This window comes from Neolamprologus multifasciatus, chromosome 11 (assembly GCF_963576455.1).
Source record: "Neolamprologus multifasciatus chromosome 11, fNeoMul1.2, whole genome shotgun sequence".
Classification (NCBI taxonomy): domain Eukaryota; kingdom Metazoa; phylum Chordata; class Actinopteri; order Cichliformes; family Cichlidae; genus Neolamprologus; species Neolamprologus multifasciatus.
Window position 1 is genome coordinate 18250991 of NC_140449.1, and position 281078 is coordinate 18532068.

General features: G+C 40.0%; 22 protein-coding genes and 2 long non-coding RNA genes across 42 annotated transcripts in view; 8 read left to right on the top strand and 16 right to left on the bottom strand.

Annotated features, from left to right (window-relative positions):
* Nucleotides 1-12386: 12386 nt before the first annotated feature.
* On the bottom strand, nucleotides 12387-24948 carry pde11al (phosphodiesterase 11a, like). Its single transcript, XM_085177958.1, has 20 exons — nucleotides 23864-24948; nucleotides 22947-23105; nucleotides 21795-21884; nucleotides 21458-21598; nucleotides 21242-21306; nucleotides 20949-21081; nucleotides 20706-20781; nucleotides 20553-20620; nucleotides 20353-20445; nucleotides 18348-18398; nucleotides 18019-18165; nucleotides 17825-17932; nucleotides 17399-17508; nucleotides 17228-17318; nucleotides 16331-16431; nucleotides 16017-16094; nucleotides 15860-15923; nucleotides 14906-14980; nucleotides 14748-14831; nucleotides 12387-14656 (listed from the first exon to the last, which is right to left on the bottom strand). Exons 1-20 carry the CDS (start codon nucleotides 24635-24637, stop codon nucleotides 14411-14413), a joined length of 2754 nt encoding a protein of 917 aa, XP_085034084.1. The 5' UTR covers nucleotides 24638-24948; the 3' UTR covers nucleotides 12387-14410.
* A 5531-nt stretch (nucleotides 24949-30479) lies between these two features.
* On the top strand, nucleotides 30480-35918 carry spmip4 (sperm microtubule inner protein 4). The gene is made up of 8 exons (XM_085178121.1): nucleotides 30480-30583; nucleotides 30680-30751; nucleotides 30862-30891; nucleotides 30972-31162; nucleotides 31232-31320; nucleotides 31399-31573; nucleotides 33231-33319; nucleotides 33396-35918. The coding sequence occupies exons 1-8, from the start codon at nucleotides 30480-30482 to the stop codon at nucleotides 34281-34283; spliced, it is 1638 nt and encodes a 545-aa protein (XP_085034247.1). The 3' UTR covers nucleotides 34284-35918.
* A 221-nt stretch (nucleotides 35919-36139) lies between these two features.
* On the top strand, nucleotides 36140-78109 carry osbpl3b (oxysterol binding protein-like 3b). 3 transcript variants are annotated; one of them, XM_085177572.1, is made up of 23 exons: nucleotides 36140-36376; nucleotides 58070-58219; nucleotides 60677-60793; nucleotides 61447-61500; nucleotides 62940-63053; nucleotides 63332-63496; nucleotides 63714-63837; nucleotides 66194-66297; nucleotides 66536-66628; nucleotides 66721-66880; nucleotides 67376-67506; nucleotides 68174-68275; nucleotides 69318-69455; nucleotides 70091-70184; nucleotides 70317-70561; nucleotides 72423-72560; nucleotides 72704-72767; nucleotides 72868-72946; nucleotides 73225-73369; nucleotides 75665-75809; nucleotides 75913-76039; nucleotides 76905-77027; nucleotides 77178-78109. In XM_085177572.1, exons 2-23 carry the CDS (start codon nucleotides 58124-58126, stop codon nucleotides 77272-77274), a joined length of 2655 nt encoding a protein of 884 aa, XP_085033698.1. In that variant the 5' UTR covers nucleotides 36140-36376; nucleotides 58070-58123; the 3' UTR covers nucleotides 77275-78109. The 3 variants fall into 3 exon arrangements, with proteins under 3 accessions (XP_085033698.1, XP_085033700.1, XP_085033701.1); XM_085177574.1 differs by having other exon boundaries at nucleotides 58092-58219; XM_085177575.1 differs by lacking the exon at nucleotides 68174-68275 and having other exon boundaries at nucleotides 36141-36376.
* On the top strand, nucleotides 45245-47092 carry LOC146508159 (uncharacterized). Its single transcript, XM_085177576.1, has 4 exons — nucleotides 45245-45491; nucleotides 45633-45884; nucleotides 46460-46549; nucleotides 46720-47092. The coding sequence occupies exons 1-4, from the start codon at nucleotides 45362-45364 to the stop codon at nucleotides 46977-46979; spliced, it is 732 nt and encodes a 243-aa protein (XP_085033702.1). The 5' UTR covers nucleotides 45245-45361; the 3' UTR covers nucleotides 46980-47092.
* On the bottom strand, nucleotides 47635-48960 carry LOC146508160 (uncharacterized). Its single transcript, XR_014876877.1, has 2 exons — nucleotides 48451-48960; nucleotides 47635-47890 (listed from the first exon to the last, which is right to left on the bottom strand). It is a non-coding gene; the product is annotated as an uncharacterized LOC146508160 (long non-coding RNA).
* A 1236-nt stretch (nucleotides 78110-79345) lies between the features above and the next one.
* gsdmeb (gasdermin Eb) lies at nucleotides 79346-85639 on the top strand. 2 transcript variants are annotated; one of them, XM_085176423.1, is made up of 10 exons: nucleotides 79346-79497; nucleotides 79796-80025; nucleotides 80133-80325; nucleotides 80566-80740; nucleotides 81367-81487; nucleotides 81667-81792; nucleotides 83646-83773; nucleotides 83891-84074; nucleotides 84210-84283; nucleotides 84402-85639. In XM_085176423.1, the coding sequence occupies exons 2-10, from the start codon at nucleotides 79821-79823 to the stop codon at nucleotides 84627-84629; spliced, it is 1434 nt and encodes a 477-aa protein (XP_085032549.1). In that variant the 5' UTR covers nucleotides 79346-79497; nucleotides 79796-79820; the 3' UTR covers nucleotides 84630-85639. The 2 variants fall into 2 exon arrangements, with proteins under 2 accessions (XP_085032549.1, XP_085032550.1); XM_085176424.1 differs by lacking the exon at nucleotides 79346-79497 and adding an exon at nucleotides 79532-79626.
* On the bottom strand, nucleotides 82551-94333 carry pals2a (protein associated with LIN7 2, MAGUK p55 family member a). Of its 2 annotated transcripts, XM_085176422.1 has the most exons (13): nucleotides 94311-94333; nucleotides 93025-93109; nucleotides 91513-91631; nucleotides 90055-90207; nucleotides 89509-89658; nucleotides 89070-89297; nucleotides 88216-88347; nucleotides 87818-87920; nucleotides 87628-87699; nucleotides 87372-87533; nucleotides 87065-87267; nucleotides 86857-86985; nucleotides 82551-86739 (listed from the first exon to the last, which is right to left on the bottom strand). In XM_085176422.1, the coding sequence occupies exons 3-13, from the start codon at nucleotides 91627-91629 to the stop codon at nucleotides 86563-86565; spliced, it is 1626 nt and encodes a 541-aa protein (XP_085032548.1). In that variant the 5' UTR covers nucleotides 91630-91631; nucleotides 93025-93109; nucleotides 94311-94333; the 3' UTR covers nucleotides 82551-86562. The 2 variants fall into 2 exon arrangements, with proteins under 2 accessions (XP_085032548.1, XP_085032547.1); XM_085176421.1 differs by lacking the exons at nucleotides 93025-93109; nucleotides 94311-94333 and adding an exon at nucleotides 92378-92495.
* On the top strand, nucleotides 93650-101358 carry LOC146508163 (uncharacterized). The gene is made up of 3 exons (XR_014876695.1): nucleotides 93650-93837; nucleotides 99891-100044; nucleotides 101148-101358. It is a non-coding gene; the product is annotated as an uncharacterized LOC146508163 (long non-coding RNA).
* Nucleotides 94639-96607, bottom strand: LOC146508164 (peptide YY-like). The gene is made up of 4 exons (XM_085176437.1): nucleotides 96511-96607; nucleotides 96118-96300; nucleotides 95938-96027; nucleotides 94639-95697 (listed from the first exon to the last, which is right to left on the bottom strand). Exons 2-4 carry the CDS (start codon nucleotides 96279-96281, stop codon nucleotides 95673-95675), a joined length of 279 nt encoding a protein of 92 aa, XP_085032563.1. The 5' UTR covers nucleotides 96282-96300; nucleotides 96511-96607; the 3' UTR covers nucleotides 94639-95672.
* malsu1 (mitochondrial assembly of ribosomal large subunit 1) lies at nucleotides 101346-107202 on the bottom strand. Of its 2 annotated transcripts, XM_085176431.1 has the most exons (5): nucleotides 106179-107202; nucleotides 103292-105850; nucleotides 102102-102277; nucleotides 101932-102013; nucleotides 101346-101840 (listed from the first exon to the last, which is right to left on the bottom strand). In XM_085176431.1, the coding sequence occupies exons 2-5, from the start codon at nucleotides 103626-103628 to the stop codon at nucleotides 101686-101688; spliced, it is 750 nt and encodes a 249-aa protein (XP_085032557.1). In that variant the 5' UTR covers nucleotides 103629-105850; nucleotides 106179-107202; the 3' UTR covers nucleotides 101346-101685. The 2 variants fall into 2 exon arrangements, with proteins under 2 accessions (XP_085032557.1, XP_085032558.1); XM_085176432.1 differs by lacking the exon at nucleotides 106179-107202 and having other exon boundaries at nucleotides 103292-106137.
* A 126-nt stretch (nucleotides 107203-107328) lies between these two features.
* Nucleotides 107329-111968, bottom strand: smpd5 (sphingomyelin phosphodiesterase 5). 3 transcript variants are annotated; one of them, XM_085176420.1, is made up of 9 exons: nucleotides 111737-111967; nucleotides 110452-110727; nucleotides 109537-109899; nucleotides 108962-109037; nucleotides 108707-108847; nucleotides 108521-108610; nucleotides 108364-108427; nucleotides 108095-108254; nucleotides 107329-107908 (listed from the first exon to the last, which is right to left on the bottom strand). In XM_085176420.1, the coding sequence occupies exons 2-9, from the start codon at nucleotides 110626-110628 to the stop codon at nucleotides 107801-107803; spliced, it is 1179 nt and encodes a 392-aa protein (XP_085032546.1). In that variant the 5' UTR covers nucleotides 110629-110727; nucleotides 111737-111967; the 3' UTR covers nucleotides 107329-107800. The 3 variants fall into 3 exon arrangements, with proteins under 3 accessions (XP_085032546.1, XP_085032544.1, XP_085032543.1); XM_085176418.1 differs by having other exon boundaries at nucleotides 110044-110727; nucleotides 111737-111966; XM_085176417.1 differs by having other exon boundaries at nucleotides 109537-110727; nucleotides 111737-111968.
* A 1312-nt stretch (nucleotides 111969-113280) lies between these two features.
* LOC146508167 (speriolin-like protein) lies at nucleotides 113281-115364 on the bottom strand. The gene is made up of 4 exons (XM_085176430.1): nucleotides 115198-115364; nucleotides 114020-114238; nucleotides 113800-113924; nucleotides 113281-113679 (listed from the first exon to the last, which is right to left on the bottom strand). Exons 1-4 carry the CDS (start codon nucleotides 115352-115354, stop codon nucleotides 113347-113349), a joined length of 834 nt encoding a protein of 277 aa, XP_085032556.1. The 5' UTR covers nucleotides 115355-115364; the 3' UTR covers nucleotides 113281-113346.
* Nucleotides 115365-115489: 125 nt separating this feature from the next.
* Nucleotides 115490-119643, bottom strand: grinab (glutamate receptor, ionotropic, N-methyl D-aspartate-associated protein 1b (glutamate binding)). Of its 2 annotated transcripts, none has more exons than XM_085176427.1 (7): nucleotides 119484-119643; nucleotides 118556-118909; nucleotides 118384-118484; nucleotides 117970-118170; nucleotides 117600-117728; nucleotides 117360-117503; nucleotides 115490-116311 (listed from the first exon to the last, which is right to left on the bottom strand). In XM_085176427.1, the coding sequence occupies exons 2-7, from the start codon at nucleotides 118851-118853 to the stop codon at nucleotides 116159-116161; spliced, it is 1026 nt and encodes a 341-aa protein (XP_085032553.1). In that variant the 5' UTR covers nucleotides 118854-118909; nucleotides 119484-119643; the 3' UTR covers nucleotides 115490-116158. The 2 variants fall into 2 exon arrangements, with proteins under 2 accessions (XP_085032553.1, XP_085032555.1); XM_085176429.1 differs by lacking the exon at nucleotides 119484-119643 and adding an exon at nucleotides 118988-119354.
* A 1224-nt stretch (nucleotides 119644-120867) lies between these two features.
* rbm24b (RNA binding motif protein 24b) lies at nucleotides 120868-128087 on the bottom strand. Its single transcript, XM_085176433.1, has 4 exons — nucleotides 125614-128087; nucleotides 125377-125500; nucleotides 125127-125181; nucleotides 120868-122508 (listed from the first exon to the last, which is right to left on the bottom strand). The coding sequence occupies exons 1-4, from the start codon at nucleotides 125779-125781 to the stop codon at nucleotides 122148-122150; spliced, it is 708 nt and encodes a 235-aa protein (XP_085032559.1). The 5' UTR covers nucleotides 125782-128087; the 3' UTR covers nucleotides 120868-122147.
* Nucleotides 128088-128351: 264 nt separating this feature from the next.
* On the bottom strand, nucleotides 128352-167068 carry kif13a (kinesin family member 13A). Of its 5 annotated transcripts, none has more exons than XM_085176410.1 (40): nucleotides 166736-167068; nucleotides 166419-166509; nucleotides 156237-156249; nucleotides 153770-153830; nucleotides 152736-152828; nucleotides 151971-152151; nucleotides 149797-149884; nucleotides 149140-149274; nucleotides 148909-149021; nucleotides 148713-148824; nucleotides 148408-148620; nucleotides 148179-148289; nucleotides 147953-148087; nucleotides 145687-145817; nucleotides 145330-145416; nucleotides 145070-145245; nucleotides 144319-144538; nucleotides 143831-143993; nucleotides 143555-143698; nucleotides 143316-143465; nucleotides 142811-142975; nucleotides 142506-142679; nucleotides 142227-142378; nucleotides 142015-142147; nucleotides 141755-141901; nucleotides 141164-141196; nucleotides 140122-140221; nucleotides 139914-140040; nucleotides 139757-139812; nucleotides 139551-139675; nucleotides 138521-138697; nucleotides 138311-138403; nucleotides 138074-138226; nucleotides 137883-137951; nucleotides 137720-137770; nucleotides 137543-137627; nucleotides 137316-137467; nucleotides 135429-135593; nucleotides 132134-133340; nucleotides 128352-129932 (listed from the first exon to the last, which is right to left on the bottom strand). In XM_085176410.1, exons 1-40 carry the CDS (start codon nucleotides 166788-166790, stop codon nucleotides 129799-129801), a joined length of 5970 nt encoding a protein of 1989 aa, XP_085032536.1. In that variant the 5' UTR covers nucleotides 166791-167068; the 3' UTR covers nucleotides 128352-129798. The 5 variants fall into 5 exon arrangements, with proteins under 5 accessions (XP_085032536.1, XP_085032534.1, XP_085032537.1 ...); XM_085176408.1 differs by having other exon boundaries at nucleotides 137874-137951; XM_085176411.1 differs by lacking the exon at nucleotides 141164-141196 and having other exon boundaries at nucleotides 137874-137951.
* LOC146508171 (E3 ubiquitin-protein ligase NHLRC1-like) lies at nucleotides 163254-169941 on the bottom strand. Its single transcript, XM_085176426.1, has one exon. The coding sequence runs from the start codon at nucleotides 169382-169384 to the stop codon at nucleotides 168146-168148; it is 1239 nt and encodes a 412-aa protein (XP_085032552.1). The 5' UTR covers nucleotides 169385-169941; the 3' UTR covers nucleotides 163254-168145.
* Nucleotides 169942-170069: 128 nt separating this feature from the next.
* ptdss1a (phosphatidylserine synthase 1a) lies at nucleotides 170070-180164 on the bottom strand. Its single transcript, XM_085176425.1, has 13 exons — nucleotides 179541-180164; nucleotides 178943-179034; nucleotides 178596-178640; nucleotides 178392-178516; nucleotides 178114-178272; nucleotides 177716-177867; nucleotides 177321-177462; nucleotides 173856-173968; nucleotides 173674-173739; nucleotides 173169-173268; nucleotides 172930-172998; nucleotides 171817-171883; nucleotides 170070-171613 (listed from the first exon to the last, which is right to left on the bottom strand). The coding sequence occupies exons 1-13, from the start codon at nucleotides 179720-179722 to the stop codon at nucleotides 171519-171521; spliced, it is 1407 nt and encodes a 468-aa protein (XP_085032551.1). The 5' UTR covers nucleotides 179723-180164; the 3' UTR covers nucleotides 170070-171518.
* Nucleotides 180165-182206: 2042 nt separating this feature from the next.
* On the bottom strand, nucleotides 182207-184914 carry LOC146508173 (uncharacterized). The gene is made up of 7 exons (XM_085176434.1): nucleotides 184797-184914; nucleotides 184550-184715; nucleotides 184295-184390; nucleotides 184120-184176; nucleotides 183618-183719; nucleotides 183397-183513; nucleotides 182207-183302 (listed from the first exon to the last, which is right to left on the bottom strand). Exons 2-7 carry the CDS (start codon nucleotides 184709-184711, stop codon nucleotides 183273-183275), a joined length of 564 nt encoding a protein of 187 aa, XP_085032560.1. The 5' UTR covers nucleotides 184712-184715; nucleotides 184797-184914; the 3' UTR covers nucleotides 182207-183272.
* A 249-nt stretch (nucleotides 184915-185163) lies between these two features.
* LOC146508174 (uncharacterized) lies at nucleotides 185164-192546 on the top strand. Of its 2 annotated transcripts, none has more exons than XM_085176435.1 (6): nucleotides 185164-185291; nucleotides 187551-187727; nucleotides 191045-191164; nucleotides 191253-191309; nucleotides 191413-191520; nucleotides 191608-192546. In XM_085176435.1, the coding sequence occupies exons 2-6, from the start codon at nucleotides 187563-187565 to the stop codon at nucleotides 191707-191709; spliced, it is 552 nt and encodes a 183-aa protein (XP_085032561.1). In that variant the 5' UTR covers nucleotides 185164-185291; nucleotides 187551-187562; the 3' UTR covers nucleotides 191710-192546. The 2 variants fall into 2 exon arrangements, with proteins under 2 accessions (XP_085032561.1, XP_085032562.1); XM_085176436.1 differs by having other exon boundaries at nucleotides 185166-185291; nucleotides 191611-192546.
* plekhg4b (pleckstrin homology domain containing, family G (with RhoGef domain) member 4B) lies at nucleotides 192477-221862 on the bottom strand. 3 transcript variants are annotated; one of them, XM_085176415.1, is made up of 24 exons: nucleotides 221692-221862; nucleotides 211540-211737; nucleotides 209339-210572; nucleotides 204708-204911; nucleotides 203998-204121; nucleotides 203480-203573; nucleotides 202860-202946; nucleotides 202518-202634; nucleotides 201998-202096; nucleotides 201622-201764; nucleotides 201371-201509; nucleotides 201131-201253; nucleotides 200878-201039; nucleotides 199873-200744; nucleotides 199040-199289; nucleotides 198675-198764; nucleotides 198117-198341; nucleotides 197773-197943; nucleotides 197504-197681; nucleotides 197267-197383; nucleotides 196799-197077; nucleotides 196150-196376; nucleotides 194675-194744; nucleotides 192492-192610 (listed from the first exon to the last, which is right to left on the bottom strand). In XM_085176415.1, exons 1-23 carry the CDS (start codon nucleotides 221722-221724, stop codon nucleotides 194700-194702), a joined length of 5211 nt encoding a protein of 1736 aa, XP_085032541.1. In that variant the 5' UTR covers nucleotides 221725-221862; the 3' UTR covers nucleotides 192492-192610; nucleotides 194675-194699. The 3 variants fall into 3 exon arrangements, with proteins under 3 accessions (XP_085032542.1, XP_085032541.1, XP_085032540.1); XM_085176414.1 differs by lacking the exon at nucleotides 221692-221862 and adding an exon at nucleotides 216698-218387; XM_085176416.1 differs by lacking the exons at nucleotides 194675-194744; nucleotides 221692-221862 and adding an exon at nucleotides 216698-218387 and having other exon boundaries at nucleotides 192477-192610.
* An 8329-nt stretch (nucleotides 221863-230191) lies between these two features.
* Nucleotides 230192-255101, bottom strand: nkd2b (NKD inhibitor of WNT signaling pathway 2b). Of its 2 annotated transcripts, none has more exons than XM_085176206.1 (10): nucleotides 254822-255101; nucleotides 254669-254695; nucleotides 254459-254550; nucleotides 234753-234813; nucleotides 234135-234262; nucleotides 232633-232728; nucleotides 232164-232305; nucleotides 231858-231915; nucleotides 231632-231753; nucleotides 230192-231498 (listed from the first exon to the last, which is right to left on the bottom strand). In XM_085176206.1, the coding sequence occupies exons 1-10, from the start codon at nucleotides 254844-254846 to the stop codon at nucleotides 230882-230884; spliced, it is 1368 nt and encodes a 455-aa protein (XP_085032332.1). In that variant the 5' UTR covers nucleotides 254847-255101; the 3' UTR covers nucleotides 230192-230881. The 2 variants fall into 2 exon arrangements, with proteins under 2 accessions (XP_085032332.1, XP_085032330.1); XM_085176204.1 differs by having other exon boundaries at nucleotides 231632-231756; nucleotides 254822-255100.
* A 3810-nt stretch (nucleotides 255102-258911) lies between these two features.
* On the bottom strand, nucleotides 258912-265426 carry trip13 (thyroid hormone receptor interactor 13). Its single transcript, XM_085176207.1, has 14 exons — nucleotides 265282-265426; nucleotides 264992-265075; nucleotides 264542-264701; nucleotides 264324-264450; nucleotides 262818-262873; nucleotides 262625-262715; nucleotides 262462-262534; nucleotides 262311-262374; nucleotides 262137-262223; nucleotides 261892-261998; nucleotides 261202-261355; nucleotides 260035-260147; nucleotides 259870-259939; nucleotides 258912-259793 (listed from the first exon to the last, which is right to left on the bottom strand). The coding sequence occupies exons 2-14, from the start codon at nucleotides 265063-265065 to the stop codon at nucleotides 259698-259700; spliced, it is 1272 nt and encodes a 423-aa protein (XP_085032333.1). The 5' UTR covers nucleotides 265066-265075; nucleotides 265282-265426; the 3' UTR covers nucleotides 258912-259697.
* A 5-nt stretch (nucleotides 265427-265431) lies between these two features.
* On the top strand, nucleotides 265432-273237 carry brd9 (bromodomain containing 9). Of its 2 annotated transcripts, XM_085176203.1 has the most exons (17): nucleotides 265432-265597; nucleotides 266141-266361; nucleotides 268350-268484; nucleotides 268575-268704; nucleotides 268798-268855; nucleotides 269614-269758; nucleotides 269870-269980; nucleotides 270536-270723; nucleotides 270900-271032; nucleotides 271162-271237; nucleotides 271352-271447; nucleotides 271540-271672; nucleotides 271760-271871; nucleotides 271976-272032; nucleotides 272139-272244; nucleotides 272674-272844; nucleotides 272951-273237. In XM_085176203.1, exons 1-17 carry the CDS (start codon nucleotides 265549-265551, stop codon nucleotides 273049-273051), a joined length of 2022 nt encoding a protein of 673 aa, XP_085032329.1. In that variant the 5' UTR covers nucleotides 265432-265548; the 3' UTR covers nucleotides 273052-273237. The 2 variants fall into 2 exon arrangements, with proteins under 2 accessions (XP_085032329.1, XP_085032328.1); XM_085176202.1 differs by having other exon boundaries at nucleotides 270900-271237.
* Nucleotides 273238-274909: 1672 nt separating this feature from the next.
* The window catches only part of zdhhc11 (zDHHC palmitoyltransferase 11), an 8204-nt gene continuing 2035 nt past the window's right edge, over nucleotides 274910-281078 (top strand). The window contains exons 1-11 of one of the 2 annotated variants that reach the window (XM_085176225.1): nucleotides 274910-275204; nucleotides 276029-276247; nucleotides 276662-276840; nucleotides 276970-277071; nucleotides 277170-277294; nucleotides 277378-277533; nucleotides 277639-277754; nucleotides 277838-277887; nucleotides 277974-278037; nucleotides 278141-278219; nucleotides 279876-281078. The exon at nucleotides 279876-281078 is cut by the window's right edge and continues 2035 nt beyond it. In XM_085176225.1, the coding sequence (XP_085032351.1) occupies nucleotides 275181-275204; nucleotides 276029-276247; nucleotides 276662-276840; nucleotides 276970-277071; nucleotides 277170-277294; nucleotides 277378-277533; nucleotides 277639-277754; nucleotides 277838-277887; nucleotides 277974-278037; nucleotides 278141-278219; nucleotides 279876-280018 (1257 nt within the window). In that variant the 5' untranslated portion in view covers nucleotides 274910-275180 and the 3' untranslated portion in view covers nucleotides 280019-281078. Of the gene's footprint in view, nucleotides 275205-275339; nucleotides 275540-276028; nucleotides 276248-276661; nucleotides 276841-276969; nucleotides 277072-277169; nucleotides 277295-277377; nucleotides 277534-277638; nucleotides 277755-277837; nucleotides 277888-277973; nucleotides 278038-278140; nucleotides 278220-279875 lie in introns of those variants that run through there. The other variant, XM_085176223.1, reaches the window with a different exon arrangement.

Below are 281078 nucleotides of genomic sequence, written 5' to 3' on the forward strand. Positions count from 1 at the left end.
ACTCAAAAGCCTGGCTGCTTTGATTAACAGTTGTGCTTACAGGGAGTTGTAATAGACTGATGTCTCATAGGCCTTGTAGTTTCTAATTTAGTCACACAGGCCTAGACACTCGTCAGCGATCCACTTACAGCCACCAGTTCCTAGGGAAAAATGTGAACTGCTCAACTGATTGGCAAGCGGTTGGTGGCTGTTGCTTGGTGATTTTGGACACGAAGAAGTTTATGGTCCAATGCCAAAATCTTCTGTGGTTGGTTTTACTACCGCTTGGTGAGTAACTATGAAATTATGAAAAATGCAACACAAACAAATGCCTATAAAGTAAAAATTTTTGGCTTTTGAAAAATGTTGGTTGCAGTGGTAAAGCACAACTTTTACTTTGAAACCAAACATCTTTCTGGTTTATGTCACACTTAAATTTCACAACAATCAGCATGTAGTTGATGAGTGTCTGCAGACAATGCAATGTCTTTTTTGCACTCAGCCAAAGCAATAACAAGGAGCTGCTGCACCCTTGTTGTGACTAGTTACACCTAGCAACAACTTGTACTTGTACAACTTGTAGGGGGAAAGGCACCTTTCCTAGCAACTGGAGGTTGCCAGGGAGTCTCTGACTGGTCTCTAAGCCTACCTCACTGATGCCTTGTGCTACTGAACTGGACCTCTTCTCCATTATTGTGGGGTTAATACCTTCTGGAGCATTTTAAAATAAATATCTTAAGTCTGTTATTTAGCACCAATTAGCAGACATGTGTCTCCCTTGAATCTGTTTGGTTTATGCCACATGCTAATCAAGCTAGTTAGGGCTAGATGGTAAACCTGTTGTACAAATACAGTAACTTTTCAGAAAGAAAAATATTCCTGCGGCCAAATCACTAAGACTTCAAAAGGAAAGCATCAAAGGGAATATATCCATACATATATCCACCTTTTGCATACAGTCTATAGTTTTAACATATCACACTCCAAAAGTCATGCCCAGGCTGGCCAATCCATTTTAAGGGTAGAGTGCTTTCAGTGTCATCTGCGAAATGTTATCCTCATGTCTAACTATTAAAATAACTTGTCCCTTTCATGCCAGCAGGGTTTTGATCCCACCTTTAATCACTGACCATTATGAAGCCATGGTGCTAATGTGGTCAGATTGATAGCTTATACTCAATCCAATCTTAACTTGTAAACTTGTGCCTTAATATTCAGTATACAGCCAAATGAGTAGTGTCTATTTTCTAATTATTGGAAGCTAAAAGTTTTCTTTAGTCATTTGCAGTTCAAGGGGGAACACCAAGATGTGTAACATTTGTCCGACATATGCACCACATAAGTCTGAGTTCATTAAAATCACAGCCTCCACTCTTTGTAAGCAAGACAGCTTTATACTTGCCCTGAAATAGTTCCTGGGTGTGAAAATTTGTTTCCATAGCTTCCTTTCCGCAAGTTGATATGGAGTGCTGAAAAATCACGAGCACTCCCTTGGTTTGAACCGCTGCCTGGGCCTGACAAACCATGAATGTGATTTACATTGTCCCTCTTCCAAAATGTCATTTTCAATTTGAATCCTATCAAGGGCTAATCTGGAAACTGTTACTCAGTGCGTCTTGAATATAAATTGTTTGCAGCTGAGAGTCAAAGTGGACCGGTGGTAGCGGAGGGGAGGGGGCAATACGGCAAAGTCTCTCCTGTGAAATGCCATGTTTAGGCTGATGCACAGGAAACAAGCTCTTACCAGCCAGGAAATGAAGTGGAAAGCACAGGCCGGCTTGTATTTCCCCTCCTGCTTTCAGATGGGCCTTGTTAGTGTGGAGACATCAGGGCTCCAGCTTTTTGTTCACATAGAGCTGCAGCGTTTTGAAGATGTTAAGTGTTTGTGATGGCTGAGTGGTATGTTGCTACGAGGTCTTGAGTTTCTCAGACCTCCAGAACCACTCCCCAGCTGCCCCCATCCCCCATCCCCTGTCTCTACCCTCCCTCTGTCTTTATGGTTGAGATGAGTGATGTGAAAGAGCTGAAACACACTTATGTGTAAGCAAAAGATAAAATCTCTGTGCGATACCTTGTAACAGTGAAATTTGTGGCTGTACTAAAGCTTGTGCTGTTGTTTCTCTTTTCCCATGCCATAATAAATAACAAAAAGGATTTGTGAGTTCCACTTTAAATGAGTATTGATAAAATACTCATTAATAAAATCAATACTCCTGACAAAACACATCTGTTCTTTAGACTCCCTCCCTGCTCACTTGAAATACTCCAATACTGGCTGACTTGCATGAACAGCCTAAAAACCAAAATTGTCATCCACACATTTTCGAAAGATGAAAACTGGTGTTACACTGAAACAGACAAAGTATGTTTTGTGTTTCATGTTCACTCAAAGGGATGGATAAGCCTCACATCTGCCAGCGTTTTTCTACAAGTTCAGGCTGAACCTGTAGACTTTAAGAATCTGAAACGCTGACGTCAGATCAAACCAAACAGAAGCAATTAGACAGAGAATGGTCCCTTCATCTGAAAATGAAGAATCACATCAAAAAATGTCAGGTTAAAAATCCCACAAGTGTGATACAAAACTTGTGAGTTCTCTTAGCTCTCTTAAAAAAAATCAATCAACTCTGGAGAATAAAGTCAGGACATTTTCCAACCTTAATTTTGACACAAAGCACACAGCAGCTTCACATGGAGTCAGACTACTGGAAACAGCGGTCTTAGAGACAGCGCAGGATGGGCAGAGTGCACTGGAGACGCGAGACCTCCCCGCTGTCCATGAATCCACTGGACAGTTAAATGCACTGTTCTCACACGGGTGCAATCTGACATCACGCAGACTTTTTTTTTTTTTTTTACGAGGTAACCGAGTTTAAAAACTGTTTAATGTCTGATTACACTGGAACACTTGCACGTCTGGCGGGTGAGGTTCAAGGCTGCAGTGCACGTATGAAAACAGCTCGGGTAAAAGTTAAACATTGTAGGTTTTTTTTTTTTGATCAGCTCTGGTCTTTTGTTTTTCAATTCACACAGAATTCTGATTATTAGCTATACTATGGTATCAACGCCAGGATGTTCAGGAGTAGCCAACCTTTTAGTACCATTTTAGTTGGAGGCAGGATGACAGGTGACCGAGGCTCACGTAGAAACAGATTTCCTGTTTGCATTCACATGTTCCAAGGTCAGAGCTGGCTTCATGCCCACACAAACCCGCCGCTGCTTCTCTAAAAGGACCACCTAAGTGTGAAGGCCTGTCACGACGGTGGTGAGTAGTGATTCATAGCCTAGAACTCAGGGCTAAGCTGAAGTCAGTATAAACAATTATAGCTGAGAGGGATGTATGCTGAGTGTGTTTGTGAGTCAGAGAGTGGTGAAAAGAGAGAAAAGAGAAATACTGCTTTCTGACTGAGCTGGGACTCAGTGTACACATTTGCCTGGATTATACCTTCTTCTCACAGGGAAACAGCGATGATTCACTGTTCGGAGAGTCTAAGCTGCTCTCTTCGGCACTCACGTATGAACGGTCATAGAACACATAATGATCATGGTGCGTTAAAGGGCTGCAGTTAATGCCATAGAGCCTAAACATTGCAGTAGCAGTGTGACTACCAGACACACAACAGACTTTTTCCTTATAATTTCCACCTTTTAAACAGCCTCTGAGTTTTCTGTACATACAGTCAGTTACATAAAGGTAGCGAGGGAAAAACAAACATCTCTCTGGCCTTGTAGAAGAATAAAACGATTGCCTGTAGGAGTACGAACAGAAGTAACTCCCTGTGTTATGAGGTTATTCAAGTTTGAACAGTATATTGATGTATAGCCAAGGCCTGTGTTTATACATAATGTTGTTCACAAGACTAGCGGAAAGTTTAGAGGTGAATAAAATTGTCTTACCTCAGAGACAGCTCACACCTGTAGACACACGAGGCACTTCTTTGCTGGCAGTGATGTTGTGTGTGGATATACATGTGATTGAGTGTTTATTACCCAAGTATCATACAGACCACCTGGACTTATTTTGTAACTGTCACCGTAAGATCAGAAAATAATTCTTATATTTCTGGAACCATTTGAATTTTCTCTCCCTGTGAATGCTTTGTGCTACCATGAGTTTTTCTATCTGAAAACATTTGCATTTCACCTCAAGCACAAACGGTAACAAAGTTGCAGTCATTTAAAGAGCGCTTGTAAAATGGGCCATGAGCCTCGTGGCAAAATTAACTACATTTTTTAATAGCGTTCTGGTGTTTAAACTAAATTCACATTTGTATATACGCTTTCATTTACAGGGTGGCACAGTGATCCAGTGGTGAGCAATGTTGCCTCACAGTTAATACTGACTATTTTCTGTGTGGCCAACACATAAACTATAAATAATTTTGGGACATTAAAGCAAATTAGCGCTGTTTCTATATTATCATGTGGATTTTAGTATCTGAAGGCAGGTGTCTGACATGGGGTTCAAAACCAAAGCTGACTTTCTTTGTTCTTTCTCATGAATATGGAGTATTTCTTCTTATTTTTCTTTGACCTGTGAACACATAGACACACTACTGGACTATTGCATTGAGCTAATTAGAATTTTGTGGTCTAAGAACACAGTCAATGAGAGACCACAAAACGCATTTTCTGCCAAAACTCAATAATAACAAAATGATGTACTGATGACGTTTTATATTTGAAATAACAAATTTCAACAGAGACATCTCATATTTCACAAAAAGGCTTTTCTTCCCATAATTCACTCTGTAACTCAGGAACAGAGGGAGAGAATTACATTATGTTTCACATTTGTTTGGATAAGAAATTATTGGTTGTTATATTTTTGGTGCTTTTAATTGACATTGAATTCATTTAAAGTCTTGATTACACATAAAATATCAATCTGGATGGATGTATATCAGCTGTCACATGATTTGTTGATGGAGCCACACAGTAGCATGAGAAGCTCAGCTTTCTTCTCCAGCGCTGGTAACTACTTATCACAGGCAGACGTTGCATCACTTTTGCACTCCTCGTCTTATGGTTGTTTCCATCTGCCTGGAAAGAGGTTAGAAGTTGACTGGCAGAGGTCCTGTTCTTTAAGAGTTAGTGGCTCACTGCAAGGGGCTTGTTTCTATCAGGGGTGAAACAGCCGCCCGTCCATCATCCTGACAGAGCTGACAGCCATTCAGCCAAACCAGAGGAGTTTCTGCCAACAATCAAAGGGCTTTTCATTGAAGGAATTCAGTTCTGGTCTGTCATCAGGGAGGGGCGTTCCCAGCTGTCAGCAGGCCAGGGGGACACTCTGGTTCCTCCTCTGCTTTCTTTTTTCCTCTCTGGTCAGATCCATGGATTGGTCAAGAGCACACGCTCCACCCTCTCTCTATCTATCTCTGTCTCTCTCTCTCTCTCTGTCTCTCTCTCTCTCTCTCTCTCTCTCTGCCCTTGAAAGTCAGTATGACATCTACTTTATTTATGCAAGCATTTCAGCTCAGCTGTGTTGTGTGACATTGCACTGCTGTCTGCATTGTGGTAGTTTGCTTGTACGCTTTCATTATTTTTGATTTCTCATTATACCACATGTATTTTTTAGTAACTACTCTCTCCAAGTACCCCGCAGAAATGTTAGTTTTCTTATTCACCACTTGAGGGAAGCAAAACCAAGGAAAACGCAAGGAAGTGCCACTGTTATCTGTAGTATTCAGATACCTGACACATTAATCCTGACTATAATAATGCAGTTATATAAATTTTTAACTTGATTTTAGGATATTTCCCACCAAGCATGAAACAACCTATTTTCATCTTGCTCAGATAACTTTTTTTCACTTTTTTTTTTCTTTATTTTTTACGTTTTCTTGCTTTTTCATCGGGTTGGATGAATGAAAACACCATTTTTTGGGCTGAAGCTATTAGTTATCTTTATTATCATTTATTGTGACAGTTATTTTTAATAAATATTTACCTGTGCGGTATTTCAAACCCCATGAATATTGTAAAACTTAACAGTGGCTGTTTTCAAACACTAAAGAAATTAAAAAATCATCACATGCTGATATCAGCAGTGATGATTTCTATTTGATGCACAATTAATGCATGTTTGCTGAATAATACACAGTTGATTGACTGATAGATTACAATGGAAAACATAACACCCTGACTTTAACGCCATTCAATGTTCTTTAGTATGTTTATAGTGTGTAGCTAAACTGTGGTTTATAGTGTTTCTATCTTAATATAATATAGTGTATATAGTACTTGTGTAATCTTTGCACTATATTTTCTTACCACATATTCTTTATTCTTCATGTGCATGTTTAAATGTTTGCATTTGCACCATTTTTTAAAATGTTTTGCATGTCAGGAGGTGCTAAAATAATTTCATTGTTTTGCTACCCTAGTTTGCAATGACAATAAAGCCACTCAATAAACCAATTAATAATAATTTGTAATCAAATCATTTGACAAATTTGACACACATGCACTAAATATCAACAAGCTGCTGTAACATTTATGTCTTTACTTGCGGCACAGTTTCAGAGTAGGGTACTCTCTGATGCTTCATTACATAACCAGTGAGCTGCCTGCGTGAATCAATTATTTATCTGCATGTTGTAACACTGAGGATACTTTGATTGTGACAGACACCAGCCAGACAAGGCAGATCAGTAAATGGCAGAAAAAGAAAAAAAAAAAAAACACCATCTCCACTGGATATGTGGCTGTGCAATGTGACTGCAGAGGGAAAGAACCTTCAGATAAAACATGTTTCTCCACCTAGACAGAAAGACAGTGAGGATGCTTGATTTTAAAAACAGCCCTTGGCAGTAGAGGAACCAGCACAAAATTATTTGTCTGCAGGTTTTGGGATTTGTAATGAAGTGGTCAGAGAAGTACAGGCAAAAGAAGGAAGATATGTATTTCTCTTTGTGCTTTATGCCTCTGTCCTTTTTTATTTAACTCTCATTAAGGCAGGTAATACTGACTAAGTGGTTAAAAAGGTGCAGTGCATCTTGATTTACCTACCAGGATAATCAGCCAGCATCTGTTCTGTAAAACATATCTGTAAAACATAGCCTATAATGAAATGATTACAGGCTGTAAAGGTTCAAAGCTTATTTATTTCTTTATTTTTTAAGATAGCTGTGACTTTCTCTCTGCATTCAGAGATGAAAAAAAACTGGCCTATTCATGTCCACAGTACAACACAAGGTAAAAACTCACCATGCTTCATTGTGAGACTGTGTCCTTCACTTCCTTTGTATATTTTCTCCTAAGTCACAGCTCTGCAAAACACTATCTGAGCTGAAGTAATAGCATATTAGTCTCCTGTCACTAAAGTTATCATTAAAATTATTTGCTAGTTTCTTTTGAAAGCTACAATAGCCACACTTCAGCATCTTAATGCGCACGCACAAACATAAAATCTGATCTATAATGGGTCCTCGTCTAACCAATGAAAAATCATTTATTCAGCCACCATATTTAGACAATTTCATATATGGCGTCTGTTGGCAGATGGCGTAAATTGAATAGAATACCAGACATTTCTATGGGCTGACTTCATGTGTGTAAACAGTGCACAAGTATTTTACTAAAAGCAAGAATAATTTTGCAAATATGGCGGTGAAAAGCTTTACAACAACTACTAAATGGACCTTAAATTATGTTTTCATCCACATTTTATAATTCTATTTTTAGTGATATGAGATATTCTGACTTCCAAGCAGATTCTTAAAGTCGCCATGGAATAATGGGGAAGTAAATACACTAGCTTCTTCTTTGTTGATTTACTTTTATACAGAAACTGTGCAATAGTCTTGAGTCACTGCTCATTTCTTTATCTTTTGCTTCCTGACTTTTTTGCAATATTTAAAGTGGTCAAGGAATGTTTCTTTGTTGAATCAGTGTTGGGTCTACATTTAAAAGGCCACTTAGCAAATAAACAAGTTTAAATTGTATCTTTAGACAATTTATTACTAACAGCCTGTCAAGAAAACTCATGATTTGTTCTCATTTATTTAAATGAATCCATGAATAATTCCAAAGATAACACAGTTACAAACATAAAATAGTATTTCTGCACCAATAAGGTGAAAATCAATGGCAACAGGTCTTAGGATCAAATCATCATCTGTGGAGGCTCTGTCATGTTTTGGGGCTGCATTTCAGCCAGTGGTGTTGGCGATCTTGTCAAAATCGATGGACTCATAAATGCAGAAAAGTACCATCAGATGTCGATCCACCATGGCGTACCATCTGAAAGCATCTGATTAGCCACAGCTTCATTTTTCAGCCACATAATGACCTCAAACCCATGACCAATGCACTTAAAGCATGGATAGAACACACAGTGGAAACACTATCAGTTATGGAGCCTGGACCTCAGCATTGTTGAAGCAGCGTGGGATCATCTTGGCAGAAAACGGGACAAAAAGCAGCCAACATCCAAAGAAGAGCTTTGAATATCCTTCAAGAGGCCCAGAGAACTATTCCTGAAGTCTAAAGAACATGTTTCAATAAATCACTGCACCTATTGTCCATTTTCCTAGAAAAATATATGGAAATGAGGAGTGGCTCAAGGTATGTACTGTAGTACTCTAAGTACAGTAAATGTAAATGTAAACAAATAGTGTTTTACAATCACTGAAGTGTTTTAATTTTTTATCCCCCAAAGTTTCTTGTTTGCTGTGTTCAGACTTGATGTGGTGTTGAATATGTGATTATTGAAGCCATCACACTGATGCATGCCCAACAAGTGTCGTCTGCTTTAAAATTCATAATAGAGTTCCGGCATTGTATCATAAAAAAGATTTGCACATAATCAAATAAACAATCATGAGGCAAACACAGCTATTTCTAGTACACCACCATTAGTAAGAGTGTGTATTAATATTTATAGTCTGCTTCACACTATTACATTTGCGTGGCAATCTAGTTTCTAAAAATGGATAAAGGACATTTCCTCTAGATTTACAAAGCAGCAGTTGGAGCGATCTCATTACTGTGATAATGTTTACACACACTGTTTAAAACCTTCACTGTAACTCATTCTCAGAGGTTATTTCTTATTATGTGTTTTTATTTTTTGAGCTCTGGTTCATAAAAAATGACTCAGAATATAAACTAGGCATATAAATATCTTAAAGGTTATTAAACATTACACGCGTCTCTTCGGGGTGTTTGTTTTCCACACAGACATTTATGCACTGCATCTTTTTGTCAGCGTGTACCTATAGTACAGTATGTCAGACAGGGTATGAGTTAGAGATGCTGCTTCTGTATGTGAGGGAGACAAACAAAAAACAAAAAACAAAAAAACAAGCACAGCAAAGAGGAAGCGAGAGCAGCAGAGAGATCAAAGACTGTGCTGGAGCTAGACTCTGTATCAAAAATGAGGTTGGAAGGCTCTCTCTCCTGTCTCCATCCAGTTCTCCCTGATCACGGACCCTGAGGAGAATAAACTCAATCCATGTTAAATTATAGATTAAGGCCCGGGTCTGGCTATGGCTTGGCAGCTGGCGGCTGAATACGCATCAAGCTGTACTGGGTTTTATACATTACTTCTGCTTCTACTGTTGCCTCACCTATTAAAATCAACATCAAACGCTCTCCACAGACCAATAAGAGGATTTAACAGAGGCTGTATGAATATGTAAAGAATCTCTATACAATGTTTTCTCCATGACGCCCAGCTTCTGTTTTGAGGCTTTGCGGATGATTCAACCTTTATCGTTACTTTTCAGTGTTTTTCTCATTGGCAGTCTTTCATGTCACTTTGCTCTTTTACCTGAGACAATTTTGAAAGTGCAAGTTCGTCTTTTCTTATGTGCTGTCAAATATAAAAAGGTAAAAAGAGATATTGTTGCTCTCCATGTTGTTCTTCAGTATTCCAAAGAGACAGGGAAATCTCAAAGCCACTGCGTATCATAAATACAGATGCGGTCTATTTCAGTCACATAAACTCTATTAATATCCATACGCACAAGAAAATCAAACAAAAATGCTTTACTCTTATTCTACTTTTTATGAAAGACATAAGAAATAAATGCAACTTGAAATTAGAAGCATTAAATTCCAAGTTTAATGACATTCAGGTAGCAGATGTGGACAGATGTTGTTTTGTTATCTGTGATGCTGCAGATATGCACAAGCAACGTGTTTGGTCTTTATCAACAGTGAGAGAAGCCACACCTACAGTCATGTGAAAAACAAAGTGTTAACAGGCCTGTATGGAGCCATGTGAAAAACTACATCCACGCTGATTTTCCATAAAAATTAAGAGCTTATATAGCAGAAAGCTGTTTCTTATCAAATGCAAAAACAGAAGTTTGGCAGTTTGCTGGTCTGGACAAATTAGATGTGTGTTAGCACAATCTTCACAACACAAGGAATGGATGTCACAGCAAATTCAACAATGAAGTCAGACTGTGCAGTGCTGCGAGAAACTGCAAAAAAACTCAGGGTCTACAGACCTCAGTTAGCGTCTGAAAATTCATAACAATACAATACTCAGAGAACACAGCCCATCAGCCTGTTATGGCATCCTTGTGATTCCATAGGATGTCTTATTGAAAAAATAAAACTAGTGTTGTAAAGCTTTCCCCGTGCCCTTTCATTTGATATGTTACTCGATATTGTTTGTTAAAAAAAATTTCAAGGTCAACTTTGACACTGGACGCTAACAGCGACTGTCAAGGTCAAATGCTTAGCCAACCTAGGTACTTAGTTCCCCCAAGGCCTGGTATATTGTTGTAAAGTTTGAAAATGATCCAAACCCAAACTGTGAGTTTTTACTTCAAGTTATTGTTGCTAAAATTGTTCCTACAAGCTAATGAATCATGGGGACTGCATGTTTAATTGACTCATAATCTTCCAGAACTCAGCTGCCTCAATGTGCTTCAATGAAAGAGTGCGTCAGCGTCATCCTTGGCCACATATGAAAGCACAGTGCATTGTCACATTAGGCATATTGTGAATATCATTTACAGTGGAGAATGTACTTGATGGATTATCATATTTATTCATGTATTTTATTTTATTTTTTTGCCAATAGCCTTACAACAGTAACAATACATTCACATCATGGTGCTACTTCCTCCTTCTGAATGTCAGTAAACTTCACAATTGTCAGACGGTCTGATATAAAGAAGCAGCTACTGTAATTTTAAACAATAGCTATGACATAACTCTGGTTACATAAACACCAAACAAACAGTTTTCATGCCACAGAGTTTTATTCACAAAACCAGATGGAGACACATTTAAAACTTGCCTCTCCCTTTTGTCTGAAGTGAAACGCCGTCCTGTCTTCTCTAAGAATTTATTTTAGGGAATAATTATAAATATAGAGCCCGGTGTATGAAAAATAATGAATGTATCATTTTGGTACAGTTTGTGATCTAAAATAGAAATCTGTATCTGTTCTCAACAACAGTAGTGCAGTAGCAACATTTCGTATTTCCATTATAATACTTTCATGCAAAACAAATCTCATTGGGCAGTCAAAGGCATCGAGATAATGTCCAGCGTCAATATTAAATATGATGCATGCAGTTTCAACATACTCACCATGCATCAGCAAATAAATGAAAGCACAGTGTAAAGTGCCATGAAAAAGTATTTGCCCCATTCCTGATTTCTTAGTTTTAGTATTCCTCAGACTTAAATGTTTCAAACCATCAAACAAATTTTAATATTATAATATTAGGAAAAGATAACCAGAGTAAATACAAAATGCAGTTTAAAAATAATGATTTCATTTACTAAGGGTACAAAAGCCATCCGTACCTACCCAGCCGTATTTGAAAAATTTATTGTCTCCTAAGCAAAGTAGCTGTTTTTGCCACCCTTGGCAGCAGGACTTGAAATTAAGCATTTGTGATAGCTAGCAATGAGTCTTTCACATTGCTATTAAGGAATTCTGGCCCACTCTTCTTTGCAGAATAGTTTTTATTCAGACAGATTGTAGAGTTAGGATGCATGAAGAAAGCATCTCAATTGGATTTCAATTTACTTATTTTTTTGGAGCCATTGGACTTGCTGGCGTGTTTTGGATCACTGTCCTGCATTGTCTTTAGAGCACAAACTGATGGCTGGACATTCTCCTCCAGGGTTTACCAGAAGAATTCATGGTTCAGTCGGTTACAGCAAGTCGTCCAGGTCCTGAAGCAGAAAGCACCTCCGGACCATCACACTACCATCACCACCATGTTTGACTGTTGGCATGATGTTCTTTTCCTGAAATGATGGTTAGTTTTATGTCAGGTGTAATAGGACTCAAAACTTTTAAAAAAGTTCAACTTTTGCTTCATCAGTCCACAGAGTTTTGACAAATGTGAGCTCAGCTATGTCCTCTTCCTGGTCAGCAGTGGTTTTCTCCTTGGAGTTCTCCCATGGATGTCATTTTTGTTTAGTTTCTTTCTTATTGTTGAATAATGAACTCTGACCTGAAGTGAGGCAAGTGAGGCCTGCGGTTCTTTAGATGCAGTTCTGGGTTCTTTGGTGACCCTCCAGGATGTGATCGAGCTCTCTTGGAGTAATTTTGTTAGGAAGGTTCACCACTGTTCCAAGTTTTCTCCATTTGTGGATAGTGTTGTCCTTACCGCTGTGGTTCGCTGGAGTCCTAAAGCTTTAGAAATGGCTTTGTAACCCTTTCCAGACTGATAGATGTCAGTGACTTTGTTTCTCAGCTGTTGCTTTTTGAGGTCTTTTAACCCAGCGGTGCCCAACCCCCGGGCCTCGGACCGGTACCGGTCCGTGAGTCGTTTGTTACTCTCTACGAGAGTAGAGGCTCAGGTGTGAAATGTATGGTTTTCAGGGTTTTTATCGGTTTTCAGCATTATTTTGTTATCGTTTTTATCGTTTACTCGGTTTTCCTGGGTCTTTTCACGTGTGTTATGAATAAATCTTCTTTTTTTTGGTACCGGTACTAGTTTTATTTTGTTGTATTTATCTGCAACACCTTAAAGGCCGGTCCGTGAAAATATTGTTGGGCATAAACCGGTCCGTGGCGCAAAAAAGGTTGGGGACCGCTGTTTTAACCTACTTCACTTTGTCAAATAGGTTCCATTTAAGTGATTCCTTGATTCAACAGGTCTGGTAGTAATCAGATCTGGGTTTAGCTCATGAAACTGAACTCAGCTTTTTTCTTTTATATGAAAACGCGGTTAATCAAATTATTTTCATGATTTTCATTATTTTCAATGAGGCAGGCCATGACTTCACATAGATTAGGTTTGGCTAGCTTTTTTCCTTAATAAATGAAGTCATCATTTAGCATTTCTTTGATTATCTGAAGCATGTAAGTGTGACAAAAAGACACAAAGCTTAGAAATCAGTAAGGGGGAAAATACTTTTCATGGCACCGTATATACTGTATGTACACAATCTGCTTTATGAAACTTCCAGTTGGATATTTTTCCATATTTTATATGTACAACACCGAAATCTTGTAAAGGCCATAGTACGGGCACTGAGAAGTCTTCTTTTTTAGCGAGAGTAAGACAAACTCATCCCACTGTATGTAGTTTAAAGACAGTAAACAATAAAATTAGTAGCTTACAGTTGGGGCACATGTAAAGAGAAAGTAGATCTAACACTGAACTGAACACATGGACATGGACTTACTAGGCATTCGTGTATTTTTCTCAATCAAGTGAGCATTCATTAAACATTTTATGAGTCTGGAAATGAAACTATCCCGCTGCAATAAATTATTTTAAGACCATTAAATAACTACCTAACCATGATATAACACAGACTCACACAGAGACAGAGACACGCGCATACAACAAGCCAGCAGACTTAAAATTTTAACCCTGACCTCTTGTTTGAGTCTTTGACGCATATCTGCCTGTTTTGCCCCAGAAAATACACGTATTGCACACAACAAGCGGCTGGCCAAACAGTTCAATTAACCCACAAACACTGAAAATTACACCATATAGCCAAAGACTTGCAACTGAGGTACCACAGCCTTATCCAGAACACAATCATGCTCCAGTAAACATTCATAATGGCAATTTATATGATTTGTCACAGTGATTCTTTTTTGTTTTGTAAAGGCATTCCAATCGTTTTGGGATTTCTAACACAGTTCCCATTAAAAATATTATAATATTAAGAGACCTTCTTTGGTTTCTTATTCATCCTTCATTCTTATTCAATTCTCATTCATCCCATGACAGGCTCTCAGATACATAGGTCTGAGGGAGTCTGACCAGTAGGGATAAAGCTCAGTCCTGAGTTTAACGTAGTGCTTGGGACACCTAGCAGATGAAAGCTGCATTTCATTTACCAATAGTGTTTAGTGCATTTCTCATCAAATCAGAGGACATTTGAATGTTTTCAACTTAATGCAAAGCTTGCCAAACACTTAGCTTATTTTTCTTCTTTCCTGCAGATGCTATGTTTCCACCTCCTTGTTTTCTCTGCATCTTTGATCCTAACTGCACTTTGACCCAAACAGTGAGTTTTCGGCTGGCTTCACAGTTTCTCTAGACTCTAGGTTTTCATTGTTTTCTCCATCTTCTTCACCTGACTCGGTGTTCTGACCTGATTCTGTACTCTGATTAGACACCGAAGCTCTGCGTGTCTGCTGATAGGATGAGCAGAGATCCTGCCATTTCTTTCGATTGGCATCGATGCCATCCATCATTGGCTGTAACTTTCTGTTGAGTTTCAGCAGTGCCTGGAGAGAAAGAATGATATTAATAGTTTAATTACTATTACCTTTTCATAAGACCTAAATGCTTAACTTAAATCATAAAGGGTTGTCTGACCTGGTAAAGAGGTTTACAGATCCCATCAATCCATTCAAGCTGTAAGGCAGGTAGTTCATCTTTGCGATTGCGGTCAAAGATTGCCTAGAGAGAGATCTAGTTATACTAAGAAAATTGTGGAAAATTGTGTGACTGACTTTTAAAGCTTCCTTACTTACTGCTGGGATTAACTTAAGCTCTGACCTCTCCCTATCACCTTGTTCGAAGAATTCACTTGTAACCAGCTCTGCAACCTGTGGACATCGAGGGAAACAAATTAGTTAACTCTAAAAATGATGTACCAGTTTGCTGTTAATGATGGCTTAAACGTACTTTGCTATTTTGTCCTTATTTTAATTTAAATTAAATGAGAAGAACAATTATCTTTCTATTAGTATGGTACTATTATGGGTCATGCTAACGCATCACCTGCATTATTTTAGAAAAAAAACACACATGCACAGGACTGTAAACTAAGCTTTGGAAATATAATTTGGTTGTGTATAAAAAAAATCAAATGAGTGTTTGTGTCCAAGTAAAATTAAGTAAAAGGATTAGTGAGCTAATTTAATTTAATGAGAAAGCTCTAGGAAACATGCATCCTTGACCTAGATAGAGCAACTGTATGGGTCAAGGATGCAAAAAAAGCTTTTTAAATGGCCTTTAGAAAGTGCCCTTATGCTTTTTTTGGAAAAGTCCCAAAGAAACTGAAGCGATGTTTGTGGCACTACCTTAGATGGATTTTTTAATCTAATCTATCCTCCAGTGTCCTGTACCTGTAACATATTCATGACATGGATATATTATAAGAATCCTCTTAATATAGCCATGGCTCAGGGCCACTAGAAAGCAAGTTCATATTCCGGAGTGTATGGAAAAGACCTTCTTTGGTTGTATTCCAATTATGTACTTCTTAACATATATTGAAAAAAAAAAGATGTATCACAATAAGGATTATTATAAATGCAGCTTCTAACAATATCACAATGCCCTGGTGTATAAGGTCATGTACACAACCTAGCATCCTTTCCGGCCATTCGGACCCATACATAGCAAGAGCAGCTGCGTTAATAATTACTATCAGTGATTAAAACATTAGCATCCTGGATGAAGGGATAGTGAAAGGCTCAAACCTGTTTAGATATCTTCCAGGGACGAGTGACTGCACCCAGATCACATGCTGTCATCAACATAGACCTGTTGATGACATTAAAGCTCATTTCCATCTCTTTTTTTAAATTCAGTTATAGTTTGTGTTCTTTTGATTTATTTGTATATAAATGTAGAAACCTAAGAACTTCTCTGTGTCCTTCATCAGTCCAGCTGAACTCTCCAGACAGAACATATTCAAAAAACTTGGTTCTGCGCCTTGCAATTAAAAGAGATAATCAAGGACAGGAAAATAAGTTGAAGCACAATTTGCCCCCCCCCCCCCCCCCCCCCCGCTTCCCCAAAGTGGAAGAGCTTTGCAATGACATAAAAATGTGAAGATTATTGTTCAGAATATGGTAATACATCCAATAATTTATAATGATGTATGTAAGTTTACAAGTCACAAACTATTTTGGCTTTGAATGCCGTGAGGAAAAAGAAACAACACTTACTCAAAGTGCAAAGTAAGGTCTGTGGAGAGAATAGCCTGCTTTAATAGTTGCATCATGTTGCTGTACTCTTTAGAGCTTAGGTTTGCAAAGATATTGTGACCCTGTGAAATAAAAACACAAAAGCATGCAATACAGTAGGTACACACGCAAAAGCAGACGAGGATGAGTAATAGTGGCTAAAATGTCTCCTTAAATCCAATGCACCGGTAAAGTCATTGCTCACTGTCAAAAGAAGCTCCCTTTAGAAATGTTAATTAACAGCATGTTTGGACTTTCTCTGTCCGCTGCTAAAAGAAATTGATAAAAAACACGGATCCCAATGATCAAACTGATTTTCACCTGAGACAAAGCAGCCTCTCAACTTTACTTGAACTCTTTAAACAGTGGCTTTCTGTTAGCCTAATGGTCTCAGTCCAACACTTTTAAATTGAATGCAGTCTGTGCATTTGTGTTTTCTGTTATTTTGAATGTGTTTTCTTGCTGAGCTGATGTTTAGTTTCATCTAAAGGGACAGAAATTGCAGACTAGCCTCAGGCTATAGCATGTATTACTGATCCACAATTGAGCTGCTTAAATAACATTTCAAAAATACACCAATGTCTGTCCTTGATTTTTTTTGACTCTGGTATTTTCGTTTCATATTCAAACTGCTATCTATAAGAAAATAAAGAAAAAAAATATTAATTTATCTATCTAACTGACACCATATGACGTTATTTATTCAAATGAATCATCAAGATTTCATTAAGGATTAAGTAAATATTATTTTATTTTATCAGCTGGAAGTTACAGAACCTTGAACAAGGAAAGCAAACTACTAAGATAAAAAAAGAAACCTCTGCAAAAACATAAGAATTACATGGACTTTATCAAAAAATATAAAAATATTAGCCTGACCTCACTTTGCAGGATCATGACTGCATGGTTGAAGTGATGATGCTCCAGGGTGGCTGATGTCCCGTAAAGCAGGGCCAGAGCAGAACCTGTCCTGCAGGAACAACAGAGTAGTTACACTTCTCTGCATCAACAACACACCAGTTCCAAAATCCACAGGCCTGTGTGGCGTACTTAGCTTGAAATGCATTGTTGGTGCCTCTGTGGTCTAAGTCATGGCACAAACAGCCAACCATCAGTGCCAATATCTCTGCATCTGACAGGACATCCTGGAAACTTGCTGTCTACACAATGCAAAGCAGATGGCCACATTCTTACCAAATAATTTTAAATCTATTCTGTTTCATTTATTTTAACTAAATATTGTACTTTTATAGGATATTTTGCATCAGTTAGGATAGGATAGGACATAGAAGCAACCCTAAGCAATAAGAGACCAAATCAACCACCATATGACTTCTTAGAAATACCTTGGATATACCTCTTAGAAATTTTTATATAGTTTATTCCATAGATCTATCTATTTGTGGGCATGCAAAACAACTTTACGTCATTGCTTTCTTTAAAGATATACATGTGACTTTTTTTGTTAACATTTACCGTGATCATAACAAACATGCACTGCGACACATTGAAAGCATGCCTCCAGTTATGGTATGCCACAGTTCGATAGTTCTTCCTCACAGTCAGAAGCCAGCGGCACAAAACCTACGGACAGATATACAGGAGGTATGAATATGTTTATGTATGGATGGATAAACATGCATATTACAAGGCACATTTCATGGCCTTACCTCATAGTCAATTTTAAACTTTTGGACAACACCAAGTTCCAGAAACATCCTGAGAGAAGCCGTGATCATGGCGTCGTTGTCCAATGAAAAGTCGTTGAAGTGAAACTCATCAATGCCTAACTCACTGCTCAGGGGGATCTTGGCAGCCTTAGGGGGAGAGGACAGTGCTGTCAGTCACAGAGTGCCACTGAAGGATGACAGCATAGGCAAACAGCCTTCCAGTTTACGTTGCACTTTTATCTACTGACACATTTCACTATTTTCCTGACGTTGGTATAGTGCCTTTATGCATTATATAATGTTTTTATTTGATTAGTTCTGAGGATTACCTTCAGTCTGTCAACTTCCACCTTGGAGCAGGTAGCGTGATAGGACAACATCTGAAAAACAGAAAATAATGCAAAACACTGACATATTCAAAAAAAACCTGTCCCAGATAGTGAGGTAATGTCGTGAGGGGATGGCCTAAATAACATAAGACTAGCTCTCTAATGTACACTCACCGCTAAACAAGATAATTAATATTTACCAAGAGTGTTGATGTTTTTTATCCGTGTTCACCGTCCTATGTAATCAGATCAAAGTAAATATGTATCTGCTTTTAAAGCCAATTTGTTGCTATATTTGGCTTCTCTAATCACAAAAAAAATCCATCAGGTGATGAAAGAAACATCAAAGATTGTGTGACAGAAATACAGCTGTGTTTGTTGTCCTTGATGAAACCTGAGCAGACCTGCACGTGTATTTATCATTAATAATTTAAAAGCAACTAAAATATTTTTGGTAGAGAAGAGGAATCGTGTTTTCTGAGGATAATGTGACCGCTCAGGTTAGATACTGGGCACTAGAACAGAAGGCAGACTGAGACACCAATGAATGTAAAGAGCCTCTGCTAAGATTAGCAGTAACAGTGGTGACACAGCATTTTTCTGGAATCGATAATTTCTCATACAGGTAGTTTGAATTCAAACTCCTAAAATATGTTTTCATTTCAGAGTAGTGTCACTGAAAATTAATTTTTTCCCCGTATATACCACATATTTCTAATACTGCTCCCAAATTGCTTAGTAATTTGTAATATCTTACAGTTTTGGAATTGTAAGATTTAGCATTTTTTGTACATATAAAACATTAAGTTTATTGAAGTTTGCTTTTTTCCCACAATAAATATAGACCCATTTATGAATAAGAGTTTATTGGATTATTGCTACAGCTTATATTGTTTATTGATACCATTGACCATAGTATTTTACTGCAGAGATCAGAACACACTGGAAGTATTAAAGGAATCCAGCTCTGCAATAGCGCGACTCTATCTGATAGATTCCAATTTGTGTGTGTAAATGGGGAGTTACACATAAAAGTTAGTCATGGAGCTCCACAGCGTTGCATGCTGGTATCAATACTTTTAATATTTTACATGCTTCCCTTAGGCTGTATAATTAGAAGACATTACAGATATTTCCATTGCTATGCAGATGACACTCAGCTTTATTTACTCATTCACACTGTCCTGTATCTCTAAAATTAGCAATATTATGTTTCAAAGTGATGCTGAAAGCTAGTTCATGCATTTATCTAATACTTTTACTCTTGTAATTCATTATTTTCAGGGCACTCTAAAAGCTCCCTGAAAAACCTTCAGTTGATCCAAAATGCTGAAACAAGAGTACCGACAAGGACCAGAAAGAGAGATCATATATCTCCAATATTAGTTTCTCTTCACTGGCTCACTGTTAAATTTAAAATAGAATTAAAAATAAATTTCCTTACATACAAAGTAATCAGGTAAAGGCTGCTGGCCTACTTTTTATTTGTAGAGTTTCTAAAAGTAGAACGGTAGGCAGAACCTTCAGCTTTCAGGCTCCCTTTTTCCTTCGTACTCTTATAAAATGCTTCCTTATTTAGGGTTGTGTGGATTGATGGGGTTTTCTTTCTAATTTTGTTGGGTCTTTACTCCTACTTTGATGCAACTGTAGTTGTGAACTTGCACTATATAAATAAAACTGATTTGAATTGATATCAGATTATACTAGCCATTTGATAGACTGGTAACTTGTGTAAACCACCACTCTCCTGTGTCAACTAGAAAGGCCTCAGCTCCTCTGCAACCCTAGTTAGAGAACTGGTTAAGAAAATGGATGGATGGATTACATGGAATCATCAAAACATAAAAGAAAACGTAAAGTAAAGCGCTGTACAAATACAGGCCATTTACCATAAAAGAAAACTGGCACATGACAAAAAAGAAGAAATTATTGTATAGAAAAAGATACATAAATATATTTTATCCTCCAGAGAGACATAGAGTGATGGATAGAAGAACAGGCTTACATCCAGTGCTACAGACTGTTTAGCCCATGTCTTCTTAACTTGATTGTACATCATTGTGTTGTTGATTCCAAGGCCACAGAATATCACAAATGCCTGCACACAAACGACAGGCCAGAGGAAAAATATGAAACATGAAAAGAACCTGCAGATCTAGAGTGTCACAGTGCGGACCAAACAGAAGGTTGCTAGTGTAGCTTAACCTCAAATAGCCTCTGATCTGCATCATCGAAGGTCTTCCTGTCCAGGCGGTTCAGAATTTGTGCAACCCCTGTGGAAAATATACATAAATCATGACTATAACATGAGGACTCGTTTCCAGTGAAACAAAACTGATTATTTTCTGGTTCACTTACCAATTATCTGATGAGTTCGATTCCAGATAGGAACACATAACACTGATCTGATATGAAACCCTGAAGCTTGATCTGCCTGCAAAGAGAGAAGCCTTTTTTTTTTTACTTTTTTTTTTGGGGGGGGGGGGGGGGGGGGGGGATTGATATTCTTGCAGTGATAACAACGGTGCAAATGGCTCATATTATCTGACTGTTTTTTAAATAAAAGCCTCAGATCTGATAAATACACTACACTGTGCATACCTCAGCATCAAAGCGTGGGTCCTGGCACACATCACTGATGTTAACAGGCAGTCCTGTTGAAGCCACCAGCTCAGCAATACTGTTATTGATTAGCCAGTCAGAACAGGATAACTTCTCCATGCTGATGTGGGCACTATTACAAAGAGGAAGCAACAGTCATGTGCAAACATTAATATACAGAAACACTGACTACAAATTTTATCACAGTGAAATGCAAGTCTTCTTTTAATGTTAGTCATATTTGTGTTTATTGTAATTCTGCAGTAGTGATCTATGAGCAAAATCTCTTTAACCTGATGTCACGGTCCACATTGCACAAAGGAGACATGAGTTCAAATGTCTTTGAGAACTTCACAACCTATGAGAAAAATCATATATCACTGCAATCAGAAATAAAGTCATTCAGCAAATTTAAAAAAAGGTTATAATGACTTTGGTTTAGTTATACGCTGAAAATCAAGCAGCAGATGAATCTGTGAGGAAATGGGGGGGGGGGGGGAAGGTCTCACAGGTGAGTCAATGTCCTCCAGAAGGAGCACAGAGCAACGTTCACACTGCAGCAGAGTCAGCGCTCGCTGCATGATCTTCCTGACAATCTTTTCCAGGTCGGTCTGTTCCTCAAACAGGTCATTGACCACCTCCAGCAAAGCCTGTGGCAGCAACAATAAACACTGTAACTTCATTTGTTCATTACACAAACATATTTCCACATTCCTGATAGAATATCACACTGCTGAAGTTAATGTAAGCCTAACTTGTGAAAGGCAAGCATACATGTTAATGTGTTTTGGAGTGATTATTGTGTTCAGTTATGTTTTTGTAAATGCACAGTTTAAAACTTCTCACCCTGCTCCTTTCATACTCCTTGCGAGACTCTGAAAACAACTTCGCATTGGAAATCGATATTCCACAGAATGGTAAATACATCTGCAGCACCTGAATGAAAGCACAAAAAAGGGGAGAAAGGCATGCACAATGTCTGCATGCTAATAATGACATAAAGCCGAATAAGAGAACCAGAAAGAGTAAATGCGCATACAAAGATCATGATGGAGTCGGCTGCTTCTCAGTGCAAATTTCTCTCAAATAGATTTGCTGTTAATGAAGTACTGATTCAGAGAAAGAGACTTAGTAAGACATCAAGGGCCTTAAAATGTCTGGACAAGCTGCCAGATGAAGCTTTTTCTCCTCCCTATTTTTACAGTCTTTGTTGCTGAAAAATAGTTTCTGAGGTTGCTCTGCCAAAGTTATATTTAGTGTTTTGTTTTATATACACTTGAAAAAAAAAAAGCTTAAATCTCTCACAGCTTCTTTGAAGTTGAGCGTTAGAGCATACTATACGGATTCACAATGTATTTATTTCCACAAGTTTTTTCTGCCACCTTGTGGATGAATTTCTCAGTGCAACTGGTCTGCACGCAGAAGCAAACTTATGATTTTTACAAACTGCAAATATCAGCATTGATGCAGTTTTTTGTTTTTGTTTTGTTTTTGATTTACCAAACCTCCAATCTCCAGGATGTACGAAATATTATTGTCTCGTCAGCAAACTCTGAGAATTAAATGTACTCATAAGTAGTGGAACCGTAAATGAAGCTATAACACACGTATATTCTAATAAGCCCATTTCAACTGGAACAGGGAGCAACTGAAAGTAACACTTTTCTTACTGTGTGTATGCACAGGCGAACGTATTTAATGCTCCACGCTTGAGTAAAAGCTTGACCTCTTCTCTTCCATTTTCTTGTGTTTTGATTCCAAGGGAACACTTTACCCCTCTATACAACCATTAAGATGCAAATTACAAACAATATTTCCAGTTGCATGCAAGTGTTAGTGTTGGGTGGTGGGGTACACGATGCACCAGTTAAATTTAACTCCCTCGTTAAATGCCCTTAATGGCGCGATAAGTAATATTGAAGAAGATGAATATGAATGTGAAGCCCGCTGGTACGACAGGCGAATGATTTTCTTCTCTTCAGCATAACAGAGCCTCACCTTCTCGTCATCCTCAGTAAATGGGGTGCCGATTGGATTTTTGTTAATAGCTTGTACAACACCTATGACTTCTCCATCACTGTTGCAGATGGCCATACAGAGGATGGACTGAGTCTTGTACCCGGTCAGCTTGTCAATCTCATCACTGAAGCGGTGATCCTGGAATTGTGGTCATATAAACATACAGGCTATTACATATTTATTGACAGGAGTCCAAATTAAAAAAACACACACACACACATCCCAGCTCTACATTCCTTCACCATATGCGCGTTTGTCTCGTAAAGCCTCCGCAGCGTTTAGGTCTGACTCTCGGGCTTGTAAATTTGAATCTCTTTTGGATGAAACTGTTTTTACTATAAGCAGAGAGACTCTTGTACCCCTCACTGACACGTACCTATGCTGCTGGAGTAGTAGATCGCAGGAGGATACATCATCAAGTTTCCTTAGTTTCCCAAGCAGCCCAGGGCGATGATATAATGATGTGGTGCTCAAGTCTAGCATATAATACCAGATTTGGTTTGTGGAAAAATATATATATAGTGATTGGTTTTCCTTTCTTTGACTATTGTATTTTTTGTATCCAAAAGAACCGGCATTTCGTATTCGGAACAAGGTGCGCAGTTGAAGTTCTGAGGAGTGGGATAGTTTTGCCAACACCTGAATACCTCTGCTAGCAAAAACTAAAAAAAAAAGTCCCATTACTTTAAAGAAGACACACATTTGTGGATGCTTTTAACTTGGGAATGTAGCTGAAGGTGGACCTGAAACCTGTATATTGCGGATTTTTTTCCTTTTACTACTACAAAACTCGGGTCCAATACCCGACATCATCATGGACTGATATCAGCCAGCTTAAATGGACGCACATAAATTAAGAATACAAATTCTAATGATCATAACGGTGTACACTTTACCTCATATGCGTTTGAGATGTTTACAGTCTCCCCGTGCTCTGCCACATATCCAATGATACCTTTCCCCCATGGCACTTGCACTTCATTGGAGTTAAGAGTGCTAGATGATGGTCTGACTGTGGTGCCTGAGTGAACATCAAAGAACTTGGAAACCAGAGTCCTCTTGTGAGGGGGTCCTTCAACGAGGAAAAGCGAACACCTGTCTGCATCCACAAGAATGCAGACATTGATCAGGATCTTATAACTCAGATTTGTTAAGTCCAACTCGTTGGAGATATCTTTCACGAGCTCTAAGAAAAACTCTCTCTCGTTGGTTTCTTTAAGTCTGTATTTATAGTCAATGGCGCTGGATGCGTACTGAGGCACATTGACCCTGGACTCCAGCAGGGCGCTCAGGATGTGCGCGGTAGTCGGAGGCAGTGAACTGGCTTTACGCAGGAGCGCACGGCGCCTCATGCTGGACTGGGACTCGTGTTCGCTCAAGCTCACATGCTCGTCGTATGTCCAGTGCGCAGTGGTGGCTTTGGACCGAGCAAAGTTCCGTCGCAGCTCCATGTGGGACGATCTGCGCCGGAGTCCGTCAGCACTGGTCGGCCACAGTGGGTCCATAGCAGCGCCCCGCTTCTCCTCGACAGAGGACACTTTCGACGGCTGATGCTCCTTCAACCACCTGCTAACCTGGTCACATTTGGCTTTCCGAACGAGATATTCCTCGAACAGATCCGGGTGGCAATCCAAAAACGCCTCTATATCCGAGAAGTCAAACGCTGTCATAGTGAAAGCAGCTGTGAAGACCAAATGAGATTCTTAAATGTAACAGAGCAGGAGTTAGATGGGAGTGAGGGAGTGAGGCAGCTACATTCGAGCTTCACAGAGAAGTGATGATCTCAAAACATTTTTATATGCATTCCTAGTATGACCCAGTATAGTTCCCCTTGTTCTCCCCCAAAATACAGGCAGCAGAAGTGGTCAAATAAATTCACTTTTCACAAGAGACGAGCTATACAGTTGTCCGTCAAACGAGAGATTGAGCTGTTTCTCTGGGGATTTCTGTGGAATAGTATGCAGAGGTGTGGAAAAACACAGCGCCCACATTCTCCCCAGCAATAAATAAAAGAAAAAAGAAAAGACAACTGCAGGGCAGTGTCTTTAGCGCCTCTCTTTATTCTATACCACCAGAGACACTCAGCTCACCATAAAGTCAGTGATGTTTCAGTTACATTTACAGGCAAAACGCTGTTTTTAATGTACATTTAAATAATGAAGCTGTTTGAACAGATGGCCAAAGTAAACATGCACATTGTATTTTAAATGTGATAGATAGATAGATAGATAGATAGATAGATAGATAGATAGATAGATAGATAGATAGATAGATAGATAGATAGATAGATAGATAGATAGATAGATAGATAGATAGATAGATAGATAGATAGATAGATAGATCTCTGACTTGCTTCATGAACAGCCCTGAATAACTCAAGGGCACTTGCCTCCCAGCTAACAGAATGTGACTGAATAGTTGGAGAATGAAATGAAAACATTTAAATAAAATCTGTTAATTTACCACATTTTTTCCCCAAGCAACTCTATGCAAATGAGGAAAAAATGATGTAATTTTATTTAAAACAATTTTCATTGTACTGACAAATGCACCTATGTTACCTTGGAGTCTCACGCACACACACACACACACACACGCACACATGCCCACACACTGTGCTCTGTGATTGTGAAATGTGTGTGTGTATGTGTGTGTGTGTGTGTGTGTGTGTGTGTGTGTGTGTGTGTGTGTGTGTGTGTAGGTGTGTGTGTGTAGGTGTGTGTGTGTGTTTCCTGAAACATGAAATTAAAGAAAAATTCTCCCGAGCTGTGAGCTTTGAAGTGTGAGTTCACAGGTTCATCTTTTATTCTTTCATCCTCAGCTCACATGAAAGAAACATCATGAATGTCTTCATAAGTCCTTTCAGAAAGCTTATAGTCCACCAACAAGACAAGGACAGATTTGTAACTGGGCACCGAAGACCAGTGCAAGAGTCAGTGTGTGTGTGTCTGTCTTTCAACCATCAACACATTCTCTTTTTTCAGCAGTTAGAAAGTAACATTTTTATTTATTTATTTTTTGTCGTTTTGCCTCTGTACACCACTAAATCTGATTTTAAGTCCTTATCCATTTCCCACCGTGAAGTGTTGTTTGAGCAGGGAATATAGTATGGTGCACTTCTCAATTAATCAGCAGCCACATCATCAATAAACACCAGTGAGCCATATATGCACATGTCACCATGTTTGTCAAACCATTAGCTGTTTCTTTCCTTCTCCATACTTCTCTTCTCCCATTATTCTACTACAGTTTAATCTTTGTTTCATTTGTCAAATAATGCAGCCTCCTTTATCTGGTTTTTGGCAAAGTCTAATCTTTTACTGAGTGTAAACAGTGGTTTGCATCTTGCTGTAAACCAATCTCTGTGTTTCCATTCATGAAGGCATTTCTTGGTTGCAGACTTTAACAATGAATTGCCTACCTCGCTTTTAACTTTGAACATTTTTAACTTTGTTAGATGTTATTAAGTTTTCTGGCTGTAATTCTGAGACCTTATCTGTTTGCACCGAAGCTGAATTTTGTTTGTGTCTAATTGTGCTGTGTTTGCAGGGTAAGATAGCTTAATAAAATTGCTAAAAGCAATATTACTACAACATAATTGGCACAGCAAAGCTGATGAGACCTGACAGTCTTTAGCTTCACTTATCTTTTCTTATCTTATCAACAAATGTCACATGATTTTCCTTTGGAAAGTGGTGAGCTAATTTTTCACAATGTGTTTGAAGTTCTTGGCATGAGAGCTACAGATAAGGCTGGTTTCCTGTTGTTGTTGCAAATCATCCACTAACTGTCAACTTCCATCTGCACAATAACCTAATATTAGGGAAAGCACTGCAGCTGCACATTTATAATGCAGCAGCGGGAACTATAATCCGGAGAGAGAGCGGCGGCTCTGCTGGGCCAGAGCAGGGTAATTGGTTACTGGACTTAGCTTATGCTGCTTGATAGGACTTGCATGTTTTGCTGAGACTTTGGACAAGGTCTCTTGAGAATCCCAATTAAAAAGCAGAATGCAGAATGGGTCTTGTGAGTTAACAAACAAGGAAAAGGTTTGCTGCTTGGAAAGCAGTAAGAAGTAAACTTCTTACTACTAGGCATAAAAAAGACCCTGCATGAATAATAGAGCGTTTGCAGTGGTTCAAACCATTTTTGTTGTTTTATTTGAGAGCTGGTCTGGTCTGGAAAGGTCTCTCCCATAATTTTCACATATTAAGCAAATCTGGATCCAGTAACATCTGAATGTGAATCTAATGCCGTAGTAGTGGCCTTTTGGTCACTGTGCATAAAGGCAGAGCATATCACAGCAGCTTTAAATGTAATATGCCTATGTTTTGTTGTTACTTATTTAGCCATAAATATTTTATGTTACATAATAAAGAAACATTTTCAGGGGGTTTAATATCATAAATCTTGTTTTCAAATTAAAAACGAATGTAATTGTTTTGGGGAAAAGTGTGAAAAGGAAAATTGAAGGATTATATCAATTTGCTATCATTACACATGAAAGAGCTGGCTCAGCAGGAATAAAAGTTTTTCAATCACCTTTATTTCTTTAACAGGAAGTAAGTGCAGGAATTTACAAGGGAATACCACGTATATGGTAAAACAGCAGTGTGTACAATTCTAACAAGGCTGACAGTCAATATTTGGTATAATCCAAACACAGCCTGAACTCTCTTAGGCAAAGTTTCATGTCATTTCTTTAAAGTCTTCAGAAATAGTTCCCCAGGCTTCTTGAAGGACATTCAAAGCTCCTCTTGGATGTTGGCTGCTTTTTTGTTTTGTTCTCTGTCAAAATGATCCCACACTACTTCAATAGTGTTGAGGTCTGAGCGCTGTGGAGGCCAATCCATGACTCACAGTTTAATTGTGTGTTATTCCATCCAGGTATGTTTTTATTGCATTAACAGTGTGTTTGGCATCATTGTCATATTGAAAATAGAAGCTGTTGCATAGTGGATGAAAATCTGTCTGTACTTTTCTGTGTTCATAATTCCATCAATTCCATCAAGTCCCCAACAACACTTCCTGAAATATTTCCCCAAACCATGATGGAGGCTCCACTGTGTTTTGTACACAGTCACTGTGGTATCGCTCTCCTGATCTCCTCTGTACATATTGATGACAATTTGAACTTGAATCAAATCTTGATCCATCTAACCATCAAACTGGTTGACACAAATTTTCTGTGCAGTTCTTGTGTAATCTGACATACCTGAGCCTTTCCTTAAGAAAGCTTAATGACAGCCTCTCTTCCACTGAGCCCATTCCTTATGAGACTTCAGTGAACAGTAGATGGATCAAGGGCCAAATGCATCAATCAGATCCTGCCTGAGTCTTTGCTGGATATCTTTTTCCCTATTTCTTAAGGACATGAGATTCAGATACTGTTGTCTGTTATGTATAGACATAACACTGGTTAATCCCCTCAGTGACTGAATAGGTCTGTGTTTAATGGCTTAATTAACAATTAGACATTCCTCTGAAAACAATCAGGTACAAGGACTGGACTAAAAGTAAGTGAAAAAGCAGCCAATGTCCAAAGAAAAATTTTGAAAGAACTTTAGAGGTTTTCTCCAAAGCACTATCACTCAATAGAACTTAAAAAATAAAAAATCAAGAAACTATGAGGTGCAGTTTGTAAAGTGAAACATGGAAAGTGAAAACAGGAAACTAAATATTTCGTTTCCTGTAACATTTAGATTTAACATTTAACATTTAGATTTAATATATAACATTTAGATTTAACATTTGACATTTAGATCTAACATTTAAAATTGTGTTTTAAATATGAAAAGTTTCAAATATTTTACTAAATGTTGTAAAAAATGACTCGGGAAAAATCATATTTTGTAAGGTTTTGAGCTAAATGTGGAAAAATGTTGCTGTTGATTTCAGCATGTTTCACTTTACAAACGACGCCCCATACGTGTTACTTTTTGGCATGCCAACACTGTCCATCAAATGTAAGTTTGATAGACAGTTTGGGGCATTCACTAATGCACATAATCTGGATCTATTTCAGTCCTTGTGTTGTGCAGGAATGGACACAATGAAATACGACTCCTGCAACCCAACACCAGTCGCACAGCTTGTATCTGGTGTCGGTGTGTGCTAGTCAGAACCAGCTTCATTTTCTTTGCACCCATTCACTGAGCTGTGAATGCGTAATATTATCAGATCCACACTCGACAACTGGATGATGGGCGTTCTCAGCAGTGATTGTAAGTAATATTAGTAAATCAGCCGAGACTTGATTCTTGAACAATAACGTTTAAAGAACTGTAAAAATTATATCGGTCTTAGAGTAGTCAGTGTTTAGTTAGGTTAGTTTTACAGTTGCTTTTAAGTGACATCAGTACTACACACAGTGGGCTGGATTGGGTGTCGCTCACTCTGACCCTATTGTTTGTAACACTGTCACTCTGCCTGTCCCAGGAATTCAAACCCACCTCTTTGGTCAAAAGCAAAGAGGAGATCATCCTGTTCAGTCAAAAAAAGGCTTTAAAATGTTCACCTTTATCTGAAACAAGACATTTGCCCATATGTGTTTATCACAGACAAATACTCGGAACTTCTCTGGACTTCCTTTATACCACTGTCCAGGTAAGTTAATATTACGAAAATAGTAATTTATATTAATTAATGATTAAACAGCAAGTATACTCTAGAAGATTAGTCGCTGTATATATAAAATACTGCACAAAAGTCTTAGGCCGCCCCTCACTTCATGTTTTTCTATGAAAATCTGAAATAGATCCAATGATATTTTTATTTCTCTAAGTAGCTGTCCAGGCTTCTTTAAGATTCAAAGCCTTTCTTTGGATGTTAGCTACTTTTTGTCCCATGGTTTGCAGATGGCTGGAAATTATCACTCCATAAGACCTGTTGCCACTTTTTCAGGGGAGTTATTGTAGAATTTGCCATACCTCAGCCTTCTTCTCATTGTTTCCCTTCCTTAAGGAGGGCTTCTTGACAGCCACACTTCCACTGAGATCATTTTAGGACAGTAAACAGATCAACCGAAAGGCCAGATGCATCACTCGGGTCCTGTCTCAGGTCTTTCATGGATTTTTTCCTTTTGCTTAAGGACATAACTTGCAGATCCTGGTCATCTGATGTAGATTGTTTTTTGCGGGGGGGGGGGGGGGGGGGGGATTCATCTAAAGACATAGAAACAAATGATAGCTACTAGCAATAAAGTGCCTAAAGATGCAATTAAATAATAAGTTATTTGCTAAATTGTCTTGTCTATGCTTTCTGACTTTCCAGAGAAGTGAAACATTAGATTTTCCTAATAAGTAACAACATAATTTTTTGTAAAAAACAAAAAACTTTTACATTTTTTTCTAAAATATGTGTGTTTTCTTGCTTTTATGACAGATGGTCTAATAAATTTGTTAAGTACTGTGTCTCAAGCTAAACTTGTGTGCAATTACAAACATCGCCTCTTTGTCCTTCTATACTAGTGGGTTTTTTTAGGGCTTTATCCTTCCTTCACATTCACTGATTATGAGTCAGGTCTTCAGCAGCCACATGGAGCCTTCACTCACCAGTGGATTCAAGGCTGATTTAAATAGACATTATCCCTGCGGTTATGGAGGAACCATACCTGGGTGAGTGTGATGCGGGCTTCATTATGAGACAGTCTTAGAATTTATAATGTAATATATCAAATGTAGTATAATTATATAACTATTTCACCTTCACAGGAGTATCACCAATCAACGCTGTAACAGCAGTGATGGCAGAAACAAAAGTCATGTTCGACTTAATGACCAACTGTAAGTAGCTGCTGATTTTATATAAATGTTATAATCACAAACTTCCTCTTCCTGTGTTTGTGGTGATACATAATAACAATGATGGTGTTTTTTTGTTTTTTTTTTACCAGAATACCAAAACCAACAGACATAAATATAGCGTGAGTACTCTTTCCATAATGATAAACTGATTTGTTTTTGCACATAATTCGACCCTTTCTTGTCTTTGTGCCTTTCATAGGGAGAAAATGATAAAGATTGCCATCCCAAAAGAGCATCCCTATTCATCGCACATCTCTCGTTTTGCAATGTTCCCATCCTTCCACTCACCAGATGACCCACATACAGGAGTCAGAGCTGCGTCTCAATCTTTCCTCAACCTCAGTATCCCAAATAGTGCACCTGATATCACTCTGCTAAGCAAAACTAAAGGTGGGATATTCTGATAAAAGGGAGTGGTAGAATGGTTAGGTCTTTAAGATGCTTCTTTTTCACACCTAGGTGCTCCATATAGACTTGAGAGCTTAGAAACACCACTGAAAACAAGGAAGAAGGCTGTTATGTGGACAGGAGAACATGGCTTTTTTGATGTGAGTGATGAAATATCAATGACTTCACAGTTTCACTGACGTTAATCGAAGCATAAAGTGTCTTCCTCCTTCCACCAGCATGCAAAACCAGCAAAGGGAGAGAGCCAGGTTTTCTACCCCACTCCCCCAAAGACGGTGCTGCCCAACCTGAAACTTCGAGACTGGGATTTGACGCTATCGGAGAGGACAAGCAACATCCTGAAAAACATGGAGAAGACCCTTTGGGTCACTTCCTACCAAATGCACTACACAGGTAAGAAGTGAAAATACTGAAAAAATAAATTCTTGTTAAACAGAAAGTATGTCTTGATTCAATCCATCAGTTTTATCTATCAGGACATATCTTAATGACCTTGTAGTACCATATCACCCTATTAGAGCACTTCGCTCTCACACTGCAGGCTTACTTGTTGTTCCTAGAGTATTTAAAAGTAGAATGGGAGGGAGAGGCTTCAGTTTTCAGGCCCCTCTTCTGTGGAACCAGTTTCCAGTTTGGATTCGGGAGACAGACACTATCTCTACTTTTAAGATTAGGCTTAAAACTTTCCTTTTTGCTAAAGCATTTAGTTAGGGCTGGACCAGGTGACCCTGAATCCTCCCTTAGTTATGCTGCAATAGACGTAGGCTGTCGGGGGATTCCCATGATGCACTGTTTTTCCTTTCCAGTCACTTTTCTCACTCACTATGTGTTAACAGACCTCTCTGCATTGAATCGTACCTGTTATTAATCTGTCTCTCTTCCACAGCATGTCTTTATCCTGTCTTCTTTCTCTCACCCCAACCAATCGCAGCAGATGGCCGCCCCTCCCTGAGCCTGGTTCTGCTGGGGGTTTCTTCCTGTTAAAGGGGAGTTTTTCCTTCCCACTGTTGCCAAAGTGCTTGCTCATAGGGGCTCATATGATTGTTGGATTTTTCTCTGTATCTATTATTGTAGGATCTACTGTACAATATAAAGCACCTTGAGGCAACTGTTGTGATTTGGCGCTATATAAATAAAATTGAATTTAATTTAATTTAATTTATGAAAAATCTTCCTGTATTTAGCAGGTTCTAAATTATTCACATACAGCACATGAAATATTACACTGTGCTGTTACATATTTAACAAACAAAAAAAAGCCAAAATGCAGAAGCAATGAGGGGAAAAACTAAGTACACCCTGTGATTCAGTATCTGGTCAAGCACCTTTTAGCAACAGTACCTTGAAGTGATCATTTCTTTATGATTTTATCTCTCTCATCATTGTAGAGGATTCTTGGCCAAGTCTTCTTTACAATGTTGCATCAGTTAATCTAAGATTTTTGAAATTTTGTTTATACACAGCTCTCTTAATGTCATGCCACAGCATTTCAATTAGGTTGAGGTCCAAATCAGCAGCCTTCCACCACTGGAAGTGGTTTGATGTGTTTTTGCTGATATGCTATGTTTGCATTTCTTGTTGTTTGTCAAATGTGGCTTTGTACATTATGGCCAAGCAGCTCCACTTTATTCTTGTGTGTCCAAAGGACATTGTTCCAGAAGTCCTGTGATTTGTTCAGATACAACTTTGAAAAACTAAGGTTTGTTGCCATGTTCTTTTTAGAGAGGAGGCTTTCATACTTGTTCAATCTTCCTGTTTCTCTAAGATCATTGTTGATGTCTTTTCTCACTGAGAAACACACACCTGAATGCTCCAGACCAGCAAATTGACAGGACTCGCAGAGTTTCTCACACTTACTGATGATCAATCAGTGATGTGCATTTGGTTTGCAGCACCCGGCTAAAACTTTTTCTCTCAAGTCTTTTGGGAGTATTAATGGTATATTATTACCCCACTGCATCTGCATGTGTAATGTGTAACGTTCTGTAGTTGATATTGTATTTTGTGCAGTAATCCAAAATCTGACATTAATGTGAAATCTTGTTTTAAGGATCAGGGCCAGCAAATCCTTTTATGACAGATGATTTCAAGGAAAAAATGACTAACTTTGCTGGGATTAATTCACACACGTCAAACCTGGTAAAAGCCATTGCATTTATTATACGGTAGCATTAACAGACCAGAACACTAATAAGTCTAATTATTTTCCCTGCAGCAAGAAAGGTCGCATCCTGTGTTTGTTCCTTCTAAAGCAAGGCAAGAATGTAGAAAAAGACTGGGGAGCAATGTCAGGAGGAGCAGCTGCAGTCCCACTGCTGCTGAACTCCAAAATACATCTCCAACTCTAAACCAAAGCACTGCCTCGCCTGCTGTGAACCAACCACAAGAGATCACAGCTATGCGTAATGAGGCACCAGATCTGAACCAAATGGGTCATACTCAATCAGAGTGCAGCACTAACTCCACAAAGGCACAGCAGACTGAGCTGTCCCAGGAGGTCTTACGCAAGCAGCAAGCTCAGTGCAAATGCTCTGCGCATAAGGGCAGAAAGAGGGAAAACTGCAAAGTCCAGTTTGACAATGTCATGCAAGGATCCCCGTCACAGAGCAACCAAGAGGCTAACGCTGCCCAGATCACAAACACAGAGCAACTCTGGGACCTGTCCAACCGCCTACATCCCCAAGGAGAGATAGAAGTCAACAGAGAGGAAAGCATCTGTGTAAAGGATGTGCTAAGTAACGAAAAACTTTTTCAAGTTGTACCCAGCTGTAGTCCACTACTTGAAGACAAAGACCAGACGAGCAGGGAATCACATCCCAAATTGTTACCAGGAGCAGAGGACAGAGAGCGGCTACATGGCAACTCTAATCCGTGCATCATGTCACGCTCTCCTGTCCTGCCAGGCAGTTCTTCCATTGGAACTGTGGGTAAATCAGGTGCAGCCCTGACCCTATTAGACCTTCAACATTCATTCAGCAAGTCAGAGGCTCATCGCAAGTTCAACAGCTCCATCACTCATGCTGCTGTGAACCTTAGAGACAACGTAGTCTGTGAGAAAAAACACAACTTCTATGGGATTAACTGCTACTACATCCATGGATGACCTTCCATCCAGCCATTTTTCCCACTTACCCAATTCAGAATTGCAAGGATGGATAGAGTTGTTCCCAGCTGTCAGAGGAGAAATGGCATGGTACACCCTGGACAGTTTACCACTCTCACATTTACACATACAGCCAACTAACCTAATCACATACACGTTTTTGGACTGTGGGAGGAAGCCTGAGGACGGGGAGAGCATACAAACTCCCCACAGGAAGGCCCTGTCCAGCTGGTGGATTGAAACCCAGGGCCTTTGTGCTGTGAGGCAACAGTACTAACCACTGCAGCTCCCATATGGACTTATAAACATAATTTTAATATCTTAGTAAAGCAATAGCAGTTCTAATAACCTGAATCCTGAAAGTAAATTAGTATTAAAATTTAAATGACTGCATGTATTTAACATTACTTAAGTGTGACTTTTCATAACCAAAGATGCAGTGGACAGTTTTTCAGAAGCGTTATTGCACCTATAGAGCAATTTATTACAGGTTTCAATATAGGTTATTGTTACATAACACCCACATTAAAGATTTCTTGGCACAACTAAAAATGGACTTTCATGGACTGACCATAAAGAATTCAGCCTATTTTGTACAATCCCTCATACGACTATAGTCACATTTAATGTTTCTCTGAATGCAATTTGTTTTTTGTTTTTCTTTCAGACTGAAGCTAATTAGAATAAACATATTACTGTGAGCACAGTAAGTGTTTCATCCATGTTGGAAGCACTGTTAATTTGCTCTTTACACACATTTCATTTGCATTAGAGCTCAGGATTTATTTTACAGTACTGGTCTCTTACAAGCTGTAGCTAATTGTATCAAGTAAAATAAAAGCAACAGCCTTCAAAGCTCACTTCAGTGAGTTCAGCCAGCCTGCACAGTGCACACAGGAGCAATTCAGCTGTACCAGATTCATAATGCTGCACAGATGAATACTTTAGTCTTCCCTGTAACCTTTCCAATTTTACAGAGAGAGAGAGAAAAATACGAGGCTGATTTTTCCAGCAAATGTAACACAGAGTGCAGCACAAAGCATTGTGCTGCCTGTGTTATGGAATCCAACTCTGTGTATTATAGGTGCCACAGTAACCTTCCAGCGTGCCACTGTGAAAGGAAAAAAAGGCTCTTTTGCACAAAATCTGTTGCAGTCAGGCTGACTTGTGTGAAATGATTTTTTTTTTATGACAGTATGTCCTTGAGGTGCAAGCCTGCAGCCTTCACTGATACAACAGCGTCTCATTCAGACTTTCACTGAAAAAGAATAATGGCTCACAAAGCAAAGTAGACATGCACAGTTTTGCTGTTTAATAATGGAGACAATATCAGTTTGTCGACGGGGTGGAAATAAAAATTATATTGCTTTTGTTGAGTTCTGTTTCTGTCTGCTGTCATAATTATGCAAAAAGTCTATACTTAAATCACGTAAAATGACTTAGAGGTATAGAAAAAAGTACCTGTTTACTCAACTGTTGTATTTTTGCATTTTAATCTGTTTGCAGACGCTTTGACTTTAACAGCACAGATGTGATTCAGCAGTGTATCCAGTAGGTGGCGGTATATGCTAACTTTTGTCGTTTGAACTTCATTTATCGCTTCTAATAACAGTTATTTGGCCATTTTTGTGATATTTACTAATGTGAATAGTCAAATAAAATAAAATAAAAAAGTCAAATAAAATATATATCCTCTAAGATCCACTATAACGCATTAATTAACAGGACTCCATGTAAAATATGAAGATAACTTCTACACTGTGTGTCCTTGCGCTTTGGGGACCTCCTCTACACGTCTATGCGTCACGGAAACATGTCAGTGATAGAAACGCCGCCCCTTTAAGTTGACGCCGAGCTTTGCTTTGCAGTTTAATTGGAGTTGGCTTCAGTCTGTCGCCTCTCATCTCCCTCCTCCGTACAGCGGTGGAGAGACTGATGCTTTTCAGCGCGGCTGGATGGTGCATGTGTGTACTTGTCATAGTAGAGTAGCCAGGCTGTTTGGTTGGGGTTCTAAATTGACTATCTCTTCTCCGGCTGTGGCCTTTCCTGTAGTTAAACATCTGTTCACCGATCGTGTCCATCTGTAGCTCAAGGTGAGTGTGTTTTCTTTCTCTCTCTCTCGTCCAAGAAAAACTCTTTGGCCTTGTAATTTTCTCTTATGCAATGATGAATCTCAAACCCTCTGGAAGTTATTTGATTGATTATGATCTTTCAGCCGAAAATCAGGCGCATGTTCTTCGAAACACTTCAGCAGAGTCATCAAAGTTTAACAACCCATCGATAAACTGGATAAATGTAAAAGCGCTTAACCTTAAATTTATGTCCTATAGTTTAACAAGCAACTGTTTTTTTTTATTTATTTATTTATTTATGTGAAGGTCTGGACAAGAGACAATATAAACAACAATAGATCACTTTGGTCTCCAGACTCTTGAGTCTTCTACAAGTTATAAAAGATGGTCTGTTGTTTCTATGATAAACCTAATATGCAGTAGAACTCATTAGCTTCACAGGCGACAAGTCATAAGCCAGGACTGTGAATAATGTGCCTTTATGACTGTGTGTATCTCTCATGCTGAGTGGATGTAGGTGTGTGTGATATCCATTTTCAGATTCAATCATGGCTGGAGCTCAGCATCTCATGCTTAACAGATAGTGGCCAAAGCAAACAGGATTATGGAGGATTTTGCTTTGTTTCACATGTAATATTGAATATTTATGGTAGTTATCAGTGCACCCGAGCAGGATTCATAAATCCAGCTGAATAAGAGTGACTTATGGCACAACGTCACAGTGAAAAAAAATGTGACTCAAAGCTGTTTTGTCAGAGATCTATGTGGCTCATATACAGAGTAATTTTACAGCTAAAACAAGGACGCTCAGTTTTCTAGAGTGCTGTGTAAACAGTGCAACAGAGGAGGCTTTTCAAGTGTTGCTTGAACTGTGTTTGTTCAAACATGTATGGGGAAGGCCACTCAGAATTTCAGCATAAATGCACGCTGGCATGGGGTGGAGCAAAGGAGGTAGATAGTGTGCACGCTGCCACAGATTTGTACACAGTTAAGGAGAAAGTCAAGGTTAGTCAGTGGAACACTGAGTTTTATTTTAATTTTTTTCTTAGAGATTGGCAATGTTGATTGTTGTGACACTAAATTCCTGAGGGCTTGGTAAGTTTCAGTGTATAAACTACTTCTCATTTTTCTGTCACAGCAGTGCTCACTGGAGACTATGGTTTGTTTGGTGGCCCATCTGTCTTTACTGCAGCTCCTGAGGTTTTTTGCTCCTATCACGCCCAAGTCAGTGATTGCAGTCAAACACAAAGAGACTGTGAGAGAGAAGAATCAATAGAATCTGTGGAATGCAACAGCGAGAAATAAAATAAAATTGTTTTGTCTGGGAAAAACACATATAATCGCAGAGTTTCAAAAAGAAAATGTGGTTAAGGAGGATTTTCTAAATTTATTTTATTTAACTGGACATTTTGTACAGTAGAATATTTGTTTTGAAAATCCTAAATAATAGGTGTGGTGCTTAATTTAATTTCATGGGTATAGCTAGTATTAGCAGTAAAGCACTGCATTTCATAAGGTGACCTCCAGCTCACAGTAATTTCACTGAATGTTTGAATGGGCCTATAACCTGTCAGATTCTACAGAATTCATTCATTTTGGTGCTGAGTCTTTATATTGCATGGGCTGTTTCCAGTTTTTTAGGTCACCTGCTGTTGTGTTGTTTATAGTGTAACATCATATTGCAGAAAATTGCACAGCACTGACGGTCAGGCCAGCACATTGATATTTACCAGTCAGTAATTTCCTTGCAATGATCAACAGAATTCAGATAGCAGAGGATGTATAGAGCTATCATTTTCGCACACTGGCTCATACAGTGACCTGTGTGAAGTAGTTGTGGCTTCAGGGTGTACGTTACAAAAAAAACCCAAACTTATTTGTAATAGCCGCTAACTGGCAGGTGAACAATGCAAAAAAAAGTGTCAACAAAGCAGCTGTTGTGAGTATGTGGCAGGTGTTTTTGCTATTTTTGCAGGGCCTGTAGGTCTACATAAATAATTCATGTGGTTTCATATCTAAAAATATACATGTGGTTTTGGGCCGGCATGAGAGAAGCTCCTCCTTTGAGCTGTAGTTTCTGTAGTTTTCAAATTCAACTTCAGGGTTTTTTTGTTTGTTTTTTTTGGGTTTTTTTTTGGGGGGGGGGGGGGGGGGTTCTAAATAATAAACCCTGCAACAGGCTGATGACTTTTCCTCTTGCCTTATGACAGTTGAGATAGCCTCCAGCCCCCCAACACAACCCTGAATTTGATAGCAGGATAGATGGATAAGATCATCACTCCCGCTGTTAAGCAATTTGTCCATCTACTTTTTGTCCAAATTAGTAATATAGTTTTTTAATAGCAGCTTGTTACTCTTGTCTTCAGCCTCCTCCAGGCATCGGAGAGACTGAAAGAAGCTCAAAGGCTGGTTTCATAACTCCCTCACAGACTGCCAGATATCTGCATGAAATTTTAACGAGGGCGGCACTAGTTGATACTTTTTGATAAAAACCAATAAAGCACAGTGAGGGGTAAAAAAACATGTTTTTTTCCAAACTCCTGCATATAATAGCGGTCTTTCTGTGGCATTTAAAACTGATTCGATACTGTCTTTAAGAATGACAGTTTTTATGTAACAGAACAGTTACTTCTGCTTTTCAAGTTCAAATCATATCAACAAATACCTACATAATAAAGCATGACAGTGTCATTTTATACAGTCACTTGCCACTTTATTAGGTACACCCTTCTAGTACAGGGTTGGGCCCCTGAGCTGCCTTAATTCTCATGGCATTAGTTCAACAGTCCCCTAGAGATTTGGATTCATATTGACATGATAGCATCACACAGTTGCTTCAGATTTGTGGGCGAAGGCCATCTGAGTACAGTGAACTCATCGTCACGTTCAAAAAATCTGTTTTCGATGATCTGAGCTTTGTGACAAGGCAGGATTCACCCCTGCTTTCATGATGTTTACCCCAAATTCTGACCCTACCATTCGAATTCTCACAGGGAAATCTAGACTCATCAGACCAGACAATGTTTTTTTTTCCAGTGTTGCCTGGTCTGATAAGTTTTAATTACTGAGGGAATGCAAATTCTAGTCCTAGTTTCCTGTTCTTGGCAGCTCATTGTGGTATTCCTCTGCTGTAGCCTGTCTGCTTCAGGGCTGAACATGGTGTGCACTTAGAGATCTGATCACTGATCTCCTGCATCATCAAAGCATTTTTACACAGATAACTATCACTCACTGGGTAGTTTTTCTTTTTTGCATGATTCTCAATGAGCCTTTATGCCATCAACAACCATTCAAAGTCACATAAATCCCTTTTTCCCCAAATCTACACACATAAATGTGCTCCCACGTGATGGTCAACGAGTGCTGCAACAGATGTACCCAATAAAGTGACTGGTTAGTGTGCGTATTTGGTGGTAGTGCTCTGTTCTGAGACCACTCCCCATTCAAAGTCACTTAAATCACCTTTCTTCCTCATTCTGAACTTCAGGTCATGTCTTTGTGTCAACGTGCCTAATTACACAGAGTTGCTGCCATGTGATCTGAGTAGTTGCAGTTGAACAGATGTACCTAATAAAGTGGTGAGCTGGTGCATAAGAATCTGTCCCTGCTTATTTTCACAACTGTAGATGAAAGTTCTGTTAATTTGTAGTTCTCGTTGCTTTGGCCTCACTGGTTGAAAAACCAGGATATTGTGAATTTTAAATAAGTAACATAACACTCCATATATATCATGTCAGTCCATAAACTTCCAGAGATGGTTCTCATCAACCATCTTCATAAACAATGATGAATCCAACTCTTTGATTTTGGATTCTTTGATGCTTGGACTTTTCAGCCTCTTGTCTTATGACCTGGACATGCAGTGATGTTCCAGCTTCATCAGAGCTCCCATCATGTAGCGTCCTTGTCAGATGTAAACATAACCAGCTAAACATACAGCCCAGCTGTATGCTGTGCTTTGTGGCTAAGTACTGCCTCACAGTGCTGTTTTGAGTGACTCGAATTCTTGTTGGCGTGATGTGACAGATTTCAAAATATGATAGTGGTTGAATTAATTCGGTACTGAAATTGGCAGTCTGTTCACATTTTTTAGTCAAGTGAACTTTTTAGATGATTTGGTGTGCAATATCAAGCAAGAAATATATTAAGGTGTCTATTAGAAACATCATATGAGGAAAAAAAACTTTATTTGGGCACTAAATTAGGTCAAAAGACGATGGCTGAAGTAGAGCATTTTCAGAAACCTGTAGGTGAGATCTGATCTCTCCGCAACTTTAGCAGTACTGACTGCAACTGACGTCTTCCAGAGGATGACTGCAGAGTAACCACAAAGCACGAGCTTGTCAGAGAAGAAAACTCAGCGCTGCTTTGTGTTGGCTCCTCATTCTTTTGTCACTTCAGGGATGCCACAGTTTGAGTCATCCTCTGGTGCTGTGACAGTTTATATGCTACTAAATCAGGGAGGGACTCACGCTGCAAGCTCATCTGTGCTGTCCTGATGTAGTTCGTGCATGAAGTAAATCTCTCAAAATGTGGTAACTCCTCTCAGTCAGACACTTAGTCTCTGTCTGTTCATAAATGGAAGGTAAAGGAAGACGATGCCATGTCTAAATATATTGTCACTCCAAGGTCTAAGAGGTGGCTTGTGGCAGTGCAGATGTTCATTTAGCTTTTTGTGATTTCTCTTTATTAAACCTGTTTTTCGGCCCCATGAGAGTCATAACTACTGTTATCTTTAATTGGGGAAGCAACAGCTGCATCACCTGACAAGCAAGTTGCTACATGATACATCATAAAGAGCTCTCTGGGCCCGGAAATCCAGCCAATCTATGTTTTTTCCCCTTTCTTATCAGCAAGTGTTGAACCAAGCTGCAGCTATTCTGCATTCTAATAGGCTGGTGCTGAGTTATGAGGCTGTCTGGCTCCCTCACACTGAGAGTACAACAAAGGAAAGGACCTCTGTCACCCTCAGAGCTGACAAGAGAAAGAGACAGTGAGGGAGTTACGGGGATGTTGAAGCGTAGGTGGTGCACCGAGGTTATAACTGATTAACAGGATGCGGTGTAGTAGTTTTGAGAGTGTGACACAGAGCCTGTGACGTGTCAGGCAGTTTTAGGCATGAATGAGAAAGGCGGCTGTGTTTCTAGCATGAAAATAGCTCTACAAAGCTTTCCTCTTAGGGTGATGAGCAGTGACAGCTTCACACTTCTGCTTCATACTCCTGAAAATGTAATACTGCAGATAGTGGAGAGGCACTTTAAGCTCAGCACCGTGATCCCTTTTTTTGGAGCAGCTCCCTGTGGCCTTGGCAACCTTTCACCACGACTCCTTAAAGCAGATCAGGAGCAGGCGTGACTGTATGCGTGCCTCTTTCAGGAAAGGGTGTGGCTCACACACAGGGAGACGTGGGCAGGCAAACATTGCCATGTTGGAGAGTCAAGAGCTGTGAGAATGAATAATATCATTATATTGGGATGAACTAGTGTGTTCCCATGATAACCTGGGATACTGAGAATAATCAGGCAATATATGAATAAATAAAACAAATCTAAAGTTCTGTAGAGCTCTTGATCTGCAGACAATTTAAGAAGGACTGCTTTCGCCCTTTTCACATTTACACTGATTAAGTCTCTTGGGAAGAGATAGATCACATAAGTAAGGTGATTAATTACTGAACCTAAACGTCACAGTCTTTCCTCTTACTGATAAACTGAGGAATTGAGTGTGTTCTTGACAATCATTCATCTAAAACTTTAAAGTTGACCGAGTATTTGTAATACTTTATTTATCAATTTTAATGTTTTATTGATTTTAATTTTCTTCTTTTTTTTTTCAAAAGAGACCTGGCCAAACGAGCAGCAGAGCTGGGGACCCAAGTGAGATTGAGGTCATTTGAATGAGGGCTGGTCTCATTTTGGGGTTCTATTCCGCATTGCTAAGCAACAGAGTAGCCCTGTTGCTAGGCATCATCATCTTCATCATGGTACAGTTCAGATAGTGATGACCTATCAGCGATCCGATGCTGGCTCAAGCATAGATCTATGCTCAAACTCTTTCAAAAAGCTGCATCGCTGTGTCCCTTATTATGAACAGTCGTGTTTCCTCATACGTCTCCAGCCATTAGCGCTATTCCTGTGCAGCACATTTTTAAACTAAGTGTTTAAAAAGTCATAATAATGTACACTTAAAATACTGTTGGCTCCAGTTTACCCTTGTTGTCTCTTCACCGACTCACACTTAAGATGGGCTCTAATTGAAAACAAACTTCACCACCAAATGTTCAGTGCTGCTATCTTTATCTTAGCCTAATGATATCTCTATAGCTAGCCACTGGGTGACAGATCATAATATCAATTAGTTTAACCTCCTATCCCTTCAAAACCTTCCTGGTATCTAAGTTTTAATCTTAGATTTCAATCAAAGACAGAACAGTGCAGAAATTGTTATTACCATTTTTTAGACATAATTAAGTCCTGATATCTTAGCTTTAGAATTAAACATGCTAGCTAGCTTAAATCTGTTCAGCATTTGAAATCCTCTTCTTCATTAATGCCTGAATGCTGTTTGACTGTAGCATCTGGGCAAACAGCTGCACTGCTCACTTTGTTTGCTCTGAAAGAATCTGTACCATTTTCAACTAAAGACATATTTAGACCTGAAATTGCTAATTACATCAGACCTAACAAGCAGACTGCCTGCTCTTTTGCTGTGACATCTGTGGCCACTGATGTTACAGAGTAAGATGTAAAAGTAATTAAGAAATTTTAAGAAATTTAAATTACTTTGGCAAAGCAGCAGTAACTAAGAAGATCAAAGTAGTGAGATTAGAATTAGAATTTTTGAAGAAGATTTTAGAATTAGGACAGGGAATAAGAAGGTCAAAGCCGCAAAAGAAGGAATCTCTGTGTGTGTCTATTCCCTTTCACATCAGTTACGTCAACTTTTGCTCACACTAACACCTCTAAAGATAGAAAGTCTACGCAAAGTGACATGCAAGGATTTAATGGTGATTTAATGGTTCCCAGTGGTGCAACCTTAATGCCTGCACCATTGGACGATACACAAGTAACGTGTATAAGAGAAACTTTAAAATTTCATATTCTGTTTTCTGTGCAGTTGTTCATGCTCTCACTAAATAATTCTTCCAACTTGAATAGGAAAACTGAGATAGGAGCTGTCACTTCTGCTCTTCTGTTCTGATTGCATCCCATTGAAGAACCCAGCCTGCACCTCTAAGCAGTTTTCAACATCACGATCTCTGAAATAGTCTTTCAGATTTGAATTATTTGCTTTTTCTCTTCTGCAGTTCCTTATGAAAGCACAGCTTTATGATGTGTTATCATTTCATGAATATTGCAGACTCAAATGTGTGAGAAACCACAGATTGGAGAATAAAGAGAGTTCTCCACCTCATGAAGTGAGATTCATTCAGTGAAGTAAACAAATGTACTAGTGGGCTGATCTCTCTGAAAAATAACCATCAACGGTTAAAGGAATGCTTGAATATTCACGTTGAATATTAATGCCTTGAATTTTAAGTTAATAGCAGAAATTTTAGCAAGTGTGATTATTCAGTTCAGTGGTAGATGATGTGCACTGTGATGACAATCAAGAACAGTTTCGAGTTGTTAATCAGAACCAAATTCTTTTGGTTCATTTGCTTCTTTTGAATCCTGCCTTCCAGCCTATGACTTTGTTTCACCAATGATATGTTTTGCACTTGACACCAAACTCAAAGAAGTGAAGCGTCTGTCCATGAGTTACATGCTAGCCTTCTTTACTCTTTTATATAGTGTTGAGACTGTGCATTGCTTCTGTTAACCAGTGATGGCCTCTTTTGTTCCAAAGAGAAAATTATTCATGAATCAATAAAGGAATCTATACAGAATCAGACCTACAGGAAAAATCAATAATGGCATTGGTATCTGTGAAATAATGTCAATATTCCTATCAATATAACTGACCTGTATAATTATTACTATTTATATGCTTCATAACTATGACACTAAAGCCAGCAACAGGTTATTTTCTCAGCAGAAAGACTAAAATAGGGGCCAACATCCTGTTAATTTAAAATTTTATACTAAATCTGTGTATTGATTTTATAAGCTTTTTTCTTTTTAAATCTGTGATACATTACATCATTCAAATCAAAGAAAAATGTAGATGTAAAAGTACTTTTGCTTCATTTATGTCAGTTTCTCATTTCCTCTCATTGTTCATCTGTGTTTCAATAAAAAATAAAGCCTAAGTGGCATCATCCCAGTGGGGCAATGTGCAGCTGTAATATGATTACTGTTATTAAGGAGGTAAGTTTCAGATGCAACAAATGAGTGTGCCTCCTTTGTCAGCTATCAGATAAAGGTCTATCTTTCTAAGGAAAATACATAAAAGAGAATAATAGAAATACATTTTGATGTATGCCTTTAGTTATATCGTCAGAGGGACAAAATTAGAAGAAAGATAAATAAGTGTCTAGTTATTGCCAGATTTTGTATTGTTTTCAGAGTGCTTTTAACTGAGAGGGATAAGCTCCCGGAAAAAAAGCTGGTGGACTGCAAGGATAAAGTAGCTACTGCAACATCATGTTGGGTGTGTTGTGTTTGCAGAGGCAGTTTATAACCTTTACGGTGTGTTCACACCGAACGCGATGGACGCGAATAGAGCGTCAGGTTTACATGTAAAGTCAATGGAAAAGCGCGATGACGCGCGATTGTGGGTCCCGCGAAAATTCGGAAGCAGATTTGCGTCGCCAAAACGCCAAAACGCGTGAAACGCGCGTCAGTGTAGCGAGTCTGGCGCGTTTGACTCGCGAATAAAACCACGCGCGTGAGTTTTTGTGTTGCATTTTGTGCATACGCGCGTTTCGCGTCTACCGCTCGAGTTGGAAAAATCTGAACTCCAGCGTCAAATCGCGCCGCGACAACCAATCAGGAGCCTGGTGACGTGGCTCTGACCTAGGTCAAAGGGGCAGATCCAGCCAAAGCCCTTCATTCTTCATTCAGTATGGAGGAAAAGCTAATCAGTGCCGTGGCTAATCACCCGGAGCTATATGATGCTAGCTACTACGTCTACCGAGACAGGAATAAAAAGGACCTAGCTTGGAGACACATAAGTGAGGAGATCGGGCAACCTGGTAAGTTCATTCCTTCTTCTTTTTAATTTTCAGACTGACCCGATTAACCCGCGCAAAAGCTAGCAAGCCCGCCTACTGTCCCGCTATTTTCCCACTGATGTACAAATACCTTTCCGCTAACAAGATAATGCGTTTATTCAGAGGACATCTGCAGGAGAAAGTGGAAGAGCCTCAGGGACACTTATAATAAGGAGAAGAAGACAGAGAAGGAGAAGAGGAGTGGGTCTGCAGCAGGATCGGGGAGAAAATGGAAGTTCTTCGCGGTCATGGGGTTTCTGGACCCCTTCCTCACCCCGCGGGAGACTAGCGGTAATATGGTGCGGACCGTGGAGAACTTCTCCCCCGAGGACCAGGGACAGCCCGAAGAGGCAGCAGGGGAGTGTCAGTCAGAAGGTATGTTTACATTGAGTTAATGTAGGCAGTTAATTTATGCGTGTTGTCATACAGGAACATATTTTGTTTATTAATAAACAGTATACAGTAGTCCCGCTGTTCATCCGTCACTGCCTCGCCTTTTCGCTGATTTTTTTATTGCACCGTACAGCTTTCAACAATGCGCATTGCATTCTGCAGCCCAAATGACAAATCTCCTCCGTGTCGTGTCTCCTGCGCTTGCCAAACTTATCATGTTTGGTTTTGATAACCATCACGTCCAATAGAAAAAAACAGCACAAAAACACTCATAACTATGACCCTCATTCGGAAATAGACACCTGCACCAGGAGCAAAAAAGGCGCACAAAAGTGGCGCTGCAGACAGAGAAACAGCGCGGCATGATACTTTTACGTTTTAAAATCGACAAAGGTTTTCACTTTGAGAATCAACTTGTGAGAACTGTGACTACTGTTCATGTGCTGCAATAAATGAGAGACCACTGTATATAATAATAAGTATATAAGTATATAATAATATAATATTCTCTATGACTATTGTCTTCAACCTGTTAACATTTAATATTGTCTTCATAGAGTCAAGTAATCATGCAGCAGAGTCCTCCCCTGTCTCTTCTCCTGGCTCCCCAGTCCCTGGTCCCTCAGCTCCTGCTGCTGCACCCACAGGTATGAACATCAAGCACTGACAACTTTTTACTTGCTTGGATTCCCTTGTGATCACCTTTACTAAATATCTACAACCAATCTGTTTATATCATGTTTTTTTCAATTTTGAAAATGAAAATCTAGTAGCAGCCTTCTCATTACTTTGTGTTGTTTTGTGCTGTGTTTTACAGGCCCACAGAGGAGGACAGCTCGAAGGCGGGCGAGGGACGGGTCCCAGGACGGTCCATCGGCGGTGGAGCTGGCCATCCTGGAGTCCCTAAAGAGGCCACGCCCGTCTCCAACAGAACATTTCCTCCTCGGCCTTGTTCCTGTTCTGGAGAGCATGCCGCCTCAGACACGAGAATTCGTGAAATTTCAAATTTATAAATTAGCTTTTGAAAACAGCACAGCTGTGTTAAATTTGGAAACATTGGACCCTAATGATCAGTAGTTTTCTGATGAGGCAGCAGCTCTCCAGGGCAGAAACAATGTTCTTATTTTTCTCCTCCTTCTCCCTGAGGCTCTTCCACTCCAAGCTGGGTCCTTTTTATTCCTGTCTCTCTGTAAATAGTTACATTTCATATATTTATGATAAATATTTTTGTTAATGAATTTATATTTTTCAAATAAACATTTATAATGACAAAATGTCTCTGTTCTACTACACAGCAAATATTGGCACCCGACTTGACACAAGTAGAATTTATTTCATATTATACTAATGACAAAACATACTAATACAGTGGGATGCAAAAGTTTGGGCAACATTGTGAAAAGTAATTATTTTCTTGTACAAATCATTGGTTGTCACAATAAAAATAGTCAAATATATCATATAGGAGACACACAGTGATATTTGAGAAGTGAAATGCAGTTTACAGAAAGTGTGCAATAACTGTTTAAATCAAGCAGGTGCATAAATTGGCAACACAAAAAAAGAGAAATGAAATAAATATTTAGTGTATATCAATGTGTGTGTCTCCTATATGATATATGTAAGTGACATTTTTCATTGTAACAGTGATTCATACAGGAAAATAATGACTATTAATAAGGTTGCCCAAACTTTTGCACCACACTGTATATAGGAACATAGTGAAGACAAGTTATTTAAGAGAGTAAAAAGAGGTTAGTTTATTTTGGAGTAGAGCTCCATTTATTAAGAAAAATTTAAAAAGACAGGAACACTCTTTAGAGGTTTGTGGGTGGCTCTTAAAAGAGCCGTTGTGGGGAAGTCACTCGGACTTCAAACAGGCTACTCCTTTGGTTGCCAAGACACAGCTCCCTCCACCGAGAAGTGAGCCATGAATTTCTCCCTCACCAGGACAGCCTCTCTGGAGGAGTTGTTTGCTGGCAAGGAACCTGGACAAAATTGTTTAAAATGAGTATTATGTGTACTGCAGTTACAAAATACATTATTGAAATTCCAAAATTACAAATTGCAAAACATAAATCTTACATAAAACCTTTTGTAATTATAAGGATAATTACATGATATATATTAGATATAATCTAAAACAGTCTGCGGTGATTATATACAAATATTCAACTATCCCAGAATTAAACCAGGTCTAAATAAAAAGGAGTGAGTATCACTACAAAGGTTAACTCAGTGGTCCTAATGCTACAGTTTGATATCAGCAAACACCGAGCGCATACATTGATATGACACCACAGCCATGCTATCATTCAAACACTGATAACAGCATAAATCGAATTAAATCGGGACTTGATGAGACCTTCTGAGTATCACTAGAAATATTATAAACAGTCGTCTCCGTACCACAGTTTGCTATCAGTAAACACCGAGAGCATTCACTGTTAGCATAGCACATCCATGTTAGCAGTGTATAAATGGATGGTTTAGCATGTATTAGCACAGGTATCAATAAAGGACTACCGTATTAAATACTTTTACTAACCTCAGGCAGATGGACAGGCGCTCTGCAGGTGGGATTGAGTGCCTGTAATTGGTGTCTAGGCGGGCGATTCTGGGACCGACCCGGGGAAGCAGGTCCTCAAACTGGCCGAGTGAAAGACGGTGATGTCGCTGGAATCGGCCGTCATCCAGGCGCAGCTCCTGGAGCAAATGGTGAAACTCACCAAACTGCTCATGCCTCTGGAGGACCTGATGGACCCAGGTAGGGCGAGGGCGTCTTTTACGCCGCTGCTCTGCTCTCCACAGTACATAGAGAAGGGAGACTCTCTCTTCAAGCGCTAACTCGACAGCTGCCATCTTGCAAAGATACCGGTCTGGCACAACTTCCTCCCACATCCCTCCCACATTTCCGGTTCAAAATCCATCGCGCGTCAAAATATGATATTTTGACGCGCGATGGATTTTTCTTGGACACGCGTTGAGGCACGAATGTGCACGCGTCAAATTAGGGGCGTTTGGGGCGTTTTTGTTCGCGTCCATCGCGTTCGGTGTGAACACACCGTTAGGCTGGTTGTTTGAGAGCCAAAAAAGACAAGAGAGAAGAGTGATGTTTTACCCTTGAACCAGTTCTAAATCAATATTGACTTTCTTCTAATAAGTTCATTTTTTGTGATCCAGCCACTCACACAAGCAAAGGATCAGTTTAGATTCAGCCCATGATGAATGAGAGATCATTGGTTTTATTGAATAAAATGAAAGACTTGTCTTCTGTTGTCCAATTCTGGTAAGTCCATGTGAATTATAGCCTCTGTTTCCTGTTCTTAGATTGAACAAGTCACACCTACTGTGGTCTTTGGAAGTGACATCATCAGTGACATCATCAAGGCACTTTCTCTTAGAGAACTGCTGCTGACTGATATTTTTTCAGACCGTTCTCTGTAACACCTAGAGATAGTTATGTGGAAAAATCTCAGTGAATCAGCAGGTTGTGAATTACTCAGACCAGACACAGTGATGTCACATTCAAAGGCAATTAAACTGCCATTTTCTTTCTCATTCTGATGCTCAGTTTGAAACTCAGAGGGTCATCTTGATCATGTCTGCAAGCCTAAATGCAGTGAGATGCTGCTATATGATTGGCTTGTTAGATATTTACGTTAATAACCTGGGGTTGTGATTCTATGGGCTCAAAATGTGGTCATAAATATTTTGTACTTGTAAATCGGTTTTGTACTTGTAAATCAGGATTTGTATGTGTAAAAAAAATTTGTGTGTGTGTAAAAAAGATTTGTATGTGTAAAAAAGATTTGTGTGTGAGTAAAAAAGATTTGTGTGTGGACTTAGCCAAAAAAACCGCTGCAAGTTACAAGTACGAATTTTGACCCTATTTTTCTTCCTTTCATCTGATTGGTCAATGTCATGTCAATCACAAATGTAACAATCCAATCAGAGAACAGATGGGTTTGGCAGTCGGAGGGGCGCTTTTTTTGAACTGCAGGTCTTTGAAGGGAATAAATGCCCTTTTACATGCCAACCCAGCGTTTTTCCTTCATCACCACGAAGGAAAACAGTCTGTGGTCGTCCAAGTTTGGTGATTTTTGTGTCACAGGTCTACGTGTTTAATATAGGGACTTCCACAGCCTTTTCAACAGCGCTGCGGACCGCGGGGTGGGGGCGGGCAGTGTTTTGGAAATGACAGTCTTCATTACAAAGCTTTCTTCGTTATGAATTAGCATAGATGTTTTTATTGAACATTTGAAGAACTAGCAAAAAAAAACAGAAACTCTTGTAGAGGACATAAAGTCAGAGATAGAAAAGACAAGGAGCAGGTGCATCTAGTACAGGTAGAGCTGCTGCAAAAACCCACAGAGCTCAGCAGCCAGCAACAAATTCTGGATCCTTTGCTTTTAGTTAGCAGTTAGCATTAGCAGCACATCCTGTGTCCGATGTGAAAGGACTTTTATGCTGCGCACTGTGACTCACAGCAATGGTCCCGGGTCAGCCCTGACTTTGTGTTAAACTAATCCTAAAGTAATAATGGTATTTCTAACCACTGATATACCACAACTTTATCCTTTCAACAGCAACTGAAAGTTAGGGGACCTAGCTGCTATCAGATATTTATATAGAGATCCTCCAGCTTCAACCTGTATTACCCTTCAAGGACCTGCAGTTCAAAAAAGCACCCCTCCGACAGCCAAACCCATCTGTTCTCTGGTTGGATTGTTACATTTGTGATTGATATGACATTGACCAATCAGATGAAAGGAAGAAAAATAGGGTCAAAATTCGTACTTGTAACTTGCAGGGTTTTTTTGGCTAAGTCCACACACAAATCTTTTTTACACACGCACAAATCTTTTTTACACATACAAATCTTTTTTACGCACACAAATCTTTTTTACGCACACACAAATTTTTTTTACACATACAAATCCTGATTTACAAGTACAAAACCGATTTACAAGTACAAAATATTTATGACCACATTTTGAGCCCATATGATTCCCACTTCAGCAATTTTAAGCACACTCTTCCTGCTGGTATTTACTGTACTCCAGCAGCGTCTCGCCTCTTCTGAAATGAATCTCACTCTAAAAGTTCACTTCTGAGATGAGGGAGTCTTTCCCCACCCTGTTAAATCTGAATTACTGTGATGGATCAGCAGCTAATATGTGCTTAAGTGCTATCATTTTTGCAAGCACGACTCTATTTCCTAACAAAGCTGCTCTGTGGGGGTTTACCCATGAGTCTTTTATTCTAGTGAGTCACTTCCTAATGATGCCTAAAAGCCTGCTATGCATGTCATCCTCATTGGCAGACTGGATTTAGTGAAAGGACAGAGGAACATCTGCAACTTGAACTGCAGATGAGTTACAATAAAGGGCTTTCAGCTTCTGTCAATGTGGTTAGTGCAGCTTAGAGGGACATTAAACCATGTATAACTTAATTTGAAACCTACTGCTGACCAAGGATTTGTTGGCAATTCTCTGGTACGCCTTAAATTAAAAAAAAGAGAGAGAGAATGGACTTCATAACAGTGCACAAGGGCTTTGAAAGGCTTATGTCTCAACAGCTTGGGAGGTGTGCTTTATCAAGCACTTGCTGACATTTATGATTATTTTGTGTTATTAATCACACGATTAATTGTGATATGAATGTGCTTGCCTTTGAGCATCTTTGTGTGTTATGCAGCTGATACGAGTCCAAACTTTTCCAAGCTTTTATTAATTAGTTTTAGCTCATCGTGTGTGTTCATTGCGTTACAAAAATCAAGTAGACAATAAAACATTTCATAGCCTGAGCAGTTACTCAGATTCATAAATGATGAAAAGAAATTGCTGGCTGCAGGCTAAACTATGCCATCCCCCTATCTATTTTTCTTTCCTTTCTGCTCTGCACTCTATGTCACCATCCTGTAATGGGCAAAAACACCCCCATATCACAGTAAGACAAGACTAGGGATGGGTACCGGTATCCGGCACCGGTTCTAACATAAACGGTAGTAACCAGACCAAAAAGCAGCGCACATTTCGGTGCTTTTTGGTCTGGTGCTTTTTTTTTTCCTGAGATGTTATACATTTTGGATTCTAGCCAATCATTTTACCTTTGCAAGCGTAGTAGGCGGGCCCAGGTACGTACGTTCTTTTAGAGCAGAGCTACAGATTAAAAATGCCCAAGGCGAAGCGGTCAAAAGTATGGCTGTACTTCACAGCAAAAGATGCAAACTCAGCAACAACATCCCCCAAGAACCCGAAGAGGAGAGTCCTGGCCCCTAGCCCTGCCAGTGTAGCAGAAATGATGACGGATGATGATGGCAGCAGCATCCGTTCTTCTCTGCGTGAGTAGCTTAATGTTGTTCGTGTGTAATTTGTTGAGTAGGCTAACCACGTTTTACATTAATGCACGTAAGGTGAACTAGCAAACACCTTCGTAGTTACATGCGGCTGTCTTCTTGTTTGATGGCAGATACTCCCTTCACCCTGGCCAAAAAGGCTAAAATGACCAAAGAAAAAGTAGAAAACAGCCAAATATGGGAGGTTTTCGGACAAAGTTTGTTTTTTCCATTGTTTAAGCACTGCTTCCAGCCAAGAGTGATACCATATATGCCCTCTAGCATCTGAAAAGGCTAACATTGCTATCTTTTTACAAAAAAACAGCTGAACATGAGAGGTTTTTGGACAAAGTTTGTGTTCTCCATTCTTTAAGCACCGGTTTGAGCACCGGCACCGTTTCAAAAGTACCGGTTTGGCACCGGTATCGGATAAAACCTAAACGATACCCATCCCTAGACAAGACTAGTCTGTGAATAAGAAAACCAGGACAGCCAGTAAAGGTCATAAGACATCTGTCTCACTGAAGTGTTATGCTAATTTGTCATTACAGAACAACTGTGGGAATCACCCACCCATACTGAAATATTCAATAGATGTTAGTCACCTCTTGATTTAGCCTTTTGTGTTTGAGGATTTTTTAAAACATTATCATGCAGACCTACTAAAGAGTCGCAGTGAGGCTGTACACAACTTCTGGTAGGCTCACTTTACCTTTACTGTCTTGTAGACCTATAATAACCCTGCTTTAGCTTTATCCAACTTATTTTATTATTATTAGTCACACTATCTGTAATGTTTTCATATAGAAAAATGAAATGATTAGTGAGACATTAATATTGGTGAAAATTTCACTTGTAATATTGGGGAATATACTGTGTAATATATAAAAAAAACTAAAAAGAAATCCTATTAAAATTAATCTAATGGAAATATATGGAAATATTTATTTTTATTCTTTTCAGCTTGTCAATAATGGGATGTTGCTGTGATGTACAGGATATACATGTAAGATGTTATGGATGCTGATTTTCTTCATACTGATATTTTATTTAAATCAGTTCCATCAATGGTAATAATTCTTCGTAAAGGTAATTTTCATTTTGATTCCAAAAGGTTAGCATCTTGTCTCCCACAAACAAAAACTACCTGGCTGCTTGACAATATGTTTTTTTGACTACCTTAAAAGTTTTCTACAATATTTTAAATCAAGCTTTCTATAATATTTTTTACTCCATACATCCATTTTCACTACTTATTCATTTCACAATTGCGGTTGAGATGGAGCTCATCCCGACTGTCATAGAGTGAGATTCAGTTCTCTTGCAGGGCTGACTCAGAGAGACAGACAGTCGTTCATTCTTACTGCCAATTTAGAATCACAATTAAAATAACGTGAATGTCTTTGGACTGTAAAGAAGCCAGAGCACCCAGAGAGAGCTCACACAGACACAAGAAAAACATGCAAATTCCACAAGAAAGGCCCCAATCTGGATTCAAAATCTAGAAACTTCTAGCTGTAAGGCAGTGGTCCTAACCATTGTCCTGCCATAGTAGAGGCTTTTCATAGTAGAGGTTCAGATCCAATCTGGGTGCTTCCTGTGTGCCATTTGTATCTTCTCCCTGTGTCAGCTAGGGTTCTCTCTGGGAACTCTGGTGTCCTCCCACAGTCCTAAAACATGAATAGGGTGAGTTTAATTGGCGATTCTAAATTAGCTGTAGGTGTGAATGTGAGAATAAGCCCTGCAGCAGATGGATGACCTATTATATGACAGCTGGAATATGCTTTGGAGTGGCCACCACGCTCTGCCAACCTCTCAGTAGCCAGGTCCTGGTTCTTTTGTTTTTTTAGTGATTTCTGTTTTTTTTTATTAATCAAGTGTCTACTAGAGAACAATTATGAGTTTTAATTAAAGAAGGCATATTTTAACAGTTATATTTTTTGAATTAATGGAAGTGTCACACATCCCCAGAAGCTATATTTTAAGTTTTAGCTCAAACTACCTCAGAGCTCTGTATATGTCGCAACTTCACTGCTAGCAGCTTAAATTCAGTTAAGCGGTTGCTACCCACACTCCTCACAGTATGAGGGCTTTGAGGAACAGAAAGAAACTTTCTCTCTGAGGGGTAATTTTACATGCAAGTAAAGCTAAAATGACAGCACAGCCATTGTCTCCAAGGTCTGTGTGCTGTGATTTTGTCACACAGTGAACAGGATTACGACTCTGTCAGCGCAGACCAGCATCTTGGGCCTCCTTAGTGTGACTGTCTCAGTGATGGTCAGCTGCTCTGGCAAGAGAAGCTGACTGAAAAATATGGAAATGAGAACAACTTTACTGTGAACTTGGCTGTTAAAAAACAGCATATGTGAGCATGGAGAGTAAAGGAGAAGCAAACTGATGTAAACAGCTGACAAAAAGCCAGCTGAGTCTAACTTGCACTGAGCACAAAATCACAGTAACCCACAGCCCTTTCTTTTTTTAATTGGTTTATATCTGCCTTAAAATTGATACTGTTTCTGATTGTTCTTCAATTTTGGCCTTACTCTAACACCGTTTTCTTCCAAGCTAATACATTTTTACCACAGTCACAGTGTAGTTTATGTCCTAGTGTTATAATTTAGCAAGTGTCCTTCACTGAAAAAGGGTAACTATTGGAGCTCTAGTATCTAACACTGCTGTCATGCAGATGAAAGGCTGAGAAGTGGTGTTGTATAAGATGAAAGGCTTCCATGAAGGCAGACAGTGTTACAGACCTGTGCATAGCTGCTGTGATCTGTGGAAAGTGGATGAATAATCAGTGAAGATAAGGATAAACTGGCTAGATAAACACACAGATTAAAAAGATAACATTTAATTTGTTATAAATGACGTCTGTGTATAGATTTATTTCTTTCTGTGGAGATTTCAGTAACACCATACAGCAATAATTTAGATACAAAATTTCACAAGCTACATACTGTCCTGCTGTTAGATACATGTATTTGTCTGTCTAGCCACTTTGATCCATTGTTGTGGCTGCATTTTGCTTTGTCAGTGTAAACCACAGCCTGTGGTCTGGAGACAGAGGGGTGGTGCAGGCCTGCAGGTTTCAGATGACCACTCCTTTGTCTGTCCAACACACACGGCTGTAGCCATCACGCTGCACAAAGCTTGCAAATGCAGAGCAGGTAATGCAATTAACCTTGTTGCTGCCTCATACTTAGCACGGAGATGCGGGATGTCTTATTAAATCCAAGAGGTCGTTGGTTTTTAACTGAAATTTGTAATTATTTATAGATGTTTTTTCTCTTGCAGTCTAACTACAACTGCATGAGGAACCAATCAGTGTGCTTTTTATATTTTTGCAACATGTTTATTTTGCATTAAATATAGTTTGGAGCTAATGCAGTTCCATAATTAATGTGTGGTTAAATTTACAGTAAACAAATCAACAACACGGCATTTAAGACAATGTCAGGATTTGGTTTTATAATATCCTAATCCCAAATACTGTGGGATTTTAGGATGTTTGGAGAAAACATGCAGATGCCACTTACTGGGAAAAGAACTGTGTAAGACATAATCAGCTGTAACACTAAAACATCCTGCATTTCAGACGGAATCTCTCAGATCATCACTTAATACAGAAATGAACTCAAGCCAAATGGTCCTAAAAATCAGTACTGCTGTGCATCTTCAGAGAAGCCAATGACCTGCTGCTTTATGTAGAGTTTGCACAAACACTGAGTGTGCATGGGTTGTTAATCAGCCTTCCACACTATGACAAAGTGCCACTCACATTGCATTAGCAAAATGTGGCTTTATGTGTTGATGTGGTACACCAGGCACATAATGTTAATTAGACTGTGTGTTGTGTGTGGCAGTTGACTGAAGGTTGCTATTTCCTAAAAAGGCCCAACAATTTTTACACTCAGTTGAAGTGATGGTATTAAATTTCGCTGATGTTCTCACGTCTGACTGCGTCTTCACATGTGACTCTTGTCTTTTCATTTCCCCATCAGCGTGAAGTTATATCATCCCCCATTCAGTATCATTTAGTCAGATAATGAATGATAATTTAGTCACAGGTTGAAATCCCACCTTAAAAAGACATGATACTGAGTATCAACAGGTAAATTCAGGTATAAATTTAGCTTGATTTGAATTTTAGCTTAACTTCAATTACAATAGTAACTTTAATTGTCATTCCAATCAGGAGCACTATTGAAAAGGAGATTAATACACTCACTGGACACTTTATTAGGTCCACTTTGCTAATACAAGGTCTAGGAAAAGATTCAACAAGGCAATGACATGTTAGTATATTGTATTTGCTCCAAATTTGTCAACTGCAAATCCAGGTTGTCAATCCTTTTTTCCACCACATCCAAAAAGGTTCTCTATTGGACTGACATTTGGTGACTGTGGAGGCTATTTGAGTACAGTGAACTCATTGTCTTGTTCAAGAAATCAGTTTGAGATCATTTGATTTTTGTAAGATTTCTGGAAGGAGGCATCAAAAGATGTGGTCTGTGGTAATAAAATGCAGTAAAAATACACAGTTGATACAAAGGGGCCCAAAGTGTGTTGATAAAATAGCCACTATAACATCAGCCTGAACTGATACAAGGTAGTATGGATTTGTGTCTCATTTGTGTTGTTTATGACAAATTCTAATCCTATACCATCCAAATGTCACATCATATTCAAAAGACCAGGTAACATTTGTCTAATCATCCACTGTCTAATTTTGGTGAGCCCATTCAAGATCTAGTCTCAGTTCCCTGTCCTAAGCTGACAGGAGTGGCACCTCGTGTGGTCTCCTGCTGCTGTAGCACATCTGCTTGGTTCGATGTGTTGTGCACTCAGAGATGCTCGTCTGCATATCTTGGTTGTAACAAGCAGTTATTTGAGTTACTTCCTATCAGCATGAAGCAATCTATCTATTCTCTGGCATCATCAAGGTATTTTCACCCAAAGAACTGCTGCTCACTGGATATTTTTTCTTTTTTACTCTATTCTCTGTAAATCATAGAGATGGTTTTGGAGTAAAATCCCAGTGTTGACAACCATGTCATGCTCAAAGTCACTTAAATCACCTTTCTTCCTCATTCCGAATCTCAGTTTAAACAATCTACATGCCTAAATGCACTGAGTTGGTCCAATGTGATGGCTGGCTAATAGTTACTTGCCTGTGTGTTTGTTAATGAACACGTTAACAGATACCTAATAAAGTGGTTGGTGAGTCTATATACTTGGTGGTAGTCCTCTGTTCTGGGACCTCCTTGTCATTCTACCACCAATACACCCCACACACCCCTCCCACCCACCATATACCACAGAGTACTTGTAAATAACTGATCAATTCAGACACAGGATGAGTCAGAGGAGCTGGGTGGAGGTGGGTTGCAAATCAGCTTGTAGATGCAGAGCAGGGATAGAGATGCTAAAACAGCTTAAACAACATATACAACATGAGATTTGCCAGTTTCATGGTTAGACAGTAGCTCTGTGCTTTTGATAAGTAAATCTTAATATGGTGCTCTACACTGTAAGTGTTCTTCAAGCAGAGGATTTGGATTTGTGTGGCTGTTAAATGCTGAAATAGTGTGATATGAATAATTTAAATCTGTGGTCTCTTCATCTGTAGTCCAAGTTAGATCCTCCAATCCTGTCAGTCATCTTTGTTTGCTGATGTTGCGAAACTTTGAGTAGCTTTTGAAGATGGAAAAACTGATCACTCTAAATAGCCTAATGTATTTTTCAGTGGGATCTAAAAGGCTCGTAAAGTATTCAAACCATCTCCACCCCCTCTCCCCGGCCTCTTCTTCACTCCTTCTTCTCTTAGAGTAATGTTCTTTGTACACCAGCTGTAGCCTGGACCCGGCAAACCTGCAGCAAGATGAGCTCGGAGGAGCGCGGCTCAGCCAAGTCACAGAAGATCTCCTCCCTGTCGCGCAGCAACAGCAGCTCTTCATCCAAACATGACAGCCGACAGGTAACACTCGTGTTATACTTACAGACGTTTTCGCTGGTGTCATGTATGTGGAAGGGAGGAAGGCTGGATTTTCTTTTCCCATAATGAAGATTTAATTGAAAAAGTTGTAACTGCCAGTCCTCAGATATTTTTCTCTGCCTTTTAGGAATTATAATAGTAGTATAAGATCTAGCCACGTTTTGCATTATAGATGTCATGAAGCAAAAACTAAAAGCTGCCTAAAAGGGGGCGTTTTTTCATTAGGATTTTCCTACCCCTTCCTCACTATAAAACCAGGGTATTTCTACAAATGTGGAAGATATTGGAAAGCTCTAAATTACTAAACTGCAACTATATCCTCCAAAGTAATTCTCAGACACACCACATAAAGAAGATGTTGGCACCATGAACAAACTGTTTTGCATTTGCCTCAAGCGTTTATCTGCAGGCTGCCGACTCATTAATTTTTCATTACCAGAAACAGCCTTTTCCTTTTGGAAATGAAAGTAATAAAGTCTTACTCTAGTACCGTCCACAGGTCAAACAGACACTTAAGGCTCACCACTCTGGGGAAGCAAAAAGTGGCAAAAAAACATTCTCGTTAGCAAGAAAAACTTTGAATAAGGAAATATTCTGACTGTCGTGACACTGCTATGTGGGTTCAGTTACATTCATAGAGAGCTTGGTAACCATTTTTTCCCATTTGTTCCAAACCAAACCCTCAATATTTAATATTAAATATAAATATAAATATATTAATATTTTGTAAATGATAACACATATCAAAATGTGGTAGAATGGACAGGATGTCTAAATGCAGCAGTCTGAACACATTCACACTTAATAATTGTGTGACGCTGAAACGACGCTGTCTTCTCGGCGCTCCCATCAGAGCCTTGTTACTCAAAGTGTCTCTTGACCTTGAGGAACAGTGTCCAGGCAGTGTGTGACAATGACGCACTGTGTGACTGTGCTGCCCTGGAGCCGTGACGAACACCGAGGGAGAGTCGAACTGTAGCCCGCTGGCCACGCCCTTGTTCAATCCCCTTCAGATATGAGGGTTTATTTTAGATTGCCTCACCCACCAGCATTCAGCCTCTCTGACTGATACAGTGTGTTTTTATACAGTCTGGGACACAATGACACAGCAAGCAAGGATTAACCTCTCCCAAGTGTCCAAAGTCCCTCCCACGGTGTAATACGGACATGATTTATACTTAAGTTGGATAATTTAAAGATAAGCCTGAGGTGTAATATGCCATCATTAGCATTATGAGTTCATATGCAAATTAACTCATAATATTATGAGTTAATTTGTTAATTATTTCTAATAATTTGTTGCACATTGACAGTAGATGTGTAAACTGCCCATCATAATGTTTTCAGCTTTTCTTATTATGTCAATTTAGCAGCACAAAATTAATGAAATGTAATTATTCTTTTACACCTGCATCATTTTCTAATGACTGTATGCTGAAAACTGTTTTTGGGTCTCATTACCAACTGAGGTCACTGCGTCATAACTACTTCACAGCCCACTACTGTTCCTCGGGGTTATTTTTGCTGGCTACATGCCCATTCCACTATTATTTATAGGCTTACTGCTAAGTAGTCATATGAGAATAATCTATAACATTGGCTCATTTGAATGATAGACCCCTTTCTGTTAATTAATCATCTTATTGTTTCAGCACTAATAGAAACTAAAAGCAAAATAGTTCACAAATGATGAATTATTCTGTGCCCACAACGGTATTACAAAAGCCTCTGTTATACTATTCATCCTGCGTTCCTGGAACTCTCACTCCTGAAACACATAACAAAGCTATCTGGATTAGTCCGTGATGAAATATCATCTTAATCTCTGTATTGCAGGGGATTTGGGCTTGACCATTCTAATCTCATTCAGGAAATTATTATTATAGTGAAGAGTAAGATTAAACAGGTAAGCTAATTTTGTGAATTCAATTCAATTCACTTTTATTTATATAGCGCCAAATCACAGCAACAGTTGCCTCAACAAGCTTTTTATTTTTGATAATACAAAGAAAACTGAGAAAAACCCCAGCAATCACATGACTCCCTATGAGTAAGCGCTTTGTTGACAGTAGGAATGAAAAACTCCCTTTTAACAGGTAGAAACCTCCAGTAGAACGAGGCTAAGGGAGGGGCAACCATCTGCTATGCCCTCCCATGAGGGGAAAGAAGTCTGTATAACTTCACCCTGAACACCTTATTACATAGGGCTACATCTATAAAAACAAAATGCTAATCTTCCACTTATAGAGCCTCCCGCCGATTGACTGACACTGATAAAAGGGAGGCATCACCCCAGCAGCCACAGATTCTAATATGTTTTGAGTGTGATTATGGCACTTGCTGAGTGGTTGATTCGCTCAGTTCCATTTATAAATCCTCCTCTGAAACTTTCATTTGTCTGTCGTCTCAGAGTTCTCATAAACCATTGTATTCCAACAGGACAGCTGGGAAATCGTGGAAGGCCTGCGAGGAAGCTTCAGCAGTGTCCAGGAGCCTCAGAAACAGGAGGGCTACATGATGAAAAGAAGAAAGTGGCCAATGAAGGGCTGGCACAAGGTAACATGGAGCACCTGTGTGGTCTTCGTGTGACCCATGTGACTCATCTTTCAGAGTAGTGACAGCTTAACGTCATTTCATTGTCCTCGTTTCACACGGCACTTTTTAGGCACTTGCCTCTGCAAATCTGCTGACACGAGTCATTTGTGTTTTAAACTAATTGAATGAGCTTATGTAGTAGATAATTTGACTCGCAGAGGAGTCACATGTGACCAGGGTCAGTGCCTGTTTACACTCTGTCTGAAAGCTTTTCCTGGGATAATGCCTAGATATCTTGGTGGTCCTCTCAGATGCATTAGCTGATTGCCTGTTGGTTACTAGGGTTGTATACATTTAGTATTGACTTGCAGTCAGAGCTTTTTTAGGTCTCTGTGCTTTCAACAGTCTGATTCTGTTGATGTACAGTAAAAGCACCAAGAATTGCATTTACAAATTGAGTGGATGAGACATATTGCAAGTGAGTGAGAGGAAGTGTAATAAAGGAAGACAGATAGCCTGGAATTGCATACATCCCACTGCAACAATATACATTTTAGCAGACTGACTACCATGACCTCAGCCTCATAACAGTGACTTTAGATTTGCTGTCAGGGATGTTGCATATCATGTCCAGTTGTATCTCATTGGCTGATTGTCCTTCTCTCTCCCTCCAGAGATACTTTTTCCTGGACAAGGGTATCCTTAAGTATGGCAAGTGCAGTGCTGATGTGAGTACAAAAGGCTGCTGGCTGAATGCTGTGTGAGCTCATCATTTACAGAAGATTAAAAAGGACACTTGATGTCTTTTTAATGTTCTTGTCAGGCTGCTGACCGCCTGCGCCCAGAGATACAATAGGCCCTAATTCTCTCTCAATTTCCTCATTGTTGATAGCAATCAGACTGTGTATTTTACCTACAGATCACCAGGGTTTTAATAGTTTTGCAATTTTCATTAGTTTTTATTTTTATTTAGTTTTGACTTCAGATTTTCAATTTTATATCAGTTTTAATTAGTTTTTACCAATTGTTTGCTAGTTTAGTTTAGTTTTTATTTTTTGAAAATCCTTAGTTTCAGTTTAGTTTTGATTAGTTTCAGTTATAGTTTTAGTTGTGTTTGCATTAATTAAGTGTAACAAAAATCCCAGTTTCATCATATCAGTCATTCTCTTCTGCTTATCCTTGGGTATGTTGCTATTCCAGCTACCATACCCTGCACCCTGGACAGGTCGCCAGTCTGTCGCAGGGCTAACATGCAGAGACAGACAACTCACATTCCCACCTATGGGTTCTTTAAATAAATAAATAAAGGCAGATGAACAACCATTGATACCAGGCAACTATAAAACGTATATCTTGGCCCCAATGAGACTATTAACTCTTGCAGCACCGGGTGTTCGTAATTGTGGTTCAAGTGAATTGATAAACTTTTTGAAGGTAATTGACTCACACAGTTATGTAGATATCCCCGTCCTGTTGTCTCGGGATGTATCACACTGCCTTGCCTGGGGTTAGCTTCTGTTTTCTGGGGATGAGGGTTGAATGTGCTCCCTTACCTTCTCAAGGTAAGCTAGGTTAGCCTTCTTGTGTGAGCTTTTCAAGTGCACTTTAAGGTTTGTGGGATTTTTTTCCCTTTAGAAATGTCCCTCATAATTTGTCTCTTTCCACTACAAGACACTTGCTTTATCCAAAACACAGTCATATTCAAAGTAATCCCAAATTGGACTCTGGCGCTTTCTCCCGACTTTTCCTGACATGATTCTGCGCGTGGACGGAGCAGCAACACAGACGACTCGACTAACGTACTTGCCACCTGCTGGCATACACAGCAAGAAAAAAATCTGGAAACTAAACTTAATTTTCACCCTTGACTATTGTATGACACGCACACATCAATGAAAACTAAACACATTTTTGCTATAAATTCAGTTAATTTTAGTTAGTTTTGTGAACACTCATTCCAGTTTTAGTTAGTTTTCCTTTTTTTGTTTTTATTTTTATTTCCGTTAACGAAAATGTTTTTTCACTTCTAGTTTTCGTTATTTCGTTAGTTTTCGTTAACGATAATAACCTTGCAGATCACACATAATTACGCATGGGCCGCGTCACAGGCTAAAAAGGGATTATTATTTTATGCATTGTTTGTACTGAGAGCTGTCTCATCCAACAGATTGAGAAAGGGAAGCTGCATGGTTGCATTGATGTGGGTCTCTCTGTCATGGCCATTAAGAAGAAGGCCAAGTGCATCGATCTTGATGCCGAGGAAAACATCTATCACCTGAAGGTAAACCACAAGGCTAATAAAGACAAGGGAATCCCTCCAGGCTTAAATAGGCTTAAGGCTTAAAGGGGTTAAACATTTTTTTCCCAAGTTTTTGCTTTTTAATTCCTGGTACAGATGCCATCGTTAAAATGACTTCAGAATTACCTCATGTGATATATATGTGTGCCAGAGGGAATAACTGCTCACTCCATACCTGTGTGTGTGTTTTTCCACTGACACACCTCTTCCATCTTACTTGCCCTTGTGCTGATTTTCTGATTGCGGTATCTGCTCTACAGATTAAGTCTCAGGAGCTGTTTGATGAATGGGTATCCAAGCTGCGTCACCATCGTCTTTATCGGCAAAATGAGATTGCCATGTACCCTAACGAGAAGTCCTTGTTCTATCCCCATTATGCTTCCCCGAACTCTCCTGGCATCGCCGAGGGACCCCCTATTAGAAAGGTATAACTGTGCGCCACACAGCATGCTGTTGCTGAAAATGGTCGGGTCTGTTTAAAATGAAAACAACAAAAAAAAAGATGATTCTCGTGTGTTTTTCATCATGAGCATCATTATTCCATGTGCTGTATTTAATGAAGTGAATTCCCTTTGCTGAAAGAAATTAATGACACAGCCAAAGTGTTTTTGAACTGACCTTTGGGTCTCTTTGTTACTGCAGTGCCTGTCCATACGAAGGCAGTCCACAGTGCATCATGCCGCAGCTTTCCCTTTAAACTCTAACAGCCAAGCAAAGGTGGCTGCCTGGCTCCAGTCATCTGACGAAATGGACAAATGCTTCAAAGGTGAGAGACAAGAGCAGCCTCTCACGATTTGATTTTTTTACACTTATTGAGGCCTTTCTGAATTTCTGAGCAAAATTTCCACAACAAAGAACTTGCCTGGCTAGAATGGGAGAGCTCGTAGCTCTAAGACACATTCTTTAATTTGGGGTTTTATCTCTGTGTGGGATAATTTGCACTTTCATTAAAGTCATGAGATGCATTCTTGTACTAGTTGTTTAAAAATCTTCAATTTTCCACCTGGATGATGATCTCCAATGTGATTACAGTTTTGCTGAGGAAAATAATCAACTCAGATAAAGCCATTTAAAATTTAATCGTACCTTCCTCGTATTGTGCCTTTGGCTCTTTCTTGCAGTCCTTAATCTGCGGAAATGCACTCTTCCTTGTGGTAGAGTGTATCATGCTTGAATAAGTGCATCAAATTTTATGTGGGTGGTACATGTTAAACTAATATCTGCACGAATGCCACAACCCAAGGTTTCCCAGCAGAGCGCTATATTGTGCTACAATGATCAATGTTATTCACTTCACTTAGTTTTATTGTTGTGGCTGATCGGTGAATATGATGCAGATAAGTAAGAGAGTTCATGCAAAGTTTTCTGCTTACAACGATGCTACCGATACCAGTCAAAGACATTAGATTGTTAGAGAGCCCAGCTTTTTCATTTATACCCATTTTCTACTTCTTGTCAGGGTCCAGGTCATGGAGGAAGCAATCTAACCATTTCCAATATGTTTATGTTATTTGGGAAATGCTTCTATAATTGTGTACGCCTGCTGTCTCATTTGCAAGTTAGATGAGGCTGGCAGAGTGGTGATTATAAAGAAACAAGCTGGTGATTACTAATGCACTGTTTGTCTCAGTTTTCATTCATTAAGATTCTGACGATGTGCTGTCAGCACTTTGTAATCCAGAAACTTTGGAAAATGGACACGACAACTCACACGCACATTTACAAACACAGCATGGTTTCAGTTGGACTGGTGCTTATTTAGTTGTCTGTCATTTCATAATTTGTATGTTCAAATACTGTCACAATTTAAACATCTGTTTACGAGACCTCTCTATATGAAACCATGGCAAAGCCAGTCCTTTGGAGAGAAAGAAATCCACGTGGCATTGTTTTAATGGACGGCAGCAATGATTGATGATGATTGAAGGGTCAACTTTCAGCTTTAATTCAAAGGGTCTGACAAAAGTATTTTATTAACAGATATGAGATTAAACATAATCCCATAAAATAATAGGACACATTAACATAATTTTAAATGTAATATTTATTTTTAATACTTGACTGCAAAGCATGCAAGTAGTTTCCTCCCTTGAGATGCTCTGACAGGCCTTTACCTCAGCCACCTCCAGCTGGTGCTTGTTTGCAAGTCTCTCTGTGTTTATGAACCGTGTTGGGCTGAGATCAGGTGACTGACTTGGTTTGCACTTTGTTGTAAACTGTCTGTATTTTCATTCATGAAAGTGTCACTTGGCTTTGACAATGATTCAACTATCTCCATTGATAATATAATCATAATCTACTTTAGTCTTTCAGGGATTTGGGTGTTGCTGAGCTGGCCAGAACATTGTTAGGAATATACCAGATATTAGATTTGGCCCCTCATAAAGTTTTTGCCCTGTCTCTTATAGGTTTATCTGGGCTTATCAGCCTAAACCCCGTCATTCACTTGCATCAGCATTTCTTTGGAGCCCATATTTAAAGTTCAAAGGTACTGAACGCAATTTTAGTACTTAAAATCGACTCGAGATCTTTAATTTGTCATAGACTAAATCAGTAAAAAGCCTCACTGAGCTCAGCCTCACCTCACCCATGAAACTGTCTGTCAGTTGTTAAATGTCTTGGACATTTGTCAGGTCATGGACAGTCCAGATTGATTATCTCTTGCCTTTGACTAACCTTCTCTTTCTGAGGCAGATGCAGTTTGAAGGTGTTTTTCTGATTCTGGTAATATGAGAAGCTTTTAGGCTCGCTCTACAGGCTGCTGTTCATGCTTGAAAAAGATGCAAAAAGCAGAAATAGATACCTTGGGAGGTGAATCGCCAAACTGAGGACTCTATTTGAATAAAGCATATACAACGTATGTGGTTCAGTAAGCACATGTGGCACCCTCTAACTTTGTCAAACTGAAATCACCAAACGTGTTGATGACAGATTAGGATCTGTCAGCCCTCTCTGCTGTTTCTACAGAGACTGGTTTTTGAGTTCACTCAATAGGCCCAACTAACACATGCCCATTTTCGGGCACTGCCCTTTTTCTCACTTTAGCCTTTTTAACTGTCTTGTTTTCTTTTTCACTTTGTACCTCCTTTTATAACTATTAGTATTTGTTCTCATCCGGACAGACTTATCAGTATGTGAGGCCTATCTCCTAGAGCTTAACCACCTGCTTCAGAGTATGGAAGTAATTCACCGGACTTATTCTGCTCCATCCATCCAAGCACTGCAGGTCAGCACTGCAGTATTTCTGGTTACTTTACATGCAGGGTAACTTTTCTGATGATACAAAAACATTATTAAGGTTATTTTCTGTTGACCTTAACTCACCTCTTATTAAATATAGAAGATATTTCATCTTGCATCTTACTCTGGTAGTTGTGAAACCACTTTCCATAAAAAGCCTTCCTTTAAAGACAAAAAAATCCTCTCTGGCCTGACTGTCAATAATTTCACATCTGCTTTCTTAGGCGTCTACTTTTGACAGCCCCAAAAAAGAAAAGAGACTTCCAAAGAAGTGGCGCACTAAAAACTACAACAAAGATGTCAAAACAACTCTGCAGGTAGACAACATGACAGAGAAGTGTGATCATGCTTAATTTGTTTTTATATTTCATTGTGAGTATCTCCAGCTTTTCTTCCTGCTCTGCTCTAGGTACCGAGCTGCATCTCCTCCGGCTCTATCCGCCTCCATGCCTCAAACCCCAACCTATCCACTGCTGCACTGAGCAATGATAAAGCCGATCCTGAATCCCTGGACTCCCCTTTTGATGTGGCCAAGCTGCAAGAAGACTTCTGTCGTGTTGCCACCAACTGTGAGTGAAAAACTCTAGTTTCAGATAAAAACTAAAGTAAATCTGCACAAAAGCTAAGACTCGTGTGGTGCTGCTACTTCTAACAAGTTGAAGTGTTAGTTGCTGTTAGTTATGTGGATGTCTTCTAGCTGATATTAAGTCAGAAGTTTGTTTTTTGTGCCACAAAACCTGTTAAATCTCTTTGTAAGGAAGTGGTTGACGCATAGAGGATGAATATAATTTTCCTTCTGTCCTCTTTGGAATTTTCTATGCAGATTCTTGGTGCTTGACATGGAGTAATGAGATTCATTTGTTTTTTACATAATGGCTTTACAGTTTCAAACTTACTCCGGAGAACTGCTGTCAGTTCTGCTGCTATTTAAACTGACAAATTTATGCACACATTTAAAATTATGGAGCTAAAGATGTGTGATGGGCTTAATCATTTATAATGGCAGGGTTTTCCAAATAATCATCTTTTTGATTCCCTCTTTTTGTGTCTCTTGTTGCTGCCAGTGCATACAACCATGAAGGCGGCCCTGAGCACACTGACATCAGAGAGAGAGAGATTAAAACAGTGCCTGGATCACGAAACCTGCCCCCCCACCTCTCCACAAGTTGTAAATTTGAAGAACACGCTGGCTGCGGTATGTGAAATAACACACCCCCTTGCACATTTTTTGCAAGCGGATGTTTTCAACAGAAATAGGTATTAGCTATTCTCCTTTTTTCTTCCTTTTTAAATTTTTTTTTTGCTTTTACACTTCTCTCGTATGCCGTGTCCTCCCACACCATTTGTCAAGCGTGACACATTTACGAGTATTTTAGAGGGATTACTAGCTCCCGGTGTGATGTCAGCCCCCCTAAATGAGACCGCATTCAACAGTCATGTTTCCTGTGGCTTCTGCCTCCCACCAGAGGCTTGTTTTTCTGTTTTCTGTCTTTGGTTGTACATGTTCATTGTCATGTAGTCAGCGAAGAAATGTGTTGGCGTCGAGACTGCACAAATTCTAATCCGGCGCAAGTATTTCTTTACACATTCAGATTTGTGTGGTCTCTGCTATAGCCTGCTGGATTTTAGCTTTTAGCTTTTCTTATTGGTTTCTCTGGTTTGCTTACTCTGTTCCACTTGACATAATAACAGGTGAAAGCATGCCTCTCCAGTACGTAAATGGGTAAATGTGATGTTTACTGATTTTCTTGAGATTACACAACTCCAAATTAGCCTGGTTGTTGATGTATGCTGAGGATTTCAAGTATTTCAAGGCTCGGGTGTTTGCAGTAAACAGTGTTTAAACTGGTTATTTTTTCCAGGCTTTAGCCCAGAACTCAGAGCTGAGAGAACGCCTGTGCAAGATTCATGCTGAGTCCCAGATCATAGAGCCCACACTAATAACGCTCACTGCCCCTGTACAGGTGGGTGCAGGAATGCAGTGACTCGATTCCCCCACCTTCATGACGATTATACTTATATATCTGTCTTTATTTTTATCCCCCGTAAGCTTGAATGTGCCACAGAATGAATGAGCTGTCCTTTTCCTCTCATCTAGAATCAACAAATGTCACTCTCCTCTCACCCCCTCATCCAGCTCAGTCAATATGAGAAAAATTAACAGAACTTCCTTTTGGGGAACACTGCCTCTTCCTCTCAGCCTCGTCGTTGCGTAACCAAATGTCTCACCATGACACTGTTCAGAGGAAGGCTTCTAGGTCCATATAATCGTCTTCTAAAGGAAACTCTTTGCTCGTTTAATCGGATTTGCTGATCACACAAAGCGAGCCAATCTGCTTAATTGTGTCCCTGGAAACACGCAGAGCAAAACTAATACGCCTCCTCTGAGAACATCTCCATGTTAATTAATCAGCTTCACCAATAACAAGGGGTAGATTGGGGCGCTCAAGTCCATGTGTGGAAAGCTATCTCATATTGGCAATCAACTGCATGCCTGTCAGTTATTGTCTGAGATGTGTGCAGGGCAGGCATGCAGCCTCACTTCTCACTGTAATTAGTCTTGCTTTATTTAATACAGTAGTATATTGCCAGGCAGTCTCTAGGTAGGAATAAATTGTCTTATGAAATTTTGATTCTGAAGAGTTCATGTTTGCAGCAGTTCATTATTTGGCTTATTTGACTGATAACAGTATGATTGAATGCAGACACACCCATATTGAGACGCTATGCACACGACTGCATAATGTCACTCAGCTGTTTGTTAATGTTTATAAACCTACATTTGTTAAATCAGTCAAGAAATTAAAAAAGTGTATGACGGGTGTGATGTCAGCCAATATATTTACGTATGTATTATAAATGACTGTCTTTCAATATATTGCAGATTAAATTTGTGGGTGTTGTGATTGTGTTGTATTCTCAATGACACTGTGATTGCCACCCCCGGAATGATGGTGGGGCCCCTTCCTGTGTTCTTATTGTAGCTGTGGACATTGTTTCTCTTAGAAACAGGAATCAGTAGATGAAGCCCATCCCCTCGTACACCAAGTATCCAATGAGAGCAGAGCTTCAATCGCGGAGTCTTTGTCCGAGTTCTTTGACGCACAGGAGGTTCTGTTATCTGCTAGCTCTTCTGAAAATGAGGTAAGTGTGGAGACTAAACTCTTCATTGTCAGTAGTTGTGATGTTGGGTCTTTTTGCTTGTAGCAAACTGATATTTAGAGCTACGTAATAGAATTATCATTGCTGTTGATGTTTGGAGTAATTTGTCTTGTTTACACAAGCACAACCAGAACAAAACCTCCACCAGTGGCTCTTACTTTATTTATTGCCTGTCACCCAGGATTTCTTTACTTTTGTCTATGTGTCTGATAACTGGCCTAGATTTTGTAAGCACACTGGACAATTCATGGTATTTTATTACAGAAAAGGGGGAAATGCCATTTAACTTAACGTCCTGTCTTAAATCCATTTTTTTTTATGATATGTGTCATAAAACAAATCTGCCCTATGTTAGTTCAGCCTCCTCTTCCTTCAGTGCTCATGTGGCATGCTTGATGAGGTAGCACCTGGAGCGGAAGCAATGTGAAAATGAAAGTTAATTACTTTCATCTAAAAATACAGCGAGCCGAGGTGCAGCTCTGCCACCATGTCCTAAGAGAACCTTCATCTCCACCACTTTAGATCTTCTGCAGATGTGACAAGATGTTAAAAGAGACTCGTTCATTCCCTTTTTGTCAGTGATATTAAAACAACTTGAATGTTTTGGGTTTTTTTAGGTATCAGAGGATGACTCATATATCAGTGACATTAGTGACAACATTTCCATGGACAACTTCAGTAATGAGACCGAAAGTGAAAGACCAAACTTGGGTAAAGTCATTACAGTACTAGCCTTGGGGCACTTTTGTGCATTTATATAAAAATGATATTTTGGTACACTGGGTTGTCGGTATGTATTATCAAGGTGTCCCTAACCTCAGCTCTTATACCGACTCTTTTCAGGCTCTGTGGAAGAAGGCACTGTTCTTGATCGTCGTAGATCCTGTCTGCCCACACCCAGCCCGAGCAACACCTCCATCAGCTTGTGGAACATCCTTAGGAACAACATAGGCAAAGACCTTTCCAAGGTTGCAATGCCTGTGCAACTTAATGAACCCCTCAACACCCTGCAGAGACTGTGTGAGGAGCTGGAGTACAGCGAGCTGCTAGACAGGGCTGCCAACACACAGGACCCTTTTGAACGTATGGTGAGAATGCAGTTTCGCTCTTTGAGTGTGTGGGCTGGGCCTTTTTTGTTCAGCTTACTTGTTTGCTTTGATGTTTCCTCTGAGAAAAAGAGCTGCTGTTGGTAAAACTAGCGTGACAAGTAAGAGATGCCGTATATAGCCAAGTAAACTAGAGCTAACGCACAATTGTTGCTGATTGGCTTTCAGGGACTGCGGTGCACTGCCTTTACGTGAGAGAGTCTGATCTACCTTTAAGATTTTTAGCAGGAAGACGGCATGATGAGTTTTGCACTGACTAACTTTGTTGTTTTTTGAGATATACCCTGTGGAATAAGACAAATAAGACATATGCACAACATACAGTAAATACGTTCAGCAGTCGTAGGTATACCCTGCTAGTATCAGGTTCGACCCCCTTTTGCCTTTAGAACTGCCTTAATTCTTCATGGCATTGACTCGACAAGATGCTGGAAATATTCTTCAGAGATGAGGGTCAATATTGATATGATGCCATCACACATGCTGAAGATTTGTGAATGTCCTTATCCACCACATCCCAAAGGTGTTCTATTGCATTGAGCTCTGATGACGTGGGAGGTCATTTGAGTTAAGTGAACTCACTTTCATGTTCAAGAAGCTGGTTTGACATGATCTGACCTTTGGGACATGGCACATTAATCTACTGGAAGGAGCCATGAGAGGATGAGTAAACTGTAGTTATAAATTATGAATATAGCCAGCAACAACACTCAGGAAGGCTGAAGCGATGCTCAGTTAGTCTTATGGAACCCAAAGTGTGCTAAGAAAATATCCAGTACACCATTTCATTCTGGACCCATGTGATTTACGTCGAACCAGGCAACATCTTTCCAATCTTCCATTGTTCGATTTTGCTGAGCCTCCGTTTCCTGTTCTTAGCTGACAGGTATGACACATGGTGCGGTCTTCTTCTCCTGTAGCCCATCTGCTTCAAGGTTTAATGATGTGTTGTGCACTCGTAGATGCACGTCTGCATACCTTGGTTGTAAGAAGTGGTTATTTCAGTTATATATATTATATATTATATATTCTACTCTGACCACTGGCATTATCAGTTCTTTGCAAACCCCAGGAAATGTGTTTGTAGGCAAATCCCAATCAGCACTTTGTAAAGTACTCAGATCTGTCATCAACAACCTTCAAAACTCACCTAAATGCCCTTTATTCCTCATTCTGATGATCACTTTGAACTTCATTAGGTCATCTTATTTAGAGCCTAAAGTCACTGAGTTGCTGCCATGTGATTGACTGGTTAGATATTTGTATTAACGAGCAGTTGACTGGGTGTGCCAAACAAAGTGGCTGGCAAATGTAAGTGTAAAAAGGAAAAGCTGCTGATGTTAGACTTGGTGCAGTACAAATACTGACAGTTTATTGATCCCATGAGGGGCAATTTTTTTGGACTAACGAGTTTGAAACAACACATGAAGACAAATAAATGAAAGAAAAAAATTGTGCTGAATAAAAAAAAGGCCATATATAAAATCCATAAACAAGCTCAATAAATACCAATATAAAAGTTCAAATAAAACCTTGACAAACAATGTTTAGACCTACAGAGGATCACATAGTGAAATTGCAAACGGGCCGAAAGCTCCAGGCTGTGGCCTCTCATTATGAGGTAGAGAAGCTATCAGTGCTCTGTCGGTTTACTGAAACTACTGGAGGACTATTCAGACACTTACTCTGCTCATTAGGCTAAAAAGAAGAACACACATATAAGATTAAATGAAATGGATGATAGAGCTCAGATCAGTGTTCACTCAGTCACTCATCCTGTAATAAAAATTGCAATTAAAGTGGTACTTGCTGCTCAGGTTTATGCTTTTATCCTTTTTTGTAGATATACATCGCTACATTTGTTGTGTCCGGTTATGCATCCAGCTACTACAGAACTGGGGGAAAGCCTTTCAACCCTGTTCTTGGAGAAACATATGAATGTGACCGACCGGATAAAGGCTTACGATTTGTTGCAGAGCAGGTATGAATGATTCTTGATTTGTTATCTGACTGGATTCATATGAATATTTACATTTTTATGTTTTATTGTATAGCACTGTTCAAAAAAGTCAACTCAGAGCTCTTTGTGTGATTAACAAAGCATTTTAATCCCCTTTACATCAGGTCAGCCATCACCCACCAATCTCAGCTTGCCATGCAGAGTCTAAAAACTTTGTGTTTTGGCAAGGTACTGGAATATTGATTTTGATCCATTCTCAGTGATCTTAAATACTAGAATAACACCTGTTTGTCTGGAATTAATGTTCATTTGCTCAATTTTTTTGCAGACGTGAGGTGTAAAAACAAGTTTTGGGGAAAGTCAATGGAGATTGTTCCTGTGGGGACCACTCATGTAACTCTGCCAGGGTGAGTCTCTTCTGCCTCATTTGCATTGGTGCTGCACAGACCCCTGCCTGGGCATTGTGCAGACGTGTAGAGAAAATCACGCAGCGGGGGTTTAGCACGATTCACAGTATTTTTCCTCTCCTGTTCTTTTTCCATTCAGATCAATAACAATTCCCCATTCTTCGTCTGTGGTTTCATATTTTATTTTTGTGTCAGAACCACATACAGATACAGATAAATTATTTTTATTATAACTCTAATATGTAACAGTGTCCATTTTTTTTTTTTTTAAATGACAGATTTGGAGACCATTACGAGTGGAACAAAGTGACCTCTTGCATCCACAACATTCTCAGTGGGCAGCGCTGGATCGAGCACTATGGGGAGATCACCATCAGAAACTCCAGCAGTGATATTTGTCAGTGCAAGATCACTTTTATTAAGGTAAGGTAAACATAAGTAAACATATGCAAGGCGTCATCCAGCCTGATGGCCTCTATAACAAACTCTGACAACATTTATAATGCAAAATCTTCAGGAACAAGACCTTATATGCAAGTTTTAGTGACTCTTTTATTATTATATAATTTATCACAGTCTCATTTCAAACCTCTTTCATCTACTGTCAGACTTTAAATGAAATAAAAACTTTTTAAAGATGCTTAATTTAAATCATCCATTTGTATGTATGCACTACGTGTACCATACACCATAGAAATCTTTAGGTTGTTACACAATAAACATAAAATATGCCTGTTGTACTAAACAGAAAAAACAGTGAACACATGAATTAATATTTAAGGGACATTTACATAAATATGACATGAATAAACTGAACATGCTAATATTTTCATTAGGAGTGACCAGAAAAGACAAGATTAGAAATGTATCAGAGGAACAACTCAAGTTGAATGGATTGGAGATAAAGTGAGATGGTTTGGACAAGCGCACAGGAGAGATGGTGAATGTATTGGTCGAAGGATGTTAAATATGGAACTCCCAGGCAGGAGGAACAGAGGAAGACCGCAGAGAAGATTTATGGATGTAGTGAAGGGTTGGTTTGTCAGACGAGGAGGCTAGGGATAGAGGGAGATGGAGGGAGATGGAGGCAGATGAGCCGCTGTGGCTCCCTAAACGGAGCAGCTAAAAAAAGATTACATGAATAAACTTACCACATAGCTACATTTATAAACGACATCTAAAACACAAAGGCAGATTAAATTGCATTTGGTGTGATTGCATTGTCGCATCACCAGATGCATTATTCATTAATGGCATACATTTCTGAAAACCCCAAAGTAATCTGTAACAATTAGAGTGAAGTAGAGAACTGCGCTGAAGATTACTTTGCAGGACCACGGAAATTATTTCTGAAATAGAAAATAGGATTTCTTTGTTTTTTCTCCAAACAATTTGGTTTTGGAAGCATGTTGGATGAATATACTGTAGTCACAAATCAGTTTATGAAAGGTGCACTACTGTGAGGCGACAGTCTTGTTTCATATTCATACCAGAGCGCTTTTCTGTAAAAGCAATCAGCCATAATGATGGCTACCACATTAGCATGTCCCTCTATGAATCTCAGGGGCTTGTAGACTGATCAGCAAGAACATTAAAACCAGCTGCCTGTCCATGTTGAACTGTCAGAGCACAACACAGAGTCTACACAACCTCTTCAGTCAATCTTTCGGGGCTTTTAGCTGGGGTCTCTATGTGTCCCACATTTGACTGATCAAACTGACATCTTGGAAATGTGGAAATGCTTGACTAGGATAAGATCAGATTTGCTTTACTTATCTGAAATGTTTAAAAATAACTATGTGACGGCAAAAATAACTCAATAACTGAAAAGCTCAATAGAGTAAATATATCACAAGCATGGAAAGGAAAGAAACGTAACTAATGTACACTAAAGAAGGAGGGCGCTTAATAAAAAATTGATGAACTCAATCAAAATCTACATATAATAAAAAAATAAGGATCTTAATTTATAAAAATCTATTAGATAAATGCAGGTATGAGGTGTACAAAATGTTCTGCATTTGTCCTCGCGACAGCAGAGGGGAAACAGATATTAGAGAAAGTGGTCCACTGCCTGCCCAGTAAGTGGTGCAGATGGGGTCCAAGTTATCCATTACTTATCTACCATAGCCACAGTCATTTATATAACCTCTGCGTTACCTGATGGAGGAATCTACAAAGTGTGTTTATCCAAACTGTTGCTCTTGCATCTATACAGATGGTGTTCTTCACCTGCATGCCAACAAAACCCAACAAACAAATGATCTTTTTTTCTCTTTTTTTTAACTATGGAGTCATTTGCCAAGAGGTTTAGGTTTATTGCTTTAGTTTGCGTCACTTGAAAGACCTCTCGAAGCTGTGCAGTATAAGTCAAGACATGCCAGAACACATTATGCATCCTCATCTCTCATTAACCCTCTTAGGCTCAAATTAAACTTTTTGTTGCTAATGCACAACCAAGTCCTGCAGTGGTACTTCTGAGTGAAAAAAACTCATAAAATATGTATGTGGGGTAATCAGATTGTTAGTTTTTAACTGTTGCAAATCGGCAACGCCTGCCTTGAGAGGGTTAAACACACCGGCCCAGCAACACAAACACACTGGGGATCAAATGGTTGACGCAAGAGCAACATCTGCTGACTGCAAGAGACACTGTCGTGGGCTATGTGCATTCTTTCATACTCACCCACTATAACACGCTGCTTTTTTTTCTGACAGGCCAAATACTGGAATTCGAGTGTAAATGAGATAGAGGGGACGATCACAAATAATAAAGGAAAGGTTATCCACCGACTCTTTGGAAAGTGGCACGAAGCGGTTTTCTGTGGAGACCCACCTTCAGCTACATGCATCTGGAGAGCAAGTATGAAAGTCTCTCAAAATTAAGTAGGAAAAAAAAACTCTTCAATAATGTGTCTCCCAGTTATAGCTTCTCATGCTGTTGATGTTACTTGTGTACAATATAGATGCAATGCCAGTAGACCATGAGCAGTACTATGGCTTTACGAAGTTTGCGATTGAGCTGAACGAGTTGGACCCATCCCTGAAACTGCTGCTACCACCTACAGACACTAGACTACGAGTGGACCAAAGGTAAGAGGAAAAAAGGGAAAAACATTTAAAAACCCATTAGTATATTTCCATGCACTTACGCAGCCTGGTGATCGTCAGCTTAATTGTAATAAATGTCAGTGAGAAACATACAGGGGGAAAAGGTTCAAAACTAATTTCGATATAACATCTAATTTTCCTGCCAGAGGACTGTCAGACATAGCTGAATTAAAAACCAAAGCATTGCCAGTGAGTATCTAAGCACCACACCATCATTGATCTCAGTCACGTCCTGAAAAATGCACCTTGTGATCAAAAAAGTACAAAAATAGGCACTCGCGTTAAGAATAGTACGCAACTGCACGCCCTTTCAGGCTATCACAATCAAACTAATTTTAGCTCATCTTTTAAGTTTTTGAAGTCTGCAAACTAAATGCTGCTGACCCGAGGTGCTGGAGAAAAAAAGAAGCTCTCAGTACTTTGCCATCAAAGTATGAAGCTGCACTGCTTCCAGCTCTGCAAATAAGTGGTTATGTATTCTCCTTTTTAGCCCAAGCTCCACCATCTTACAACGATCCAGAGGTAAAGTAAAATCAGCAGCAAAGTTATATTATTTAACCAGTTCTCTTAACTGTATGCTTGTTTACTTTTTTGTTCAATATTTTGTCATAAATAACAGGAAAATGTATAGATTTCTATCAAATAAAGTGGAACAGGCTCACCGCCTTTACGTATACAGACTGTTTATGCCCAGGTTGGAAATAACCCTGTGACAGGGCCATTCAAAAACAGGAAAACCCATAAAATTCACTCGAAATGAGAAGACGCGAATGAAGATTATGCTTGGATGTGGAAGATTAATGTTTTAAACATCTGCATAATGAATGCGTCTGGGTCTCATCGGCAGACTGCTGGAGGAGGGGAAGTTGGAGGCTGCAGAGGAGCATAAGCAGAGGATTGAACAGCTGCAGAGAGACAGACGGAGAGTCCTGGAAGAGAATAACGCAACACATCAGCCTAAATTTTTCAGGTACCCTGAGTATCTAAGCTTAAAACTTTCTCACCTAGAAAGTCACTTATGGAAAAGTGACCACATCTCCGCTCCTAATGGTGTTACACAACTTGTAAATCTGTCGTTGACGGTGTTAATTGCAGTTGTGCGTCTTTTCTGTCTCCACAGGAAGGCACAGGATGATACCTGGGTGAGCAACAACACGTACTGGGAGCTGAGGAAAGAGCCTGGCTTTGCCCATGTAGATTTTCCTACACTGTGGTGACCGTGTGCTGCAGATCATACAAACATTTGGACCTGCACAGCCTCTACTGTGATTTGTGATCCAGACTGGTTCTGGTGATGTCTGTATCTCATTCTGACCATCCACATTCTGTACTGGAGTTCATCAGAGTTATTGCCTTAATAGCAAGTGCTTATCTGAGTTGTATAAACACATTTATGCAAACATATTATGAGAATGTTGCTCAATTTGCAGTAGGCTAATTGAATTTTTTTGCCTGCATTCCACATATTATGTTGTGCTAAACCACTTAAACTAAGAAAAGGAAAGATCCTTGGTATGAAGGATGAGAAGAAGAGTTTCATAGTTTATCTACACTAGCTTAAAATGTACTGATCAACTGGTTATGTTGGTTGTTGTCTTACCATGGACATTCTCTACCTCTGAGATAAACTAGCCTCGCTACGCCATTGATTCAGTGTAAACATCCGATATTTATTCTGCATCTGCCTGATGCCTTACTGGTTGTACTCAAACTTGTTTAATTTATTTTGTTGTACCTGCCAGATGTTTAAAAAAATAAAACAAAAGTCTATGTTTCGTAAGGAATTCTTGCTAACAAAATATTGTGCAAGCGATCTCCGAATCCTTACTGAAGTGATTTTTCTGTCCGTGATGAGTAATTACTGCTTTTCGCTATGAATGTGTGAATGATTGTGCAACTATGAGCAGCTGTAGCAAACTCAGTCATATCTTTTTCACTTTATTCAGCACACCATTGTCTATATGGACCCTGGGCTTTGGGACCAAAAAAAAAGGAAAAGAAATGTCCAAAAACTATGCTCCATGAGCTCAAATAAAATTTCTGATTGTTTTCTTTTTGTTGAGTCTTTTGTGGTTGTTTGTTCAAAAACACTGAACGCAAATAGACAGTTGAAATAATTCCCTCTCATCTCAGATGATGAGTTGGCAGGTAGATAGCCTGATTATAATTTTGGTGCATAAAGGAAAAATGCAATTAATTTTAAACATGATGGGTCAGGAATGCCACACGAAAATGCCATTTAGGAAGCTATGAAAGGCAATTGGGGTATAAACACTAGGTTTACTGGGAATGTTAAGCAGTTCCCTGCTTCTTACTATACATATTCTTTAAGTGAAGTAGCAACTCTTAAAGGACTGTGGTTTAGCAGATCATGTGCTAAATTATAGAATTTTTTGCTGTGGCTGCACTTCATCCCTTTATATTTTTCTTGGCTTTATGGGTTAAATCTCAGTGCCATCTAAATGGAAACCTGTGCATGATACTTTCCAATGAATAGCCTGCAGTATACAGTAGATGTGTGGCTACGTTTCACAAGTGTTGAGTGAATTGTTCCAGTCACTTTAGAAACAGCTGTATGTGTTTGACGACGGTTCGTGTTTATGGCTTGTTTTTGCCCGTCCTGCTAAGCAATGACCAGAGTTCAAGGTTAATGAGCAATTATGGAGCCGTGCAACAAGTAAAGGTTATCATTTAAAAATAACGAATGCAGGAATGTTGTGAAAGTCATGTTGGTGAAAAGAGTAAAATGCCGCTAGTGATCCTTAGAGCCTGTCTGCATTTTTGACATCCTACAATATGATAAATGACTTTGAAAAAGGGCTCCTTGAGTCCACCTATTCTCTTTTGTTTTCTATTTTTTTTTTATGTTACTCTAATAATTCACTGTAGTATAGTTTGTTTGTATTCTTTTTCTTTGTTTTGTTTGTTAACCCACGCTAGCGAACATGGGCTCAGCCGCTAGGTGGCGACAAATGCATATGAAAGCGGACTACTGATAATCTGTTTTTACAAAAATGCCCTATAAAATATTATCACTGGTCAAATAGGACTGAATAAATTATAATGCAGAGCAGTAGATACATCAATGCAGTGTGATTAAGATACTTGTAAAATAGGTTATTTCTTTATTTTATATATATCCCTACATAAATTTACCAGTACAAGCAAATATAGAAGAGACATTATTATTATTATTATTATTATTATTATTATTATTATTATTATTATTATTATTATAAGATGGATTGTAAGCGTGCAGGAAGAAAGGCCATATATGTTTCGGCCTCTCCTACCGTGCAGAGGGCGGAGCCTTTTGTCCAAAACAAAGAGTGCAGGAAACCAGGCTGAGCTACCACAGAAGAACTGACTCCTGTAAAAGTCTGACCACCGAGAAAGTTTCTTTTCCAGGTCACCAATAAAGCGAAGACTCCGTGGAAGCGGTAGGTGGAAAATTAGCCAGATAAAAAAAACACCTAGCATATTTCGTCTTATCTACAGTGACTGCTGCACCGATGGACTTTCGGTTTCCATAATAACCGGTGCTTTGATTGTCGTCGTGCAGCCTGGAGGTTTTAAATGTAAAGAGATGTATGGTGTCTACTATGTTTTTGCTTGAAATGAGTACAGTGGCTGAAGTTGGAAGTTTATTTGTGTTTAGTCCTAAGGAGGAGCTCACATAGGTGAGGTCCCCTGTATCTGTGTAGTAAACGCCTCCCCTCTCTGCTCTCGCTTTCAAAGCTCGCAGGCTTTATCCAACCGGAAGATGTTTGCTCTAGCGACCAGAAACTTTGTGGAGGAGGTGGAAGATAACGGGTCCCTGATCCCGGTGACCAGCCTGAATGACACCATTGCTCTCCTGACGGTGGTGGTGAAGCGCAGGCGTTTCTGGTGCTGGCAAAAGTCCAAATATCTTCCCACTGGTTTTAATCTCAATGATATACTAACAGGAGACACACCCATAAAGCCAGGTAAACCTCAAAAGCAGCACGAAAATGGCCGCTTGTGTCACAGTTTACTCTCCCAAGATCACAGAAATTTGATTTTTTTTTTTTATATATTTATTTACCTTTTGCAGTTGTGGTTGAGACAGACTTCATCAAATACAGTGGGACATTTAGTGACAACATTCAGGGAACTGTGGATGCAAATTTTTCCAAATACAGCGTTAAACTTCAGGGTGAAGACTCATCCAAACTCCAGTCATCTTTTGGAAGCTTGAAGAAAGAGGAGATTGATATGCAGAAGTTGCTGCAAGACTCAAAAGACAAGTTGGTTCACAATCTGTACCTGGTGTCACATGTAAAGTTGTTTAAAACACCCTAAACATCACATGACGATCAGCATGTTAAAGATCGCATAAGTGATCTTTGTCCAGCTGTAAAATTTCACACAGAACACAATGCCCGGTTGAATATTAACGCAAAAAAAGATGATGTAGGATAAGTCACAATAAAATTTTGTTTCCAAGAATGTTCCTGGTGAAACTCACCACATTTTTCTTGTGTTAGGGTTCTGGACATGTCCCACTGTCTAATCCAGCAGACAAAGGAGAAGCAAAGACGGGTATTTGGGATTGTAAAGGATCGTATTGTAACCACTCAACCCTGTTCAGTCATAGAGGAGGTGCAGCAGGGAGGACAGTGTGGGGGAAGTCTGAGCACCTGTGGCCCCAAGATGACTAAGGTACAATATCAAACCTCGTATCAGACCTAATAGTTGCTGGTATTTAGGGTTCGGTCATTATTTACCTGTTGCCAGGTGAGCAATACATGTGCTGCTTTTACCTGGATGAGTTTCAGATCTGCGTGTGCCAGCTTTGCGTGTACATTTTGAAAGCAGAAGAGTAAAAGAAGAAGTGGAATAAATCTTGCCCACTATGCATGAAACAGTTGCATTGTGGTTCCTCTTCAGAATTCAGGTCCTTCATTTATCCTCGGTTTTTCCTCTTCATTTCCAGAAATCAAAACTGGGAATGTATTGTTTATGTTCTAGCTACATACAGTACTGTGCCAAGGTCTCCAGACAGACTTGACATTAAAGGCTCTTCCTTGGATGTTGGCTGCCTTTTTTTTCGGTTTTCTGTCAGGATGATCCCACACTGCTTCAATAACGTCGATGTCCGGGCTCTGAGGAGGCCAGTCCTTTTTGTCCTCCACTGGTCCAGTTTCCTTAGATTTTTTTAAGAGCACTGCACACCATACTGAGAATACTGAATCTTTAAATAATTCTTTAAAGTAGATTAATATTTGTGACACTCGCTGAGGAATTTTGTTGCCATTTGTTCTGATTCGGTGTTCCCGTTTCTTCAGTTTTTATTGAAGGAGAACGCAAGCTTGGGCAATGACAGTGACATTACCATGGAGATTCCTACCAACACTCCAATAGCCTATAGCCTTATAGAACTAAAGATCAAACACAATGGACAATATGGTGAGAAGCCATTCATTGTATTTGTAGAGTAACTGTCTTACTTCATGTTAATTTAACAAGAACAACTGATAAACTCAAAGTTATATTTAGTAATTGCAGGATCAGCATCATTAGTTCTAGGCTATTGTTGGAAATATCCATGTTCTGTCTCCTTGAACTATCACGTGCATTTTCCACAGAGCTGTGTGTATTGTCAGACACCAATGGAGGCTTTGATAAAGTTGATGCCACTGCTAGAATGAAAGACCAGCCGTCTATTTCAGGAGCTCCTGCACATTCATCTGACAATAGCTGCCTTCAACAAGGTAAATCACTGTTTTCGCCTCAGATTTCTTACCTTTTCCAGCAAAAAAACAACAACACATGATTGCATGCAGAGAAATGTCCTGCACACCAGAGCTGTAGAGCACATCAGGTTAGCATTTGTTTCTAAGGTTTTGTCACCACAGTGGAAAGTTTCCATGCATTATTACACTATAACTGAGCAACCAAGATCAAATGTTAGACTGAAAATGAGAGCATGTGATTGGCTAGTCTGTATGACGAGTTCTTATATATTGCATTCTGCTCTTTCCTCCATGGATAGCTTCTCTCTCTGCTTTTCATTCTTTCCCATGAAAGAGATGGTTTTCCGCTCATCACTTATTCTCTAGTGAATTTTGAATTCTGCTGCTTTTCACAAAGTTAACATCAGAGTTATGGATATATCTGACAACTCAGTGTTTTTTACAGTGTTCCTTATGTTCTAAAAGGGACGCTCCTACAAATACTTGTAAAACTAACTGTGTCCACTCTTTGCAACAGAGCCTTGAATTTTTTGTGGCCTTAGATTCTTTGAAAAGGGCTCTATAAAAATACAGGTTATTATTATTTTTTACTAATAATATTTTTATTAGTAGTAGTAGTATTAGTATTAAAAGTCTACCGTTGGGATTTAATAAAGAGGTGCAGTGTTAGTTTTGCAGCTGAAAGGTGTGAACACAGATATTTTGGTGGCTAGCCTTGTTGCCTATTCATATTTATAGGAGTTTCATCTTGATAACACAAAATTTAAGGAGAAACATACAATTATACTTCACAAGGTTTTGTGGCATACAGTTTAGCTCTAAATTTAATGCTGTAAAAAGCATGTCTTACTTTGGTTTGAGGATTTTTGATAGTTGGAGCGTTCATTTATTGGGAACGAGGGGGAAATGTTATTAGAACTGGGTTTCAGGTTTTTGTCACATTTCTACATAAAGCTCGGTACGTAATTTAAAAAAATCTCTGCATGTTTTTTCTCAGCAGTGCGCACACAGTTATTTTCATATAGGTTCCTTTTGATTAATGCCAGAATCTTAAAATATGTAGTAATGACTTTAAGAAGTACCAGCAGCCTCACACAGCCTACAAGAAATTACCTTTACTTGTAGCTTTATTCATGGCCACAGTAATATTTTCATTAACACGAGTATGAATCAGGATATGACTATAAAGGGTTTTGTGTTCCTCTACACACTGACATCACTCACTCTGTCATACTCCTTCATTGGGTGTGCTCGTTTTTCAGCCACTAATTTGCGCTGCTCTAGGCATGTAGTTATTGAAATGAACCAACTACATATTTGTATATAAATCAGCACATTATTAGTAAATTATCCACTTTCATGGGTGTACTTTTGTTAATGCAGATCCTTTGGCTCTTTGGCAAAAAATGGCATTTGCTTTTTCTGTGTTGCGCTCCAGCAGCACCACACCTCTGCTGTATACAAGTCAAAGGGTCTCAAAGATAAGAGACCTTGCTGCATCTTATCAGAAGGGTGTTAAACGTATCTGTAAACACAGTTTTGACCTATATTAACAGAGTACGATACAGTACAGTTTACTCTTTAGTTTGCTATGGAAGTTATGAACTGACTGTATGATTTTATTGGGTGGAATTTTGAATCAGGACCTAACCTGCTTGGAATAAGCCAAGATAATAGTTTTGCATTCATTTTTTCATTTTTAAATAGCATGTATATACACATGCAGTGTTTTATTAGCTTCTACATATTGTTGTGGTTTACATCAGCATGCTGTTCTTGCTATAATCTCAGTCAACCTTTTTAACGTGCTCCAGGTGAATGTTTTATCTTTGACAGTGAACGACAAACTGTCCTTATTTTTCTGTCTTCAGAACTAGACCAACTGAGCGATCATTTCCAGCTGCTTTCAGCTCTTCCGGCATCCACCAGGTCCGCTCTGCTACAGCAGATTACAAAACTTTTGCAGGACCAGATCACCATTAGTGCACTTCAGGATGTGGTAAGAGGAACAGAGAGGTCTAGGCACTGGCACTGCACATTCACTAAAAGAAAATGGACATAATGAAATTGAGTTACGTTACGTTTAAAGTCTGACCTGTCTCCTCCTCTGTCTCAGCTAGAGCAGATGTGCGTGGATAAGGGATCTGCCTCGGTTGACTTTAAAACAACAGCGTCTCAAAAACAGAATGTCCAGGCAATTCTGGATCTTTTAGAGCAGTCTAGTCAAGAGGAACCAACTGAAAAAAGCCGATCCACATCTCTTCACACAGCCCTTCACCTCTTAATCAGTGCATTGGATGGTGAGAAAAGTGTACAGTCTTTACTTGTGGATTTCTTTTCATATACTAGAGGCCTAGTATACCCACTTCATGCACACTGCAAGTTCTAAAAACTTAATGCAGGTTCCTTCATCATGCGTCTGTTTTGTCTTTCAGAGATGACAAATGATTGTCTTGCTGCCTTGGAAATGTGCTGCAGCCCTGCAGTGTTGGGGATATTGGAGCTACTGGTTAGTAAATCCTCTTTTTTATAAAATGGCACAACATGTTAAGCAGGTGTTTCTTTGTAAATTAAACATTACACATTAAGGGAGCTGCCCCTTATGAATCTCTCAACACCTATTCCAGGTGCAGTGTGCATCAAAAAATGGAGAGTTGACTCTGAGCGCCGAAGCGTCGTCTGTACTGACAGAGGCCATCTATGGAAAGATCGAACATCTGTTTGCCTCCTGTAATGTGTCCCTGCGGAGAAATGGGGACATGGTGAAGGCAGAAATAAACAAGCAGCCAGGAAATCTTCCTCTGGTCCTGTGTATTGTGATTCGAAGTCTTGCCTCATTAGCTCAGGGTGTTTGAACTGAAACCTGCTTTACAGCCACCAGAAACAAGTGTCACAGTGGAATTAGGTAAATGGAAACATGTAAATAATTCTTTTTGTTATTTTAATAGAATATTTTAAGGGGTGCTACATGACCAAGAAGTCATTCTAAAAATACTGAATACTTGATCTGGACTCATATGTGACTATACTCAATGTGTTTAAAAATAATAATAATAATAATAATGAATTAATAGTCAGACTTGATTTTTATGTGAATAAATATGCAAAATTGTATATGTTTTTTTGTAACTTTGGCTGTTTCCTAAAAATAAAAAATGATTTTGAGCCGTTGTCTGATTGTATAAAAGAAGTATGAACCATATTACAAAATTGTCATGGGTGTGGTGCTTAGCACAATCCTCTCCCAGCAGAGGTTTCGGGTCTGAATCCCGGTTGAAGCCTCCCTGTGCAGAACATATTCCTTGGAATGTGAGATTATATAGTCGTTACAACTTAATTCACATCGAAGTGCGCAAAAAGAAGCGATAACCTAATATGGTCATCTCAGGCACACAGCTTGCAGCAATATCACTATAGACAAATCTATTATGCTCCTGGTTCTGATTATGTTGGGTATTCTCATGGAAAAAAAACATGTTTTGTCTCTCAAACTACCATCATTTATTATTATTATTAACATCTTATTAACAGTATATAATTGTGTCATCATCACTAAGATTGTATTCAAATCAATTGTTCTGAGCAATAATTGTTTCTCAAATGTGGACTGATCACATTCTTTGACAATATTATAGCAGTAACTTTTCAGGTTATTTTTACTCTCAGATCAATTATTAATTCTCCAATGAGATCCATCTTCAGGATCTTTGACGCTCCTAACACAAACCTCATTCTGCATCACCCTGGCTTGTGTACATTTAAACTTTTTGTGTCATTTGCTGCTATATACACTTTTGATTTTTAATATGCCTGAATGTAGCATGTCTGTCGGCAAGTTTGCTTAAAGAAACACACCTAAAACACAGCGGATCATTAGAAAACACCAGTTATTTATTTGACATCTGAAAATACATCTTATGTGAAATCTTGTAAAATATAATTTTATAAGTAAATATGAATTTTATTCAAAACTGTTAAATTTTTAGTTCATATCACATCAAAAGGGATGGTTCACTGAGGTGCAGTACCCTGTTTGAGAGTCCTGTGGAAAGTATTTCTTTGAAAACACAAACACAGCACCAAATACTCAGAAACATTTACATGATCCAAACGTCTGACACAGAGTCAGCGTATTTAATGTAATATCTTTCGTGCTTGAGTTAAAGAGCCATAGGTAAACACTACAGGATTAGTTTTCTTCCTGTACAACTTCATACAGTGACTGGCAAATCATTTTCCATTCATTAAGTTTGGCTGAGGAGTTAAATGTTTGCCTCCAGGAGGAAAAAAGGTCTCATATATATGACACTATTCTACACGAATGACAAGTCTGTAGTGACAGAATGAGATGAGAAACTGGACGCATAAGCACTGTAAACTGTAACACTGAGGTATTATTCTTTTCAATGAGCGAACCCTCATTTTTATGTAGAATAAATACAACTTAACTGATCTTACATACAGATGTAACATTAAAAACTGGGTTTGCTTTCAAAAGCATCTGACAAGAGTGCCAGTACTCTTCCAATCCATGTGAGTAAAAAATATCATTTAAAAAAATACTTGCCAATAAATAAGTACACTTCCTATGTGTTGTGAATTGCATAGTGTGCTAGAAAGGAATCTGGCAATTCAGGTTAAGGTGACTCTGATGCAACTTTGTGTGAGACCAAATTCACACAGGCTTGATGTCCAACACTTACTTTGTGTGCAGCACAGTGTTGAATCCCCTTTTATCCTAAGCCTGGCACCTCCAACAGCAGCTTCTCTCCAGTGGGGGGTAAAATATCAGTAGACCCAGCTGACTGGAACCCACTGTGGCTCTATGATTAATTGCTCCACTGCTTCCTGGAGCTTGTCAAAGGCTTTGTCCAGATTGTCATTAACAATAGTCAGGTCAAAGTAGTGGCTGTATGCCCGGCGGATCCTGGCGCTCTCGTCTACAGTCTTCTTTAAATCATTCTCCTGTTACAGAAAACGGATTAAGCCCATTTATAGAAGGGAAGCCACAGCCATTACAGTGACAACCACTGTAAAATCCCACAATCGTATTTAAGAATGTTTCATCGGCTTAAAACTTACCGTGAGTAGTTTGGTCGTAAGTCCAGCATCTACCACAGCTTTGTGCATAGCTCTTAGTGTGTCCAGCTCAGGAGCAGCAATAAATACCACAAACGGCATAAACTCAGCAGTCTTCAACACTTTTAGGGCCTGGGAATAAAATGTGATGTCACTACCAAGCTTTAGGAAAAGCAGATCCAGATATTGAGTGTGTGCATCTTTGACCGACCTGAGGGTTAACATCTAGGATACAGGTACGGCCGGCAGCCACCACTTCATGGATAGAATCGATCTTGGTTCCATAAAGGTTGCCATCGTACTCGCCGTGCTCCAGATAGCGGCTCTCTTTGATGTCCTTCTCCATCTCTTCCCGTGTAACAAAACAGTAGTTTTGCCCATCTTTCTCCTCTTCTCTGGGACGGCGTGACGTAACTGAATGTAGAAGGTAAGAAAAGGCATTTCATGTGGCCTGACGGTTCTAAAGTCTGAACATTTCGGTGGTCTCAGGTCTATGTCTCACACGTGCACGCACTCACATGGGACAGTGGTTCCATATCTCAGGGGATTCACGACGATAAGCCTGTTCTTTAGGCTCCGCCTCCCAACTCCCTGAGCTCCAATCAGAACCAGCGTTTTCCTTTGGAACGGGGGCATCCTGGCTACCTCTTCATAGGTCTGCAGCTCGTAACGATCAAACTCTGTTGAAGGCGATACAGAGTCAGTACTGTGTCACCATTTAAAAAAATGTAAATATTTAAGCGCGAAAACCCTAAAACTGCAGGTAATACACACCTGCATTCTTGGTAGTGAGGTACATCATTTTTTTCTTTTTTTTCTTTCCAGTCAGAGTCCCACAGAGCATGCCTGAGTCAAATGCACAAAGTATTAGTGCTACGCATTTTGGTGCTGAAGTCTAACCTTTATTAAATCTATACAAGAGTAGCTGGTACAGTTGGAAAGCGGGTCAGGGAGTCATACTAACCTGTACCTGACGTGTCCCAGTCTCTCCTCACAAAGGCTTTTCTCTTCTCCTCCAAGACCTGACTAGGGATGAGGCCAGTGGCTCCACCAACAACTTTCCGTGCCTATACAGGGGTCAGAGTAGTTGAGAGATGCTTCAGACTACTGATTTAAATATATAGAAGGAAAAAAATAATTTGATGGTTATTAATCTTTTAGAAAGCTGTAGATTCTTACGAACTGACTCAGAATAACAATAGCCAATCACAGTAGTTGTGGGGAACATCAACGCAACATGCAGTTACATTTCTAGAGAGATGCATGTCAGGCTCTATTATGGATCCATATAGAGTTTTAGAGGGGTTTGCGATCAGATTTTCCTCCTGAAGCATAAATTCCCAGTAATATGAGCACACTCACCTGCCACCAATTGGGGTCTTCCTTGTTGACTACATGAAGCACATCTCCTCTGGAGAAGGCCAGACCCGCCTCTTTACAAGGGATCAGGTTATCTGTGGCTGGGTTGTAGTTGAAGTGTGACTTCACATAAACCTGCAATTTAACAGAGGTGAGGTGTAAATCTGTACTGTGACATTACAACACTTAATTAAGCTGCAAAAAAACTACATATGTCTCATGACTCTTGATTTTGAAATACAATATGAAAGTAAACCTTGTTCTTTCCCAGTCAGAAGTCAAAAGCCTGAGTGAGGTGGACCAAACACAACTATTAAGTGTGAACAGGAAGAAACATTTTTACTCTTACTAACAGTAGATCATTTATCGTCCTCAGTGCAAAGTACCAATAGCCTTATGATATAATTTTACCTAAGGCTTCTCAGTGTCAGCTGCTATGTGTGCTCCATTGAATAAAGTGGTGCATGTCCTACTTGGTGTGTGGAGTGTTATTAATAGATCCTCCATGGGCTCAGTTTTCAAGAACCTGGCATTCAGAGATCACTCAGCTCTCAATCAATATATTATTCATTACAGCACAATTTCAGAATATATTATTGCAAATCAAATCAAATACCAACAGCAAACATTAAGGTACATTTATATGACTGAATGTAACTTAATATTAGATGAAAAACTCTAAAATTAAGAAAAATGTAATTAAAAGCAATTCATCTTGCATCCAACTTATTAATTAAACATCCATCCACCCATTTTCATCCGCTCATCCAGGGCTGGTCGTGGGGACTGAAAAACTCAACTAAGATTATCAATCACCTCCGGGTGAATTCAGAAAATGAAACCTCCTTTTTCTGTACCTGCGGAGGTGCTGGTGTGTCTTTGTAGCTTGGCAGGACCTTGAGTGTAATACTCCCGCTGCAGTCCCTCAGCAGCTCCTGGAGCACATGGGGGTCGCTGCCGACCTCTCGACCATTCACCTCTCGGATTATGTCCCCTGTGTGCAGCATGCCTTGCCTGTCAATTGAGCTTCCGTGCAGGATCCGGGCTATCACCATCTCTCCTCGCACCACACGGAATGTCACCCCCTGAAAGAGAGTCATTAAAGTACTGTATATCCGCACTTCATAAATCATAGAGGAAGCCAGTTTCATGCGTTGGTCAGCCAAGTTCCTCTAAAACATGATGATTAACTATGTAAGGCTAAGTCACTGCATCCTAACAGATGGTCAGTGAAAGGGCATGTGTAAAACTCTTTGCAGCTTAACAGGAGTGTTTACCCATGCCTTGCTAACTCACCAGTGGTTCCCCAGCTTTCTTCTGGATGCCAATCATCCTGACAGCATCAGCTGGCATCAGTGAACTGGTCATCATGGAATTACTGTTAACTGCAGTCTGCGATGTTTCATAGCACTTTGCAGCCACTTTGTCATGAGCTTCTATCAAACACTAAGACAGAAGAAGAGAAAAATACACACAGAAAGAAATGACTTAACGATACGTTTCTTGGAAAAATGAGAAAACACTCCAACATGCATTAGATGAATTACTATGAACAAATGAAGACAAACTGCACTGCCAATAGACTAACTGAAAAATAAGTCTCCCCCAAGCAGTTACAGACAGTGAAGACAAACGACATTAGATTTACTCAAACAGTGCGTAGGAATCCTCTCAATACTCTCCGAAACAAATTAGTCGATAGTAAGAAAGCGAGACCAGTTAGGTGAAGCTTGCAGACAGGTAAATCATAAGAAATGAGGTAGGGGTTGGAGAAGCAGCTCTGGCTTCCATTTCCACTCCAGTAAAAAGCCCCACCCCGCCACTGAATAAGACTTAAGGTACCTTGAAGTGTGGCTCCTGCAGGATTTTGACAAGCTCAGCAGCGGCAGCATCCTTATCTGTCAGATTGCTAAGGGCATCCAAGATCTCAGTGACAAGCTGAACATTATCATCCCGCACGGCTTGTAACGCAACTTCCTCCAGACGCTCATGTGCCTAAACACAGACATGTCCACCAAAAGAGTGTACACAGCAAGTCAATGTTTGGATTAAGCATGAGGTAAATTTGGTTAGCCTTACAAACTGTGATTTTATAGCATAATAACATTCCCAAAGCTGTAATTACCACTTGACGTTTTTTCTATATATTTCTGCCAAGCAGCCAGATTGCACTTTAGATCCACTCAGTGGACCTGTTTGTTCCACTGAGTGGATTTATAAAGTTTGAAAACTGTGGCGTGAAGGTTGTGATTTTAGGAATTTGGACTATATTTTGCACATGTGGAAGCATGGGGGCTTGCAAGTTGTTAAGAATGGACTATGCCATTGTGTTCCTCAGCCAGAGTTCTGAATGACTTCTTAATACCTTCTTACTAACAAAAACACTTCCATAATTGTCATAATTCCATTCCATTTACAATTACAACAGCAGGTATTCATAAAAACCCACTTGCTGATATTTGTATTTAATTTTAATATATCCAAACATTTTTAACAACTCAATAACAAAAAAAAAATCAGTGAATTAATTTACCACCTACACCAAGAACAAGCGGGCTTTGTTTCTGTTAAACTATCACTGTGATATGCAGAAGAATGAAGAAAAATTAAGAGCAGAATATAAAGTAACAAGGGATTCAAATGCATTTAATATGATTGATGGGCTATCTGTGTAAAATAGTGTATTTTGTTTTTTTAAAGCTACAAACTCTTGTTACGAAATAAGGACAAGAGTTTCACTTTGTGGATGGTTTTCTATAAAAAGCTATCTATTTATAGTTATGGTAGTTAAACCTGATGACCTCAATCTGCACTGGAGATATTTTTTTCAGAATGTTATGTAAGTCATTTGTTCTTCATGCTGTAAGCCTCTTTATTTGTGTGTCAAATTGATTGATCTAATTTTGAGAGGTTTTCTTTTTTACTTAAGCTTCAACATGAACTTAAATTTGTGGTGATTAAATAAAAATAAAAATACAAAAAAGCTGTGCTATACCACCCTGCAGGGAGTAGACCTTTGTGTTTTACTCTTCCGATGACAGGAAGGGTATTAGATTCCAGTAGCTAGATTTCTGGTAACTAACTTAAATGTGGACACGAGAAAAAGACACACAACAAGTAATCAGTTCATGTGATTAGAACTCTTGCACATAAAGCATGAATTCCCCATTTCTCCCGTCTCCACACATGAGAAAACAGAAAAATCTACCTGATGAGATTATGGTGAGATGTATCTGTGCAACGTTTGTAGGAAGTGGAGAACAAGCAAACAGAAGTAGTATCAGTGAGTGCACAACATACCTTAGCAAGGGAACGGACGATGGGGCTCTCCATGATCCCTCTGAGGAAGATGAGGTCAATATCTTTAGCTCCAGTGCCTGATGGCATGTCTCTCAGGTTCTCCAGCACCTGTTGCATGGCTGTAGAAGAACAGATAAACTTAAATGATTTAGCTAACCATTTGCCAACTGCTCTCTTTACTTCTTTTAAGCTCTAAAATGCACTGCTATGTAAAAACAGAGGCAGAAATGCTAGTGAAAAACCAACCTCGTGACCAGCAGTAATGAATATAATTAAAATTCAGAGCCAGTGGAAAACTATTTCAGTATACTACGAATGGACAAGGCAAGAACAACAAGTGGGGAGCGAATCAATGGGCCAATTCAAAGAACATTGCTCATTTTCATTGCAACAGCAACAAGGACGCACGGTCACCAAGGAATTGTTTCACTAATAGCTTTGTCTCGTAGTGACTAGTGACACAGGTCAAATTATTATTATTATTTTACTTCTAGCATGATCAACAAAATTAATGCAACATCTTTCTTGTCACCAAGAAAGACGTAGCAATAAAAACACTTGTCATTTTTTTCTCTTTTGTTTATACGAGGACTACAACACTGAATTTAAATGTAATCTGAACAGGTGAGTCTGAAACGTTTTTATCAAGAGAACCATGTATTAAACATATTTTTTTCTACATTTTTGTCCATAAAAAAAAGAACAAATGGAATTGTTGACAAGCAGCCAAAGGCACCCCCACAACTATCTCTGAGAAGTGGGCACAGTACCATTCAAATGGTAATTAAATGGCAAATATGGTAAACAACACTGCTGCAATTCCTGTGCAAAAGGCTAGTCGGGGACTTTGTCTCTTACAGCTTACCTGAGCCAGACTTTGCGTTGGCCACAGTCATGTTTATTATTCCACAGCTCAGGATGGTGAAACTCCCTAAACACGGTCAAAAGCCACCCAATTGCTGTTTACAGAAACCAGAGCAACTGGAGAGCTGCAGGATGTAGGAAACCCACGCGAGTCAGTACAGTATCACACTAAACAAGTCTTTTTCAATGATTAGAATCAAGCCTGCATTTACTGCTGTATGAGTGATAAACAGATGCAGAACGGAGAGCAATTAGAAAAGAAAGCATTTGTTGGTCTTTGTGTTTTATGCATGTTAGCACAAAGGGCACTCATGAATTAAGCAGATGACAAAGAGGGTGATTGAATGACAAAGGATGAGTCTTCCATCCTTCTGGCTAAAGGTTGTGCCAGCCACACACAGAGAGGGCCCTGGGGATTTTCTGTGCAAACACGGTCTCCAAACAGAGTGAGGAAAAAAAACTCAAAACTCCCTCAATACACAGTAAGACAAACAGTCAGGAAGCCTTGTTTGACTACAGACTGTGAACTGTATAAACATCATAAATGAAACACTGTATACTAGCTATGCACAATCAACAAAAGCAGCAAAACAACCATGCTGACCTAAAACAAATACAAAAAAAAAACAAAACATGGCAACAACTCACCTAGTTACTGATTTCAGATCATCAGTGCAGCAGGCCAACACCGAGCCCCACGTTTTCTAAAAAACACTCATCTGGTACCTCTGGACTAATGAGAGAATGGAGGGAGAAAAATCAGAAATTGAGCAAGACGGTTTTAACACCATTATAACTATCAATAAAAGCAAATCATGATAAATACGCAACTCCCTACCCTTAGGGTCCCTTTATTGTCCACACTTCTCCTGCCCATTCAATGTTATTGTAATGTAGTCATTGTGATTGGCCAAGATGATCACATGACCACTGTCTATTTAAAGAGGAATTTTATTTTAAGCTTAAAGGAGTCAAATTATGGACCTACATTTTATCCGATTTAAAGTAATCAAAAATTAAATCATGTAGTAAAACAGTTGTAATTTGTATGGGACGCGTGTTTTTGGTATATTATATTTACATTACTTAAATATTCTGTTTTACTTCTCAATTACATTTTTCAGTTGTTTCGTTTGCATTATACACAATATATTCTACGTAGGGCAGACAGCATTTCGTTGGTCCGTATCCTTAGCATTTGAATAAGGCAAATGTTTAAACATTACTTCAAGGAAACTAAAACCTATGCACATCACAGCTGTTCTCATAAGAGTGTTCTCTCTTCTTCTTTCTTTATACTCCTGCAGCACTTCTTAGAAGAAGCTGAAATTGTCACCAAACCTCAGGCAGGACGAGTGACTTATAAATGTGTTCTCTGCAGCGGTTAAATTAACTGATGTCAAGCTACACGCGCACTGGGCACGTGTAACCACTTCAACGTGAGGTAGCTTAGCTGAAATGGTAAATAGAAGCCGTGAATACTAATTTTGGCGTTAATTATAACGACCAGTTGCTGGTTGAAATAAACTAAACCGTAGGTCTCTACTCTCAGATGGTCTTGTCATTAACACCAGAGCTCGTGCCGTGTCGGTTTGGATCTCATGTGCGGGCGAATTAGCAGCGCTAACTAGCAACTACGAGTGGCGTGCGCTCTAAGTTTTATTTTTGGCCGACAAATAATACTAATAATACATAATAACAGACATGCCAGCAAAATTTAAACAGGCTAGCTTCGGTAGTTAACGCTCAGTTAGTATCGGCACTAGCAGCAGAGAAGTAAAATCAGCTAAAGTTAGCTTTGTAGTAGCTAATAGTAATATGTGGCTCACAGTAGCTACTTAACATTAGCCAGTGGCACAGTGAAATCCGAGAAACTACTAGGTCCCGTACCGTTACATAGCTTCACATAAATGAATGAATGAAATATACTTTACCCAGTTAAATCAGTATCCAGTCACGCTTTCATGCTTTTCTTTATTCCGGAGTTTTATAATTCGCCGATCATTCGCGCACAAATAAGTTGTTACTGCGTTTTCAGAGTGCGTGCCTGCATGCGCCCCTGCTCTCAGTTCCCCGTCCACTCACGCACTGCTAATGTCATCCAGTGCCGTTCAAGTTTTATCTAGTGCAGCGAAAACCCGCTGTCTTCTCATATAACTTTCTGTTACACTAAAATAAATAACGGTAGAAATATTAAGTAGAGTAAACGTTTATGTATGAAAGTAAGCTGTATCAAAGTTGTTGCCCTCTTCGGATTTTTATGACCCCCTTAATTTACTTTTTGTTTTGTTTTTGACTAAATGTCTTTTAACAACAGTACTTTGTTGAATTAAATATGCGAGTACTGTAAATTAAAATATACAGTTGCCTTTTGACCACCTATTGTGCCTTTTCATGGTTCTTATGAATAGGGATGAATATTGAGTCAATTATCCATTACTGAATTGGTTTATAGGTCTCATCCTTTATGTATTTCGTGTATTGATTCCTGATCTACTGTAAGTGAGTGTGTGTGTGTAGTCTTTAAAAACAAGTCTACTAAATGTCTAACCTTATATACAGATTAGTTTCTCTGCTGACTCCAGAAAAGCATACACAATGATGATAGCTCATATTGCATAGCAAACAGCACAGCTAAGAACTAAACTGGAAGGATACGCTTACCCCAAGAGATACTGTAAGCCTCACTGCCATCTTTGATTCCTGTAATAATTGTTGCCATATCTGGCAACAAATAACCTCATCTGCACAACCGACATTAATAAAAAGTGACATTTTCTCTCAAGGCACATAGAGACTACCATAGCATTGCATGATTTGCTTTTATGTATCCAGGTCACTTGATGAGATTAAAGTGTTAATCTGTTGTGAGTTAGGGTGCAGGCAAATCTCAGTAGGCTTGATAAAAGAGGTAAAAGTAAAGCTGAGAAGAACACTTTGATGTACTCATATTACTAATTTCTATTTCACATTTCCCCTAAATAGGACTCTTGCAGCAAACATGTTTTAAAAGCTATTTGCCCCACTTAAGAAAAACCTCAAAATGCTTAGATGTCAGCTCACCATTAGAGTGCACTGTTACTCCATCAGTGAATGACACAGAAAACACTGTTCATCACATAAGACACACTTGTACTATCTAGCAACATGTCACAGTGCAGCAGTGGCAATAACACAAACAGTTTAAAGTAGTTTCTTTACACAGCGTTTATTCCATGCAACACAAGTTCAATTCATGGGAGTAAAAGACGTCATAGTGGCAGCGTTATGGTAAAGACAACCTGGATGTAACAGCTCTAGCAGCATGGCAGCCCATCATACCTACAGAAACACATTAAAACATAATAATTAGAAATTGAGTTTCTAGAAAACACATTAAAATATCTGCATAATGTATCCCTCTTCCTAATCAGACTCAAGTAATATTCAGTCCAATGAAGAATATATAATATACAAGAACGAATGAATATATATATATATATATATATATATATATATATATGTATATATATATATATATATGGTAGTTTAACAGAGAGATAATGGGGTAAATAAATTTACCTGATATAGCTGGATCCTGGAACATTTTCTGTGCTCTCCCTCACTAGCACATCAGAAAATACAGTATCAGGACTGTCTCGTTTCCCATACCTGTGCATAAAGAAGATATCAGCAATTAAACAATATTTTTTTCCATATAGGGTCAAGATGGACTTAATAATATAGAAGTAGATAACTAACCTCTGTCTTGTTATGAGGTTGATGTAGTGTCTTAGTGCAGAATAATATTTGGCAAGCTCCTCAGGTGGCGCGCCTTGCCGTGGACTGGGAGGTTTGGCTGGGTATGCATTTATGCCAGAGTGAACACAAACCAGCAGGCAGAGAGCCAGAATACTCAGCGACATCACAGCGTTGGAACACGTCCTAGATCACAGGGAAAATTAAGTGAAAATACAGAGTAAAAAAAAACAAAAACACAAATCCAGCAACTCACGGCAAAATCAGAAAAAGAGCTCTGCAATAGAGTGACCATGTTCGTGAAACAAAGGCAGTCAAATCTGTAAAGACATGCTGACTTTAAATTTAAAAAGCAAGCCTCTCCATCAAATTGTTACAAATAAAGATTTTGCTTACACTTTAGTTCTGCTGTAGTTGCTTTTCCCGCTGTTCAAGGCACGTCTGTCTGATTCCCTACATTGCCCATGTTTTATACAGCTTGTGCCATGTGGGGAGGGGTGGGGGGTAATTCTGTTCTTTTAGGCTACTCCTGAGAAATATCTATGGTTGCATTATTTAAGCTCAAAGTGGCAAAGCAGTGAAACAAAAAATGGCATTATTTCAGAAAAAAAAACTCATAACCTTTGTTTGTTTATACATTTAAATTAAGTACATCACTAACATGCTACAGAAATTTGTGTTCTACAATAGGACCAATTCATTTGGAACAACCCAAAAGGTCTGCATCATTTTTGTTTCCCATAATGGCTTTGTTTTCTATGTTTAAAAAGAAAATAAGAAGGTCTAAATAAGCAATAAGAGTACACCTGATTACAGAAAACTTTTCTTTGGTTCACAAAAAGATTTTGAAGTTATCATGGAAAAGTACTGATGAGTGGAGATGAAAGCTAAAAGTTTTATTAATGTAGAAAATCCACTTAAGACCAAAAGCAGCATGATATGTTTTAATAAAACTGATGATGTGTAACTTAAGATGGCCATGGTTTTCACATTAAGCTGAAAAATGAAAGGATGCCCTAGTGTTTGGAAAGATTATGTTTCACTTCATAGAGAAATGCAAAGGGGGTCTACATCAAAAGCTACTTTTAACTACTACCTTAATCACAAGGGGCTGATACAGCAGGAAGCTCCACATGTTTGATTTGACTTTTTTTTTTTTGAAATGCCGGATGCCTTGACTGATGCAGCTCAAAAGAACTTGTTGCTCATCAGGAAACAAAATTAACTCATGAAATTGTGCATTAACCATCTCAAAAATATGAAAAGCTGCTGGAAATAAAAGAACAGGCTATTGCCTTGCTATCACACAATTGTGTATTGTGTGCAAATTATACAAGAGTAGCCTAGTCAAAGCCTTTAAACGGTCAGCAGTAATGAACCAAAAGTTCAAAACTCATTAGTATATGTTAAATCCTTTGATTTTATGGCCCTTTAAAACTGCTTCATGTATCTCATCTTTAAGTCCAAATTAAACAGTACTGAATACAGGCAGTTGTCTTAAGACAATAACTGCAGCAATTTCGGCCAAATGAGCAAGCATAGCTCTAAATTACTTGAAATCGTACAAGAAAGGGCAGGAAATCACAAAAAACTCCTTAAACTTTCAATTTCAGTTGATAGAGGGCACAAAAAGCTTTCAGCCCCAAAATGATAAGGCAACTTTAATGGCAACTATTTTCTTAGAAGGGCACTCAACAAAAATTTGGCAGTAAATCGTTGCTGTTCTGTGGCAGTCATATGAGCACTGCACTCCAAAGCAACAGCACAAGTCCTTGCTGGTAACGTCGGCTAAACACAAACAAAAAACTTTTTCTGGCTCATATTACAGGCAAAATATTCAGATGCTGTAAAAGAAAATGACATTGTTACTCATAGAAAGCATTTACATGTTAATACTGTGATTTTCACTGAGTATCACTGCCAAGTGATCAGGTTCACTGTTAGTATGAATCTGTCAGGAAAAATGCTCCAAAACAACACTATGCTGATCAGATCAGTCAAACTTGGCATGCTTGGAGCAGCCAACCAGGCATCAATCATGTACTTAATTGTCATCACCGGACACAGGCGTTGGGGTACAAGAAGCTCAAAACTATTTATTTACTTTTTACAAATACTACCAGAATCTTTGCAAGCACATGTGTACTTGATGCAGAACAGCCTTTACAGACTGATTTAAATAGTTTGTGACATCAGGATGATGTGAAGACAAATGAGGGCAGGGTGGATAAAGCACAGAGAGTCCTTCAAGTGTCATTTCTGATAAAATTGGTGTGCTCTCTTGTAATGCGCCTCACAAACGTTATCTACAAAGAGAGAGCCCACCTGCAGGACTATCAGAAGGCCTAAATACATACATTTACTCGTACTAAAATATCAAAAGCCTGACACCCAGATGGACTTCTAGTTGAGGATTAAAGCTAAAACTTTCAGTAGGAATTCTGGAAGATAAATTATTTATTTTAGCCAGTTGCACTGGGTAGTAATGACCACCTACTAAATAATATACTCCTTTCTTTATACAGAAACCTAATGCTACACAAAGACCATGATAGAATTTAATTGCATATGCACTTTGGTAATGTATGTGAAAGTAAGCCGACTGTGTGCTTTGCATAGCAATGAGTCATGCAAGACATAAACTCTGCTACTATTTACTAATTAACCTCCCTTTCTTCATAATCCCCTCCATCGTAGCACCTGGTCCCTAATGGGGAGAAATGGGTGAAACAGCTGTATAGATAATGAGAACATTATCCACTCAAAATTTGAGTGGAACAAAAAAAGATTTTTCAAACTGCAATTTTCCCCCAGAACCTTTTTTTTAAAATTAGAAATAAGCTAGTTTAAAAAAAAAATACTATATTACAATAAAGACAAATAATATTAAAAATAATTACTTGATAGTCTTATTTTTTAATTTAAACTACTGAACAAGTAAGTGTGATCAACAAAGTCCAACTTTCATCTCAGTGGGTTTCTATTGGGAGTGTACTGGAAACCAGAGACTATGTTGCATGAAGATGTCCAAATTCACTGCTTCCCCATCTGTTTTTAAACATTAGTCTGACTCATTCTTCATTTTCCATTCATGTGCAAGCAGCACGACCACAAGTTAAAAGCATTCAAACACCAGGTCCAGTCGGCTCTGTGCAGGCATCTCCTGCCTCATTACATTTTCACATTTAGCTAATGTCCTGACAATAAGTCAATGAAGCGTAATGCTTGCATGCAAGAAAGTTATGGGGATATAGTGCGAGTTGTATCCGTGTTTGTGTGTATGTTTTGGCTTAGTTTCTACCCTCAGGCTCCGTATTCTTTAAATGTCAAAAAGGTCCAAAAATCTATTTATCAGTCTGTTTTTTAATGTGATATTGATGTCAGAAACCATGAAAAAAGACAGAAACTCTTAATCTGTCCATGCCCTAATCAACCTATGTGTTGGATACACTTACTTTTGAGTCTTTTATTGTCTTATTATCTTGTAAGTGCCGAGTGAATGCGTGTAACGAATAATGGCCTGGGCAATAATTTTTTGTCCGAAACAAAGCACTCAGATGGATTTGGCTGAAAACATCATCTTAAATGACTTGTTTTAGTGACTCTATATTCTTCTTTCTCTTTTATTCATTTATTCTTGCTTGAATTTTGCAGAAAATGTGTTTCTGAGACTTGAATATATTTTAAATACAGACTATTTTTTAAATTATACCTGCAAATGTGAATACTGCTTTGCTGCTGTCAAGTTTAAATATTAAAAGGCTCTTGCTCTTCAGACACAGTTGCAGGTGCTTGTGAATAAGTATATTCACACCTGAGGAGACTGAATCAACACTGAACCTATGCATTTCGTCTGCTCGACAGCAACGTCTGCCTCTTCTTTGTCCTCACCTCCACACCATATTAATCATCAATCAACACATCTGAAATGTAAGAAAAATAATTTACTTCAACAATCTAAACAGGATAAAACATACATTTTATCTGCAAACTCATGAGTCATTTAAGCATTTTACAAACATATCACCGTACCAGTGATGTCAAACAGTATGAAAAATTAACAGAATCATTAGAGGTTGTCAATTTTTAAACACAAAAGGTGTTGGGTTTCTGGATTATTTATCTAAAGAAAAATACTGAAGGCTGACCAGTATACAAGTATACATTAGCCTATCACAGATAAATCACTATCATTGTAAATGCTGGCAGGCCCCATTTGCCTCAGTTAAGGTCAGAGTTCTTGATGCTTACGATTCTGAAAAGGAGAATGTGCATGCCTTGAAGCTCAAGGGCACTTGGGTTATGCAGCAGGACAATGATCCAAAACACACCAGGTGTGGCCTAGTCAAAGCCTGGACTCAAGTCAGATTGAGATGGGTTGTCATGACCTTAAGCAGGCTATCTGCACTAGAAAACTAGCATTATTTGCATCAGTATTGGCTCACCCAAAACAGAATTAAAACAAGTCTGCAAAGAACAGTGGGGCAAAATTTCTCCACAGTGATGTGAAAGACTCACTCCTGGATTGTTATCACAAATGCTTGATTGCAGTTCTTGCCAACAAAAGCGGAAACTACCGGTTATTAGGTTTAGAGGGCAATTACTTTTTCAAATATGGCCAGGTAGATTTGGGTACCCTTTTTCTTTTAATAAATGAAAAAATTTCAAAATGGCATTTTGCATTTACTCAGGTTGTCTTCGTCTAATATTAGAATTAGTTTGATCTGAAATTTTTAAAGTGTGACAGCCATCACATCATCTTTCTGCAGGGATGACCCCTGCAGAAAGATGATGTGATGGCTCAGTAACATGCTTTCTATATCTGCAAATTTGCAAGAGCCTGTGTCCGAGTGGTGTGTATGTCATAACAAAGTGTAAGGCACCGTGCATAAGTCTACACAATTTGTTGTTTCTGCATATTTGATGTTACAGGATCGTACTTTCTATTCTTCACATAGTATTACCAACTACACATGCATTCAAGTGCAATAGAAAGAACAATAACAACTACTACTCATCCATTTTCTCTGCAGAATTTTTCAGAATGAAGACCCTTCTTAAGTGAACCACTGCTTGCACAGCTTTGCTGAGAGTGTTATAAACACTGGAGTCGGTGCATACTTCGTTGGACAAGTTATGTGATGCCACAATTTCTAAATAGCCAAAAGCATGTATTTTTTTCTTTATGTTCCATTAAAAACTTCAGATAGTAGCTCATCTGGCAAAATGCAACCCTGAGAACAATTTGGAGTATATTTTCATTGTGTGCAAGTTTTATTAAAACCTGCCCAGTAGTAGATGGAGTAACAATTCTTGTGAACTGCAGACAGATGGATGTCTTGCCATGGGATATTATGCTCATTGGTCCTTTGGCCAGATGAGATATAATGTAGATAGTACAGTTAATATATCTGAGATCAGTATATACTGATAATTTGGGCTTCAACATTTCTGTCACTTAAAGTACTTTTGGAAATCCAACAGATTTGTTTTTGACTGTAAAGAATGTATCCAAAACTCAAAGGAAGTAGTTCAGTCTGGGCACATCTTATTATTTCGCCTTAGATGTTGTCACTTTGTAACTTCAACATCAAATATGAAATCCTCTGGAAGTGTCTCAGTTGGGATACTCTTCAGCTGCTCATCGTAGCTGCGGAGAGTCCAAAGTTTTTCGAGTTCATACACTTCTCTAGTCTCTGGCAGCATGAAATGAACAACCATATTACCTGAGACACAGAAAAACAAATACTTGTAACTTTTATAGATGGTTAATTTAGTGGATAGGAATTGTTAAACAAATAATAAGGATATACATACCAAAGTCAATACACATCCAATCTTCTGCATCTTTCCCTTCAATCTTGACATTTGGATCTTCATCTTTCTTCAGAAACTTGTACTGAAGTAAAAGCATCCTTTGTATGAGTTTAAAGAACAAATATATTTAGCATGTAACATGTAACAAAGAATAAACAGAGGTAAGTTACCACTTTAATGGCATAAAGTGCCATTGCGCGCAAGTGCCTTGGTGACACACCGCTGACGACAATGAAGTACTCAGCGTATTTGATTTGCTCTGGTACTTTAATCACACAGAGGTCTACTGCATTTTCCTGACGCAGAAGAGACACCAGCACATCAAGACCGAAAGTCTCCAAGGATCCTTGACAAAAAGAAAAGAAAATAGTAAAGCAGTACAAGAATGTAAGCAGCACAGGGATCCTACTTTCTTTGAGTCACTGCAAGGCAGTTTGGAAAAAGACATTTTACAGAAACATACTGGTACTTTGAACATGAGTCACCCACAATGAAATGGCAAAACTGCATTTATCCATGTAACTAAGAAGTATTTTCTAGTAATTTTATACAGAGTTGGTCCTGGTGAGGAAGTTTACACAGGTGTGACTATAATTATTTTTCTTCATCTTCATTACTTCCTCTTGTCAATATGTGAAGGTGTGGACTTTGTCAGAAAAAATCTGCAGTGTCTGTAACATTACACAACCTGAGTAATACATCAGCAAACATTACATTACTTTTTAATTATTTATAAATTCTGTATATCCCGTGGACATGCTGCAGTTTTGTGCAGCCTGTTGCATGCTGTAGTGTCCATAACTGACACACATCTGATGCTTATTTGGCTTAAATGAAACACAACAGCATAAATGACAAATAGTTTTATATTTAATGCGCAATCATGTCAGATTTAAAAATATTTAATATTTATATTAGAGTTCAATTGTTTTCGATGAAACTGCACACACTTGATGTGAACCATCTAAACCGTGTGAATCATCTTTTTAAGTATCCCAACTGTCTATTTTCCTTTGTTTTATCTGTAAGTAAGTAGTAGATATTTACATTCTTTAATCCTTCATGAAATCCCAGTGTTTACTATTACCTGCCAATTAATTACTGGCACAAATAAGCATATTGAGCAAGAACTTAGGCAACTGCCGTCATATTGGCAGTTTTGTCAGAAATAAGAAGCAGGACTTTGTTTTTGTGCTTCCACCTCACAACCTGAAGATACACCATAAAAACCTTTCAGGTATCACACTTTCAAGACCAAATGTCGCGTAACCGTGAAACGTCAAGAAATTCAATTATATTACACATGATAAAGCAAGTAAGCGACTGCTCTTGAAACCTCTATCACACTTTAAGTACTTACTGCGACTTAAGGAGCTGTTTTCGCTGCTATTATCGTCCAGCTCATGTGAATCATCTTCAATCACGCCATTACTCTCTGAATTTCGGCTCTCTTCGCTTTCCGAATAACATCTTTTTATGTCAAAGTGCCCGGTGAAGGACGCTGTGTGATGCGAGTTTTGACATGAGGTCAGATTTGCTGTAAAATGTTGAGGCACAGACAGGCTAATGCACCGAGCTTTGGAGATTGAACAAATGCTTCCAAAAGCCTCTGTTCGCTTTAGAAAAACACTCGTTCTCAACACCGAGGACAGCACTTTCCGCGAGTGACAGAGTAAATTCATGGTCTTCAGCTGCATAACATTACAGTATCATGGAAACAGCTATCCACGAGTTTACAGCGCTAAAAACAGGAAGTGTTTCGTGTCCACGGTTTTGATTGGCTTTTAATGCATTTTTGTTGGCTTTAAGGTCGTGATTGTGGGGGAGAAAATATAGAGCTCCCCCTATCGGTAGCGAAAGCTGAAACTTCAGGCTGTGGATTTTTTTGTAGTCTGATTTCCACATGTAAGGTTAGTCCATTGCCCTGTGATTTACTTTGACTTGACTGATGAACCCACTTTAAACATGTGAAACATGTTTAGAAATTACATTTTAATGATGTAATTATTTTTTTGTTTTTTTTAAAGCCTAATAACAGTTATTAAATCAATCACAACATTTAATTTTAAATACCTGACTAATATTTTGGAACCAAATCGCAATTGCGATTTTATTTCTAGCACATTTCATTCTGCAGAATGACACAAATGCACACACAGGTGTTAAGTGAAGGCCTGTGAGAGTAAACACGATTGAGTCTGGGGTTTTTTTATGTACTTGACCTCAGGTCAGCAGGTAGCTTGTTCCAAAGAATGGGACTACTGTAATCGAAAGCACTTTCAGCACACTTGGATCTAATTCTGGGAATAGTTACAAGATCTACATCTGATGACCCAAGCGAAAATATAAACTTAAAGAGGGATTTTAAAGGTAATTCTGTATTGAACTGGAACCAATGAAGTGACTCCAACACTTGGATATGCTCAAGTTTCCAAATGAAACAAACAAGATGTGCTTTAACTGCAGGCTGTCAGCTTTTAATTGAGGCTATTTACATCCAAATCAGGTGAACAGTGTAGGAATTACAACAGTTTCCATATGTGCCTCCCACTTGTTAAGGGACCAAAAGTAATGGGACAGAATAAGAACCATAAATCAAACTTTCACTTTTTAATACTTGGTTGCAAATCCTTTGCAGTCAATCACAGCCTGAAGTCTGGAACACAGACATCACTAGACGCTGGGTTTCATCCCTGGTGATGCTCTGCCAGGCCTCTACTGCAACCATCTTCAGTTCCTGCTTGTTCTTGGGGCATTTTCCCTTCAGTTTCGTCTTCAGCAAGTGAAAGACATGCGCAATCAGATTCAGGTCAGGTGATTGACTTAGCTATTGCAAAAAAAAAAAAAAGTCCACTTCTTTCCCTTCAAAAACTCTTTGGTTGCTTTTGCAGTATGCTTTGGGTCATTGTCCATCTGCACTGTGAAGCGCTGTCCAGTGAGTTCTGAAGCATTCGGCTGAATATGAGCAAATAATATTGCCTGAAACACTTCAGAATTCATCGTGCTGCTTTTGTCAGCAGTCACATCACCAATAAACACAAGAGAACCAGTTCCACTAGCAGGTATACATGCCAATGCTATGACACTTCCACCACCATGCTTCACTGATAAGGTGGCATGCTTAGGATCATGAGCAGTTCCTATCCTTCTCCATACTCTTCTCTTCCCATCACTCTGGTACAAGTTGATCTTGGTCTCATCTGTCCATAGGACGTTGTTCCAGAACTGTGAAGGCTTTTTTTAGATGTCGTTTGGCAAACTCTAATCTGACCTTCCTATTTTTGGGGCTCACCAATGGTTTACATCTTGTGGTGAACCCTCTGTATTCGCACTGGTGGAGTCTTCTCTTGATTGTTGACTTTGACACACATACACCTACCTCATGGAGAGTGTTCTTGATCTGGCCAACTGTTGTGAAGGGTGTTTTCTTCACCAGGGAAAGGACTCTTCGGTCATCCACCACAGTTGTTTTCCATGCTCTTCCTAGTCTTTTGGTGTTGCTGAGCTCACTGGCGTGTTCCTTCTTTTTGAGAATGTTCCAAACAGTTGTTTTGGCCACGCCTAATGTTTTTGCTATCTCTGTGATGGGTTTGTGTTGTTTTTTCAGCCTAAGGATTGCTTGCTTCACTGATAGTGACAGCTCTTTGGATATCATCTTGACAGTTGACAACAACAGGTTCCAAATGCAAATAGCACACTTGAAATGAACTCTGGACCTTTTATCTGCTCATTGTAATTGGGATAATGAGCGAATAACACACATCTGGCCATGGAACAGCTGAGAAGCCAACAGTCCCATTACTTTTGGTCCCTTAACAAGTGGGAGGCACATATGCAAGCTGTTGTAATTCCTACACTGTTCACCTGATTTGGATATAAATACCCTCAAATAAAAGCTGACAGTCTGCAGTTAAATGGCCTGTATTTATATAGCGCCTTACTAGTCCCTAAGGACCCCAAAGCGCTTTACATATCCAGTCATCCACCCATTCACACACACATTCACACACTGGTGATGGCAAGCTACATTGTAGCCACAGCCACCCTGGGGCGCACTGACAGAGGCGAGGCTGCCGGACACTGGCGCCACCGGGCCCTCTGACCACCACCAGTAGGCAACGGGTGAAGTGTCTTGCCCAAGGACACAACAACCGAGACTGTCCAAGCTGGGGCTCGAACCAGCAACCTTCCGATTACAAGGCAAACTCCCAACTCTTGAGCCACGATCACACCACAAGTTAAAGCACATCTTGTTTGTTTCATTTGGAATCCATTGTGGTGGTGTATAGAGCCAAAAATGTTAGAATTGTGTCGATGTCCCAATATTTATGGACCTGACTGTATGCATAAGGACTCTGCCTGCTGCTTTCTGAATGAGCTGAAGTTGTCCCACTGATGCAAATAGAGCATTCAAATAGTCTAATCTGCGTGATATGAATGCATGGACCAATTTCTCACAGTCAGGTTGAGGTAAAAAAATTCCTCATTTTGAATATGCACTTTAAAGTGATAGAAAGCCCATCTAGTGAACAAACCAGTTATCAAACCAGACTTGCTCATTGTGTTTCAGAGAAATGGATGATAAATATGAACAAATGTTCTCTGACCTTTTTGAGCAACAACAAATATTTGTCTCGTCTCTGTTCAGTTCTAAATTAATGTTGAAAATGATGACAGCAGATACTATGATCATTTATTGCTCCATTAATTTGCAAACAAGGGTTAGATCATTGGAGGAAAATGATGACTACAACCGTGTATCATCTGAATAGGATATTTTATGCTGGAACATGTAAAAGCTAAAGAGTAATAGTCCAAGAACAGACAACTGAGGAACCCCTTATTTAATTTGTTACATTTGTCCAGATCTAAAAACCACTAACTGAAGCATATACACTTTCTTCTTTAAGATATGATGAAAACCTGACCCATTAAACCAGCTGACCCATTCAGGGAATGGACACAGGAACTCTGGGGATGTCTTGTGATGTTTGGTTGTTCCTTTATATCCAGTGGACGTGCAATTGCATTTAGATCTGCAGACTTTGCAGGTGGGATCAACAGCTTGGTCTATTCTTCTGAGCAAGTCTCAAATGAAGTGTATTGTCCTGCCCCGCCGTCTGGAGGTTTTGGTGAGTGGTGTGCGTCACAATCACATCCACATGAATGCCAGGACTCAAGGTTTTCCAGAAGAACATCTAATTGTACATATCAATTCACCTGCCATATTTTATTGTTGCATCTCATCAGATGTTGCAGCTCTTAAATTGGAGTTGTTGTTATATTCATTATTTCCTTAATTTCAAGTTCAGTTTCCAGCAACATTTAAATCACTCTGGCTTTTTATTTTGTATTTACTTTCTTCAAAGCCTCTGCTACTTTGATGAACTGTCTGTCTGTAAGGTAAGACTGGCATGGTTGTGTATATAAGAAAACAAAGCTGTTACTTACTAATGAACTGTTTGTTGAAGTTTTTGTTCATTATAAGCATATATAGCAGCTGGATGACAGTCACAACAGTACTATTGTCTGATGTGTCAGAAGGACAAGTAAAAAAATGCACCTCTTAAATGTTGTCAGAAAGAAAGGTATAAAATTCATTATTTGCATTTATTTTGGTAGGAAACTATGACAGGAGAATGCTACTGTTTTATAAAATCAACACCTCTGGCCTGAACAACCCCTGATATATAAAATGCATCGATTATAAAACCTTTATGCTATAAATCTGTATAAAGTTCACCTGAGGTATAATCTCCTTGGTCATTTAAATTACAAATTCAAGTATATAGTCAAAACACTCTTGTACCTGCACAGAGTAAAGCAGTGCACTTTTTTGTGCATTTTGTACTGTTGTTTGAATGAGTCCTCATTCATCAGCAGAGTCTGAGTCCATAACCACATTCAGTTTCAGTCCCACAGGAATATGGTCCGTAAGCCCAGCCAGCTGAGTTATAAAGGTCACCTCTTCAATTTCCTAAATGGAAAAAAAGATTTTATGCATTTTTTTAATGATAAATTATTCTTCTAAATGAGGAGGCTGTCAGTAGTTCTGCAATTTGCAAATATTTTCTAAATGATCTACAGATATAAACATTTCAAACACAAATGAGCAAATGAAAAGACTGGGGACTGAACACAGGGAAATAAGTGAGGCACATACTGTTTGGCACTGCTTCGAAATGGAGCTTTCGCGGTACAGGATATAGTCGATCCGTCGTCCGATCCACGGCTGGTCAGTTTCAGGGTACACCAACGGAGAGTCCGCCTTAGGTACAGGAGGAGCGATAAACCTCTTTCTCAGATCCTCACTCTCCAAAGTCCTACAAGAACATGAAAAAGACAGGGCAGGTTGCTGTAACCATAAACAGTGTGTAAGGATTTCTTATCAGAAATGTAGTTTTCCTGAAAACAACAAAGTGGCAAAAGTACCTCTGTAGATTTTCTGGGGTGTTTACATCTTCTTCATACAATGTGGGCTGTTCCAGCAGAGTACCTTCAAAAACAAACCATAAAAATTCTCTAATCTTTGTTGAAATTTGTCATATAGTCAAACTATGAAGTGCTACAGGGAATAAATAGTACAAACCGGTGACCCAGGGCTTCTCCTTTCCAGGTCCGGCCCTGCAAGGGTCTTTGTATTCCTCAAAAACAGAGTGACTCTGTTCCTGATGATCATCTAGATGAATACATTTTAAAAACTGGTTAAAAACACAATATTAACAAAAAGGAAAAATATTAACAGAATAAAGTCTTGCATGAGACAGCAACACACCAGGTGAGCAGTTGTCAAAGTTGAAATCTCCACAGAGCACATCAAAAACAACATCTTCATCAGGTTGTTTGTTGGCAGCTTGAAATTCCGCAATCCACTTAGTTACCATTTCTAACTGGATACAACGAATTTCCCCTTCACCTGAAATAGGATTACACAGAGGGTCTCCTAAACAGAACTAAAAATAAAAAAAATTTAAATATGAAAAGATTTTATAATTTGTTTAATTAAGCCAAATCAGAAATCGGGACCTACCCTCTGGTGCATGAAGGTGTGTGCAGTTAAAATAGCCAACCACTCTCTTCTGTTTCTGGTTCTTCCCGATAAGCACCTGGGAATTAAAACAAAAACAATCATGGCATCATATTTTCTGTTTATTCAAACTGATACAAAAGCACAAGTATTAATTCTATTTTACATAAAAGCAACAAAGTCCAATGAAATCAACACTCCATACCTCACTAAAAATGTCTGTAACTTCATAAGATGACCCTCCTTATTATGCATGCAATCCACTTCTATATATCACATATTTCCACATCATAAAGTTAACTAATGGACCTAAACTGACTTCGAAACTTTTTGAGGTGTCACGAATTTTGCTCACAGTTTCAGTTCTTTATCTCAGATCAGCTAAGCTCTGATAAAATTTCCACTTCCTGTCCATAAATATGAAAGCATACTTCTAAAATGAAACGTTGAACACAATTTATCCCTATACGATGACATGCAAGCATCCAAAACTAGCAGATCTGAAGGTTTCAAAAACAAAACAAAAAAAAGGGAAAAAAAGAAAGACAGATTAAAGAGGGGGACGTTAAGCAATGCACCTTAACAGAAAGCAGACCCTTGGCAGCCAGCGCATCCTCGCCTCGGCTGTTTGGAAAGCAGTGGTACTGGGCCTCGAGGACAGGGAATCGGCTGGCGAGGAAGAGCCCACTGTTGAAGAACTTAAAAGAAGAACATCTGCATGGTGGCTGGCATGCATACACACCTATATCATACAGTATGTGTCCAAATTCAAGCTTCAATATATTGGTGAGCTTCCATGCAGCCCTCTTATCAAACACTTCTTCAAGGCACAGTATGTCAACGTTGGCTGGAAACAGTGGAGATATCTCCCAGGGTACATCACTCTGCTGGCGGATTCCCTGAGAGCTCAAAGCTCGGGGATTTTGCTGACTTGACTGGTCCTGTTGGTTAGAGTTACGGTTGGAATTGAGGAGGGGAAAGGTGGACTCATTCAAAGGCTCTTTTGTATCATCATTGGGTACACAATCTATGTTAGAATTTAGATTTAGATCATGCATTTCAGCTGGGTCAGGATGTTGACTTACTGTAGCCCCATATGTAGGTGAGTTCACTGTGGGAAGAATGCTGCTGGAGGGGCTGAGAGTACCACAGCTGCTGGGGGAGTCAACTAATATGCGGATATTAGGGCGAGATATGCCCTGCACAATGCATTGGCCAATAGCAGTTGCCCTATGTTGAGTGTTAGCCAAGTTGTTAAAGCGAGCCAGGCTGTCAGGCAGCAGACAAAGGTTGGCTGAAGCAAAGACAAATGATGCCTTACCAGTCAGCTCAAAGCCCTTGTTTGTTGCCTTCTCTGGTAAGGATGGCATCCCTCTGTGGTAGCTAAATGGCCTGCGGCAGGCCTGAAGAGGTGCCCAAAGCAGAAAGCCAAGAAAAGCCAAAGGGGCAGTAGCGAGAAAAAGAATAAAGAAGGTAATGGAGCCAAAAAAGACCTCAAGGGGGCGAAGATAGCATTCCTGCTCCAGCCGCTGACTTTTCTCCAGAGTGGTGGACTTGCACACAGCAATGAGGCGATCAAGAAACCAGAAACATGGCACGATAAAAGCCCATCCTACAGCATGGATGGCCGCAACAAAGCCATTAGGAAAGGCAGAAGCCTGCAGGGCCATGTTGATTTACTGACTCTAAACAACAATCAACAACGTCAGAGCTTCTCGGCCTGGCCTCATTCCTGTGCAGCGTCTCCTCTTCATGGGATCCACTGGACACTGAAACAAGAAAAAGGAAATAGTCGTTCTCATGGAATAACCTGCTTTACGACTTCATGCTCATACATGCATTTCTGGAAAGCATGAAGCAACTGGCATCTGTACAGAACTCAAGGCAGTATAATCAAATGCACAGGAAACAGACAGCTTATTCATTGTTTACGCAATGCATAATGATTGCTTTTAAAAGAAGAGAAAAAGAACATGCTTGAAACAGCCTTGACATTATCCAGCTGTCACCATCTGTAGAGTTTTTATTTAACTAAAGGTAGAGTAAGGCTTCAGTGAAAATTTGCCTTGAGCACCACACCTTTGTGTCTTTACAGATCTAACACACCATCTAAGGCCCATGAGTTTATGTAAAGTAAAACAGTACAAATGTTTGTCTTGTTCAAACCTTGTACTGCTGCTTTTTGTCGTTTGAAAAACACATACATATTATACACAATTATATCGATCCAAGGCGAGCATATTCTCTATCAGGGCGTTAACTGTAGCAATATGAGCTGGTGATGCATTTAATTCACAGTGAAAATACAGATCATACTACAAACACTGCTTAACAATGGATCCCCAGGGTGGTGCGTTCAAAGGTTGAGGACCATTTCTGACTTTCGATTAACATTCCTAACTATTAAAAAAATCACAAAAAATAAAAATAAAAATAAAAATCACGGAATAAAACTAGGTTACACAAACACAGGCTAGCGTAACTTAAATCATCATCTAGCCTCTTAATCAGCAAGAGATCTCTGTGCCACTGCTCGTAACATACTTGTACAGGTAAATGGTAAATGTAGCTGAATAACACGTTCTCTCTTCATCGGCCATCTGCAAGTAAGCTTAAGCTAACAGTTTCACTTTCAAAATCATACTTTTTTAATTCCCACAATCTTTTTCTCAGTAAATGCTAACACTTCTCTTTACATGTCGTTTATCATTATACACCCTTGATGTTGCGTTGCTAGCTTAAAACACCAGCTAACGTGGAAGTCACACGTCTACTTACCTTAGCATGTAAACTGGCACAGTCCGTCTGATGAACCCACACAACGAGCAGCCGGTTGAAATGCTTATTTTATTTCATTTCTTTGTATTGTTCGCACATGCTTGGTAGAAAACTCGTACGGTCTAGCTTGAAAGCAGATAACAACATTAGTAAAGCAGTCCTTTTGAACATACATAAAACCATATTGCTCGGTGTCTGTCACGTTATTAAGCCACACCCCTACAGCGTTGTCATGGTGTCTACCCCGTGTGGCACGTGACCTCACCTGGGGCGACCGTCAGCTGCTGCTGTTCGCCAAATGAAAAACTGCATTGAATTTGAATTTCTAAGTCACTGTGCTGTTTATTTTCCATACATGTGTTTTTTCTTGAATTGTTTTGAGTATATTTATTTATTGTTAGTGACGTAAATATGACTTAACGTAACAAATGAAACTTTCCGATAATAACAGTAAAATAATAAAGTCCTACTTGACGACAAACTAAACTACATACTGCGGAGCTAGCAACTGTCCTGCTTCAATTTCAGTTTTTAAAAATGCATAGCATATACAGTACTGTGCAAAAGTCTTGTGTCAACCCTCATTTCTTTACATTTAACCACGGAAATGTGATACATCCAAAAATATATGTAGATATAAATGGAAATACTGTGTACTGTGGGGGTGGGGGGCATTTAGTATGACTACCTTCATTCTTTTCTGGATGCCTTTTCTGTTTTTCTATTAGGACGTAACTTTTAGATACTGTACGTGTGCTGTAGATAGATTTTAGACTCACTTCTCCTTTTGTCCTAAACTTATCCAATTTCCTCTTATTTATTCATTTATTTATGTATTTATTAGGGACGAACTGCACAACATGGTAACAACAGCTCTTTGTAAATCACCTTTTAGGTGCAGAAACACTATTTTATGTCAAACTGTGTCGTCTCACGTTTAACAGTTTAACAGACAAGCAAACAAACAAATTCGTCTGACTTAATCAGGCTGAGGAAGCAGCCAATGTGCAAAGAAAAACTTTGATAGATCCTCAGAAATCCCGAAGAGCTATTTTTCAGGACTATTTAAAAATGACAAGAATGTCACTGCAAGCAAAAATGAGGGGTGCCTTGAGATTTTAGGAAAGTACTGTAGAATAACAGATTACTTCACATGTGAAACAAAGCGAGGAAACAGAACTCCAGATTGCATTAGACCTATATTTGCCATTTTGTAGTATCACCTCTTTAAAGTTAGATCCACGAAAACTTCCTGATGCTGTATCTCATTATCCCCAATGTTGGGGATACCATAGCAGTCCACACTGCACTGAATATTGGCTGAAATCAAATTACTGTTAAGACATCTGTCATCAAGCTGTGCTTCTTATTTGTGTATGACAGTTTTAAACCCCCTGGATACTTCATTGGTTTTCTGGTTAAATAAAGCTGGCTGGTTGGTGTTGTTGAAATGACTAAACACATGCAATTGTGAGTTTCATTTTTGGGTTTCTCTCTATCAAATGGCAGACATTTTTCATTAAGCACAAAATCATAGACACACATTATTTACTATGTCAAATCATTTATTCCAGCTTCAGGATGGTGCAAAGCCTAATTTGGATCTGGAGCTACCAGAAAAGAAGTGGCTTTCTGTCCATTTCTGCCATCATGCAGAGGCAAGTGAGCACAACCAGCAGGTCCTTGTGAAGCTTTCTAGGTGCAGTGGTCATTATCACCTTCTTCAGGAAGTCTGGATTATTGTAGTCCATTTCCTGTGTGCCGTGTTCACTTGGCCTTTCCGTTAGGATCCCGTAGGTGTTCACAATGAACTCAGTAAAAGGAGGGTGAAGTGCTTCTTTATACCCACGCTGGCTCAGCCTTTCCACAAGCTCTGCATGCCTCTGAGTGAGATGAAGCTGATAGCCTTGATCCACCTTCCCTGTCAGTGGATGTGTGCTAACCTGTAATGAGTAAATAAAAGGTGAATATGAGCACTGCCATATTAAATGGGAAACTCCTCAACAGACACATTTGTACTAATTAAATTGAGCTCCTCATTATATCATTGTGATAATTCTTACCTCTTTGATCTTGTTTGGTATATTGGCAATTATGAAACCGTAGAGCCTTGTGTGACCTTGGAAGATGTAGGAGAGAATTCTCCTATCCAGCTGATAGCAAATCTCTCCAAGAAGCCTGTTTGGGGCTGAAGATAGATAATAAAAATGAATTCTTTCTTTCTTAGAGTGTCAACAGTGCAATTACAGCTCAAACATTTTCTGCATTTGAAGTAACAATCACCCTTGCTGTCAAGAGGAACATCAGTTCTGGGGCTGTGACGCTCAGCTGTCTCATCTGCGTCTGTGTGCAGAGAGCTTTGGATGAAAGACTTGAAGTCGATGGGAGACGAAGATCGATGTTCCCATTTGGGTTTGGTTTGTTGCAAGCCTTTTCTGAATTGTGTCTCATCAAAGGTGCGCTGCCACTGAGTTAATGGTTCTGTTCCTGAGATGGAGCAAACTGATAAAAAACAACGGCCTTGTTATTCGTCATTAATAACAAGAAGAAAATCAGAGGAATGTGCACAGTGAAAGTTACGGGCTTCTGTCTAATAAACCAGTGATTATTGCAAAAGCTTTTCTTTGATTGTAGCTCCAGAGTGGAGGCGTGACCCCATCACACTTGTTTCAGTCCTTCTGAGCTGGTTGACCCCATGGCATAGACCTGATTTTAAAGTATGGATTAACTGAAGGATTATTGTGGTGTAGGTCCTCACTATACTTCTGATCCTTCAGTACCCTTTCAAGGCTGCCAAAGGGCACTGAGCTTCTGCATTTAGAGTGTGTGTCTGTAATGATATTCCCCCCCAAAATGTCCCATTTTATAACCCAATTTGATTTAAATTACCCCTTTTATCTCTCTAGTACTTTATATTATCGTACTGTATTTGAACCCCTCTTTTTTAACCACAGATGCCTGAAAAGCATGTTGCTCATAATACGCAGGATAACAAATACGCCTCTATAAATTAAATTAAATAAAAGCAATTGTCATTATGCTGCACATGCATTTACCAAGGATCTATTGATGCCCTCGCTAGCCTTTGTACGCTTCAAAGAATGGGGCAATGCCATTTAAACAATCAACTTGAAAATTACTTTAATGTACACTGAAAATAATATTTATTAGTCATTAATACAGAGAGATTGAGGACAAAGTGATTGGACCCAGGCTATTTTTCTTTAAAACAGCCTGGGTACATTTATTCTACTACGAAGTGTTGTTTTTTAAAATGCTGGATCTACATATTAAGTATGGACGATTAATAAAATACAGAAAAAAAATATATTTATAAATGCTTACACTTTACTATACATCACATTGACATAACATTACTTGTTTAAAGAAGTAAAAAATATAGATTTCTAAGCAAAGTCAACACTGATGCCACCACCTAGTGGCAAAGAAAACCACAATACCTGTTAATTCCTCCAGAGTGTCTTTGTTGAAGCTCTGCATCCTAGCTCTGAGGTCTATGTTTTCTTTGACCACACTTAATATCGACTTCAGCTGATCATTGTCCTGCCTGAGCTGGTCATTTTTTAACCGCAAGGCCACAGCAGTTTGCTGATCCATTGGAGGGTCTGTTTCACAGCTGAGCCACAAAATGCCCCCAAAACAAAAGTGTATCAATTCAAATGACAACAGAACTCTGGCAGCAGTTGACTTTGACAGGATTCTTTTAGTTCAATGAAAACACAGAGAAAGAGAGAGAGAGAGCGCATCAAGATTTTAAAAGTTTCCTCAATACATGAAGGAATGACCATTAATTCATCACTTTTTAAAAGGTTTCATCAGTGGATTAATCTTGCCTGGCTGTCATGGAGTCGCATACATTTATATTTAGGTTTGGCTGCAGTTACGGTTTCATCTACTGCACATTTTAGCCCTTCTTATTTCTGCTGTTTTTTTAGGTTAAGCATTAAAGATTCACTTTTGATCCCGGCAAACAAAAATTTGACAAAACAATCCCAAAGTCCACATGCTAATGAGACTAGATATCAACAAAGCATTCTTCTGGCTAATTAAAACTCCTCCTACCAAAAAAAAACAAACAAACAAAAAAAAAAAAAAACCTTGGGATTATTTTGGCAAACCTTTGTCCTTTTTAATGGTTTTGTTTGGCATAGGATACAATTTTCTAAACCAAAATACAAGTTTTGTACATATACTGCAGAAAACTGTAGCAATCTCTAAGCTGGAGGCTATGTGGTCCTACTTACACTACATAGCATCATACAAAAACTACATTTACTGGGTGAAGCAAAAGCAATCTTCAACTATGTAACGAATACGCACTACAAAGCAAAGCAAAAATCAACATTATCAGAATTCACTTTTGTGTTTGAACGGAAAAGTTTTGATTGTCGCTCCCTTTGCTCAGCCTCCTCTGGCTCTGCCAATGATGGCGAGAATGTAGAGGAAGATGTTGATGATGTCTGTGTACAGGTTTAGAGCAGCAAAGACATATTCCTCGGGACTCAGGGCCAGTTCCTTGTTGCCAAGAAGCATCTGAGTGTCCACAGCCAAGAACTGCAACACACAAATTTAATACAGTCAAAGAGTTTCACCAATAAATAAAAAAAAACAAACAAAAAAAATGTAACATTTGTATATAAAGATCTGACTTCTGTTCATGTGTGGTGCAACGTTAGTTCCAGTTTCCATTATCCAAATTACAGTTAGCACCATTATCAAGCTACACAGATAGGTTGGTTTCGTTTTGCTTGTCCAGATGAACATTCAAATAACCTCTAAAGCTTCAATAATGTGTCTCTGCAAAACCACCACTCTGTTATTCACTACATTCACTTTCACTTTATTCCCTTTCCGACCAGACTCAATATGCCATTTGTTTAAATGTACACTCACCAGGCAGGCACTTCACTGGGTATACTGGTTTAGCTGCTTGTTAAAGCAAATATCTAATTAGCCAATAACAAGGCAGGAATATGTAGCTACAGCTAAAATGAGCACCAGAATGGGTGGAACCTTGGCAGATAGGCTACAGCAGCAGAAGACCACACCGGGTGCAAGGTCAGAATTTGGTGTAAATTATACAGAAGCATAGATCCATCCTGCCATGTAGAATTAGAGTTCTGAGAGCAAAACGGGATCTAGCCTGGTACAGCTAACAGTGTCTGGTGAGTGTAGTCCTTTAATTATTAAAAAGCTGTTCTGTGATGGTAATGTTTCTGAAAACAAACACTGCAGTCACACCGAATGTTTACATCTTTAATGCTGCCTGGGGTGCTGTGGCAAGTCTGAATTGAAGACAGGTGTTTTGTAAAGTCTGTCTTGTTCATTTCTTTCTTCCTTATTTTCTGTGGCTGTCTGTGCCTTCTTATAACCACTGACCACACTTCTGTGAAAAGCATCTGTATGAAATCCAGCCACAAGGTACATCAATAAACCCTGAACTCTAAAGAAAAGACCCTAAACAAATGTCAGCTGAGCATTGCTGTTGCTTTGATGTGTGACCAATTTAGATTAGGTTACAGCATCACAAAATAACGGCACCAAGACAAAATTCCGCACAAATCCGACCTAGCAGTAGTGACGAGTTTGTTTAAGGACTTACACAGGTGAAGAGTAATGCTCCCAGTCCAGCATAGACAATATGCAGGATTTTGTCACGGATGAAGATGCAGAGGAAGCCAAAGACGATCAAGACAATTAAACAGACGAAAAGTACCCCATAACAGGAAGTAAAGTCATACTTGGTCTGTTGGAAGAAGAAAAACCTATGATTATTTACATATTGAAGAATGATTAACGCACTCGACATGTAGACCAGAGGCAGAGATCTACAGGTACAAACCTGCAGAGAGAAGATGACCACCGTGAAGCACACAATTGCTGTGATGCCCACAGCCATGATCACCGAATCGGTTTCATGGAAGCTGGCGATCATTCCCACCATGTAGGACATACTTAGAGTCAAAATGGACTGTAAACAAGACAAGCACAGTACATCAGCAGGCAGATAAATCACAGATAATTTTATAGTTACACAACTTTTTACTGTAAACCTCAAATACAAAATGTCAACACTTCAGGACAAAAGCTGCCCGACCCCTCGACTTCTTATAAATTAACCAACTCAGTTTTTGAAAGAAGGAGTTACATAAGTGCAAGTAGGATTTCCTTCCCCAAAATCTACACAGTGATGAAAACACCCCCTGGCTTACCAGTGCAACCAGGTTCCAAGGGTGTCTTCGACGAACATTTCCACAGCAGCTGATCACGCAAATGGACACAAAGAACACAATGTAGGACACCAAATATGTCCACATGTTCGCCGCTACAAACACCTTGACCTGTTCCACAAAGGTGAAAACAGCCACGAATGCGAATGTCACCATGAGCTGAGCGGTTAACACCAAGAATACCTGTAGGGAAAAGTGAACACACATTTGTAAATAATAAACAGGGTGAATATCTTGTTTGTACTGAAGTATCTGTTTGACGCTACCAAGTAGGAAATATTAGTTTTAGTCATTTGTTTCAGCTTTAAGTAACATAACCTTGCTGATTATTTCAAAGATACTTGATGAAAATATTACAAATATATGTGGCTCAAAATAACCGAAGCATCTTCTTACCTTTCTTATAAACGCTCGTCGTATTGTCTTGTTATCCAATCCAAAATCAAACTCTTGATTCTCATGAAAAGCTGGTGGATCCTCATTATGGAAAACTTCTCCTGCAATGGCAATGACAAACTGAGAACAAAGTTAAAAGGGGAAAAAAAGTGGCAGTGTTTCAAACACCCACCTGCGATATTTTCATTAAAGCCATATGCTGGTGGAGGATATGCAGGATATGATGGGTTGGCGAATCCCGACTGTCCTTGGTTGGGGTTCACGGCCATTCCGAAATCTCCCGGGACACCAGGTGCAAACGCAGTCGGTGGAGGGAAGGGATGGACACCAGCACCAGGTACGTGGCCCTCGAGCGTACTTGGACCCGGCACGTTCGTGCCAAAGGCAACGGGAAACGCTGGCTGCCCGGGGAGAGGTGGCTGAGATGCTCCCACCACCACGGGAGTGTATTCAGTCTTCTCGGTAGTCATCTCCGCCTTAGATCAGGAGCAGATACCGTCCGGTGCGCAGGGATACGAGATAACCTCTGAAAAGGATAAAATACAAATAAGAACAACAAATATGCTACTTGACAGATAATGTTGGCAGCGAAGTATACACATACACACGCAGCGATACAGAAGTCACGTGGAAGCGGTTACTTCCGGTACCTATTGTTTTCCCACAAACACCGATATCTCAATTAAAACAAGCGTTTTGTAACCACTGTACATATTGTCAGTGCTTCTGCCGCTACCACGAGTCCACATGTGGAGCTCACTTGACACCAGGGTCGAAAAAAAAGAATCGGCACCGTTCGAAACACCCCGAGAATCGCGAGGTTTACGGGAAAAAAGAAATAGGCCACAAATCTGACTTTCATCCACGAAACGACCCTTTAGCTCACGTATTCTGCACACCGCAGGCCCTCTGAATTAAAATAAGACATGGGAATACATGTCATATTTCTGACAAAGAACGAATTAGCATGTGAGGGTTTTTTTCTGTTAAATTGATTAACATAGTATAGACATGTTTTTCTTAAAAAAAAAAAAAAAAGGCAAGCGAAAGGAAGCAGAGATCAACAGTTATGATAGCTGAAGTCTCTAAATGCTACTCACAGTGCTGGGAAGAAATATTTCAGTTCCAAATGGCTTCCCTTTGAATCATTTGTGGGTGTCGTTTTGCAGGTTTTTTGAATTTTAAGGCACTGTGATTGCTAAAGGACGACTTCCTCTTAACGCGCTCGACAGACAGAATGCGTGCGCCGCGTTCACGAAACATGGGAGAAATGGGACAGGTGATACCGATGTTCTTACCGCAATGATTTGCGAGTTTTTTCTTTCCGTAAAGAGTAAAGTTTTCTGATAGGACACTGGCTATATATATTTTTTAAATACGTCACATAAACACCAAAACTCGATATCAACTAAGCCATGTTTACATTTATTTTAAATGAGTTACTTTGACCGACGTCAGGTCATGTTCGCTTACTTTCACGTGATTAACCAGCATTTTTGTGAGAGAAGATTTTGCCTCCTATGTCATTGGTATTCAAAGTGTAGTGTGTGCATAAATGCTTTAGCAAATCTTACAATTAACAACAAATTAAAGAACCTCCTTAAGTAACTTTGATATGGCTTGAATGCGTCAGGCCTGGCAGTGCCGCTGGCCTTCAGCTCCGCCCAACGTGTGAGTAAAAGTAATGTGCCCAAAGCTCGATGTGAGACAGGCGTTCGTGGGAAAACATAACCACAGAGCTCAAGGTGTCACGACTCAATAGTGTGCAATACTCACATTAACCAGCAGGTGTCAGGAGGCAGCAGCTTTGGTAAGAAAAACCGAGAGGTATTAGAGAAAAATCGTTTATTTCCTAACAAGAACGTGTTTCTGAACAACTGTACAGGAACACTCTAAGACAGTTTAGTAAAGTCAAACAGGTTATATGAGTATGTTTTACATTGTTGTAAAGCATCATAAACATGAGGCTGGGCAAAAATCTTGAGCCATCCCTCATTTCTTTATATTTTGTTCTAAACAATCAGGTATTCTTGTCATTTTAAAAAAGTGGTCTTGAGTAGCAACTCCCAGCGATTTATAGACTTCTTTCGAAGTTTTCCTTTGAAAAGACCTGACACAGAACCTGACCTATAAGCGGTTCCATCTGCTGTTCACTGAAGCCTCATCAAAAATGGTCTCAGAGGAAGGTGGCTGTCAAGACGCCATTCTTACGGATTGTCAGCCCTGAACATGAGTGAGGACACATTTTATGGAGTGATGAATCCAAAGGTGAAGTTTTTGGGTTCAAATCATCATCGGTATGAATGGAAGAGGTCAGGAGAGAAATACAACAGTGAGTGTTTACAGCTATCCCTAAAATACAGTCATCTTGATGGAGAACAGAAAAGGCAGCCAACATCCAAAGAACAGCTTTAAACGTCCTTTTAGAAACCTGGAGAATCTTCTTTCATACTGCCAAACAATTAAACAAGAACACAGAAACAGTTGAAAGTAAATTTTGATTTATTTCCCAAATAAAATATCTGTATAGTTGAGTCATGCATTACAAGGTCAATAGCTGTTGCTCTTGCATCAGAAAACCTTTAATGTCAAAAGACATAAAATGTGATCAATTTTAAAAACAGCCTGTCAGTTATCAAATTAGTCAAGTATCAAAAGTGACATTAAAGAGCTATTAATCTATTAGACAACATAAAAACAACAGAACAGTATAGAAAAAAAGAAACACTTTAAAGTTACTGCTACCTTTCCACTCATCATTTGTTCTTTATACAGACGACAGCTTTGCAAAGCCGAGCGTTCACATCCATCATATGCTCTTGATCATGAGAAATGCAGTAGCACACATGGACATGTTCCACAGTAGACTTTTATACTAACATATGAAAACAAAGGGTTTATTGCTGTAAGGCTCCATAATAAATACATAAATAGCATAATTTAAACACACGATGAAACATTTTATGAAAATGAAAGATTCACATTCAACAGCGTTTCTTCCCTTTAGCTGAACATGCTTGAGTGATTAAAAGGGAAGAAGCGCGAGTGCTTTTACCAGCTTCAGCTGTCACCAGAGCATTTTGTCTTATGTACCGCAGAAAAAATACTTTTTAAAAGGGATTTCTTTTCCCAAGGGTCTCTAATCTACTTCACTCCAAACAAAATATATATATATATATATATATATATATATATATATATATATATATATATATATATATATATATATATAAAAAGTCTTAATAAACACTGACGTTTCCATCAGTGCCTGGATAGCTTTGTGAAACAAAAAGAAAAAAAATGGTCCGAAACTATTTCAATACTGAGAACTGCATGATGGTGTAACATACTGTCGCCAGGTGTTATCGCTGATTTTTAAATTAGCGTGGAAGAAATCTGATCATAAGACATGAATGCACTTTGGACTTACCCCTGCAACATATATAAAAAACTCAGCTGACAGCTGTCTTGATGTCCAGTGAGTCAACTCCAGTTAACAATTTTTTTACTGCTGAATAAATATTAAATATTCATTTATATCCAATACTGATCTCACTTGAATAAAATATACATTCCTCACTTGTCTCAACATTGTCTTCTCGCTCTTTGGTAGAGGTTCTGCTTAGTTAAAACCTGGAAGTGAACCTTTTTTTTTCTTTTCTTTTTAAATCAGCCTCAATTTGTCTGCATCTCCTCCCTTCACCCTCTTCATGGAAAGAGCTCACCTCCCCTTCTTTTCTTTCTGTAAGGTAGTCTTAAAGGTTTTACTGCATGCGATCTGTCTGGAGCTGCTGAGGCTGGTACTGACTGAAGGCCGCAGCAGCTGCTGCTGCTCCTGGGGTGGCAGCGGTGGCAAGCGGCTGCTGGACAGCGTACCCATACCCCGCTGTAGTCATGTAGCTCGTCGGTGCTGGTGAAGCTGCGTACGGATACTGCTCATAGGCAGCAGCTGCAGCAGCAGCAGTCGCAGCAGCTGCAGAGTACTGGGCATAAGCTGCTCCAGTATAGTCAAGGTATGGGGAAGTGGCAGCAGCAGCTGTTGCTGTAGCCGCAGACGGTTGTACATGAGGGATCACCACGCTGGGTTGGACAAAGGCTTGAGGGAAGACATAATGAGCTGGGATCCTGTAGGACACAAAGATGCACAGGGTCAGAACAGAGCCACAGTCAGTCATCTTTCCAACGCTGGAAAACTGAAAAGCAGGTGCCAAATATGTCAGTCCAGTCCTCAGAACACAGCAAATCCATTCATTAACGGAAAAAATAAAAACCCTACCTAGAAATGAAACGTTAAAAAGCAGCAAAAACCACAAAGAAACACAAGCGTAGCTTTAAATTTCAAAAAGCACCCGAATCTGAAACACAGTGTGGCATTAAAAGAAGACATAGCCAAGCTCTGCACCCCAACGCTTCACTGAAAACCATATTTGACAAAATGCGAGCTTATCGCAAAAACACAACATATCAGTTCGAGAAATGGACATGGTTCTGTCCACATACTGCAACACCAACACCACACATACAAGCATGCCCACACATGTTAATAGGTCCTTAAACGCAAAAAAAAAAAAGAAGAGAAAAATAACTGTTTTGCACGTAGCTGTTAAAGTAACCATACAGCATCTTATCAAAAGTAGGTGCTTAGCTGTATTATGTTGTGCAGATGGCTGTTTGAAAAAGAAATAAACAAGACTGTGTAATAAAGGGACATCTCCATTTGATGATGATGGAAACATACGACCTTTGTATCTGGGTAAACTTGCCTCCACTTTAAACTTCTGTCAGAGTCACGCTAAGTAAATACACCGAGGAGCAGGTGTAAAGTATATTTATCCATTGACACGTGCACCTCTTCTACCCTTCCAGACATACCACCACCCCGCGCAAATACACACGCACGGTCAACTTGAGTGACAAGGGAGGCTGGCTGCATGCTATTTTTGCTCCTCTTGTCATCGCAAAAGGACAAGTTGATCTTCTCCTTCAGTGACACATGGCAGAGCTCTCCTCAACAACTGCCTACACCTCACTACGATCAGATTGAAGGTGTCCCCACTGATAAGTGAAAATGGGAGGCGAAACAAAGGCTAACTCTTTTGTCTTATAGAGGCACATCAATTCCAGAAAACTCCCAATGCTTGTTTTTGAGCGTGACCCGTCTAATTACTTTAACAGCTTTCAACTTGACAAGACAGAAGCCATCACGCTGGTATCCTCGCTTTGTGACGCAACTTGGTTTTACTACAAAGTGTTTAAATGCTGTAAAGGTCACAGCTGACTTTAAGTGTGACTACTGAAAGGAGGGCATGGAGGTTTTGTCGTCCTGCAAGTGGAGAGCTAAATAAAGGTGCATTGTAAATCACCAGGGCACATGGGTAATCCCCAGCACATAACCAAAACGCCTCATGGGCGCATGGCTCGTCCCACCTGTCGTCCGCAGCCGAGCGGCTCCGTCTCTGCCATACATTATTAACAGCGCTGCTGAGTGACTCCCTTTTTTCCATCTGAATTTGAGATGCCATGTGGATCACTGTAGCCAACAGCTGCTGCCTAAGAGACGAGCTAAGAGCTCTTGTCTTCACCCTATACTGCAGGGACTATATGAGCACACCTAAACTCATGTGTCATAGCTAAAATAAGGACTTCATAACGATAAAATTTCAACAGAGTGATCCAGCTTTTTGTTAAAAAAATAACTAAATACTTCACCAAAGCACAGCCTTTCTGCAAAGAGGGAGGCAATCGAACACACTCATACACACTTCTTGAGTGATGGCAAAAAAAAAAAAAAAACACTGAATATTTGTGACTGATCAGAAAGAAAATGCTCAGTATATGTACCTGTAGATGTAAGCTACAAATGAAAGCAGTAGGTTAATTGAAAAAAACAATAAAAAAAAAAAACCCAAAACACAGCATCATGGGTAAGGAAACAGAAAATGAACTCCCACATGCAAGCCAGTGTTTGTTTTGTTGCCGGGGATTGAATTTGAAATTAACACACTGAGTGATCGTCAACCCCAACCCCTTTTGACAACAAAACACAGTGAACTTCATGTTAACCAGAAACCAGGAATAAATAAATAAAAACACAGGCTAAAGCACAATCATTAAAACAGGAAAAAGAATCAACACCCCATCGCAGAGTTATAACTCCCTATGATGACTGGAAAAGTCTGTATGAAAAAATCCCCTTCTGAACGCCCCACATCCCCCACTGCAAGTAGAAGTAAGCACACAGTTAAGCTGAACGCCACATCATACTGAAAACAAGGCACACACCAATCTATGTACTATGGAAAACTGAAAAAAAAAATCATCAAAGAAAACAACAACAGCAGAAGATTTCCATGCATCTAGTCACCATTTCTGTTCGTTTGTGTATGTCAGAGTATACAGGTAACACTTTAGCGCTCTGCCCAATGCAGACTCAGCTATTCCTCAAATCATCATGTCACTTCATCAGCTATTTTAACCGTTACCGACCCTGTCAGATCAGAGAGAAATAGACAACATGAAGACAAGTCCTGCAGTGGCTGGGGACAAACGCTCACTTCCTTCACAATCAACCTCAAGCAGAGGGGCACACATGTACACTCACATGTCATCAGTCAGGGTGAAACAGGTGGAGGCAATAATAAATACACATTTAAAACAATAATAATGAAAAAAATATATATAGTCAAGGGCATTTCTAATAGAGACAGATTTTTGTGACAGAAACAAAATGTAGCTTCACATACCCGTAAGGTCTCTGGATGAATGCTGGATGGATCTGAGGCACACCAAATGCAAAGCCTGGAGTTGATACAGACCATTGTGAAACATTTGTTTAAAATCTTTAAAAAAAAAAAAAAAAAACCCAGGAAGAAAAATACCTACAAGTTTTCTTAGATTTGTTTCCATAAACGTTAATTAGCTTCATTTAGTTTAGTTCTTTTTATATTCGATTGTAAAAGAAAATAAAAACAAAACTGAGGTCCAGTCCCTCACCTGGCTGAATGACCCTGGGTTTGGCCCCAAGATACGCCAGGTTCACATTGGCTTTCCTTCCATCTATTATGGGGTTGGGGTCCTTGCAGGCTCGGTCGGCAGAGGCCCGGTCTGCCATGGTCACCTAAATTAGGACAACGCGTTTTCCATGAGATGATACTCCTGCACACGAAACAACGCATTCTACTTGACTTGTTCAGCTGACCGGATCGTTATATAATTACAGGATTTACTTACGAATCCATAACCTCTGGATTTGCCCGTCTGCCGGTCAGTGATAACGACGGCCTCTTCGATTTCTCCAAACACCTCGAAGTATTTTCTCAGACTTGAGTCGGTTGTGTGATAAGGAAGACCTCCCACAAAGATCTTGGTGAAGGTGGTGTCTTTCTGTGCCGCGTGCATTGTGTGAAAGCTGTGCTTCAAAATGATTTCCGGGGAGTTTTAAAAGTTAGATAAAGGAAAGAGGAGCGTTCAGTGTGCGGACAGGAGGCCCCCCGAAAGTGTGACTGTGCGTCTGAAAGAGGAGGAAGACACCTGTTTGTTGTGTGTGTGCTTCCCAGTTGTCAGTGTGTGTCACACAGATCCTTAACTCCACCCAGATCCAGACCACCACACCGTGTTCAGGCTCCCTACTGTCGCACAACTGCTGAAACTGTCACAAGGGCACGCAGCGTAGAGCTGAATAAAGTTACTCAGTTACTTCGACCATGTATGTTCATATATAAGTTAGGGTTAACTGGGAAATAATAGCATGTTGGGAATGTCAGTTCTCCCCGGAAACTCGTGCAGTCCGTGGGTGCACAGCACTTGCTGGGGTGTAATTTAATAAGTTCATAATGAAAGTGCAAAAAACAAGCTGAAAATCTTGCTCAAATAATGTATTCTTTACTATCGTCTCAGTTTACTGTAGTATAAGCTGTTTTTTTTTTTGTTTTTTTTTTAATTTTCCTATAGCATCTCCTCCTATTGGAAATAAACAGAATCAATCATCAATATCCCGTTATAATAGACATTTTTAAAAAATAGTTTGTTTTTTGTTTGTTTGGGGAACAATTTAGGGAACTTACTTTACAGTTGTGGTTAGACGTTTACATTACCATGAGCATGACCTATCGTTGTAATTTGGGGCTTTTAATGACTTCCATGAACTTTTGTTTTTTCCAGGGTGGAGTTATTGCACAGCATACATTTTTAATGACTTTAAGAAAACAAGAATTGGGTGCACAAGTTTGAACTTCTTTTGGATTTTCTCTAATCCACACAGGGTACAAAAAAAAAGTATACTCAAATAATTACATATGCTCACTTGAATCTTTTAATAACTTTTGTCTTTTAACTTTGCCAAGGCCCATGAAGTTTCAGATTTGAGAGAATCAAAAATAAATTCAAACTTGTGCGTCCAGTTTAAAATAGTTAAATATCTATGCTGTAAAAATCATTCCACCCTGGAAAAAGAACAGTTTAAACAAATCCTTAAAAGCCCCAAATTACCATGCCTGTGATGAGTGTATGTAAACAGACTACCATAACTGTAGGTTAAAAGCACCTCAAACATGACACCACTGGCTACAGGCAGCTTACATTTCAGACTGTTTGAAGCAGTGAATTGGCTGGAAAGATTTAAAACTATTAAAGGGCTTCATCGTTTTAAGGGGGCAACGTACTTATTATTCCTGTTTACAAGAATTCTACTCTGTTAGGATGTTTATATTGTGCCTGGCGATATTTCACACATGCTGCACATCTTAAAGTAAAATGTGTTCTATTATAACATCATTTGAAAGTTTTTTTAAAAACATGAGATTATTGTAAATTCATTACCCGTATGCTATCTTCTCCTGTACAACTTAGACATAGGATTCTTATTTAGATCTCAAAACAGTGCCGTTATATGAAAAAGAAAGTTTTCAAACAGAGTACACCCTCACTGCTTCCATAGTAATTAAGATGGTAATTGATTAACCTGATTAACAGATCATTCACAGGTGTGTGTGAGCAATCAGATGTGTGTTGACACAACGCCACGGACTTAACCAGAGAGTGAACGCCCCAGCAAATTCATCCCAAGGTCAGACCATGCAACACTCTGAGAAACTGCAAAAAACCAAAGAGCTACATCTCAGGCTCTACAGGCCTCAGTTAGGATGTTAAATGTTAAAATTCATGGCGGTAGAATAAGACATTAGGAACAAGAATTTGGAATGGTTGCCAGGAGAAAGCATCTTCTCTCTAAAAAGAACATGGCAGCACAGCTTATGTTCACGAAGTTGTAACTAAAGATACAACAAGACCTCTGGACGCTAGTGTGTTCTTTTGAATAATGCTGTGTTTGGTGAAAATCAGTCACAGACTATTGGCGCAAACACATCATTCCCACCGTGAACAAGGGTGGTGGAGGAACGGTTATTTGGGTTTGTTTACAGCCACAGGACTTGGGTGTCTTGCAGTCATTGAGTTGGCCATGAACTCCTTCTCATTACCAAAGTAATGTAGAGTCAATGTAGGTAGTTCTAAGAGCTACTGAATCATAGGGTGCACTTAGTTTTTCACTGAACTGCATAGAGTCCTGTGAAAACTTTCTTTTTGCAAGGACTTAAATTGCTGTATACTGTTGCTGTTTCCTATTCCAAATATTAAAACTGCACTACATCCCAGCATAGGACGGAACTAAAAACACAAACTGCTGGCTAATCCTACATTATTATCAGACTTTTTTTTAATTGGACTAATTTAATTAGACTACATTTAATATATATATATATATATATATATATATATATATATATACATCCAGGAAACAGGTTTGTCAGCCTGAAGGTATCGCTACATTAGAAAAATGCAGTGGTTTTAAAGTAACTTCTTGTTTTTTCTTTTTTCCTGCATCTGAATCCTGAATTTCAAATTTACTTGCATATACTAGTTAGGTAAATACACTAGGTTAGCATGCATGAGCAGAATGAAGAGTCAACACATACACTGATTGTAAATGTTCTATTCTAGAACATTTTGTACCAATTAAACAATTCAAGATACATTATAAATACAATTCTGTACATTATAATAGTGTATGTTCAAATACATTTCTATTTACAACTCCTTTTTAGGGAGAGCAGCTTTGTTCTCTTCTTTAAAGTAAGGTTCTTGGGTTTCTTTCTTTTACTTGCAATTACAGCTTGAATATTTACCTATTTCTAGTCAGTTCCACAGTTCACCACTTTGATAAAACACACGTTTGTAGGAAACTCTTCTTCATACCTAAGCTAATTTTCTCTAACCCGATGCTGTCCATCGCCCCTTTATTCAATCCTCCATGTGAAAAACTGAGTTATTGAGTACCTTTTAACGTGTGGCATCACTCATCAGTCTGTTAGCATGTAAAATGGAGATGGACATCAGCTAAAAAGGCATTCAATCAGTCAGTCAGCAAGGCAGGATGGCATTTTGAATACTTGTGGGTTTCAAAATATACATACAGGTTCTGATCCATACAGCTGTGGTTATAACTACTGAGTATTTTGGGACTTATGTGCCTCTTTTTATAAAAACAGGGCAATAAGGCATCAGTATAACCAGCCTCAGACAAAACCTAGCTGCTTTGTACATCTAGTGTTGACACACAGTTCATCGGTTGCAAATATTTCATCAGTCCATCGTGGAAGACAGTCAACAAACTCTCCAAGAATCCTTTCCAGTGCAAGCATTCGAACACCAACAGTTTCGTGCTGGATGGATGGGGATCATTTCCTCCACAGTGTTACAGTACGTCAACAGCAACATTTCTAACTGCAACTCGGGTTTGCAGATTCGTCTTATGCTCAGGGTATGTGGCATTACTCCTAGAGATATGGCACTAAGCTTTAATTGGACACATCGATTTGTAGCAAATACGTCCACATACGCACATTAGAAAAATAACATGTAACTCATAACAGCAGATATGGAACCGAAGTTCTTTGGTTAGCCCTGATATTTCATATTGATGTAAATATCAATGTTTATTAACAGTAGTACATTCTTAATCTTCATATCCCAGATTACTCCATTATGAGCCTAGGGGGAGCTGGGGGGGTGGCTGGAGTGCATTGCCTTACAAAAATACGGGAGTGTTCAGAACCAATGTAACAAAAAGTATGTGGGTAATATTGTATAAAGACTCCCAGATTAAAGTTTTCTATAAAAATATCACCATATAGAAAACTAAGATATGTGCATAGTGATTTTTTTTGTTGTTGTCAGTGAACAATAATTAGGATATACTTTCATTAAATGCACAGGTAAGATATGCTTTCAGACAGCACAGACTCCTTCAGCTCAGAGACTTGAGTGGTCAAAAAGATAATACGAAGGGAGGCCGAAGAGGATCTGAGGACCACCCTCAGATCCCTGCAACTCCCCAGAAAACACGTCCTTCTTTGGGTCCTATCTGATCAGAGTCTGTGGTTCTGTGTCCATGGAGGGTGGTCCTCTGGTGAGACGAGATGGCTTTACAAACACGCCGTGGCCTGGGGGACAGCGGAAGTACACCCTGCCCTGGACTGTCCCATTGTGCTTACCTATAGGATGAGGCATAACTTATTAGAGGACTTACGGCTCACTTCTAATCACTTTTAATGTAGACTTCTCTTACAAATACATTTTACAAAACAAGTAAAATGTAAAAAAAAAAAATCAGAATAAAAAAGACTTTTTAAGCCTTTCAGAAAAAAAGTCATTTTAAACTTGATGCCAACAAAACATTTCCAGAAAGCTGTCTTTCAGGAAAAAAATATTAGGATTAGGATCCGAAAGAAGAAGAAGACGAAGAAGAATCTGCACATGCAACTGCAGGGATCCTTAATTAAAAAAAAGTGCAAAGTAGCACCTCTGCAGTCCAGACCTGTTACTCTCTCAGAGCATTTGACACATTGTGAAATGAAGGCTGGACTGTTGAGCATCTGAAATCTTATATCAAGTATGGCCATAAAACACATTTTGATGTCATGACTTTTTAAAAATGTGTTTCTGAGCTTTGTACTAAATGCTTTGTTCTACACGTCTGTCTGCTGCTGGGACTGTCCCTGTGTCCAGCAGGTTTGGATCACAAGTGTTCAACAGTTTAATGTAATGGCCTATTTTCACTACAGAGACCTTTTGGCACGTTCTGCTCCGTTGTGCTTGGAAATCTATCTTGGTCTAGTGGATCAGTGACAGGTGTCCTACTCTTTCTATCTGAAGCTCTTCTGCACCATTAAAGGATAAACCCTTTTTATTCTACCAGACCTTGGACCCATTTCTTCATTACCTAATCGCCTCTGCATTTTCCGGGATGATATATGAGTCAACAGTATGTATTGTGTTGCCTTTACTGGAATGTGATGTTTGTTTAGCTTCCTTTTTATTTTTTTTCTTCCTCTCTCAGTCAGGTCTAGTTCCCTGTGATTTATACACAGTTTGTATTACTACAGTATTTTTTTCTTAGTTTTGCCTGCTTTGCAAAAAAAACAACAACAAAAAAAAGTCTGTCTTTGGCTTTTTTTTACTGGCATCAAAAACAAAATGTGCAATTTTTATAGAATTTATAGAATTTTATAGAATATATAATGTATTTGTGCTTTTTTCTTTTAAATATAGGGATTTACTCACTTCTGTGTTCTGTTTTACTAACATTCACGCTGTGTTTCAGCTTTAGTAGTAAGAGGGTAGCACACAGAAAAAAAAACCCACGTGTCATTTGATATGTACAGTATATTAAGTGGAAACTGCCCTGGGGTCACAAGTTTATTGCTGTTTGTTACAGTTTGACTCATTTTCTAGACTATGAGTCAGTCTGTGATGACTACAACACATCAAAACTAGGACACCTTTTTTTCCCCCCTGTTTTTTTCCTCTTGTACACCACTTGGGGGCAGCAGAAACCCCCTCAAAAGTATGAGATCCCTTATCAGATTGATATGGAAAACTACAAAAGCTTGTTTCTGCTATTTAAAAAGAAATATTTTTTGCCATCCTCAAGGCGAAATACTCAGGTTATTATCTCAAAATGTTGACGTATCGATCTAATGTAATAACCCGTTAGTTTTGACTTATCTTAGCCAATCAATACATTTTTAAGCACAATGTATAAACTGGATGCACAGACAGTTTCCTGTTTTGTACAGCCAGAAAACCCAAATCATCATTAGCATTCATGTGAAGTTTGTGTTCACCTGTTTGTTGTCTCCGAAACAGACCAAAGAGAAATACCAGTTGCTAAATGCTCCACTATGTTTATCCACTAGCCTTTAACAGAGCCCGTGAGATCTTTCCTGCTTGGCACTGAGTGCACAGGCCTTAAGTGTTTGGTTTTTTGTTTTGCTTTTGTTTTCTTGTTTTGTTTCCTAGAAACAACAGCCTGCTGACACGAATGGACCAGTCAGAGAGGATTAACAATCCCACCACTAAAAGCAAACCTCGCTCTCCTGTAAGTCGCTCTTATAATCCTCTAACAGACAGTCAACAGGGGGTTACAGCGATTTTGTTTCACCACATAGCCCCACATGTGTGTTAGCCGTGACTGACACCAGTATTTAAGGGATTAATAAATACTATATTTATATTGCTGTTAATAACTGCATAGCCTTAAAGACAACATATATAAATTAATCATTAAGTTTTTGACTAAGGAATACAGGGCATGAGATATATGGAACATTCAGACTGTTTAAACAAATCATTCTTTCCTGTAATAATTACGTTTTATTGGGGGTCTAAAAACAGAAGTTTTAAATGGACTCACCCACTGCCATGTCCAGCTTCACACCAATCCAGATCCCCTTGGCAAACTCCACCCCTCCCACATAGTGGACCGTTCCTCTCCTCTTCCCCACCCACACCTGCTCACCAGGTGCCATCCAGTCAGGAAGCTGAGCAACAGGAGTGCTCTCATCCCCACTGGAGTCTCCAGAGGGCTCGGCGCTGCTGGGATTTGGACTGGGACAGGGACTTCCATGGGGCAGATCCCCTTGGGCTGGCTCCTGAATGGGAGGTTCTCCTCCTGCTCGCAGAGCTGGAGCTGAAGACGTGGCTGTAGGTAACGATGTGAGTAGAGATGGCGATTGTGGAGGTGGGACCGATGCAACAGGATTTATTTGGGCTGGAGAGGCAGAGACTGGGGCTCTGACTGAAGTGCAAAACACTGTTGTGTTAGGGCAGGACACACCTACACTAACGGCGTTTTCATAATTAGGATATTTGCATATTGTCTTTTCGGGAAGAGATGTCTTAAGAATACCAGAGACATCAGAGGTGAGCTGATTGTCAGTGCCACGTGTTTCTACATCGACTGTTTTCTTCTGCTCGTTTGTACAAACCTCCAACCCCTCCTGCCCCCATCCCTCTGTAAAATGTTCCAAATCAGCTACACCAACGCTGTCATCAGCCCCTTTAAAGTCAGTAAACTCCTGGCTGGTACTGAGTACACAGTTGTTTGGTGAAGGGAATGACTGTGGCTTATCAATGCAATTAGGAATACTGATAGGTGAGGAGGCTGAATGGATGAGCAGGTCCTGAACCCCATCTGCCGAAAGAGGTCGTGGCTGAGCGTCACTCCCTGCAGAAACACTTTTGGTTCGGGTGCCGCCTCTTCCAACAGGGCAGCCAAGAGGGTCATGGGAATCTCTGGAGATGCAGCTGATATGGTCAGAGCTCTCACTGGCACTGAAAGGCATGTCAGACAGCGTGGCATTGGAGGCACTGTGTGAAAAGTAACCACTAGTGCAACTGCTGTTCGTGGGGCTTCGCGACACCTCTCTCTCGCTGCTCCCACCTCCACACCGGCTCCCCTTCAAGTCAGAGCGAAACCCCTCCTGGCTCTCCAGAGTGGCGTTGTAGATCTCAAAGTTTGCAAAGTCCTCTGGGATGTAAGGCTGTAAGGTGCTTTGGTCCTGAGAGCCACGATTTAGACTTAGAGCCATGCGCACATCCGTCTCCTCGTCTTCAGAGTCCTGCCGATCAAAAGAAGAGCAGCGGGAAAGACACACCAGGTCTGATGTTAGTTACAGCACGTGTAGCCTATGTAAAGACTATTTACAGAAAGAGACTGGAGACAATGAAAATGGTTGAATGTAATGATGGAACAGAGCATAATGTATGAATATTGTGACACTTTTTTCTTTGATCTTTGATAACTTTACTGGTGTTTGCTGCTTTAAAATTGCATTCACATGCTGCATGTCCTTTAACGTGACCCATCAAGTTAAACACCTATCAAACCACTCATTCTACACTTAGGTCCACGATTTGTTGAGCAAAGACATAATTTGTGTATTTCTGCCTCTGTAGACCGCCATTTTAAATGAAACAATTAATATATGACTGAAGTGCCTGCTTCCAGCTTTAATTCAAGAGGTTTAACAAAAGTTTGGAATTACAGTTATTTGTATATACAGTCCCCCAAATTTTAAAATTATAAGAATTAAGCGGACAAACCAACATAATTTTAAATATGAGGATTCTTTTCAATACTTTTGCAGTCATTTCTCCCTTGAAATGCGCTGCTAGGTCTTTACAGCAGCCACCTCAGCTGCTGCTTGTTTGTGGGTCTCTCTGCCTTCTTTTTTTTAATTTGTCAATTGTAAAGCAGCTTTGTTTGGTTGAGATCAGGTGACTGATTTCATCATTAAAGAAACTCTTTCTTATGATCCAGAAAGTTGATTCTGTTCATCTTGACATTTCTTCAGGGGAAGAAATGTTTTCTCACTCATCCAAGCTAGACTGGGATTGGATGACTGAGGATGCATCTTATACTTTCACCCTCCCATCATTCTGGTAAAAGTGTATTGTAGTTTCTTCAGACCAGAGGATTTTTTTCAGATCTGCACAGGCTCTTTTAGATGTTAGACATGTCTGATCTGACCTTCTGGTTCTTTAATGTTTTGCAAAACCTTTGTATATACATTTATGAAGGTCTCTCCTGATTACAGACTTTGACAACAATAATCCTGTGGTCTTGCACTTTAGCTGTCTTCCGTGGTCTCCCAGGTATTTAGATCCTGTTGAGATCTTTTTTAACAATGTTAATCATCTGGCCATTCCTAAAGTTTTTCTCTCTGATAAGTTTATTTTGTTTGTAAGCCTAATGATGACCTCCCTGAATTACACTGACGTTTCTTTGGGGATGATGACAATGAAAAGCTATAAAATCCAGTTTCAACAACTGATATTATATCTGCTCAGTTTGTGTTGAAATCACACAATAACCCTCCTTTTACCATGAAACTGCTTTTCAGTCAATTAACAAACTAATTTTGAGGAAATAGATGTATATGAAAATGGCTGTAATTCCTAAATGGTTAGTTAAAATTTATTTTTAATTTAAATTAAAGCTGAAAGCCTGCATTGCAGTTTTTTCTTGGTTGTTTGATTTTAAATCCATTTTCCTGGTTTATGGAGGCAAAACCAAAAAAATGTATAGTATAATAGTATATTTTAGCATTTCACTGAATATTTGAATGAGGCTGTTTAGAAATTATACTATAGTATATCATAATATTTTCTCCAAAAACATATATTTGTGCCAACCCATAAAACCCATGAAGCTCTGCTTTTTCAGCTACCTAAGTATTAAAATTTGATCATAACTTATTTCACCTTGTGCTTTTGATGATAATCTGGGGCTCATAGTAGCATTTAATATGCTATGCTATTAATCTTAATATTTTCTATGTATGTATTAGATGTGTTGCATGTATTGCATTATAATCAAAAGTATTACCCCATTAATATCACAGTATTACATATTTTAATGAAAGTATTGAACTGATATAAACACTTTTTTTCTACCAGGTTAGTAGCAACCTAAATACTATTATTTCTAACTAGCTTTCCTGACTAATGCTATGTTATTACTGAGCCAATGAAGATGACTCTTGTTGTAAATGCTGTCAGTTCATGGATTATCTGCCCAGCGAAAGGACAAGTGTATAGTTGTGAGTGCGATACTTACAGCACACCGACTACTTGTTACGTCAGCGCGTATTATGTCTGTGCAGAACTCCTAGAGTAACCCTCCGTGGAGAGTGCGTAACACTTACAGCAGTGTGTGGCAGTGTGTGGCTGAGCTGTCTGCTGGTGGGAGTGGAGGTGGGGGTGGAGGTGGAGGTGGAAGGCTTGCAGTGGCCCTCGCTGCCTGCCCTGGGTCGGCGCCAGGGGCAGGGAGGGGGGAGCAGTGCAGGGCTGTCCACACATGAGCGCATGCTCTGCAGATGGGTCAGAACAACAGCACACACTTCACACTCACACACACAGCATGCATGGAGCTGGGCAGGCCAGTCATATCATTAGTGCCATGCAGTTTAACATTTCACAAAAACACTGCTTGAAGTGCACTAAGGACGAGGGACAGTACTTTTTATTAGAGAACACTGGTGAGCAGTTAGTCTGTGTAGTTTCTTGCACTCGTTTTCTCACGCCCCGTGAACAAGTATAATCTGCATCAAACACTTAAGCACTTGCTCACACTTAATACATGCATAAGACCATTTTAAACAGACTACTGCTATTTATGTACTCCTGCATTTATACATTCAGAACTTTTATGCTGATTGTTAAAAACCTAATTCTGAAAAAGTTGGAACTGAAAAATGTAAATAAAAACAGATTCCAATGATTTACAAATCTCATTAAACTCATATTTTATTCATAGTAGAACAAAAACAAAAATCAACCCATGTCAAATGTTTAATCTGAGGGATTTTACTATAGCATGACAAAAATTAGCTCATTTTGAATTTAAAGGCAGCAACTTTAAATATTTCTTCATCTACAGTACACAATACAACGAAAGGATTCGGAGAATCTGGAAAAATCTCTATGCAAAAAAGACAAGGTTGAAAATCAGCATTGGATGCTCTCTAAGGCAGCACTGCTTTAAAAACAGGCATGTCACAGAAATCACTGCATGGGCTCAGGAACACAGCTCCCTGTGCCATCCACAAATGGATGTTAAAGCTCTATCTTGCAGAAGCCATATGTGAACATGGTCCAGAAACACTGCTGTCTCTCTGGGACAAAGATCACTTAAAATAGACCATGTTTGGAAAACATCGACTCTGCATCCTCTGGATTAAAAAGGAACGACAACAGCTGACTTGTTTTCAGTGCTGAGTTCATAAGCCAGCGTGTCTCGTGGTATGGGGGTGAATCAATGCCTATGGGATTGGCACCTTTAAAGGGACTATCAGCGCTGAAAGTTATATACAGTCCTTTCCACAGAAGTCCAACAACTGGTCTCTCTGGTTCCCAGCCATTTACTTATTGTAGCTAAGCAAAGAGGAGATACCCATCCCAACTTATTTTTTCTGAAAATGGTGAATTTCTTAGTTTAAATACTTGATGTTTTTTTATTTGCTATTGTGAATAAAATATGGTCTTATAAGATTTGCAAATCATCACATTCTGCTTGTATTTGCATTTTACACAGCGTCCAAAAATCTTTGTAACTGGGTTTGTAGAAACTTCTATCTGCGAACCACAGTATTCCTGATGTAACCTCAGTCCTTACACCTCTCTTAGTCCACTTCAAGAAAACAAATGTGCAGTGTTAGTTTAAATGATCGAAACAGTGACAAAAATATCTGGAAATTCAACTTCCACAAATAAAATGAGACATAACACAGCACAGCTTAGTCAAGTTGAAGTCATGCTCCTATGTGTCACGCACCTTCTGCTCAACAAAGTGACAACAACAAAGTGAATGATGTCATCACGCAGCTTCGGACAATTTGTGCTTTTTGTCAGCGTCGTTATACTGAACATGTTTTGAAAGTGTAACTTGATGTGGTGAAATTCCGACAGTGATCTGACAAAATGGAAATGGGGAACTGGAAGAAAAGCGCAATGGCAAAAGAAGCAACATGCAAAAAAACCCCACAGAAATGAACACCACCCATTTAGAGTGATTTCAGCTCCATCCTTCTTACCTCGTGTCCCAGCAGCGGCCGGGCCTCAAGAACTTTCTTGGCCTTGTTTTCCTCTTTGACAGGAAGAAGAGACTTGAGGAATTTAGGAGGTTGTGGGGAGAGGACTTTAAAGGGGCTGGCAATAAAAAAGGTCGAACTCTCTGGAACCAACCCTGTATGGGAACATTAGGTGTTAACTCTGAAGTCAGAACGGAACGCTTCCACACACGTGCTTCTTGTGAGGTTACCTGAGCTCTCCTTTTTAATGGGTGTGGTACAAAGGGAGCCGTCCTGTGGATTACAGTTGGTGCTGTCCACACGGTCACAGTGATCCTGTGATTACAGTCACAACAGACCACAGTCATCACACAAATGTACTCTTGCATGACAGTTACAGAAAATGTTGAACAAGAAGCCCAACGCACCTTACAGTCTTCATCTTCACAACCAGTCAGGTCTGTTTTACTACATAAAGACTGGAGAACAAGAAATAGGACAGTAAAATGATGTGTATAATTTTATAGTCAAGTTATTTCCATATGGCCAGCAGGACATGCAGTGAGTGATTTCTTTAATTACTTGCTGTACATTTGGTGTGCTAATACTCCTCCTTAAGTGTCTCCCCTTGGCAGCGAGTGCTTCCTTCACTGTCACAGCCTGCAGAGACCATTAAACAAAGGTAAGTTTATCTCTATACATCATCCCTAAATAATTAATGATTATGATGTACACTAAATTACATTTTTTACTAAATTAGATTGTGTTACTGCGTAGGTTACCTGTCGTAGCCTCTCCAGGCTAAGGATGTTCTCCACCTCCAGAACTCCTCGGGTGTATTTTTCTATGTAAGTTTCTCCATCCTGAGTCTCCTCGCTGTCCCCACGAGCAGCCATGAGAGCCAAGGTTTCCCTCTCCTCTGGCTCCTCCGAAGCCTGGAAGAAAAAAAAGGAAGGAAGCTTAGAAAGAGAAGTTAAACTCCAAACACTGATAAAACAGAAGCAGAGTTTCCAACATACCTTTGGTATGTTGGAAACTATCTCATAAGTCACACCGCAGGAGTAAAGCATGTTCTTTAGCGACATTCTTCTCTTGAGGCTCTGAGTAAAACTCTGTAAGAAAAAAATATTCAAATTATGTTGATCATTAAAACATGACAGACTTCTGTAAGCCTAATATGTTCTTTGGGCTAACCTCCTTTGGTTACATCTAGAGTTTCAAGTATTAACCTGTTTGTTGTAGATGTTGACAGCAATCCTCTTGCGGAGCACCAGCTCCATGGAGGCAGGGTGGCTGAGCTGCACCGTGGCTTTAATGATCAGGTAGATGCGTTCATTTGGCGACGTGACCCGGTTGAGGTGAACAGAATCATGAATGGATGAATCCCAGGAGCACACTGCTGACACCTAATGAAATTTCAAACTTGTGTTTAATTTTTTTAATTTCACAATTATCTATACAAAGAATGTGTGGCAGTGGTTTTGTGACAGCACAGGGAGACACATGGATTACGATGGCATACGTGGACCATAGCTTTGGGTTTGTCTAATAACCATTTAGACAGCATTTAGCGCAACGATTACTGTAGGGTTAGTCCTGCTCAACATCACAAAAAAAGGAATAAAGATTAATTTCGTTTAATTACTTCCTACCACACATGCTGCAACCCAACCAATTAGGCACACATAATTGTAGGAAAAAAGTTGCCCTAAAACCCTTTTATGTGTCAATTTGTGCAATTATGTGAGGAGAAAAACTTTATAGCAGCAATTTAGCAAATGAAGATAATTTAACATGGAGCCATAGTAAAACCAAAGACACACAAATTTATATGTTTAACAAAAATACTCTACAGACTATGAGTTGACTTACTTACAGTACATTCATTACACTATTGGATATCTGTGAGCTTCTCTAAGTAAGTAAAGGGAAAAGGCAAAAGAATAATAATACTTAAAAAAAAATATGTGTGTGTGTGTAAAAATATATAAGCTTAATTAAAAACATAATTCAAATTCAATAAAGAATTCAATAAATTAATGAATGCCTTTTTTTATTATGTTGATGCATCATTATTATTATTTTTATTTTTTTGGCCGTTTTGGGCCTCCATAGATCTCTGAGTTGCCATGAGAAACCAAATTGGAAACACTTTAATCTTTTTTTTTTGTCTATGATTCAATTCAATTCAATTAAAAAATAATAATTTTAAAGTATTTTTGACCAGGAGAGGGCAGTAAAGTAACTGTTGTTACTTACCTCCTCATCACTGTGCCTAATGATAGGTAGATAGAAGAACTGGCTGCCGTGCTCTTTGGGCAGTATAGAGTTAACGCCTGCAGCATGTGGGCCGGTCAGCTGCTCGTTCACTGTCAGATTATCCGCTGGTGGTGTACAAAAAGAAGGCCGTTTGCATTTGTGAAGCCAGCGAGGAGTCTGTGAAGTAAAGTATGTGTCTGCCTTACCATTTAAATCCAGGAAGAGTACAGGAATGTGAACTTCCATTCCTGCAGGTGGAGTCCTACAAGCAGTTGAACAACAGGGTATTGGTTCAAAAATAAAATTAAATGAAAGGCAACAAGAAGTTTTCATTTCTGAATGTTTTGTTTTGCTTGTTTTCACCAGTCTGCAGGAGCTCCCGGGATGCCACTACCAGGTGCAGGTACCAGCACTGCATTTCTCTCTTCAGTCAGCCCAACCCACTGCTCCACCAGCCGAGCTTCACGCTCAATGTCCTCCTCTGACTTCTCTACATGCAGTGAGAAGGATAGAAGTTAAAAAAGAAATGTTTAAAAAATGAGCAATCTTGTGATCAGGGCCTAAAACCCACCCTGTTTGTTGATGATTTTCTTGATTTGTTCGTCAAGATACTCCCGACGTTTGATTAGTGCATCTGACCAGCGCTCTCTAACACAGTTGAGATCCTCTTCCTGGAACCAAACAAAGAGCTGAATTAATGCCAGCTGCCTCAGTGAAGCAAAGGTTCTGCTACAGGGCAGAGTGAATTGTTACCAGTGGATGATGAGCGTGCACTGGGCTGATTTCTCTGAGGGAATACTGTAACTGCTCCCAAACACCCCCAGCTAATACTTTGGAAAAGTAACAGCTTTACCAAACCCAAGATGTTAAAAAGTAAAAGTCTTAAGCTCTCCAATTCTGGCTATAAAACAAATGTGATTTCACTTAATAAACACATACACAAAAGCTCTCCTTATCCCCCTTTTGCAATCGCACTCATCATTCACACTCAATTGCATGCACCTCCTCGCACGCAGCCAAAGGTCCCCAAAGTCCTACCTGAATACATGGGAAGTATCTCTCTGACAGAGCAGCAGAGAGTAGATTCCCCTCTGCAACATCCCCAATCCCCAAAATACCTCAGAGCCAATCACGTTACGCTTCTGCAATCAGCACACTCTCACAATGCAAAGTACTGTAAATCATGCAGCCATGCAATGCCCAAGTGATTAATTGAGGCGTATTACTTCTGCAGCTCTTCAGTAGTGACAAGCAAACAGTAGCATTAGTGCGCAAAACCTGAGGGGAAAGGCAAGAGAAGGCGGGACAAGATTGTGGCAGACATGCTGCTCCCGGAAGCTCAGGGTGAACCTGTAATTTGTTCGTTTTTATTCTAGGAGATGCCAAAGAGTTGTTGGTGCGACTGGTAATCACAACACATCAGAATACATCCACGTGTGCAGCTGATGCAGATGCTGTTTAATAAAGCGCTTCTTTAGTCGGCAGGGACCTCCTGCCTCTCATGCCCTCAGCACAAGGCCTAGTCACAAACACATGATCACATCAGTTGGTGTCCTTCATGCTGCAGTGTGAACTAAAGGGTGAGCAGCAGCAGGAGGAGACTTGAAGGGTACCTGATAACTATCCATATCGTCTTCCATCTCTCTCTGGCAGGAGAGAACACACTGAGTCAGATGTGGAGAAGCAGTAAAGGCCTTCACTTGACACGTCAGAGGAAACCAGCTGCTGCTCATCTAGCTTACTGTGAATTTCAGTGACGTTTACATCCATGCTCACATACCTTTCTGAGTAAATAGTTATATTTATAACAAGAATTGTCAATTTATTTCATAGTTAATTTGAAAAGAAAATGGGATTCTGTGACTACTTAGAATTAACAAGCAGCCCCTTTCTATACCCCACAACAGAACTGTGACCCAAACAAGTCTTTATTTCTTGGCCAACTCTATGCTAGCTGCCAGCTACCAGGATGGACCAGTCTAGGCATGAAAGCTGAGAAAGACTAAACATAGTTTGGCTGAATTGGTGTAATATTGCGTCTTTGTGGTATGAAACAAGTAGAATGCCCCCCAGAACATCTTCCTGTTTTGATACAGAAACATCTAAAGGCAAATTACCATCCTAATGAAGCCAGCACAATATGCTCATAGTCAAAGTCCATTTGTGCGCATGTGGAAAAACGCAAACATATGCATTTTGCAGACCTGGTAGCTGTCGAGCGGTCTCTGTAGTTTGGTGGAGCGAGCCGACACACACCCAATAGAGACAGACAGCACAGCCTCCACCAGCAAGGGCAGAGTGCCTGAGTTCTGGACCGGTTTCACGGACACCTGCAGTCTCCTGGAGTGACCCTGTTTGAAAGAAATCATAATCACCTAATTAATTTTTATCCTCTTAAATGTGTGTTTAGTCTAAAGCAGCCAGCCCGACCTGAAGGAAACCTCCTTCATAGTTTTTCTCTGACCTGTCGGAGTTGGAAGACTCCTCCTGTGCTGATGTCTTTCCCAGGTTGCAGCTCCACAGATGCATACTCTCCCTGCTCATTAAGCTCTTGGATGGCGATCCACAGCTCGATCCGGCGAGACACGTCGCTCCACCTTGAACATGTAACAGCCAGGATTAGAATCAATTTTATAGAAGTGCAAAAATGTCAGTGCAACATGTGATGCATCCGACCTGTCCCGGAGCGTCTGGGTCTTGGCTTCCAGTGCATCCAACTCCCAGAGAGAACGTCCATTCCCAGCACAGCGATGACCCCACACTTCTATGGCCAGCGCTCCATCTGATATAAACTCTAAAAACTCATCTGTCACGTGCACAACATAGTCCTGGGAAAAGAGTTTGGGGTAGAGAAGCTGAAAGTTACTAACAAAATTTGCAAGAATGTAAAATGTCTCTGAAACAAGGCATTAAAAAAAAACTCGACTGAAACAACAAGCAGCTCATTTTTCCAACCTTGCAGTGATCAAACTGGACCGTGAACTGAGCATCTGGGCTTCGAGGGGAAGGTCTGTCTGGGCTGACCATAGGAGGAGCCACAGTGGGCTCACCATGCTCCCAGAAGGTGTACTGACAGAAGACAAAGTTGGACAGGTTGAGCGGCAGTCCTGTGGCATCCCTGATCCGCACCTACAGCAGCGAAGACAGGATGAAGATTGAAGACTTTGATGTTTTTTTAGAACTGAAATCTCACTGTGCGCCGCCTGCACAGATCCGTTTTAGAAACATTTGGTTAAAATCCACTGATGGTTCACTCGTACCCTGCAGGTGAGCCTTTTGGCCATGTGGACGATCTCTCCGTTGGTGTCCATGACCTCGTAGCAACTATTTTCACTGGAGTTCTCCGAAGAGTCGTCCCCGCTACACAGGCGCTCTGGTACAGCTCCACTCACTCGCATCAGCTCAACGTGCAGCCTGCCTGCTACCTGTACATACAAGCAGAAGGAGTGGGACAAAATTTAAACCTTTTGAGAACTAATCCATGTATCCAGAGAAAATTTTTACCAGTATGCTGATTTTTGTTGGTCTATATCTTTTCATGTGGACATAAAAGTACTGTGAATTATGAAAAGCTTTTAAATATATTAAGACTAAAAGAATAAGACTAATTGTACTAACAGCCCACATGAGAAGTGTGTGATCTAGTACTTTATCTTTATTTTATTAAGCATTAACTAGTAAAATAATAAAATCAGGGCTTCAAAAGGGGAATTCCTGAACACAATGACTGACGTCACAGACAGCAAGTCTACAGTGTGCTCTTACCTCTCCCTGCTGGCTGATGATGGGGACAGCGTACTGCAGCTTGACATCATGGAAAAGGCACTCGAGAAAAATGTTGGCCACCCCAATCAGGTTGTGGTTCTCTTGCGCCTCGTAGAAAGGATCACAGTGCTTACTGCTTGCTTTGTTATACTATACAAAGGAAAACAAAAGAACATACTTTTAATTACTTTCCCGCTTCCTTACTCATTTTTTCCTGTCTCTGGTCCTTTGTTACTCACCATTTCCTCTGTGCCCTCTTTCCAGTCTCTGTAGTGGTCTCTCATGTCTACAAGTTTGTTCTCCAGCTTTTCAATGGTCCAAACCTGGGTCCCCTTCCCTTTCCTCCGCACCTGAATGGCTGGCTCGCTCACGATAGCGCCACGCTACATTAAAGTGTCACATTTTAGATCAGATTACAAGATATTCACACCCTCCCTAACCCTAAGCTTAACCGACCAAAACACTGAAATAACCGAATGAAGTGTAATCATTTCAAAAAGGTTCAGCAGTCTGACCTTACGGTTGGCGCTGAGGTTGGCTGCGGGAATCTGAAGGGTGACCTGATAATCGGTGAGTTTGTTCATCTCCTCTGCCAAAAAGTTGGCTTCTCGCACCAAAGTGTTGGCTTTGACAACCTGCTCTCTGAGTCGGGAAAGGCTCTGGCGAAAAAGCTCATCCCTGTCACAAAGAAACAAATACACAGAGATGCATTTTATAGAATTTGAACTTCTCGTGTCCTGAGTGAGTAAAAGAATCACTAATTCTTTCCACTCAGATTTGACTTCTTTTGGCATTTTTATGGTAGAGAAAATTGCGCACTATAGTTTGTATTTGTGTGTGCAACAAGTATGTAAAAGTAGAAAAAAATATACATCTAAATTATTATATACTAGTTTCATCTGTGGCTACGCATTTATAATTTTGATGTCAACATCTTAAGTAGCACGCCTATATTTTCTGGAGTACGTATGAGGCATCATATGTGTGTGCGAGCTACACTAACCGCTCCTCCGTCCACAGTCGCAGCTTGCTGTGCGGCGCGTGCGTTGAGAACGTGAGGCGGTCGCTGCTGCTGCGGTGATGCTGTGAGGTTTTCTCTGGAGACAGCTGTTGCCGCAGCGACTCCAGCTCTCTTTCGTACATCATCCTTTGCTCCTCCAGGGCCGTACGCTTCTCCTCCAGATACTGCTTCTCCAACACCTGGACCACATTCTGCATGGGGTCTACATACAATTAAAAACAATTAATTGTATGTATTGCAATTAAAAACTTATTAAAAACATACACTCACTGTTGTTAGCTACACCGCTCTGTTTCAGCTGCTTGTTAACATAAATATCCAATCAATCAATCGCACGGCAGCAGCTCAGTACATTTAGGCATGTAGCCATGATCAAGACAAAGAACAACTGCAATGTGAAGTTACTCAACAGAAATGCAAATATTAGTTATTATCAGTATCATCACAGATTAAACTACTGTTCTACTCGTGAACACTAACTGAATTAATATTCATGAGCTGCTAGAAACTGTTTTTCTTCTAAGAATAACTTCATTATTTGTGCCATTTAAGAAAAATTAGTTGCTATTTACACATGGATACTGTAAGTCAAATAGAGAAATACTTTTTCCCTCTTTATTCAGAGGATTAAACCCAGTAATACAGGAATGGTATTTTAAAAGGATGTTAGGATACAGTCAGTTTCTGGAATGAGCTGGCAGTTCATAAAATATGTACATGGTCCCAATCGTACCATTGTTTCCAAGAGTCTTCATTATGACCTCCATCTGGGCAAACTCATAAGTGTAGTCTTGCTCAGAAGAGGCCTCGCTGGCTGTCTCGATGTCTGCCTCGACAAAGCTCTCTCTGGGAGATGCTCTCTCCAGCTCCTTCAAACGGTCCCGCCGCTTTCGTTTAGGCAGATTGATCCTGGAGAGCAACGCAAATATCCAGTCAGTGACTTCATAGCTGCTCACACGCTTGAATGTGGCAACAAAAATAAAGGACTCATACCTGAAGAAGTGATTATTTCCCCATAAGATACGGTCTCCATGCCACAAGTGTACTAATGAATCAATCATAGTTCCATTCACACAGGTCCTGCAGAGAACATACATTTATATTTTATTGTTGAAGAATTGTATTGTAACCTTCAGGTTTTCAAGGGGAAGAAGCAGGCTAATCGAGTAGGAACAATGGTTTTTTAGGGGGAGGGAGACCTGCATCTGATATCAAAGTGAGGAGCTCAGATCATGAAATTCCTGTGCAGTGAGGTCATGTGAAACTCTGAGGTCCAGTCATCCAAGAGCACAGATCACAGACGGAAACACAGACAGAGAGTATGTTGGAATAAGTTGCACGACAGCTCACCTGGCATTCCCTACTGGCATCAGGGTGACATCACCATCTGGGCACACCTCCAGGACGCAATGCTCTGGCTGTATCCCGATCCCAAAGAGCTGGATGTCCTGAGATGTGTCTGCACCCACACGCGTGTGCTCCTACACACAGGTGCAGGAAAGATTAGAGAAACTACACTGGCAGATCAGGATGTAATTACATCTCACCCTTCTTATCCAAACATTCTGGCCATAACCACAAAAGGCTGCTACCTTTTATCTACTGAACTGATTTGAACTAAAGTAGTGAAAAAAACAATAAACACAAGAATATGAATTTGGGAAAATGACAACTAGACATAAAGCAAAATCAGGCCTAAGCGAAAAAACATGTGTGCCGAGGGGGCGTTGTAAAACAAACATCCTAGCTTCTAAAGGATGTCGTACCCTGCAGGGAACAAACCTATTTCACATTACCATAGTCATTCCACACTGATATGCCAGGCTGGCCTGCAGGAACTAGACAAAGGCCTGTTGTTCTGTAAGCTGTGCAGATTGCTGTCTCACATGCCTCAGCGCTCACACATCCAACTAGACGGCTGGCTGTTCCACTTCAAAGTCCAGACCTGCTCTTACTGGACTTCTCTCACTACAACATGTGTGCTTCAGTGTGTGTTCCAGGGCCTCTGTCAGTGCTAAATATTACTGCTGTGGTATGTGACGCACGAAGAGACTCACTGTGAGTGCTTAAACAGTAAACTGCAGTATTAGCGAGTGACTGAATAAGTGACTAACTGGGTCTTTGTGGCAACTAATGAAGAGTACAAGGGAATCTTTTTGGCTTGTTTTCCACCATATAGGCCTTCTGGTCTTTTGCAGTCACTATGAGCAAAACGCTACAGTGATTATAATAAACATCATAGGAACATCTTGCTCTATAATTCTGAAAGTTAATTCACAGAGAATTCATAAAGGACAAGTGATTAGGTTTCACTACAGGACATAAGATGACATGAAAACACAGTAACCAGCTGTGCCCCCAGCTCTGGTCTGGGAGCATTTTATCAATGCTAACCATGATATTAGCCACATTAGCTCATTAGCTATCAAAATGCTAACACTGACATCACAAAGAACCAGTCTATTTACCATTTACCAACTGTATACTTAAGTCTCACTTTAACATTAGGCACTCGTTGATTTACTAAACCCAAAAAAATCATACAAATATATGTATGTAAAACTTTATTTTTTTATATTAAAAATGTCCTCTTGCAACTTTAGAAATTTAAATCAGTTTAAATTTAATATTTAAAATCACTGGGATAATCACAGAAATGCAATACGGCAATGCAGTGTGAATAATCTCTGTATCTTTTTTTCTAAGAGACTCTTAAACTTAAGTAACAGGGCAGATCCAGGCTATGTGTTTAAACTAATTAGACTCACCGTTAAAAACAAGCTGTATGCTATATTTGAATTAAGCAAAGAAATTGTTGAGTAGTATTTAATCCAGTGTGATAATATCAACAGATACTTTGGGTCTTGGACCTCTTGCATCATATTGTAAACCTGCTGTAAAGAACCTCGGTGCTTTCATTGATTCCTTTCTGAAATTAGATTTGCAGATTAAATCTGTGCCCTTTTAGCTTTTAGTTTCTTTTTTTAAACAACCTTGGCAAGGATATCCACGCTTTTATCACGCCCAGACTGGATTCCTGCAGTTTGTTTTTTTATGTCAGATTTTGCAAGGCACTATTATCATGAATGCAGTTGGTCTAAAATGCAGCTGCTCGACCCCTGACTGGTAGACAGACACATGAATGCATTTCATCTATCTTATCATTGATTAGGATTCATCTTTAAATTTTGTTCACTTATAAGTGCTTGCATCAGCACATCTCTAAGTAACTATTCGTCATGTTACAATTTTACATGCTCAGTGCAAGACCAGGTGACTCGACTGGTGACTTAACTCTAAACACCAAACTTACAGCTAACTGATCTTTTGCAGTTGCCTAACTCTCAGACTTAAACTTAAAAACGTATCTTGTCTTATGAACCTTTTTACTTTAGGTCTAATCTACAACTGTGTATTTCTGTAAACACTAGAGATTGATTTTAATTATGTTAATTACATTCCTTATTGTTTTTAAATTACTGCCTCCTAATTGTTTTATTGATTTCTGTGCATCACCTCGGATAGTGCCTGTTGTGCTTAAATTTGCTTTATAAAAAAAATGGCTTGACTGAGGAGCTGAGCTTGGAAAAAAATGACATTGCAAAAACAGCATTACCTTCAGGTAGTAGACCAGCAGCTCATTTAGGGCAGGATCAGCATTCAGATTGACCAGGAAACACTTGTCTTCACCCACTTTAATCCCAGACGTTTCCAAGGAGATGCCCATGCTTTCCAACTGCTTCTGACGCTCCTGAGAACATGGATAATAACAATGTAGCTGTTCATATAAACACACTGAATTAGAGTTGAGGTTTCACAGTTTTCATGAGTAAGGTGTTTACAGTGGCAATCTCCTCTGTCTTTCTTAGCTTCTCCTCCCAGGTGACTGTCATCTCTTGGATGAGTTTCTCAGACTCCTGCAGTTTCTCCTTCAGCTCAGGAGCCTTCATGGACTGATGGGAATAAAAAAAATGTAAAAAAAAAAAAAAAAAGGAGAATAAGTCAGAGTCAGATGTCTGGCATAATTTATTCCTAATTGAACAGAATCTGTGGTTCAACCTCTCTTCTCACCTCAGCCTGAGAGAGCTGAACTTTCAGCTTCTCCACCTCTTCCCTGAGCTCTCTGATGATCCGAGCGTTGGGGTCTTCATTCACAACGGCATGGTTGACGATTCTCTTGGCCCTGTCGGCGTAACGTAGAGTGGACAAAGTCTCCTCATAATTATCAGCAGCTGGACTCACCGTGGCTATCATGGCGGTCTTGCTGTTTCCGCCAAGGTTGTCCTGAGTTTAAAAAAATCACAAGAAGTTGTTAAAATAGACTTTCATGACAAGAAAGTTACAAAACAACAACCCGAACAGAACGTGGGTCAAACCTTCAGTAGCCAGGTGAGCACTGAGTCTCTGTAAGGCACAAACTTGGCCTTCCCCTTTCCTGCAGACTGATCAGCCAAAGCAGAAATCACACATCCTAATGTGGTGAGAGACCTAAAAACCAAACAAAGATACATTTAACCTGATAAATGATTGGACTTTATATACAGCTCATACACAAAATAAAAATGTTCTCACTTGTTTATATTGCTTCCTTCTTTGAGTCTCTCCCCAGCAGCTCCAGTCTTCGACACACGTTCACTTCCTGCCAGGTCAACCAGACTCATTTTGCTCACTTTCTCCCCTGAATTCTGTTGACAGTCACAGTGTGCCCAGACAAATATATTTAATTAATAAACAAATGTTTGTCCTTGTGAAAAAAAAATGATTGTAAATATGTGTGAAATAAGAAAAAACAAAAAGACTTACTCCAGACTGCAGATCATAGAGCGTTTGCGTGACAATGATACTGAAGACGGCGTGTGATCGGCTGCTCTCCTCATTCATGTTGGTGGCTGCAACTGTGCGAGATTTGTTCCCCTCTGACATCAACACCTCAATGTCCTAAAAAAAAAACAAAAAAGAGGACGTTTAGGACAGCAGAACTATTTAAAGTGTTTTTCTTGCTCAGGCTTTGAGCACATTTCGGTGGCTAAATCTTTAAATTGATAGTTGTGATAGATGTGCACATCTGGCTGTATGCCACTTCATTTAATTGGGTCACAACAGCGAGAGGGCCAAGGCTGTGGGAAATCCATTGGACTAATATCAGGCAGAGCAGAGCGCAGAGGAGCAGGGCGGAGGTGTTTAAACATAATTATGGAAGGGCCTGCCAAGGCTTGGCATACACACTACACAAAACCCCATGACTACATCCCACATCAGGAATATGTGTCACTGGAGTCTCTGCGCTTGGGAAGGTTTTACACAGCAAGGTTATTCCAAATGTAAATCAGTGATTTGGCGACTGAAGATACAAAGTAATTTCTTCTGGATGTTATAAATCATGTTTATGTGGCTCTGATAGAGGGTGGATATCGCCTCATTTCTGGTCGCTGCATGATGACAGACGGGTGAAAGACTCACCTCAAAGCTGGTCACAGCCAGCTGAGACAGACCGTCCACATACGGACCAAAGACTTTGTGTTCCCGAACTTTCAGGGACTGTCGGCTCCTTCAAAAAATAGAGAAGGCAACACAATGAGTAAAAGAGAACAAAGAAGCACTCTGAAGAAACTTAAAATCTTTTATTAAATGCATACAAGCTGTAGTATGGAACAGTAACATATACATGAACATTTATAAGAATCAAAGCTTTTTCAAAGGGAATAATACGTTATTTTGATTAAGCTTATCAGCACCAAATAGATTTCCTGTGATTCACAATGCAGCAGTGCTTTAAATCTGGTGTTTGTGGTAACATTCCCACATTGGCACACCAGTAGAGATGGGTTCACAACAGGTTGAGAGCAAGGCCAAACAAAAATACACACAGGTGTGGATTTTTCTTGTTTAAGGCATACACCATGGGCAATCATCAGCAGTGTAAACTCACTGGACACTTTATTAAGAACTTGCTGGACCCCCTCTTATCTACCTTAATGCTTAATGGCATAGATTCAATAATCTACCTATGATTCAACTTCAGGGATGTTCAGCCCACATTGACTTTAAATGCAGGTTTTGAATCTCCCGTTCCACCACATCCCAAAGGTGCTCTACTGAATTGAGATCTGGTGACTATGGAGGCCATATGAGTAAAGTGAAGTCATGTTTACAAAACCAGTTTGAGATGATCTGAATTCTGTGTGGTGTGGTCTTTTGCGTTTGTGGGCCATCTGCTTCGAGGTTTGACGTGCTGTGTGTTCAGAGATGCTCTTCTTTTGTGGCAGGCACCTTACTGTAAATTGCGCTACATTTAACACCAAAAAGCATGTTGTACCCAGTGTGTGTGATAGTTGCTAGGATGGTTTATTTATCTGGAAAGAGAAGGGGAGATGTTATCAGAATGAGTGCATAATTGGCAGGGGTGGAGAGCTCAAAGATAGGAGCTAAAACTTTGTTTCTATGCTGTTGTTCTTTACTCTGAGGACTACTCTGAGTGTTTAGAGCTGAGCCCCACATACTCCTGTTGCACAATAATACTGGTATTTTAGCGAAACACAGCTGAACTGAAATTCACAGCGCGTCACATGGAAGATCCCAACAGGAGACAGATACAAGGATAGGTCTTGTTTTCCTTTTTACAGTGAGCAGAGTGGGCTCCAGTGTTTCAGGCTTTTTAGCTATATTTCTACACAAAGACCAGTACACAATGAAAACATCTCTGCATGTCTGTTTTTGGCAGTGAGAACATACAAGGCAAACTCTGTAGACACTACTGCATAACAATATCTTAGGGTTAAGGCTAGTCAAATTAGTATGTGCAATATTCACTTTCTTCTTCAGACACACAACCAAATGCACGTCCACCCTTGACTCCTGTATAGCTCCGCATCTTTGATGGAGATGGCAACCGGTTTAATCACATTTATTATTGTAAACAGATTGCTTGGAAGATTTCAGCTTTGTCTTAGTGCCATTTTCTCACCATCTTGATACATCAGACTTGGTTTGAAGATGTCTGTCTGTCAGTGGTCTAACCCACCCCTGCTTTATACAGTACTACAGCTAACGTTTATTCCTATAACTGACAGAGTAAATTAGGATGCAAGATCAAGAGCATCTGGAGGTTACTATATACGTGACAGGAAGCTGCATCTTTTGACATCTGCAACTCACAGAGCGCTGCACTGTAGTCTGTTTCTGGCGCTCGGCTCGCAGCAGCTCTGACCGCTCTCTCGCTCACGGCTTTACTACCAGATCTCCCTGAAACATCCCCATTCACAGCTCACCCTTCTTAGCAGTCTGTCTGCCAACCCACATCACACCACAGAGGCTAAGAAAGCAGCACTGTCAGAGGACGACACTGGCTGCTGTTCTGCAGGAAATAACTGGGTTGAGCTTCCTACTCACATCATTCTATCGCCAATCCCCCCATCCTGGGTACTAGACACAACAGAGCTATAAAAAGAGACGCAAACCAGAAGACAATGCGAGCTAACGGACAGATCACTCTCTGCTTGAGCTGGAGAGACTGAAGAGAACGAGAAAACAACTCCATAGTTTGTGAAAACAGCTGCGTCTTGTCGCCCCCAGGTCCGAAAGCTGCTTCGGTGAGCTGGAACATGTGCATTTTTAAAAGCAAACATCAAACTCACCCTTTGGGATCCAGAAGGTCACGGACTTTCTCATTGTAGATCTCCATGTAGGAAACTTCCACCTTAAAAGAATGGCCTTCGTTTGCCTCCCTGTGGACCCTCTCAAACAACGAGCAGCAGAGTCGAGGAATTAAGCCTGGCTGCTCTCCATTGCCCATCATGGAAAAGGACTTGCCTGAGCCTGGATGCACAACAGAGTCACACATGAGTTGCCAACTTCAGAAAGCGAGTTAGTTAAGTGTAGTCTCTGCTATGGCCACAAATAGTTTGCTTTAAGGAAGTATTTAGTATTTACATCTGGAGAATAATTGCCATCATCATCATGTTGCAAAAAACGAACATGTAAAGAATGAGTCTCCAGCTGTGCCAGCAGCTGTGTCAGGCCACATTTGTGCTTGCACATTTGCATATACTGGGTGTACAATGGATTTCCTTTAGCATGTTAGCATGGAACATTTGCTTATTAGCACTAAAAATTAAAGGTGATGGGAGCACATTAAAAGTGAAACTTCTTGATTCATTTCAAATCACTTCACATCATTATTTACGATTTGTGATCTAAGTTAAACTAAGACTGTCCAGAAGTGCCGTCATCACTCATGTGCTGCTTGCAGGATGTTGCTTCAACCACATGATTATATCGGATTTGTTTTCTTTCTTTCTTCTAACTGATGAGCGTGCAGGTGTGTCCCTCTAAGACAGGAAGCGGGATAAAATAGCTAATGTGATTTTAGGGCGAGGGAGGAAATGAAGTCATTCAGTTACCTGTTTGTCCGTAAGCAAATATGCAGGCATTATATCCCTGGAATGCATTTTCAAGTATCCCCTCTCCAAGGCACTTGAACACCACCTCTTGACCTTTCAGAGAAAGACACGGTCACCATGGAGATTATGGTAAACAGAGGAATAATTGTGTCACACAGGGTCAGAGGCCACGTCCTTTTAAGGATCCAGCCTCTGAGTTAATACACAGTTATACTGTATAAGCACTATGATCACACATACTGTTTGTCTTAGTACTAAAAAAAAACTGTATAAATGGAGTGACAAGGGGCACAAAGGGCCACGAAACAGTGAATAAGATTCATGAAAGGTGGCAGATTCCTGTCTGGTCATGTGGAAAATGCAGAGCTGTGTAGAGAAAACTCTTGTGCTGCTCACTGTCATGCCCCTGCTCAATGGCCCAGCTGTTTAATGAGCTAAATAAAGCCTTGGCTCGGGCCCTTGAGGCAGCCCTTAACTGAACAGATTGCCTTGTCGGTTCAGCACAAAGGAGATGTAAGCTTAACATTTCCATCGGCTAAACAAGAGTTATTTGACAAACACAAAGTATCCTCAATTATTATGTAAATCCGCCTCACACTGGCAGTAATAACCTCTTTTATGAAGATGTTACAGAAACTGCAGCTGAGGAGAAAGAAGAAAGCGACTTTACCGGGTTAGCTGGTGCACGGGAGTGTAACAGTGGTGGATAAATACATAAACACAATGATCAATGTGTGTGAACAACTGTGATGCCACTATAGCAGACATGTGAGTCCAGACAATACAAACACAACTGCCTTGTTGATTTTAATTCATTCACTCAAAATGCAAATTTTCATATACACCCGTACTATACTCTGATTTGCATGATGCAAAAACAGCCTGCCGTCATGCAGCGAGCTTCTTTGCCCTTGCAATGGTAACACAAAGCTCTGCGGCAGGTCTTTGCATGGCACATAATTTGAGCTCTCTGGTTGAGTGAAGGATTGTTTTTTTTTTTGGTTTTTTTTCTAGCCTTCACATTTGTGACTCACCGGCATATTTGGGAACGTTGGACTCATCCATGGACCAGAAACAGTGGTCAAATGCGAACACCTGCAGAGGCGACAGCACAGGGAGTGTAAACACACACTTGCCCAAGCATGTATAGTACAACATAAGCCAGTCTCTCTTAGTGGTGGTCGTCTTCTGAGGTTCACAGGATTGATGTGCAGTACCATGTAAATCAGCAGGACTGAGCTTGTCTGAGTGAGTAAGATGAATCCTAACTGAGCATTGTTCAAAGTAATGTTAGTTAAGACCGCATCATGTCTGTCTGCACAAATTCACTCTCAGCTGTTTAGTCATAGTGGCTGGAGTTAAATGAATTCATAAATCAGGGTCAGTGCTCCCCAGAAGAAATTCCAGCACTCAGTGACCCTCATCTCCAAGGAGACAGGGGCATAGCTGTTCCACTTGGTGCGGGCTGGCTCTTAGCCCTCTAAGTCCCACAACACAGACTTCTGCAGCAGCATGCCCTTCTATCACCCAGGCACCTGCAAGCGCTCTGGATACATAACACACAGAGAGGATACTCTTTCTGGGGAAAGAGCATTAGTCAACAGCCCCTCACAGACAGAACAGCTCCTCTTACAATGTATCTGTTTATGCATTTGACTCCATATTTATCTGCTGTAACGTTCTTAAATGTTTCCTTTAAGCAACTGCAATGCAAGTCACCCATTACATATTTTTGTTTGCTGTTGCAACACCTCATTTGCCCATTTTCTAGAAATGCATTACCTGTGCCAGCGCTCAATCCAGAACCATTCCCACACATTTCCAACAAAAAACAACCCCCCGCCCCCAAAAAAAGACTGCAGTTGTCATGGCACCATGTACTCACTGGACCCAAGAGTTGGAAAGACTGAAATCAGCGGATATAGGAGGGGCTACTGCAGGAACTTCACTGATATTTGGGAGATGCAGCCCACAGATATTGAATTGCCAAAGGAAATAACCCTGAGATTTGTGATAATGTAATGCTAAATAATATCATAACATTTTCTCCATCGATGGAAAAGAGGTTATTTGTGTTGATTCAAGAAAGAAGCACTAGGACAAAAAGTGTGGCCTGAACTCGGTAATGGGAGCTTTATGTATGCTTCTCCCTCCATTTGCCTTAAACCTTTAAAATCAGATTAACATTTCAGTCTTGATCTGATTTTTGAAGTTTTTAGGCAGATTTCTGGTTGCTTAAACAGTCATCTAGCTTGTATTTAGGATAAAAAGCTTAAAACTATAATCATTATATTCAGGATTTTAAAAATGCATTGCAGATTTTTTCGGATTATCGTTCATATGTTTTTTTCCACATCTGTATTATTGCAGCCTATCTTGGCCAGGACCAAAAAGTCCACATATTTTGTTCGCTTGTGTTTTTCTGATGTTAGAAGAGTAGCTACCGTCCTGTCAATGGTACAATTCCTGGCTTTAGTGCTCTGCCAAAACACTTTTCTCTACACAAATACCCCATAATAATTGACCTTTAATCATAATAAGGGCCACTGGCCAGGGAAGCAGTGGTAGCACAGTCAGCATGGGAAGCACTGAGATCACTGAATGCTTTGAAAGCAAGACCGCCTCTTGTGACTTCAGACAAGTGAGTGGGTGCCATTCAAAGGAACAAAAGTGCCATCATTCTCAATTAAGGCTGGTTTCATAACTAGGGCTTCAGCCTCCTTTGGCCTGTCTCTGTCAGGCCTGAGGGTGTGACTGCACCACAAATTGTTCTAGACTGGACAATTACTATTAATCAGCAGTGCAAATAATGATGCAGCTGAGGCGCACAAAGCCCTTTTTGTCATTTCTAGTATGAAAACTGTCCGAATGTGATTGGACTGCAGCGTCTGTTTCCCCAGTAGACAGCAGGGAAAATTTGAGTGGCACTATAGCTTAGCAGACAACCACGTGCTTGTCTAGCTGAAAGGTATTACAGGGTAGCTCGGGTTCACAGGCCCCAGAGACCATGCACACCCGTGGCCCGGACTAGTGCTCCCCTTGGTCCAGCCAGGGGCTGACTGTACTGAGCACAAAGCCCGTCCCTGGTGTGTGAAACATCTCTGAGCTAGTCACCAGCGTGTTGTCAAGGGGGGAAGTGGGGGTGCACTCCAACAATGCAGCTTTGAATGTGCGCACACACTGCCCCAGTGTCCGCGCTCATCCCTCTCTCATTGTAGCGCCTTTGTGGGTGTTCACGAGATCTTAGAGCGCTGACACATTCACACGGACATCTATCCGGCTCCTGCTGACCAACCAAACTACTAAAACACCCTCAGTCATGTCCCTAGAAACAGCAGTGGACTGAACTGTGCAGGATGTCTCTCAGCTTCTCAGGGGAGAAGCGCTGCTTGTCCCGCATCCTGCTACTGAACGATCTGTGAAGTCACTATAAATGGAATTCAGCTCTGTTGATGTCGGCAGGTTGTTTTGTAGAAAAAGAAACAGATAAAACATACATACCTTAGGTTGTTTCCTGGTGAGATTGAGGGGAATAGTAGGAACCCAGCAGATGAACCAAAAACAGAGAAAAACACAGAGAAATTAACATAGTTAGCAAACAATTTCACAGTCAGAACTTGATATCCACAGTGCTCTGAAAAAAAAAAACCAAACGTGTAACCTCAGCTCTTTCTTTGAAATTCCTTCTTTGACTTCTTTCACTCCTTCTGTCATTTTCTCACTCACTCATTCATTTCCACATTGTTGCTTTTCCTGGTGGGAGCTGGTGCTGTGATTGGGTTCATAATTGGGCCAGTGGAGTGTGAGGAAGGGAAGAGATTTAGGATTCAATGTCCCACTGACTCTGCTGAATAAATAGCTCTTATGCCTGTGGACTTAACACAGAGGCCAGCTTGGGGAAGCTGCACTGTGCATTACAAGCTCCCGGAACTAAGGACAAAAGTGTAGCATATATGGTTCTAACATATGCAGGATTATTCTCTTAATTGGACCAGTCCTCATCTTACAGTAAGGTACAGCCTCTACGGTGTGTGGTTAATTAAGACATGCATGCTCCACAATCCAGTCCTTCAAGATTCAGCAGATAACTCCTGCAGAAGTCTTCTGGCACAGACACAAAGGTGGGCATCACCTTCACACAGTAACCAATACAGAGCAGAAGCTTTGGGAAGACTGAAACACTGCACCAATGTTTCTCACACAAACTGAGCTGAGTCACCAACAACGGCAGGGCCATGGAGTGCTCAGCATCCATTTAAAAATAGCCTCTGTTTTTTAATTTTTGTTTTCAGAATAATAAAAAATCAAGGGGAATAGCAAAGTATTAACTGTGTTTTAGCTCTTACGACAGAAGAGTGTGGTTGAAGAACAAAAAGCAAGAGGGCCTCATCTGGGTTCATACCCTGTATCTAAATCTGGGCCACTGACAACACTGAGACTTGGTCTTAATCAAAGCACACAGAGACTGCAGCGGGCAGTTCCCCTCCACCGGCCAGTCGCTCCATACTGCAGCGCAAAGAGGGGACGCCCAGGAAGCGCTACAGTATGACATATGCAGGCTATGTGGGTCTCCAGACTAGAGGAACTACAGATAAGGTCTTAATGCATGCTAAACTGAAAGGCAAAATTTAAATTAAAAAACATGGCAGAGATATAAAGATGGAGTACTGATGAAGAACAAAGGGAAAAAATTAAGGAGGAGTGGAAAGAGAGAGCCATAGACACACACTTGATGATGAAAAGATGAAAGACTCGCTGTTTTTGAATGAGTGCACTCCACAGCAGAATCTCCACATCTGCAGCATAAACTAAGCAGCAGTAACAGGGGCTGCTGCAGTGGTTTGGCGGCTCATGCTCACTGTGTCATCTACTGTATGTACAGTTAATGTATCCAGTTACGGTATGCTGGGAATGCTGAACAAGACAATAGGAGGAACTGTTCCTAACTGGCTATATTTAGGATTTCATAGAGTTCCTACTTCCTTGTCAAAATCTCACAAGACATTCATTTAATTCCAAACAGCTGACTTCATTTTAGCCTCCTATTCAAAACGAGTCCCTAACCTCCTACCCTATCACAGCTAAGACCTCCTTCTCAGTAAGTCAAAACACACTATCCTCCAGTTCTCCCCCTTTGCTTTGGAAATACTCTCTAACTGAAAGCTGTCTTCCCTGACATTGATCTCACAACATATGAAGTCACATTTGGATGTGTAAATACTTCTAATGATGCTTCTTACACAGAAAAAAAAATTTTTTTCAGGCTATAGTTGTCAAATGTAGTAGTTTATATTACAACACTCAAGCATGAAGCCCACAGGCAGTCTGCTAAATAATCAGCATGGATGTCAAGTTATGTCTTGAGGGCTTATTAAAGACTATGCTGTGGTTGGACAGTACGAATGTGCGACACGCATGTATGGCATAGAAGTGCCAGGTGGTATCAGGTTATTATCCCCTCAGAGGCATATGCACTAAGCCACTGCAGCCTCAGCAGGGCATGAATGAAATCTAAAGCCCTTTTCAGACATGGCAAATATAACATTTCTGCCTTCGTCAGTTTGACTTAGTGCATTCTGTCTTTCAGATATAGTCCACTTTTGCATCATCCAGACACACCCATGGCAGTGTGCACACAATATTTGCAATCAAAGCAAAAAGACTTTTTTTTTGCACTTGTGGCAACAAGCAGTAACTCTGGTGATGCGCAACCACACTTTTGAATATTAAGTTCTCTCCACTATTAAGAGCAGGGTCTCTCCCTGCATGCATGCTGCATGGTGGTGCTGCGCAGGCTGACCGCACCCTTCACACACAGGCTTGGCAAGAGAGTGAGAGAAAATGAATCATAAAGAACTCTATTAACCTAAATGCAAACATGAGGTAGTTAGATGAAATTATTATTGTGTGCATGCTTTTGCTGTTTAGGTCACTCTCTGATGAGCCGAGCAACTCACAAAATGAGCGACAATGTGACGTGTTATGTATTGGAGGCCAAACAATTCAAAGGCCTGACCCGCCGTTGTTGTGAGCAGGGTGCTCAATCTGACATACTGCAAAGCTGACATCCTCATGTACCACAGCACATGCATTAGGGACTTAAAAATCCTGTCAGGATGGGTAAAGTGTGTCTCTGTGCTTCCTTTTAGGGGAACGCTTAGGTTCCTGCAACTCCAGCTACCTGATGCCAAAGCACCCATGTATGACTAACTTGGCCAAAGGGAGGAAACTGGCCTCTCACACTGCTATGACTCTCCTCCTGCACGTGGTGTGAGATAGATTAGAGGAGAAAATATCCTCGTTTCTAGTTTGGAAAGGGTCTGACAGATTTTTGTGGCCCTTTCAGCTTAAATCCATGGGTGTGGTAAAAACGAAGGTATAAAAAGTGGAAAATCAGCACTGGAATCTCCCCCGCTGTGGTTATGGAGCAAGATTAAGGCCACTGGGTTATTGTGCCACTGAAAAATGCACTCTTCTAAACCAGCAGACAACACATCAGATTAATGTACTGTATTATCCACCCACTGAAGCAGAGATCTACTCTAAAAAATTACACTGCATTACATTCTATGCCCACACGCTCACACAATTATTAGACAAAATAATGAGTTTTTATTGTATCATTTAATACAGTAGTTTCTAACAGTATATATGCTACTTGCCATTATTTACTGAGATTCCTCAGCAGCCTTTCAAAGACTTTATGATGACATAATCCCCATAACACACACACATACATACAACCTTTTCACCTTAATTTAACTACACATATGACCTTTTCCCCGGTAAGTTTCTGACATGCTTCAAGACAATTAGATTTCAGCAAGCTCTAGAGCCAAACACGATTTTCAGACTGTGTGCGTTTAAGTGTTAGGTTAACATTTCAAACTGCCTGCCAGTAAGTTTAGAACCGGACATGCCTGTCCCCGCTCAAAGCAGAGGTCATCTTGCTGCATAGACACCAAGCAAAGTTACAGTAGAGGGGTGCTGGGGATGGGTGCTGGTGGGGGGGGGGGGGGGGGGGGGTTCCCCATGTAGCACCCAGCCTTCATGCATAACTGACCACACTGTCAGGAAAAATGAGTACAATCCAAAATAAAACATGACAAATAACTGTTAAGAGCTTTACATGCTGGACAAAAACATTTCCAAGGCAGCACTGAAGGAAGATAATTTGTTAATGAGAAAACCAGATTTAAGCTACTGAGACGACTAATTCATATCATACAAGCTCAGACTTTGTCAGCTAAATATGCAACATCTTGGTCAGTGTTGGACCCTTTAACAGGACCGCAACTCAAATTCTCTACTGCAAATGAAAGCCTTGCATTTAAAACGCTTCCTAAGAAAAGCATAGACTTATCAGCTATGTGCACATTAATATTTTGTCATGTATGTGAAAGCAGCTTTTTGCTGTTTTAGCAGCTGAGGTGAAGCGACTATTACAGTTTGACACTGTAGTGCACTGGTCCCCACAGCATAAAGTTTATAAGGTACAGACTGAAAAACTGGAGATTTTGGTCCATATTTACATGACAGCATCTCACAGATTTGTCAGCTGCACATTCACAATGCAAGTCTTTGGTTCCACCAGATCACAAAGGTGCTGTATTGCACTGAGATCTGGTGACTGTGGAAACAATATGAATAGAGTGAAGTGTCATGTTCAAGAAACGAATCTAGCATTAACGAGGTATTTTCATTTTTTGGACCACTCTCTAAACCCTAGAAATGGTTGTGTGGGGAAAATCCCAGTAGGGCAACCGTTTCTGAAATATTCAGACCAGTCTGTCTAGCACTGGCAGCAATGCCATATTCAATGTCACGAAGTCCCCTTCCTACCCCATTTTGATGCCCAGGTTGAACTTCAGCATGTTGTCTTGACCGTATGTATGACCCTAAATGCACAGAGTTTCTGCTGTCTGATTGGCTGATTACGTGAGGCTTTTTTGTGAAATAGTGTTATTTCAGTATGCACAGCCATTTAAATTACACCATTAAAGCTCTAAGGCCAAAAAAGTGGTGACAATTCTGTTACTGTAAACTGCAAATTGATCAGTAACACCTGCACACTGTTTTGTAAAGCAGTAATATTGACAGGTATTAAAAAATTAAAATACTGAATGCACTAAATTATCATTTTTTAAAAAGCCTAAAACAAAGGAGTCCTTGCATCATTGTTCTAAAAGCTAAAATTAGTCTGAAAATATTTGGAATGAGCGGCTGGAGACTATCATATCACTCATGAAGTCATCAACATAACTTCAGGACTTTTCTGTATCTTGAAACTGCTGTTGCTAAGTGACGGTGGTAAACATGGAGGGCGAGTCAACCAACCAGCCTCATGAGTCAAAGTTGGAGTATGAAAGGCGAATTTACGATCTCCAAAACAACCCTTAATGAAGAGCACTGTCACCAGCAGCACACGTGATGCTCATACCAACTGCTGTGTGGTACCTCGAGGTTTCCATAACAAATGTTAACAGCAACATATGATGCAGGCAGGGTCTAATTTGATCCTCTCTGGCATTTCTGACAACAATGTGACAAGGTGGGTCACCAGGCTACATGTGTGTGTGCTAAAACACAGACCACATCTACTCTTAAATCCAGTAAGTTCCAAACAAGCCAGAAAAGAAGTGCAATTCATCAATTAGTTCGGTACAGTACTGAGCAAATGAAGAGAAAAGGAAGTGACACATTTACTACCGGGACACACCTCTCATGAACCCCATCTGCCTGCTGGATGTCACTTAGCTGAATAGATCTGGCATATGCTGGGCGAGGATAATAACAAAAGCCAGAGTGAGAATGTTTAAGAAGTACAAATCACATCATTAATGTCATGAATTGGAGGCAGAAATGTAATTTTAACAGAGTTATGGGCTTGAATGGTTCCACTTCCACAGATCGAGACCAAAAGCAAGTCCACAATAAAACACTACCTCATTATGAAAGCAAACAGAATATAACAAGCAGGCTCAAAAACTTAAAAAAGGCCTAATCTCAGAGAATCACGCCAGGAACAAAAACCAGAATAATTATAGAAGAAAAAGTGTTTGAGAGTGAATTTTCACAAATACTGCCTGTAGAATTAGAGGCCACATGTGAGATTAATGAGGCACAGGCCTGACAAAGCGGGAAGGCACCATCTTTTCTCAATTCCGGATCAAGATGTAAACAATGTCCCACCCTCTAAACAAACGGGGAGCAGTCCTCAAGGGAATGTAATTGTTATATCAGCGTGCTCCTAGCACTTTCTCCTAATAGCAAAGAAAGCAGCCTTAAAGTGAAAATCTGTGCTGATAGTGTGCAACTAACTGTGAGAACAAGATTTTAGTGTTGATTATTGGCACATGAGAAGCACCAGTGAAAAAACAAAGAGAGCATTCCTGAGGTCGGCCAGTGGACAAAGCAGCATTGTCATTTAGTAAAGGCTTGTTTTGGAAATCTGGATGACACTTGGTGATGTGCAACGAAGAGAAAATGTGACCAAGGCTCTAAAAAACAGTGCACTGTCATGTCTACTCAACACCTTAGTGCAGAAAGCCCGGTGTCTTTATTAGCTGTGTTTTAGTGAGGGTTAGCAAACAAATAAAGTTCTTGGATGCTAAAAAGCATTAGTAAAACATAGGATGATTACATTTAAAGGAGACATTTGAGATTCTGGAAAAGTGTGATGAGATTTTGATGAAAAGACTGCTAGTAAACTTCACGTCTATATGGTAAATATTAAAAAAATATGTTAAGCCTAGCTTAGCATGAAGGCTAAAAGCAGCTAGCTAACGCTACATAAAGGTAAATTAGTTTTTAAATATATTATGTTTTGTTAATTACTGTGTGCAGCTTGTAATACAGGGTATGATATGCTGAGAGGATGGAGAGGAATCCCTTACCTACTACATAAACTGCTTTTTGTTTTGTGTTTTATCTAAATAAAAATGTATTTCACCTTCTGATTTTTAGCACTGCATCGTGAAACAGTCTATAAGGCAAACAACAATGAAATCAGAAACTGACTTTCACTTTCAGCACTCCTGATGGGAGATGACACAGCAAACATGGAGGTGATCTGGATCCCATTCTGTTTCAGCTTTTTATTCTTCCACCTTCACACCAATGCTGCTTCAACATGTAAACTGCAGCTAATTAAATAACAGAGAAATGAAACTGATTCAGAGTTGAATCTGAGGCCCATCAGGCGGCAAAACACATTACAGAGTATTTCATTATATTAATAAGAATTACATTTAATCCAGTTAAATTATTTATATGGAAGTATTACAGGTGTTGGTTGATTTGGTTTTTAATTATTATTAATTGCAAAGACAGCAGGGGTTGCATAAATCTTCTCAGAACAACATTTTAAAGTTGAGTTCCTTATTTCAAAAAAATGAACATTTAGGAAAAATAGAGAAATCAAGACATTCGGGACCAAATTACTCATCTTTCTGAACATATTTAAAAGAATGTATTTGTTCATAAAATTTCAGAAGAAGCAGCGGGTTTTTTAGCTGAAGCTGCACTCCACACCGCACAGATTACATATTCAAGTAAGAAAGATAACACTAGTAAGTGCAGATAAACCCAATTGAGCTCTTGTGACCATCGGAGATAAGAAGAGATTAGATGTGAAATTACAAGCTTGGGGACAGACATTATCAGATAAAGACATGCTTCCACCAATCATCTTGAAATGCAGGACTGCAGAGCTAGAGTGACATGGGGGATGAGAAGCCCCAAAAAGTTGCATATTCAACAGGACAAAGACAAATGCCTTCTGAAAAAAAATGACCACAAGGAAGACAAAAGGCAGCACCTTCATGTGACATAAAACAGACTCCATTGCGTCTGTCTAAAAAGTGATTGTGGTTAGCTTTTGTCTTTTCCAATAACTGTACATCTGAACAAGACAAGCAAGAGATTTACATAAAGCAGATTTTCCAACACAACATGACCTTGTATTCAGTTGTTGCATGTTGACGGACATGCTGGGACTTGATAGATGTAATATGGCTCTATTGTGTGAGTCGAAGGGAGTTTTTTGGTCAGACAGCAGCCTCAGGTATTTCTCTGCCTGTCCACCCCCACCCTGATTGTGACAGACTGTCACATGAAAACTAAACCTTTCCCAGATTCCTGTTTCAAATATGCCATTTGTGCCAGCTTAGCAAGCAGACGAAAGACGAACCTTAGGAAATTTAACCTCTAGCCCTGAAGTCATAGCCCACGTTTCATTTGCAAACCACTGAGCTTACTCTTCATTTCTCAGGGAAACAGGAGAGTGGGGTGGGAGTCACGAGTGTAGCCATAATGTTCTGTGGTGCAGAGGCTTCAAACGAAATCCTTTCTTTAAATTCTTTACATGAGTCACGTTTTTAGAGGTGTTGTCCAACCTGATAAACTCATTCACTCGATTCCACCTCCCAAAAAGACATCATTTCTGTATTTCATCAGACTGAAGCAATATTTAAAAATTTTAAGCACTGCGCAAAACCGCTGAGGCAAAAAGAGTCTCACTGAGATCAAGATGTTGTCATCTTTTTCCATTTATAAATCCTGAATTTCAAAATATACAGCCAAAGATATAAACAAAATACCTATTAAAGTCTACATTAAAAATATCTGTTACTGCTTATCCCATTCTAGGGCTGTGCCTCATCATTCCCATGAGAGAGAAAAAGTTCCCAGGATCTTGGTCCTACAGCCATATTTGGTATGCTAATACCCACTCAATCTGACACATTCCCAACACACAGGAACAGGTGTCTTCAAAACAAGGCAAAGTCTTAGCGATCAGGGTATCCTCTTTTGTGGCTCCACAAGCAGCAAAAGGGGAAAATTATATGGTTTGGGAAAACCGTGGCAGCCTAAGCACAGAGACCCAAAACACACACACAGCACTAGTGCTGAAATGTTAACAAGTAATTATATGCCTGGACTGCACTATAGAATAGCGATGAGACATAATAAAACCAAAGCGAGTCAGAGCACAGAAGGTCGTGGCTGATGTGCAGCTAGACAACAAACCCTCTCAAGATCTAATAAGGTGAATTCAGGGGAAGTTGAAAACATTTAACTGAGCTTCCATGAAAGGAATCTCTGTATAACTGATACAGCATCTAATCAGATATGGAAACTCACGCTGGATGAAAATGTGAAATGTGTTTGTGTCTCACCCATCAACATGGCAACTGGGAGGAGTTGAAACATCCAGACTCGGAGACGAATATGATGCACGTATCTGCATCTCGGTTACTGTCGCTCCTCTGACTGCTCGCTCACAGCAGCTTTTTGTTCAGCTCTCCCGTTCCACATGTGTTAGCTGTGAGCGGGATTTGTTTAACTGTCTGGAAAGCAGCCACTGTATGGTAATTTCTGTTGTGATAATTGCCTTAAGTACAGGTTAATGTGCGTGTACCCGAGCTGCTGGGCGAGTGAGCTTAACGCTGTTTGACGCTGACTGCGAGTTACTTGAAAACTTTAACAAGGCTGGGTGCAGGCCATGAGAAAAGCCTTGACTGGAAGCAGTTGCCTCCTATGACTTCATATTCAGCAGTCACACTGTGGCTCGAAGAGTTGTTTGTTCACTTTAACTAATCAGTAAGGACATTACACAAATTATAAATATGCTGTGTGTGGGTGTGTGTGTGTGTGGGGGGGGGGCAACAAAGAACCTTGGATTGTGTTCAGACTGAGCATCCTTTTAGCTTTATTTGCGCCTGCTGGTAATCAGGTCAGCTGTCTAACCATGTGTGACAAGAGAGAAAGCAAACCAAGCGCAAAAAAAACAAAAAAACAGCAGAAAATCCTCCAACCATGATGGGAGGAAATATTACATCTCTGACTATTGCTAACAGGCATCAAAAAAATGAGCATACACTCATCGTTGGCCTATATTCTGTGTGGCTTCAGACTTGTCCTCAGTACAGTATGAAATCATGTCAGAACACAGCGCAAAGTTTTAATGACCTTCAGAGTGCACGGACAGTGTGAAATGTTAAAGGATGCTTAGCTTTCTTAGAAGCTTTTCTTTACTGTTAGATAAAATGTGCAGCCCATTGTGTCTTTAAAAACCATCAGTGTGATCCAACATGTCTTTTAACGCAACATGAAAAATTACCTCTGAAGATTTACAGTGGCACCCGAGGCCAGACATTTATCTGCTCAGCCTTGTACATGTCTTCATATCAAAGAGGCTCAACCTCCTCTCGTGGCTTTGAAAACCCCAAATCAGCCATGCAAAATACCAATGTAGTGTTATTATCCTGAGACGATTACTCTTGAAAGGTTCGCATGAATTACATAACATAATATCATATTGCAAGCAGGTGGGTGACAGACACCATGTCCTCTGCTGCTGCAGGAGCAGCAGCGTTGCGTTTGCACATATTTTATTTGACTAAATTCTCCTTTGAATTAAAGATAAAGTGTTTATAAGTGCTCTTGCTTTAGTGTATTTTCAGACACTGCTGCAGGAGGTCACTGTGTGTACAGTTATTTGCTCATTTTGAATGCTTTTGTAACCATATTACAACCAGGGTGGGTTACAGACATTTCCAAAACACTCATGACTACAGCAAAATCCCTAACGCAAAAGATGGCCACTGCACAATATTTCTGTAAATAACTTAGTGCACAAATATTCATTTAAACTCAGTACAGTATGTGAGTTTTGTTTACCTGTTCTCTCCTTTTGCATTGGAGGGCGGTGGGTGCAGAACAGTTTGGTTGTCCTCCATGTCCACGACACATTTTGTATTCAGTTCAATTTCTGCAGAGAAAAGTTTGTTTGGAAAGTGAAGCAGAATGCGGGGGTGTGAAGAATAAAATCGGAGTTACTTTGGCCTTCTTTAAACTATTCTCAAGTCTGACTTCAGGCTCACAACTCAAACTGAAAGCAGCAATGGCGAAGAAACCAAAAGTTTATGGTAATGTGGCACGAAGCCAAGGAGACAGAAAGGGAGTCTGCAAGCAGAAATCGTCGTTATAACACTTACCCCTGCGGTTCATGGGCCGAACTCTCACTGCAACTTTTACCTTTGTATCCGACATTTTCGTCCACTTTTCACTCCCACCCTGTCTATTCGCCCAGCTATCAAAGCAGAGTCTCCGACAAGAAAGCCCGGCGTTTTGCCAGAAAAAAGGGCAAAAGAATCTAGCTAAATAATCCCAAAAGAGTCCGATCCTCGATGAGAAGTGATGGGAAAGCGTTCATTTTTGTCTTAGTATCCATCCGGGTTCGCTTCTTGTGCAAATCCAGCACTCAGCTCCAGCCCCAGACAGCATCCCCACCGCCATCTTCCACTGGGAGCACGACTGCTATCCTCTGGCAGACTGGAGAGGCTGTGCCAAAGAGGGGGAAAGGATTTACGCACCCCGCCGGCGCATCGGCGCATTGGGGGAAACCAATGAACGAGAAATGTGAGCGTGTGTGACAAGTTAGTTCACGTGCATCAGTGAGCATTGAGAGGCAGTGCGGAGCTAGGAGTCAAGTTAAACAGTTGTTATCAAATATGATTTTTGGCTACGACTTATTGGCGCTTAGTTCTCTCACACATACACACTGAATTGTTTAATTATTTGCATTTTTGGTAAGCAAGAAAAGGGGTCAAAAATTTACAGTTATTTAACTTTATTATAAGGTTTAGCAGAATCATTTTTTGACCCACCACCTCCCTTCTGTTGACGTAAAGCCTAAAAATAATGTCTGTTTTTCACTCTTATATCCCCAAGCTGCCAAATCTAACCGTTACATTAGCATTTATTCTGGGCTGTTTTGAATTTCTTTTTAAAGTTTAAGTTTTGCCATTTGTGAATCACCTTAAAGTTTTGCATTAAAAAGCTCTTTTATGTGATATAATCTAATTTAAAAAAGTCTTCTGTTATACACGGGAAAAAAATAAACATATAATCTGTAGTTGTGGCATATAACGTTTGTACAATCTATGTATGGTCTCACTGTCTGCTGTTAGCAGCTGGACCTTTATTTCTCAGATAGTTTCAATTGGCATCATTTTTCAAAAGCCTTGGATCAGTTCAGAGACTGAGAATCATCACATTGCTATATTACACCGTCATTAAATAACACAACATCATTGTCAACAACTGCTACAACATTAACACAATAACAGACATAATTTCATTCCTGACTTCCTGCTGAAACTGGTTTCACCATATACAACCTTTTGTTTTATTATTATTTTTGACACTTTCAAAGTAACACAATGACATTTTTACACTCTATCTATAGTAAAACTTGACTTGTAAACTAGTCACAGAAGGCAACTCAAACAAAAAAAAAATTAATACAACCTCTCATCACTTCATCCTGTGATAAGCTACATTTCACTTCACTTTATTTAATTTGTCTCACTTGAACAGCTACTTTGGGATTGTTCATACATAAACTATGTCACAGGTCCAGCATCAGATTTGGGAGAATAAATCTTCACTGTATGGTCGCCACTGTCCAGTGTAATGAGAAGGTTGTTCAGTAGCGCTAATCCAACAGGGCGAATAAGATGGTCTCCCACAAGAGGAGTACCGACTGGGCCACTCTGGAGCTTCCCTAAGCTCCAAATCATCCCCTGGTCTGAGTCAATCACAATTAGATCTCCATCTCTGTCGAACGCCACGCCTGAGATGCTGAGCCTCACTGTGGACTGCAGGGTCAGGCTAAAAGTGTCTGTCTGGTAAAGGAGGTGGAACTCTTTTGTAAACACCCTGAGCCTTCTGTGTTGGTGTCTCTCCGTTGGATTGGTGACATCAGTTAGATGCTCCGTCACTGCAGTGTTCCCATTCACGCAACAATAGGCCACCGCTTTAGGGCACTCGAGGTCTGAAATGGTTGTTTGATGCTCTAGAATGATGCTGTGACTATAGTCCACCCTCACCTTGGAGAGGGTGCCGGCCTCAACATCAGAGACCAGGATGTGTCCACAACTGTCAGTGTCCACGCCCCAGGGCATCTGGAAGGAATCTTTGATTGTCAACACGTGATTCCCCCTGGATGTGAACACTTTTACAGCTTTATCACCTGCATCAGTCACAACCACGTGACCAGCTGGGGTCACTGCCACGTCCACTGGGTAACAGATGTCCCCACTGGCGGCTCCTTTTCGCCCAAAGCTGTGCAGCTTCTTTCCCTGTAGATTGAACACCACCACTCTCTTTTCTCCATCATGGACCACAACTATTGTTCCTGAGGACCCCAAAACAGCTATTCCAGTTGGGTTGATAAGAGTCCCCCACCCACCAAATGCAGTACGCAGGAGAAGAGTTGTGCACGTCAGAGCTGTGGGAAAGATAAAACCAACTTTTGCTCTACACGGAGGAGCAGACGGTGAGGGACTTTGAGACAACAGAAGATCCTTTAGGTCACTAAGAACCTGGCAGTGGGAGGTGCTGTCAACACTGCATAACTGTCGACAGAAAGGGCACTCCAGCTTCCTCAGGAGAGGGTGGGACAAAGCTGTGATGCATTCCAGACAGAGTACATGGCCACAGGAAAGGTTCTGCGGTCTGCGCTCCCTTTGCTGAGAGCTAAACGTCTCGAAGCAGACTTTGCACTCCAGAAGGTTGATCTGTATCTCTCTGATTATCCCCTCTGGACTGAGGCAGCCACGATGTTGGAGACTCTTTGCCATGACTGAAATATCCTGTTCTTTAAACCCTGTGGAATGGTTCAGTCAGCTGATGCAGGCAGCAGCAAATTCAGGAAACCAAAATAGAACGCGTGCCAATTTACGTGGTGAAATAGAGAATCATGGAGAGGCATATGAAGCACAATTTTGTGTAAGCACTCGTGCCCTGGGCTTTTAGGCCTCAACTGTCACGTGGTATTTTGCACATAACTAAGGCTCTCTGCTGCCCTCCTTTGGAACAGTCACAGAACCCAAATTGCAGATATCACAGAGTAAATTCAGTGACAAAAAAGCCTGTATATTACTTTTAAAAAAGGAAAGAAAGAAATATGCCTGGCTGGAGTTCAGTGCACAATCTCTTAAATGTGCAACAGTGTGTCTGCCACTACTCATGTTTAAGACTATATGTTTATTTCCAAAGGAACAGCAACCGTACCTTCAAATACATCTTGCTGTAGGTCAGCATGCGGCAGCTATTTCAGTCTGCGTTTCATGCTGTGCAGACGGAGTGAAATCTGATCTGTTATGGGCCGTGCTTGAATCAGCCAATCCAGCCCTCCTTTGCTGCAGCGGGACACTCCTCAGGGGTCAAACAATGTCATTTAAAATTTCTCTTGTTAAGTACGCAAACACAGAGGGGCTTCCTGCTAATAGGAATGTGACAGCAAGTAAAAACGACCAAACAAGATTAAGAGGAAATGAAAACACTTTTAATACATTTCACAGTGGAAAAGAACAGCACAGGTCGTTTTCAGCAGAATTGTTTTTGGCAAATGACATCTAAATCCACAGACGAGGTCCTATTTAGTGTCTACTGTATGTAGCACGGGAGCCAGGTCTGTTCCAGAGAGGTCAGTGTCTGGATTGTCAAGGATTATGAGGGATAGTTTATCTGTACTGAGATGATACTGACATATGAAATGGAAATATAACCTTCAAAGAAAATACTCAAGGCCAGAAGAATCAAAGACACACAAAAAAAATCAGTCTTAATAGAAACTGAAAGAAGATAGGAATTAAAAAAACAAAACAAACATGCAAACAGGCACAAGGGGTGAATTAAAATGTTACCACGACAGTGAAAAAGGTTCACATAACAATACTGGCATCTTGCTGTGTGGTGAATACAAAGACTCTTGTAACGGTTTCCTACTACAACACTTGTTTTGATTGGAGTCAGCCATGCAAATGCAATATACACAACAAGGTCAATCCAGACACAGACAGAAAAAACGGACAATACATGCAGTAATTTGAATAATTATCTTCTCTTATTAGTAAAAAGAAAAAGAAAGAAAAGAAAAGAAATTAGCAGCCACAGGAGGACAAGGAGAGTAAAATCACTCAAGGTCACAATGATTCACAAAATACTCGAACATTACTTAATGTACAGTATTTTCAATAAACTTTCTGCAAAGTGCTTAAACTGTGTGCTTTGCTTCATTACAGGCCAAACACAGACCCAAGCCGGTGATCCTACCACGCTAAAGCTGTCTGGTATTGAACTCCTGCCCACATTCAAGTTAAAAAACATAAAATAGTGAACATCTATGATGTAAATAGATAATCAGTGACAGACATTTATATAAAAATGCTTTAGCTTCTTTTGTGCTATAAACATAGACGCTCCACTAAGTGATAAATTCTACATAATGGCTTTTAACATTGAAATGGGTTTGATACCAGAGTTGGTATAAACCAGTCAATTGTACATTAGCCTTTAATGATACTGCTTCATAGGATAACTGAATTATAGCTCACTAGCTACAATGATCATGCAATTATATTTAGAAATGGCAGTTTTTGTTGCCACACCTTTCTCTCACACACTCGCACAAAATAAAATTCTCCCACTCTTTCATCCAAAAAGCAAACACAAAAAAAAGTGATCAGTGGTTTAGGAGCTTTTATGACTACAGCACACACCAACGTGTGTATCTCTGGAGTCTGAGCCACTGTGCACTCCTAATAACACTGCATGGACCTGTTTTTCCACTTCTGCTGTCTGCACGCCATCTACTGTAGGTGGGTGGCTTTCTAGGCTTCGGTTACATCAGGAAGTGGTCGTAGCTTTACCCTCTTCTCCATCTGTAATCTTTCACACTTTGGGTTACCCAACAGCCTCCGCCTCCAACTCCTACTGGCTGTCGAGGCCGTTGATGGATTTGGTCTTTTCTGAGTCCTTCTTTCTCTGTCTGGCTTTAGGGCTGTCACCGTCTACATCAGTTTCTCCTGAAACATGAAGCTCACATATTTCAAATGAACCCATAAAGAGATGTAATTGCACTGTGTTTGTTCTCATACATGTATGAGTATGCATATGTAAAGCACTATAATAAACACTAGAGGTCACCCCTTTACAAGACAACAACTGAATACTGGTATGCATTTTTTAAATGTGGTGTGCTGGATGAATTACAGTGAAGCCAGTGTACCTTTAAATCCCTCATACACATGGTCAGCAAACTCTGCGAAATTACTGTCTTCACATTCTGAGAGGCTCTGAGGGGAGAAAAGGTTTAAGACACATGACACACACATACCTGTAACTGGACAGAGACCATACTGTACATGCATCACGACTAACTGACTCCGTACAGCTTTCTCTGTAAACAAGCCAATAACAACCCCTACAAGGAAAACCTTGAATGTTAATATTTACTAATGATCTTTGAGAGTAGATGATTATTTAGCTACAGAGCATTAAGCATGGTTGGCTTCACCCAGGACATTTGGCCTTTTGCCATTCAGGCACAGATGTCAGTTTGTTGTAGCTTTATTTAGACGTAACAAGAGTTTACAGAAAGGCTCTGAAGTGTGATGCCTGATGCTATTGCACTGATCTATATGCGAGTAAAGTTCAACTTGAATCCTTTTTTATATTGTTAATGATTGTGGGTGTGGGGTATGGCCAACCAAACCGTGTATTTGTTAGATAGGCTGAGAATAAAGAAACAAGTTGGGATTGAAATTAACTCCAATTTGCACATGTTTTAAGTGCTTTTATGGATATTCACATTGTCTTTCCTAATTCCGATCATTCCTGTCCTCAACAGAAGGGAAAAACTTCAGACTCCTGGCAACCACAGGTCACTAAGGAAACTATATTTTCTGTGAGACCGGTTGGCAAGGGGTTGCTAGTGGTCGCTGGTTGAAAATGGTCATATACGGTGCTGCACCGATAGCCTCTTAACACTTACTAGCTATCAGCTGAGCAGGGATACTTTTACTCTGAAGTGTGACACCTTCAGAGTAAAAGTTGTCTCATTTGAAATGTTTTGGTTGCAGTGGTAAAGCACAGCTTTCACTTTGAAGGGGATTGTTCTCAGTTTCTTGTTGTACTGCTCTTCAGGTTTCACTACTGCTCTGTGAATAGTTAGTCTTGGTAAGTTTTTGGTGCAGGGACTACACTAGTTTCCAGAGGCTGCCAGGGGATTGTCGACTGGTCTGTAGGCCTGTGTGACTAAGGCCTTAAATTCTTTGTAAATACTTCAAGGTCTGAAGCAGTTAAATGGAAAATCTCATGAAAGCTAAAGCAATAAACATACCTTTTCCCTTGGACCATATGTTTCTGCGTACCATACCATTCCATACAGGCACAGGAATGTAATGAAGGCCTAAAAACAGAATGAAGGGAACAGAAACTGTAAAATGATTCATGGAAAACGTGTAAAAAAATTACTTGCAGCATTCTATTTTATTTGTATGTTAGAATATTCATATTAAAAAACAAAGATATATGTATGAAAAAAATTATACGCATTTTTCAGTGCATGATAGACCTTACCAAACACAAGAGCCAGAGGATCACATAGAGGATCTGTGTTTTTGAGAACAAGTCCTGCCCAAACTTAATGCATGCCAAAGCCTCCAGAAAGGCTATTGCCCTGTGAATGAGAGGGAGGGGGCAAAACAAACATAGTTCAGTATTTTAACTCACTGGTAGCAAAACGAAGAGAAATCCAAACCTAAATATAACATCCAAATCAAACATGTCAGTTTTGGGCTTTTATCTGAGAGCAGTGCTTGGGTCACTGACCTACACATTTGAACTTTTTTGGATAAAAATATTCCTGTTGTAGGTCAGCTGTTTGACAGCTTAGTCCTTGAGTGAGGCAGTGAAATGCCTGCATGAATACCACTGTTCATAATCTCTGGTAGCTCAGGTAACATCTCCTCCTTGAGCTGCTGTCACTGGCCATGGCTATGTGTACACAGCACTAAATGTTCATAGGAATACAAGATGTTAAGCAGGCTTATTATTAACAATCTTTAAAATCAAGGTTACTTACCCAAATACCCAACACTGGGTCCCAACTCTCTTGCACTGTGTATCTGTTAGGTACGCATAATACTGCCTGAAGGAAAAAACAAAGCAAATTTTTAGCAAATTTCACTGGAACTTCTAGTCTGTGTCTCTGTTTCCTTTTACCCATCAGCCACATAATGAGGGTAAATGCATGAAATGATATACCTTACTGTTGGAGCTGTGATGATACCGATGAACAGGATTCGACACCAGCTAAGAGCATGGCTTGCAGGAAAGACGAAAATGTGCTTAAGGAAGAATGTGTTCAACTCAGTAAGCTGTGAAAAAAAGAAAGAACAAATGATAAAAAGGACTATAGTTAAAAACAAAAGCAAGTATAGCATTGTTTACAATTATTCAGACAGTAGGACATTTCTATTCATTTTAACATACTGAAACTTTAAACTTAAACTCACAAAACTCTTTAATATACTCTAGTCGGCCACTTTGTTGGGTACACCTGTTGCACTTGTGCATAACGCAAGTATTTAATCAACCATCCGCTGAAGTTAGATGGAACCTTAAAGCAGATGTGCTACCTCAGCAGAAGACCACACCGGGTGACACTCCTAACAGCTAAAAATAGGAAACTGAGGCTACAATTTGCATAAGTTCATCAATCTTGCAAAACAGAAGTTTGGAAAAACATTGCCTGGTCTGATGAAACATGATTTCTGACATGAAAGCATGGATCCAATCTCTCTTATATCAACAGCTCAGGTTGCTGGTGATGTAATGGTGTTGGGAATATTGACACAAGATAACTCACCATGTAGCACACCTCAGATAAACTTCACAAACTGGTTTCTTGAACTCGAAAATGAGTTCACTCATTCACTCACTGTAGGGCTGTGCGATATGACCAAAATCTCATATCCCGACATAAGAATTCTATTGTCCCGATAACGATATAAATCACACAAATGTAACATTTTCTGTAAATTCTGTGAATCTCGGGCAGCTCGTCTTGCGGGAAGTGTTTCCAGCTGTGCGTCCTTTACCTGGAGTCGAGTGTTTTAACCGATGCATGAAACTATACATTTTTAGACATAAGTTGTAACGGCTGCCGTTTTCTTTGTATTTATGACACAGCGTGCTGCGGGGAAAAGCCTGTTCTAACGTTTGAGTCTAAGGTTTATTTTTTTAGCACCTGGCGGCTCTTTTTTACTTCTCATCCGTAAAAAAATTGCTCTTTCACGTGATTCAGTTTATTTTGAAAAGTCTCAACAGGATCTTGAGCTTTATTGTGAAAGGTTTATGTGGAACATAAACAAGCGGACACGCAAAGGTGTTACCGTCGCTGTTGCTAACGACAACGCATAAAAACAGGCGCCTGTCCGTCAGTACTGTGGTTATATTACATATAAGAGAAAGAGAGAACTTTAAGAAATATATATAGCCACTACAGTGACCATCAGAACGATGAAAAAATAGTCGTAAACAGTTTATTTTGCGACACCACGAAACAAACAATATAGTTTCATTTTACGCTAGACGTTTTTATATCGTCATACGATATATATCGTTATATCGAACAGCCCTAACTCACTGTGCACTCAAATGGCCTCCACTGCCACCAGATCTCAATCCAAGAGAGCGCCTTTGGGATGTGCTTAATGTAAGATTCACATGATGAATGTGCAGCTGAAAAATCTGCATCAACTGTGTGAGGCTGTCATGTTGATATGGACCTAAATCTCAGGAATGTTTCAGCACCTTTTTGAATCTATACATGAATGATTAAGGCACATCTGAAGGCAAATGTGGTCTTAAGACAAAAAAATATATTAGCATGTACTACTAGTTATAAACAGAACTGCATTACCCTTTTTAATATTAACATACTGTATTATAAAATCTAATTTAAAGGATGCAAAGGCAGCCAGGAAAACTTGCAGTTCAACTTTTCCTATCATATTTTAGCATTTTTAAAATCAAGCAGATAATATGAGAACGAGTTGGCTGTGAATACAGAAATGTTGCTGATGATGTTAATTAGATCTAATACAATTAGGCCTTTAGGCCTCTGCAGTCTGTTCAGTGTCATCAAACTACATTTACTCTCATGAGGTTCACTTGTTGTTCCACCAGATTTTTTAAGGATCTAACATTTCTCTCACATGTGTAAGCCACATTAGAATAAGCACATAATTAAAATTTGTATTAATTAAATGTATGCTCTATTTGTTTATAGATCAGCTATGTACTGCACATTCAGCCTGTACAACAACCGTGCAGGAAAAATATAGTAAGCTGTAAAGCTCTGATTTAATAAAATAGATCACTGTATATTTTATCATTGTTCAGGTAATTATTCACACAAACAATATCCTCCATGGTTTTTTGTTGTAGGTAGGAGGACCACATCCCAACAAACTAAATGTGAGGCAAACACTGTGTCTGTGTGGGGAATAAAGTGGGAAAACAGCAACAGTACTGAGAGGTAATCTGAACACCTTCAATTTTATTTCTCTGTTAACTTTATTTCTCTCTTTAAATTTCAGGCTGTATGTGTCCATAAATTGCCATACTTTCTTGAGCCATATCTGACAATTTTGGCTATTTTTTAATCCAAAAATACCCATATATTGCCTCACTTCACTTTGTATTAAACCACCCATGCAAAACTGAAAAACATTTTTCAGCAAAACCCCCACAAAAACTAAATATATCTTGTGAATATAGTAAAAAGCCTTCCCTTTGTATCCACGGGGTAAAAACCAGACAATGGAAAAGTGCATGTCCTGCAGAAGTAGTCAAACTGTGGGACACTATCTGAAGATGTGGGACAAGTAATAAAAACGCTGCACAGTCCCACATCAAAACAGGAATCTGGTCACGCTGGTGGGAGAATATTTATAACAATTGCACTGCTTACTCATTTCAGAAAAATGTAACATTTACTGAACTAATTTTGGGTTGAATTAAGGACACCATAAAAAAATTCTCTCCCAATGCAAGTCACACTTGGATTAAGAGTTTGGCAACAGTCACAGCAGTGCATTTAGAGGGCGCCTTTGTAAAAGCCCGCATTGGCAGATAATGAGGCGGAGGACCCGCAGCAATGTTTTTTCACTCATTTGGCCAGGAGCCTGTGTGGTTGAATTTAGTGAAGAGCAGCTCAACTGTCACCATGTGGAGTACAGCTGTGCCATGCCCAAGCTCTTCAACTAATTCTAAAAGACTGCTAATTACTATTTAAGGCCTCAAGAGAGTTCTCAACTGGCTGAGAGAGAGAAAGTGGAGGATGGTGCCGTTTCATCACCAAACACAAAAAGTGGAGGAACACCAGCCTTTAGCTTTCATCACCCTGGCAGCTTGTGGCTAGAAAATTTGGCAGCTATACTCGACTTTCCAGTGGAGAGCAATGAAGCTAACTTAAATTCTCCATCGTTTTCTCATTTTCATAAAATGCTCCCAAGTAGTTCAGCCTGTCTCATTCTCATGGGATAAGCTTTTAACATGCAGCCAGCAGGACACTTGAGCATTATGTGGGTACATGTAGGACAGGTTTTAGATTGCAGCCAATTAGATTAGCCAGGACTTAGACGGCAGAGCACACAGGATGATCTCTACTAGTCAGCACTAAGTCACCATGAGACGACAAAAGCAGATTTCTCACGGACCCACCTGCCAAATGATCATGAACAGGTAGACGCCCGTCACTCGCTGCAGAGAAGACTTTGGGTCAAGCCAGCGTACATAGGTCCAGCTTGCAGGGGTGAACTGCAACACGGCTCGTTTGATTTTCCCTGTGGTGGTGTGGATGTCCCTGGATGGAAAGCATAGAAGGAGGGTTTCAAAGGCATGCAGATAGATTTTCAGTAAGTATTATGTTAATGTTGGCTGACAAAGCTACATGAAAGCAATACCATCACATGAATCTTTCAAACCAATCCCCCTTGATAAAGATGTGGGGTTACTTTCAAAACAATTTATGAATCTTATCTATAATATAACTTGGTGCAAAAGAGGATAAAAGTTTAGACATAGCTGTAAACACATCCCACAACATAAACTCATACTTAATACTGGCCCAGTGGTAGGTCCTCATCTCCAAAAAGCGGCAGACAGTCATGCCAAGCCAGATTCCCCCTCCATTACACAGCAGAATATCGAGAATGACTTGGTCCCACCAGCATTCAGCAAAGTTAGGCAGCAGGTGCATGAAGAATAGCTATGGACACAGAAAAAGAACATTTAACAGAATAGTGTACACAATACATGCACGTAGCCTGCAATATTTTGAAGGAATATGTAAAATCAAACGCCACAATTCTCCACAGGATAAACCACTGACATCCCCAGCTTAGATGACCTGAAAACTTCACTGTTAACAAGAGAAACAGAGAAAGAAAGGCCAGCGGGCAGAGAGAAAGTGACAGCTTGTGATGGCAACCTTATCTGCTGTGTGCATCTCTACCTCAGTAAGTTCCCACGTAATACTGATGGTCCAGCACAATCCATAACTTCGAATGAGAAGTGCCTTCATACCCCAGCCCCAGAAATGGCTGAATGCAAAAATGTCAAAATGGCTCAGGATTCTCTCCCAGGTGATGACATGGCAGTTCACAGCGTATTCCTGCAGGCAGAAGTGCATGCAGCCTCATTAAAATGATTAATAATCCCTCGGATAGTGCCGCAAGTAGAGCATGTAAATCAACAGGAAAATGATTTTTGCTGCAAGCCTCCATCGCTCACCATTATGTCTGCCTCTCTTTTGGCATAGCGCAGGTTTGGATCCAGCCAATACATCAACTGCTTCACCTGCTGCCAGTTGAGGAAAATGATGAAAACCAGGAACAGGAAGTAGAGAACACTCAGACCTTGGCAAGAGAAGGACACAATGTTAGTAGAGGAAAACCAAAGATCTGAATAAAGATAAATTGTGTGAAAAATACTCACCAAAGACTATTCGCCATATCGCTGGGTGTGGTCTGGTGAATGGACCTAAAGAGAGGTATATTAAGACGCTGCATGAAAGACATGTAGTAACAAAGTTCTCTTGACTTCTCAGATAGAGTAGAAAAGAGCCATGTAGGTAGCAGTTCATTTTATTCCACTAATGGTAAGGTCTTTACTGAAGTTCCTCTTTCTTTCTAGCTACAGATATTCTTGTGAGAAGCAGGGTGTTATTTACAGTTCTATAAAACACAAGTGTGTGTGAAGCTCCTTCTAACCCACTGTAATTAAGGTCCTTTATGCAAACACACTTGACTGAGCTTCACAGAAATATTATTGTGCTGTCTTACCATTAGGAAATGCCAAAACACTGATGATAAGGAAGAAGGAGATGACAAGAATGACCCCCACCCAAAGATTATTGTCAGGGTTTCCATCATCTCTGCAGACAGGGAGGGGAAACAGAAAATTTAAATCTCAGCGACAGTCAGTTAACCTCAGTATCACTGCTTATGTTAAGTTAAAAAGCACATTTTTACAAGTATGGTTAACATCCTACTTAAAACTAAAGTGATGTGGATGCTCTTTAAATAGCTTTAAGCTTCTAAACAGCTGATAAAGAGGTCATATAAAGCAAACAAATACTTTAAATCTAACATTATGAGTCATGCCCTTGCTAGTTACACTGTTGTAGCTAATGCCAACACAGGAAACAGAGTCCCCTATTTGGTGCCATTGTATAACTAATGGATTATTGCTATCTGACGAGGTTAAAGTCTAATTACCTCACAGATTAAGAATGTGACCCATTCCCAATTACTGTAAGTGCGCAAAGCTAACGCTATAGTTAGCTAGCCTCCTAGTGTACCTGGCGCTCTCTGAGCATCACTGTTCCTGCTAGCACAGCTAAGCTAACCCATTAGCGAGCGCTAGCTGTGAGCGACTCACCTTGTGAACGCGAAGTACATCAAACTGAGCACGGTGCATGTCAGCAGCGTTATCGTGTGCGGCTTGTAGAAAAACTCGATTGTGATATCTTCGACCTGCTGCTCGTTTATCATTCGGAAATGCATCCTGTAATTCACATCATCCTTGCTTAAGGTATGGGATCCGCTATACACGGCCGCCATAGCTGGACGCAGCCAGGCAGGAGAGCAGCAGCAGCAGCAGCAGCAGCTCCTCACGGAAGCATGAGAAAGTGAGCCATCTCGACCAGTGAAAAATACCAGGAAAAAGAAAAAAACACCAGACACAGTGGAAATAGTTACATTACTAACGGTACAGCAAGCAAAGCAAGCGGCAGAATTAGAGAGGAGGAAAGACTGTTAAGAGTCAAACTGTTCACTTCTGATGTTGATTGGTTTGCATGCTTGCTGGGAGTGTCTCGAGGCGGAAGAGTTCACGTGCTCGTGTGCTGATTGTTTTTAGCATGGCTTCCAGGCAGGGACTTTATGGCATGAGTGACTGCGCACGTTCTTGACTTCGAAAATCTCTCAGTTAATTATGTGACTACAAAAAAACACCTTAAAGCTATGCATAGGTTTTGGCGGCTTGCACAAATTACAGGCGGACATCCGTTTGCATGTAAAATGAACGCGTTTCCTGAGTGTTTTCTCAGAATTGGATGCGTCACTTGTTTAAAGACTTAAGTTGGTGCGTGCTTGTCTCCCCCCTGTGGCCCCTTATGGTTTCACATGCCGCGTTAAACAAAGCTCTCCTCTCCCTGCAGGGGTCAGAGGCATCCTTTATACAGCCTTTCATCAGAGGTAAAAGAAGTACTCGCACTTAAAACAAATACTTTTCACATTTTACTTAAGTAAAAATATTTAAATGAAATGTGCAAAAAGTGCTTAAAATATGAAAGTAAATCATTAGATATCAGGATATGTTTTTATTTACTTTATGGAAGATGAGCAGTCTAGACATGATTATATAAATTTTATATATTGCAGCCGCTAAATTAATCATATAACAATCTTTCCTTCGACTGCTACCTTTAAGGGTCATCATCTGCTGCCATCCCAACCTTTCCCTATCTTCTTCCTCTGTCACGTCACAGCATGACCTCCTTCAGTACATCCATGAATCTTCTCTGTGGTCTTTATCCCATTTTCTCCTGCCTGGAAGCTCCATGTTTCAGCATCCTTTGCCCAGTATAACTAATATTCCGCTTCTGCACATGTCCAAACTATCTCAGCCTTGGCTCTCTAATTTTTCTCCAAAGTGCTCGACCTCAGCTCTGACGTACTCATTTTAAATCCTGGCCATTCTGGTCACTCCCTAAGCATCATCAGCTCTGCCAACTCCAACTTGGCTTCGTGACTTTTTGTTGTTGTTGTTCCTTTGTTTTCCAGCCTTTCCTGTCCAGCAGCTTTATAACATTGAATCACAGTGTTGAATGCATTGTTGTGTCAAACACATTAGCTTTGCCATGAGAAGTTCTATAAACTCTCTATAGGCTTGTCTTGTTAGTCAGTTTCTTTCTATTATTTTTATATATTATTAATATATAGTGTAAGTGTAACACTACCAAAGCTGACAGACAGCGAGGGCCTCCTGTTTGTTGTTTGTGTCACTGTATCCAAACCATAGATCACACCCGATCTCAGAAACATAAATTAACTAACAGTAAAACAAGCTATTATTATTCCATGGGCGGCTGTGATTCAGGTGGTAGAGCAGTCATCTACCAATCAGAACATCAGTAGATCACCCCCTGTCCATGTGTCAAAGTATCCCTGGGCAATGCTGAACACTGAGTTCCCCCAGATGCCTCCATCAAAATGTAAACGTTAGTCAAAGCGCTTAGGCATACATAAAAGTGCTGTATGAATGCACTCTGTGTTAAAAACACACTTTTCTAAACTTACATTGCAAAGTTCAATATATGGGAAAATACTATTGCATCTAAACTTACTGTAAAGCAATACAGTGACTGATTATTATCTCAGTACACAAGCAGCAAAGCAAGCTTGTTGAAGAAAAAGGGGCCCGTGCAATAAAAGCTATTTAAAATAAAAGAGAAAATACACAACAGTAGCAAAGATCAAGTGAAATCAAGTGAAACCAGGAAATGTTCTGATTGATGTGCATCTTAAGAAAACATTTAAAAGAGGTCGCCAACAGTGCTGACCTCATTTCAGGATCAGATAAGTGTCCTCTGCCCAAGGACCTCAACTACAAGCACGCCATTATACAGCTGTGTTATGTTACATATATAACAGATCTTAGAAGTCACTAAATCCTAAAATCAGTTCTAAAACAAGTTATTTGTTATATTTGACCTTTGTTTCATCATTTTAGGTTTTTAAAGTAATAATTTCCTGTGATCTGAGAAAGTGGAGCGGAAAATAAAACACATTATTTCCTTCTTAAATACGTGCAAGTCCAAAGCAGATATTGACACAAAATCAAGTAACACACAAAAATTTATTTATAAAGCACATTTAAAACCAAAGTGCTTTACAGTGAAAAGAAAGCGGAAAAAAGAAAGACTTCCTCTCGAAACGTTCACACTATCTGCACAAAATAACAAAAAGCGCCCCTCCATCTGCGGTCCTAAAGATGGAAAGTTGCTGAATACATGATGAAAGTACAACCACCTTAAAAGTAAATAAATCTGCTCAGTTACTTTATTTTACTGACGAGTGTCTTTGTCATTTTTCATATACAGCAGAAAACAGCTGTAAAGGCAGCTGATTTTTTACAAGATTTTAGGAACACGCAGAACAATAAAAGGTTCTTTACACACAATATATCCAAATAACTTGTTCTTACTTTGTTTCTTTATACACTATATATCTTTAAATTGTTATCAATAATCAGTTATTATAATTATCTATATTTACATATATAAATTATTTGTTCCCATTAAAACTATGCATGCTTCACTTATTTTCTACTTTGTAGCAAACATAAAATAACCCTTGCTTCTCGGATTCATTTATGCATGTTGTATCGGGGTAGTATTACATTTACACAGGATAGAGCAGAGCAAAACACAGAGAACTGTTTATTTAAAAATATAACTATGTGCTGATTCACAAACACCAGAAAAAACATATAATGCTAAAATGCATTAAACAGCAAGCAGTTAAATAAGTGTTTACAAACTAAAATACTAAAAATACAAATACTGAGATTTTTTGAAAGTTTAAATTTCAGGAAAGTTTGAGGAATTCTGTCAGCTTGTCTGCTCAAGGATCCGGGGAGCAAAAGTCTCTGTGTTATCGTAAAAATTTGGAGACATAAAATCAAACTAAGAGTCGATGACAAGCACTGGAGTCCAGCGGCACCGAGCTCACACCTGTATTATGTTTCTCCTAGAATTTTCTTTTTAAAAAATTATTAATGTTCAGAATTATAGTTTGTATCTCATTAAAAAAACAACTACTGTGCGTTTACCTTTTTGCAAAAATCAAAGACAGCTTACAAACACACTTTTTTCTTTTTTTACTGAATACAGATGTGGCCGCTGCTTTCATATGATCCAGGAGTAAACATGGAATGCAACTTGTGACTGTTCAAAAAGTAAAATAATACATACAAGTTATACTTGAGCAGCAGTGCATGACAAATACAGGCTTTCACAGTTGTTGTTTGTTGCATGCTGAGGAGCATATGACACTGACAGGAAAGTTAAATGTAGGTCGTTCGCGGGTTTCCATCTGTCACTAAAATTCAGTCTCCCTGTTTCAGCAGTACGGTGGGCTGCAGAGAAAAACGATGAACATTATTATTATTATTTATAAAATATCTTGTTTTCGCTACAACTGTCTTGGAGTATGTAAAAAAAAAGACATACCAAAGTGTTGAAATGTTCTCTGCACACAGCTTTGCTCAACCAGTAGATCAAGAATATGGCTATCAAATTTTCAACAACCAGCAGGGTCATTATCAGCACGCTGATTCCTTGAGCCACCTGTAAAGCAAATCAAAAGCAGGTCGAAGTAGTTCAACTTAACTTGGAATTAAAAAGAAAAAGCAAACAAAACAAAACAAGAGTGACTGTAAGCTGCAGCTTACCTTGGCATCGGTAGGATAATAAGGAAAGAAGACCAAGGCGAGAGAAAAGGCTGCAACTGACCAGAAGAAGCTGATTATGTTCAGCGAGAACGACAGCTTTGTCTGAAAGATTAGAAAACACATTTCATTAGAAGCATCAACCTCACCAGTGCTACCAATGTGGGTTTAGCGTGTTCCCCATTTAGGACAACAGTCTGAGATCGAAAGAAGAACTTTTTAAAGAAGCTCTCCGTTCAGGTTCAAGTGAATGTTACATATCTATAACTGAACGCATCTGTGTGAAACCATAAAAACTGTTTCCTGACATAATGAAGTAATGATAATTAATATATGCACAATATTTTATATTAATAATAATAATATTTTTTCCCCTGACCAAGGCAATAGTCACTGTTATGTCATAATCCTTATGCCAAATTGCTGTAATCAGCAGAAATTTTCTTTTCTATGAAAAGTAATTTCACATGAAAACAAAACCTTAATTTTAAATCAAATTACTCACCACATGCATGTTCGGAAATTTTCCTGCAGCAAAGGACAGCATACCACAGACCACAAACTGCAATAATAATACACATAAATTGTTGAAAGCATGAAAATAATTCTTTCCAAATAACGAAAAGTTTTAGCAATTTGCTTAAACCCCCCCAAAACAAAGCATTTTTGTTTGTTTTTACCAGAATACTCGGTAGAGTGTAGAGGAACACGGTTGGACTGTTTTTTTGAACCAGTCCGAGTGTGAAAAGAAACACACCAGCGATGGCTTGAGCTGCCTGATAAAAAAGAGAAATCATACTAATATGCAGAAAATAGTGTGCATAATGTATAAACAAGCAGGGAATTATTTGGATAAAATGCAAATTATTTCTTTACACTTATTTAATGCACGGCCGCCTGCCTTTCCATCTGCTTAGAAAGAAGTTTAAACTTACTCCCATAGGTGTAGGTTTCCCCTTAATAACAAAGACCTTGTAGGAGTCTCTGAAGACACAGTGGAATTTCTCTGGCATCAGCTGACCATCTCGGAGATCCCTGAGACTTCCAATTGGAATGGTGATGATCATCGATTCATCACATACGAATGTCTTCCTCATTCTCCTGTGAACGAGATGAAAGCTCTTTTAAGCACCTTGTAGCACTCACCAGTTGCTGAGGTGATTTCTGCAAAACACGCAATACCTTTTTTCTTCTTCTTCTCTGAAGTTGATTCAGACTTGAATTTCTCTTCTTTGGCTCTTCTTTGAGTTTGACAAGGAAATGACCTGATGCATCAGTTGTCTTTGTTTCTGAAACCCCCCCACGCCACAAACACACATGCACACCTCCCATCCCCCTTCTTTCACACCCACAAAAGGCTTGCATGCAAACTTCGGCCAAGATTTAAAACTGACCTAACATAAAATCGAATATTTCAATGAACATTGTTTTTAAAAAATCCTTCACAAATCATGTTTAGGAATAAAAATAAAACACTTGATATAGAACATACGGTAGTGAGGCATGGAAACTTGAGGACATTATTATGGCACACTTTTTTTCAGAGGGCGGAAGTTGAAGGGCACAATGACCTCATCTGTGAGCTTCTGCAGGGAAGTTGAATTCATGCCTAAAGAGAAACACTCATGAGCGAGACAGATGCAGAGTGTGAATTAGAGACTGCTCAAGCCAAACGGGGTAAGACTCTCAATCTTCTCTACTGCACTGAAAAAAATCTTTGCTAAAATATACATATTTGCATTTGTGCACATCCATCTGTATATATTTGTAGATTTGTTAGAAAAAAATAATTTTAAAAATCATTAACGCCTATGTGGATTACAGCTGCTGTCACAATTCACTTTTTGTCGTTTTTACTCTTACTTGGTTTGATGATAACTAACATTATTTTTTGTCGTTTTTTGGCCTGTAAATGTGCGACTCTTTAAACGGCTATAAATCGAACACATAATATCGTTCACTTTGGAATTTTCTTGCTGTCTCTTTCCAGCTTCCTTGAAATAAATAAGAAACAAATTTAGTAAAACAGTATCGTGTGTTGTATCCACCATATATGGCAAAGAAGTAGCAATAGTATATGCAACTGTCTCCTGAATGCAGCACAATAACCATAAATAATCACCTCACGGCGTTAGAAAAAGTTCAAGGAAAACTTCGTTCTTACTTTTTAAAATCCTGCTGAAAGATTTTTTTTCAGATAATTTAAGTATTGTGGTTGAAATAAACATTACGGCAACATTCCTTTCATATGTGTTATCATCCGTCCCTTGTAGTGGATCATCAGGTCTTGTTTGCTCACAGGCTGATGTGATGTAATGATATTCGTCCATTTTTCTGTGCATTTCTTTTTATTTCATTAATATTAAAACTGTTAAATCCTGGAATACTGTTATTATAACAAAGAACTCCTCATAGTCGAACGCTTTTTCCATTCTGTGCATGTAAATACTCACCTAAACCTGGGTTTAACAATGATCACGGATGGCATTACAGAGGACTGAGCGAGAAAGGATCTTACTAGGACCTGTAGAAGGGGAGTCGTACTCAGTGCTGTCAGGAGATGAGGTGGAGGAGTGCCAGATTGAAGGGTTTTGAGGGCCCTGAACAGGAGCAAAATGATGACACCCTATTATGGATAGGAAGCATTGTGTAAGTTAGGACTCGGAAGTTGTGGGATTGTGTTTCTCAGCGGCCGTACAGGACACCGACCTGTGAAGGGACTCATCTTTCGGTGGTCTCAGCGTTGTGGTCAGGACCTCTTAAGAGGGGTTGAATTATTTTCTGTCACTTTGATGGACGCCTAATCTGTCTTGACCTACATATACTACTAGGAATCACTAAATTTGAGTCATGCGTGAACACAGATATGTTGAAGAGTATTTTCGGTTTTAATGTTGCCTTTGGAGATGAGCACCTCCCTCTGGTCTGGTATGTGCTGACATTTTTTCTTCTAAAACCTAGTTACCTATTTTCCGTCTGATATAATCAGCGCCAGCTGTGGTTATGAGCAATGTTGTTCTGTTTTCATTTTTCATGTTAAAAATAATTCTCTGGTTGAAACTGAATTGATGAGGACAGGAGAGGTAAAGCTTAATGCACTTCTAGTATGAATTATATAAATCAAAAGCTGGTGTGTGTGAAACAAGGCTTTTCCTTCTCTAGAAATCGTAAGCCCTTTATCAAAGAATACTTCTTATGACATATCACCTCAAAACCTGGTATGTTCTCCGCCGAGCTTTCACCTTCATCTTTTAATGTCTGGCCTTCCCCCACGTTGTCTCCTGACAGCTCTTGATCTGACTCTACTTCCACATTATTGAGTAAAAATCTTTCTGCCTCACGCTGCCCTCTGCTTCTTGAAGTATTGACCCAGGTTGAAAATAAATAAGAGGTAGTAAATCCTGCTGTCTAGTGCAGAGATAAATATTTTGTTTTCAAAGGGATTGAATTACTATACATTTCTAAAGTCCCACTAAATCAAAAGTAAGACTCAAATTTTATTGCTCAAACTCCCGTGTGGCTCTAAAACGTGGAAGCTGCCATTCCTGTTATTTTGAAAAGAAAGTCCATGTGCTCTATTAGCCAGGCCCCACAAATGTGTTATCAATAGAAAGATCAGGATGTCCTCTTGACCACACAGTAGGGCTCATAGAGAGTGCATAAAGTGTATTCTCATAGTTATGCCCTCTGCAGAGGACAAAAGGCAGTTACATTACAGTATTAGATTTTAAAAAATACCATGTAACTGTTCTCAAGGCCTTTGCAGTAGTTGCGCCATATAAAAAAAAGCACCACACAACATACACAAGTTAACAGTTAGCTAACAATGATTTAATTATGCCCCGCGACCCTGAAAAGGATAAGCGGAAGCGACTGGATGGATGGATGGATGGATGATTTAATTATGCATGATAATGAAAACAATTATCTCTCCAGACCAGGAGCACCATGGCCTGCGCTGATGTTGATATGGACATCCATGATGAGGATGATCGCCACAGAGGTGGACAGAGGGAGCAGCCAGTAGTGCGTTATTATCAGGCCTCTGAGATGATACCAGACAAGAAAGGGCCACTGCACGATCTGATGCAGAAACATCCAGCTGTGTTAGGGGTAAGAGGACTCAAACAACAGTCTTTGTGAAGTGTACAGTAGAAAATACAATAATACAAACTACTTTGTCAACAAAGATACGAGCAGTCATTAAACCCTATAAGCTCTCATAAATGCCCAAAATTTAATGACCTGCATAACCTCTCACATTGGATTTGTTTTGTTTTGTCTGCTATTTAAGAATATGCTTCACACTTTGTATGTTGCACATCGAGAAAAAAAAAGGAAGGACCAAAGCTGATTTATTTTCTCACACCTAAATGTATGAATCCTTTTTTCAAACGTTGCATAGACATCCACAGGGGAATTTTTATTTCTTACTTTTTAATTTCATGTTTAAAAATATTTCTGAGTGTTCGTGCAAAGCACATATGATGTGTAGACCTACCCAAAATAACAAGAGCACTCTGAGCAGATGTGGGCAGTAGCAACAGGAAATGCTCGGTGTTTTTGTTGCTTCATGTATAAAAACTGTTTCATATATCCCTTTATAATGTGCTAATTGGTAACACTAAAAAGTGTGCACAGTTGCTTTTAAAACTAAAGGATATATAATAAAGTTCACAAACTTATTTATTTAATATTAATACCATCGAATAATTGCTCATAATCAACTGCACTTTTTTGCCTTCATTTGCTTATGTAGGCATGTTTATTAGCTCTTTAGAGTAATGACCTACAGTAACTGATTATCATGCTTAAGAACAGTTTTCCACATTAAAATTAATTAACAATGTTCTCTTTAGGAATTTATAAATAAAAAGGGTTATTGTAAGAGGATCTGAGGTTGATCTGTCCTGTTGCTGTGTGAATGTGTCTAGGATTTAATAATTTACCTGTATTTTACCAGGAAGTGCCATTGAGATCCTGCAATCCATCCAATTTACAAGAGAGATGGGATCATACAAAATGTTTGTATTTTATTGTATAAAATACAACATACGCATCATAAAATACAAAATCTACAGTATAACAAACAATATACTAATATCCACCACAACCACATTAAAAAAGTTCATCCACATCTCATTAGCTGTTTCCTATAATTCAACAATAGATATTGGCGTCAAAGTTGAACCCTTTCTGCAAACTAGTCCATGCCACAGTACGTAGTACGAAAACACAGCTTTCACCAGGTCTGTCAAAACCCTCGGCACGTCTAAAAGCAACTGTTAGTGGCACATAGCTGGTAACTATTGGTACTTGGACAGAGATGGGTACAAAGTACAAACTGGGAGTTTACCCAGTATCGTTACCTACCATAGAGAATGCAGCGGCGATTCGGAGACTTTGCAATAACTTGTAGAGAAGTGTGGTACGCTGAAACAAGAGTCTGTAAACCCGAGGAGGTGGCGAGCAGTACAGTACATCACTATAATAAATCATAGAAAGAAAAGTTACTTGCGCCCATTTATTCTTAGAAGAAACTGTAAAGTAATTTTTATTCATCAAATAAAAACCTTCGCTCTGAGCTTCCTGGAAAGATTAGCAATGTGCACATTATAAAAAGCTTATCATTTACCCATACACCCAAACACTTGTATGTGTCGGATATAACAGTGGTTAAAATCATCAAACCGCTGTTAGCGAGCTTTTCAGAAGACCAGAAACAATGTTTTGTAAATGTTTCTCATACCTGTCCACAGCACAATGCCGTTTTCTGTCCAGGGCACTTATCATGTGAGCACAATAGTTTTCATTTGTAAAGTAATATTGTTGCACCCAGGCGTGCATGGGATATTGATGTTTTTTTTCGTATATGGTCATGTGAAAATGAAACTTTTCATGGGACCTGAATAAAAGCTGACGTTTTGTCAGTTTGTTGGTCCGGTGCATGTAATCCTCCCCGGACTGGAGGTCTCATCAAATTCACTCCAAGGTCAAACTGTGCAACGCTCAGAGAAATTGCAAAAAACCCAAGAGCCACATCTCAGGCTCTACAGGCCTCAGTTAGCGTGTTAAATGTTTAAATGTTTATAACTGTACAGTTTTTAAAAAGCGTAAATTGAATAACTTGTTTGGGAAACGTGCCAAAAGAAAGAATCTTCTCCCTAGAAAGAACACGGCTGCTCAGTTTAGGTTTGCAAAATTGGATCTGAAGCAAACTACAAGACTTCTGGAATCTTTTGGGCATGTGAGACCAAAGCACAGATGTTTGACAAAATGCACAGCAGCATGTTTGACAAAACCCCCCCCCCAATAAACAAAAACGCAGCATATTAGCAGAAACACCCCATACGAACTGTCAAACATAGAGGGTGGAGGTGTGATGATTTGTGCTTATTTTTGCAGCTACAGGACCTGGGGACTTTACACTCATTGAGGTGACTGTAAACTCCTTTATATATCAAATTATTTTAGAGACAAACATGAGGTCATCTGTCCAACAGCAACAGTTTTGCTGAAAAGCAGGTCATGCAACAGGCCAGTAGAAAAGCTGAAAAAACAACCCCAAAAAGAAGATAATCAAGATGGTGCAATAGCCCAATGAAAATCCAGACCACAACTCTAATTGAAATGCCCTGGCTGTGGCAAGAGCTGTATATAAATGAATGCCCACAAACCTCAATGAACCTAAAGCTTTTGTAAAGAAGAGTGAGGCACAATTCTTCCCCACCAGTGTGAGAGACTGATAAACTATACATACATACAGGAACTTGAAGTTATTGCTGCTAAAAGTGTCTCTAGAAGCTGTTGAATCATGGGGTGTGAAAAAGAAACTGCTGTGAATAATTAGCCGACTGTGAAAAATCTTTTTCACATAACTGTATTTGTCATGAAGCGATCCTTTTGTTTCTGAGCTTCATATAACAGGTGAATGTATCCATCTTATGTTAGGCTCACACAGCACAGTGTAATCTCAGATAGGCTGACCAATAAAACCATGAACTCGCTAATATGCATGAATAAAAATAAGTCCAGGTTCTACAATATCTCCGTCTTTTCACATGCAGTCCATCTGATACACAGAAATGTGTCACCACAGCTTGTTGGCTTAATCACTTTCCTCCACTACCTCCAGGCCACGGCCACAAGTCTGTGTCAATAAGAAGCCTTTAAAGGTGACAATGAAGAAATCAAGAATTCAGACTTTGTCTATGATGTGATCCATGCTTGAGAACTCACTACAGAATGTTTCCTAATGCGAAATACAGTTCACCTAAATGCTTCTGCAAGGGCCTCAATTCAATTAAACCCCAGGCCCTTTCATGCATTTCATTCCTTCTTAGAAAGGCCAAAAATAAATCTTAAAAAAAGACTGTTAATCTTAATTACATGTAAATATTAATAATTTTATGTCTCTGTTGCTCCTTCAGTCTTTGCAGATGGTGAGTGGCCTCCTCAGCATCGGAGTGGGAATAGTTTTTGCAGCAACCCAGGAGATCCATGAGTCGCTTTTCTCTCTGTTCAGAGTTTCCCAACTGAGCGGCTCGCTGGTACGTCTCTGCTCAAACAGAAAATTCCGTACTAAGTAGAGAAGACTAATGTCTGGTACTTTCTAAACTCTATTTTCCTCCTTTGCAGTTCATAATCGCCGGAATTGTTTCCAACCTGTTGTTCAAATACCCAGCATTGCTTAGTGTGAGTAAAACCCAGCACAAGTCTGACAGAAAATACAGCAACAGATGGTGAATGTCATAATTAGTTTAAAGAATACTGTGTTTTTGTTGTTGTTTGTTTACAGGTGTGCCTCACAGTAAACGGCGGCTGCATTATTGTGGCCTTTCTTGCAGTTCTTCTGATAAGCGTCGACCTGGCCAAGTGGGATCCACAAAATGAAGATCATCTGAGGGTAAGACACGTTATAAATATGACAAAACAAACTGTTCCTTTATATTTTTGTAAAAGAAATGTAATGTTTTTATTTGTTTGTTTCTAGCAGATGGAGATACTGGAGCTTTGTGTACTGGGGCTTGAAGTTTCCCTCTCTGCAGTCCTCTGCTTCTGGTTCTCCAAAGAGAAACGTGCAAAAAACAAATAATCAAACTGATGAAATTTGCTGAGAAGAAAGTGAGGATCAATAATACTATACTGTAAATAAAGTGTTTGAATGAAGAGGAATAGGGAACAATATATTTATGCTTAAAAGAAGTTAAGTGATGCAAACCTTTAGCGTTTTCTATAGTCTGAGTGTGGCTTTCAGTTTTGTCTCAATTGTCTATACTGGAGTACAAACCCCCGCTGCACAGCCTGGGCTGTGGTCTGTGTGTAAAGACTGACTCGGACTGAGAACACAGGACTTGTGGTAAATAAGTGTCAGCTTCTCTCATGTGCAGGAAAAACCACTTTTTTTTTCTACTCAGCCCCTGCATCTCTTTGTTTAACGGTAGTGCTGAGTGTCTTAGTTCACTTCTGTATATTTACAAGGGTCCCTCTGTGTGTGGTTTTTACACTCATACTTTTTATCAGTGGAAATATCAGTTGCATGTTTTTGCGTGCACTCACACTTTTGAGATGTTTTCACGCACTGAGCGTTTTGCTCAACTTTGAAGACTTTTGTGTGTAAAAGAACAGCTTCCCCCAGTGTAACAACAAATACAACCACGTGTTTAAAACATTTTAATCTTCTGTACAAGGACTGACTGCAAGAGAAGTGCGACAGTACAACATTGTCGGGATTGGTCAGCTATGTTTTGTTTTGTAAAATACATCTACAGTATAAACACATGGCTAGCTTACAAAAAAAATGTACAGACCTCTGACGTACCATCACGACAGCGTATATTATGTGTCAGTTATACATTTACAGTATTGTAACGAAATGTCATGCAATAAGTTGCATTTTAGTCATTAAAGTTGTAGTGCTGTGAAGCTTTAATCCGCTTATTTTTCCCGTCTCCTCGCCGTGAAGTACAAGCTGCTGCCTCCTGCAGACCTCATAGCTGCAAAGAAATGCAAAAGGAAAAATGTTAAAAGACGTTTAAAAAATACCTTTTTTTAAAATATGATGCAATCACAAGGGTTTAAGTTGAGTAAACATGCAGCATTAAGCATGTCAGTCAAGAAAACGCTCCCAATACACCTTTTAATAAAGCAAAACCACATCGCATGCTAGATGAACACCTGTCAGCTGTAAAATGCTTAGTGATTTTAAGGCATCAGGGTTTCACACAACATAAGGAAGGTGAGCAAAATGTAGACAAAACTGTGCACTGTGTAAAAAAAACGACCAAAACAACACAACCTTTAGCAGTCGAAATAAAGATGCCAGCTTTTTTCTTTACTAAACGTTTTATTTGTGTGGCATTTAAATCAAAAACATTCTGAATAGGTTTTTTAACCTGTAATGTTGATTAAATGTATTAAAGTTGGACAGAAAGTACATGAGTGATTTATTTATTTGTCACAACGCATACCTTTAATATGCTTAAAGGTAGAGGGATCATAAAAAGCTTTTACCTATCAGGACACCCAGTTCTTACCAGCTTTTAAAAGATATAAATAAATAAACTGTGTTATTATCTATGCAGTCAAAATGCAGAAGCAGCGTGTAAAAAATGAAGTACGGTGCACCATTCAGGAGGCTGTATAACCACTTTTAGCAACAGTAACTGGAAGTTATGGTTTTCTGTGTGACCTTATCGATTTTCTCACACAACTGTGAAGAAACTTTGGTCTTTACTACTACAGTGCTTCACGTTACTGAGGTTTGTATTTGCTTATCTGCTGCGCTCTTAACTTCAAGAACTGGACGTTGACTGGACGGCAGAACCATGATTCTGCTGTACTCTGTATCGTCCTGCAGCATAACCCAATTTGGGCCAGGCTTTAGCTGTTGGTGGCCTCACATTTGATGCTAGAATACTTTTGTATAAAGAAAAGTTCACAGTCAACTCTGTGATTGCAAGGTGCCCAGGTTCTGTGTTTGAAAAACAGGCCCCAAATCATCACTCCTCCTCCTCCTCCTCTGCGCTTGACAGTTTTGAGGTGTTTTGTGGTGTTTGTGGTGATATGCTGTGTTTGCTTTTTACCAAACATGGTGCTGTTCATAACTGCCAAACATCTCCAGTTTCACCCTCTGTCTAATTATACTGTCACACACTTAACATGTGAAGTGACATGTGTAGCGTCTGAGATGTAGCTCTGCGCATCGAACGGTCCGACCACAGCAATTTGCTGGGAACGTTCGGCAAATGCCTTGAGCGTTACATTTGAGAATAAAAGGTTTTCTAGTTTGTAAAGAATAACTTTAAATTGTTTGGAAAATGACCCTGAAACCCTACCTACACCTGAATGCTCCAAACCTGCACAATTCCCAAACTTTTTCTTTGATCGAGGTTCTCACGCTTGCTGAAGATCAACAGCGCCTGGCTGTTACTTACGCTCTTCATACTTAATTCTTCACACGCTGCTTCTGCATTTTGCTTAGTTTGGTGTTACATAAACATTAATAGGGTGTCATTTAAATAACCTTTAGAGCCACTAAGGACAAGATTATCTTAGAATTTAAAGAGCCTGTGCTGTCTTTTTTTTACATAAATATATTACGTCTACACGTTAATACTGCCAGCTGCACTGGCTATTTTATAAATGCCTTGTTTTTTAAAAAATTAAATTTCCTCCACTTTTTGAGCTAATAAACAGCAAGATTCTTAAAAATCCAAAACTCACACAGATGCTATACAAAAAAAAAAACACTCTTAAAACATAACATGCATGTGTTCAAGCATGCACAATCTCAAGAACACGTGTTTTTATTATGATACGCGCTTCACCCTCATGCCAAAGAAGGTAGTGAAACATGAAAAAGAGCCAAACCACCCATCAGAAGGACAGCCCACTAAACCCAGTAAACCCATCAGGACAAACTCCCACAGAGCACACAACACAAAAGATGTTTTTTTCACACAGATTAGTATTCAGGCCACGGCTACATCCTCACAGTTGTTAATGAGGTTGTGAAGGGAACATTACAGATGTCCACCCCTGTGACATCGGTTACTTACTGAGCTAAAACCCCTCAGCTCTGAGTCAGACCAATGTAGACAGGCCTACTGCTATATGAGAGGTCTTGCTCTGGTAAAAACAAAAGAGCAAAAAGTAGTGAGTGAAACTATAGAAGCAACTACTTCTGCTTCAAGACATCCACCTTAAAAATAACATTTAAATAATCAGTTCCCCTTTACAGGACACTCGGCTTCATTAGTATAGCTGTCTAATAAGGAGTGTGCGCTTCGTAGCTAAAGATCCAGGTGTAGATAACGTGATGAAAACATATATATTTTCAAGAAAAGACCTTAAAAGGTTTGCAGATGATGGACGGCCCGCTCTATGTGAAGTGCAGTATTATGTAAAGTAAAATTATAAGTAAATTATGTTTCCAGCTTGAAGTTTCTTTAAAAAGTACTTTTATATTTCTTGTTCAACAGTTTTTAAACTGTTTTTTGAACAGCTGTTCTTTACAATCCTGATGTTGATTCAGAGGGACATTTTAGAATAACATGAGCGTAGATGTAAATAACTGCTCATTTCTGCCTCAGCTGTTTTATCTTAAAAACTATAAACTACAATAACAGGCACATATAGCTGCAGCCAATCCAGTCAGTCATGCAGTTTCTTTGCAGAAATTGTTCAAAATGCTTTACAAACGTTGCTCGCTTCATCAAATTACAGCCTTATTTATGCAATTTTTGCCACTAATGTCCAAATGAGTCTGTCGAACTGTCATCACACTTTGGATCGTTTAGTTGTCTCGCGCTCGCGGGCATCGTCTGTGTATTTACGATTCAATAGAAAAGACTGCGTGCTGCAGCAGCTGCACCTGCCTCTCACGCTAGGGCTTAGAAAGAGAGAAAGATCACGCTTCCAGATTGAGAACGGCGAAAATGCATGACAGATGAATTCAGAAATGAAGCCGACATGTTCAAAGATCAGCATGTTGCTGGAGGGAGTGCATGTCTGAAAGGGGTTTCAGGAAATGTCAAGTCCTGTTGATTAGTTTTGGTTTGTTTGTGGTGACCTGTTATATATGTTGTACAAAGAGATGGTGTATTATTTAGCCCACCTGCGTTTATTAACTGAATGGAAAATGACTGTCAGAAACAAATGATGCAGTTGAATAACAGGAAACTGCTAACACTAACCACAGTGACCACACATACAATTTAACACTTTTAAAAAAAAAAGGTTTCCAGAAAAACCTTAACTGAGTGGCAACTGAGCGCGTTTTGTCTTGGTCTTTTCTGTTTTCCAGACTGCTACACAGAATCAAAGAGGCACATATGAACCACAAATAGGGAACAATGTGTCGAAGTTAAATGACAACTTCTTAGAAAGCTGTAACATGAAAATTATCATAGGAGAAGGGAAGAAGTGAAGCTAGGCAGAGGTAAAGTATGAAAAAATGTGATGGCTGCAACAATACAGCCTCAGTTTTCTTTTACATATATAACAATAATAATGACAGAAATCAAACACTCACTGCTGTGATAAACTTGGTGCCTTGGGGCTGGAGGTCTTCATCTTTCTGGAAAATTGAGGGCTCTGCTATGGAGGATGGAGGTGTGGTGGAGCAGAGGAAAGAAGAGGACTCATTGTTGTTGTAAGAGTCCATGGTGACGTTGGTGTGCCCGGGTATGGCGAGCGTATTCAGTCCTGTCACACTTTCACTGGATGTACACTGAGAGGATGTCTCAGAGCTCTCAATGACTGTCACAGAAAGCATAGAAAAAGATTAGATATATAAATAAAGCAATACAACATCAGCAAGAGAGGACTCTGTTCACTTCATTCACAGCTTGAGTTTAAAATTTTCTGTCATTTGCACGTTATTAAAGCATTCAAAAAGACATTTATTTACACATTTTATGTGTAGGAATTTGTGACTTTGGTGACTCCTTGTGGTAGCAGCAAACACGACACCTAACTGCATGTTTTATTTACTTGTCTACTTATTTGTTCTATTGTTTATGCAATGCAATTTTGTGTAATAATTATGGATTAGTTTGAAGTGCAAATTACCAAAGTTTGCTCTGTTATGTGCTCTGTGATTCGATTGGATAAGGTTCACACTTGAGAAACTGTGAACAAACAAAACCAAAACAGATGTGAATGCACATCTGGTCACTCACTCATGGAGGGCTGGCTCACGGTGTCCTGCTCCAGCTCATCTTCCTCTATGCAGTCATAGGGCCACTGGGTAAAGGAGGGAACGCTGCCTGTTGGGTGCGAAAGTGTGTGCGGGTGAGAGGGTGAGGAGTATAGGTGGAGATTGAGGGAGCCCAGCAGGGAGGAGGACGACTGGCTGCTGGAGGAGGAGGTGCTGCTGTTGGAGATTGTGGAGTGAGGCCTCTTGAACGAGGCCACGTGTTCAAATGAAGACACTGCGATGGACGCTCTCGTCCTCGACTCTGGCGTTAGAGAGAAGTGAAGTGAGCTGTTAGATAAGCAACAATGAAAACCAATGTTGTGGTACTTTTATTTTGTTATCACACCTTCAGAAAGATTAATGCATTAATTGTACTGATTATGACACAAATAGCAAACACAGATATTCCATTAGAAAGAAAAAGAATATTTAGTTCCCAAAGTCAGCTCACCTGCGCCCTTCATGGTATACTCAATGGCTCTGTCACTGATAGCTGCGTCACTTGGCTTGATGTCCATGAACGGTTTGCTTCCAATTCCCATAGACACCATCTCCTGCATGCGCAGCTCTACAATCCCAACACAAAAATATCTCCAATGACAAAATGTTCATGTGTGTCACCTTATTTGTTTTGTATGATGTATTTAAGAGTTTGTGTCAAAGTGCACAGTCTGTGACAGAAACAGACCTCTGTTTCTGAGCGCCTGCCTCCACAGAATCTTCCCAATAATAGTTGTCCACACTGCCTTGACCTCTGCAGAGCTGGCTTGGAGTATAAACGTGTCTTGTGACTTCCTCCGACGGAACCAGATCTCAAAGCGTAGACCGCTGTCACCGACATTTTCAGTCATGCCTATCTCTGCTGTCTATACAGAAAACAATAAGAATATAAAAGTAAAGCTCTACTCTAAAAGCAGTCCAGACAAAAAAAATCCTCCTCAAACAATAAATTCTTACTTTGAAAGACTGTTTGTAGATGTAAATGTCATATCCTCCCTCTATCTTCTTGGTCTTACTGAAGAGGATGAGGTCTTCAAACAAGAAGACTTGGCGGAGGTATTTCCTGCGACCACACCAGACCATGAACTCATCCTGGCAGCGGAGTTGACCCTGTTCTTTCAGGTTCACCTGGAGAGGAAACATGGCTGCTTGCACACATCAGCGAGAACAATGCGATTCCTGGTGGGAGTCTGACCTTATTCTACTGTATCGCATTTAACACAATGAACTCCAGCAAAAATAGCTTTGATGACCTAAGTTTGAGTATCTCTGTTTCATATCTGTGGCTGCCTATAACTTACATCACATCCTCGAATGGCGTCCATAGCCAACAGATCATTCCCATGGCGGAGCTGAAACTTGACCATCTCTTCTGCAGTGCGAAGGTCACTCAGCTCTTGCTCCTGGGACTGGCTGCACTCTTTTATCAGGTCTTTGAGCAACAGTGCATATTTACTCATCCTCTGAATGGGCTTCAGCAAGTAGGATGCCAGGTCCATCTTATCCCCAAGCTCCATCTGCTTATTCTGGAGGAAGAAATCATCATTACAGTTTTAAATACTGCTTGGATTTAAAAAAAAAAAGAACTGCCATCACTTCATTCGTGGGTTGATATCCTTACAAAAGCAGACATCATGAGGGATTGATGATTACAAATTACGTATGCCCTAAATTATATCCTGTTTTAACACCTAATTATGCTTAATTTACTGGATGCCGGATTAAAAAGAAGTTCAGTAAGCAGTAGGGTCATTTTCTCGTAAACCTTTCTATAATCAGAGAGGTTGAAAGGTTGTTTTGCAGCCTGTATCCAGTCACTGTGTGAGGAATGTAACCAAAGTAAGAGATTCTAGACGCACCTTAAAGAATTCGTTCCCGTGGCTGCTGAGCAAAGCGTCGGACTGTGGCTTATTTTTGCTGTACAGAGCATACATTCCAAACTGATCCTCCTGCACACAACATTAACAAGTTACAACACTACAGCAAAATGTATGCTGACATGTCAGTATGATTCACAAAGCATGCTGAATGATTCAGAGACTGTAAATTCACCAGGTACTTTCATTTTGTTGCTGGGTACATGAGCACACAAGCAATAACGGACCAGTGTGGGATAATGAAACAATCACTACATGACAAACTAAGCTAGTAACTATACAGCAACACATCTCGATGAAGCCACGAGACCTGAAAGCTGTTTCAAATTAAGTGTAAGGATACTCACATGCCGCAGAAAACAGCTACTGATGGACAACGGGGATTGGGTGCACGCCTCCAGCTCTTTTAAGAAATACTGGCTGTGGAAGTCCCACAGTTTCTCCACATTCCCAAAAATGATGCTCCGTTTCCCCCGCAGGTCCTGAGGCAAATCGAGGCGCTCCATTTCAGGGAAATAGTGCTCAATGATGTAGCTGAGTGAGCGAACGTACTCCCTCTCTGTGGAAATCATTTCGTCCATGATGTGCTGCACTTTACTGTTGAACAGAAGGATGCATCAGGGTTAAGACTGAGAACAACAGGGATGATAATGTGGACAATTTTGATTGTTTGACAGAGAGTCGTCCCCCCCCCCCCCAAAAAAAAAACAGTTAAAAAAATCCAAATCTGAGGGTTAAATTTGTTCGCCTTCATTTCATAATATAAAAAGTTGAATATTTTGGCTGGTCTGGGTTGTTTTTACCTGTAATAGTTACAGATACGCAAGTCTATGACTAATCTGACAATAACTGACTGTAACACCATTAAAGTAATACCACAAGACTGTCATTAAAGCCTAGTAATCACCTGAAACTACACACTACTTTTTAACAGGTCGGTTCCAAGAAAGTATGAGGCAGGTTTAAAGCAGTTACTTAATATGAGAATTTGAAGGCTTTTTAAAAACTTCACATGACTGGCTTAACAGGACTGAGGCTGGTGTAGTTTGTCATGAAAATGTTAGTTTGTGTGGTATTTTTTTTCATCTCTTACAAAAATATCTTAAACGTGTTGTTTACAACTACGTACTCATCAGATTCTATCCCAGTGTATTCTTGATGTAACTGATTAATTCCTCACCTGCTCTGTTTCTTTCCATCTCCATCGCTGCGCCTGGTATGGATCCTGCAGGGCGTAGACATGCTGCGGCTGCGGCCTAGCGTGGGGCTCATCACATCAGGTCTCTGCAGCTTCTTCTCTGCAGACACGTTATTGGTCACCTCCAAACCCTTAATGTAGACGCCTGTATATCCGTGAATGTGACTGACATCCGAGTGGGTGCTGTCTCTCGGGGATAGCTCATGGCTCATGGTCTTCTTCATGATCTTTTTCATGGGTTGCTTGCGCACCCGGGAGGCTCCAGAGTAGATGGGCTCGGAGCGGCAGGAGACGATCGAGTCGATAGTGCAGTCGCTGTCTGTGTCATCAAACATGGGTGGGCTCTGTCTCAGTTTGCTCTCGCTGTCGGGGGAGAAAGTGAAGTGCGATGAAGAGGAGATTGAACTTGTGGGACTCTTGGAAAAAGGCCTGACAGAGAGATTTTTGTTGTCCTCAAAATTTAATGGCTTAATTGCTCCAGGTAAACGCACACATCCATTAGCTCCACGCTGCTCCGGAGTGATGATCTGAACTTCTGCAGGCTTCAGAGAATCCGGCGTATCAGCAGCTGTTGAGTCCTGAGCTGCTGCCATGGCTCGAGCCAAAGTCTCTTCCAGCTGCTGCTTGGTCTGTTTACATTTGTGCCACACGGCGTTCCACTGCTGCAGCTGCTCAGGAGACTCCAGTGAAAGCACCATGTCATTAAGCGTGCTGAAGTTTTCCATGGAGAATTTGGATGCTTCAGTGCAGTAATCCTGTAGGACCTGCACCACAGAGGGCGAAAATCTTCCCCCTGGGCTGGCCATACTCAGTTGATGGAAGTAATCCTGACAGTGATCCATCCACTGGTTTGCCTACAGGTGTAAAAAGGTGGTTTAAATATGTTAGATATACACAATATGGCTAAATACAAACCGTTCAGTGTTCAATCTTTTAAGAAAGGTCATCTATTAAAATGTGGTATCATTTTGCATGAATTTGACTTACCGAATCATAGAACTCATACAGGTTGGCTAGGATATCTAGCTTCGCCTTCCTTTGCTCAACTCTGCTCAAAATGGACCCCAGATGTTGTTTAAAGTCGAGAAGAACCTCTGGAAGGGCCTCTGGAGACTCTTTGACCAGCTGCAGGCCACGTCTCTGCTGGTTCTGTGAGCGAAAAAGATAAATTTAGCACTGAATCCTTTCTAAAAGTTAAATATAACATAATCAGTTTACGTAAAAGTTGAGGTATCTTTACCACTGATTCCTCCAGAAATTGGCTCAAGCTCTCTCTCATCTCCTTTATTTTGGCTGCAGACAGAGTTAATGATTCCAAAGGCGCAAGCTGCTTCTCTCCCGCTACACTGAACCAAAGTTTGATCTGAAAAATAGAAAGGAATTGTCAATTACTGAGGATGTTTTTTTTTAAAGAGATAAAAAAACAACAAGAAAAGCTCTGCAGAGCAGGTGGGAATATGGTACTTAATGTAAAAGTCACCTGCTGAGTTTGCTCGTCAAACCTGTGCACCTCCAGCAAGCTCTCTAACTGCTTCTGTGACTTGTTTGAAAGGATCACAAGCTTATGAACTTCTTCATCTACTTGATTGTAGAGTGCATTTAATATGTCAACAGTGTCCCTGAAAAAAAATGAAAAACAATATTCAGACAGGTTACAAGAAGTTTCTTTTAATCATCATGGGTACTACTCATTATGACCATTGGGCACCATTGCGTCCTATCATGATCTACCTGTAGTTTTCATTGTCGCAGGCTTCTTCCTTCCTGATACGGGCAAGTACAGTTCCACCTTCCAGACGGAGTCGGTTTAGACAGGTGTCATCTAGTACACACTTCATGAGATGCTTCTGCTTTTCTAACACCTCAGACACCTCCTGACATAAACACGGACAGGGGTAAATGGATGGTCACATTTACATAGTAGATCAAGGTTATTAACCTTCTTCTCTCTCTCTTTTTTTTTTTTACAAATATCCTGGAAACTAAGAATGAAACAAACTGTTAAACATTTTACTACAAAAAAAAAAGAAGCCAGCAGACATCTATTGTGTGTGAGTGGAGACACATAAATCAGCAGGCCAGACTGTTTGCAGGGCTTTGCTCTGACCTTAGAGGTCTTTAGGTTGCTGCTGGCGCTCAGTGAGCTAATAGACTCCTGAAGGGAGGTGATGGCCGCACTACAGCTGGCGGCAAAAGGTTCGATTTTCTGTAAGTAAAAGAAGACAAGAGGAAGAATGAAAGCAAGGGAAGTGAGACTGTTAACACCTACAGTGTCAAAACAGCGATATTACCAAATGTGAAACTGATCATGTTTCAACTGGCTTGCTGGTGGTGGAAGTTTGCCTGTGGGGCTTTCTGCCAGAACGCTTTTCTTTTTTCCCCCCTTTACATTATTTTCAGTACTCAGCTATAATTTGTTTTAGACAGCAAAATCCTTGGTTACATTAGTCATGTCTTAGTAAGAGTTCAAAGCAAACTTCTCCTATGTTTATCTGGCTTAGAGGTGCATTGCCCTGTAAATCTGGGTGTCTTTTTTCATTATGAAATCAAGCATCTAACCATGAAACTGGAAAAAAGGTATTACATACATGTTTGCACTCTACTCCAGTCGCCTTAGTCACACTCACCTGTCTGAACTGGATCCAGTGGTTGTGATCGTAGTGGAAGGTGCCCTCCAGGTCTCGTGTGAGCTGGGTTTGGTCAATGTACTTCAGCAGGGCCTTCAGAGATGACACGGTTTCTGTCTGGAGAAAAAGAAAAACATAAACAAACATCCAGATTTCAGTCACAGCACGTCTCCTGCACAGCTTAAAAAAATCTCTGTCATCACGGCTTGCAGTAACAAGATTAGATAAGAAACTTTCAAAAGTCATCCCTGTAACAAATGGAAATGAATTATTGCAAGTGTGTAAACAAAATTAGGCCTAGCCTTCATCAACATGAATACTGCACATTTATTCTATTTTTACCTGTACACTGATGTCTCTCTCGGGTTTGCTTGCTACCTCCTTGTCCGACAGGAACAGAACTGAGTAAAGTGCATGTGGTATTAAAGTCTAGAAAAAAACACATGAGCATGTTTTATTTAAGATAAACTTAAAGCACATAAATTATAATACAGCATATAGCTCTTATGCTATGAACAGCTAAGTACTGTGCGTACAAAGTGACTTCGGATGTTTGTGTCAAGGTTTACAGCATTATCACCTTTACATCAGGAAGAAATGTATTATCATAGTATGATATCTCTCCTGCGAGTCAGCTGCAGCCAGCCTGCTCCCAGCGTGTGGTTAAAAGCAGACAAGCAAGGACAGGCTCCTCTGCGAAAGCCCTGAGGCCAGCCTTTTTCAGAAAAATGTCTTGGAAGTGCGCACACTACAAGTTTAAGGTGTGCCTCTTAAAAAGAAAAAACGCGCTATGCCAGAGACAGAGAGGCAGAACAAAAGGAAATGTGTAAGGAATGAGGCAGTATTTTATCTCTGACAGAGAGACACATACCGGTAACATTACAGTGCAGGAGGCAGCAGAGGGCCTGAAAACTCTCCGGGTGTGTTGGAGGGTAATTACATGTTTTCCAGTGTGGGCTCACCTGAAACTCAGACAGCGATGACAACAGAGCTGGAACAGGCTGCTGCCTTCTGCAGTCTATTACAACAGTTATACCTTGATCACGCCTTTCTTTCCTAAAACCAAAGCACTACAGTTATTGTAGCATCTGTCAAACACATGATGGCATGTGATACAATATTTTGACACCTGACAAATTTGTACACGAACACAGATTTTTGTGATGATGAAGTGACACTTAAAGTTAAGTTTCAGACTTTCTAAGCAATTTTGGGGGGATGGATGTTGACCTTAAAGCAAACACATTGTGTTGTCTAATAAGAGATCTAATAAGGGATGAAAAAATATGTTCAACTATACTTAATAGAAAGACTTCTTTGTTCTATAGCTCCAAATAAAAGCTGGAATGGAAAGAAAACTGGAAAAGTGTTAAAAACACTAGCTTGGATGGGACCGAGTTCACCTTAGAAGTTAATGATAGGTGTAGAAGTCATTTTTAACCCAGACAAAATAAACCGGCACACTGCATGCATGACTTACCGCAGAGTTGAGTAGTAGTAGCTAAGTAAGCACGTCAGATCGTGGACGGTGCAGGTCTCACTTGCCCACAATGGAGCTCTTATGCACACCTGCACCACTGCTCTCCCACTACGGTCTCTGGTCCCTGGTAGAGAGAAAGAGATGGGGGTCAGAACTTAGCTCTACTTTCTTCCCACACCAAAAATATAACTGCTCAAGCTTCATAGTGATATAACAAACTAATGATTTTTAGAGCAAAAACGTTTTGGAAATGCCAGTTCGATAAAAAACAAGGAGAAATATCACTCACATAATAAAAACACACATTTTTAATGGTTTTGTCTAGGCCTCCCTTAGATAGATAGTTTAGTAGATGTTTCAGTTTCTATTGCTGTTGCTTTTTTAGCATCAATAGCAAAGTTTAACATTCCATTACCTTTACTTTTTTTTTTTTTGGGGGGGGGGGGGGGGGGGGGGGAATTTTTCCACTTAGGCAAGTAATGCTATGTGTTATTTTATTTTTGAATGATTTCAGTATTGAAAAAAATGTAAATAAAGTGCACATTTTTAAGATGCACAGAAATGTTGGAAATCAGAAACGTGATAAAAATGAGCAAATACGATCAAGATTAAAACTCATATATGGAAATTGATATTAATTAATGAGAAAATGGATGGATGGATGGAAATAATTTCAGTACAGGCTGATGGGTGAATCAGCTGTCCTTTACCTGGCAGAATCACAGCCGCTGATGTGAGCAGCTCCTGATTGACCTCTGACACCAGTTTGGGGAAGGTTAAATTATAGTCACATGATGAGCTTTGTACCGAGGCCACTCTGATTGTTGTCCCATTTGCAGCTTTGGGACTGTGTGACTCTTCTCCACTAGCTCTGTGCCGCCTGCTTTCACTGTTCAGGCTGTCGTTACGCTGTCCTGTAAAGACAAATGAAAAAATCTGAGCACTAGTCTGATGTTTACTAAGCAAGCAATCAACAACACAGTGCAATCAATAGAAATTAGAAGCTTCCTTTCACTTCTGTACTCTCTTTCCTAGCGGTGATACCTCATGAAAGTGTGTTTATTAGTGGCCAGCTAAGTGCACTCAATTAGTGAGTCATCACAGAGTCCAGGTGTTTAGTCAGGCTGAGTCACAGGCAGACTCTCATACCTGCACCTCCTCCTATTCACTTCTACATAGCTCAAGGCTCTTTTTACAAGAATTGTGTTCCTGGCATTTTTAATTGATACCACAGTTTACAGACCTGAACCTGAGGCTGCAAAGCTGCATTCTAATATCCACTCCAGTATCTCTACATCCTACAGGATACTTCATGGTGTCTTGGCCAACAACTGGGATGAAATGGACAGATGAGCATGCACCATACATAATTAGAATTAATCAACAGAAAATAGTGGTCCAGAAGGTAAAATCCCTGAAAACACTGATTTTATCATGTGTGATGTGACAATTTGCTGCTTTTCTTTGTTCCACATGATAACTAATTGAATTTTTGTGGTTTTTGGACAGTATATATGCCATTTTAGTTTTAAGTTTTTTAAAAAGTACTCCAACTATTAACAGAGCCTAAAACTTTACACAAACTCAGTGTTATGTCTATAATAAATTTGCAGTTATCTATCTGTGATGTGTTGTCTGTATAAGCAGTTTGAGTATTGTCCTGCTCTGTTCTGTGATAATAAGCCCTCCCAGCTCAGCCTCTATTGTCTTCAGAGAATTAGTGCATTTCCTGTGCGACTGTGTGACCACGCTTGTGTTTGCTGCAGGTTTCCTAAAATGCTTTGTTTTGACAGGAAGTGACAAAAGTAGGCTAAAGCTTCCTGTGTATTGTCCTGTGTCACAGTCTGCTTTCTATCTTCTGTGTTTGACACTTTTTTAAGTCATCAAAGACTAAACAAGCACTGGTTATTATCACTTAGTGATCACATATAAGATTCAGGATATTTGTTGGTTCATATCACAAGTAATTTAATCAATCATATAGTCTTTGTTTTTCAGACTTGTATGAGTCAGCGAGCTTTTGGGTTTCTATAGTTAAAAGACAAAGGCTCAATTTATAAAAGTCTGTTTTCCAAAAACATCCCCAGCAGCTGATTTGTTCACAAGTTAAACTTGTGTAAACGAGCAACCCATCTGGGATTGCTGCAGCCCCCATTCCTGATAAGGCTCATCTCACTATAGGATGCCAGTTTTTACAGAATTTACAGGACTTTCTATAATGTTGCTGGAAAAACCTGCTTGCCAAAAGCTGAAATTCAATCCCTCTGAAGTAATCTCTGAAAAATCTGATTTAACTACTGTATTTTTGCCCAGTGCTGTTTTTTCAACATAACTAAAACCACTTTTATTTTAAAAAACACAAATACTCACAGCTAATGTCTGGCACTGCCCGATGTTAAGTACTAGAGAATGAACAAAACTGCCTTTTTTAACCTCACATTTCAATTCACGGAAGAAGCTCTAAAAAACAACATGATTCCCTAGGTGGTACTCTCACATCACTGTTTTCCTGAGCTACCCAGAACGCACCAACAGAAAACAAAACAGACTGACAGCAGTAAAGAAAACACGGGATTGGGACTAAAGTGCTCTTTCCAGGGTTGGGCTGTACCTGTTCCCTCAACGTGCCAAAAAACACACAGAGTGGGCTGTGAAAGGTTATCTGTCACCAATCGGAACGAAGTAGCTGAGAGTTATGAGCACTCAGACTCCAACTGTAGTCATCTAATGAACTGTTATAATCAGTCCTGCTGCAGGCTGTTATTGCAAAACCACCATCTAGCTATTAAGAGGTTTTCATAACCTCAGGGTGTATTATTTGATTAGTGACATGATGATTTAACCATCGGTAAATCAATCCTGTTAAAACTGAAGATGTTTCAGATTCTGTCAAATTTTTGAAAATGCCTGTGCAGTTTTCTAATACTACAGGGTACTGTAGAGTTTACCAAAGAACGCTCAAAATCAGAAGTACAGAGGCATTTCTCAGAGATTTATCACAGATTAAATCATCAAGTTATTTAATCAATAACTTGGACTTTTTACTACACGCTGTCTCCCTCACATATCTTTATGTGGAATTCTACCCAGCCCATCCCCCTCGTTAACAAACAAAAAAAGCAGCTAGCGATGACATATCAACACTGTTTCTTTCCTTCCACCACTTGCTTCCACTTAAACTTAGAATTCATTTCTAAGTTTTATTAATCACAGCGCACTTACCTGCATGCACATAATTACCATGCACGTACTCTACTTACCTGCATGGCAAGGCCTTGCCCATTCAGGTAGGTACATACATGTATGAACTTATGCTTGCATGTATTTTTAGGCTACACTTGGTGTGGATTTTATCCTGACTGTGAAACACTTTTTAATTGTGTCTTTTAAAAAGTACAAATAAATTACTTTTACGATTTTATTAGTGAATATGTACTACAGCACCACCACAAGCCTGGGGTTAACACAATTTAAAGTGTCAGTGTTCACAGTAATGAAGGAAAATATGCAACTACAATACATCCTTAGTGTAGTAATAAATAGGCAAAAAGGACTTCTTGTGTCATAGAGATTGTTTACAAAATAATCCAGATAATGCTAATGATGTTACAAATGACCTTCTTATAGACTCTGATGGTTGACACGTCTGTCTTCTTGTCTTGTTAGAACTTAGAACAACATTTGATACTGCTGATCACAAGGTTTTCCTACGGAGATTAGAAGACGCTAATATTAAAGGAATCATAGACTCCATATTATTAGATAGACTCCTCTTTGTACAGGTAAACGCAAGGGTTTTTCATGTGTGAAATGTATGGAGTTCCGTTCTGTGCTGGGACCACTACTTTTTACATTACACGTGCTTCCCTTAGGCAACATTATTAGAAAACAGTGCATATACTTGCTACCCAGATGAAACTAGATGATACAAATCAATTAGTTAAACTACTGGCATGTCATAAAGACATACCAGCCTGTATGCAATTTTCTTTCTTGTTACATTTGGTCCTAAAAATCTTAGAAGCACGGTGCCCAGCTTACTCTGGATGGCATAACTTTGGCCTCTATTAACACCTTATTTACTATTTTAAAACAAATATGTAGGACTGCCTTCTTTTATCTGCACAACATTTGCAAAATTAGAAACATCCTGTCTCATTCATTACTTCTAGGCTGATAATTATAATTCATTCTCATCAGGTAGTTCTAAAAGTTCCCTAAAAGCATTCCGTTTATCTGGAACATTGCAGTAAGAGTACTAAAAAGATGAGAAAGAGAGCATATTTCTCCAATATTAGCCTATTTTCATCGACTCCCTGTATTTAAAATCCTTCTCCTGATATATGAGGTCTTGAATGATCAGGCAGCACCATATCTTAAAGACTGCACTCTTACTTCACTGTCAGACTGCAGGCGTACTTGTATTTCTTAAGAGTTTCTAAAAGTAGAATTGGAGGCAGACCCTTCAGTGCCGAGTTTAAATTTGTGAGACAGACACCCCCTCTCTACGCTATCAATACTTTCCTTTTTGATAAAGCTTATAGTTAGGGCTGGATCAGGTGACCCTGAACCATCTCTTTGTTATTCTACTATAGACTCAAACTGCTGAAGCACTCTGTGTGAGGTGCTTTTCTTAGTATGTTTTGTCCTGTCTCCTTATGTTCTTCTTTTTCTTTTCTCTTTCCTCTCATCCCCCAACTGGTTGCAGCAGATGGCTGCCCCTCCCCGAGCTTAGTTCTGCTGGAAGTTTTTTATTTTTTGTTAAAAAGGAGTTTTTTCTTTTTACTGTTACAAAGTCCTGTGCTGATAGGGGGGGGGGGGGGGGGGGGGTGGACGTAGCTTGTTTGTTGGGTTTTCTCAAGGATACTGTATGATCACCTTACAGTATAAATTGAGTTTAATTAATGCTCCTGATATCCATCCGAGGTTAGTTAGCACCAGCATATTTATGTATTGTTTATCAGGTGTAAATAGGTATTTTAGCCATTTGGTTCGTTCATTCCTGTTTCTTGAGAAATTTCTTAAGTACCCGCTAAATGAATTGCAGCAATTTTGCCATGATAGGATTTTCAGGACGTGAGCCACCAACTGGCTCTTTTGTCTTTACATTTGGCTAGGATCAATTAATTGCTAGGTTTGCTGTGTTCATGACATTACTGATCATAATCGTGATTATATATAATGACTACATTTTAAATACTGCACTTGAAATTTACTTCAAGTGAAAAGCATAAAAAAACATTTATAAGCAAATGTTCTTTATGTATTGGTCCAAAACATGACCAACGTTTATGACTTTAAGTGTAATTTTTGTGCACTGAGGTTTAACATCAGGACTTACCCAACTCATCCTTGCTGTTTCTCCTCTCAATCCCAGGAATTATGGCCTCCACATCCAGCTTTCCGAAACGAAAAGCATAGTTTAGTTTTTTGGGTGAAATTCCGGCTGATCCTCCAGAAGAAGATCGTTCCCGGTGGCCTTTAACCTGGCCTGCTTTGTTAGTCCTCTCCAGTGACTTGGAGCGCCTTTCTGCTCGTCTCTCAGCACTCCGCAAACCTCTCTGTAAGTAAAGTAAAGGTGTGCTGGGTCTGGAGTCATCACTGCTGAGCCATCCCCGGCTACCTAACCTCCGCGATGAATGTTCTCTGGAGGAGGTCTGCGTGTCGGGACTGTTACCCGGTGTCACAGTTCTCTCTCTTAGGGTAGCACTATGCTCTGAGCTCTCCTCCAAGATGGATTCAGAGCTCGACCCAAGGGTCATGGGATTCTGTAGTGCTTCCATGTAAGATTTTCTGAAAAGTCTCCTGGTCTCAAAAGTTGCAGAGTCTCTGTGGAGACGGCGCCGAGGGCCTGGGTTACTGAGGTCTGTGCTGAAAGAGAGCATCTTGGACCCCAGTCCTCCCTCTCTTGCACTGCTGTCCTCACCGCCCTTTCCTGTACTACACTCCTCAGTGAGACTTTTTATTTTAATCTTGGGTATAGCATTGTCAGTTGTGCTGGTGCTATGACTCTCACTGCTAGAGTCCATGCGGTTTCTGTTCGGGGAGTTGGGCTCAGAGAAAATGGAGTCAGCTCCCTGAGAATGCAGGGACTCTCTGGAGCTGCGATGGCTGTCCAGAGTCCCCGTAGATCCGCTGGTGCTGCAAGTGCTGAGATGGGCACGGAAACCACCTCGGCTGCAGTGCGCTTGCATTATAGCGTCTGCTGTGTTGCTGACAAAGAGCGGGTTGGCCACGTTCTTCCACGGTGTCCTGAACACAGCCGTACCAGTGGTAAGCAGACAGTTCTGTAGCGGATGCAGGTTTCGGTCACGTGTTACATTCTGTAAGAACTCAGCTGTGAAGATGCTGCCGTACATGCTCTCTGAAATAGGGATTTCTGCAATGGCCTGCCCACTGATCGACAAACATTTTATCACTAGCTTGGCAGCCTTGCGTCCTAAAGGAACAATTTGTAGGTAGAAATCTCCTTGCTTTAATCTGACTTTATGCAGAGGTGCAAGCTGCAGGACAACTTTCTCATGGATGCAAAGAGGCCATCCCTCATGATAAAAGAGCAAGCCTCTGAACTTTACCTGTGAAGAGAAAGAGAAGTCAGTCAGTACTCCCGTAAAACATTGTTATCATATATGTGAGTCATGCCTCAGCTGTGGTACGACTTGGATCATTTCAACTGACATCTGCAAAGCAGTATTTAAACACATGTTTAGCTGTAAAGGCAAGAGGCAAGGTGTTTTCATGGGGCGCACTGAGTGAATCACTGTCAGCTAAAGACGAAAACCTGTCTGATCAGGCCCGTTTTCACAGCAACCACAACACAAATCCGTGTTGTGACAGCATGAAACCCTAAGAGCAAAAACACGGTGCTCAAGGGTTGGCTTTTTTCATCTCTTATGAATGTCATGGCAAAGGCTAAGGATGTGATCTTCCTCCGAAGCCTCTCATATTGCCTACATTACAAAGACTCTCATGCACAGCAAGCAGTTCTCAGGGGCTAGGCTTAGATGAAACTATTGCTCTGTGGCTATTGTCACAGTGTAATCACCAGAGAGATGAATGCAGAGGAATAAAGTTTCAGTGCTTTGGTGATAGGGCCCTAACCCACAGCAATCAAAGCTTTTGAAAGGGAATATAGAATTTCATGCTGGACCCTAGAGTCCATGGCTCCCTCTCAAGCACTCCACAGTTTCCCTGTGTTTCGCTATTCAGAGAATGATGGCTGCTTTTCAGCTTGTTGCCTGTTTCCGGAACCATTAATCAACTCTGTTTCAGTCTCACTTTTCCCACTCAGGAAAAATATTCACACTCAGCAGAACTGTTCACAATTTAACTTCTAGTTGTTTATCTCTTTCCAGACAGTGAGATAGTTTTGGTTTCTTTTCTTAAATCCCCATGTCCTCTTTCTATATTTCTATTCATCTTCTCTTCATATTCAAACACAGATTGGAATAATAAACAAAAAAAAACCAGACATATAAAAAAATACAGACATTCTTGGTTTCCTCAATTTAACCTCAGATACCATTACTATCAAGCACTCACACAGGTTTCTTTCTGTATGATCTGTAGGATCCTCTTGGCAGGAAGCAAGAAGTCGATGAGGCAGCGGAGTCCGTCTCCACGATATTGCCTCTCCACCACGCTGAACAGCTGCCAGAGGACGGTGACAGCAGTGGCACTGAAGGGACGGTACAGGGCAGACAAAGTGCTCTGGATACAGTTGTCCAAAGACTCAGCGTCCTGAGAAAAACAAGAGACGGGTACATAAACATATAAGCAGATGTGAGTCTAAATAAGTGGCTTCCAGTCTTTTTGACATGGAGATTTTGAGATATTTTTTAATGAATTGCCAATTTTTCCTTTTCCAGTTGTAAAAGCAAGAATTGAATAAAAGCAACAGTCTGACAATTTTGTGTGTGTGTGTGCGTGTGTGTGTGTGTGTGTGCCATCCCCTTGCCAGTACTTTTTACAATTCAAATATGTCTACTTATAGCCTCAGTGCTGTGTAAAGGAGTTTTCAGATTTTTGAAGTTTCCTGGATTTTACAAGAAAAGGAGAAGAGACAAACATTTCATAGTAAGATGTTTCTTGAAGTCACAGGTTAGTAACTCCTAGTCCAGACAGCTTGTAACAAATTCCTTGAAAGGCAATGCATGCAACGACAATCAAATAAAAGCTATCTGTGCACAGTATACAAATATATAACTAGATAAACATATGCATGTAGGATCCCATTTAGCCAGACTGTCAGGAAGTTTGAACATGACAGGGAATATCAGGCATCCCGGCAGAGGGGAAACACCTGGTTACCATGACGTCACCTTCAGCTAACACAAACAGGCAAACTGGAAAGTCCAAACTGGACTCCAGTTGCGATCAGGACGGTGGAACATGACCTTCCAACAGCATCCGTGTTGCCACATAGTATGATCTGACCCCTACATGACCCGGGCCACCGCCATTGGTCCCCCAAACTGCATGTCCAACACAGTTTGACTGATGATGAGGACAGGATATTTGGGATTACAACAGATCTGAATGAGGATGACCTGTAGTAGTAGCCGGAGTCATGGTTCAAGCTATGACCTTCCTCTGTTCTGTCGGTGCCAAGGCCAAACATCACTCCAGTATGTGTCCTTCCTGAATGGAACATAGCCGTGGAATAGAGACATCTGTCTCTCATGATAAGCGCATAGATAAATAGCAATGTCAGGAAATGTCTCACATATAACAAATTTGGGTGACACTTTATAAGACAGCCCACGACTAAGGGCATAATATTCCTGTATGAACTTATTTGAAATTCTAATGTTTACCGACAAATATTTAAAGGTAGGTACACATTTATATATAAAAGTTATGTTTTTTTTTAACAATATAAATATTATAAGTACCGTTCTCCCTTTTAAACTTAAAAGAAACAAATTATAGACCTATGTATATACAGTAAAGTAAATTTATTTACTTAAGTTTACTCTTTTTTCTCCTTTTACAATCACTGTTCAAATATAACTTTCAAAATGAGTAAATTAAAATAAAAATGCATTTATATGATGGAACAAAGACTCGAATAAATAAATAGAAATGTATAATTAGAAATAATTCAATCAAAATTGAACACCAAAGAATTGACCCTATAAAGTGGGGAAATTGAATCGTATAAAATCCATCAGGCACATAATGAATATTAAATGATGATATTAAAAAAAAGATGTAAAAAAAAAAAAAAGGAAATTACTCTTAAAATTACTCATGAATGATGTAAAATTACTTATACATCAATTTAAATTTACTAACACAATTTCTAATGACACAATTTAGTTATAGTATAATTATTTTTTCCTGCAAAGACCTGCCGTTTTATGCCTTTATTCTAAAGTACGTAGCTGTAAGTATATAACTACACTGTAATTACAAGTAAAATAGTTGAAATTCTAGTTAGTTACAGGCGAATTACACCCTCAGTAGGGGGCTGGATAATAAAGTGTTACCACTTTGCAAGATGTTGACCAACACAGGGCTTTAATATGCAGCTCCTCGATGCATTTTGCTACTTTCAGTTGAATCTCTATGCGACATTTGCATGTAAATAGAAGCTGCCGACAAATCAAGAGATCGCCTTTACTCTATTGAGTTTTGGTGGTCAGACAGCCCATGTTTCACCCTTTGTAGGATCTGTCTTGTTGATCTAAGCAGTGCAGCACCATCAATTAGAAGAGAGTGAGTACAGTTGAGCGCATTCGTACACATGCCACGACTCTACTACAAGGCGCTCATTGTGCACTCCGCCTCTCTAAGTGGTATGTGCAGTACAGTGTCGGTGGCCTGAAACAAAACACCCACTTCCATTAGCAGTCAGCTTGCTTTAGCGAGACAAAAACGTTTCTGGGCATTAGTCACTGTTGCCCTCAGGAGGAGAGGAGTAACATGGTGTTTTATTGGAGGAGAGCTAACAATGGGAGGAAAGCCTCGGCCGCATATTTCGGACACACCAGCAAGTTTCAATTCAGGTTCCTAAGGCAGAAAAACAAGGGTAGTGACAGACGCAGTGTTTTGAAGAACAATTAGCCAACATTACGATTCAAAGGCTAGACATCGTGTTGCGCAGGAGTGGCTGTATATGTAATCCAGTGCTACAGTATGGATACAAAAAACCCGCACTAAAAATAACAACAGATGGATAATCCATTGTTTACACTCAGAGTAGTGACACATGTAAATAAAATCCTACCTATGGTAGGAGACACAGAACTTCCCACTGGCATGAAAAAAATGGAAGCTTTTCATTAAGTGTCACCTGTCTAGCACGAGATATATTTGCACGTCTCAGCAGAGTGACCAAGTTTAACCACCAGCGCTGAGCCTCCCATCCGCTCTGAGCCACACAGGAATGCAGTGTATATAGCTGTGTATGTCTAGCTTCAGAGCTTCAGGCAGGACAGGAGCAAATTGGGAAGTCCCAACCTCTCTGATGCCAGATCTTTCTAATGGGCTGCTTGTTTGATGGCAGACTGAGGTGGTAATTAATGGCTTTAAAGCTCAAGGTGGGACACATTTGTCTGTGCCATCAGTAAACAAGCTGTCAAAAAGGTGATCAGAGCAAATGGGATGGTTAAACATTAAAGGGTTTTGTCTCTTGATAAAAAAAAAAGCAAACCCAGAGGATTGATCCTGGTTACGTTTGACCTTTTCTGTTTTGTTAACCCCCCTCCTTTTTTATAAAGTTAAAGATATACGGATGGTGGTGAAATGCTTGATTAGTTGGTGATTCCTCTATTGCAACGCTTAATGAAATCATGTGTCAAGACTGAAATGTCGGGCAAATAAGGAAAGAAGTGTATCAAAACCAAAAGAAAAAGCAAGAGACACAGAAGCAAACACGAGGTGGTCACTGACACATTTAGTGGGTCAGGGACACAAAAGACGCTGCCTGCCAGGACTCCAGTGGAGCATGAAGCCACCAGGGGAGTGTAACAGGAGAGCCCTGGAGCCCCCACAGAGGCTGCTCGCTAACCAACCTGCTAACAGCCTCAAAGGCAGCGGGACGACAAAGGCCACAGGTTGCTCAGACCTGCCCCGCTGCCAGGTGCCAGGATGCCAACAAAAGAGTCTAGTGAGACCTCCCCATTAAGCCCGCAGTAAGTTTCAGCTTTTGATCTGTACCAATAGAAACCCTATCTCATGAGAGAACGACAGTAAGAGGAGAGATGCTGGGATGTGTGGTCAGACAAAAGGTGCACGCTGTATTCTGAATACATTTAAAAGCCACAGTTTCTGATTATGTCAAGGAGCCATAACAAAGTCAATGAGGTTACTTGAGATCGCTGTTAGTTTGAAATACGGCCCTTAACGAGGAGCTTAAGACATGTAATTACACATCAAACTGTACACACAAACGCCACACTCTCTGTGTACAAGACACAGCACACGCTTTGAGAAATAAAAGCATAATCATACTAATGCTGTGGTCCGTAAGAAGATTAGCTGTTGCTGTAAATTGTAGCGTTGTTATCTTAGCAGATAACCCGGCGAGACAAAAGGATTGTGTGATGAACACAGATAGGTGTGAGAGGTGAGGCGATAAACTGGACCACCCACATACCCACAGCCAAAAGTACTACTTTTACAGTAAAGAAAGTAGGGGTGTTTCTGATTCAACATATTTTTTAATCTGGGTCAGTAAGTCGTATTATTTTGATTTATTTTTAAAAAAAATTAATAAGACCGACAAAAACTACCACTACTGATGGATTAAAGAGCAATTTTCACATATTCCCACAGTGTTTATGGAAAAGACTCACTTTATACCAGCAGAAAGCGACTAATGACTTTGCTTCAGGATGTAAACAGCACCGACAGGCTAGTTGTTCTGCCAGTGTGTATGAAACACTGAATCTCACACATTTAAATATTATGTTCAATTCAATAAAACTCATTAAGGAAGACAAAATAGTGAATGAAGGTCCTTCAGCCAATCAGGGCAGTGATAAGTAGTGACAACAGAGACAAAGGAGCCTGACAAAGTGTGTTGATACCTCTGCAGGGTAAATATAGAGTGGGTGCATTCCATTATAAGTGGGAGGTTGATAAAGATATCAGAGAGGATACAAACTTGTGTATCTCAGTGACTCCCAGAAATAATAGTCTGTTTATCATATCTTGCTTTCTCTTTTTCCCCCTACAGATAAAAGTCCACGTTTCTAATTTCTAATCATCATCAACACACACACGATCTATAACTAGTGAAGAAATAAATCTAAAACGCTCATCTTTTACAACTGCACAACAAAAGTAATGATACAGACAGGCCGTGCAAAAGGAATTCATCACCCTTTAAAGTGAACAGAGCGCTACAAACAAACAAGTCCATGTTATATTCCCTTAAAGGAGAAATGAGCCGCTGGATATATGTGCATATCGAGCAATAACATAATCCCGATCATCGTTCGTGTCGTCCTCCCTTTTCTTCTAACACAATGCATGTATGAAAAGCTTCCTGCTGTGTTTTGACTACACAGCGACAAGTCAAAATATCAGTCATCTCTGAACAGTGACATCAAAAACATCTACCGCCATAATACAGAAACACACACGCAATAAAGTGGCTGGGAAAAAAAAGGCAAAAAAAAAGTTCAAGCATGTGCAAAAACTTCCAGAGAGTCACCGAAATCCTGTAATTAAACACATTTCAAGCCCGTACCTTTATACACAGGTAGTTGTCACAGCTCCGTGATTTTGCTCTGGAGTGCATTTTGCCCAAAGGAAGCATTTAGCCACCAGAGAAACAATTCCAAAATTCAATAAATCACGTGTCTCCAAACTCCAGGTGAAAGACTTTTGTAATCCACACTGTGAGTGTAGTAAGTCATTGCTGTGGTATCAGTGGGTCCGGCACCATTTCTCTCCCCTGTCTCTCTCCTTTTCTCTATGCTGTGGTGTCTGTAGCTGGAGTAGACTAAACTTCAGAGCGTGAGAGAGGCAGTGCGCTGGCTTCCCCGTCACTCACCCTCCCTTCCTCCAACATAACCTCCCCCGCCCTGCTGCTTGCTTTTCTAATGAAGCTCCATCCAGCTGGACAAATGCACACTCCTGCAACTTCAAGCTCATCATTCATAAAAAAAAGACGGGGGGAAAAGAAAAAGGACACACCCCAACTGCCGTGAGCCCCAGCACTCCACCCAGCAGGCATCAGACGTTGACTAACTCCTCTCTGCCCTCCCTGACCCTCTACACCCCTACCTCCACCAGCTCCCCTCTACCCCTCTTGCCCACAATGGTCTCTCTTTGTCCTGACAATACAAATGGACTAGGGTTTCAGCTTATTCTGCTGCTTTTCAAAAGAAAAAAGAAAGGAAGACATCAGCATAGGATTGGTTGGCTCAGGTCACTCATTACAATGGCATTCCTCTTAAATATTGTCAGGGGACTGCCCTATCCTTTAGCTGACTCACAAACCAATGACATATGGAGACATCCTCCCGCTACAGAAGCCAGATATAACTTCTTTATAATGACTCTAAAAATGTTTTGAATTATTAAAATAGGTTTTACCTGATTCCATAATGAGGAATTGTGACAAGCACTGCAAAATATCCCTCTCTTTGACACACAAGCATCAGAGGTGAGCATATTTTTACAGGAGGAATGCAACAAAATGACATGTTTGCTAGCTGTGAATGGTAGCTCCTTCCCATTTTTTCCTAAACACAGGAAGTCCTTGTTCGGAGGAACGACATGCTCTGTAAGAATACACACTCTGTGTGAAAAAGATCACATTAGGTCAGTCTGTGCAAACAGGGAAGGTAGTGACGACGGGTAATTGAGTTTGCTTTATTTTTAGAGAGAGAGGCGCTGGAGTCTCATCAGATGTCATTAAAGGCAGACATCACAATGACCTGAGAGGCACAAAAAGACCCACACTGACTGACTGGAGTCTCGCACTCATTGTGGGCACACTCAAACACATACACACACACACGGTTACTCTCATGTTGACAGTGATACTCAGAGACGTTTATACTTTGGCGTAGTGCATTTCTGGGAAATGAAACAAAGAGGTTCCAGAGAGCAGATACTGTTATGCACTCAGTCTACATTTAGTCGTAGTATTATAGCTACTGTATAATCTTCTGTGTAAGCAGAAGAAGACATACCTCACATATGCACTCTGCAAATACACACTCCTCTCTCTCCTACTCGGAGTGTGTGTGCTTGGACTTAACCTATAATTTCTGCTGCCTTGCCTTTCCACTGGGCTGGTTTCAGTAGGTCAGAGTACAGATTTTCTTCTTTTATGTCTCTCCCTTTTTGTTGTTTTCCTTCTTTTTAATTCATAGTTATCCCATTGAGTTAAAGTTGCTTCACATAGGCAACAAAGTAGGTCAGGTTTATATATATATATATATATATATATATATATATATATACACTACATGTTTACAAAAAAGAAACATTGTTTAGCTACAAAAGTAGTGAATTCAAGTTAATTCAGAGCTGCCTTGACAGGTGTCCACTGTGTTTGTGTCTCTAAAACACGTTTATTAGATTTTCAGCACTGAGTGATATTAAATTTGGTTTAATTTCTTTTTATAAAACTGGCAGTGGAGTAGTCAGCAGCTCTAATCTTTTTATGGCTCCAGCAGATCAGAATTTTCATGGTGTACAAATACAGGGATTCACACAATATAAGACAGGCTGCATACAGACACTCTAGTAGTATTTCTACTACACGCACCTCATCCTGCTTTGTCGTATTTTTACTCTACATAGGGATACTGTTTACAAAATGAGCTGGAATAAGCTCCAGAGCCCAAGCTCAGGATGCTGATTTGGATACGTGGTTAAGAAGATCTAAGAAAAAAGGGACATGAACATCAGGTTGTGCTCATTAAGATTTGAAAATAGTGAGTGACACTATAAATTTGTCATGAAACTGTGTACTGAGGTCATAAATAAAGTGAAACATAGCATCCTTTTTTCATAGACTTCAGCGCAGTAGGATGTCTTTTTGCAGCCCTTTTGGAGAGTCTCCCCCTGCTGGCCCTTAAGAATAATACATGTTTAATGCACCTTTCCACTCGCTTCATTTTTGAGACCTGGAATCTAGCTTTTATACATATCGTTTTATAGGTCTTTTATTATGCGATAGAGAAGACTTCATCTGTCTACATTCTGCATTCATACATATCCTTTTTGGGATTGTGGAAAAATGTCTCAACTGTGGCCACAAAAAGAGACATCAATGCAGCCCTGCTGCACTGCAATAAACAATAAATAAAATGCAACCTACAGCCAAAATGTATATTTACATGCAGGGTGATTTATTCCACAGTGCTGATGACCTTGTTCTAAAGACAAGAACACATCCATCTGTGAGCTCTAGTTGTATGTACAGTGTTTTGATTCAGATCAAGATAGCAGTTAAGTTCAAGACAGTAGTGCATGTTTGCACAACTACATAAATAAAACTTTTCCTGTTGTTTTTCCATGGGCAACCATCAGGTTTTAAAATAGCCTTATATACGCAGGCTTCTGGTAAACTACATTTATGTGATCTGAAAAGGCAGATATGGTCAGTCCCAGGGGTTGGTACGCAATCAGATAAACCTATCAAGGGAGCAAATTAGTCAGATGACACAAGAGCTGGAGTTTCATCATTTTTCATCATCATATCTTACAGTTTTTGAAAGATGAAAATAGAAGACAGATTTAAGGGGAGGGTGAACAGAAGATGTTTGGATAAAGATTGAAATATTTTCATAGCTCTGCTTTAGATGAGTATAAACACACACAGGCAAAGTGTACACACAAACGCTCGACTTAAGGCAAAAGTCAAAAGTAACTCAAGTGCATGCCCTGTTGCTGATAGACGAGCGGTCATTGTAATGAAATCGCACACACAGAGACACACACACACACACACACCAAACTGTGGAATGTGACACCTTGGTCCTACCTCACTTCATACCAAAACCACACAGGCCACTAACAGCTGTCATGAAATCTTAAAACTTCACCCTTTTTCCATCCTCATAAAGTCAGGATGGCAACAACTGTGGCAACACATCTTTAAAACAGCATAACACACAGCATCAGTTTAAAATAATGCATCTCTGAAACAGCTCAGAGAATCCACAACAACTAATATTTTTTTTATTAAACTTCTCAAAATGCCAAATAGCAGTGATTTGATATCTGCTAATATCTTGTTTATTCATTCCACAACAATTTAAGATTATTTAAGAAAAGCAGTAAATATTCTGTCATAACTGAACAGTTTTATTATAAAGTCGACATTCGTATTAGCTTCTTCCAGTCAACTGGCTGATCGATTGGTCTTTGCAGCCTCAGCCTTAGCGTGTTACTGTTAGCCCAAAGCCCTTGCTTGCAGCAAAAGTCTCAGTGTTACACAAAAACAATCCAGAAACACAACAGCATTTTGTATTAAGTTTCATACTTACAGATCTGCTTTTGACTTTAAGGCAGACAAGCTCAGGAAATGTAGAGGACAAAGTGAATGAGTCATCACTCTCCGTCTGTCCGCCTCACACAACCTTGAGAACTCACATCACATCACCATCCAGTCTCACAGACCCTGAGCTATTGCCCCCTTTGCTCCTTTCTCAAACTGTTCCAGTTCCCGGGAACTCTGAACTGAATCGTTCCCCTTCTCGTAGATAGACTCAACTGGACTGCTGGACATTTCAGATTGACTACCTCTGTATACAAATGCACATAGCTTTACAAACAGTCACACTGCCATGCCAACCCCCAGCTTCCTCTGCCATGCCAGAGTGCATGTAGACCGAGACCAAAGTCAGCATGCATCTTAAATGCCCATTAAAAACCTCAGGCCTCCTGTATAGATGCTGTATTCCGCTGATGTCGTAGTTAGGATCAAGATTTACCGCCACCTTTAAGGCAGTGTGGTGCAGCTGTTGCGCCGACATCCCCACCATATTCGTGCTCTTTACTGAGAGTAAACATTAAGAGAGTATGCCACCTGTCATAGCCCCCTAATGTACCTTAGCCCCCTGCTGTGCGGACGTCTCACTCCAACACAAAAGCCAGTGTTTTCCCTGAGCATGCGAGCACAGGTGGCTGGAGGAGGCAAGGTCGGGTTACAGCAGCAGCTCCCACAGTTCAAACCATCAAGGAGCCAAGGCAGACAGACTAAGCCAGACTGAATGTACCGAGGACAATAAATACAGTACGGCAAGCAATAGTGGTACATAAAGTAATCCCTGTTGTTAAATCACAGCTACTTGTTAGTCTGGTAGACCACGAAAACAAAGACTTCCCTCAACAACTTGACATTAAGATTGAGATTCTTTATTTGTCAATACAAACATTGACTAAATAAAATCCATACTGCCTACTGATTTCACTGACTTTCTGTTTGTCTCTGTTTGCAACTAGACAACATGAACTAATTAGTGCCACTGATTGAGTCAAAAAGATTTAATATGAAACATTAAATATAGAATTAATCACCATTAACTGCCTGTCCTCTATCTAAAATACTGGTTGAGGAATAACAATGACAGACTTTAGCTTATTTAACTTGTCTTTTGAAGAAATTGCATCCTATGCCTCAGAGATTGGACAGCAGTCAGTACTTGCAAACACAAATATACTCGTAAACCCAACACTCAATCCTAATGCTAAAAATCCACCACAAAAACCAGGACTTACCTTCTTTTGCCTAGAACACATCCAACAACACATGTGGGTGTTTCTGGCTCTGTGGACTCTGAGGAACTGGCAGCTGGCTGTCTAACCAGAGGTGAGGACCTGCCCCCAAGTCCCAGAGGAACCTGACATGTTACATCAAATGCACGGTTTTGTTGGCTGAAGAGAATCACAATATTAAGGTTAGCCAGGCAGAGAGTTTCCCAGCTCCACCACCCACCACCCACCACCCCCTCTCCCAGGCATCCCAATTCCTCAGCGGGGCGTAACCCATTCGTTTTATCTGCACCCATCTCCCTCCTGTGTGTACACTGTGAGGGGAACGCACAGGAACTGGTCTGGCATGTTAACAACGTCTAGATAAATATACTCTACCTGTGCTTTCCGATGCCCGTCTTTCATGCCATACTTTTAATTTTTGTTTTTGTGATATTATTGTGTACGTTTCCTTAAATCAGACACACCTTTTGTCACATTTCCCACCCACTTAAAAGGCTCTGATCATATGTAAACCCCGGGAAACCTCTAATCTAAAGTGTTTAAAATAAAGGGTTAAAGGTGAATGTCCCAATGAAGAGATCAACAGCACTGCCGACCTGCTGATCTAAAGAGATAATGCAGCCAGAGTGCAAACTGCCTCCAGTCCTTTTGATGGCAACAGATGTCAGCCTGCATTGTTATATGGATTACTTGAGCCACTCAGCAAACACCTCCAGGTGTGCATTCCACACCAGGAAGGAAAAAGGTGGAAGCCACTCCCCTGATTCAATAAAAAGTGCTGCCTAGCCTGAGCGAGAGGCTAGGCTGATGGAACTGGGTTAAGAGCTAATGCAGTCTCAAAAGTAGCTTCTTTACTCTATAAACTGAATCTATACCCTTTATATGTACCCTTTGTGTAGTGCAAGATATACGTCAAGATAGTTTATGTGCTCTTAGAAGAAGGCAAGTATGACGAATGTCTAATCTTTGGTCTGAACTCTACACCTGGTCTCCACAGAGTCTTTAATCTTTGGAGGAAGACTCAGAAATTAGAGGCCATGCTACCACTTCCCTTAGAAAACCTGCAAATAGGGAGTGAAAAATATTCGCCACAACTAAATCACTAGGAGTCCAGTTCATCTGTATGGAGGCCCAAAACTGCCAAAGTAAAAAAACTAAATAAATAAAGCGTTGTCTCTAGCAGCCGTGGCAGTAGATTGACTTGAAATGACAACATTTTGACTTGATTCTCAAAATGAACAAGTTTTTTTTCTTAATGTGTCTCTAACACTCCTTCAAACAATAATGAAAACGTCTATACAGGAAAACCTTCTATATAAATTTCCCATGTTTTGAATTTGAATTTACATCTTTATATCTTTATATCTATTTCCCTAAATGTACTTTTTTCCTGTATGTTTGTTTTTGCATTTCTTTTTGTTATCAACGAGGCCTAACATATAAACTGTGTCACCAGGATCACGGCAGAAATGTCTGGAAATTATCAAAGAAATGAGGCACTTACATAATCGACTGAAAATAATACTCCATCACTGGTATTTTAATATTATTATGTATGCATAATAGCATATTAACATATTTATTGACTCCTTTATATATGTATATCTATCTATCTATATATATATATCTATATATATATATATATATATATATATATAGATATAGATATAGATATATATAGATATATATATATATATAGATATATCAATAAATATGTTAATATGCTATTTTTTACGACTTTTTGATGATATACTCACAGTCTATGAACTACCACTTGGTATGTGACAGCATATGACTACAATAAAAATGTCTACTTACCCCTCTGTTATGTTTCCCACAGCATGACAAGTAAATAACAACCAGAAATAGTCCGTCATTTGCCGCTGGGTGGTGACAACTTCCTTCCTAGTTTCATATCACTGCAACTTAAACACGTCTGGGATTTTTGGCAGATGGTTAAAATAAATGGGCATTTTTTAGTCAGTCATGGGAATATTTCAGTAACATCATTAAAACATCTGTCCTTTGAAAATGAAAACAAGTGTGAGTCTTTAAAACAAACCTGGACGAACGCGAGCCAAAGTCAGACTCTGCAGCTTGTTAATTGGCTTTCAGGCAGAAAATAATTAAGATAGAAGCCACAGCCTCATTTCCAGTAATTCAAAAGACGTAAGACACAGTGATAACCATCACAAGACTCATTATGGATACACTGAATGTTGACTGTGCACCTGATAATTTGTACAACTAAATGCACATAAGAAACGAGAGAATGAGTCAGGGGAAGAGAGAGGAAGACAAGGAGAGGGACAAGGGGGTAGTGACCGGGGGAGAGAGAATGATAGGGAGGGAGAGGTGTTTCCTGTTTCCATAGCTCTAATTATACTCATCTCTTGAGGATAGGACTTATCAGGAAGAGGAGCTTTGTCATTGAGGAACTCCTCAAGGACAATGTCAGGTTTCATACTTTCTTAAACCCATCTGAACATCCTGTATCTGGTTTGCACACATGTCATTATTATAATTATATTACATTATTAAAAACTGTGGTTTGTAGTGCAAAATGCTTTGAATGCACAGTAGGAGTAAAATACTATATAATACATGGATGATAATTTAGAATAAAAGGTAAACAAATGTAAAAGCAAATAAAGTAGAAATATCAAATTTTGTTGCACTCTCTAAATTAATTGCCTCGCTTATTTATTTTTGGTGCATTTAACCAGATTCTTTCTACTATACAGATTAATATACAGATTAGGCTGTAAGTAAACTCCATGCTGATTGGTACATAAAATATGTAGGGCAATAGTATTCTGGGCAAATATATACGACTACTGTCATTTAGACAACAATAATTAGCTGTTTTGGACTTATTTACTACAAAATAATGGAAAAAGAGGTAAAAAACAAACAAACAAACATTAAACAAACAAACTGTAACTTTCATGCTCATTAAAAGGATGTTTGTTTTGTTTTTGTTGCATTTTTCCCCTTTTGCAATTGAGAGCGCCTGTCTTACATAAACTCAGGGCTCACTCAGTCTGTTTGTGAGTTGCTGTCAGTATAACGGTTCCTTTCTGTTTACAGATACGGTGGCGATAGACTCCTGGAAGTTTGTGGCTTTTGAAAGATGTTTGAGGCAAAATTACTTGAAGCCCTCGGAGACGTTTCACTAACATTTTACAGGCTAGAACGAAACAGTTAAAGCAGATTTACCACTCTGCTGTCGAGTTTACAGTTTTGTGCACTGCCCTCCTCTAGTGAAATATGAACACACAGAGAAAAACCTACTTATCTATAGTACAGTAAAAAAAAAAAAAAAAAAAAGCACATTAGAATTTTAAATATGAAGTGTGGACTTCTCTTCACTGTAAAAACAGTGAATGCAGCAAGCAGTAATACTTACATACAAACTGTCTGTTTTAATAAACCAAACCAAAGGGATATATTATTGATAATTCATTTGACAGCTCAGTGGTTTATAATGAGCCTTTGCTTCATCTATTAGTATGCAAAAAAGGAAAGACAAGCTGAGTGTAGAGGTGGGGGGTGTCCAGACAGAAAGAGATTGAGAGAGAGGAGCTTCCAAGAGTGAAAGAGCCATATAAGCAGCGTTCATCCAGCGGCCCGCATTGCCTGGCAACCTCACCACCAGCGAGAGAATGTGTACAGTGGCCTGGAGGCCGTTTCTGCTTATTCTCACCAAAAGAGATAATTGCTTGCAAATACTGGAAAACCCAACGTGAGAAATCAAGAACTGAAGCTGTACTGTCTTATTTGCAACATAGAGAAAAGCAAAATGTGACACTGACATATGAGTTAGCAGAGCTTTTTGTAGTCATGAACTCTGGTGGAACTAACTTTCACACGAGTGCCTGAAAACAAGTCAGCAGCACAATTGTTCATCTATTGCGGGAGCACTTTTCATTGTTACACTTACAGTCAGATTAAGTGCAACTTAAAAATTTGAAAATTATGCTAATTTTGTGTCTCTTTATTCCACAGAAAATGTATTTATGCCATCCACAGTCAGATGCAAGCTGCATTATATGGTTGCAAATGCCTTAAACAGTGTTGGGCAACAGATTTGAACATCCTAAGATGGATATAATAATTAACAAACACATGGTGCGATCTGTCTGCTTTTATCAGCACAGTTTTTAGCTCAGCCTGAAAAGAAAAGAAAATTATCCTGCCAACTTTTTAAACCCAGCTGAATTTAGAGCAGAGAAAACAATTTTTCTCTTTGTATCAGACTTTAGAGTCAGAATTAGTGAACCATTTTCCCTCCAGATTCAACTGTGCTCAGCTTAGGGCTTAATCAAGTGGAAATTTGGAATAGGGGGTGTGGGGTGTGTGTGTGTGTGGGGGGGGGGGGGGGGGGGGGGGTTGTCCGGGTTGGGGTGCAGGATAGAATGGAACAATTGTTCAGATAAAGGCCTCATGTTGAGTCCGCTTTGATGTCTCTCTGGGGGATGTGCTGGGATTTTACAGTAGCAGTTCACTCCATTACTTTTTGCTCACCTCTGGCGAAAACTGCACCCTGCAAGCTGATGCAAAATCAGGCCCCAGATATGACCCAGGGCTCACGGTGTAACATGGTACCAGACATTTACCATGGCTCCTCTGACCCAGAGTGACCCTCATACACGTGGGAATTTTATATTTCTCAAAAATGTTAATGTCAAAAATGCTGCTGGACACCCAACAATATCCACATTCAAGTGAAATTCCCCTTGCCCCACGTCTATACAAGCAGACGGGCCAGGCTCCCACTGATCTATTGTGCTGCAAAGCCTTTCTCATGCATGTCTTGAATGAAAGCCAGCGTATGGATGGTTTGAGGATAATCACGTTTTCCTGAGACAGGCTTAGCCGCACTAAATAAGCCGCACAGAAAAAAAAGGTGGGTCAAACAAAAGTGTTGTATATTGGGAGAAAAAAGCTGCAGAACCCCCAAAAAAGTTTGCCTCGGAAACTTTGTAAATAGAAATGGAAAGTAGTTGTGAGCAATGCAAAGGAATGCTGATGCACGAAAAGGCAGATTAAAGTGTTTAAGAGGTCTTTTCCCGCAGTATTTAGTCATACTGCACTTGTTGAAAGGGGAAACTTCCTACCTCCGTATTTCGTCCGTCAGCAGGTGCATTTGGGGCATTTCAGTGATGCTGTGGCGCCCTGTCTCCAGAAATCGTCTCCTCTCCGCCGGGTGACGCCGACAAAGTTTCCCATTTGTTGCCGAATCGACCAAACCTCCATGTAAGAACTTTATCGGCAGCTTTGTGCGTTTAACATACCAAAAAACAATAACAAAAACCCTGAAGCGTTTTTCCGGCCCAGCGCCTACTGAACTCTAACTTTGGATGGAAGTTGGTAGTTGTCAGTGTTTAGAGCTGCCCGCTTCTCCAAGGCGTACAAAGTAGATATTTGCATTAGGGCGACCCTCCCCTCGCCTTTCATAGCTGCCATTGTTTGTCTCAGCCTGAGCTCGGATTCAGTCCTTCTCTAAATCCCTGACGGAGGGAGAAGGGAACGCAGCTTTCTCTGAGCCCAGGCTGGCAATTAAAAAGCTGCACAAAGAAACTATTATGCCAACATTTTTATGCACAATACATTAAATAGTCGTTGGATTAAAGCAAAAGTGGAAAAGAAAGTGAGAACAATGATGCTATTTTGCACTTTTCCAGTGCCAACTTAAATGGCAGGTTCGTTTGCAGCAACCACGTGAGAAGCAAAAATAACAACTAGACCTCCTTAAATACCTGAAACAGGTGCATGTTGAAGACACGAGGCTCTGATATTTCTTCTTTATTTGAATCAGATGTCACCATCTGTTTGAAGTTCAGCAGGTTCAATATGGAGGGCAAAAACTCAAAAAATATACAAATAAATGGCAAATGGTAGAACAATATGAAGTTAAATGCAAACAAACAAATAACTGACAGGAAGAGATAAGTTCGTTTCAATCTCTGATTAAGTCGAAATTTTGAGATTCTATCCAAAATATTTTTAACTAAATAAATAAACAAACTCGGTAACAGAAACAAGCTTCCATACCTTATCACACATTCATGCACCACTTTTACACCATTAAGCTTTTTACATACACACAGGGCCACTTTGGGGTTCAATATCTTGCCCAAGGACACTTCAAAAAGCCAGGGATTGAACCACTGACCTTTTAGTTAGTAAATGACATGCTCTATGTCCTAGCCTGACTTGAGTGACAAACCATCCAAAAGTCTTTAAGAGGAGAAGAAATCTCAGAACTCCATATTTCATGTGGGACGCTCTGCAGGACCTCATGGAGCTGTAGCCGTGGAAGTATTAGGGACTCCCAGAGACACCCTTTTGCTTCAAGAAGCAGCAGCCACACAGTAGCACTTACAGTCAACCTTCATTAGTGGCAAAAAAAAAAGAAAGAAAGAAAGAAAAAAAAAGTTTTGTGAAACACTCTTGAGTTTTGTTTTGTCTAAATACTCTCCGGACATGTGTTGTAGTTTCGGTTCACCACTGAGCGAGAGCCATGAATCCTGAACTGACCAATCAGGATAAGCAGAATGACAGTGATACCTTCTAATAAATACTAAAAGACGCTGGTGTTTTTTAGCTTTGATTTCTGACGTATAATTGATATTTATACCAGAAAGAATTAAAATAATAGTCAGGCTTTTGTGTGGCCTAGCTGACAGTGGACCAGCTTGCAGTCTATCACAGAGCCAATGAGCAAACTCCTGTTCATTGAGGGTTATCTCCAGAGCGCCCTCTAGTTGAATTCCAGCAAATTTCAGTGCAGTGGGATTAACGTCAGCAACTGCCCTATTCATTTTGTTGCTTAGTTTAGCTAAGTATCAGTTGTCTATGGATGTCCTGGCTACAAATTTAAAACCAGGACACAAAAAAGTTCCTACACATAAGCAGCTTGTTCTGATTTGATTTTGAAGTTTTGTTTTGTAACAAGCAAGCTAACGTCTCAGTTTCTGATAATATTAGCCTAAAATTTCCTTTCTTGAACTTACAAAAAACTGGTTGCCAAAACCAATGGCATTAGTGCAGAGGGACTGAAAGCAGTTTGAGCTCAAAGATTTCAAAACAGCTGCTAAATGCACCACGAGGTAAGACCATTTAGTTAGCCAGTCATCGGATGTTCATACAATGATTACTTAAATGATCTGTACAGTCACCGGATCTCAGTCCTTTGGGATGTGATTGAATGGATGATATCAGCAGCTGACAAATCAGCTGCAACCGTGTGATGCTACCTGTCACTGTGGACCAAAATCTCGAAGGAATGTTTCAAGCACCTTGTTGAGTCTATGCCACGAGTTTTCTGAAAGCAAAAAGGGGTCTAACCCACTGGTAGCAAGGTGTACCATATACCTAATAAAGTGGCCAGTGAGTGTAATCACTTGTATGTGACGAATTATTGCCACCTAGTGGCTGGCATATTGATTAAAAACAGATTAGTATGCAGCTTGAAAGCCCCAGGTTATTAGTGGGGTAATGGGCTAGTAACAGTTTGATCATGAAAGCATGGTTGGGGAATGTGCATCATTAGAGCACAGATACTTAATAAAATAAGGAGACCCGTATGAACATCTAGTTAACTTATTTCAGTTTACATTGTGAAGGATCATAATAAATATAATGCCCGTATATAGTTAAGACTTTTATGACATCTAATGGACTGGGTGACTTGTATGCTGTTTTTTTAAAGCCACGCTTCAATATTCTTGTGATACTTAACACAAAACCCACACACAATATAGGACATTGATTTTTTTCCTTGACTAAATTACTTCAATTAGTCAGATTACTAAAGTATTTCCAATAATTTCTATTAAATTTCCTGTTAAATTGTTTCTTGTAATAATAATGAGCATGGTTGGTTTAAATCAGGGATCTCAAATTCATAAGTTATGTGGGCCAGACCACAAAGTCCCTTTTCTGTCAGTGTGAAGTTTAACTCAACATTTAATCCCAGAGATTTCTTAATATAAGAAAATGAAGTGCACTTTCAACAGTTCAACGTCTCAGTTTGACCTTTTTTCTCCTTCTTTCTCTTTTTAATTAACCTATCCAGTCCAGCAGTTGTAACAAGCAGTCTTTCTACATGAAAGACAGAAATTTCTATAGTAGATAGTGATAAATCAGAACTTTTTATGTCTTTTAGTTGTTTATTTATTAATTAATTTTTTTGTTGTAATATTGAACGGCCAAGGGGAGATCTTTACCAGTAGGAAAAGCTGTAAAACTTATGAAAATACAATTAAAAGTGAGGAACTTATACCCTTTTCCCCATTTTGGAATTTTCCAAGCTGTCCAAGGAGCTGGATTAGAGTCTTTGGCAGACTGACTCCAGTCACCGGGCCTTATGTTTGACATCCTTGGTTTAAATGGTTTAAATTTAAAAAAAAAAAAAAAAGTCTTTCCTCTTTCTGTCCACACTTGCAGCAGACACATTCTCATCAAGCGTTACAAGGATAAATAAACAGACGTCCCCTGCAATAATATAAATGAACTATATAATGTTTATTAAAATATATAAAAGACAAAATACATATATGCATTATATCCATGATGAAATATGCATATAGAGTATAATAATTATACAGTAAAATGTGTTTACATATATATATATTTTTTATACATATACCAAGATATTTTTGCATTAAAACTGGCAGTGGTGATTTCATATTCCCCCTCCCCCCAAAAAAGGAAACCCCTCGGTCTACAGCAGGCCTCCGAGAGGAAATAACCCTCTGAAAAGCTTGAGAGCAGCAGCACCTTTACACCTGAGATCCATGTTTTGGAAAGGTCTCGCACAGAACAATACAACAATTCTGACAAATAGCTTCCATGAAGTATAATCAACAGCTTCAGGAAAGGAGGGGTGTTACATCAAAAGTCATCCTCTTTTATACTGGTACCATCCCGGCAGAAAATCTACAAATAACACTCACAGTGTGGCACACGATATCATCCTTGTGGTGCAGCATTATCTGTCACCAAGCCACATGCCCCCCTGGTACATCGAATCTCGGGATTTAACTGTTTAGCTTTCAGGAAGGAAATTAAAAGATCCTGGGCAGAAGAGTGAGACCCTCCCATGGGATGACATTTAGTCCTTGTGACTGGTGTGGTTGGCTGTGGTTGGTCCTGTACAGTTTCAGTCACTGCACGCTGAAAGCGGTCATGTCTGGTGGTAATGGTGGTAGTGGTGATGGTGGTGGTGTTCGTGATGATGGTGGTGCTCATGGCGCTGGACCACAGGAACCACAAAGCCAGGGCTTCCAGGGGGGACAGACACCTGCTCTCTCTCCAGGCCTGGCAGTACAGAGGGCACTGGGGGTGGCTGCTGGGGGTGGGACTGACTTGGCAGAGGGGTTTTGGATGGGGATAGCGCCTCACGGCCTTTGGCCCTCAGGCGTTTACTGTGGCTGTATTGCAAAGGATGCTGGTGGTGACCGGAGCTTTGGGCTTGGTGTGGCAAGTGGTAGACATCCTGACCTCCATGAGCTGCCGCGCTGCCGCTGTGGAGCACCGTCTGCAGAGGAGGGTGGTGGCCATGACATTTAGTGGCTTTACCACTTCCGCTTCCCCCATTGTTGCCTCCGCTACCCTTGGAGGTTCCTTTAGGGGACTTGACGAACTGTGCACCTTTGCTTCGAGACTCGATAGGATTGTAGCTATCACTGATGACCTGTGAGCGTCGCTGGTGCGCAACTTGGACTTCTGGTTCCTGGGAGCGCGAGCGGCTCTGCGAGCTACGAGCATGAGCCTCCTGTGGAGGAAAGACAGGGGTGGTTCCTGACAGACAGGGCGGAGACAGAAATTAGTGTAGAACTGCTAAATTAAAGCTTCTGTAAATAAACTTTTGTTTCTCTACCCTCAACTTGCAAACAAGAAGGCTGCACGAAAACACATCAGAAAAGACATTTACCTTCAAATCTGGAGGTGTAGTTCTCTATACCAGCCAGGTCAAGGTAGTGATTCCTCCTCTCTGTGTTCTCATCCACACAGTAATGTTGACCCTCAGTGGCTGGTGGCTCATTACTCTGCCCTCTACTGTTGTAAATAAGCATGTGGGTGCGTTAAGAAATAAATAGCTAACGCTCAAGTCAAGTCAACACAGTGTACACAGGAAAGGTTTTAAAACAAGTGCTGACCTGATGTAGGATGATAGCCTCTTGTCGGCTGAACGACCCTCCTCTTGGTGACAGCGCTCTGATGAGGGAAGAGATCAATAGTTCAGACAAGGGAAAACGATCTTTCCCATAGATTTGCCATATCTGTAAGCTGCTATGTATAAATCATAAGCCAGGCGCTGTAAGTGTTTGTATGGTTACACGTGAAACACTGGCCACATTTGTTGCTTCTGTTGCAGAAAATTATTCTAATAATGATAATTGTAATGATGTAATTAAGAGTATTGTTACAACGATAATCTAAATTATAATGCTGGTGCCATCTACCTGCCCCCGTTTCTCTTCTGTGGCTTCTGGGCTCTGGAGTGACAGTCAGTTTGACACGCAGAGTCTTGCTCTTGTTATGACAGGACTGATTCACAGAGGCATCCACCACATCATAGATGGTGTGCATCAAACTCGACATGTCCTACAGTGACAGATAAAACACTTTTAATACAGTTTCTAGTGCTGTCGTCTGACAGAATAACATGTAAAAGGACAGACTATGAATAGTAAGAAGACACATGACACATGTAGAAGGCTCAGACAAGCACAACACAAAGGTAACATGATGCGAAGTAGCAGTGATCTCAACTCTGAATCTCAAAACACGTATAAGGTGCTTGGAATTTATAAAATATGAAACCAAAACAAAGTATCTTGTTTGTTTATTGATATAAAATTAGTTGCCAATAAATGAATAAATATATTTAGAGGTATGCTCATCAGTAAGTGTCGCTATGTTGTCACATACCTCTTTAGTAACTTTTCCACTGTTGTCAAAGTCATAAAGAGTGAAGATCCACTCCTGGCGGTTGTCATCCTCCACAGAAACATCACACTCCAAATCCTGAGAATACAAACATTTAAATTTTTAGCAATTGGTTGGCTTTAATCTCCATGTTTTTACCAATCCTAAGCACAGTAAGAGCACTGCATGCGCACTACTGCATGTCTGCAGTGTGCCAAAGAGAAAACACAGCAGCATTAATCACTGTGGTCAGTAAGTCCTTCAGCTATGACCTCTTTTAAGTCCTTCAACTTTCTACAGATGAGTCAAAAAAAACAAGTGTGGCCACCTTTCGGAGTTACCACTTTTTTTTTAACCAACTTGAAGTCAGAAGTATCAGGTAACATGTTCATAAATGGAAAAATAAACATCTGGAGTATAGAGCCTGCAGCGGTGGAGATGGAGAGCTGACACAGTGTGAATGAGCACGTGCATTTACAAGAGATGAGACCTCAGGGAAAGACAAAGCTCTTTATGGTTTCATGAAATAACCTCGGCTCACGTAACCAGTGGTGATCACCAAAGGGCAAATCCAAGCAGTTCTTTAAAACATGCAGGTCTAAACATTACAATATATTTATTGGTCCCTAAATTCAATCAGGATATGGTCTGGAGGGGTGTAAACCTACAGACAGATGTTCTGCCCACATGGAGAAGGCATGCTGCGGCAGTTTGAGCAGAGGCTACCTATCATCCATTTACTGCCTGCAGTAGACGTTTAAATAGCTTTTACTCACTAAAACACACAACTGGTTTACTGCTTTTGGATCTTAGCATATGGCTTTTTATTTCTAACCGGGAAAAAAAGTGTCATATGAGGCAACACGTGACTCAGTGTTATATGCACTCGTTTAAAATGGTGTCTGAAGCTGTACGTGGCTTAGGCTGGAACGCCACAGTCCTGCTATCATTAAAAAACCCAATGTCAGTCAAATTTATCCCAGTTATGTCCGTACACTAACCCACTCCTGCGCACATACTTTGTGATAAACATCTGAACTGTTGTGTATTTGTAAACGTAATCACATTACGTGGTTGAAGTGTGGTAAGTGTGGGTATGTACGGTGGACTTGAGAGGTCAAGCGGACTGCAACTTAGGAAAACACCAGCAAATGCTGCAAAAGCACACAAAACACAACACAGGTTTTTCTGGGGACACAATAATGTGACGGGCCAGCTGGAGAAGTCACAGAAACCGAAATATTCAAAGGCTTGCAGAGGATTCATCGATGTTGTGTGGGAGAAAAAGATGCAAAGTATTATGTGTTTTAGTCACATGATTCATATAATACTATAGATACATGCTTGCTATTAGCCGTTACTGTTAGCTTGGGGCTTCTCCTGCAGTTATGTCATGTTATTGTGTCCCCAGAAATAATTGTGCTTCTTTTTGTAAATTTCTCTTTATTTATTTTGGGGGTTTTTTTATGGTTAACCACAACACAGTAATGTCATAGTGTACATACATCCAGGCTGATACGCTTCTTCCCCGAAGCTTTGGTTGCGTCTCTAAGTGTCTCCCTCTCGCCTTCTTCTGAGTGCAGGTACTGCAGGTAGCTTTCACAGCCCTCAGCCTTCTCTGGAGGCAGAACCACTGTTAACACAAGAAGACGCATTTCAGTTAGACACAAACACACTGATTTCATTTCATTTCAAACATCCTTTTTAATCGGAAACCCTCACAAGCCTTTATCCTTTTTGTCTGGCTACAAGGTGTCTAAGCACGACTGCTTTTTCATTCCAAGGAAAATAGTGTTTCTTTTATGCTATGCATTTGCCTTAACCTACGAAATGAAGCCAAAGATCTGCGCTCTAATTGATGGCTTTTAACTGTTCCAGATGTAATTAAGGAAAGCTTTTAAGATCTGCACGTGATACAAGGGTTATTCTTACTAGTTTTATTACAGACATTTATTTTGTAGAGGTGCTGTGCTTAGTCCACGTAGCTTGATATGCTTTAATCAAAGCCATTAAAACCCAGCTCACTGCACGTTTTGCAAAAAATCACATCCAAAGAAATCTTGTGGAAAACTTGTAGTTTGACCACAAGCCAAATCAATTGAAGCACATCCTTCTCCACTTACCCTCTAGGGGACAGTGTTGATCTGTGAACTGTCCTTCCTTCAGCTCACCATTTGGAAACTCCTGTGACAAGGAAACAAATTAGAAGAGAGAGAGGGAGAGGAGGAGGAGGAGGAGGGAGAGAGAGATGTAAGTGAATCTACAGTTCAGACCACAGACACAGAGAAACAAACAGTTCCAGCTAAAGCATTTCCTACTCAGATGAATGGGAGAGGGCTGGAGGCTCCAGCGCAGCCAAACACTTTGAACATCTGCACGCTTATTGTGTTTCACTGTCTGGGACACAGCAGGCCCAGCCACAGCCAAGCTTTCAAGATTCCTCCAAGCCCTTCAAACAGATCCCTCACATCCATCAAAAAAAGACAAAAAAAACCCACCATGATGCACTTCATCATCTGAGCACTCTCTCTCTCTCAGCCAACCTGTTTATTCTCATCCTGCTTGACGCGACATCCACCGAGAAGCATTTGATGGCAGCTCTGAGTTTAGGAAAAAAAAAAGTTTTGTCGTATTTCTCACTTGCGACTCGGCTCAGAGACGTTTGGTTTATGTAAAACAAACTTCACAGTGAGGTCTCAGCAACAGTTATTTTGAATGGGGAATAATTACCAGATGGAAATTTCCATGCAGATAGGATGGGACTGATTAAATGCACAACTCTATAGCCATAAAACAAAAGCAGGGGAAAGGAGGGATGCATTAAACAGAACCACAATGCATTCATAAGCATCCTATATATGTTCAGGCACACTGAGGCAAAGGCAGCAGGGTCTCCATGCACACACACACACACAGCTAATCTTTAATTGCAATTGGATTGTGGAAACAATGAAAATTAAGTGCAGCACAGGCCCTAAACCACAAGTATTTAAACAACAAATGATTCATCTTATTTACGTCATTCTCAGTACTCTAAGCTGCTCCACACACACTTTGAAATAAAATCACACCAGATTGAATCAAGGAGGCCCACTGAAATGAGGCAAATAAAAAACAGATAGATGCTAGAAAACAAAAGAACTCCATGTACCTTCAGCTGAACTGAGGCTCAAGCGGGAGTCTGAACATCTGCATGCGTTTAGGTGAACGAGCCCCCCCACCCTTTCCTCTCCCTTCCCCTTCCCCTCCCTTCCCCTTCCCCTCTTTCTGAGAGTAATCACAGCACCAGGGCCTGTGGTTCTATTTAACAATCTCCAAGCCTATGATTATTCCTCACTTCAGAGCATGATACCTCCAGTCTGTAATCTGGTCCTGACCTTCACCGCTAAAGGGGGAGCCCATTGAGTCGCAGGGTCAAGGCTTGGATACCCCTTGCAAATTGGCCACAGGAGACACTGAGAAAAAACAGCAAAAAGAATAGGAGTTGAGCCTCGGGGTGGGGGAAGAAAGGGAGGCAGGAGGTGAGGAGAAAGAAAGAAAGAAAGAAAGAGGAAAGCGGGTGCAAAGGAGAAGAGAGGAGAAAGGTGAACAAGAGAGACAAAGATAAGAGAAGTGTGAGGTAAAGGAGGAAGCAGTTTGGGAGATAGTGCCTATCTGTTGCTTACTCCAGTCTCTGGGAGCTCTGGGGGAGGGACGGAGGTGGGTTTTTAGAGGCTCTGGAAGGCTTCTTTGAGAGGTGGAGACAACTGATACCAATCCCTGGGCACCAAACAAGAAGGACTCTTTAATCATCAAAAGCACACACTGGAAACAAAGCGTATATGTATCCATAGACAAAAAACAAAACAGTTTCCATCTTTTGTGGTTTCTGCAGCCAAGTTGTTGTTTCCTCTCTGCACTGGATGCTTTTATCTCTCCTCTCTGTGCTCAGTACCATAATGAAGGCCAGTATGTAAGGAAGAGGGAGTTCACACAGAGACACTGTTCTGCAGCTCAGGGGAACATCAAAGACAACCACCGATTCCTCCCATCCTCATCCCCATGAGGGTGCGAAGCAAGGTATGAGCACCTCCAAATGATTCAGCCTTAAATCCAATGAAACTAAATTAATCAACCAGCTGGTCTTTAATTAAAAATCACATATTGGGACGCATCTCGCTGAGTGCAAAATGAGGGAACCAGTGGGGCTTGTGTTGAGCACATGGCTCCCCCGACTACCACCACCACCATGCTCATTACATCTATGGGGGGAGCTAATCAGAGAGCAGGCTGGGGCCGACCGCAGTCTGCAGTTTAACGTCCAAACACATGGCATCTCTATCCACATCACCCACAGTGTCGGGCTCAAATCTGCCCACCACATGTGTAATTAACTGCTTTCTGGCATCTAGCAGCTCTCATTCTTTCACTATCAGATCACAAACTGCTCTGCGGCCTGCGGAAATCTGTTAGCATTTTGGAGCAAAGTGTTCCTCATTTTTCTACCAGTGGTGTACACCTGAAATCCTTGAAGTGTGTCGCATTGGGTATGGAGGAAAAAAAATACTAAAAAAACCCAACACTGCATGTGCAGAACAGGCACTTCAACAGGAATGACAGGGAAATGATAAGGTATCAGATCTCAGTTTTCTTTAAAAAATGCATTGGAAAAAAAGCAGCGACAGTGTTCCATGTAAACAGATTCTGTCTCCCAGACACCTTGACATAAGAGACAGAAAGAAAGGTGTGTGATGTTTGTTCCTGTTTAATGCAGCAGTTCTGCCAAGCTTCCCTAAAGCCTCAGCCTACTGCCAGACTTTTATGTGGGATAGGGTAACCAGGGGATGCTTTCATAGCTCCCTACCAGGTGACATCAGACATCCCCCAGCAGCCCCTCTCTCACTCCCTCTCTCTCTCTCTTGCAGCCTGCCTACCACCCATCCTCCCACTGGAAAACAGTGCACATCTTTGTTCTCACATCACTCCCTCTAGCTCACCCCCTAAATATAAGTGCACACACTTCTTTTAGTCAATTCTTTAAACCATATGATGCACAACTGCTTTTGAAAACTGCGTCTTAAAAAACACGAGGCTAACATGATTTTTTTTTTTACTCAGTTCCTCTCTCCTCTGGGTATTCTATATGGAAACTCGATCTGATGTCTGCATGTGTATCCAAGTATAAACATATGGAAAAATACAAAACAGGATACAGTCTGTTTCCTCGTGTATTTTTGAAGTTGTGTGGTTTTCTGAAATCCTCCAGATTTTTTTTTTTTAAATATGAAAATATAATTGGAATAAAAGTTCTCTATGACATTCACAGTTTGTGGAAACACAAAGTCACCTCGAACTGACACAGAAAGGCTTCATAGCCATCAGCCAGCCAACATTCCTGCTATTAATTGGAGATGACTGCTGGGTTCTCCGCTAATGAAAATGTGGACCGAGTAGAATCAAAATAAAGACGGGAGCAGCAGCTTGTAAACAAAGTGGATTTTCTTATGCATACCGGAGGATGAAACTAGAGGAGTGTGGGGCCATTGAGAAATAAAAGCCCTCCATTCCTGAAGAAAACCAACCTGGCCTTGACTCAAAACCAGATGTGAGCGGTTTTACTGAAGAGAGGCAGAGTAAAGGGGGGGGGGGGGGGGGGGGTTGTTCCTACAATAACGGGAGTTAAAAGACAAAAGATCAGTTGCACAACTCCCTGCCTCGCAAGACAGTAAAAGAAAAATAAGTGTGTTACTTTTTTGATGGCTGGAACAAAAGGGTCATTTTCTTTTTTGTTTATCTGACCTCTGGTTTCAATCAAAGTCAGTGACATTATGCTGCTCAGAGTCAACAGAAGCATTTTACCACAGTTAGCATTGTTTATACTAATTTCAGCCTGCACAATAATTATCTTCAGGACCGCAGTATTTTTGCGTGCTAAAAACGAGCCAAAAACAACTGTTTGTTCTAAGTTTGAAATGAAAACACCATCTCATCAAGTTTCAGTTACCAGACGGCTAAAATTTGCCTTTGTCTACCAATTATCTATCAGCGTGCCCTGACATGTCTTTCTCTGGATGGAAATGAGATCAGAGCAGAATGCCATCCTGTCATCTGGACTAGCCCGGGCACAGATATGGCAGTTTCATGGTAGCGGGATGCTCTCCGAGGTCAAACAGGAGGCAGAACCTCTCCCTTGGCACAACATGAATCGCTGGGGCGAAGGCTCTTCTGTCCTACTATAACAACAGCTGTGGTGAGAGATGAGCATGCTTGCTTGTCTATGTAACAGCAGCATGTAAACCACTGAAAGTCACCCACTCCCCTTCAATCAGGATATACTATCTCTTAAACTCTCCCCTCCTCACCCCACCGCTGATCTTTCTCTCGCTTTGATTGTGACCTGGTGGATGGCATAAACAAAGATTAGCATCATTGGCTGGCCACCCTGCATCTGTCACCAGCGCTGTAATCAGCTTGCCTTCATTAAAGTGAGCTTTGATAGGAGACTGATGTAATGGAGTGCCCTTCTCTCAGCTGTCACACAGGCAGCTACCGTAGGGACTTGGAAACCATGTGCTTCATACCAGTGACTCGATCAGTCTTACAGATCTGGGTTAGGCAAATGTACTAAATAGTATTCATAGTAGATCACGACACTGTTCATGTAATTGATCAGAGAAAACATAATGTGGCTATGATGGTTCAATATGTCCAACACACAAAAAAGTTGCCACCGCGCACATTCTCACTGCATCCTCAGAGCAGAACTCTGCATTACAACACTGACAGACTCTGCATTGCCATCTTCTTCTTTTAACAGCCACAAGTAATGCTGCTTCATATTTTTGTGAGTAAAGACTTAAATATTTTGTGTCTAAAGTCTGGGTCAAGGGTAAAGTCTTTACCCCCATTTGGACTGTAAAAAAATTAGGAGACTCATTCATTTAAACCAAGCAGAACATTAAGTTTGTACCATAATGCTTTCCCAAAGATTTAAGGAGTCTTCAGGAATAGTTCTACAGCTTCTTGCAGGACATTTAATCCTCATCATTGGATGTTGGCTGTCTTTTCTTCTGTTCTCAGTCAAAATGATCCCACACTTTTTCAGAAATGTTGAGGTGCAGACTTTGGGGAGGCCAATCCATGACTGATAGTGTTATATTGTGTGTTTTTTATCCAGGTATGCTTTTACTGGACTGGCAACATATTTGACATAATCATCTTGAAAAATGAAGCTGTTTCCCAATCAAATGTTTTTTAGATGTTACTGTATGGTGAATCAAAATCTGATGATACTTTTATATATTCATAAGTTACACTTTAACACCACTCATTGAAATACAGTCAAAAACCATGCCAGAGCCTCCACCGTGTTTTACAGATGGCTGTAGACACTCACTGTTGTATGACTGACTGAACCACAAATTTTACATTTGGAGTCATCTCTCCATAACACCCATTGCCACTGATATTCAGTGAAATTCTTGTGTGATTCGGCATATCTTAGCCTCTTCTCCCCGTTTCCCCTTCTTAAGGGGCTTCTTGACACCCACCCTTCTACTGAGACCATTTCTGATGAGGCTTCAGTGAACAGTAAGTGGATAAACTGAAGGGCATCTCACAGGGCCTATGCCAGGTATTTTTTTTTTTCAATTGTTAAAGGACATGACTTTCTGACATTGTTAATCTGCTATAGTTAACTTTTGGGTCTTATACTTGTTTGTCCTCTACCTGTCCAAGTTCCTAAAACATTTTGAAGACACGCTACACACCATGCAGAGGTATGCCAAGTTTTCAGCTAATAGTTCATGCAAATCACCTTATGTCTGTGTCTGCCTGTCTTATGTCTTCCGAGCTTTATTTTTGGCTTTTTTCTTTTGTAGATTAAATTAAGGAATTCAGAATAAATTTTATGTTTCTAGAACATGCTGCTAGTAGGCAAGTCCCTAAAAATTCAATTTAAAACTGGTTCTTTGCTAAGCCTATGTGTAGACACAACACTGGTTCATCCCTTGAGTTAGGTGCCTTTTTCATAAAAACAAATTCAAGCCTGCAGAACTATTGCTCAAGACAACTTTAAAAAAATTACAAGAAAGTCCAGTGGCGTAAAAGCAAAGTGGAAAGAAATAAGGGGTGGCTCAAGACTTTTGCACATTGCTGTAATTAAGACATTGTTGTTTGTTGAGGACAGATATTCAATCCAGCTTCGCCTACTGTGTTAAACATATGAAATCCAGGGCTGGAGCACTCTTCATGACCAATTAATTGTGCTTCTTGTTAAAAATTTTCCCTGACCTTAAGATGATCTAGTTCTCATATTAAAGTGGGGAGATTTTTAATAAAACAATCAAAGGAATCATTCATCTTTTACTTTGCAGCACCAGATATTAAGAACACACATAAACAAGACAGAGAACACACAGCAAGCAATATTTTGAGCATATACGCACAGCCTGACAAACAAGAAAACAAGAAGGAAGCGAGTTCACAAGGCACCGGCATATCAAAGTCAGCGTAGGACTCAAACAGGATGTTCCTGTGTTTCTGGCCTCCATGTGAAATTCTGTAAGCTCCTGCACAGGCCCCTGGCTCTTAAGCTCGGCCAATGGGGAGCTCGTCCTGGCCGATAAAGCTGAGAGGATTTGTTCCACATTCCACAGGCCCTTTAAAAAACACAGAGGATCTCAGAATGCCAGGTTGTGGGTGAGGCAACTGGGACGCCAATACCATTATGGTCCAAAGGTAGCTACTCCATGCAAGTGTCCAGCTGAGCTTGAAACCATCTGCAATAATATCATGTATCCAGGGGTTTAGTACATCAGCAATTCAGACCGATTGTCTGTCAGTTACAGTGATCAAGTGAGCATGTCTCCGTCTTGTCTGCTTCTAGTGGGCAATAAAAACACCTCAACACAATCACTCTCATCCGTAAGCGTGCTTTTTGTGTACTGTACACCGTGTCAGGTTTCCAGCTGTCTGTCTAGCAGTGAGATGTCAGTTGTAATAGCTCTCACCTGTGAGATAACCACCGACACACTGTTTTCGCTGCTCATTTTGCTAAGCTGCAAGAGATTTGAGTCATAGCATTGAAAACCAGACCCAGCAGTTCATAGGGGCGAGGCTCTGCGGCTGGAGGCTGGTGGAGCTACAGGCGTTACAATGCTCCTGTGGGTGACTGAGAAATGTAAACAAATCATGTTGGGTAAGGACAGCTGCACACCAGTGGGTAAGAGCAGCAACACTGCTTTACATGTAGCATGTCTCTCAACCTGTTTCGTCTGACGCACTCCCTCAGCTGTAACAGTCAAGCTCAAGTGCATCTTCATCACCACCCGTTAGTTCTCAAAAATGGATTACAAAATAAGTGTTACGTGGATACTCTTATAGAATGTAGTGTTTATAGGTATTTGAACAATGTATTTAATCCGACAGTTTTAATCACGTATTTTAACTATTTATTAATTAGTAATGCTCAGTGCTTTTACCATTTAGACTATCACCTTTTTATGTTTAACTTTTGACTGCTATTGCAACTGTTTTTCTGTTCATTCATCTCTACTTTTATTCAACTGTACTCTGGTAACATGTTGGTTTAGTCCACAAATTGCAAAAAAACTGTTATGCTGGGAGAAAATTAGTTATACACAACTAGCCTACATTGAATCAGCTCTGGGTTAGGTTGCTAGATCAGACATTTGCTGGACACAGGAATGAAGACTTCTAACACTTACCATAATAATGTCCAGTATGGAATATATTATGGACCACGGTGTTCCATAGACTGCATGTTATGTACTTAGCACTATGTAATATACAAATAAAACACTACAATTTCAATGACAGAAACTGCAGCACGAATGTGATTATTGGTCAGATAATTTAATTAAAAATGCTTCAAAAGGGACCAACACCACAAACACAGTCAAGAGGTCCAGTTTACTAAGTCAAATTAGGAGGTTAAGGTCTAGCAGACATATAGTAGCCTAACTGGTACCCACCCACTTGACACTCAAAGTCACTTAAAAGTGGGCAATAAAAAAACCTCAGGCACCTGTAGTTTTTGGCACTACACCATTTGAGTTCTGTGCAGATTTGCTGACTATTTTTCAGTCACTCTCAAATACAGCAGCCAGTGACAAAAGATGTTGTGGCTCTCCTGCTGTTATTATAAAAGCTTGTGGTGTGGTAGATGAGCCGTCTGCTGGTTTCCTGTATAGGTCTTCCAACCAGTTGGTTAAAGGTCAAAACCAAAAATTTCCAGTCCAGCAGTTACTTATTCCGATGTCTTTCAATGTAACTTACAAAGAAAAGTACAGATGGATATGAGTAACCACAAAAAGAAGAGCTTATGGAGTCGTGACCAATCGATTCTTAACACATCATTTTGGAAGGCGTATTAGGCAAACAGAGAGGAAGGTCTGTTGTAGTGTATTATCAGTGCATCAAAACCCCAGGGAGATTCCGGCTTGCAGGTAAGAGACAGACAGAATCCTGAGCAAAACGCAACAAATGAGGGAAGAAGAAGGTGGAGCCTCTAAAAACCCATCCATCTAACCTAACTACTCTACAGACACATTTGCCAAACCTCAGGTTCTAGGCGACACCACTTATTTGCATAATTGGTACTGTGCTCTTTACTGTGAGATATTTAAGGCTTGAGGCCCTCCTGTTCTCTGCAAAAACGTCCTGGCTTTGCAGACTGTGGTACAGTTTTTGACACTAAATACAGTATCTTAATCTGACATGCTGAAAAAAGTAGCAGCAGCTTATTCATAGTGGATGCACCCCTTTTATCTCATTTCTCTCTTTGCTGTTGTGTAACTCCCCCTGACTGTCCTGTACCGCTGTCTCCTCCAGCCAGCAGCGATTGCCAGTCTCAAAGACCACAAGAATTCTTGACACTGCAAGAACAGGCTTAAATCCAAGCTGTGAAGTTCCTCACAGGCCTGGAACTGGACAGGGGGTCATCCCAGGGTCAAAACCAAATGTTTTCCTGAGGATTCCTAAAAATACACTCCTGCTGGGCACAGGAAGCAGAGGAGACTCCATGATCTTGAGATGATGTGAAGGAAGCCCGGCTATGTGAAATGGACAATTGCCAGTAAGTCACTAGCTGTGATGCTATGGCACGTGAGACGCAACCTCTTTTGAAAAAGAAGTAGAAAGTTGCAAGCTGAAGAGGAACAGATGAGATACTGAAAAGAGAAAGTAGCACATGGGCTAATTACTGATGCACCAAAATCATGCAAAGCTCATTCATATGTCTGTTGAATTATTCTCAAAGAAAATAATTAGTCAAAAAAAGTAAAAAGGATATGAGGGTATGCATGTGATGAATTGCTCTTGAAATCATAGCTACAAGACAAGAATATTAAAGCCTCCTGGTGCAAACCATGAATTATAATTTTTACTTGCAACACATCACAGAAATATGCCAAGTGCAGATTCTTAGACCACCATCAGCGAGACTTAACATCTGCACGTCTTCTTTTTGGACTCAGGCTGCCATGTGTGCACTTTAGTGACCTGACAGACTAGCTGTGTTTCTGAAACACTGTTCCCCAGTGTGAAATTCGGAAACGTAATTCATCCATGGCGCAAGCAGAGATCAAAAGGCTATGGTGCAGAGGGCAGCTTAGCTCAGCTCCACCTCCATCTCCAGCTTAGCTTTTTTGCTGCAGAGTGCACGAAAACTGGTGCTTTCATGGCCGTAATATTGGAAGGTCTACAGGGCCGCGGAGGAGCCTGCAGTTAGCTTAGTGTTAGCTTCCTTGTGTACTCTTATCTTATCTCTGATATAAAGCTACAAGCCCGATGGAGTCTTGCTCTCTATCATGCAGCAAGTCCAAAGGCAGTCCACTTGAATCACTAAGTGTGACACTTAAAAGTCTGATAAAAGTTCTTTAAAGGGGATTTATGCTTCAAAAAGCAGAAGGGTGCTGATGTGCAATAACACCTTAAAAGCTATGAGATAATGAGGCGCTACCAGGATAGAGCAGCTCTAAAAGCCTTGCAAGCATGTGATAGTGGGGGTAAAGTTCAGGTGTTCTGATACACTGGCATTTTTTGAAATGATAGGATCAGTTGGGCCCCTATCAGCATGAAGAATTAAGAGCTGGTTATAAAGAAAGATCCTGCGGAGCAACTGCACGTGATATTTCTGATGTTTTCATGCATTTCCAAGTCTCCTGTTGAGATTCTTTTGCAACTTAACTCACTATATTTGGGCATTTTTAATACTTGAGGAACACATTTTCTCATCACATTCTGCTACACTTGTAAGCTCTTCTGTAAAACTGTAAGACACAAAAGGCAATGAGCGGCTATATCGTGAAATGATATCAAGATTTAAGAAAGTTTGTTTTCTTTTAGATCTGCCTCCTGTGAGCAGATTGTGTCTCTGAAAAGCTCTCAGTGAGGAGGGGCAGGCATCTCATGGAGAACTGCTGTTTATTTGAAATGAGCCTTTAGGTAAACATGTTACATGGCACACAGGGCTCAGGTCAGCTTTTGAAGTGGACGGGCTCGGGAAAAAATGGGTGGGGGAAGAAAAGAAGGCTGCCTTCAGAGGAAATAAGAACAGAGGCCTCTTTCAGCAGCATTTCATCCTCTCCCTCCTGTTCTGTCACATATAGAAGGAGCACAAAAGGTGTGTGGGTATATAACCAATGTATATTGTGAGAACCGCTGAGCTCTCATTTCTTCTGAACACATGAGCAGAATCATCCTGCAGTTTTTTGTTTTCATGTTTTGTTTTGTTTTTTTCAAAATTAAATTACCACCAATGACAAAAATAACCACTTCCTTTAAATGGGGGCTCACTGAGGGTTTTGATGACGGGAACAGGTTTGGGTAACAAAAGCACGTTTGCAGCCATCCCCCATCGGAGAGGAATGCGTTGTGCAAAAGGAGGGCCAGGCCTGTGCTGTCTGCAGAGCCTGGATCCAAGCTTTGAAGCTGCTAGTGTGTTTCAACAGCTAACCACTTTCAGATGGGGCTGTGGCATTTTATGAGCTGAGTAATAGCGATACCTACACATGTGCAGGGTTGGGGTCCCAAAGAGGGGAAGGCTCAGCTCAGAGAGAGAGGAAGACTCCTCGGGGATCTGGGTTAGGCTGTGTTTGAAAAAAAAAAAAAGAATAAGGATTTGGTAATCCCTATGTACAAATTGAAGACAGGAAGGTGGATAGTTTTAAAAATCTGTTCATCAGTGAGAACAGTTCTGCTATAAATTCCACCTTTTTCAAGTTACCTTGAACATCTTAATGAAACTTGAATGAACATGAAACAAAATCGTGGTGCTACCCAACGTAGCATGTGTAACACTGAGCATAATGCATTACTACAGTGCTTGATCTATGCATAAAGAATAAGCTCAACAGCATACTCTTGGTCTTTTTTGTTTTTTTGGATGGTTACAGGAAGCCAGGGTATGTGGCGTGTGTGGTGTTTCACTCTGAAGCCTCAAACCCAGCAGGGTGTCAGGTTCATGAATGCGGTGCAAGGATGAAGTTTCGACACATTAAGCTGCGACCCTGAAGGATGTTTATACAAGAGCAACACAGAAATTGAAGGTAACAAGAGACAAAAGGAGGCGTACACTGCATCGCATCATGAAAGGTGTTAATCAGCCCAAACCTATTCAGCTATATTTTGTATAAATGTCCCCCCCCCCCCTTTTTTTTTTAATGCATCGATATTCCCACAACTCTGTATCTTGTGATGCCCATCTTAGTTCCCTCTATGATTATCTAACATAAAAGTCATCTCTAAATTTGATATGTATGTATTAGGACAATTTTCGACTGGCTGAATTTAATACATAACACACTTCTTTCCTAAAGAGTAATCTCCTGTCTTCTTTAAGCAAACAACCAAAACCTCAGACTTCCTTTGTGTCTTAAAACCTCAAACAAAACTAAATGTTGAAGAGTAGCAGATCTGGAGTGTCCTTTGTTAAGTTAAACACATATTCAGGAGCTTCTCACATCCTCCCCAAACGTATCTTGTGCACTACATTTAGCTAAATATGTAATTATAACAATGCAATCAATTAACAATGACAGAATACAATAACACTATGGGCAACCATAACTGAAAAAATATAATATTCCCCTGGTTGCTTTAAGGCTTGCGAAATGAAGTCCACTTGGAAAAGAACAGGGGTTTATGTGGAAACATACCTTACACACTAAAATGTAATAACCTTTGAGTCTCCTGGTGTTTTACTTGGCTTGGAGAGCACTAGATCAAACACACACTTGGATCCAGCAGCCTTTGCCAAAAATGTCAGCGCTAAGCACTGGATTCCAGCTTCAGGTATTTTCTTTCCCCTGGCAGGGATCGGGGGTAAAGACACCCACCAGCATTAACCCTCACCAGGGCTGCCCCAAACAGACACCAGCACACTACCCATGATGTAGTGGAGGCGAGGTCTCCCTGCTGTCATCGGTGACCACGCATTTCTAGCTCATTGAGTGTGAAGGAAAAACCTGTGCTTCTTTCAGAAAGGTGAGATTTTACTGTAATCCATTTGTGTAAATCTCTCATTAATATAATGAAGAGAAAGCACTGATGGTGTGGCTGAGATTTCACTAACCACAACAGTGCTTCTGTCCAAAAGTGTGAAGATAAACAGTCCAATAATGAAGAAAATGAAATGATTGTAACTTCTTTTGTCTTAAAGAAATTTTTTATTATTTTTGATGCCATCAAATATAACCAGTGGGTAAAGCTGTGTGTGAAGCCTGCTTACAACTATTTATTATGTACTTATGGAAGCTGATTTAGGTATTTTGATGACACTATTTGTAAAGGTATGCTCTTGCTCATTCAGTGTGACTGTTTCAACAAGAGTGGAAAAAAGAACATATACAATAGCTGAATAGCTTAATTATCACAACATGGTGACTTCCCAGACAAACATGAGTATTTCATGTGAATATTATTTAATTATTTATGTTGAACTAGATTCAAGTTGTTAGGTTAAGAAAAATCGCAAATATTTCTGGATGGCTTTTTTTCGCCTTTTTCCCGTCTTCCTCACACCCAACTGATCGCAGATCCTTGTGCCTGATTCTGCTGGAGGTATCTTCCTGTTAAAAGGGAGTTTTTTCTTCCCACTGTTTTCAAGTGCTTGTTTACAAGGGGTCATCTAATTGTTGGGGTTTTCTCTGTATTATTGTAAGGTCTCTACCTTACAAAATGAAGCACCTTTAGCCAACTGTTTTTTGACAGTCTTAGACAGCTTAACACATAGTGAGAGGCTTCTATTCTATGTTCACATTAGTGTAACGACAACTTAAGTGAGGTTATATTCACTTCACCTGCCTCTCCTCAGCAGACAGGGGAAGTTTGTTTTGCCAGCACACAGACAAAGCAGAGTGGAAAAGACTTGACTCAGCTTGGTTTTCTGGATTGACTGTTAGATGGCAGTACCCAGTACCAGGTACCTTTTTAGTAGCTACTTGGCCAGGGTTCCAACTGAGCCGAGTCGAGCTGAATATGCAACATCAACAGACTGCACGCCACTGTGTGACTCACTGGATGAGTCATAAGAGTGACTCCTTCACAAGAATCAAACCTGTCATTTTTGAAACCCGACGACGAGGGAAACGGCTGCACACAAACCAGCACTGTGGTCCAGCAACAAGGTGCAGACATTTAGCATTGGTTTAGCAGCATGTATGCCATCGCCTTGATATCGTCCATTGTTGCGTCGTGCTTGTGTGGCATAAAAAGTATGTCAAGGGACTTTTGGGCTGTGTGTGTGGGCTATAATGACCTCACCCACATTGAAGTGGTACTCAGTTCTAATGGAAACCGAATAGAGCTGAGTTGAATAGCTGTTAGTGGAAAAGAGGCAAAAGGAAACCATGTTCCCTGAGTTCCCTGAGTAAACTCCTGTAATTAGCACAGTTGACCTAAGCAGTAGACCCAGCCATCCATCCATGCTCAACATGGATGATGCTATTTGTATGTTTTAACTTCACTCTTCTCCACAGCCGGCTGAGGGTTTAACAACAGTACAAGCAAGAGTAACCCACAGACCGGTCGTACCACATGTCTTTGACACTGCCCCCATCTGACAGCAGACGCTCTCTGCGGGCAGAAAGGCTGCTCACAGATTTCCAAACCACCACTAAACCACAATTTTCCGCACTTCCGTGTTGTGGTGTGGGAGGTCACAGCAGGGTCTATAGGATGATTTTGTTATCTTGCAGGGGATTTATAATTCCATGTTAAATGTACTCCGTAGGGACGTCGTAACCTTTGATTCCTCCTATGCATTTCCAGCTACTTCTGGAGAGACTCGCTAAAGAAGCCATACACAAAGAAGTGGTTAGGCTCTATCCACGTTTTTAAATGCAATAAAACGGGCATTGCGCTATATTGCCAGTGATGGATGAATAACTGTACCTTGCAAGGAGCAAAACAAATCCTGCTTTTCCTTGCGACTTTACTACTGGAAAGCAGTCAACTTGGAGTGATGTCACCCGACTTCCAAAGTAAAGGGAACGCAGCATAAGTGCTGGCAACATCGGCTACTTGGTGTGGCTACCTCATAGGCTCTACACAGATTCACCATAGAAGTATAACTCAGGTGTTAAACCCTAATGTCGTAATCTACACCATAACCTGGCGTGCACATCCCTCGAAATGTATCCACATGTCACACTGACAGCCTGCACAGGTGTAAATACCGGTAATAACATTGGCCACTTGCATAGTCTATATATATTCAACATACATGAAGCAGTAGGGAGGGATTCAGGCTACTTTTTTTTCTGTTTTAACACTACGTTAAGCAGGCTGAATGCTGAATATAAATTTATTGTTCGAACAAGATTGGTCATGGATGTGCAGTAGATAAAGAGCTGGAATTCTAATAATGCAGAAGATGTATTAATGCATAGTTAAATGTGCCTTGGAGACTTAAGTGTTTTGAATGGTCAGCAAGACTAGAAAAGCTCCTTATAAATGTTAGTCATGTCCATAGAGAGACAAGAGTTTGATTTATCGTCGCAATAAAATCTACACAAATATTCCTTCAAGATTAAGGTGTTTTTTGTGACTCCAAATCTGTTTGGTAAAATGCATTTTGAAAACTACCTACAGGAAGGATCTATAGGGGCCATTTTTAGCCATTTTTATCACCTAATAAGATTAATTTGGCTCTGGTTTGTGCTGACAGCGTGTAAATCAGTATGTAGCATGTGTTTCTTTTTTCTTTTGATGGCAATAAAGAGTTATTTTCATGAGCATTGGCCACAAGGGAATTACAGTAAAAGAGAGCAAACAAGTACTTCAGACAAATATCGTCAGAAAAATAAACATTCAATTTGCTAACAGTGTTGTAATGTCTTTCTCCATTAGACTCAGGCCACGCATGCCACTCTGTAGCCTTTTATTCGCTCACAAATATACAGACACACAGGCAAAGCCACGTGGGGGTGCACACCTATGCGCTCAGATATGAAAGAAAGTCTAAAACAAACACGTCGCACTTGTGAGAAGGGTCAGAGCCAAGCAGGTGATGATGTTTACACTGACAGAGGAGTGAATGTTCTGAGCAAATGGCAATCAGTGTAGGAAAAACCAAGAGAGTAGCTTGATTTACACGTTGAACACTTTTACAAGTTAATGTGGGAAGCAAGCTAAGATAAGATCAATGGTCCACTTCTGTCTCCCTAAAGAAAGCAGTGAAGAAGGCAGATGAGGCTCTCAATTACCCCCCTTCCCCCACTACCTTTAAAACCCTCAAATATCTCCCTTAAGAAAAAACAACACCCGTAAACTCTATTCCTCCTCCTTGTACTCTTTTCCTCTTCCCTCCCTGCCCCCCTTCCCACCACAGCCCCTCTCCCTGCTCCAGGATTTTTGCTGTACAAACCAGGAACAGATGTCTGCTGAGGCCGTGCTGAAAGACCCCGCTGTTCTGGATGCCAGCCACATGCTTTTCATTCAGAGATGAAGGCTCACAGCTCGCCTTCTTGTGAAGCCAATTTTAAAAAAAAAAGAAAAGAAAAGAAAAAAAAAGAAAAAAAAAAGACGTGGTGGAAAAAAACAAACTAAATGCCTTCAAGTCTCTTCAAAAGCACATATACAAGCACACCTTTTTTGTCTCCTCTCCACCATGTATTGTTCCCTGCTTGTGCCTCATTCTAGGATGTTTTCCTCTTCATTCGTGGACTTAGATGACGGAAAAGCAAAAGATAAAAAAGTCATGAGATGCTGCTGACAAAAATATTTCTTGAAAGAAGTCGAGGACTTCAGGAGCTGCACACACAAATGTATCCAGTATACTCACAGCTGAAGCAAAAGTGATCTCCCTTTTAAAAACTTGCCCCCGTGTGCCGAAAAATAAAGTGTTACTTAGTGTCATAGTCTTAAGATTACACAGATATCCCGGCCTCGGATCCAAATCAATTACTGCTAACTCAAAATTAACGTGGCGACTTGAAGATATACCCAAATGCCCAGCGGCAAAACTGTCCAAAGAAAACATCCATTTTGAGCAGGATCACCAAATGAGTATGTTATATAAGGGGAAAGTCTTATTCACGAATTCCGAATTGAATGTTAAAAAAACATTAGCTTACAATTAGTTTAGTGAGCTGCTTGGGAACTACGCTCTTAAACCTAATTTATTGTTGAGGGGTGAGCTCTATGTAACTCTCTGTAAGTCAAAATAAATTTGTGTCTCTGAGCTTTTGGCACATCGTTACATCCAGCTAATTCCTGACTGAGTCTTTTTCTTTTTTTAACTTCAAGTGTGATATTATTAACCTTTCAAAGTGGCATAATAAAGCTCTTTGTTGTGGAGTTTAAGATGTTGACACACTCCTTCTTTGGAGGCCGCAGCTATGGGAAGTTTTGAGACAAAAGGTGGTGCTGAAAAGCTGAATTAGCCTGTCAATATTTGGGCATTCAAGCATGTGAGTTTGAAGCTCCAACGTGAAGCACAGTGTGTGTGTGTGAGAGAAACTGTGGATGTGTTGGTGTTCCTGGAAGCTTCACAGAGCTTGGAGGTACCTTACATATTTAACAAGTGCAGATTAGGGTAATTTATTATGTAGTGGGGTGGGTAACTTTTCCGCCAGGTTGATCTCACATGTAATGATTGAACATCACACAAGGTGCTTCAAAAGAGAAAACTCATCGTGAACACCTGCACAGAAGTGTCAGTATCTTGACTGTAGGATGAGCAAAGTCATTGCGCTGAATCGCTCTCTCTTTGTCCCCTAATGCCGCACTTCAAGGAGACTATAGGATTACACTGAAGAAACGGTACAGCTGCAATCATGAATCATGGTTTGCAGTGATATCAATATTTAAACAGGTCTTTAAATCCTTTGATCCTTTCTTATTTCTTCCTGAAGCACAGTGATGCATTCGCACTTTGCCGGAGTTAAAAAAACAAAACAAAACAAAAAATCCTGCTTTATTGAAGAAATTCAGACTTACACAGACTGACGATGGGAACATGCATGTTATGGGGTTTTTGGTTTGTTTTTTTTTTCTTTCTGGTAGCACACTATCCCCCAGCCCATCCCCCAGGACGGGGAAAAGGGGAGGTGGGATAGAGGAGTGAGGGTTCGGAGCCTTCGCTGATATCAGAGCCCTTTTATAACTCCCAGTTCTGTGCTTTGAAGTCGCAGCCAGACAACTCAGGAATTCTACTCCCCCGTTTGACAATGAGGAGGGGGATGGTCAGAGCTCTGCCGTGTGTTTAGCCAATCTTCTCCTATATGAAATCATAAGGAATTTTCAACTGTCTCTGCAGCCCATCAGCCAGAACCGTGTGACGAAACTTCTATCTGGCATGAGGGTCATGTGCAAAAACACTGAGCTGGGGGGAAAAAAATGTGTCTGCAATGAATCTAAAAAAAAACTCTAAACTTCTAAACACATTAAATCATTATTGCTGTTTTTCTGTTTGCTCGGACCTGTTTAATCCAAACTCCAGACATCTAAGAAGCCATAATCCAATAATTACAAGTGGAAATGTGACAGAGTAATCCGATCCCAGAGAAGAATTAATTAGCAGAATGTGGGATCAAACAGGGAAATGGTGTGAGCGTCTGATAGCAGAGATAAATGTTATCTTTGAGGAAGCTCTGTCTTGTAGGTGGGGAAATTATAAAGCATTAAAAGGGTCTCCAGGGACATTTCATATCTTTACAGGAAAGTTGGTTTAGGCCCATTTTTTAGCAGCATGAATGGAGCTTCCACTTAATATGAGCAGGCAGTTGCATGCTCTATCTGGAATACAATACTGAGGTGAAACTCAAGATATGATCTAGTATAATTTTCATACCTGACTGTGGTTTATTTAGTAGTTTATATTCTGTATTCTGCAGTTCACTTTTTTTTTTTAGATTTATAAGCATACATGTTTATTTAGTTTTACAATTACATCTACAACATACACAAAAATATTAACTATCCAGTACTAATAAGTAACAAAAAAATCTACTTTCCTAAACACAGCAGTTCAACAATCAAGGATATCCAATGGGAACAAAAACAGCAGCCACCAAAAAACAGTGATCGCTCACATCTCTATACAGAAATCGCCAAATCGCCAAAGGAAGGTTTAGATGCCAAACTGTAACACAGAAAGGATGCAAATTGATTCTTTTAGTCACTTTCTGACATAAAATAACTACTACCAGATTACATTTTACCACAAAGACCCATCGAGACCATTATATGCAATGACTGTGCTTGAATCTATCCACCTTCTCAGTCCACATGGAGGTAGTTTCAAAGAAAGCATGAAAAGCAAAGGGTTTGCTAGTTACATGCTAACAGCCATCCAGTTTTCTGGTGTGATTGAGCCACTAATGCAACCAGCTAATAGCACAAATAAATCAGGGGTATGACTTTGATAGAAGTGAGGGAGGGAGCCACCTACTAATAAGTGCCAAGCTTATGCCTTTGGTGGTTTTCCTTCAGGGGAGTGTGAACTCAGCCTCCTCTGAAGCCGAGTAAAGTTCTCTTTAATTTGCCTTGAGTGGGTGGTTTATAGCCCTGATATAATCCATAACTCTTCCACTATTACAGCCACCTACCTCACAGATTGTCTGTGCCGCTGTGTGAACGTCTTGCAGTTTCTGTCTGAGAGCCTGAGACTCTCTAGTACCCCTCAAAAAGGTACGCTAATTGAAGTGATGTAATGTTATGCCACAGAGGGCTGCCCACTGGGAGCCGCGCTAGAATAGGAGGCACTGAAGAAAAAGACACAACCCGAGTCACGATGCCAGCAGCCACAAGAGCAAACTTTATATCCCTCAGTCTGAGAAATGACTACCTTTCTAACCAGCCTGTGTGTGTGTGTATGTGTGTGTGTGTGTGTGTGTGTGTGTGTGTGTGTGTGTGTGTGTGTGTGTGTGTGTGTTTGGGTCTGAGTTGCTTTGCCAAGCCGCTTCACTCATGGCTGTCATAACCCATCCAGCAATGTTGGCAGGGGAATAACCGCTGCAGTGTTGTGCCAGAGCCAGACATGACAGAAAGAACAACAACCTACAACTCTGCGAGGACATCAGCATGTCTTCACACATGCCTGTGAATACAGTTTGCCTCCACTTAAGTCAAGAAGTTCTTAGATCAGCTTTCAGGGGGAAAAGAAATGTAACAGCTCTGAAGTGCCTCACAGACTCATCCCATCAGCAAATTCAAGCACACACAAAAACACCTGGCATGCTTTCCCCCCTCCACAATAATGACTTTTGTATAAACTGTCAAACATATATAATGAGCACGCAATCCACATCCTAAAATTTGAATCAATAGAAGATCAGCTTAGTTTTGAAGAAAGTAAGAAAATAATTAATAAGTGTAGTATTACCTGCATGTTCTTCAGCTTTTGATCCGCCGCGCTGTACCTCTCACATTCCTCCATCCCTCTCCGGAGGAAGGCGTTCACCACAAAACTGTCTCCTGAGACGCGGAGAATACACAGCGATTAGCAGGTACAAATCTCAGGCTAGTCCTGCGGTTTATTAGACCGTTACCATTTACAAACCATTACGCAAAAATGATGTGCGTTTATCCTCACCTTCAGGGTTCTCTCTGCGCTTGCACGCTACGGATCACGACGCACGAGGATGTAAAAGAGACACTAGTTAGTTTTTTTAGGCTACAATATTCAAATTGTGTCATTTCGCTTTATTTTTATTTATTAATTTATAGATGTATTTTGCTGTCTTACCGTGTTTTGACTGAAGTTTGCCCATTCTTTAAATCCCTCTTCCCTGGTTCAGTAAATGTACTCCGAAATCCGCCACTTCTTACATGATCACATTGTTTTTAGTTTAGAAAGAAGAAAAGTCCAACTTCATCCAAAGGTGCGCACACATATCGCGCTATCATTGAAGCATTGCTTGTCAGCGATGAGATGATCTGATAAAAATCGCTAAAATGATCTGTAAGCGGCTCAGGGTGCGCTCGCAGTCTGGCTCCCAGCTTTACTCCCGTTCAACTGATGTGAAACTGCTTGAACGCAACAGAAACGGGAGAGCGGGGCGTCAAGCTTGCAGAAGAAGAGAGGGACACTTCTGGTGCAGTTTTTTACAAAATAAAACACACCATTGGTGCAAGTTGAACTCTGTTTGAAATAGATTTGATCTACCATGTACACACGTATGCGTGATAAGGTTTTTAAAATGGAAATGTTGCCTACTCTGGTATTAGATAGGCTGGTGGTATTTCTTTTAATTGATTGGTGTTAGTTTATTGGTTTTTGTTGCTATAACTGGTTATCATTTATAATGATTATTATTTACAAGAGTTGAGTATTCTCATTTATTATAGGCATAATAAAATGAAATTATCGCTAATACCCACCATTATCCAGGTCAAGTCACCTCCAACCCCCTCCCTAATTCAGACAAAACAGCTCTACAGATCACACCAAATCTCAGCTTGTGTCCAAACGTTTTTTTTGTTTTTGTTTTTTAATTTAAGACTGTATGGTATTATATTGCTTTTTTATTGGAAATGCTATTTATTCCACCACTGAATACAAAAAACTTGTGAGTTATTTCAAAATGTCATCTTGATAATGGAAAGTTTAAAGTTGCTTTCGAAGAAACACGTTCCATACACTTTGTATTTTGTATAATTTCTCCTTTCAATAGTTTTTCATTTTTCCTATGTTCTCTTAATACAGCTGTAACACACCTCTACCTCTACTTTGAAAAGTCAATTCCTTTTCCGGTTGCAGGTTATGTCTCTCTTGACGCGTTAAACAATTATTGGCAGTTCATGTGCAGTTGAAAGCTGAACCACGTCCTCTGTTGGTGTCATCTTCCTTTTGACTCCATTCATGTTTTTTTCCCTAATTCATTTCTTGTAGGTTCATATTTATGGCAAATACCTTTCATTATTCTGTCATTTGTAGTTCTGTTTACACCAGAGCTCAGTTAATAACTGAATAAAAAAAGTGAATTATCTCCAAATAGCCTTGTGGTTATAAAACCTTGAAGAAAATTGTTGTAGCACAATTATTGCTGGACTATTTTACTACTTGCAGATGCTCTGGGTTAGTGTCGTGAATGATTGAGGATCAGTGTTAGGTGGCATATATAGTTTGTTTGGTTTGTGGGAATACGGATAGGCTTCCTATTGTCGTTTCCAGTATTTGTTTTTCATATATGCACAGCAGATGCCAAAGATAACTATTGTTTATTGAAGACAGCCAGGAAGAACATGTTGTACTTCAGCCCAGCAGACTTCAAAAGCTCCTCAGCACTTTTATAGTTTGTTTCCTTTGGCACAGTGTTAAAAGAGCCCAATCGCAGGACACATTCCACGCGCTATATAAATATTAATTTACTACAGCAATGTCTCGCTCAGTGTGAAGCTAATGTTTCTGTTTTGTAAATGTTCCTCAGTCGTGCAAATCCTTTAAGAAATCAAGAAAGGTGTTACTTTGATCTTTTGCGTAGAAAACCTAGACACAAACTGCTGTGATACACTCTGCTGACTCCTCCACGTGCTGCTGTCACATCACAGTCGTGCACTTAAACCTTCTTGTTGGAGAGCTGCGTGGATGAGCATGTATTCTCAGAGCCACTGAAACGTGTTATTCTTTCTGAGGGTGGTACTGTATGATAGCGTCCCAGTTTTACTGCCATACCTTTAATGTGCAGCAGTATAGCTCTTTCTATCAGTGTGACTGCTATATGACTCCTCAAAGACGCAGAAATCTTAGATCACTGTCTGCGGTTGACAGGACGAGTCGACATTTGCATAGCTCATTGATGGCAGCTTCCTTTGATCCTACTTGCTGCGCCTAATTATCACAATTTCTTCATGCAGCCCGGTTCCCAGGATTCAGTCTCTTTACAAGGTATCTCTCCTTCATCCTCGTTCTCCTACGCCTTCTAACATCCTGCTTAAATGGATGACAAACATATGGGGTACAGAAATCTCAACAGACTCGAGAAACAACAACTGTTCATAATTTCTGACAGGACAGTCTTGACTGGGAACAGATACAGAGAGAGAGAGAGACAGAAAGAGCGCGCTGCGGTTTTCTTCTGAGGGAAATGTTCATTTGGATAAAAGCACTAGTTTATGATCAAAGGCTGCCATGTAGAAGAATTGAAAAGCCAACACTGCTTCGGCTTTATGGGCTCTCAGTATGCATTTGTGCAATGGATGTGGATTACCACGCTGGCAAAGGCGCAAAGTATTTCTAAACTAACAACTGAGTATCACACTTTTAGACCAGCAATGTAAATCATAACCTCTTAAAAACTCAGAGGAGATGAGTGATAATTTCCATAGTTCGTGTGCAGTTTGGCTCACTTTCCTCTTACCGCGCATATAAGTAAGAGTGTAAGTTAACCCCCCACCCCCACTTGAATCACCATTGGCACATAAAGGTATATTCCATTGCTTTCAGCAATGTACCTGAACAACGGTTGAGAGGATAAACATCAGACTGTTTGTTTTGTTTGGAGTTTTCTGACATTTTAAGTCTGCTTGAAACAGTGATAAAATCCCCATAACAATAAGGCTTTTGACTTTTCTTCCTTCTCCGGCTTGATTGCCTTTTAACAGCTGCCTGCTTTTGGAGAGACTACAGTGAAAAGAAAAGGGCCTGCAGACAGAGCAATTATGGTTTTATTTACCATGCCCGTTCTTACAGCTCTCCCTTTCTCTACTACCCCCTTTACTCTCACCTTTGTAATCACTGATCAGATTAGAGACAAGTTGAGCTCCCTCATGTGATTCATCTTACTCAAAAATTCACTGACAAATAGATATAATGGGAGCCAAACAATTAGGTATAAAAGATAACATGGCACTAAAGGGGCAATTCACACAAATGCAGTCTTTATGCATGAGGGGAAATCCATTCTGGGTTGGTCTTGATTATAGCATAAATCTTCTTTTTTTCCCCATCTTAATTATAGACCTTTGACAGCATAATCAAATCCACCAATAAAATACAAGCTTAATAAAACACGCAGTAAAGGTCACTGTAAAGGTGACAGTGTTATGATTCAGCAGGTCTGGAGCGTGCAAATGAAGACAAATCCAACATTTGCTTTACTTTTACATTCAGGAACAGCCTACAGGATTCACCTTTGAAGTGGAATGAAAAAGCTGTTGCCAGCAACAAACAAAGGGCACATTGTTTGAAGCCAGCAGCTGACATGCAAAGCAGCAGAGCATTCACAGAATGCAAAACATGTTCATACGAACAACGAAACCACAGATCTGTTCATATAAACTGTGTACAGGACTGACACATTTCAAACTCAGTCATCTTTCAACCTTTTGGTTTTTAGTCCACAATGGAAGACCGCAACATGTAAAAGCTCACAGTCCCAAATCATAACCATGTATCACTTTAAATTCCCGTGCGTGGGCCTGTATCATAAAGGAGGAATATTAGGTAGAACTGCTCTTTTGTTGCTTTGTTGTAAGGTAACATTTGATATTTGCAGGACTTTGTTGGCAACCCTCCCAAAAAAACCCCCCATTGTTCATCTAGTTGATACAAACTTACCACAAGGTTAAATGCAATTAGCTTTTATTGCCACCTTTTCTTGATCTATCTTGTCTTATTGCCCTTACTGAGACAACCATGCAAATCAGAAACTGTAATAAACGGAATTCTGTTTATGTCTAAAACTGCATTACAGCCGCAGTGCGCCCCCAAGTGGTGGACTTAGTGTATTAAAGTCTCCAAAATGCATCTGACACTGCAATCAGGAAACAATGCTGTTTATTACAATTTTATATACAAAATAAAACCAATAAACAACAAACCCAGATAGTTTAAATTGGATTTATCACATTCATTTATAAAAAACAAACAAACAACCAAACAAACAAACAAACATGCGAACAGAGCACAAAGCAGATTGTATGTGAAGGGTAAAGCCCACTCACGTTTTTGTTTTGTTTTTTTGCATCAAGTGTCATGCACAGGCATAAACCCCCTCTGTAGGGGACGCAGCCAGCTGAGCTTACAAACTTGTCAGGTGAAATAAGCGACCTTGAATGGGACCAATAAACAAGAACACATAATAACACACAAAGGTTAACCGTTCATAACAACCTGCAACATGTTTAATATATTTTGGATTTGTTGTCCGGTGAGTCTGTTGGCCCATTGTGGGACTCGCAAGCTGTCATGTCAGCATAACTACATACTGACTGATCTAATGTCTGTGCACAAATAGTATAGGTTTAGAAAAAGAAAACAAAAAGAAACAGTTATGGTTAAAGCAACAAAAATTAAATACTTTGGAAGTGAGAAAAGAGTAAACATATTTGTTAATAGCATATAAAACAAAGAAAAATTCAAGCATTGGGGGCTACAACTTAAAATTACAATTCCTCTGTCGACATAGATATGGTGTTGGTCATTTAAGAGAGTAGCACCAGCAAAATTACCTGAATAAACACTTTTGTGTTACAGCACTTGTTAAAATAGCATTTGTGTTTATGTATATTGGATGTAGTGCTGACAAATGAACTGATTAAGCTCTATAAAAAAAGATGATTTATTGGTTTTAAACCACAAACAAGGCACAATCACTCAGCCTGTGGGAATTTCAGCAGGTTCAGATACCATTGACCAAGTTAGCTTTTTCCTCCTTCTGTTTTTCCACAGCTTGGCCCATAGCCTCCAGAAACCTCTCAAGTGTTACTGTTGGTGTCTGCAAGGCAACAAACCATTTTAAAAAGCCCATGTGAATCTTATGTTTGTCAGGAGAACAACAATCAAATACCTACCTTTACAAAGAGTGCATGGGCTATAAATGGTAACTTCCTGAGCGTTCTTCCGCTCAAACCTTTGCTTTTTCTGAAAAGAAAAACAAAAAAACTGAGCATTGGCCTCCGTCTCTTTTCGCTTCCCACACTCAGATTTAAATGCTGCTTATTGGAGTGTGCACTTACATAGCAATGTTCCTCAGATTTAGACTGTGTTCGGACACCTCACTCTTTGCAAAGCCCATAGTCTCGAGCTCAAACATGGTAAACAGCTGCTGCCGGGGGTAGATGATCTGGCACTGTGTACATCCAAGATCACAACTCAGAGACGTGTCGGGAAAAAAAAATTGCATTTCATTTACATAAGCTGAATTTTAAAAGTGCCTCTTATGATTCTTCTGTCAAGAAATCTCTGCAAAAAACCTAAATACAGGAAGAATGTCCTGTGTGAGAAAACTGAGAATTAATGTTAATTTAACAGCTAGTCACTGGCCCGTACAGACCTTTGCACATCTGTAGTCCTTTGCCGCACAGCGATTACAAAGCATATGTAACTTTGGGATGTTTTTAGCTCAAATTTTTAATTTACACTTGGTGGTCTGTTCAGATTGGATCACGTTCACAAAATAAACAAACCGCTCTGGAGTTCCTTTGGAGACCACCTCCTCCAAAGATTCTCGTGGGGTTGTTTTGGTTTGCACCTGAATGCACTTATTTGGATCCAAATATGTCACATTTGACCTCTGACCTTACTTTTACATTTCACATCTTTCAAGTTGACCCCATTTCAAGAGAATGAGCTGCCTAGTTAGATGCGTACTGTAGTAAAATATCATATTATACAACATTATAACAAGCCCAAGTTACAAATCAGTACCGCTTTGCTTTCCTTAAATATGCTTAAATTGTATTTTGCACCGTGACTTTTTTTCTCTGTTTTTTTTTATTGTTCTATCAATATTTTGTTGGAATAAACTGCTATATGGACATTATGTAGCCCTTTTATCAAGAGCAATTTACAGTGTCTTCATTCAGTTACACAAACACTCATACAGAGATTGCAAGGTACAATGCCTGGCACTGGACAGCATGGTGTGCACTGCACCAGATGGCTGCCATACGTATGTAACATTTCAGGAAACTGACATTCGTTTCCTACGAGCAAAGTGCTCTTTTTGGTCAGGTGGTTACTACGCAATATGGTGACATCATAATATCTAATATAGACCTGTATGCCAAGTTTGGTTACCCACTTCGTGACCGTGTAGTTACGATTTTAGACGGAAAAACATTTAAGTCAGATGTGTTTCACTTTAGAAGTGGAAATAAACTGCTGCCAGATTACTGGATTACCTTCATCAGCTCCTCCAGGCAGGAGAGGTAGATGTTGTAAATGCCTTTTTCAGATGGCGGTCCGATGTACTGCTTGATATCAGCTCTGTCTACAAAGGCCAAGTCGATTTTTTCTGTCACATTGGAGGTCGTCAAGATCACTACATTGGAATGTCTGAAATATCAGCCCAATAGCCAACACAGAACAACTTGTTTAAAGTAGCACATAATAAGTAAATAATCCATCCATCTACTTTCTGTCACTCCAAGTTTGGGTCAGTAGCAGTTTTAGCAGAGAAACTCAGACTTCAGTCTCCACAGCCACCCAAAAAGGTTATGTCTCATGGAAATGTTATGTTCCAAGTCAGCCAAGAGACATATTGTCTTCAAGTATGCCCCGGTTCTGCCTCAGAGCCTCCTGTTTAGATGCCCAAACCATATCAGCTGCTCCTTTCAATGTAGAGGTGGAGCAGCTCAGCTCTGGGCTCCTCCTCTGTCTTAAAGGGAGAACCAAGATAACCTACAGAGGAGGCTCATTTCCACCACTTGTCTCTGCAATTTCAATCTTTTGGTCTCTACTGAAAGCTTTTAACCATGTGTTAAGCAACAGCTTCATTTTCACACCGCTCTCTCTCCACCACAACAGACTAGCACAGAGTCAATCTCTAATTTAAAACAAATAAAATCACTAAGAAAGGTTTGCATTCTGACCGTTTGATCTGGTCCAGCTGCGTGAGGACAGAGTTGACCACACGAATGGCATCAGAAGGCTCTGTTCCTGCCTGGCAGGCATTTCTTGCTGCTGTCAAACTCTCCACCTGTTCACAAAAGAGAAACGGTTTCAATCACACTTCAACATAACAAAGTACAACGAGTTGGCAAGAAGTTCTTCTGTCTTAGATAAACATAAAAGACACAGAAGTAAATCAAAATGAAATAAATACACTTCATTTTACCTCATCAATCAGAACAAACACAAGAGCGTCTTTGTCATCAATCAGCTGTTGGATCTTTTGAAACATCTTTGTGACCAGCTTGCCACTCTGTGAAAAATAGGCATAATTAGCTACAGGAGACAATACAAGTAACAAAAACATAAAAAAAAAATAAAAAAAAAGACCCAGGTGTACCTCTGAGAACCACTTTGAGAACAAACTGTGGCTGTTTATCTCAACAAATTGGCCATATAAATACCTGCAGGGGAGAAAAAGAAGGTGTATTTGGAAAAGTGCTGGTGTAGTCATAGCTGGAGCGGTTTCACTAGAATGAGGACGATCTTACCGACTTGACAGTCTGATTGACAGTTTCTGGGCGAGAGCTTTGCACAGTGATGTTTTCCCTGTGCCTGGAGGTCCTGAATGTGGGCAAACAAAGAGAGGCAGTCATTATTTTTTGTTCCAGTGTAATAACAATCACTGTAGAAATTCCCTTCTTAAATATTTACCATGAAGCAGAACAACACGATTCCATGAAATCAGGTTGCTGTCAACGTTTTTGTCTGAGAAATAAATTGTTGTTGTGACATAATCCAGGAGCTAGAGAAAAAGGGAAATAAGGTAAAGTTAAGAAGCATTAGGTTACACATCAGGTGATTTGATCATTTTTTCTAATTCCTAAACAGCTGTAATTTATTTTACCTGAGTTTTGACTCCAGTTTCATAAACCAGACTTTCCCAAATCCCGTGAAATTCAGCTGTTAAAAAGAAAAAACAAAGCAATTTAACATATATAATAGAACAGAAAATGCTTATGAGCTACAAGAAAAAAAATATCATCCTCAGTAGCACAACATGCTCACCAAGCTTTACACCCACAGATCTCGAATGCTAAACCAAGATTATTTTATTTTTATCCCATAAAAAGAAGAAATAAAAAGCAGATGCTCCACCAGCAACATGGCAGCAGGATCTTGAGGCCTGTTTGACAGAAACATGTAGCCTGTACATTTGTAACAAGATGTAAAATACTGATACATTGGCAAAGTAGGTTTTGGTCATGCTGGATTCAAACACACAAAGGAAATCCCAATTTTGATACTAGTAAAAAGTAAAGAAATGTTTAAATAAGCGCTAGATTTTCGCACTTCTTTCTGCTGTATAATACTCATTCCTACTCTTAATATGATCCATAAACATTTCAGCACAGACCTTGTACAATGAAGATACAAAAATGTCATTTAAAAAGATTTTGGTTAAAATACGTCAGTTTGTAACTCAATGCAGGAAGATTGCAGGGTCACATGGATCCGATATCTTCTCCCCCTACTTTTTTAAAGCTGCGTTGGAGACGTATCGTGACCATCAATCATTGCTCTCCAGTCCTTTACTCCCTGTTAAATGAGATGTTTTTTCTGAGAACCTCCTGATGATAGATGTTGCTGGAACATACCCAAACGACCATTTCCATCCTACATACATCCTATATTATACTATTATCCTCCACTATACGCAGATGGCGTCACATTGATTGTCCAAATATCTAATAAAAAAACAAGATGGTCCACAGAACAATGAAAAGAAGATCCAGCATCTGGTGATACAGTGCTCTAAAAACAACCTTGACCTTAATGTTAAAGAGACCAAAGAAATGATGTCTATATTGCTGAGGACTTGATTTGGTCTCTTTATCTCCCGTCTGATAAAGAAGGCCCAGTGTGAAAGGGCCCATTTGTCACAAAACAAGTTTCTCCACTTCTCCAGCTTCACCACTGTACAAATATTATAGCATTATTTTCCATGTTCCCATCTTACAGTTTGGTACAGCAACTCTGCCTTGGCTGACGAAAGGGCACTGCAGAGGAAAGTCACAGCAGCTGAGCGTACTGTTAGCAATCAGCTACCTGTCATCAAAGATATCTACCAAAAAACACTGCCACCAAGTGTTTTTGAAATGCCACCAAGGCTCATTTTTTCCTTTCTCCACCCCAGGACAGTAAATCTCTCGTGTCTCTATAACAATATGTTCCAAAGTCCTTTATGAATGACTTATTAAATGCATAGTCATACACTGTTTTGCACACAATCACTAGACCAGAAACTGTCACACACTGCCAACAACAACTGCAACCTACCTATAAGAGACAATTTATTGCACTGGTTTTGCTTTAATGACAGTAAAGCGAATTAAACTGAACGCAGTGTTACCTGCAGGCAGCAACCAGTGGTTTGCTGCTGAAAGCTCCTCATCCTCCTCCAAAGTGAGCATGCTAGGTCCATCTTCGCTCAGTGTGAAGATGTGAAAAGAGACACAGCAGTTCTTCAAATTAAGGGGCTGAAAGGGAGAATAAAAATTAAGTATAAAGCTTTAAAAATACAATGATACTGCAGAGCTTTCATCCCCAAAACAAACTGAAATAACAGACCTGGGTAACTATTTCTTCTAGATCAGCTATAACCACAGATGCCACATGCTTCTGAAGGAAGTCATCGTCAAACTCTCTCCATGCGTAGTTTCCAAACACCATGCTGTGACAGTTCAGTAAACTCTGAACATGTATTTTCACCTCAGACCGTTTAGCTGTGCTGAAATATGAAAGACAAATCACAAATCACAAGAAGGCATGCGTGTATATATCTAGTTTCTGGCTGGTACTATGACAATACCATTGTTGATTTGTTTTAAACAAACGTTATCGTCAGACATAACTTGAAACATATTTAAATCTTTGGTGAAAAAAAGGAGTGAAAAAAAGGAGTTCAAAGGGTCAAAGTAAACCAAAGGAGGCATTTTAGCTCTTCATGTCCTTTATCACCTGTGTATGGGTTTGACCTAATAATAACTTCACTGTTTACACTAGGATTAAACTACCCACCTGTCAGATTTAACGTGAACTTCCACATGGATTTGTGGTATGAGGTTTCCGGTCTCCATCCTGTCATCCTCCATTGCCGAAGAACTGTGAACACCAGAGGAATAACTGCGGCTTTAACAACAGCAAGTCTCAGAGGGCTTCTGTATTTTATTAAGTACTGAACCAAAACCCATCACTACATCGCGTTAGCAAGCTAGCTAACCCGGGTAAGGCTGTAAACGTGAGCTAGCTAACCCAGCTGCCTCATATGAACAAAACAACCTGCTGAGGTGACAAAACAAAACCCAAACCTTAAAACATTAACGTCGTCAAACTGGTTAGTCTTATCAATCAAACATCTGGTGTATTTTTACTATCAACCGTGTGCTGCCGATATTTATGAGTCGAATTCCGCGCGTTTTGTTTAAACCGGAAATACAACAGTAGTTTTTGTAGCGTCACATGATCTGCCCACCGTCTCTTTTGTTGCTAAGATCGTAACTCGTCACAGCTAGGCTAACGCTAGCGACCAGTGTTAATTTGAATAAATTTACGACTTTCATCATTTGAACAGAAACATGGGGAAAAAACATAAGAAGCATAAACCGGAATGGAGAACAGTTGACGGTACATTAGAGCACATTTTATTTGAACACCGAGCGCTCATTGCAGCGTCGCTTTTGTTCTAGCTAGCATTATGTTAGCTAGCATTAAAGCTGACAGTTTAGTTTATGTATAGTAGCTCCATTCATTCATTCATCTACTGGTGGAATTATGTATAGCTAAAATCTCGCATTAATCACTTTGCTGCATTACGTTGTATACTATTTTGTTCTTATTGTTGTTTGTTTTACGTTATAAATTATTATAAAACACTTCTAAAAATTACAAACTGTATTTGGATTGTAAGTAGAAAAAAATACATAAACAACATAAAAATACATACATACATAAAAAATAAACAACAAAGAGATTATTATGCCTTTTATTTTATATAAACCAGAGAGCTTATTATGCCTTTTTTATATAATAACCAGTTTGGCGTGTAAAGTCTTTCGTTTTTTAAAGACAATCTGCATGTTAATGTCAACTTCTTTCATACTGCCCTTCTACTCTGTCACTGCTATTGCCTGACACAATACCTTTACCAATTCTTCGTTTTGGTTGTAGACTATGAGGACAAAGCTCTTGAGAAGCCTTTGAAGCTTGTGCTCAAAGTTGGAGGAAGCGAAGTGACTGAACTCTCTGGGTCCGGCCATGACTCCAGCTACTACGATGACAGATCAGACCACGAGCGAGAACGTCACAAAGAAAAGAAGAAAAAGAAGAAGAAAAAGTCTGAAAAGGATAAAGACAAATATGTAGATGATGAGGAGAGAAGGCGAAGAAAGGTTAGGTAGCTGAATTTCGTTCTTCTGCGTGACTAATGCACCATTTACTACTTTAAGTTGTTTGTTTTTTAATTGGCTTTCATTTCATTGGGCTGGCTGTAGCTCAGGAGGTAGAGCAGGTCATCTACTGATCGGAAGGTTGGTGGTTTGACCTTTGGCTGCTCCAGTCTGCATGCCATATACAGTGGGGCAAAAAAGTATTTAGTCAGCCACCGATTGTGCAAGTTCCCCCACTTAAAATGATGACAGAGGTCAGTAATTTGCACCAGAGGTACACTTCAACTGTGAGAGACAGAATGTGAAAAAAAAATCCATGAATTCACATGGTAGGATTTGTAAAGAATTTATTCGTAAATCAGGGTGGAAAATAAGTATTTGGTCACCTCAAACAAGGAAAATCCCTGGCTCTCACAGACCTGTAACGTCTTCTGTAAGAAGCTTTTCTGTCCCCCACTCGTTACCTGTATGAATGGCACCTGTTTGACCTCATCATCTGTATAAAAGACACCTGTCCACAGCCTCAACCAGTCAGACTCCAAACTCTGCCATGGCCAAGACCAAAGAGCTTTCGAAGGACACCAGGAAAAGAATTGTAGACCTGCACCAGACTGGGAAGAGTGAATCTACAATAGGCAAGCAGCTTGGTGTGAAAAAATCAACTGTGGGAGCAATCATCAGAAAATGGAAGACATACAAGACCACTGATAATCTCCCTCGATCTGGGGCTCCACGCAAGATCTCATCCCGTGGGGTCAAAATGATCATGAGAACGGTGAGCAAAGATCCCAGAACCACACGGGGGGACCTGGTGAATGACCTGCAGAGAGCTGGGACCAAAGTAACAAAGGTCACCATCAGTAACACACTACAACGGCAGGGAATCAAATCCCGCAGTGCCAGACGTGTTCCGCTGCTGAAGCCAGTGCATGTCCAGGCCCGTCTGAAGTTTGCCAGAGAGCACATGGATGATACAGCAGAGGATTGGGAGAATGTCATGTGGTCAGATGAAACCAAAGTAGAACTTTTTGGTATAAACTCAACTCGTCGTGTTTGGAGGAAGAAGAATACTGAGTTGCATCCCAAGAACACCATACCTACTGTGAAGCATGGGGGTGGAAACATCATGCTATGGGGCTGTTTTTCTGCCAAGGGGACAGGACGACTGATCCGTGTTAAGGACAGAATGAATGGGGCCAAGTATCGTGAGATTTTGAGCCAAAACCTCCTTCCATCAGTGAGAACTTTGAAGATGAAACGAGGCTGGGTCTTCCAACATGACAATGATCCAAAACACACCGCCCGGGCAACAAAGGAGGGGCTCCGTAAGAAGCATTTGAAAGTCCTGGAGTGGCCTAGCCAGTCTCCAGACCTCAACCCCATAGAAATTTCTGTGGCGGGAGTTGAAAGTCCGTGTTGCTCGGCGACAGCCCCAAAACATCACTGCTCTTGAGAAGATCTGCATGGAGGAATGGGCCAAAATACCAGCTACTGTGTGTGCAAACCTGGTAAAGACCTATAGTAAACGTTTGACCTCTGTTATTGCCAACAAAGGTTATGTTACAAAGTATTGAGTTGTATTTTTGTTATTGACCAAATACTTATTTTCCACCCTGATTTACGAATAAATTCTTTACAAATCCTACCATGTGAATTCATGGATTTTTTTTTCACATTCTGTCTCTCACAGTTGAAGTGTACCTCTGGTGCAAATTACTGACCTCTGTCATCATTTTAAGTGGGGGAACTTGCACAATCGGTGGCTGACTAAATACTTTTTTGCCCCACTGTATCCTTGGGCAAGATACTGATACTAATGCTCTCTGATGCATCCATTGACGTATGAATGTTTTTGATTGGTAGATTGCACTTAAGTGTCAAAGACAGTGCTTGTGTGAATGAGGCTTCTTGTATAAAGCGCTTTGGGTGCTCTGGGAGAGTAGAAAAGTGCTATATAACAATCAGTCCATTTACTATTTACCATTTCACAGGAGGAGAAAAGGAAGAAGAGGGAGCGGGAGCAGAGTGAATCAGAGGCGGCAGCAGTGACTGTTGCTAGTAGTAGTAGTGGTGGTGGTGCTGGACCTGTTGAACCATTCACACTGTCAAAAAGTATTGGATTGGAGGTGATAAAACTTAAATCTTAAGATTGTGACCAATAAATTATTTATGGTTATTTTTGACAAGTTGTTTACATTCTGTGTGTATCTCTACAGCCAGAAGAGAAAAAGAAGAAGAAAGAAAGGTTTGAAATAGAGCCCGAAGGGGAGGAGTTTCACCCCACTGTGAAGGTGGACATAGAACAACCAGGAGACAGGCCAGTCAGAGCGTGCCGGACACAGCAAGGCAAGACTATCTGTCTATAAGAGCATACAATTTTTACAAGCATTTTTTATTTGGGCAAAAATTTACTTGTAAGTTTATGTTTGCCCGATTTAGAGAATGAGTCCACACCACGGCAACAGCTGCTAGAACACTTTCTGAGGCAGCTGCAGAGGTAAGAACAATGTTGTCTGTTTACAGCAAAATCTTCCAAATGCAGGCACCGCAGATGCCTTCATTGCATTTGTTACCCTCAAATGAAAACTGAGAGTCTACACATTATGTCCATGTCCATTATGTAACTATAACTAGAAAATGTTTCGGTAAACAGGTAAAAAAACAGAACTTGTGTGAGTGTCCAAATATATGTGGCCCTAACTGTACATATTACGATGAACGCAGTCCACAGTAGTTCTGTTTCCTTTTTTATACCAGTAGGTTAAAAATGTCAGTTTTGCATGTGACTTTTCCCACAGTCCACTTGGCAGATTAGCATGAGCTTAGATAAACACATATATTCTCTTAGAGAGGGAGGTTCGCATTACTTTCCTGCTAATAATGCTCCAAAAATAGAGCATTTTGCATTTGCTGTTCTGTCGTGGAACACCAGCATGCTACATTTTGAACATGGCCAATAAATATTGCTCCTTTGACATGCTTTCAAACATTAACCTAGCAGATAATGAATTATTATTCTTTTGAAGAACTGAGGGGAAGCCCTGTTTGTTTATCACAGATTACAAAATGTGGCATGTGAATAAGGCTACATTATGAAATTCTTTGTTTGATAAAAGCACAGCAAGATCCATTAATAATGACCATTTTGACCTGAAAGATAACATTCTTGATCAGATCAGAACACTGGGCACGTGTAAACAAGTCTAAAAGCTGGTGCTTTCAGTAACATTGATGGTGTGTCTCTCATCTTTCCAGGAAAGATCCCCATGGGTTCTTTGCATCTCCAGTAACAGATGCAATCGCTCCTGGTTACTCAATGATCATCAAACATCCTATGGACTTCAGCACCATGAAAGACAAGAATAGAAAAAATGACTATAAAACAGTAACAGAATTTAAGGTGAGGGTGCCTTTAGCATCTAATTGTGAATTAGATTTTCTTCCCAGCTTAAAGATGTTGGGCATTAAACCTGTAGCCTTCATAGTTGAACGAACACTTTTTGTTCCTCAGGCTGATTTTAAACTGATGTGTGACAATGCCATGGTATACAACCGACCAGAGACTGTCTACTACAAGGCTGCAAAGAAATTGCTTCACACAGGATTCAAGATGATGAGCAAGGTAACACGGTCAAGCAAACCAAAGGCAAAAACACTTTATTCATTTGTTATAACAACAGTGTATGATTGTTGTTGATGTGTACATTATATTGTTGTTTTATAAAGATAAAACAGCACAGCAACAGAGATCACAAAGGAAGTTATTAGCAGTCAAATCATGTTTCATACACAGTGTGTTCCACAGTTATGGAATATATTCAAAGTGCTGTTATTTTTAGTAGCATAGTTGTACGACTCTCACATACAAATAAAACTGATTTGGGTGTTGCAATCCAACGAATCACTCCGAAGATATACCATTAATTTAAACAATATTCAATCGACTCTAAATGTTGTTAACTAATGCTACTAGTAATGCAAACCTTGATGTTCTAAACCTAAAACTTGAGGATATACGTTTTTGCTTTGGTTAAAATATACTGTCACATGTTTATGGAATCAGTACAAATGCTTTACTACCAATATCATTGTTTATTATTGCTTTTCCATAAAAGTGGAATTTATGTAATGAATGTAAATATTGTGTCTTTTTTTTTTCTTTCTACTCGTTGTCCAGGAACGGCTTTTGGCTCTGAAACGCAGCATGTCATTCATGCAGGACATGGATTTTACCCAGCAAGCAGCCATTTTGGGGGATGAAGACCTGACAGCTGACATTCCTCCTCCAGAGACAATCCACATTCCAATGGAATCTCCAAGGAAGCCCAGGAAACAGCCAGCCAAGGACATGAAGGAAGTCATCAGGTATTCCCTGAACAGTGTCTACATTTGATGTCACCTTTACTTTTTTTGCAAACGCGTTCAGACTAACATATTCAGAGAAGCCAGTGGAGAAGTGCTTGACACCGGATGCATTGTGAATCTTGTCACACAACACCTCGCCTGTATACTGATACTGTGTAACATTTCTGCCGTCTCAGTTACCTGTATGAACCAGAGGGAAACGCATGCAGTTTGACTGACAGCACAGCAGAGGAGCATGTTCTGGCACTGGTTGAACATTCTGCAGATGAAGCTCACGACCGCATCAACAGATACATGCCAAACTCCAAGGTTTTACACTTTGAACACTTTTTATACAATCCAGTTGTATCCAATGTTTACACAAGTTATAGCTCTTTTTTATTATTAGAGCTGACAGCTTTTAAAGCGTTTAATTTACTCAGTGTTTTGCTTTTTCAGATGGGGTATTTGCGTAAGGAGTCTGACAGTTCTCTTTTGTATACTGTTGTAAATCAACTCGATCCTGATGCAGAAGGTTTGCTATCACTACACGGTCTTTTATATATCTACTAAAACCTTTTTACTTCTGCTATATCATTATAATATGTGATATCTCTGTAAGAACCCAGTTTGATTTATTGTTTTGCAGATGAAGAGACCCATAAAGTGGATCTAAGTTCTCTGTCAAATAAGCTTCTTCCTGGGTTAACAACCCTGGGCTTCAAAGATGACAGGAGACACAAAGGTATGTGATAATATACACTTTCATTGATTTACTTAATCTTAATTATTTTAAATAGTTCATGCTTTTTAACAAGTTTCTTTCTGTTTGTATAGTGACCTTTCTTAGCAGTGCCTACAACGTCCAGAGCCTCCAGAAGAACTCTGTCTTTGCAGACTTGTTACCTGATGAGATGGACATGCTCTATTCAGCCTATGGAGATGACACAGGGGTTCAGTGCGCTTTAAGGTAGGCAGTCATTTATTTGATCGCACTGATAAATTATCCAGTTGTGGTAAGTTTTTCATTTTTGATCACCTTTTTTCACCACTTAAGTATACAGGAGTTTGTCAAGGGCTGCAGCGGTGTCACCAAGCATTGGGTTGACGGGCTCCTGGACAAGATGACTGCAGGCGATCACACAAAATCTGTCAATCAGATACGACAGGTATAGTCTCTTTTTTTTTTCTTCTTTTTCATTTTTTGCTTGCTTAAAGAAAAGTTTAGTTCCTCTGCTGCATTTACGAAGCTTCTTTATTTGTAACATTTCAGAAGAGAAATATAATGCTGAAACCTGACGAAACCAAGTCGAACATCTGTGACATGCAGGTACGCTGTGGCTCATGAAAGGAGATACTATAATATGTTTTGATTATTGTTTTTCTTGTTTCAACTGAAATGATTGACTAATTCAAGCTGGATATTTTCTGTTCAGATGGCAGACGGAGCTGGTCTGGGAGAGGGGAGTTCGGTGCTGGATTTCATGTCAATGAAGACTTATCCAGATATGTCTCTGGATATCACCATGCTTAACTCATTAGGTGATTGTTCTCTATCAACATGCTGTATATACGTTCATATTTCTATATCAGTAATTCAGATACAATGACATTTAGATAAGAGAAGCCAGGTAAACGTGATGTTACCATAGGGGTAGGTAAATATTTGGAGTTGCTGGAATAAAGGGCATTATTTCCATGTAAACATGTTTACTATTTTTCAGCACATGTGGCAGCCACATCTCCTTCATTGGCATAGAACAGAAATGCTGAATTTGCTGTTTCACTTTCTTTTCCACTGAATGTGTACTCAAAGTTTAAAGGAGCTTTCTGTGGGAAAAATCTATAATGTTCTACTTAACAAAATTCAGCTGAATTGTGCAAGTTTTAGTTTAGTTAGCCCTTATTAAGGTCGCATGAAGTGCCCTTTAATTCCCGATAATGAAGCCATATTTATTTTTTTTATATCAGGCAAAACGGTGAAAAAAGAGCCAGGTAATGAGGAGGGCCAACAGCCTTTTGATGATGCTGATAAACTCCTGCAGGAGTTCCAAGAAGCGCAGGTGGACAGAGTTGGCTCCAGACCCTCATCCAACCTGTCCTCACTCTCTAATGCCTCCGAGAGGGACCAGCACCACTTGGGTATCTCCAGCAAATGCCTTCTTTTCCCTTTATTTTAATGATTATATGAAATGAGCTATTAGTGCCAGCAATACAACATAAGAACCATTTTTTCGTGCATCTATAGGGAGCCCATCTCATCTGGGTGTTGGAGACCAGTCTGAAATGGTTCATGATCCCTATGAGTTCCTGCAGTCTCCAGAGCCAGAGAACACGGCCAACGGCTGACCACACACTGCCGCACTGTTATCCTGTTGCTAACCACTCTGGCTACTCTGTTATGGACTGTTGAATTGCAGTGAAGAAAGCAGGAGCCTCAGACCTTTGTTAAAGACTGAACATAAGTGTACAGACTAGTGTGATTGTGTGTTTTTGTATGAGTTGCAGCACTTGAAAAATAAATGTTTGTGCCTGTGTTTGTGAATGTGTGCACTCAGTTATCGGACACAAATCTATTACTTATTCTGATTATATACAGTGTTGTTAAAAAGCATTTGCCCTCTTCTTGAGTCCTCTTTTTTGCATGTAAATGCAAAATGCAGTTTTTAAATGCTGATTTCATTTATTAAGGTAAAGAGCAGAATTCATGGTTGCAACAATTAGTCGTCCAGCCCCAGACGATAATAGTATCACCACTATGGACTGTATGTATTTTTGTGAAATTCGATGTTTTACTGCAGATGTAACAGGAATCAAACCTTCCATAAAGTTCTGCTTTTTAAGTGGTGGAAATGATAAAGGGTGAGGATTTCGGTCATCCGGACCTCAGAGTAGAGCCTCTACTCCTGCACATTGAAAGAAGCCAGTACGGGTGGTTCAGGCATCTGACAAGGATGCCTCCTGGGTGAGGTGTCCTGAGCATGTTCCACCAGGAGAAGGCCTGGTGCAGACCCAGGACACGCTGGTGAAATCATATCTCCTGGCTGGCCTGGAGAAGGTGGCCTGGGGGGAGGGAGATTTGAGCTTCTCTGCTTAGGCCGCTGGCCCTGTGGCCCGGATAAGTCACAGGGGCCGAGTTCTGTCATGGCATCCGATGCCATTTTTATTCAGTATTTTTCTTATTGTTGAATCATTAACTGAGACTAGTGAGGCCTGCAGTTCTTTAGAAGCTGTTCTTTTGTGATCTCCTGGATGAATCACTGATGTGCAATGGCTCTCACTGTGGTTGACTAGAAATGTTTAGTCTTTTTCAGAGATAGATGTCAATTACTTTCTCATCTGTTCTTCAGTTTCTGTAGATAGTGGTATGATGTCGTATGTGTTGCTTTTTGGACTTGTTTAGCTTGCTTTACCTTGTCAGATCGGTTCTATTTAAGTGATTTATTGATTCAATCACAATTATTTTAAAGGAGTGTGTGTGCGTGTGTTTGGGGGGGGGGTGCTAACTTTTTCACACAGGGCAAGGAAGGCTTGAATAAATACAAATAAATAAATGTATAAATAAAACTTTGTCTAATATTACAATATAATAATATAATATTACATTTGATTGATGATGTGAAGCACGTAAGTCTGACATAGCTGCAAAAAATAAGAAAACAGGAAGGATACAAGTACTTTCTCACAGCACTGTAAGATGGGACACTATGGGAGCACAAAAATAGGGAATGTCAGTGTTATCCAAATATCGTGCATTTGCAGCGAAAACGTAGTTTCAGAGTAACTGAACTGCTGAGTCCTCGGGTTTTCAGCATGGGTAAGCTTCCATCTGTAAGTTCTAACTGAGCAATGTACGCTGTTTGTCTCGATGTGTTGGGGAAGTGAAACTGAAGCACTATGGGTGCTGCGACATATGCATTTAGCACGGTCTAATATGAGTTGAAAATAAAGCACAGGCTTTAATTTTGAAAGCAGAAGTACCCTGTGAGCACATATGTCTGTCTGCAGTTCCTTCTTGTTCTGTGGAATCATTGAACATTGGTTTCAAATTCCCTGACACCTGTAAGTATTTAAAAGTGCGTTTAATAGGCGAGTTGCATGCACATCATCTGGCGAGACAAGGTTGACAAAGAGGAAAATACACACAAACACATGCATAGAAAAAAGGGGAAAAGGGCAGGTATCGCGAAGAGAGCCATTGCGCATGCGCAGTCGCACAGTTTCCATAGCGCTGCACCGTCCTGCTGAGTGAGTTGATTCTTCTACTTCACGTCCTTCGGCTTTCACAAATCCAAGGACACCGGAGGACCGGTGTGCCCGTTTTATCCAACATACGGGAGCTTTAAAGTGATTTGTCGATGTTGTCGTGTTTTTATTATCATGTGACTTTTACTCATAAGAAACACCTGCTTGGCTGACAAAGTTATGATGGGACTTTAGGCGGTGAAAATCGAATGAACTGAAGAAACTTTAATGTTATGGTCGTTGTCGCAAGTAGAAAGGTAAGTAATTATGGGTTAAGACTAGTGTCGTCGTTATTATTATAATTATTATTATTAGTATTGTTATTTTTAACGGGTACAAATGGAGTCAGCTAGATTGATTGCAAATTAAACAGCCGGTTAATCCAGTAAAGCAACCATAAACTGATTGCCAGCTACTCGCTTTAGTTGTTAAGCAAAGCAGAGGCAACAAAACTAGCTGCCAGGAATACAGCCGGATGGCTCTGTTGCTTCTTTTTCAGATTTCTAATACATAGATGAACAAGTCCAGAAATAGTTGACCTTTTATGCTTTTTAAGTTAAACGGATTGCACAATTCATATGCTGTGCTAAGGGTAAGGCTAAAAGGAAAACATGTGATTGCAAGGCCTGTGAAAAAGAAGGGGATGTTAAAGTTTGTGGAAGTCGCTTTAATCAGCTGTTTCCTGCAGGCTTTGCGACTGAGTCCCCCGTTCTTGTTTATTTGCCTTTTTAATTTAGTGGCTGAGAAATTAATGCTGCTTTTATGAAGTTTAAAATGTAAGAAATGTAGTTCGTACTGCTCCTCAGTTACACTTCACTTTACTATCACACTGCAGTGCTTATATATTTATTTTTCAATACATATACACCCTTGAAAGTAAACCAGAGTGGCCGGGTCACTGTAGAACATCTAGCTGCACCTAATACAGTCTCGGTATAGCACCATCTTTCGATGAACAGTCCCTGCCATTATGCTCAACTCATTTTCCTAGCTCATTTCCCCAGCAAATGTGGCCACACTCTGCCTGTACTCTACTTTTATGTGTACTCCAACCTGTCCTTATTCTTCTCTCGCACCATAGATGAACTGCTTCAGTCAGAGGTTCAGACAGACAGCTCCCATGCTTGGCAGCAGCAAAAATGAGCTTGTCCCCTCCAAGCCTCCCAGAAGGAACGGATGGTCGTGGCCCCCTCAAGCCTTCCAGGTGGTTGGGTGGTCGGTGTACAGCTATCTCACCATAGTCAGCTTTGGTATCTATATCCCGCTTCTGCCTCTGCCGTGGAAACATGTGGCCTATACTGTATCCTTAACACACAGCGGGTCTTTCTTATTTGAATATGGAGCAAACATTAGCCTCTGCTGGGTTTTTTTGTCTTTTTTTGTCTGTGCTGCTGAACAGGACAAGGATTTTGTTGTGTGGCATGTCTGTATGGGCTTCAGTCACACCCAGTGTGACACACTTTCTTTTTCTGGCCCAAAAGACATAATCAGTGGCCTTTTTGTAAGCTGTTGAATGCCGCATGATGTCAACCACAAGAACAGTCAATGTCTTCAGTCTTTATTTCTCATGCACAAGACTTGTACAGCAGTTGTTCTCTCATACTAGTCCCACTTAATATTTTTTCACATTAGTGCACATTTATCACACACTGCAATATTCTTTAAGGCCGTTTAAAAAAACAACAAAAAAAACTTCCTTGACTGTTTTGTGCAGCTGATGGGCATAGCATTTATTGTGCACTTATTCGCACACATCGCAGTTCTCACTATAGATCCAGCAGATGACAGCGTGAGGGCCAAGCAGAGCTATTCCACGCCGATGCCTCTCTTTGACCGAACAAAGCAACCGCATGTTATCCACGACCTGCACTGTTATCTTTGTGATGTGAATGTGTATGTATCCTGAGCAGCAGTCTCTAATGTTCATTTGCATTTTCAAATTGGCAGGTACCCTATCACAAATGAGGAAAAACGTTTTTTTTAATAAAGTGTAATGATGTAAAACATTAAATCTTCTTGCAGTGGCCCCAAAGTAAAACACTGTGGTGTTTGCAACAAGTGTGTGGAAGACTTTGATCACCATTGCAAATGGCTTAACACCTGTGTGGGTGGAAGGAACTACCGGTAAGTTGAAGTTTTTGGATTTATGAGCCTTATCGTTGCTGTTCACATGAAGTAAAACTTGCTCTATAAATTCATTGGTTTTCATGCATTACTTTCAGGTACTTCTTCTTGGCACTGTGCTCAGCTACAATAGGCGTCTTTCTACTTATTGTGGTTGTGTTGTTCGTATTTATTCAGCATTACCTCAATCCGTACAGCTTACGGACTGCACCGCAGTTTGCCGGTGAGTGACCTGCAGTATAATCTTACCGAGTCGGTGGAAATTGCAGCACTGAAAGCTGTCCTTTTTGTTCCTTCTTTTCAAAGATGTGTCGGGGAATAGTACCTGGCTGATGTTTTTGCCGTTAGCTCCCATAAAGACGAGTTCAGCTGGTCTCCTAATACTAGCCTTCGTAACAGTCATGCTGAGCACCACCTGCCTACTGCTGCTAAGCCATCTGCTGGGCTTTCACCTTTACCTCTGTAAGTGAATTTTGGAGACATACATGTCATAAGGTTATTTCCCCCTCTTCCAGTGATTAAGCCTCACTATATCCTGTGGTGTTTGCTCCTCACTCTGGTTTATAGATCATAAAGACATAAGCACGTTTGATTATGTTAAGCTGCAGCGGCAAAAAGAAGCAAAGAAAGACGTCGAAGCAGGAAATGGTACTTGTAATGCAAAAACTCATAAGGCTCCACAGGTCAGGCTTCTTTTCTGCCTCTAACTGTTATTCACCTGTTCAGTCTATTGTATTCAGTAGCTTTGTTTTTTTTCTTTTAATAGAACCAAGAGGCCTCAGTTGACTGTGAGCCATCATTGTCACAACGTTCAAGGTAAAATATTTCCTTTCTGTTTTGTAACACTTCTTTTAAAGGTGTTTGTTTTAAAAAATAGTAATACCTCTCTGGCTTTCTTGAAGTTCTTGCAAATTTCATGATAAAGATCCGTTCACCAGCCGGCTTTCGGAGTCCATATGCACAGAGGTAAGCATGTCTGCTTATATCTTCTTTGATTGATTTATGATGGATCTAATTTGTGACGCATTAAAGTGTTTGAGGGTTTGTTTGTGTTTTGTTTTTTTTATAGCTGGAAAACTTTAAGAAATCAGCCGACAAAGAGAACAAATTCCGCTATGGTACAGAAAATCCCAGTGAAAATATAGCAAGTAAGTATTCATCTGTACTCTTTACCAATGAGCTCTTTTATACTTTACAGTTACTTTATACTTTACACTTTTTATAGGTAGGCGTTTTCAATAACTCTTACACAAATAATAGCGCAAATATTTAATCAGCCAATAACATGGCAGCATCTCAGTGCATGTAGACATGGTCAAGACAACCTGCTGAAACATCAGAATTAGGAAGAAAAGTGATCTAAGTGACGCGTAGCATGGTCGTTGAGGAACTGCTGATCTGCTAGGATTTTCGCGCATGACCATTTCTATGTTTTATAAAGGATGGTAAGAAAAAGAGAAAATATCTATTGAGCAGAAGTTCTCTGGTTGAAAATACCTTGTTGATGCCAGAGGTCAGAGGAGAATGGCCAGACTGCTTCAAGCTGATAGAGAGGCATCACAATCTGAAATAATCACTTGTTACAACCAAAGTCTGCAGAAGAGCATCTCTGAATGCATCAAACCTTGAAGCAAATGGGCTCAGGAGAAGACCACACCGGGTGCCTCTCCTGTCAGCTAGAAATAAGAAACTGAGACTATAATTCACATGGGTTCACCAAAATTGGACAATAGAAAGCTGTGAAAACTTTGCTTGGTCTGATGAGTCTCAATTCTGTTGCAACATTCAAATGGTAATGTCAGAGTTTTGCACAGACACCATCAAAATAACCATGAGAGCATGGATCCAACCTACTTGTATCGACAGTTTAGGTTGGTGCTGGTGGTGTAATTGTGTAGGGCAGTGATTTCCAAAGTGTGGGCTGGGGCCACCTAGTGTGCTCCAAAGGTACTTGCAGGTTGGCCGCAGTAATAACAGAAATTCTGAAACTATGGACAGTTTCATATTTATATACATATATTGGAACTGGTAATAGAATGTGGTAAGTTTGTATTATTATTCATTACTCTGACCTACATTTACAGCTCTGGTATTGAGGTTTGTGTCCCAGTGACACACGGGTCACATATTGGCAGTAACACTTTGCATACGGGTTTGCATATGACTGAGTAACATTAGCAGTTTATAGCCAATAGCCTATGTTGTTGATGTTTTGTTTTTGTATTGTTTTTTCAAATTAAGATTTCCATGAAATGCATCACTTTCTCTTGTATTTTGATTAGAGTGAAGATTTAAGATTTTCTTGCTTTTAAGTTGGCCACAGTATTCTTGACTTTGTGAATGGCTGGTGTAGGGGATGTTTCCTTGGCACACTTTGGGCATTTCATCTTTTGATCGCTGCTTACAACAGAAAAATTATTCATGTTACAAAGCTCAAATCATCATCTTAAACCATGTACTCAAATCCAATAGAGCACCTTTGGGATGTGGTGGGACAGGAAGTTCACAATGCAACTGTGTGAATCTGGTACTAGCAAGGTGTACCTAATGAAGTGTCCTATTGAGTGTATGGCAACTTCATTTACAAATATGAAACCCCCGCAAAGTATTAGAAATCTGCAGTATATGCATACTACTTTAGAACTGCAAACAATTATTGGAATTATTGCAGTAAAGTGTACAAGTGTTTATGCTGAGCGTAAATGAAGTGTGTTCTTCTACATTATCAGGTAAGTTTATTAGTATGTATTAGGAAAGACTGTCGGCACATGCAGTTTGTAATGCTTATCTCCTCTGTTTGACAGGGGGAATAGCTTTGAGGGACATCAAAAACTGGAAGCCTGACAATGATGAAGAGTCTCAGAGTGCCACTGTGAAGTCTGTTTGCAGTGTTCCTGGAGTGCAGGACCCTCTAGGCAGCTCAATCATGACTCCCGATGATATTTAAACAAACGGATGTCTGCATGGTGGTGGATCAGAAGATGCTGCTCTCAGAAAATATTTATTTTGACATTATCAAAACAGGAACAGAAAGGTTGGCTATTTACAAGAACAGAGTACTGTGTGGACCTATGCATTTTTATATGACTGCTTTGTTTTTTTTGTATACCAACTGAATAACTTGACCTGTCAGTGGGTTTCATTAATTTTTTAAATAATTTTGTTTGTTTGTTTGTTTGTTTGTTTTCATGACAACAGTTGAATTATTTAAAGCAATGTTTTATCTCACTGACTTAGTTAGCGAGGCAGGTCAGTCTCTGTTCCATTTCAGTTAGACAGATGTATTTTTGCATCTTTTTGAAAACTAAATATATCACGGTGTAGTTTCCTGTTCATTTCACTGATGGTAACATTTGAGAAACTTTCCGTTTTTATCTGCTCACCAAAGAGAGAACCTTATATGGGAAAAATGTTTTGTCTAATTGTGAAGAGTAGAGCAGATAGTGGCCTGAAATAACACTTCAGCTCTCTGTTGCCTTTCTATGAACAACCGATTTTAAAGTTGACGATGTTAAGCACACCCTTTTTTGCTAAATATGACAGTAAAGAATATAAAAACCATGTTTGCTCTATTATTTTGTTTCTTAACTTCCAGTGTCTACATCATTTTACAAAATACAAATATGTATCTGACTATTTGCTTTGTTGACAATATACAGCATGAAAAATAGTCATACAGCTTTGACACACAACTAAAGATGGAGCATTAAGGTAGGACTTTTTGGAATGGGCTACAGTTGAAGTCATACATTTTAATGAATGACAAAGGATGTTGTAGTTGCAAATCCCTTTAGTTTGCCAGCAGGAGGCTCCAGAATTGGAATTAGCAGTTTGTTTGTGTGTGTGTGTTTTTGTTTTGTTTTTTTTAACAATATGACTGTGTGGATGTGTGAGCTTTCCTTTGTTTATTAGGAAATGTGCCATGTACACAGCCAACAGTTTACATATTTAGTGGAGATGGTGCAAGAAACTGGCTCACTTTGCAACAATTGTCAAACATGTGAATG

Coding starts and splice junctions, on each gene's coding strand:
- pde11al (XM_085177958.1), bottom strand. CDS start 24,637: ATGACAGCGTTTGACTTCTCGGATATAGAGGCGTTTTTGGATTGCCAC. Junction 23,106..23,863: donor ACATCTCAAACGCATATGAG/GTAAAGTGTACA, acceptor CCACAATTCCAG/GATCACCGCTTCAGTGATGA. Junction 18,166..18,347: donor TGGAAGTTGACAGACTGAAG/GTAATCCTCAGA, acceptor TCTCCCCCTAAG/GCTGCCAAGATCCCCCTGAG.
- spmip4 (XM_085178121.1), top strand. CDS start 30,480: ATGAGTCAGGTCTTCAGCAGCCACATGGAGCCTTCACTCACCAGTGGA. Junction 30,892..30,971: donor CCAACAGACATAAATATAGC/GTGAGTACTCTT, acceptor TGCCTTTCATAG/GGAGAAAATGATAAAGATTG. Junction 33,320..33,395: donor ATTCACACACGTCAAACCTG/GTAAAAGCCATT, acceptor TTTTCCCTGCAG/CAAGAAAGGTCGCATCCTGT.
- LOC146508159 (XM_085177576.1), top strand. CDS start 45,362: ATGGAGGAAAAGCTAATCAGTGCCGTGGCTAATCACCCGGAGCTATAT. Junction 45,492..45,632: donor TGAGGAGATCGGGCAACCTG/GTAAGTTCATTC, acceptor GCGTTTATTCAG/AGGACATCTGCAGGAGAAAG. Junction 46,550..46,719: donor TCCTGCTGCTGCACCCACAG/GTATGAACATCA, acceptor TGTGTTTTACAG/GCCCACAGAGGAGGACAGCT.
- osbpl3b (XM_085177572.1), top strand. CDS start 58,124: ATGAGCTCGGAGGAGCGCGGCTCAGCCAAGTCACAGAAGATCTCCTCC. Junction 58,220..60,676: donor CCAAACATGACAGCCGACAG/GTAACACTCGTG, acceptor GTATTCCAACAG/GACAGCTGGGAAATCGTGGA. Junction 61,501..62,939: donor ATGGCAAGTGCAGTGCTGAT/GTGAGTACAAAA, acceptor CTCATCCAACAG/ATTGAGAAAGGGAAGCTGCA.
- gsdmeb (XM_085176423.1), top strand. CDS start 79,821: ATGTTTGCTCTAGCGACCAGAAACTTTGTGGAGGAGGTGGAAGATAAC. Junction 80,741..81,366: donor GTGGCCCCAAGATGACTAAG/GTACAATATCAA, acceptor CCGTTTCTTCAG/TTTTTATTGAAGGAGAACGC. Junction 84,284..84,401: donor TGGGGATATTGGAGCTACTG/GTTAGTAAATCC, acceptor CACCTATTCCAG/GTGCAGTGTGCATCAAAAAA.
- pals2a (XM_085176421.1), bottom strand. CDS start 92,408: ATGACTGTGGCCAACGCAAAGTCTGGCTCAG. Junction 89,659..90,054: donor TGCAGGAGCCACACTTCAAG/GTACCTTAAGTC, acceptor CTTCTGTCTTAG/TGTTTGATAGAAGCTCATGA. Junction 86,986..87,064: donor TCCTAGATGTTAACCCTCAG/GTCGGTCAAAGA, acceptor TTTTATTCCCAG/GCCCTAAAAGTGTTGAAGAC.
- LOC146508164 (XM_085176437.1), bottom strand. CDS start 96,281: ATGTCGCTGAGTATTCTGGCTCTCTGCCTGCTGGTTTGTGTTCACTCT. Junction 96,028..96,117: donor AACCTCATAACAAGACAGAG/GTTAGTTATCTA, acceptor CTTTATGCACAG/GTATGGGAAACGAGACAGTC. Junction 95,698..95,937: donor CCAGGATCCAGCTATATCAG/GTAAATTTATTT, acceptor GTGTTTCTGTAG/GTATGATGGGCTGCCATGCT.
- malsu1 (XM_085176431.1), bottom strand. CDS start 103,628: ATGCAGCTGAAGACCATGAATTTACTCTGTCACTCGCGGAAAGTGCTG. Junction 102,014..102,101: donor CACTTTATGCCATTAAAGTG/GTAACTTACCTC, acceptor CTTTTACTTCAG/TACAAGTTTCTGAAGAAAGA. Junction 101,841..101,931: donor TTGGATGTGTATTGACTTTG/GTATGTATATCC, acceptor TCTGTGTCTCAG/GTAATATGGTTGTTCATTTC.
- smpd5 (XM_085176417.1), bottom strand. CDS start 110,628: ATGGCCCTGCAGGCTTCTGCCTTTCCTAATGGCTTTGTTGCGGCCATC. Junction 108,848..108,961: donor ACACCTTCATGCACCAGAGG/GTAGGTCCCGAT, acceptor ATCCTATTTCAG/GTGAAGGGGAAATTCGTTGT. Junction 107,909..108,094: donor TTTCGAAGCAGTGCCAAACA/GTATGTGCCTCA, acceptor TTTTCCATTTAG/GAAATTGAAGAGGTGACCTT.
- LOC146508167 (XM_085176430.1), bottom strand. CDS start 115,354: ATGGATCAGCAAACTGCTGTGGCCTTGCGGTTAAAAAATGACCAGCTC. Junction 113,925..114,019: donor TGTTCCTCTTGACAGCAAGG/GTGATTGTTACT, acceptor ATCTATCTTCAG/CCCCAAACAGGCTTCTTGGA. Junction 113,680..113,799: donor TACCAAACAAGATCAAAGAG/GTAAGAATTATC, acceptor TACTCATTACAG/GTTAGCACACATCCACTGAC.
- grinab (XM_085176427.1), bottom strand. CDS start 118,853: ATGACTACCGAGAAGACTGAATACACTCCCGTGGTGGTGGGAGCATCT. Junction 118,485..118,555: donor CTTTAATGAAAATATCGCAG/GTGGGTGTTTGA, acceptor TTGCCATTGCAG/GAGAAGTTTTCCATAATGAG. Junction 117,504..117,599: donor TGGTCATCTTCTCTCTGCAG/GTTTGTACCTGT, acceptor TTCTTCCAACAG/ACCAAGTATGACTTTACTTC.
- rbm24b (XM_085176433.1), bottom strand. CDS start 125,781: ATGCACGCGGCACAGAAAGACACCACCTTCACCAAGATCTTTGTGGGA. Junction 125,182..125,376: donor ACCCAGGGTCATTCAGCCAG/GTGAGGGACTGG, acceptor TATCAACTCCAG/GCTTTGCATTTGGTGTGCCT. Junction 122,509..125,126: donor TTCATCCAGAGACCTTACGG/GTATGTGAAGCT, acceptor TGTGTCCTACAG/GATCCCAGCTCATTATGTCT.
- kif13a (XM_085176408.1), bottom strand. CDS start 166,790: ATGTCGGATACAAAGGTAAAAGTTGCAGTGAGAGTTCGGCCCATGAAC. Junction 152,152..152,735: donor ATTTGCTTACGGACAAACAG/GTAACTGAATGA, acceptor TTGTGCATCCAG/GCTCAGGCAAGTCCTTTTCC. Junction 144,539..145,069: donor GAAGACTCTTGGAAACAATG/GTACGATTGGGA, acceptor AATTGTATGTAG/ACCCCATGCAGAATGTGGTC.
- LOC146508171 (XM_085176426.1), bottom strand. CDS start 169,384: ATGGCAAAGAGTCTCCAACATCGTGGCTGCCTCAGTCCAGAGGGGATA.
- ptdss1a (XM_085176425.1), bottom strand. CDS start 179,722: ATGGCGGCCGTGTATAGCGGATCCCATACCTTAAGCAAGGATGATGTG. Junction 179,035..179,540: donor ATGTACTTCGCGTTCACAAG/GTGAGTCGCTCA, acceptor CCCTGTCTGCAG/AGATGATGGAAACCCTGACA. Junction 171,614..171,816: donor TGTGTATGAGGGATTTAAAG/GTACACTGGCTT, acceptor TTCATGTTTCAG/GAGAAACTGATGTAGACGGT.
- LOC146508173 (XM_085176434.1), bottom strand. CDS start 184,711: ATGAGGAAGACATTCGTATGTGATGAATCGATGATCATCACCATTCCA. Junction 183,720..184,119: donor AATTTCCGAACATGCATGTG/GTGAGTAATTTG, acceptor CTAATCTTTCAG/ACAAAGCTGTCGTTCTCGCT. Junction 183,303..183,396: donor GAGAACATTTCAACACTTTG/GTATGTCTTTTT, acceptor TTTTCTCTGCAG/CCCACCGTACTGCTGAAACA.
- LOC146508174 (XM_085176435.1), top strand. CDS start 187,563: ATGGCCTGCGCTGATGTTGATATGGACATCCATGATGAGGATGATCGC. Junction 191,165..191,252: donor CCCAACTGAGCGGCTCGCTG/GTACGTCTCTGC, acceptor CCTCCTTTGCAG/TTCATAATCGCCGGAATTGT. Junction 191,310..191,412: donor AATACCCAGCATTGCTTAGT/GTGAGTAAAACC, acceptor GTTTGTTTACAG/GTGTGCCTCACAGTAAACGG.
- plekhg4b (XM_085176414.1), bottom strand. CDS start 216,766: ATGCTTCCTTTGGGCAAAATGCACTCCAGAGCAAAATCACGGAGCTGT. Junction 201,765..201,997: donor GCAACCTAAAGACCTCTAAG/GTCAGAGCAAAG, acceptor TGTTTATGTCAG/GAGGTGTCTGAGGTGTTAGA. Junction 197,944..198,116: donor ACGCCATTCGAGGATGTGAT/GTAAGTTATAGG, acceptor TTTCCTCTCCAG/GTGAACCTGAAAGAACAGGG.
- nkd2b (XM_085176204.1), bottom strand. CDS start 254,846: ATGGGCAAACTTCAGTCAAAACACG. Junction 234,814..254,458: donor AAAAGCTGAAGAACATGCAG/GTAATACTACAC, acceptor TCCTTGTCACAG/GAGTTTCCAAATGGTGAGCT. Junction 232,729..234,134: donor AGAAGCGTATCAGCCTGGAT/GTATGTACACTA, acceptor TTGTATTCTCAG/GATTTGGAGTGTGATGTTTC.
- trip13 (XM_085176207.1), bottom strand. CDS start 265,065: ATGGAGGATGACAGGATGGAGACCGGAAACCTCATACCACAAATCCAT. Junction 261,999..262,136: donor TGTTTGTTCTGATTGATGAG/GTAAAATGAAGT, acceptor TTTTGTGAACAG/GTGGAGAGTTTGACAGCAGC. Junction 259,940..260,034: donor AATCTGAGGAACATTGCTAT/GTAAGTGCACAC, acceptor TTTTCTTTTCAG/AAAAAGCAAAGGTTTGAGCG.
- brd9 (XM_085176202.1), top strand. CDS start 265,549: ATGGGGAAAAAACATAAGAAGCATAAACCGGAATGGAGAACAGTTGAC. Junction 268,705..268,797: donor AGCGTGCCGGACACAGCAAG/GCAAGACTATCT, acceptor TGCCCGATTTAG/AGAATGAGTCCACACCACGG. Junction 270,724..270,899: donor GACATGAAGGAAGTCATCAG/GTATTCCCTGAA, acceptor CTGCCGTCTCAG/TTACCTGTATGAACCAGAGG.